The sequence below is a fragment of the Pogona vitticeps genome, chromosome 1 (assembly GCF_051106095.1).
Source record: "Pogona vitticeps strain Pit_001003342236 chromosome 1, PviZW2.1, whole genome shotgun sequence".
Lineage (NCBI taxonomy): Eukaryota > Metazoa > Chordata > Lepidosauria > Squamata > Agamidae > Pogona > Pogona vitticeps.
Genome location: NC_135783.1, coordinates 328,905,851 through 329,117,830, shown reverse-complemented (window position 1 = coordinate 329,117,830; position 211,980 = coordinate 328,905,851). Strand labels below are relative to the sequence as shown.

At 41.1% G+C, this 211,980-nt stretch overlaps 2 protein-coding genes across 11 annotated transcripts; one reads left to right on the top strand and one right to left on the bottom strand.

Annotated features, from left to right (window-relative positions):
* Window positions 1-18,332: 18,332 nt before the first annotated feature.
* Window positions 18,333-96,833, top strand: PTPN21 (protein tyrosine phosphatase non-receptor type 21). Of its 6 annotated transcripts, none has more exons than XM_020811422.3 (20): window positions 18,350-18,921; window positions 27,371-27,728; window positions 52,932-53,101; window positions 53,938-54,035; window positions 59,016-59,083; window positions 60,484-60,554; window positions 62,383-62,470; window positions 63,329-63,417; window positions 64,451-64,538; window positions 66,911-66,990; window positions 68,775-68,876; window positions 71,000-71,060; window positions 73,611-73,698; window positions 75,792-77,260; window positions 81,258-81,398; window positions 86,214-86,435; window positions 89,906-90,034; window positions 91,766-92,000; window positions 93,736-93,896; window positions 94,752-96,833. In XM_020811422.3, exons 2-20 carry the CDS (start codon window positions 27,549-27,551, stop codon window positions 94,878-94,880), a joined length of 3,669 nt encoding a protein of 1,222 aa, XP_020667081.1. In that variant the 5' UTR covers window positions 18,350-18,921; window positions 27,371-27,548; the 3' UTR covers window positions 94,881-96,833. The 6 variants fall into 6 exon arrangements, with proteins under 6 accessions (XP_020667082.1, XP_020667081.1, XP_020667080.1 ...); XM_020811421.3 differs by having other exon boundaries at window positions 73,608-73,698; window positions 81,261-81,398; XM_020811420.3 differs by having other exon boundaries at window positions 73,608-73,698.
* Window positions 96,834-102,302: 5,469 nt separating this feature from the next.
* On the bottom strand, window positions 102,303-181,068 carry SPATA7 (spermatogenesis associated 7). 5 transcript variants are annotated; one of them, XM_020811426.3, is made up of 12 exons: window positions 180,676-181,068; window positions 164,971-165,039; window positions 156,718-156,813; window positions 150,604-150,651; window positions 137,723-137,856; window positions 120,714-121,192; window positions 118,407-118,473; window positions 117,261-117,334; window positions 114,931-114,984; window positions 105,376-105,453; window positions 104,752-104,809; window positions 102,303-103,140 (listed from the first exon to the last, which is right to left on the bottom strand). In XM_020811426.3, exons 1-12 carry the CDS (start codon window positions 180,938-180,940, stop codon window positions 102,670-102,672), a joined length of 1,893 nt encoding a protein of 630 aa, XP_020667085.3. In that variant the 5' UTR covers window positions 180,941-181,068; the 3' UTR covers window positions 102,303-102,669. The 5 variants fall into 5 exon arrangements, with proteins under 5 accessions (XP_020667085.3, XP_072842630.2, XP_072842627.2 ...); XM_072986529.2 differs by lacking the exon at window positions 180,676-181,068 and adding an exon at window positions 180,522-180,543; XM_072986526.2 differs by lacking the exon at window positions 180,676-181,068 and adding an exon at window positions 180,013-180,040.
* Between the last annotated feature and the right edge of the window lie 30,912 nt (window positions 181,069-211,980).

Below are 211,980 nucleotides of genomic sequence, written 5' to 3'. Positions count from 1 at the left end.
GCCCAGGGAAACGTCCCTCGTGGAGCCGCCCTCAAGCGCTCGTTTGAGGCGCAGGTGTGGGGCAGGTGGTTGGTTTTTTTCCCCCAAGGCGGTTGTTATGGCAACCCTAAACAAGAAAGAGAGGAAATAACTTGTCCATAGGCAAGTCTCCTAGAGGAGAAAGAAATGTTTTCCTTTTTTCCTCTTTTTGCGAAGTTTTAAAACACATGTAAAAGTCCTTGTTTCTCTTTCAAAGAGCCAGCCGTGCTAAACCGCTTAAGCATCTGCAAGAAAAACACAAATATTATATTTGTGTTTAAGACTAATATATTTATCTTGCTGTTGCGTTTTCCCCGAGTTCAGACTCTTCCTGAAGTAGTGGATTGTAATCTGAAAAAGCTCAGGCTGCAGTTAAGCTGTTCCTCTCAATACAACATTTCTGCCCTCGTTTTTCTTTGGCTGTGTTTCTACAGTAGCTTTAAAATTGCGCCCTTTCCTCAAGATACACCCCGCCCCCCCAAAAAGATGATGGAAACAGAAAGTAATGTAAAATATTTCGAAGTGTCGTCTCATAGAATCATAGAAAAGTGAAGTTGGAAGGGGTCTACAAAGACCATCAAGTCCAACGCCCTGCTCAACACAGGAATACTACAATCAAAGCGTATCTACCCAGGGCCCCTGAGAGGATTACTAAGTGCTGGAACAAGACTAATATATGGCCCCCTCACCTACACATGGACACGTAAATAATGTCATAATTGTACATTTATTAATTACCTTCAAACATACTTGCAAATATATTAAAAAGAGTACAGGTACTTCTGTAAAAGATAATAAAAACAATAATACAGTACTGTACATGTTAGTATATAAACAATAATGAAACAATATACATAAGCAATGAATTTAATACTAGATTACAAGCTTATAACAGTTATAGTTGAGATGTAATGGTATTTATATTCTGCTAAACAAAGGTGCTTTCCTAGCCTTTTTCCTGACAACATTGCAAATCATATCAATTTTAATTGAAGGCTTTTAATTGAAATAACATCAACTGTGGGTCCTAATAGCAATTTTAATTGTATTTTAATCATTTTATCTTTTATTGTATTTTAATTGAATTTTAATCGTTGTAAGCCACCCAGAGACCTTTGGGTAGAGTGGGCGGCATATAAATTAAATAAATAAATAAATAAAATTGTTTTTGCAAGACCAGACTCAATACTGTCTTGCTAAATCTACCAGTTGCGCCTGTGACCTAGTCGATCTTGGATAATTTTTATCAGCTTTATTTTGCTGAATGAGCGCTCTGCAAAGGTGACAGTGGCAGGAATTATTAACAGAATATGGAGGCAGACACATATATTTGGAAAGAGTCCTAGCTTGTTTCTTTTCCAAGCAATTCAGTCGCTCCAATGGACTCAGTTGGCCCTCTCCAAAATTTGCTTGATGGACAGATGGCAAATGACTTATCTCCATTACAAGATCTTCACTGATATCAACAGGATATTGATCTGCCAGTAATTTTGATTTTTCTTTCAGTTCATCTTGAGGAATTGACAGGTACTTCCAGAGGAAGCTGAACTTCTCAGAAATGTTCACTGCAGCATTGAAACCGTCAGTTCAATAACATTATCCAATATTACACAGAAGACAGACTTTCTGAAATATCCTTCTTCGGGGGATTCATCCATTTTGCATTTTGCTTCTCCCTGACTCCGAGTTCTAGAGAGTTTCACTTCTAGACACAAATTAGAAGCAACATGCTTAGCTTCGCTCCACATATTTTTCTAGCTGTTCTGAAGATCTGTCAGTTCTGAAAAAGCTTTTAAACTTGGACACTCCGACATCCAGCATTGCATTTCTGGACTGAATAACCTTGTTACAGATATCAACTGGAACTAATACTCTGTATCATACAACAGACATCACACAAATGAAGGATGTGACATAAGACAAAACTCCATTAATCTATGTTCTTGTTTTGACGCTTAGGTTCAACTCCAAGAGGTTTTCTAATGCTAATTTGATGCCTGGCAGGTGGGCTACAAAGGGCTTTATACTATCAACACCGTCTGACCATCGTGTGTTAGACATGCCTTGAAGAGAACAGCCAATACACTTCTGCAAGATTTCCCATAGTTGTGGACTAGAACTAAACAAGTTGAAAACAGTTTGTACAGTTCCAAAGTATGTTATGGCTTCACTAATGCATTCTGTGGCATCATTTCCACACAAATTAAGTGTGTGGCATCCACATGGTGAAAATAAAGCTGGTTCACATTGCTCAAGTATTCTTGCTTGTACACTTTTATATTTTCCTGCCATGTTGGCTGCATTGTCATAGCCCCGTACACAACAGTCCGACAGTGGTATATCATGTTCTTTCAATATTTCTAATATCATCTGTGCTATGTCATATCATGTTTTATGGTTTGTGTCAACAAACTAAAAATCTTTCTACAATTTCATAGTGGTTTTCGTATGGTATTACATAACACCCAAAAATGTTGCTTGTTCAACATGGGATGAATCTGGCATGCAATCAACAGTAATAGCAAAGTACTTTGCAGTTTTCCTGTCCTCCAACATGTGTTGCTTTACAAGTGAGGAACATTCAGCTATTAACTTGTTTTGGGAATCAGCACTGAGATAATGTACTTGAAGTTGCTCTCCCTTTTCTTGTGACTGTTTAACTCGCAACACATGTTCTTTTAGAATTGGATCCCAATGAGACAACAACTCTATGACCTGAAAATTCCCATTGTCTTTTTCACCAATGCACTGGGGACTGCCATGCAAAGCAAGCCCCTTTCACTGAGGAATAGTACAACATCAATGATTCGTTTCATAATGTTGTATCACTTGGCAGATTCTGTTTCAATTGATGCCTCCAATAGACTGTCAATGCATTTGCCATATGAGAGGCACCTTTCAAGTTCTTGCCAAGCCAGATATCACTGCCTATAACTATTGCTTCTCTCATGTTCTGGGATGCGAATACATAATTTTCACCACTTTTTAGTTGCTGACCATCCTTTTGTTGATGCAAGCACAGACTTAGATGCTGAGCTAATGCTGCAACAAATGTTGTTCCAAAATAATCGACAAGGAAAGCAAAATAATGCTTGTTTAACTTCACTCCAGACAAGCCAATCTCGGTCATGTTTTTCACCATTTAAACTTCGACAGATTAGAATACTTTCAGGAAAAACCTGGTTATCTATATCTTTGGGAAATGTTTTAGGAAAGCCAGTATGACCTTTAATAACATCGTTTTCTATATCCAATTGAGAAGGCACCTCTGTTATCAGTCCAATATAATTTCCAATATTTGACCTACTCTTCTCTTCACTATGTTTTCCATGGCCAGAATCTGTAGAAAGTGTAGTACTCTCACCACTAACATTCAATTGTTTATCTAAATCTTTAAACTGAGAATTTACGTGATTTGATGTTTCTTGAAAATCCAAACTGGCCTCATGGGATGCTGACCTTTGATTCAGTTCTGCACTTGTTTCACATAGTTCTGAATTTAAAGTTTCATTTTGGTTAGTTTTGCTTGTTTTGCATTTAACACCAAATTGAAAAAGCGTCTGCCGAATCTTTTTATTAATGTCATCACGTTTCTGTTTTTCCTTGCGTTTTTGAGCTCCAGATTTTTGAGATGACATTTCATAACCATTCCTAAACTGAAATGAAATATAAAATATATTCATAAACAAAATGAAACTAAACTTGCAAACGAAAATAAATAAATAATGAAATCAAAACCACCCGGCCTGGGAACACACAGACTCTAACAAAGCAGAACACCACCACCCCAACACAATCTACCTATCTCTGAGTTCCTGTCTCTGCCTCCTCAGAGCGGCTCTCCCATGGAGCAGCACAGCCCACAGGCAAGAGAGGTAGCGAGAGGCTCCGCCCATCTCCTTATCTCCAGCTGGAGACTGCCCATTGGCCGTCAGCCACTCCTGCCACCCCAGCCAGGACACCTCTAACACACGCCCTTGGAAGTAAAACAGAAACTACAAATCAAACAGTACATGAAATGTAACTGTTTCATCACAATATCCAATATTGTTTTTCTTTTTAGAAATTTGATTTTGTGAATTTTTAAAAATTTTCCCCTTCGGCTGCATCCCCCCTCTCCTCAGTCTGTATCTGCCAAGTGATTATCCAAGTTTTTCTTGAATGCCTCCAGTGTGAGGGCACTCACCAACTCCCAAGGTAACTGGTTCCACTGTCGTACTGCTCTAACAGTTAGGAAGTTTTTCCTAATATTCAATCAAAATCTGGCTTCCTTTGACTTGAGCCCATTGTTGCGTGTCCTGCACTCTGGGATGGTCAAGAACAGATCTTGTCCCTCCTGTGCATGACAGCCTTTCAAATATTATCACCCCTAAGCCTTATTTTCTCAAGGCTAAACATACCCAATTCTTTCAGCCTTTCCTGATAAGGCTTGGTTTCTAGCCCCTTGATCAACCTTGTTCCAATGTTAGCATCCTTGTTGAAGTGTGGTGTCCAGAACTGGACACAATACTTGAGGTGAGGCCTAACCAGTGCTGAATAGAGGGGGACTAGCACCTCGTGGGAATTATAAACAATACTTCTATTAATGCAGTCTAAAATAGCATTAGCCTTTTTGTAGCCACATCACACTGTTGGCTCATACTTAACTTGTGATCTACGACAATTCCAAGATTCTTCTTACTTGTAGTTTTGCTGAACTAGGTATCCCCCATCTTGCAACTGTGCAATTGGTTCTTTTTCCATGGTGTGGTACTTTGCACTTATCCCTGTTGAATTTCATTCTGTTGCTTTTGGCCCAATGCTCCATCCTATCAAGGTTCATTTTGAATTTTGTTTCTGTTTTCTAGGGTATTTATTAGCTATTCCACCCAATTTGGTTTCATGTGCAAATTTGACAAGCATTCCCTGCACTCTCTCATCCAAGTCATTAATAAAGATATCGAAGAGCACTGGGCCTAGGACTGAGCCTTGTAGGTACCCCCCTTATGACCTCCTTAGAGAAGGACACATTCATCATTATCTTCTGAGTCCAATTCTGTAGCCAACTGTATATCCACCCGACACTTCATCTATCCAGCCCACACCTAGTTAGCTTGCTAATGAGGATATCATGGGGCACTTTGTCAAAAGCTTTGCTGAAGTCAATATATACTATGTCTACAGCATTCCCTCTGTCTATCAGGGAGGTGACCTGACCAAAAAACAAGATCAAATTAGTTTGGCAGGATTTGTTCTTGACAAATCTGTGTTGGCTTCTTGTTATTACTGCATTGTTTTCTAGGTGCTTGCACAATGACTGCTTTATTATCTGTTCCAGAATTTTGTCTGGGATTGATGTCAGACTGACTGGCCTGTAATTCCGCAGTTCCTCTTTTTTGCCCTTTTTGAAGATAGGGACAACAGTAGCCCTCCTCCAATCCTCTGGCACCTCCCCCGTTTCCCATTATTTCAAGAAAATAATGAATAGTGGTTCTGAGAGTTCTTCAGCCAGTTCCTTCAGTACTCTCAGATGCCGTTCATCCAGCCCTGGAGATTTGAGCTCATTCAAGGTGGTAAGGTATTCCTTGACTATTTGTTTATCAATCTGCAGCTGCAATCCTGTTCTCCCCCCCTTGCACTTCCAATTTGTTTGGAAGTCCATAGATTGTTTTATGGGAAAAGACAACTAAAATAGGAATTGAGCACCTCTGCCTTTTCTTTGTCTTCTGTTATCATTTTTCCATTTCCATTGTGGAGCTGTGTCACTATGTCTTTTGTTTGTCTTTTGCTACTCGCATACCTGAAGAATGCTTTTTTTATTGCTTTTAGTGTCCTTAGCTAACCTCAGCTCATTCTTAGCTTTTGCACTCCTAATGCCATCCCTGCATTTCCTTGCTACTTGTCTGTACTCATCCTTGGTGGCCTGGCCTTCTTTCCATCTCCTGTACATGTCTTTTTTGGTTTGTAGGTCCTCCCTGAGCTTTTTGGGAAGCCACACTGGCCTTTTTTGTTGCCTTTCCCCTTTTCTTCTTGTTGGAGTTGTGCCTTTAGAATTTATTTTTTAAAGAAGCTCCCACCCTTCTTGGACTCCTTTTCTTGTTGGGATCTCCTGACATTCCATGACAAAGAACAGTTTTTATGGTTTTATTATTTATTTGGCTTTTAAAATATGCACCTGGTATCATTTTACTCATACTTATACATCATGTTTAGCATGGAATAATTAAATCTAATTTTACTACAAAAGTAGAAGCCAGTTTTTAAATGTTTCATTAAAAAAATCAATAAAGGATTTGGATTGTGCCTCTGTTATCTCACTGTGGCACTCTCTTCGGTTCCTATCAGATTAGATTAGATAGGTTAAGCATCCCTCAGTCTCGAGAGACTATGGTAATGTGCTCTGTATGGAGGACTTAGAAAAGCATCTACTGTGGCTGAGAAGGCCAATTCGAGAGTGACAATCCCTTTCCGTGTTGTTTCGACGCTGTATGCGAAGCTGGAGTGTCCTCTCCAGAGCACGAAGTCTGAGTAAATTAATATGGAGGATAGGCTGTTACCCAAGCAGCAAATCCCCCCTCTCTACGTCACTGAAATAGTCCAGTGGAAAGGCAAGAGCGGATACAACTGGTTCCAGCAATGCCACAGGAGTTGCCAGAACGACACGAACTGCCTCTGGCTCCGTATTTTGCCTTGAGGTTAACTCCAGAAGCCTTTTCCATCTGGTTCCTATCACAGTCATAGATTCAAAATTCCCATTGGAGCTGCAAGTATGCCAACTGATAGCAAAGTCCAACAAAGAGGACTTGGTAGCAGAATGTAAGATAAAGACCGATTTATAGAAATATTATTCCTGTTCCTATCATTGGTTAGCAAAGCAACACACAGGCTTGATCTTCAAAATCTTAAAATATTTTGGAGAGATTCAAGTCATCTGAATAGAAGCAATAACCTAACTTTATGGGTTTTTACATTTTGCGGTTGAATCAGGATCAAAGTACAGTAGTGTTTTCTTAGTGTTGCCTTAAAATATTAATTAAAAACTTTTAAACAAAAATCATGGGGAAAATAGCAACCCCATTTCAATACTCATAACATACATGATAGAGAGAAGATTGTTTTCTGAGCCTGACAATTTGTTCTAATACTTTCTAGAAGCACCTGTAATCTGTATATCAATTTTCCAACACAGAAAGCTTTGCCTATGTGTTTCTATGTTTTATGTACAGATCTCAATATCTGATCCTTAATTTAATTGCATTTTTGTACTTCCTCTGTAACTACAACATCTGTGTTTCAAAGGGCTACTGGATTTGATTACACTATTATCAGCAGCTGAACCAAGTATCTTTGCTTCAGGTCATAAACATTTTAAAATATACTCATTGACCCCTGTGCACTGTCTGTCAACCTGATTTAGCGGAAAGATTAAACTATTCCTGGGAGCTAAAAAAAGGCAATACATTTGGAAAGAGACTTTATTTAATTGGAATGGCTTAATATAAATGAGCATATATTGAAAAGGAACTGATCAGCTGCTATTTGTTGTAACACTCATATGTATTTATGCAGTGATCCCTTAGCCAAAGCAGCAGCTGTTCCGCTGCTGACATTTTCTGCCAGACTTTCCAACTTTCTAAGGTAGCAGTTGCAAACATAGACTTCTCTCTGAGGAGTTAAATGAATGTCTCCCAGTGTAAGACATTGTTTCCAGACTGAAGATTATTTCTGAAATTCTTTCAGAGTCAGTTAAAAAAGCTTTCCCAGCTACTCAATTTCCTATTGCCTCATTACTGTTACTCTTCCATTTATCTTCTCTTTTTTTGGTTGCTATTTTCACAGGGTTGTATCTGTTGTTGTACAGCAGATGTTGTTTTGTGCTGATGTTAATTAATCTACACAAAAATGTTTAAATATCCCAGGAGGATTTGTTCCAAACAGCCCCCTTTTCCTCTCATCCTTCTTTGCTATTATAAGCACCTGTTTATTTGCCTCTTTCTCTAACATTCAGTATCCCATTTTTTAAATATTTAGCTAGTGAAATAGTCCCAGATTGACAAGACCTGGTAAGCATTTCAATCAGTGCTGTATCAGTGCTATAGTGCTAAACTAGTGGCTCCAACTTCGTGGAATCAGCTTCTGGAGGAGCTTCACCTGGCCCCTCCCTGGCAAAATTGAAGAAGCAATTGAAGACATAGCTCTTTATGGAGGTCTTCTAATACAACCCTAGTTGAGTTGATTTATTCTTACATCTCCATCCAGTCCTTTGTTATCTGTATTTTTTCTCATTTTCTGTTTCATATTTTATTAATGCTCCGACACCCTCTGTTTTTATGTGGTTAGATTGTTTAAGTTTTTATCATATTAATTATTTGATTGTGTATTTTATTGTGAACCACCTATAGTAGTGCTGAGGCACTAATGGGAGCAGTATATTAAATTGAAATAATAAATAAATAAATAATATACACAGTAGGACTCCTATATCCGTAGAGGATTCGTTCCACAAGCTACCACAAACAGCTGAACCTGCAGATAGTAGTGAATCCTATATACAACATATAAAGGGTGGACCATGTGAACTTTATCCCACTCTCTTGTATATTGTGTATAGGGCTGCAATAAACCATGGATAACTGAAACTGTGGAAACCAGTCCCATAGATACAGGGATCCTCTATGCATTTGTGTGTATACAACACACACAATTTACAACTTGTATTGCAGTTGTAATGCCTAACAGTATGAGGAAAAGGCAGATAAAAGAAGCAGGGGTCACACCCACATCATGCTCACTTGCACACAATCAGTGATGTCATATGGAAATAGCCCGCAACACAGGATACAATAATGCAAGCAGAAATGCTACAAAAAACACAAGCCTTGACAGCTGAACAAAATATACTGCATCATACTCATACCAAAAGATCAAGAGGACTTAACAATGAGCACTAAAGTCATGCAGCCAGTAAAATAAATATAGCAAGTAACAGTGAAGAACATGTCACAAACAGCAGAACAAATACATATCTTGTTGCTCCCTTGTCTTTTAATATCTCTAGTCTATAGATGAAAGAGAGCCAGTGAACTCAGTGCACTGAGAGAGCAGAGGAGATGCTATCTGGAAATACAGTATGTGTAACATATATACATAGCAATATTCTGGCAGTCTTTTTGGAACAAAGATAGAAGAACTATTGATATTCTGAGAAGAGTTTCGGAGGAGTGTACTGTAGCTTCTTCCTCAGTATCATTTCCCTGCTTCAAAATTGTCCCGATCAGTGGTGGGATTCGAATACATTAACAACAGGTTCTATGTCCTAATGACAAACAAACAAACAAACAAATAAATAAATAAATAAATAAATAAATGCCCAGGACAGTGGATCCGATGAGGGTTTCTTCCACAGTGGTCTCCCAGCGGTATGCGCAAACAGTGTATCTGTTTGGGCATACCGCTGCTGTTACCCTCACTATGGGCATGTGCCAAACACACACACACACAAACACACACCTCACAGTGGGTGCTTATGACCAAGTTTGACAGAGAACTGACACATCTCTCCTTCCCTTTACCTCCTATTTCACCCTATAACTCACCAGCAAAATTTGCTTCCCTCCCCTTTCCTGCTCCTGAAATGACTGATAGCCCTGCTTGTTGTTACCTGGAGGCCGCCTTTATGCACCTGTTGTGGAGTTATTCTCCCCCCCACACACACTTCCTTCTGGCTTGGAAGGTATGGTCTCTTTTCAATCTGTCACCACTCCACCTCAACCCCACCACCTAAATCAGTCCTTCAGTTACTGACTCCTCTGAGGTCTCCTCCTCCTCCATCTTTGCCCTCCACCCCGCACCCACTGCTTCTCCTCACCAGTCGCTTTGAGGGGTGTTGGTGTTGGTGGAGGCGCTGGTGGTGATGATGGCTTCCCTCAGAGCCCTGGCAGGCTCCACCTCCCCCACTCACCCTCAGCGGCCGCTTCTGAGAGAAGAGTTTCAATTCCCCTTATCTATTTATATGTTTATGTGTTTTCTTTTCTTGGACCTGGATATATGGCCTTCAAGAATAGTAAATCTTACTAGTGTTAAAATACTGATAGCTGTCTTCCTCCTTCTAACAGAGTGGGCCATATGTGTGCCATTTGTCTCCCAAAATTGTCAGTTTTGAGGCAGGAGGAAAAGTTTTTTGCTATTCTAAATGAGGCTTGGAGGTTTGATCTCTTTGTGGTGTGAGTGACTTTTCTATTGCATACTTGCCTGCGTGGATCAGTGAGACCGTCACTGGTTCATGCATTGGATATTCTCTCAGATATTTTTTAAAAAAACTGTTTCTAGGCAGAGCAACAGTCTTATGTGGTACCTTTAACTTGAAAAAAATCATAGTAAAACGAGGACGGTTGGGTGTTTGACTGAAGCGGTCTCACTCCAAAACTTTTTCCCTGTGTCCTGCCCACATGCCTTGTCAATCACCACCCCTCAAGGAGTCATCCTCCCCCCTTTCCCCCCAGTGATGCCTCTGCTCTTTCCAGGGCTCTGTCTCTCTCACCCCCACCCCACCTCAGACGGCTCAGTGTGGCACGGGAAGGGAGGCAGCTAATTGTGCCCCCTTCCCCCCCACTCGTCGCTGGTCACCTGGCCCCTCCTCCTTCATTCATCTCAAGCCAGCAAACGGTTCTAAGAACCAACAGTACATTTAGGAACCGGTTCTATAGAATAGGTGAGAACCTGCTGAATCCCACCTCTGGTCCCGATGTAGTTTTTTTCCTGTGTTATGTATTTATTTACAGAAGATGGAAGGGTCAGATTCTTATTTTATGAACCACTGACTTCCATGCACTCTGTCATTACACTGACTCAGAAGAAGCAGAATTAATTTAGCTTTGCCAGGAATGAAAACTGGAGGGCTTCCCTTGTTTCAAATGGGGGGGGGGAAGCAGAAAGAAGCAAAAACTGAGCTTTAGTGGCTGAAGAGGGATATTGCGTGTTTCAACTAGCTCTTAGGAAAGTCCCAGTATGAACAAACTACAGTATTTGCCCAGCCACTTCATACTACCCATTTCACGTGGTATCCCACGTACAATTACCTGTATAAGTAATCATTCTCCCATATTTCTAACATTTCTTTTAAAATCTAAAAGAGAATCCATTTGCAATGACAGCAGAGAAACAATCAGCCTTATTTAGTTCTCAGTAGTAATTATAACAACCACAGCAGGATACTCATAAACAACGCAACAAAATCACGATGACTTCAACTGATAGAAGATTTTTTAAATCCCTTTCATTTCTTTAGAAACACAGGGTGAAAGGGGAAGAGAATCCCATCCTGGGAGACTAGAACCACTACACTAAATATCTAGTGTCTTGGTAAAAACAACTTGATACCCACAACTAGTATCTGAAGGAGCAATCACAATCCTTTGGGAGAGTGGGAGAGCAGGTCAACTGGCACAATCAAGAACCACAGGTACATAGGATAGTTTCCAGGTCTTCCAATAACATCTGCTATTTTTAGGCAAATTCACCTACAAATCCTTCTAGCAGTTGATCTGATAGGGAATGGAGACAGGATGGGTATTTAAGTCCCCCAAAATGACATAAATTCAGTGGAGAAATCCCACTAATACAGGATATAAAGTCAGCAGCAGCTTCTGTTGATGTTACGTGCCATCAAGTTACTTCTAACTTATGGTAACCTTATGAATTACTGACCTCCAGAAGTTCCTATCATTAACAATCTTGGTCAGGTCTTGTATATTCCTTTACCGACTTGATTGATCTCACATTCACTCCTCCTCTTTTCTTGCTGCCTTCAACTATTCCCAGCATTGTTGTCTTTTCCAGCAAATGCATTGCTTCAATCATGCAGCAACGGCATAACAGTGTGATCCATCCATAGAAACCAAAGTTTAAGCCTGGTGATTGTGAAGGTGAAGGAGAGAGTGCGCCGTCCTCCTCACAACCGAATGCTGTAGAAGGGGGGGGGATGTGTTGAAGGTGTGCTGGTGGGTATAGAACCCGAGCCGGGAGTAGAGCAGGAAAGGCTGGAAGTGTGTCTAGCTGACGAGAAAGGGGAGGAGCTAGACTTAGTTGTGTGGGAGGATATAAAAGAGGGGGAAGAGGCGCGAACATTCAAGATCTTAACGGGCACCCACCCTGACAAGAAAGATCGTGGTGTGCAAACCGACTGGAGCATGGGACAGGACGGTTTTGCTACACTGAGGCATGAGTTCCCAAATCTACAAGCTGGTGGAGGGCTCTTGCCTGACCCAAAGGACTTGCACGCAGGAGCAGGTGAACTAGAGCTCTGGAATGGACTGTGGTGGTCTACCCCCACAACCAGTGTGGGGAGAGGAGGGTGATCCGTCCCAGTCCCTCATTACTCCAGCCCCAGCGAGAGGGAGACTGGGCGAGACACCCTTGCTATGGGACGGTGTGTGCAGTGAGGAGCACTCCTCTGAGGCCCATGACCAACAAGGAGCGGTTTGGTCCCACCCCTCTGTAAGGACTGATATACTAACACCTGAAGTTAAGGTGCGGCGTTACCATCCGTTGCCTGAGTTAAGTTTGATGGACCTGTTCGAGCCCATGGAGTTAACTTTGTTTATGAATAAATCCAGTTGTGTTAAAAATATGGATCAGCCTCCGACTCTTATTCCGGCACCAAGACAGGGGTCGCACTCCGCAACCAACGAACCCATTCACAGTGATATATTTATTGGACCACTGAGAAGTTAAAAATAGCATGAGCTTTTGAGTTCTACAGAACTCTTAAACAAGCAAAGTTGGCATAAAATGTAGAGTTAAGGCTGGGAAAAAAATCTATTAAAATATTTTCAAATATTATATTAAAATATTTATATTTGGAGATTAAAGCAAATAAAAGTTGGCCTTAACCAGATTTTGTATCATTTTTGCCTATTAAAAAGTTCTAGAGAACTGGAAAGCTCACCTTATTTGTAACATTTTAGCAATTCAATAAATAAATAACTAGTTTATTTTAAATTAATGATGCAAACAATGTTGGGGGTGGGGAGAGCTACAGTCTGTAACTAAACAAAATTTTAAAGTCCCATTGCGCTTAATGGTCTGGAGCACATAGGCTCAATTTATATGTTTTCCAGAGTTTTGCCCAATTTTTCCGACTTTGCTCTTTTGGTCAGACTGTTGCACTTAAGTATCTGCTGTTTGAACTACTGAGGAATGTATCCCTCCAGTGTCAGTATCTACTATTTGGCTTAGCACAAAGATCAGCAAAGTCTCTGTTACGCTGAAAATATCAGGTGTGCAAGAATGTATGTCCAGCAACCATTAAAGCATCTACCTGGGAGTGTCCAAAGTTGCCCTAAAATATGTCTTCTTCTTGCTATCAGTATATAGATTGAAAAGTGAGGTAACAATTTGTGCTGTTTTACAGAGGATAGTCTTCTATTTAAAGGAATCCTCTTTTTGAAGGCTGCTCAAGTCTAAATCTAAAGTAATATACATGTAGCCATTAGAATGGACAGCAGGAACATTGAATTTGCCTGTCACTAGCAATAAATATCACAGGAAACTGAAGGGGTAACCAGGTCAGAGTCTGTGACTACAGTGAAATATTTTACATTTTTATTTAAATTATATTAATTATATGAAACTTTGCCTCTACAGCCCAAATCTCATCACCAGTCCCATTTAGAATGGACCCATTGGTTAAATTGTTGAATGGTACACTAGCACTTACGAAAATCCCACTGATTAAATGGGTCTGCTCTAGTCTTTCTGGCAATTAGATTTAACATGTTATCTGTAAATCACCAAATTTTATGCAAGCACGTCCCTTCTTTCCCCCTTTTTTTCTGTGACACACACTTTAACAATACATAAGTGCGGGGGGGGGGGGAGGAGGCGTGTCTACTCTTTCAAGCCAGAATGATTCTGGCTTGAAAGAGTGCTTAGTTGTGATATGTTCTTGTAAAGGCAGAGAGAGTGTCTGTAGCTGATGTTTTGGTGATGTAGGCAATTGGGGCATAAAGTTCAGGATGGGGGGGGGGAGATACATTCCTGCATTCTTTTCTCTCCCCTGATCATCCTCCATTTTTTAAAATTAAAAAATTCTTACATATATAAGATTAGTGCTAGATCATAATAGCTGGTTATTATTGTATCCTGTATTTATGCCATATAAAAGGATCAGCAGAGGTGGGACCAGAGGATGAAAGAATTAGCTGAGGCAGGACCAGAGGAAGAAAAGAAAGAAGGGGGGCTTCAGGCTGGAATGCAAATTGCATCACATCCAGAATGAATGGTGAACTCCTCAATCAATCCACAGCCCATGTGTGAGCACTGATTGTGATTTCAAGCATAATGCAGTTAGAAATCAAATCCAGCATAGTGCAGCCTAACAGGAGCCAGCACAAGACAGCGTATAACTTGAAGAAAAGGTACTGTATATGTATCTGTACGTTTTAAGAATTAGTAAACTGTTTTAAACCTCACTAATGAAAAAAGGGACAGAAACAGCAAATAAATACGTTCAGTGTTGTGATACAAGGAGAAACTGCAACCATATTCTCAGAGTATATCACCAGACGGTAAATACTGTAATCTCTGAGACAGAGAATTAAGGGGGTCAGATCTCTCCAGGATACTTGGAAGTAGTTTAAAACCACAATTATAGATGCTCAGACACAGATTACGAACCATAGAAGATGAAAAATACCAACAAATCCAAGGCAATGGCAGATTGGCTGTAGGAACTGTAAGAGGCCAAAAAAGAGCTTATTTTAAAGCTTACAAGTCTTGCATAAAAAAGGAGTATCTGAAGAAGCAGAAATGTTGTCAAACAATGTAAATTGGCAGTAGGGTGTGTGGGGGGAAAGAATTTGAACAATGTATTCCTAAAAGCTTGAAGATAAACAAATTTAAATTGTAAAATGTCACAAACAGGAAACACCAGAGAGTTTTGGATTGCTAAAGGACAAAGGTATGAAAAGATTGCTAAGAAAGAATCCTTAGATTGCATAGAAGCCAGAGAAACTATTTCCATTGGCCTTTGCTGTAGAAGATGTTGGAACGAGATAATATATTGTTGGTGGAGGTGGAGTCAGGTAGAACAGTCCTGTAATGGAATTACACTGGGGAAAGAGGAGATATAAGCTGCAACTGTGGTAAACTAAGGTAGTGGTAGGGCCTATTGATTTATTTAGCTTGTATACTGCCCTATAGAGCATGGCACTCTCTGGGTGGTTTATAATAACTATGAATTAAATCAAATAAAACACAATATACTGTAAACATACAATTTATACCAATGACAATTAGTCCCCTGCAATGAACAACCCAACTTTAAATAAAAATAAATAGTTGAATGGCTTAATATTTCAGGTCAAAATTAATAAAAAGCTGCTTTAAAAATTACAGTTCTCACCTGCTTCTTAAAAAGCTGGAAGAAAGGACCCTGTCGAAACTCTACTGGAAGTTTAGTTCACCAAGAAAGCATGATTTAATGTGCTTATTCTTTTGACCTCCTTTGGTGTTCCCATTCTTATTTTATTTATTTATTGAATTTATATGCCGCCCATTTAGACATAGTCTACTCTGGGCGGCTCACAAACACGTAATAAAAAACAATCAATATAATCAACTGCTAATAGTGGGTGGGATGGGTAGCTGTTTTGTAGGAGAGGTGATCTGACAAGTAATGAGGTCCTAAACTGTTAAGTACTTTATAACCAACACCTTGAATTGTGCATGGAAACTGACAAAAGGTCAGTGAAGGTCTGCCAGAAATGGGGAAATATGGTTGAGTCTGCTGATGCAAGTAATCAGTCTAGTTGCTGCATTTTGGATCTGTTGCAGTTTCTGTACTGCTTTCAAGGGCAGCCCTATATTAAAAGCATTGCGGTAGCCTGTTTTGGAGATAACCAACGCATGAGCCACTGTTGTTAGGCATTTCTTATCCAGATGAGTTGCAGGTGGATCCAACGATCCTTCCAACAGTATGATCTCAGTCTTGTCTGGATTCAATTTCAATTGATAGATCCCAGTCCAGTCAATTATCATAGCCAGAATGCTTTCAAGGAGTTTCATTGCATCACCTGTAGATGAGAGAAAACTCAGTTTAGGGGGAAATCTGTATGTGACAAAGAAAGGAGAGGAGATGTATCTGTGTCTCTGTATGGGAGGGACATTAAGGGGAAGGAAAGTTACATGTGTGTTTGTGCATGTTTGTGTGCAAGAGACAGACATAGAAAAAGGGAAAGGTGATATTTCCTCAACCATTGCAGGCTATAGAGCAGCAACAAATCTGATAGCACAACAGCCATGGCATGGTGCAGCCTCTAATGGTCTCTGGCAGAACGATGTACAGTACTCTGATCCCTATTTTTATTCATTTATTTTATTTTACTGCACCTGGCTTCTTAAACAGGACCCAAGGTGGCTTACACCACTGAAAAACAATATTTAAAGCTGAAAACAAGGCATATACAGTGGTGGTTTACATCAGTGATTTTTAACCTTTGTTACTCTGATGTTTTTGAACTGCAACTCCCAGAAACCCCAGCCAGCACAGTTGGTGGTGAAGGCTTCTGGGAGTTGCAGTCCAAAACTCCTGAGTAACCCAAGGTTAAGAACCAGTGGTTAACATCATTAAAATACAATATTAAAGCTAAAACAGTTAGTATACAAGTATACACCCCTAGATGTTGCCTCTCCTTGCTGTTAATTTCAGAATGGGATCGAAATGAAGAAGAAGGAGATGATAATGACCAGAAAATGGTGTAAAAACAAGGGCCCTGGTAATTTTTAGTCAATCACACGTGGGTTATTTTGTGACTATAAATGCCTTTATACCAGTTTTATAAGTATTATTAAAAGTATGAGTTTTAAAATTAGGCTTATTGATAATTCACTGTATAATACTTCCTGTTGGAAAGAAATATTTGATTTTTTTTTGCAAGACTAGTAAATGTATTCATCATACCTTTGCTTGAATTGGTATAGTTTCAGGTAAATGGAATAAAAATCCCCCTCAGTGCTGAAATAACTTTTGTTGACAAATGTCACAATGTTAATAAGTATAATATAAATAAATATAAAAGGCAGGTGAAATTATGCTATATGGTAGCCCCAGCCGAATGTAAATTCCTATTTTGTTGTTGTTTAGTTGTTAAGTCGTGTCCGACTCTTCGTGACCCCATGGACCAGAGCATGCCAGGCCCTCCTGTCTTCCACTGCCTCCCGGAGTTGTGTTAAATTTACCAAATTCAATGACGCTGCCCAACCATCTCGTCCTCTGTCGTTCCCTTCTCCTCTTGCCTTCACACTTTCCCAACATCAGGGTCTTTTCCAGGGAGTAAATTCCTAAACCAAATGCTTAAGAGAATCTGAAACTCCCACTAGGGGGGTGGGGGAAAATAACTCAAGCAGGCTGACCTTTCAGCAAGCCCTGATGCGGGATAACAAAAGTGTGGGTTTCACTCATGTTTTCAGTTTGCTGTTTCACTCCTTTGGTACTTTCCCAAATACATCTATGTGCCGCCTAGAGTGGTTGTATAGACCAGATGGGCGGGATATAAATAAATAAATAAATAAATAAATAAATAAATAAATAAATAAATAAATAAATAAGATTATAAAGGGGAGAGAGCACTCAAAATACTTAATTTTGTTATGATGAGGTAGCTGTGATATCTTGCTTCAGAATCCTGGCAAAACTGAAAGGAGGAAAAAGCGGGAAAGCAAAGTGCCATCATATTTTGCCTTGGTAGGCATATTTGGTTCCCCCTTCTCTTATTTTTCCCATTTAGTGTTGCCAACATACAGTATTTTGTTATATGGCCCATATAACAAAATGTGTGACAGGGGCAGGAGGCACCCTTTCGAAATCTTTGCCGGATGAAGCGCCCAAGCCTTCCCCGCCAAAACCTTTCCACTTGTCAAGCCTCCTTGTTTTGTTTCGTTCAGCCAACAGACGGCTGGTCCCCAGGTGAAGTTGTGCGGGCGGCATTTCTGCGGTTCTAAGGGCAAAAAAAAAGGGTAGTTTTGGAAAGCGGCGGGAGGCGCAAGCCGGTGGTTTCCCCTCTGTGCGTGTGCGAGGGTCGTGTGTTTGATTCCCTCTCTTCTTCTGCCATGCTGCCTGCCACCGCCACCGCCGCCGCCTCCCTTTCTAACCCCGGGAAGCGGCAGCTGTCCGCCTGCCCCATTGCTGACATTCCCCCTGCCAAGCATTCCAGATCTCTGAGGTAATGGGCCTGCAAACAGGGAGGGCTGCGCTTTCGTGATCGCACCGTATCCTTCCGCATGGCTGGAGCAAAGGGGAACGCCTCCAAAGGGGGAAAGAAAGAAGGGAAGAGAGTGAGAGAGAAAGAGAAAGAGAGAGAGAGAGAGAGAGAGAGAGAGAGGCAAGCAGCCTGCGCGTTGTGGTGTCGCACAGGACTGGCCGCTGGCAAATAACGACGGGGCGGGGAGAAAGCCTCTCTCTCTTGTCTTGTGCTCCAGCCGTGCCGGGGCTTCCTCTGTCACAGGAAAGCGGCTGGCTGGCTGGCTGGCTGAGGGAAACCTCCTTTTGCTGTAATATTTCCCCTCCTCCTGCTCCTGCGGCTTCTCTTCTGACTCTTTGCCCAGTGGAATGATATCCACCACACTCCGTTTTTCGTGTTGTTGTTGTTGTTGTCGAGCCAGGAAGTGAGGAATGTTTGCGCGCTGACTGGACCGACCGACCGGGAGAGGAGAGGAAAGGAGAGCCGAACCGAAGGCGGCGGCTTTCTTCAAGGGTGGGAGAAGGAGCCTCTGTTTCCCCCTCCCTCCGTCTCCGACCGCTTTCCCAACCATTCCGGGCCCCCCAAAATCGACACCCACGACATGGCTCGCTCGGGAGAGCTCTCGAAGCTGCGCTGGGCTTTTTGCAGCTAAAGGAGACCTGATTCCCTTGGATTACGGTCCCAGGTAAAAAAAAAGAAAATAAATATAAATCGCGGCGTCCGGTTGTGTCTGTGTAGGAGGTGGTCCTGGGAGGGCGTGTTGGGGAAGCCATCGGACCGGCCGTCCCTGACTTTGTTATTTGTTGTAACGTGAGTCGGTTTTCAGAGCCCGATTTGCAAATTGTTCAGGGTTTATTTATTTATTTTTCTAGCAGCGTAAATTATTCAAACTACCGAAGATTGCAGTCGGGAATCTACAGCCTGACATTATTTTTCAGGAGTCAAACGTGGTTAGGATCGGGTTGCAAACGGGATTGCGGGCGTCCTTTGTGATGATGGATAGAGGAAGATCGCCAGGCTCCTGTCTCGCCCTCCCTCGCGCCCAACACTACTGTGCCCTTGTTAAATTCTGCTTGCCACGGTCATATAGCACTGTTTAAGATGCAGAGAATAAAGTTTGTATTCTCTCTCTCTCTCTGTGTAGGATGTTAGGCATGTGTCGCTTGAATGATCAATATATTAAACATTTTGATAGCTAAGTGGTTTAGGTCTCTGGCTACACAGCTGGAGGTTGGGAATTCGATTTTCCACTACCTTGCCTGCGAAGGAGAGCCAGCCTGTGTGGCCTTGGGCAATCTGCACAGTCCTATAGGGTGCCCCCAGAAGAAGGGAATGAGAAGCCCCTTCTGAGTATTCTGTACCTGGAAAAACCTGAAAAAGGTTACCATAAGTGAGAATCGACTTGGCAGCACATGATTATTATACTGTGAGAAAAAATTACAGGATACTTTATTTATTTATTTATTTATTTATTTATTTATTTATTTATTTATTTATTTATTTATTTATTTTATATCCCACTTATCTAGTCCCTCAGGACCACTCTAGGCGGCTTACAACAGATATATAACAATGTAATTAAAACAATTTTAAATGAGGGATGCATGTCAGTTGAATTTTTGCTCTTGGTGTTTGTGTTAAAACCTTCAGGAAGAGGCGTGTTAACTTTCCACATTCCAGGTGTTACAGTCAAAGATCTTTTGTGGGCCTTTTTTTTAAAGTTGTGCATTAAAACCTGCAGTCACAGAACATCTTTAATCTTCAGCGTTGCCACCCCACTTCTTAAGAAAAGGAGAGCGTGCATTATTTCCTCTCTGCTTTTTCAGGGGGCTTGACTGATAACAGGAGACACAATATTAATGTGTGCCCTTTTTAAAAAATATATATGTCAGTAATATATAATTATGGAGCCAAAGTTGCCAAAAGGAGATGCACCTGTTTCCTTTGCACAGCAAGTTCTGTTTCTTTGGTCAATGTGTGGTGTCCCTGAAGAATGTGAGAAGTAAATTAACAGAAGATAAATCAGGCGAGTTAAGTGTTTGGTGGATACACTTTGTTTATTAATTAAAAAGAAGGGGGTTAAATCTGAATATAGCATCTCAAGAATTCTGGTTGAGCTAAATAGAGAATTATGATTTCAACAGAGGATTGGTTGGATTTGCTGGTGTTGGCATTTCAGCACTATCCTCTTACTGCCTGCAAACTCCCCTAATCATATAGATAGATATTATTTTGAAATAGGCGTGTGTGGCAGAGTGGGGAGAGGGGAGTTTGACAGAAAATAACAGCTGCTAAACAAAACTGGTAGTGCTGTGTTTGCAGGAATTGTGCTTGGCCAGCATGAAAACTTGTTGAATAGGGCTGAAGCATTATCTCTGCCCCTCCCCAAGACTTTCTAATTGGTTTACTACAAATGTATTTAATTGTGATATAATATGCATGCTTAATGCTATTTTTTTTTTAAAAAAGTGCAAATGATTTGGGAATTATGGATGGGAAATGTATGAAATTTTCACAGGCAAAAATTATCAAATGTGGAAATGGCAGGAAAGATTAAAATTTGTGTACATGAGTACACATATGTTCATATGTGTAAACCCACAATTAAACAAATATTCGATAATACTGTGAGGAATCATGCAATCTAGCAAGCAGTAAATCTGATTGTAAGCAGAGTCCAGGCAGAGTTGAACACAAAGTCATGTTGACTTCACTAGAAATTATTGCAGTCCTGGTCTCACCAGTCTTTGTTGAGATTCGAGTCCCACTAATTTAAGTGGGACTTAACTTGCAGCTCAAGCATGTATTTGATTATAGATTTGAACACATCTTAAATACTATAGTTGAAATTGGTAGAACTCAAAGTTCATTATCTGGTTGGTTTGTACTGTATAATCTATGAAAATGGAGAATTCCCAGTATTCGCTGAGGAGTGTTATGTCAAATAAAAAAAATAAAAAAAATTTAAAAGACAGAAGCAAAAGTGTGGCGAAAATCAGAAACATCAGGTGTGTTTTGAAGGTAACATTCCTGTACACATTTCATAACGATGTGCTCTCAAGTCAGTTCTGACTTACGGTGATGCTTTCCAGAGTTTTCCAGGTAGAGAATACTCGGAAGTGGTTTTCCATTCTCTTTTTCTGGGGAACACACATAGTAAACTGCCTGAGCCTTGAGGTTGACAGCTGAAGCTTTGTTCTTGGCCGTGTTATTAAATGACATATAATTGGTATAGGATAGAGACAGGGTCTGCTCAATAGTGATTATGGAGTATATTACTCCCCGAGAAGCGTGGCCAAGCCCCTTCCAGTTTTTTAAGAAGACTATCTTGTTTTAGGCAACCAACATGAATTTGACACAACTCCAGGAGGCAGTGGAGGATAGGAGGGCCTGGCATGTTCTGGTCCATGGGGTCATGAAGAGTCGGACACAACGACTAAACAATGACAATCTTGTTTTAGAAAGTTCTGTCTTGGTTTTTTTTTTTGGATTCTTAAATTGCATTTTATTCCCTTTTTTCTTCTATTGAATGTTTATAGGTTTAAAACTTTTTTATACTGTACTAGTTAAATATTGTAAGTTGTTTTGTGAAAGTTGCTTGCTTTGAAAAGTTTAAGCGATCCAAAAAATACAATACTTTGAAGACTGTTTCTGAAATCCAGTAGTAAAATTGCAACTAGAATAGGCCTGCTGAATCAGTGGAACTTATGGGGGTGCTCTGGGACTGTGCAGCTTGTCCAAGGCTACACAGGCTGGGTCATCTCCTGGGAGGCACAGTGGGGAATTAAGTGGCCAACCTAGATAACAAAATCACTGAGCTATCCAGCCAGCACTATAATTATTAGTATATACTCACCATTATACACAGTGAGGGAGAAACCCCCCCCCAAAAAAAAACCCTGAGTGCACACATATAGGATTATGATGGATAGGAATTGATTTTCTGAAAGAGATGGCAGTGGCTTAAAAGATGAACATTTTAGAAGTGTTTTGTTTGTGATGTTTTGAGCGGATCAAAGTTTGATAATTTGTATGTCTTACTTTGTTGCTGCTAGGCGGTTTTAAAATTGCAGGGATGGGAAAGTTGTGGCCCTCCAAATGTTCAACTTTAGTGAACATGACCCTTAGTCTGGGTTGTTCATGGTGAAGGAAGCTGCAGGCTGCAGACAAGCAAGATTTGGAGGCGAGTGCGTTCACCACAACTGCTTTTAAAAGCTAGAAGACCCATCTCCAGACAGACAGGCATGTTAGCAGAGATGTGTGGAGAAAAGGGAGTTTCATAAACAACTGTTTGCTGTTACTGTATTTCAGCTGGAAACAACTGGAAACAATTCCGAGTGCCTGGAATATCCAGTGTAGCATTTACAAGGGTGAAGAGATGAAGGAAAGGGATGTGTAGTTTATTACCAGGCTCTTTGCCTGGAAGAAACAAATATTGCTGTAGGCAGAGTATGATACGAAGGAATCAGAAAGGTGAAGACTGGATCATTGAAACAGATGCAAAGCAGGTTGTGTGCTGCCAAGGCAATTCTGACTAATGGTGATCCTATAAATTATTATCTTTTAACATTCATTTTAAATTAAAAAAGAACAAAGGAAAAAAAATGAAAGAATGTAAGTGGAGAAAATATCTCAAAATCAAGAACTAGAAACAAATTGTCCAAAGTTTAAAAAAATATGGGGAGGAGGAATAGAAGAACAATAATAACTTCATTTTTTAAAAAGAGAAGAGCCGAAGTTCTGAAAAAAGAATTTAGGTATAAGTGTCTGTGAAAGATGACCAAATATCCAGCTAAGTATTCATTTAATTTCACCATAGGTTAAACTTCCATGAGATTGGTAGATAGTTTAATAAATAGGTACATCTACAAAATGCTGTGATGGAATCAGTTCAAATTAAGCCTGAACCCTGTTGTATGTTGGGCACATCATGAGAAGACAAGGAGAAAAGAGAAAGACAATGTTGAAGTGAATTGACTCCAAAAAGGAATCCATAGGATTGGTTTGTAGATAGCTGAACAAGGCTGTTAATAATAGGACATTTTATTTATTTTATTTATTTATTTCATAAGGTCACCATAAACAGGAGGTGACTTAACAGCATATAACAACAACAGCACAAAATATGAAAACTGTTGTGGTACAAAATGAATCCACGTAATAAAGTCCTCTGAGAAAGAGGTTACGACTAGACATAGTGGGAGCATGTGTGCTGCTCAGGTATTGCAAACAAAAGGCCAAAACTAATCACCCATTGCCTGAAAAGGACAAAAGCCTATCTCACAGCCATAAATACTCCGCTCCCAAGCAAACTACACCAGAGCACAGAGCGCTGTCCTCTGAAGATGCTGGCCATAGAGACTGGCGAAACGTTAGGAAGAACAACCTTCAGAACACAGCCAAAGAGCCCAAAAAAACCCACAACAACCATTAGATCCTGGCCGTGAAAGCCTTCGTGAATACAAAAGGCCATGTGTTCCTTCACAGAGTAAATTCATCTTCTGTTTGGTTTTAATCTTTTCCTACTGCCTTCAGTTTTTCCTAGCATCATTGTCTTTCTAGTGACTCTTGTCCTCTCATGGTATAACTCATTGGATGATGGCTTCAGTTTATTCATGGTAGCATCTAGTGAAGGTTTGGGCTTAATTTGAACTAGCATCCATTTAACAAATAGTACATAGAGACTCTTAAAGAAGGGGTACTATGTTCAGAGGGACACAAATTGAGACAGAAGTCAGAAAATTTACTTTTTTGACCTGCCAAGCTATGCTGGCAGAGTGATTCAGGATACTGTAGTCCAAAAAAAGTAAGTTTTTAAACCTCTAAGTGAAAAATATTGATTTGAGTCATGAATTTCCTACCAAAAGAATGTCTCTTATTATAAAATCATGGGCACCTAGTGATGATACTGGTGATACTGGTGACAGCTGCTCAGAGATTCCACGGAATCATGTAGCATCTTTCATATGAATACAGTGGTGCCTCGCTTAACGATGTCAATTTGTTCCAGTGAAATCACTGTAGAGCGAAAACATTGTAAAGCGAAATTTAAAAGCCCATAGAAACTCATTAAAACCCATTTAATGCATTCTGATGGGCTGGAAACTCACCGTCCAGCGAAGATCCTCCATAGGGCGGCCATTTTTGGTGCCTGTGCAGCAAGGAATCCATCCCAGAAAACAGTGGGGAGCCATTTTGTTTACCCGGCGGCCATTTTGAAACCACTGATCAGCTCTCTGAAAATCATCGTTTTGCGAAGAATCGGTTCCCGAAGCAGGGAACCAATCATCGCAAAGCAAAATTCCCCCATAGGAAACATCGTAAAGCGATCGCAAAAGCGATCACAAAAAGTTTGTCGTAATGCGGTTTGTCGTTAAACGGGGCGATCGTAAAGCGAGGCACCACTATATATTCATTGTACCATGAGCTTCTGTGGACTGTAGCCTTCTTTATCAGATACATGAAGTGTTACACAGCATTTCAGATTTATACAAAATGCATGAAGTGTTATCAAAATCTTGAGTATATATACTGTAGATTTGGCTAAAATTCTGACTGACCCTTTAAACAACTAATGCAATGGTCCACAATTAATGAAAATGCATGCTACAATAATTTTCTTACTCTCAAAGTGCTCTGTGAAGGTTTTGCTACAACAGACTTACTTAGCTATCCCTTTAGAAGTAAACCTTTCTGGTGCTCCATCAGAAGAGGAAAAAGAGATGAGTTGTGGGACATGCTATGATGAGGTTTTAGATCTTCTGAAAGGCTTTCTGAAAACCACACGAGGAAAGTTGATACTTTCTAATATAGCTTTACTGTGTCTATGTAAGGCGGAATTCAAAAGTTCAAAATATCTTTTGAAACCACCCATTGTATGTATGTATGAAATCTACATGAGAGATGGGGGTTAGATAAAATTTTCAGCAATTTATTTGATGGCAGCTACTGGTTATCTTGCCTCCAATACACTAATTTTACTGCTGTTTTTGTTTAAGATATTTTAAAATGTTGTTTATTAGCTTTATTATCAGTGCTATGGTACTTTTTGACTATTAGGTGACTCTTAAATTAAATAATTTTAACGGGATGAGACATGGTGCTGCTGCGGGTTAAACAGCAGAAGCCTCTGTGCTGCAAGGTCAGAAGACCAGGAGTCGTAAGATCGAATCTGCGCAATGGATTGAGCTCCCATCTCTTGTCCCAGTTCCTGCCAACCTAGCAGTTTGAAAGCATGTAAATGCGAGTAGATAAATAGGTACAGTACCTCGCTGGCTGTATGGCTTGGAAATGGGGATGAGCACCGCGCCCTAGAGTTGGACTCGACTGGACTAAATGTCAAGGAGAACCTTTACCTAAACTAAACTAAACTAAACAAAACAAAACAAAACAAAACAAACAAACAAACAAACAAACAAACAAACAAACAAACAAATAAATAAATAAATAAATAAATAAATAAATAAATAAATAAATAAATACTTCATAAGGTGTTCAAGTTTTCCATGTTTTTTTAACCGTTCTGTGCTGTTGACAGTATTGCAATTTTGCAAGTTCCTGGAATGTTTTGGAAGTGATGACATTTCACCTGATACTGAATTCTGTTACTCTCATGGCTTTCTGTGAAAGGGCAAGTAGCAGGAAACAGTCTGTGGATTTCTCCATACCTTCCTGCCAGTTACACTTCCTGGAATGCTTTGGCAGGAAGCTTCATTATACAACACTTTGGCCCCCTCTGAACCATGTGAGCTTACTGTTTTTTTAAAATACAAACATTCAGAATCCTTTGCCTACCTCGTAAGGTTAAATAAGCAAGTGGCAACCTTCCTTTAAAAAAAATCATTACTCCTTGACATCATTAGAAAATCAGCCCACATTTCTTGCAGCAGAGAATATATTTGGGAAACCTCAGTGGGGACTTTTGGGCTAGTCTTACATTTGTGTTGCAAGACTCTTATGAAACATGCTTTTGGGGCAGCTGTTTTGCCTTGTTGAGTACCAAAAAAAAAAGTCCAGTTAAAAGATATATTTCTTAAAAAAATATTTCCTGCCATCCTGGGATTGGTGCCAACACAGGATACAGAGACACCCGTAGCATTTCTGTGTTATGATTTATTATGATACATAGCACTCCTACTATTTAACCTCTGCTTAACTTCTACTATGCATTTGAAGGCTAAAAGGAAGTGGAAAGTTATGTGATCCCTACCCAGTACGTAAGATAAGGTGGTATACAGTACATTAAACTCTTGATGTTCCAATTCCACCCCAACCCACACATTAATGTCTGTAATTTCCATATAGGTCTGGTTTCCAGAATACTTCTTGGATGTTTTAATTACCCAACATTTTTTTGGTCTTTACGGCATGTAATCACTGGCACCGTTATTGCTTAATATTAAATAATAAACCTTAAGTGATGTGGTGTGGTTAAGAACATGAGCTGACATTATGAAGGGGACTTTGGTAAGCCACTCTCCTCTAAACCTCAACCCCTGTTAAAACCGCAGATCAGGAAGGGACCCTAGGGATCATCAAGTCTAGTCCCTGTCAAGAGACACAGTGGAGAACTGAACTCCTAATCCCTGTTTTTGCAGCGAAATACCTAAACCACTGAGCTATCTGGCACTTCTTCCCATCAATAATATGATGCTAACGTACCAGACAATCCAATATTTAAGTATTCAGGCGATGGTGTGTTTGAATCTGTCATGGAATTTCTTTCTTCCTTTCTTCCTTTCTTCCTTTCTTCCTTTCTTCCTTTCTTTCTTCCTTCCTTCCTTCCTTTCTTCCTTCCTTCCTTCCTTTCTTCCTTCCTTTCTTCCTTTCTTTCTTTCTTTCTTTCTTTCTTTCTTTCTTTCTTTCTTTCTTTCTTTCTTTCTTTCTTTCTTTCTTTCTTTCTTTCTTTCTTTCGTTTTACCCCACTTTTCTCCTTAAAAAAGGACTCAAGGCGGGTTACAACATTAAAAGACAGAAGATACAATACATGAATGTTTCATGGACAGGAAAAAAAGTTATATTTTTACAAGCAAAATTTGGCAAATGTAACCTGACAGTGCGAGTTATCAAAAACTCACCATGTTTTTCTATTCAAGGTTTAACTAATGGCTTTCCTACCACTTCTTATTTCACAGAATTTTTGTGGATGCTTCCCTTGCACCAAAGTTGGAAGAAAACCAGCTCGTCTTTAATGGCTGCTGCCGCTGCTGGCGGTTGATCATCTGGAGACTCTACAGCTCTTGACTGTTCACGGGAAGTGAGATATTCCCGGATGTTTTTCAGTGACTTCTTGTGAATGTTTTAAGAGAGAAAATGCCTCTCCCTTTTGGGCTGAAGCTGAAACGAACTCGACGCTACACAGTGTCTAGCAAGAGCTGCTTGGTGGCCCGTATCCAGCTGCTTAACAATGAGTTTGTGGAGTTCACACTGTCAGTGGAGAGCACCGGGCAGGAAAGTCTGGAGGCTGTGGCGCAGAGGCTTGAACTTCGAGAGGTAGGAAAGGTGGCAGATAACTGTGGGAGCCTCTACCCTGGGACACCCACAATTTTGGTAGGCAATTTCTTCAGGGAAGGATGGGTCACTTATTTGTACCTATTGTTCTCTGAATGGTCATCTGTGAATTCACACAACAGGTCTTCCACAGAAGTGTCTAGTTGGTAAATCAGCCAAGTGGTCTCCATCATTAACTTTCATCAAGCTGTGCATGTGTTATGTCTGGGCTAAAAGTTAATGATTGAGACCGTGTGGGTACTTTTCAGGTGTCTTGCAACTGGACACCTTTGAGGAATGTCACAAAGGCCATGAAGAAGAAAGTACTTTGTGCCCCATACAACCCTTCCTCTTTCAAGGCCAGTATGTTGTAATCTCATTGAAAGCTGCTTTTCCAGAGAGTATTTGACAGAAGTCTGCACCATTATCTGCTTCTTTTAACTGAAAGTGCGAGGGATTTAATTTGGGATTTAGGTTGACAATCTGAATTGGTGATTGAATGAAAATGGTGGCTGGGGAAATGGAATGGAAAGTAGAATGGGTAGCTAGAACTCCTCCATGCTGCAGGATTTTGTTATAGGTCTCACTTGTATAATTTAAAGGGAAGTAGGAGTGGAATCTCGCACACAGTTGCCTTGGAATAAATGTTACTGAACACAACAGTGTGTATCTCTCAGTATACATGTATGGGATTGTTCCACTAATGCCTTACAGATATTAAAATTGGATAGCCCCACCTGGCAAGCTTACAGAAAACGAGCCAGGAGAGGGAATACCAAGAGGACATACATAGCTCTCAGCTGAGGTGGACACAGTGTTCTCAACTTCAGCAGTTGCATTTCTCCTCTTTAATGACTTGATAAAATGTTGTGCCGAAGGACAGCACAGCGTTTTTGGAGAGGCTTACATTGATAAAATGGAATAATTAAAAAAAAATAAACATCACTATACAATTTAAGCAGTGAGGGTAAAAATAACAACCTCATTGGGGTATTAAACCCTGAGAAGAATGAAAATTCTTTGCCCGGCACCAGCCTCCACCTACCAGATAGGTGCCCAACGAGCCTTATTGTAACGCATAGATGGGATACCACAGCTAAGAAGGCTTTGTTCCACATTACCATTCTTCTCACTTCTTGGCAGCTTGATTATAATCCTTGTGGGCGTGAAGATACACCCGTCAGTGGGTATAAAAGCATGCTCACTGACAGGTGAAGCCTGTCTGGTGTATTGTCTAGAGCAGTGGTTCCCAATCTTGGGTCACCCAGCTGTTCTTGGATTGCGATTCCCAGAAGCCTTCATCAACAGCTGTGCTGGCCAAGGCTTCTGGTTTAGAGTGTTGGACTAGAATTAGACAGACCTGGGTTCAAATCCTTTCATAGCAACAAAGCTCCCTGTATGAATAGCTCCATTGCCATGTCTCAGCGTAACCTAGCTGTTGTGAAAATAAAACAGGGGAAGACATGGATATCACGGAAGAAGAATGGAATAAAATTAAATTATAGTTGAGTTGAGACCTACAAGAAGATGTTAGTGTGAGTATACTGATTTGCCAACAGCCATGCCTCCCCACTCCCCACTTAGTAATTTGTACTTGGCATCTGTGGCTGATGAGCATGTTCAGTCCTCATTTAGCTACCCCTTACTCCATTCCCAGTAAAAGAATTTTCTGCTTCCACAAAGTTTGAGGTACTTCTGAGTGTGCTAGTATATATTTTACAATAAATATAGAAACTCCAGTGGAGCTGAGAAGGGCTTGCATTGTTCAGGTCCAAAATGTTAGCACTCCAGATTGCTATATGGCTTGTTGGCTGGCTAGTGGAAGCAAATCATGCTGACTGCCTTTCCACATAAAGCACCATGTTTCATTTGGATCATGACATTGCAGAATTCAGTTTTTCAAAGGATGGAATGGGAGTTATCTTCATGCAGTGTGACTATTTTGTTCCGAGCTGTCTGCATGGATCAGGGTGATTCTGTAGGCAAAACAGACATTTCAAAATGGGATATTTTTCATGTTTTTCTGACACAGCTTTTTTCCATGTAGTAGGAATGTGGTTCCAACTATGCATTGAAATAAGAGCATACTCGGAATCAGTTATGAATGTTTGGTTGTTGATGTTACTTTTGCATGCCTACAAGTGAAGCTTCTTATCTGCTTTTTGAGCTTGCAGTGGCATTGCTCCTTCCTTAGCTTTTCTCACTAAGAGTTTTTTCCCCCTCCTCCTTTTACCCTCAAAACAACCTGGTTAAGTAGATTAGTCTGGGAAATGGGTACTGGCCAGGGTTAACCAATGAACTCAGGAAGGTTTGAGCTTGAGAACCACTGTACCACAAATGTTTCTTGTCTGCATTATGCTCTTTTTTGTCTAGGATACAATCATCACTAGCAGGGAGAGAGGCAGCTCATGAACTGAGCAGAAGAGAGGTCACTCCCTTAATTTGGGGGGGGGGAACTCCCCTTGCCCTGTCACAAGATGCCTCTGCTGTCAGGAATGGCAGCTTTAGTGCAGGCCCCTAGCTGCTGTTGGATATCTTACTGAACCAAAGATGTCCACATCTACCCAGTGAGGGTCTGCTTTAGGAATATTTGGGCAAAAATCAGCTGTTATCTGATTAGAGTGGACCTACTGAGCCAATGATACTTACATAAGTGTTGAGTTAGTAAACACCATTCACTCAAAAGGTCTTCTCTAGTTAGGACTAATACGATCTAGCCCTCTACTTGTCGTTTTCTGTTGAGGCCCTCTTCTGAGAATATCATTCATGTTCAGAACTGTTGCCAGTATGCATTGTTTCTCTTACGGGGCCTCCTCTGGCACCAGATTGTCGGCATTTACCTCATGGAAGACATCTCATTCTCTTGATCTTCATATCTTTTATTCTCATTTTAATGTTGGTTCTGAATTTTTTTTTTAAATTACATGTACTCTTTCAAGTGAGATTAGTAAATCAGATTTAGGAAGTGCAGACCAGACTGCTGAAATAGAACAGACTTCCCTCCCCCTCAGAATGCATTCTTGTGTGGATTATTTTGGCATAAAAATAATTTTGTAGCAATGGGAAACAAAGACACAGTTGGAAATGGAGGTAGGGCAGAAAATATAGCATTCTTGGGTTATTCACAGTAAATAAAATATCTATGGCAATGTTTGCTTTCCAACAGTGTTAATTTTAAAATGTTTTCTCAAGTTGATATGCCCTTTTAAAGTGCTGTGTGTTTTTTTTTAAAAAGTGTTTGCTCATGTTCCAAGCCTTGCCTGTCAATTTTTTATTTCTGAAAACTACTTTTTTATACCAGTTTTTCTCTGGGAAGCTTAGGGTGTTGTAGCCTAACAACAGACAGGTGAATTAGGTTCAGTTGAGGGGAAATGGCTAAAAGGAAGGTTACCTTCATGACTTAAAAACAACTTTTCTTGGGCTTAGTCTACCACTCTTACCACTATGTCACTCTATTATTATAGCGGCGAGCCTTTAAAGGAAAGAGCCTCTACCCCTGCCATTTGGCTGTCCCCTCCCATGTTGCCTCTGCAGGGTGGGTCCTTGTGATGTCAGAGAGGTAGGTGTGAATATGTTCGTCTTCAGCAGGAGGTGAACCCTGAGTTTGTGCGGGAAGGAGGCGGAGGCGGCCCTGAAAGTTTAACATGAGTTTTTATTGTCTAACAAATTCAATTCAACAGTTTCAAAGGGGTCCAATAAACTCAATTCTGGTAAAATCCTATAACTGTGTACTTTTACATCTGGTGTCCTCAAATCATTTCTCACAGAGGGGCCCGTCCAAACTGTTCCCAATCAGTCATAGGTTTCAGGAAGGTGCTCCTTACGGCACAAACTGTCCCACAGCATGGGTGTCTCGCCCAGTCCCCCTCACGTTGTGGACGCCCAGTCCCCCATACTGATTGCGAGGGTACACCACCACAGTCCATTCCAGTGGTTCTAGATCACCCTCCTTTGTATGTAAACCCCTTGGGTCTGGCAACAAATCTCCTCCAATCTGTAGATTTGGAAAGTCTTTCATCAGACCCGTAGCGCCTTCTTGCCGGAAAACTTGCTCTGTTTGCACTCCTCGATTCTTTCTCTCTGGCTGTCCTCCGTCCATTAGAATTCTGAAACTTCACACGTTCTCTTCCTCCTTTATAAACTTCTCCCAGATAATCAAGTCCAACCCCCCCTCGTCAGCCAGACACACCTCTAGTGACTCTTTACATTCCAGCTCCTCCTGTCCTATCTCCACCAGTATTCCCTCCATGCAGCCGCGGCTTTCCTCAGAAGTCTGATCAGTAGAGGATGGCACACTGGTCTTCTCTCCTTCACAGTAGGGCAGGCAAGCTTGGGACAAATGCTAGAAGTGCTTTTGGGGTCAGCTGATTCTGGAAAGAGATGGGAGAGGAATATAGGTAAATAGTCCCAGAATCCAGGTAAAACCCAGCTAATCAGGTAACATGGCAACTCAGACATGGTGGGTGATGGTTATTTTTGACTGGCCAGATGGCAAAATGTACCCAGCTGGTTCCTAACTTTTAGATGTGCCAGTGTTGTGCAACTGCAAAACATATAAGAACACCTTTGGAAAGAGCCAGTAGACCATGGCACTACTTGGGACTGGATGGAGATAGGTGCTCAGGTTGCAAAGCTTTCATGCACACACAAATGGAGTTAAGTCTTCTCCTTCAGTGCCCCCCCCCCCACTATAAGATTGCTGTTCCTTGAGAAATGTAGCAGGTCCCCAAGTCTCTGGCAACACTGAGCACCAGGCAGCATATCACTAACACACCCTCAGTTTTCCTTCCTTAATGAGAGTTTTTGAAACTAGGGTAAACCATGTACAGTAGATAATAAATGCCAGTTGATCTGATATAATTTAATTTGCCATGAGGCTAGAATGTTGTGTGTCTATAGAAGAGAACTTGTTGTGCTACATACCTTCACTGCATATATTAAGAGTTCAGAAGGGCAGACAACCTCAGCTTTGTTTTTGTCACAACTCTTTCTTTTTAATCTTAGCAAATATCATTTTGTGCTGTAAACATAAGCGAAATGTAGATACGTAAAACAGAGTTTGCTGAGGAACCTACATTGTGGCATTTCCAGAATGTGAATTGCAGGGAATGTAAATAGAATCTGGTTCTTTTCTGACACACCCTGGCTAAGAGGCCAACTGGTAAATGGGCCTTCATTAAATTCTAGGAGTCAGTGTGGGCAGAGTACAGAGATGATAAATGAAGCACCAGCAGATTTTGCTATGATAATACGTTCAGAAGACTGAACACTCCCTAAAACAAAATTCAGATATGTTTTATGCTTATAGTCATAGACAGATATGATACAGAGTTCTCTGCCACTTCTCCCCTCTTTCTCTTTTTAGCTTTTACTGTCTCTCTTTCTTAAAGGTGAAAAATAGCCTAGAAGGTTGCAATGAGTATGAGAAGAGGAAAGGAAAGGACCTGTTTAACTTTCCCTGCTGCCCTTTTTTGGCTAAAAACAGGCACGCACACACAGGCAAGGCTTTGTTTCTTTTAAAGCACTGGTTCTTAACCTTGGGTTACTCAGGAGTTTTGGACTGCAACTCCCAGAAGCCTTCACAACCAGTTGTCCTGACTGGGGTTTCTGGGAATTGCAGTTCAAAAGCATCCGAGTAACAAAGGTTAAGAACTACTGTTTTAAAGGAAAATATACAGAATGATTTCCCATATAGCCACACTTTGCTATCATGTAGGCCAGTGGTTCTTAACCTTTTTGAAAGAAACGCCCCCTTGAGCCATTGAGGAAGTTATCATCGCCCCCCTCCCCACAGCTATAATATCCTATTTATTTATTTATTTATTTATTTATTTATTTATTTATTTATTTATTTATTTATTTATTTATAAGACACTTAAGTTCAATGACTGAATTCAATTCCTTATATTCAAGGAGAAAGAGGAGCGGCTGACTTTCTGCAGTGCATTTGCGATCCCACCCAAAGAGATGCTGCGCCACCCCAAACCATCCCGTTTCTCTCCGCGCTTCCCTTGCAATGGGCAGGAAGGTGGGTGGGAAGGCAGGACGAACAAATGGGGCTCGTCTTTCCCTCCCCGCCTGGGTGCGAGGCAGAGCATCACTGGGCGAGGACGGGGACCCAAGAGACCCTTTCCTTCCACCCGATCCACATTCAGTGCTCCCCTAAGTGAGAAAGGCGAGATGTGGCAGGCAGGAAGAGTGGGATCGTCTGGCGGTGGCAGCACTGGATCCACTGCTAGCACCCTGGTTGCAGCTACCTTCACAGGTCTGGCTTGCTTCAGCGCCCCCTACCACCCCCCTTCTGCTCCATCGCCCCCATGCTGCCCCTTTTCATTCTACCGCCCCCCTGAAAAATGAAATCGCCCCCTGGGGGGCATTATCGCCCATGTTAAGAACCACTGATGTAGGCAGACAATACTAGTAAACATTGGTCTTGCACATTTCCTCAACTACTCCCTCTTACTGTGATCTACAGTATCTGTAAAGAAATTGGTAGCATATGTTCCCCCTCTAGAATAACTGGAGTTAGACATAAGAGACAGAGAGCAGCCCCCTTGTTGAGTGCTTGAGTAGTCTCAGAATCAAGGCATCTGATGATCCTGGCTTACTAACAGGTCACAATATAAATAAACTTGAGTGCAGCAAATTCTTCAGATCTCCTTGTAATAATACCAGAACTTGGAAGATTACTATTCCCAGAATTCCTGGGCCAAGAGAGCTATCCTCCCAAGCTAACTTTTCCAACCTCTAAGTCATGCCAGAAGAGGAAAAGGAAGGCCATTACTTCTCATATGGAGTGTTAAAATGTGATTTCAGGTCTAAAACTAAACGTTTCCCCTAAAAGCTGCAAAGCTCTTTCTCTCTCTCTGTATTTTAGCAGAAAAAGAAGAAGGGAATGGGTTAAGGCAGTGCCCCCCAATCTTTTTCGAACCACAGTGGCCCCCGACCTTTTTCGAACCCTCCACCTGACCAGTTCAACAGGGGGGCAGGGGGTTGTCTGTGCGTGCATGGGCGGGGCATGTGTGCATCCGTGTATGGGGTGGGTGGGGCAGAGCATCCATGCATGGGTGGGCGGGTCTCCATGTGTGTATATGGGGGGCCATGTGTGCATGGGCGGTGCATGCATGCATCTGTGCATGTATGTGGCAGGGGCATATGTGCATGCTGGGGGGGCCTGCGTGCAGAGGGGTGGGAGATCTGTCTCTGTGGCTCAGTCCTGCCAAGGCCATGGCCCAGTTTTGGGCTGCAGACCGGGGGTTGGGGACCCCTGGGTTAAGGAACACTCCCCCCCTCAATACACTTGTATTTCTGATCATACCAGATTATTTCAATTTCACTTTTTCAGAAAGACTTACTGTTGGGTAGAACAGAAATAGAAGCCATCAAGGATAGTGAGACAAACATGAGCAGAATGGCTTCAAACTGGAGCCTAGCCAAGAGAGCTAGCCAAACTATGTGTTTCCATCAACACTTTTCTCCAGGCATGGAGAAAAAAAGAAAGAATAAAAACTCAGAGGCGAAGGTTGGAATGCATATATGCATTAGAAGATGGGAGTCCAGAAGCCTAGCAGTGTGACTTAGCAAACAATCTTGGGGGCAACACCAACCACATTTTCGGGTGCCACTGGCAGAAAGAGGAAATATGGAGGGTGCTCAAGGAAATGGCTTGAGATGCAAAGACTGTGTCATTCCAAAATCTTGTGCCTGGAAATTCCAAATTCTCTTTCAAACCTTATGTCTGAAGGAAATGCCTCAGATTGTCTCATGGGGTGGTTCTAATTAAATAGTATATGTAATCAGGTGAAAAGTCATCATTAGCATAATTGTTATAGCAAATGCTGCTGTACAATAATGTAATGATCTAGGCTATGATACATATAGGAATACATTTGGCTTCACTTCAAATATTGTGGCCAGACCTGTTTGTGAATGGTTACCTTAAGAGGAGATATAAGTTGTCATTGTGGCTTCTTGGCCACATAGTAATGAAGAAGGAAAGGTCAGGTGTTACTGCATTGCCTTTCAAAAGCAGCCTGTGTAATATGGCTATAGGCCTCATGTTCAGAACAGAAAGAAATAGCAAAGAAGGAGAGTGAGGAAGTTCTACATTTTATCTCCTATGAATACTTTGTTAAGAAAGTGTATACATGACACTGAAGACTTCTAAATGATGGATTCTAAGGTATAGTAGCTTCCGTTCATTTAACAACTGTAACTGTAAAAGCTAAGGAAATAACTTTGTCAGAAAAGTGATAGAAGACTGCCATAATTAAGTGATTCGCTAGTAATACAGTAATCATTCCTCATTCTGCTGCAGACATAACAGATGAGTGTATCAAAATTCAGAAATGTGTTTCTAAATTTTTCAGCATTCACATGTTAAGGAATTATTACCAACATTTAGATGTTTTTGCGAAGGCTTTCATGGCTGGGATCTAATGGTTGTTGTGGGTTTTTCAGGCTCCTTGGCCATATTCTGAAGGTTGTTCTTCAGAAAAACCCACAACAACCATTAGATCCCAGCCATGAAAGCCTTCGCGAATACATTGAATGCCTCTGCGGGGAGGAAACAGTCAGACAGACCCGGAGACTGGAAACACTCCAAAGCAAAAGAGCACACCTACTATGTTTCTTAACATTTCTACTACGCTGCAGAGACACAAAAACCATACCAGCCTTCTTCAGGACAAAAAGGACCACCATTTCCCCACAGGCCAGCCGCATCTACGACCGTCTGGAACACGCCCTCCTACGGGAAAGAATCCACACAACCCGCAAAAAACTGGACTCCACAAAGAACTATTATGCCTACACATCACTATCAGCCAAAAAATGAGAAGTCAAGATTGGGACAAGATTGATACCCTCTCTTACAAAAAGATGGAAAAAGAAATGATGAACCACACAGACAGACAAAAACGGAAATTCAACAAATGCCAAACAAGCCAACAGAAACCTACACTAGACAACTTGCGCATCATCATCAACCTATCAGGATGCCAACTCTCCCCAGAAGAAACCTCAGTCTTAAGCAAAGGAGGAAATTTTGCAGTCACACCCAGTAAAATTCCTGTGGAAGACATAATTGCCAGCGTGGAATCAGCATTATATTATCTTCCAGAAGAAAAAGCAGAGGAAATAAGAGGTGAAGTGACTAGGATCCTACAGAAAGCAAAACCCCCCAAAAGCAACATAACAAGAAAGGAGAGAAACACCATCAAGTCCCTGAACTCAGACCCGGATGTCATCATCCTGCCAGCAGACAAAGGCAACGCCACAGTAATCATGGAAACAGAAGAATACAAAGACAAAATCAGGGAACTTCTAGACCCCACCACCTACAGAAAACTGAAACGGGACTCAACCAACAAAATCACAAAACAAACAAACGTGCTGATCAGGAGTTCCTCCCTGCACCCCAACGTCCTTCAACGAATCTGCAAGACAGAAGCTCTCCCACCAAGACTATACGGACTCCCCAAAATCCACAAGGACTCAGTCCCACTCAGGCCCGTTGTAAGTGCCATCAGCTCCCCAACAAATGAATTAGCCAAACACCTAGCGACCCACATTGGACAAACCTCATCCTACATCAAAGACTCAGGACATTTCATAAGAAAGATCAGCACCCTAAAACTCAACCCTGGGGATAGACTGGTCAGTTTTGACGTAGTATCCTGGTTCACTAAGGTACTGATAAAGGACACCCTGACACTCATCCAGCAGATCTTTCCAGAAGAAATCAAGGCCCTTTCCCAACACTGTCTAAGGACCAGCTATTTCCAGTGGGATAATGAATTCTATGAACAGACAGATGGAGTGCCCATGGGGAGCCCCCTCAGCCCGGTTATATCAAACTTCTACATGGAGCCTTTCAAAAACTTGCCCTGGCTTCGGCACCCCTCGCACCCACAGTCTGGTTCCGATATGTGGATGACACCTTCACAACCCACCCACAAATAAAGTATTTCTGCCATACATCAAAGGGGTCACGGACCCCATGGGGAACCAGTATTCAAGCCCACCACAAAAATAAAACAAATGTTATGGCCAGCAAAGGACAGAAGGGACCCCCTCACCACTGCAGGTGTATACCGGATACCTTGCAGTTGTGGACAGGTATACATTTGAACCACAAAATGAAGCATCCACACCAGAATCAAAGAACATGAGAGACACTGCAGACTAAAACAACCAGAAAAATCTGCAGTAGCTGAACATGCGCTAAAACAAGCTGGTCGTGAAATTCTATTTCAAAATACTGAAATACTGGACAATACCAGCAATCATTACATCAGACTGCACAGGGAAGCCATTGAAATCCACAAGCACCAGCAGACCTTCAACAAAAAAGAGGAAAGTTTGAAACTCAACAAAATTTGGCTCCCAGCTCTGAAAAATACAGCATGCAAAAGGCCAACGACCTCTACCCAGCTACAAGGACCAGGGATCACTATACACAAAAGACCAGCTAATGACACCTATCAACCACAATGACAGATAATCTCTCCCCCTTGTCACAACAATACACCCACAACAAGACACACTAATTACCCATCTCCTGAAAAGGACAAAAGCTTGTCTCACAGCCATAAATACTCCACTCCCAAGCCAACTACACCAGAGCACAGAGTGCTGTCCTCTGAAGATGCCGGCCACAGAGACTGGCAAAACGTTAGGAAGAACAACTTTTAGAACATGGTCAAAGAGCCCTAAAAACCCACAACAACCATTATGATGTTTATTGTCATATATCAAGTAGCTGCTGTAGCCGTGTTTTCCTTTTCATTATTAGTTAAGAAATAAATAGTTGGGGGGGGGGAAAGGTTTATTGGAGGTTGAAGTACTATCTAAAATTCTTGCAAACTGACTGCAGGGATCCTATTCTGTAAAAAAAAACCTTGTAATGGAAGCAATTGGATGGAATGTTGTATAGTCGTTAAGTCGTGCCCGACTCTTTGTGACCCCATAGACCAGAGCACGCCAGGCCCCCTTGTCTTCCACTGCCTCCCAGAGTTTGATCAAATTCATGTTGGTAGCTTCAATGACAGTGACCAACCATCTCATCCTCTGTCGTCCCCTTCTTCTCTTGCCTTCACACTTTCCCAACAGCAAGGTTTTTTCCAGGGAGTCTTCTCTTCTCATTAGATGGTCAGAGTATTGGAGCCTCAGCTTCAGGATCTGTCCTTCCAGTGAGTACTCAGGGCTAATTTCCTTCATGGAACCTATCCATTTTGTTGTTCTCTTTGCAGTCCAGGGGATTCTCAAGAGTCTCCTCCAGCACCACAATTCAAAAGCATCAATTCTTCGGCGGTCAGCCTTCTTTATGGTCCAGCTCTCACTTCCATACATCGCTAATGGAAGAAACCATAGTTTTGACTGCAGACCTTTGTGGGCAAGGTGATGACTCTGCTTTTTAAGATGCTGTCTAGGTTTGTCATCACTTTCCTCCCAAGAAGCAGGCATCTTTTAATTTTGTGGCTGCTGTCACCATCTGCAGTGATCATGGAGCCCAAGAAAGTCAAATCTGTCACTGCCTCCATATCTTCCCCTTCTATTTGCCAGGATGTGATGGGACCAGTGCCCATGATCTTAGTTTTTTTATGTTGAGCTACTGACCATTTTTGTGCTCTCCTCCTTCACCCTTATTAAGAGGTTCTTTAATTCCTCCTCACTTTCTGCCATCAGAGTGGTATCATCTGCATATCGGACACTGTTGATATTTCTTCCGGCAATCTTAATTCCGTCTTGGGATACACCCAGTCCAGCCTTTTGTATGATGTATTCTGCATATAAATAAGCAGGGAGACAATATACAGCCTTGTCATACTCCTTTCCCAATTTGAACCAATCATTTGTTCCATCTCCAGTTCTAACTGTTGCTTCCTGTCCCACATATAGTTTTACCAGGAGACAGATAAGGTGATCAGGTACTCCCATTTCTTTAAGAACTTGCCATAGTTTGCTGTGGTCTACACAGTCAAAGGCTTTTGCGTAGTCATTGGATGGAATATATATTATTAAATTCTATCAGTTTGGATGACTAATAAGAAGTTGTGGCAGTTTTACAAAATGAGTTAGTGTGCTGAAATTATAGAGCTAATCTTATGCTTCTGATAACTTCTTTAATGAGTAGTTATGGTGTCATGTTTAGATAAATGGTGGAAAATCTGTAGCCTTTGAGGTGTTTTGGGCTTTAGTTTCTGTTGGCCCAATCCCTCATTGCCATTATGAAGGTATAAAAGCCCTAAACAGCTAGAGGGCTAAGAGTTCTCCATTCTTGATGTGAACAGTTCTCCTGCTTCAGTTGTTTAATGCATTATGATTGAAAATGCATAAAGCAATGTTATATGTAAGCTCGTAAAATACCTACAATTATGAAAGGAATGGGGAGGGCAGGTGTGGTAATGTAACCACTTATTGCTTTAGAAATTAAAAAACTAAAATAGATGCAGCATTGTTATATTGTTATATTTTTAAGGCTTCATTGCTGTATTTTAAAAACATTAAGTTTTTGATACTTGGAGTTTTGATAATCTCTAAATACTGTAGAAGAAGATCATCTACATATATACTTTGCTGGCTCAATACGCTGAAAAGACGAAAATATATAAAATATATACATCTCCTGGACATCCTTTTTGCCTGTTCTACATTACATTACATTAAACTTAAAGGATATTCAAAAGTGAATCAAAAGGATATTCAAAAATAAATCACTTTTAAAAGTTGGAAAACAATTATCTGGTATCACTCTGAATGAAATGTTAATGTAATGAACACAGGCTTCTGCTATCCTGCAGTTTTATAAAGTTCTAAAGGGCTTTTAGGACCCAGTACAATAATCAAATGGGATGTGGTGGCCCTGCAGGTTAAACTGCAGAAACCTCTGTTCTGCAAGGTCAGAAGACCAGCCATCCTAAGATCGAATCCACGTGACGGATTGAGCTCCCGTCGCTTGTCCCAGCTCCTGCCAACCTAGCAGTTCGAAAGCATGCAAATGCAAGTAAATAGGTACCACCATGGTGGGAAGGTAACGGTGTTCTGTGTCTAGTCCCACTGGCCATATGACCATGGAAACTGTCTTTGGACAAACGCTGGCTCTACGACTTGGAAACGGGGATAGGCACCGCCCCCTAGAGTTGGACACAACTAGACTAAATGTCAAGGGGAACCTTTACCTACAATAATCAAATAGTTTGGATTGTATGAGTCAATTATTTATTTTATTTTATTTATATACTTCCCCTTTAGTGAACATAGTACTCTAGGCAGTTTACAAATTAAAAACCCCAAACTGCCCACGACCCCGTATAGCAGAGTGGTGATTCAGATCTAAAATTAAATGAAAGAAAGGAAAACAAAAGAAAAGAGTTTTTTAAAAAAATAATAATAATAGTAAACACATCCAGGGATAAGTTGTTGAAGGCAGCTTTGAACAGTTTTGTGTTCACTAATTTCCTGAATCTCTGGAGACCAGGAACCTGGCGTATCTCAATTGGAAGCTTATTCCAAAGTTTGGGGGCCACCACTGCGAAGACCCGTTTACTTCTTGTTGCCTTTTTGGTTTTTCTTGGTGTAGCAGCATGGCTTGGGAGGAGCAAGTAAAATGGGTACCCAGAGTATTTCTCAATACTCTGAGAAAACTCAAGAGTATTGAGGTCCTGAACTTTACATGTCATAACCAGCACCTTGAATTGAGCATGTAAACTGATAGGGAGGCAATGAAGGTGAGCCAAGACTGAGATTTTGTTGATTCTAATTGTAAAATAATATTGGATTTTAGTCTATCATTGCAAATTATCTTCCCAGCTCAGTTTAAAAGTTATGATAGTGACTGTTGCACTCCTAAATGGCTTGGCACTATCCTCAGGACCAGCTACACACATAGTAAACTGCCTGAGTCTTGAGAGTGACAGCTGAAGCTTTGCTCTTGGCCCTTTTATTAAATGACATCTAACTGATATAGGCCAGAGGCAAGATCTGCTCAATAGTGATTATTGCCAAGCCCCTTCCAGTTTTTCAAGAAGATTGTCTTGTTTTAGAAAGCTCTGTCTTTCTTTTTTGGACTCTTATTTTAAATTGCATTTTGATTCCATCTGTTTGTTCTGTTGAATATTTATTGAATGTTTAAAGCTTTTTTATACTAATTAAATATTGTAAGTTGTTTTGTGAAAGTTGCTTGCTTTGAAAAGTTAAACTATCCAAAACATACAATACTCTGAAGTCTGTTTCTGTAATCAAGTAGTAAATCTTAACTAGAGTAGGCCCATTAAATCAATGGAACTTATGGGGGACTTAACTCACCAAATCCCCATTAATTAATGAACCTATTCCATTTGTGACTTCCTACTGGATTTTGGCCACCAGGTACCCCAAAAGGCCACTTTTTGTTGGAGAAGAAGCAAACTGTTGGCTGAAATCCAGTACTTTAGTAAGTCACAGCCAAAGCAGGCTTCAATGTGTTGCTTAGCCTTAGAAGGTATGTTACACTGCAACAGAGTGTCCAGCTACATTTTTCCAATGGAATGAATGGAAGCCATCCATTTTTATGGGGGAAAAGTGAAAGTGCATATGAATATTTGGAATGTTTTACTTGTGAAATTAGTATTTAATCCAGCATTTCATTTTCCCCCCTGTATGTCTGATAAAGTAGACTTGTCCATGAAATCTCACAATAATTTATAATAGTTAGTCTTTAAATTGCCACGTGTTTTTGTCCCTTTTTTTTGGTTTCGTCTTGTTTCTTCGGATTTTGTCTGATATACTTGAACAGACTAACGACTACCTCTTCTAAAACTACATGTACATAGGGTAAGTGAGCAAGTGCAGTCTTTTAATCCTGCTCCTCATGATCATAGAATGCAAGGCAGAAGGCCACACCTGCCTCCCAGACAGTTGCTTTGCTGTTTGGAGTGTAAGTTGGCCTAGTTTGCAAAAAGGATCCAGGGCACAGAATAACAACAGTCTTCTTATTGCATAGGAATGTGTTTTCCCCCCAGAAAATTTCCCAGTGCCCTAAATAGAGTGATTTGACATGTTTATTTGACTTTGATTTAGTAAATACTTTTTCTTTGAAAGTACCTCTATTAATTTTTTGCCCCAACGGGCATAAGCATTTGAATAGAAGCATTTGGTTAGGAAAAGATTAAATAAAGTACATAGAGTATGGTTTAAATGTTATGTTTAAACACATTCAATGCTGCTGAATATGGAAATTGTTTTTATTGGGATACTTGTAAAACTTTAAAGCGCCTAGCATGTACTCTTTTTACATCAATTGTTTTAAAGCTGCCATGGGACCTTTTAAAGAGAAAGGCAGGATAAAAACATTGTAAATAAAATAAGGTTGAAGAATTAAAGAAAAGAAAACAGAAATGCTTGATGTACCAGGTGGATCCAGATTTAAGCAAACTAAGATTCATTGAAATCATGATATCAGTGGGTTAACTCTGGGACTCAATATGGGTTCAGGTACGAATCGTAGCACAACCAAACAACCTGGTAACTTCTAATTGTGCACTCACTTCGGTAGATTTCTCAGCATTTCCACTAGTTCTCTTAGAACACCCCTAGTTTAGGTATCACTATCTCTAGATTCTCTTGCTCACCTTCCTAGTTATGAGCGGGACACTCTGGTTTTCCTTAGTGGGCTTTCTGCCCTAGCTCCAGGGTAGACCTGATGTTGCGCAATGCAGCTGTGTGTCAGGAGGCTATAGGAAGGGAGATGGACATTCCAGTTGTAGAGAAAGAGCTGAAAGCAGATGAACCACATCTGAGCGAGGAGGCAGAGGCCAGGCCAAGCTCTGGGGAATGACTGGAGAACTATGGGAGTTGCAGTCCAGTTCTGGAAGTGCTGCTTCGGGAAGTCTGGAGGTTGCACTCCAAAATACAGTCTGCAAAACAAGCTACCCATGTATAAACAGTGAAGCCCCAGCCTTAGTCTTAATTTTTTTAAGGGTCTGATGGATCTGCTCGTGTTAGCAGCCCTAAAGAATGTTGCTCTTCCTTGCAATGGTTGAGCATGCATTTGTATGAAAACCCAGCAATACTTTTTGTACAGAGTTGTCTTTGATTCTTTCTTCCTGTTTTGGATATATGTAGTGTATGTTCTCCATTCTGAGGATTGCTTTGCTTGGGAAATATTTTGCCCTTGGCTGATTATATTGTAGGGGTCATTTCCAAAGTTTGCTTGATCAATATGGATGTATTTCTCCTTCTTGCTTTATGGTGGAAGATTTCTCAGTACAGCTGGCCACAGGCCAGATTTTCAGCAGAGGCATTATTCTCTGGGGTCTCCAAACTTTTCAGTACGACGGCCACGTCATATATTTTATACATTTTCAAGGGCTGAAAGGGAAAAGAAAAACAGTTTTATAATGAATGAACGACAGATGGGGTGGGGGATCACTTCTGTCAGACTTCTCGTCCTAACCCTGTTTGGGCATAGGAAGAGGAGGGAAGGGGAACTTGTGATCCCCACCCCACCCCTGTTGTCCTTGCAATGAAAGCGGGGGTGGGGGATTGCTTCTGTCAGACTGCACTCCTACACTTGGACATAGGAAGAGGAGGGAAGACGGAGGTCAGTTTTGCGTAGAACCATGACATCTAAGAACGGGAGCTGGTCCTCTATTTCTTTTTCCATGGTAAATTGTGTATTTGGGTGGATGCTGTTGAGATGGTGGAGAAATTCTTCTAATTTTTCTTCACAGTGACTCCAAATTGCAATGGTGTCATCCACATATCAGAACCAGACTGTGGTTGCAGGGGGTGCCGAAGCCAGGGCAAGTTTTTCAAAATGCTCCATGTAGAAGTTTGCTATAACCGGGCAGAGGGGGTTGCCCATGGCCACTCCATCTGTCTGTTCATGCGCACAAAACAGTGCTTGGCCAAAGCCCCTTCCCCCTCGCGTCTTGCCTCAAAAGCTGCATGGATGTTCGCGCACGCACACACACACACGCACAAGCAACACCAGCATTCATTTTCTTGACAAAGGCTCTCCATCCTTTTTTTGGGGGGGGGTACAGCTTCTTCTCATTATGACATCTCCTGTTTGTTTGTTTATTTTACTGCTAAAATAGTACTATACTATAGACACGGTAAGAAGAAACAGGTAATTGACCAAGGAAAAGCCTTCCTAAGGCAGTGCCTTTGAACCACGCCACCTACAGGCGCTTCAAGAGAATTGCAGTTGGAAGGCTTTCCACCTCTGCCTGTGTGGCTGCTTAAATTAAAGAGAACCAAACCCCACCAGTGTGACTTCACGGTAAAAAAAAAGTGATGGAATTCTCATTTCCCTTGCTGTGTAGTCATACCCTAACAGATTTCCTTTCAGTGTTGGCTTTTGTGAATTACAGTTTGCTTCCCCAGAAATAGTATTGACACCATAGCCTTATATGCACAGTACACATGGTTTTACAGGTAGGCTGGATTCAGAATATTACATTTGCATTGTTAACACTTGTAATAAAGTTTCAAAGTTGTTGATTATGTAAACATCTTGGCAATAAGAGTGATTAGCTAATGCAAAGTGTAGGATAATTCATAATGATTAGGCTTTAGTCATTGAAATGTTGAAGCGAGAAGTGCTCTCAGGAAGAAGTTGTTTCTGCTGAGGCCACGGTTTTGCCAAATAAAACACTATTTTGAGTATACACAAAACTGTAGTGAAAACCAGCTTATATGTATATATTATACATGCCTGAAATACATGCACATGTAACATGCGTATGTATATATAGTTGTGTAGACTATATATAGTAGTTGTGTACTTTTGCAAAAAGTAAGGATATAAATAAAATGAGTGTGTGAATAGTATGCTAAGAAGCCCTAGACATATTGGAATTTATGAGTATATATATGCTACTTCCCCTTCTCACATTGGTCCTCAAAATAACTATTACATTTTGCAGTAGCCACTTTGAGAAGGCAGCAGGGAAAGAGAATGGCTATATGTGAGATGGATTGGCTGCATAAAGGAACCTACAGCCTTGTTTACAATTGCTGAGCAGGGTTGTTGAAGACAGAACATTTTGCAGGTTACTCATTCCCAAAAAGTTAGAGGCGACTTGACAGCACATAGCAAAAACACTGAGAATAGTGACAGAGTGTCTCGAGAAGCTGAAATTTCTGACTCTAGCTTGTGTGTTTTTCATCTTTGATATCATATTTGAGTCAGTTTGTTGTCTTGCATGCCAGTTACCCTGTTTGCCCCATGCTGAATGCAGAGGGGAATTGTAGATAGAAGATGGTATGTATCGTGCTAGAAGATGAGCCCCTAATACCGTGGACAACATTGTTGGGACCTGGGATAATGCAGCCAAAATAGAAGTGGGAACATAATTAGCATCTAAACTTAGAGCAGAGTCTTGTTCCTGTCTCCGCATTCAGGTTGTATGGCCTGCGCCCAGCTGCATAAGCTGGAGAACTGTTTGTAAGTGAGCACCAGCTTGCCACTTGAAGTCTATGAGAGGGAAATAATATTGTCCAGAATGGACAGCAGCTTGTTGGTGATACGTGAGAGTAGTCTCATCTGGGAGCAGTAGGTGACGACAGTATTTGATTATTGTTTCCCCCTTTGAGTCTGTTTTGTAGTAGCTTGTTCCTTTTGTTGCTGTTTAGCTTGTTCCTAGGCACCAGTATTTCCCTGACAATTTGTTTCTTCACCTGATAGAGCGCTGTAGTTTCCGATATGTTTGTTATGAATCCATGATTTCTGCATCTCTGGTCTCATAGATCTGAGCAAATTTGCTTATATTTGAGAGTCTGGCTGTTGCATCCTATACCAGATCTGTTCTATTTTATAATTTAGCATTCTGATTTAAGTGTGGCATTCCCTACTCTCTATTTTCTGTGCCATGCTGCCACTGTGAATACTCTTGTTTGGAAACCAAACCTGGTTCAAATCTGTGAAGGGAGTATGTTCTGTTTTCTTTCTAACTTGTTTTGTACTGGCACCTATTGAGTGGTTTTGACTGTTGAACATTAAAAATCCATAGATATAGGTATTTCTGGTGTTCACTGTATCTTCAACTGTGTGTATACCAAGGCTTACACACATAGTTCAGTGAACAGTAAAGTACTGCTATAGGACTTTAATACCTGCGAGTATGAGGAAGCCAATCTGTCCTAGCATTTTTAAGGTCCTCATAAAAGTAGCTTGCATTCTGCAGATATATGTCCTCTTTTCTGGTTGCTATTGGAAATGTCTGTAAGACTGATGAAGGACAGAGATGTGTGTTTGTGCGTGAAACAATACATCACAGCCTTTCCATTGTTTTCCTGTCTTGAGAGATAATTGGGCATCTCTCTGTCAATTGAACTCAAGGCTGCTTGTGAATGTGTTGAGGGGTTTCTTTCCTGGTTGCCATTGCTAATCCTTCTGCTCCATCCATGGCTGCTACAGGGTCAATCAGTCAACCCCTAGCAGCTGGTGTTTTGCATTACTATTATGAAGTAATCTGTTATGAGCTTTCAGCTGTGCTAAAGTAATGCACAGATATCATAACCATATTGGGGAACAGTGTGTTCCCCGTTTTAAGAAGCAGAGGTTTAAGAAGAACTCCAACCTTTAGATTTCATTACCAGTTGAACTAGTCAGTTATAGCTCAGGGGTCTGCCAGAACTGCAATTTTATACCATTTAGGAAAGTCTTATAATAACATGGTGGCGCTGTGGGCTAAACCACAGAAGCCTGTGCTGCAGGGTCAGACCAAGCAGTCGTGAGATCGAATCCACGCAGCGGAGTGAGCTCCCGTTGCTTGTCCCAGCTCCCGCCAACCTAGCGGTTCGAAAGCATGCAAATGCAAGTAGATAAATAGGGACCACCTCGGTGGGAAGGTAACAGCGTTCTGTGTCTAAGTCGCACTGGCCATGTGACCACAGAAGATTGTCTTCAGACAAACGCTGGCTCTATGGCTTGGAAACGGGGATGAGCACCGCCCCCTAGAGTCGAACACGACTGGACAAAAATTGTCAAGGGGAACCTTTACCTTTTACCTATAATAACTATGCTTTAACTTTAAATAATTCTATAACTTTAAGACACACTTGTATTGTTCCATTTAGAATGCCATCTCATGTCAGCTTTGCTTATTTTTCAAAATATTGTTTATATTATTCTGAGGAATCCTTTTTGCCTAACTGTTCTCCCCCCCCCACAATAGATGTCACTGATACAATATATTTTGCATTAGTTCAGGATTGAGCATCCCCTCTCCTAAATTCTTACAGGACCCTTAAGTGTACAAAAAAAGGTTACTATTTCTTGGACACATAACAAAGAGGGCAATTAGCTGGAACCTAATTGAGTACAAAATCTACAGTCTGTTTCTCTCTAGGGTTGATTCATTGCCCGGAGGTTGAACGATGAGTAAGTTTCTAAAATAAATAAATCTCACTACAGTGTTAATCTCAGAAGCTTAACATATTTCAAGAGTTATGTCATGTCGTTTCTGTAGGGTTGGGTAGTCTGATAGCACATGGCTTTAGACATGATTAAAAAGTAATTTGCTTTTAGCCCATTCAGCATCAGAGTTCTGGGATGCCTGAAAACCTCCCAAGAGTTCACAAAGCTAAATACACACTTGCAGTCATATATGTCAAGTGAAGAAAACATATTTTAAAATTATAATTATCATTTTGTAATATTACAATGTATTATTTATTTAAAATATTTTTATCCCACCTTTCTCCTTAAAATGGACCTAAGGCGGCTTACATCATTAAAAAGACAGTATTCAAAAGCTAAAAACAGTAAGAGTACAAATAATAAAAAAGGATTTAAAAAGTATTATATTAAAAATGGTACATAAAACCAATACCTAAATATATTCTTAAACATATACGCAACATATACTAAAACATATTTAAACAAGAGACCATGGCCCTTGCATGTGACCATGATTGGGGGGGGGGACTGTTCTATTGCTGTTCTACCCACCCATCTCTGTGATGCCTAGCCCGACAGAGTCGTGCAAGACTCGAGAGCAAGCACCTCTTTGTGAGAAGTTATGCCAATATACGTATCACCCACTCTTGTTGTCGGACCCATAAAAGGGGTGTCAAAAGGAGATGGGAAAGAAATGCTAAACGTGCTTTAGCTAATGGAGAAAATGCACCGTTTAGGAAAAGCATGTGATAAAATCTATCCTTATTTCTGCATGGGAGGAAAGGAACAAAGTTCTCACAACCTGATATGAAGCAGATGGAAGAAGAAACCACAAGGGGGGTTTAAAAAAAGCAGGAAAATCTATCAAGGCTCTTCCAGATGGAACATTTATTTTCCATAGTGTATGAAGTTTGTTGCCGATGTTATATTGTTGCCACTATCTACCTGACACAAGTCTTGGTGGAAAGCGTTACATTTAAGTGGGTGTCTTTTGCCTTTCCTAAATCAATGCCTTTCTTTGAATGGGACCAGTCTACTGATAATCTGAGAATCACATCTATACTGCGTTCCATGGTTTACTGAAAAATGGCAGAGGATACTTTTTGTCCCCATATGCGATATAACTATTGTCTCTTTCTCTTTTAATTTTATTTATATATTTATTAATTATTATTATTTTGGTTTGCAGACTTTGTGTCAAAGTAAAGACAAGAGGATAAATAAGATTCTAGTGTCCCTGTGAGGTTATGGACGTTTTATAGAAACAAGAGCAGTGTTTGGACACACTGTTGCTGCAGTTTATAGGATTCTACATTTGTAGTCTTCCCCCACCCCGTGTCATAAATCCTCCTTCTTTTGAACTGGAGCTCCAGATTAAATTATCTTGCTTATTTTGAGTTTACTTATTTGCTTTCTTCACACAAATCCCCCCCCTTTTAAACATATCTTTTGGATTTATTAAGCGACTGATCTTTGGTGCCAGCATGACAACAGAAGCTATCACTCAAACACCAAGAAGTTTCAATGGCCAGTTCTATTGTGGCAGGATTCTGAAAAAGATTAGTGGTAACCCACATTTGTTGCTATAACAGGCAAGCCAGCTAAATGCATTAAGTACCTGGGCAGACAGAGATCACTTGCAGTGACAACAGAGAGCTGTAAGGAGCATTGTCATAAACTCACCCAGGATCTAGCTCCAGTCACTCCTGAAATGTATGTTGTAATTTTTGTTTGAAGGGTCTTGTGAACTCAAAGTCCCTGCCAGTAAAATAAGGTGCACAATGTATGCCTGTGTAATCCACTGCTCTGGTCTGCTTTTCTTCAGATAAACTGATGTGTGGAGGTTTGAGGGGGAAGAGCTGAGGAAGATGCTGTAAAGGTGCAGAATGGTCAAGAGTACAGATGGGCAGAAGCCACTTCATCCCAGTTCGTAAAGCTGCTGCCCCCCCTTTCCTGCCTCCTCTGGCTCAATCAGCCACTCACCAAGCCCTGCGTGCGAGGCTTCCTGCACCTCCTGCACTGATCTTCCAGTCCCGGCAGGAGCTCAGGCTTCTCTGCCCCGCCCTCTTGGCTGATCGCCCACTCAGGCAAAAGGGCGGGGCAGAGAAGTCTGCGCTCTTGCTGGTGACTGGGAGATTCGCCGCGGAGGTGGGAAAAGCAAGCAAGCTGGGTCTGGTGAGTGGCTGGTTGGCTGATGAGGCAGGGGGTGGGAGCATCAGCACCTGTGCTGCCACCTTGATGAACTGGTTCGTGCCCATCTCTAGTCAAGGAGCTGCACAGGAGGCAAATTTATAATATTCGAGTCTCTAGCTTAGAAAAAAGGACAAAAGGAAGGAGGGAATGATAGAGATATGGTTATTTATAGTATGGAGAAAACTGGCAGGAAGAAGATTTTCTTGTAATGCTAGGACCCAGGGTTATCCAATGAAACTGAATTGTGGGAGATTTAGGACAGAAGGTAAGAGATTTGTAACTGATTTGTAAAAGTTTACTTCTGTTCACATGCAAAAACACAAAGGCACAAACCCACACTGCTCTTGTCAGGTAGGATTGACCAGGAGGTTACCCGAGTGTTCTTTACTCCAGGGTAGTACAGCCACCATCTGGACTTTGAGCCTTGTTGCGCAGTGGTTAAACTGCTGTATTGCAGCCAAAACTGCACTCATGACCAAGGGTTCAATCCCAGGTAGCTGGCTGAAGGTACACTCAGCCTTCTATCATCCTGAGGTCGGTAAAATGAATACTGGGTTTTCTGGGGGGGGGGCAATGTGTAGCCTGCATAATTACCTTGTAAACTACCCAGAGAGTGCTTGAAGCATTGTGGGGCGGTATATAAGCAGCACGCTTTGGTTTTAAGTCCAGAGGTCAGCAACATACGGAATATAGAGATACATGTAGACCTCCTCCTGTTTTTTAGTTTCCTGATCCCCACCCCCACCTCTGTTGTTGAAATTTGATGGGAGGCATATGGCAGTAAAAACTAAAGTGGATGGAGTGATGGATTAGGATTCAAGAGACTTGGGTTCAAATCTCTGCCTGGCCATAGAAATTCACTGAGGAAGTACTGATAAAATCACTCCTTAAACATCTCACTTAACCTTGAAAGCCTTATTAGAGTTGCTGTGAATTGGTTCCAATTTGACGGTGTATAACAGTGCCTTCTTATTTATTTATTTATTTGATTTATACCCCACCCATCTGGCCTATAAGACCACTCTAGGCGACTTATCATGCCAGCTGTTCTTAGCTTTTGGCTGGCCAGAGACTTGGGACCTAGTTGGGGATTTTCAGAGTTGAAATTTGTAGGGCCAACAGTTGAGAACTGCTATGCTAGATAATGGCACTGGGAGCTTTTGGTCCCAGATAGAGTCCCTTAAAAGAAAAAAAGAGGTAGGGGATCACCAGGATGTGTTACATTACATAAACATTGAGAGGGGGATAATGTCTAGCATGAGACTATTTGGGAAGGAGTGCAGAATCAAGAGGGCAAAACACATGGTTTACATCCTCACGGACCCAGGTTTAACCCTTAGCCTTTCCATTTTAAAAGGAATTAAAAGGGTAGATTCCTGTGAACACCTGAAGAAGTGTCTTTAAGGGAAGAGTAATTTGATAATAGAATAAGTTACCTGGAAAAGTTGTGAGCTTTGTTTCAGTGGAGGCCTGTAAACAGAAGCAGCCATCTTTTGGGGAAGCTCTGTGTCTGGAGTTGCTGTATCCAGAAGGAAATTGAACCAGTAGGAAAGTTCCCCTCCAACTCTGAGAACAGTATAGGGATTTTTTTAAAAAAAAAAAAACACCAGCAGAAGACACCTTAATTTTCATTCCAGAGACTGTGCCATTTTTCGAGAGGTCAAGGGACTGATTACATCACCCACAGGACCTCAGAGGCCTGTTTGTTCCCTAAACCAGGGGTCCCCAACCCCCGGTCTGCAGACCACTCCCAGTCCATGGCCTTGCCAGGATCGGTCTGCGGAGACAGATCTGTCCCCCACATGCACAGATGCATTCACACCCTCCCACTCACGCACGAACCTTCTCCCATACACATGGCTCCTCCCACGGGTCGTCCCATGCATGCACAGCCCCTCACTCAGCCCCTCCCACACACATGCCCTGTCCCACGCACACACAGCCCCTCCCACGCCCCCATGGATGCACACACACACATGGTAAACCTGTCTGTGGAGACAAAAAGGTTGGGAACCACTGTCCTAAACCACTTCCAGACTTAATTTTTTAAAGATATCCTGAAATTATCCATTGCACCCTCTAGAGACCACAACTGGCCATTTCAGGATTTTCCTCTCATAAGAAAAGAGTGAGGTGGTTGTAGTTCAGTGGGTTGCAGTGCTTAACTGTGGAGCCAGGGGCCAGAGGTTTGAGTCCCCACTGTGCTTCCTGGGTGGGGTGGGGGCGACTGAGTTCACCTGGATCAGGGTTGGCTGATGGAATTTATATGCCTTGCTAGCAATCTGACTGCGGGTCACCTGCATGGTGCCAAAGAACTACCGAAGACTGGTAAACCACTTATGAGTACTTTATACCTAGAAAACCTTGAGAGATTCCTGTTAAGTTGCAATTAAATTTATGGCACATGACAATGACAATAGTATAGTAAATAAGTTATAAATCGAGACCCAGTATGAAATTGTTTAGTCTCTTAAATCTCTTAATTATCTCTGAAACCTGAAGAGAGTAAGATGAGCTTTATACGGTATGCACGTCTTTCTGTTTCTGAAAGTTTCCTTTTTTGATTTTTAAAATATCTACCATGCCTCTTTTCATCTTTTTCTCTTTGCATATTCTCCTTTTAGATCATCTACTTTAGCCTTTGGTATTTCAACAAGCAGAACCAGCGCCGATGGGTAGACCTGGATAAACCTCTCAAAAAACAACTGGATAAATATGCATTGGAACCAACTGTATTCTTTGGGGTGGTGTTTTATGTGCCTTCTGTCTCTCAACTTCAGCAGGAGATTACCAGGTGAGTGCTGGAATCATAAATATAATATCCTGAAACGTATAGAACAAACAAAGTCTAGTTACTGGTTTGTGAAGTTTCTGGGCTTTTAGTGAGCCTCCACATAGCTGTCCATGTGGATTGGATCAAAAGTCCATCTAGTCAGTTGTCCTGTTTTTTTAAGGAAGAACAATTAGAAATCTCTGGGAATCCCGAAAGCAGGGCTTGAAGGAACACCTCTGGTGTTGCTGCCCAGTATATAATATTTAGTGGGAAAATGGAATATTGTAATTCTGTTCAGTCACCATCAGAGCTGACCCTCTCTTTTTTCAGGGTTGTGAAAGTATTCAGTCTCCACGGGGACACAGATCCACATAGTAGACTCTGATGTAGCCAAATGGGTCTCAATAGGCTACAGTCAACATACCCCCTAACTTTCAGCTCAGCTGAGTGGGGCTCTACTTCTCTTGCGCACAGCTTTCCCGCTGCATGCGCATGTGACTCCACCCCCCCCATGCAGGGTTCCGTCATGACCAGAACCTAACACAATCGCTGCATGGAGGAGGAAGACAGCTGTGCAGAGGGAGGCAGAGGCAAGTGTGTGCGCGCGCTAGAGGGAACCTTGGCTGCAATATTATGCTGAGGTTCTTCTTGCTTGAAGATATTCCAGTGTGATCAAAGTATTATACATTTATATCAATGAAAACAAAAAGTCCAGATTGGCTAATACAATCTAAATTGGTGAATAACAGAGATGCAGGTTTTTTATATATACTCCCAGGCTACAGTATATTTCTTTGTGTCTGTGCTGTTGTGAAACAGAAGTAATGGAAAAACAAACACATGTTCATTTTTCATAGATATCAGTATTATTTGCAGTTGAAGAAAGATATCTTAGAAGGAAACATTCCTTGCACGTTTGAGCAAGCGATTCATCTGGCTGGCTTAGCTGTTCAAGGTAAAATGCTCTGTTGCAGCCATGTTTGAGTGACTTTAAGAGTAAGAAATTTGTGCCACTGCCTGAATGCACACTTTAGAGAAGCTTTATACCCAATAGGTTACCAACACTCTTTCCCCAAAAGTATTATTTTCTGTGGAATAATCTAAACAAGACCAAGAAGAATTCACAATAAGAGGAGCATCCTGTTTCCCCTGCTGGCCAAGCAGATGGCCGTAGGAAGCTTACAAGCGGGACAAGAAGCAGTAGAATCTTTCCAGCTGTTTCTGCAGGACAGTATTAATTTACAGGCCTACTGCCTCCAGTCCTGGAGATGGCATACGAATCATTGTGACTAGTAGTATAGGTAAAAGTACAATAGAAATAAGAAGTTATTTAAAAAACAATAATGTGGTGGCCCCTTAAAGACTAACTTCTGTATTTTTTTCAATGTGATCTTTCCTGGACAAATTCACTTCATCAGGCATAACTGTAACTGATGATAGTCTTCTTCATGAATTTGTCTGGTCTTCCTTAGGAGATGTCCATATTGACAGCCTTCATCTTGTTGCTGCGGATTCTGCAGTTTAACCTTGCTATGTGAGGAAGTATTTTTTATTTGTCTTGAATCTTCCACTTTTCAGCTTCATTCAAAGATCCTGTGTTCCTGTATTACAATAAAGGGATTGATGATGCTTTATTCTGCACATTCTGCCCAATTTTGTACTCCTTACATATAATACTTTAAAAGAAACTTAAAATGTCAAAAGTTATACCCTTTTCTCATAGGGGAGTTGTGCCAGCCCCTTGATCATTTTCTGGTTGCTCTTTTCTTGTTTGTGTCACTGGTTCCCAGTTATATCCAGTTGTTCTTGGACTGCAGGGTCCTCAAAATATAGCAGAATCACTCCTATGTCTTATATGTTGTTATGTGCTGTCAAGTTGTTTCTTACTTATGACTGCTCCATAGGTGACTTCAAAAAAGAGCTCTGGTGAACAGCTTTGTTAAGCTCCTGCAAACTTGATGCTGTAACTCTTTTATGGAGTTGATCCAGCTCTTATTTACTTTTGTCTTTTCCTGTTGATTTCAGCTTTTCCAAGCATTATTCTCTTTTTCAGTGAACCTTGTCTTTTTATGGTGTACCCAAAGTATTATAGCTTCAGTTTGGTCAGTTTTGCTTCTAGAAAGAGATTGATTTGATCTAGAACCCACTTGTTTCTTTTTCTGCTGGTTGATGAGATCTATAAAATTATCCTCCAATGGCACATTTCAAATGAATCATTTTCCCTGTCAGCTTTCTTCACTGTCTAGCTTTTACATCTGTATACATAGAAATCAGGAATACAATAGTATAGATACTTTCCATCTTGGTTTCTGGTAATACATCCTTGTGCTTAAGGATCTTTTTTAGTTCCTTCATAACCATTCTTCCATGTCTTAGCCTTCTGATTTCTTGGTTGCACTCTCTACTTGGATTGATGCTTGAACCAAGGTATAGGAAACCTTTAACGTTGTTTACCGTATATTTCACTCCATAAGATGCACTTCCCCTCCCCCACAATGTGGGAGGAAAGTGTGTGCGTCTTATGGAGCGAATACTGTAAAACAGCGCTCCCCAGGGCCCCATGGGGATGGGGTGAGCTCAGAAGGGTCCTTGAAGGCGCACTAGGACCCTTTGGAGGCTCCCCAGCCCCCCCCCCATGGGGCCAGTGATGACAAAATCACCACCTTCTGGGACTCTTTTAAGGCTTGGGAAGCCTCAGAAGAGTCCAGGAAGGTGGTGATTTCGCCCCCTCTGGCCCTGCGGGGGGGTTGGGTGAGCCAACAAAGTGTCCTAGGGTGTGTTCCAGGACCCTTTGGAGGCTCCCCCAGCCCCCCTGCAGGGCCAGAGGGGGTGAAATTGCCATCTTCCGGGACTCTTTTGAAGCTTCGCAAGCCTTAAAAGAGTCTCAGAAGGTGGTGATTTCGTTGCCACAAGCCCTGCGGGGGGGCAGGTGGAGCCTCGGAAGGGTCCTGGAACACACCCTAGGACCCTTTGGAGGCTACCCCGCCCCCCCGTGGAACCAGCGGGGGCGAAATCGGCAACTTCTGAGACCGTTCTGTGGCTTCCTAAGCCTCAGAAGGGTCCTGGAAGCTGGTGATTTGGTTCCCCCTTGGCCCCGTGGGGGAGGGAGCCTCTGAAAGGTCCTGGAATGCACTCTCGGACCCTTTGGAGGCTTCCCCCACCCCTGCTGGCCCAGCAGGCCGAAATTCCCAGATTATTTTTTTCCTGTTTTCTTTCCCTAAAGATTTGATGTGTCTTATGGAGCGAAAAATACGGTACGTTGTTATGCAGTTCTTCTGTTTTTGTCTTCTTAATATTCAATTGTTTTAAGAGGTTTTGGAAATGTTACAATTCTCTATGTACGGTTTTATTTTTTGCTAGCAGAAATACATTATTATATAGTAAACCAAGATTTTAAATAGGCTATGGAAAGAAATAATTCACTCTGTGCTTTACAGATTATTATAGACTAATTTTATTATCTGGCCTTTGTATGAGAATATTCATTTGATCACTTTCCTGCTTATTTATATTTATTTAGATCTTAGATGTTAACTGTTTCTAACAGTGAGTTTACATTGCACATTTTCTTTTACAGAAAGAATGAATATTCAACTATACCCCTGCTTTTGTACTTTCTTTTTTAACTTTCATTAGAATCCATTTCAAGTCATTGCTGCTTTCTACCAATAATCTGATGTCATCTGTATATCTTAAATTATTGATGTGTCTTCCACCAATTTTTACTCCTTTCTTCTTCTGTATCTAATTTAGGTTTCTGTGTGTTATATTGTGCATATGTATCAAACAGATACAGACCAAACCTTTGCCCAAGGGAAACCACTCTGTTTCTCAATATTCTTTCCTAACAGTAGGAAAGAATATTGTCCATAATGGACAATTGCATCAGGGCAATCAAATGTTGAGTTATATCCATTTCTTTTACAACAAACCATAGCTTCTCATGATCCTCATAGTCAAAGGGTTTGCTGTGATTTTCTTCTGAATTTTTTATGTGCTCCAGTTAGCTAGCATCTATTTACAACACAATCTATAGTGCCTCTCACTTTTCTAAATTCAGCTTGAACATTAGGCACTCTCTCTCCATTTGTGATCGATGTATTTGTTGCAAAACCTTGAGCATCAGTTTGCTTCCATGGGAAAGTAATGCAGTGTTCTCTGTACATAACTTAAATGGCATAATTTATCTACTGGAGTTTCCGTTACATAAATTACAAATGGGGCTTGAAATAAAAATGGAGTGCCACTGTGTATGATGCTAGTCTCTCCATTCCATCTCCTCAACCCCCTCGCTGCCTGGCGAGTATGCATTTTCTGATTCCTGAGAGCGCTCAGTCTTCATTGGCCTATTTAATGGGGTTCCTCTGCACTTAGAGGTTTCTTGCTTAAGACTTTTTATTTTTGTACTTTCATAAATTTTGAAAATCCCTTCAAACTGTCTGTTCTTCTCTCAATCTTGGATTAAAAAGAAGAAAAGAAAAGAAAGATAACGTTTTTCTGAGAGAAGGGAAAGAGGGGACTGGAAAAATAATCACACACACCGCCCAGCCCCATTTCCCCCCTGGGCCTTCACATCTCTATCCACAGAACTAGCAATGAGATGAACAGTCTGAACATTGAAAACAGAAGGAATTATTGTTTTTTTTTTTTTTTTTTGGTGCAGTTAAATATTTTTGTGGCAGTCATACTATTGTATTTTGTTTCTGTGCTTCTCTTTTTCTTTGCCATGAAAGTACTTTCATCCAGAATACCTTAGGTGTGAAATTTGCACCATTAGAATTCAACTGACTCTTGATCAATTCAGAATAACTGCTTGTAGTAAATGTGTTTCCTAGGGAGTGAACATTCAAAACTATTGCTCTTATTTTTTAAGATGTCTTTGAATAAGTACCTTATACTGTACTCCCTTTGCATGTCTGGCATGTTGGAGGGAAGTATACTTTAATACCTAGGAATTACAATTACATTACTGCAATCTTTAGATTTTGCTGCCTGACATTTTCAGCAAATGTCTGTATGGACTCTGTTCCTTGAACCATAACATTGACATTATCTAATTTTCTCCTATGTTTCCTCAAAAAATAATAATAATGATGATAGCTGATGCAGAGCAGGAGCCTAAATAAGTAGTTCAAACTCTTTTTTCTTTCTTTTTTTTTGAAAATCTGGTTTTGGTTTAACTGCTAGCTGCTTCTTCTCTTTACTTAATGTAAGAGGCTCACTGGATCAGACTAGGAAGCTTTGTAGTTCAACATTCTGTTCTGACAGTGACCAGTCAGATAATTATGGGAAGCCCACAAACAGAATAGAAGGGTAATAATACCCTTCCAAGTTTGTTGCTTCGCAGCTGATACTATGAAGTATGCAGCATTATGGACATTGTGTAGAACTGTCAAAAATACCTGCAATTGGTAGCCTTTGTTTTCTTCAGACACATGGAATAAAATGAAATGCAGAATGAAATGCAGAATAACCACACACCTAAGATTCTTAAAACCAATGAATATTTTGAACATTTTAATTGTGAACTCTGTATTTCATTCTGTATTTCATCTTATTCCATATGTCTGAAGAAGTGGACTTGATCCATGAAAGCCCACATTAAAATATAATAGTTAGTCTTTAAGGCACCACATGTTTTTGCCTTTTTTGGTTTTGTTTTGTTTTGGATTTTGCCTGGTAAACTAGCCATGATTGTGTACAATTCTGTGTCTAGGTGGTAAATCAATGTGTGCCAATCTCCAAGCTTTGTGTTTTATATTATTTCTGAGGCTTGGAGATTATAAGGAACTTCTTTATGTGCTTGACAGATTAGACTGAGGCCTCCTTCTCACTCTTCAAGTAATACTGCATTGTTAACGGTCTGTTAATGTCAAAACACTTTCCAGATTGTTGTAAATACTTAATTCCTGCCTGCTTCCTTTTCATTCCCCAGCTGATTTTGGAGATTATGACCAGTATGAATCACAGGAATTTCTGCAGAGATTTGCCTTGTTTCCTGTGGTAAGAGTAGTTTTCAATTCTTGCAATTCTGCTTTTTAAAGGTTATTATGTAGAAGGAAGAATTAGGAAAATGCCATGTGGTTTATAGGCTTACACAAATACAAGAGTAGGGTGATACCTTTATTGAACCACTAAAAAATCTAATAAATTGCAAGCTAAGCTTAAAATTTGTTTTATTTTTAGTGGTTCAGTAAAGGTGTCACCCTACTCTTGCATGTGTGTAGAAGCAAGAAATTGGTGTGAGGCAACCAGTAATGATATGAAATGATTATTGAGGAAAGTTATGTGACTTAGTGATGATAATGAAGAAGTGACATTGTTAACGATTTTCAGTACCTTGTTTCAATAATAGACTGAGACTATAACAAAAAAGAAAAACACAAAATGAGATGGAGACTTGGAAGGGGAGCCATGAAGATATTTCAAAAGATGCTTAAAAATAAGAGTCTGTTACTAGAGAAGGTCAAGACCATTTAAGTGATGGTATATCCAGTTTCTTTGTATGGATATGAAAATTGGGCAACTAAGAAAGTGGGAAAAGGTGATTCATTTGAAGGCTGAAATCCTGTTGCTTAGCATGGTAGGTTGCACTAGAGTAGGCCCATGGGATCTATGGGGATTTTGTTAGTCAACTCCCCCATAAATTCCCTTGATTCAAATGAGCCTACTCTAGATGCAACTGACGCATCTAATCTCCACTGATTCAGTGAACTTACTACACTAAGCAACAGGATTTCAGTGAGTAAATGGTGTTGGGGAAGAAATTTACAGTTACTAGGAATTATTGAAAAGATGAATAAGAAGGTTATACTGTAGATCAAATCAAGTGTGAATTATCACTAGAAACTAAAATGATTGAATTGAAGCTTTCATACTTTGAGCATATAACCCTTGAAGACAGGACTTAACTGAGAAAGAAAAGTTGAAAATAATATGGAAAAAGGAAAATCTAACCTGGGGTGGATTGACTCAGTAAAGAAAGCCACTATTCTTAATATGCAAGAAGAGCAAGGCTTTTAATGATAGGATATTCTGGAAGTCAATAACCCAAATCTTGTTGCTTACCGTAATAAACTGCACTCAGGTAGACCCATTGAATCAATGGGGATTTGGTGGGTTAACTCCTCTGTACATTTCATTGATTCAAATGAGCTTACTTTAACTGCGACTTCATTTAGTGTAGTAAATTGCAGTTAGAGTGGGCCCAGATGAATCAATGGAACTTACAGAGGAGTTGACTCACTAAATCCGTATGAGTTAAATGGGCCTACTCTAATGTGTTTTACTAAAGAAAGCAACAGGACTTTGGCCACTGAGTCGTAAGAGCTGTAATAGATTTAAATGTATTTGATGGCATATAGGAAAGAAACAAGGCTCATGTCTTTTGTTTCATTTTTCAGGGTTGGTTGCAAGATGAGAAGATCCTGGAGGAAGCAACTCAAAAAGTGGCCTTACTTCACCAAAAGTATAGGTATTGGCCCTGAAATTGTGTCATGGTTTCAGCTCTGACTGTTGCTAGATGTGCATTGCTATGTTGGTGATATAATGCAAGGAATGGCTACAGTCCTGATCCTGTTGTTACACACTAGGATGGACAAACTGAGGGTGCAACTACTCAATGAGAAAAAATGTGAATTCACTCACTGTGAAGTTGCACCAGGAAAAACAGGTTTCTCTGGGTCTAGTTGAATTAATTGGTCACATAAGGAAAATAGTCTAAACAGCCCTGTTTGCAGCTTGTCAACATCACTCTCTTGTAGCCCTGCAGAAAGCATAGCTACAGAAGAACTGATCTATTTAATAAGATGTAAACAAGCAATTTCTTTTTGTTGGTATACTCCTCTTTCTTCATCTGAGCCTTACATCGAAGATGGGATGCAAATCAAAACATAGCCATCAGGGAAATCCTTTACATGAGACTTTAACTATTATTAATGTTGTTATTTGATCAGTTGCCTACTTGCTTCTTTTAAATAGAGCCTCTGCAAAAGGCAATTCATTTTTTAAAAAATCAGCTTTGAGTCCAGTCTGCTTACTCAGGCAAATTGTCAAACAAGAAGATGGGTGATTTGCTGAGCTCAATTGTATCAATGGTAATCTTTTTGAAAGAAGAGCATGTAGGTGATGTCCCGCAGTAGGGAATCAAGGGATTGAGCAAGTGAAGTCCCTCTTGACAGACTTGGTGAGCTTCAGGGTGATTTGGGATAGGAGAATTTGCCACACTGGAGCAAAGCTGTTAAGTTTACATGCTTTCCTTGTAGCTATTAATTAAACATGCTTGGATTGCAGAAGGGCAGAAGGCAAGAAGTAGCTTAAGTCATGCTGGGATCCTTGGGGGAACATTTCTATGCATGTCTGTGTGCACACATGGATACAGGTGTTTGTTTGTGGGTATACACCTTCCACCCTCTCCCTCTAAACATATGTACAGTTTGATCCTGCCTATGTATGGAAAAGCAGTGACAGCACAAAGGAGGGAAATTTTATGAAAGGTACAGAAAGGGCAGTGTGCTTTTCACACGTCTGTGATTAAGGGTGGGATGTGAGGAGGAGGTGCACTGGATCAAGCAATGACACTGACTGAGATGCCAATGGATCCAGTTTTTAGAAAAAGCTAGACACTCCAGTAGGGAAGGCAAAACTACAGATTTGGGGGTGAAAGGGGGCTCTCCGGGCTGATTTACAGTGGTTTTTACATCATGTGGTCAACAGAAAAAATGTAGATATGTTCCCAGCACATTCTCCCCCCCCCTTTTTTTTTTTAGGAATAGCACTAGTGTTTCCCTTGAAACCTAGACTAAAGAGTTAGACTGAGCAGGGTTTCCAATAACCAAACAACCACCTTAAATGATAGATAGATGTCCTAGTTTAATGAATTGCCTTCGTGCCATAAATAGTAGAAACTAGTCACTGAATTGTGAAAGCAAGTAGAGTCTTTCCTCCTTATAATCTGCCTTATCTTGGGCACTACTCTCACATGCATGTAGTTTAGTCACAGCCTTGGGAGGTTGATTTTTGTAGGATTACACGTTTCAGAATTCTTCTGCTGCCATAGCCAAAAGCCAGATGTGCAGGAACCATCCTGAGAGTCATTGTCGAGAAACAAATCATTTCAAGTTCTGAATAATCACACTCATAATTGTTTCTCATGGAAGAAGCAGATTTTTAAGCAATAAAAAGCTAGTCTATGATTGTATTCATATTTATGCTAGGGCACATACTCCCGTGAAAAAAACCCGATTAAAGATTAAACTGTTCAAGGAAATTAGTTAGTAAATGTTATTACTTTTTGTTTTAAGAGGTCTCTTGCCACCTGATGCAGAGATGCTATATATGCAAGAGGTTGAGCGAATGGAAGGTTATGGGGAAGAGAGCTATCCTGCAAAGGTAAACTATGTTTCATTCATAAATTTTATAATACAATAACATGTCTCTTATCTATATTCCATTTCTTTTTTTAACCTTTCTTGTGGCCACCATCTGGACTTTGAGCCTCGTGACGCAATGGTTAAACTGCTGCACTGCAGCCAAAAACTGTACTCACAACCCGGGGTTCAATCCCAGGTAGCCGACTCAAGGTTGACTCAGCCTTCTATCCTTCTGAGGTCGATAAAATGAGTACCCACCTCCCTGCACAGAGGCAATGTGTAGCCTACATAATTAACTTATATACTGCCTAGAGAGTGCTGTAAGCACTATGGTGTGGTACATAAGCAGCACACTTTGCTTTTTTGCCTTTTCTCCATTTTTTACTTTCATCATTTTCATTTTCATTTTTATTTGCTTTCAACGGCAAAATGTTGTTATTAATTATAAAATTAATGTTCTGCAATATCTGAATGTTTACATATCGTATAATATATGAATGTTCAACAGAAAGCTCACATGATAGAAACAGAACAGGGTGTTCAGCATGCAAAATTATGAACTTAAGATATTACAGGTTCTGAATTTAGAAATAAAGTATTTCTTTTATAATGTATTGAGGGGGTTAAAAACTCAGTTGCCTTAAAGGCCCCTTCCAACTCAATTATTCTGAGATTCTATATTATCATCTATTTTATTTAAAATACATTTAGCATTTTATATCACATTTATAAATGTTCACTATCTTATAGTGATGTAATTTTTTTCTGTAAAAAATATGATTTAAATGCAGTTCTTATAGCAGTTGAATATTTGTTCCCCTGCTGTGGAAAAGAAAACATTTGCAAATCTTTTTTATTATGTCTGGCTGATTTTCAGGACAGCCAAGGAAGTGATATATTTGTTGGAGCTTGTCTTGATGGAATCTTTGTGAAGCACAAAAATGGTCGGCCTCCTGTCATATTTAGGTGAGTTTAATATCCTAATAAGATAATATTTTCAAATAGATATTTTCTCTGCTGCAGCCTGGAGGTGGTGGGCAGAGTCTACTTCTCATGTTGGAGCTGCTTTCAGAAACCAAACCAAAGAGGGTGATGTACACATTGACTTCGTATCTGCTCTGCCACCATGTCCACTATATTCCTGTTTCAGTTACTAATTTTTCACAGTGCTCTAGAGCAGTGGGTCCCAAACCTGGGTCCCCAGATGTTTTGGGACTAAAATTCCCGGAAGCTTTTACCACTAGCTTTGCTGGCCAGGATTTCTGGGAGTTGTCGTCCAAGAACATCTGTGGACCCAAGGCTGGGAATAATAGCAAGAACTAAGACAGGAACTGAAACAAGTCATTCTTTTGGACTTTTACTGCGCCCCAGAGTTACATTTCAAAAGTAATCTTAATGAGTGGGAATGGTGCGGCAGTGGTTTCCTGTTACATTTCAATGTTTCTTTTAAAGGACGTTTTTGCAGACATTTTGACAGGAATTGTACATGTTTTGTACTATTTTCTTAGCAATACAGTCTTTTCCAAAGTAGTGAAGACTGAAGAAAAAATAACCAGTAATGCAGTGAGTTATTTCACTGTACCCGCCCAGAGTAGTGCTGTGACACTAATGGGAGCGGGATACAAAATGAATGAATGAACGAATGAACAAACGAATGAATGAACGAACGAATGAATGAATGAATGAGTTTCCAAGCTACTCATCTTGCCTCCCAGTCTCAGCTTTCTAAACATTTTATGACTCCTTGCACAAAGATGAAAGCATATCCAGAAGATAACTAATCAAATCATTCCACCTCTGAGGTGGAACCATAGAGACTCCTTTAAAGGAGAAAGTATTTAAATAAATACATAAGAGTTGCCAGAATGTTCTAGAAATACCAAGAAATAATTTGGCAAACCCATACCGTCTTTCAGACCCATTTAAATGTGATGAAATTATGTGTGAGGCCTTGAGCGTCTGTATTTGTCTCACTTTTCTTTCTCCACCCACTGCATAGGTGGCATGATATCGCTAACATGTCCCACAACAAATCCTTTTTCACACTGGAACTGACAAATAAAGAAGAGACTATCCAGTTCCAAACTGTGAGTGAGTTTTTTCCCTCCTCTATATGTACAAAGGGAAGCCATGCATTTACATGGAGTGTGTACTTGACGGATGTCTAGAACAGATCATTTTGATTTGTATTTCTAGTGTCATTTTCAAATTAGATAAGCAACACAGCTTCCGTTTTAATTTTTTTATTTTTAAAACTATATTTGTAGTAAGCTCAAGAAAGATTTTACAGTGGGGTCTCGACTTACGAACGGCTCGACATACGAACGTTTCGACTTACGAACCGCCCTCATAGGAATATATGGACTCGACTTACGAACTTAGATTCGAGTTACGAACTCTTTTTCCCCCTTTTTTTTAAAGCTAAGTCATCTTAGGTTAAAAGGAAAAAAGAAAAAATATCCCCCTCTAGTGGCAGAAGGTGGAATAGCAGCTTCCAATTAGTTTCTATGGACGAAAAGAGCAGATACGGATTAAATGGTTTTCAATGCATTCCTATGGGAAATGCAGATTCGACTTAAGAACTTTTCGAGCTGAGAACTGCCTTCCAATACGGATTAAGTTCGTAAGTTGAGACCCCACTGTACTCAAATGTTCTTGAATCTCAGATGTTTTTCTCCATCTCCTCATTGGGAAGTAAAACCACCGTAAGGTTGATGGAATGGAAATGCATCCATTTACATATTTCTCATGCTAATCCTAGGCCACTTGTTGTAGGATTTTTTTTCTGTATGAAAACTATTAGTGGATTCATGTTGTTTTATGTGTGGTGGGTATTTTTGTTTGTGTGGCTGTTTTTTGCTCCTGGAATCATGAGTAGAGCTGGTTTGTGAAATAGCATAATAGTAGCCTACAGTAGATTCACTGTGGTTTATGTCCTGCTGGGACTTGGGAACCCTGAGTATTTGGCTGTGGAAACTTATGGGGCACTGGTGGGGCAGTGGTAAACCTCTCCTTGAACTTCTCACATACCTTGGAAACATATCATGGTTGACATAAGTTGGAAAAACGTGAGAGAACATAAAACATGCACATATACACACACAGTCTTTCAGACACAATGTGTAGTTATGCATATAATGAAAGGCATTTTCTGAAAGTTTTGGTCTGAAAGACAGACCCCCACCAAAAAAAAAAAAAAAGGAATTAAAAGAAATGAAAATGGAGAGTAACATATCTAAATACTCTATTACATTCTCCTACTGGGCTCGGGGGGGGGGGGGCAAAGAAAAAACCAATCCAAGAAATAAAATTGATGCAGTGGTACTGGATTATGCATCAAACAGTGGACAAAATGGTTGTTGTGGGTTTTTTGGGCTCTTTGGCCGTGTTCTGAAGGTTGTTCTTCCTAACGTTTTGCCAGTCTCTGTGGCCAGCATCTTCAGAGGACAGCATCTTCAGAGGACCAGAGCACAGAGCACCCATTGGAATGACTTTTTTGCAAATCGCTATAGCGATAACAAAAACTCATCGTTATGAGGATTCGTCATTTAGCGGGGTTGTCGTCTAGTGAGATACCACTGTACTAGTTCCCCTCTGTTCAACACTAGTTAGGAGTCATTTTGAGTACAGCGTCCATTTCTGGACACCACATTTTAAGAAGGATGCAAACAACCTGGAGCAAGTTCAGAGGAGGGCAGCAAATTTGATCAGGGGATTGGAAACCAGGCACTATGAAGAGAAACTGAAAGAATTGGGCATGTTTAGCCTTGAGAAAAGAAGACTGAGCGAAGATATGAGAGCATTCTTCAAATAATTAAAAAGTTGGAGAAGCAGTGTGTGTTTTCAGTTATTCCAGAGTGCAGGACACTATGATGCTTTGTCTGCTGACTTGTTTAATATCTTATTTGTAGTTGTTGTTCTTATTGCAAGCCTCTCAGAGTAGTGACCTGGCTACTAAATTTAACGAACGAACGAAAGATAGAAAGATGGACTCAAATTAGACTTAAGCTGAATATCAGGAAACACTTCCTAACTATTAGAGCAGCAAGACAAAGTAACCAATTGCCTCAGGAGGTGATGAGCGCTCCAGTACTGGAGGAATTAAAGAGAAAGTTAGAAAACCGTCTGCAAGATATATTTTGATTTTGATCTTGGCATTGATCAGAGGGTTGTACTTGATGGCTTTATAGGTACCTTTCAACTCCATTATTCTGCACTGCTTTGCTTAGCTGTGTGAATCCAACATATGAAGTTCCAAGCTGCCCAACATTTTTATATGAACGGATATTATACAATGTGTTGCCTACATGTAGTTAACTTAGTTTCTTTATGACTGAGATACAGGAGGAAGACAGGCCAAGGTGCTTTAGGAATTTAATCCTATAAATCTGCTCCATAGAAATGTGATGTCAATTTAACTGTAATCTGACCATCTATCCAACTTTGTGTTATCTGACAGGAAGATATGGAAACTGCAAAATATGTATGGCGAATGTGTGTGGCCAGGCACAAATTCTATAGACTAAATAAATGCAGCCTGTAAGTACAACCACCATGTGGTTTCTTTCATATTCACTCTAAATTTCTGTTCTGAGCATGTTGAGAGCCTTTTCCTCAGAATGGTTTATGTAGGAAATATTTTGCAGTGTACAAACAGAATCCTCTTCTGAGGTTGTGGAATTCTTGGTGCCCAATCTGAGATTAATGATTTGGTTGCAATCAACCATGGGAAAACATATTGCATTGCTTTCTGGAGCTTTGCACAAGAGATGGCAGACGTACTTCTGCCTTGTGATGCTATAGTGTTGTTTTTGGGTTTGTTACATTTCAGTAGAAGGTGCTGATATATACAAATTGAATCAGTAAAACAATTAGAGTTGATGTTGAATCAGCATTTTTTGGAAATAGTCTACAAGGGATTATACAAGGAGGATCCAGGGTTCACACATCCCCACTCTGTCTCCCTATCACCCTTGCAAACGGAGCAGTCACTTCCAGTTTTTTGGGCTAGAAGAAGTGCAGTTGAGAGGGAATGGCTGTTTAGTAAGATTGATGCCCCTAGATGCCTCAGCTGTTACAGTTCTCCATTTATGACCAATTTTTTTTCACTGACAGAGGGGGCTCCAGGGGCTGCAAAGAAGGCCAGCTTGAGTCACTTGCATGCTATACTCTTCCCATCTGGATCTACTATTTCACATGCAAACCACAAGGATCCAGTTCTGTAGTGCAGTGGTCCCCAACCTTGGGCCACCAGATGTTCTTGGACTACAACTCCTGGAATCCTTCACCACCACCTCTGCTGGCCAGGATTTCTGGGAGTTGAAGTCCAAGAACATCTGGAGGCCCAAGGTTGGGGACCACTGCTGTAGTGGATAGTCATAGATCTCCATGCTGATTCATTCTTTAGGCTCTTTGTTTTAGGCAGTGGATTTAACCGTACAGCATTGTGGATAAGGTACTTTCTTATATGAGGTTGCTGGAAATACTATAGAAGTTGATGAAGAAATGCCTTCTTATTGGGAGTGGCCAGCTAGAAACATTTAGATCTAACTCCAGGACAGTCCAAATATATATAGGCAGTTTGTTTGCAGTTGTTGTCCAAAAAATGACCTACTGCAAATGATTCACCAGTACTATGATAAGTAAAGCATGCAAGTACATGATGAATGGGGTGTAGTAGCCATTTGGGTAAATAAACTATCCAGAGTAGTGCTTGCACTAATGGGATAGAAATCAGATAGATAGATAGATAGATAGATAGATAGATAGATAGATAGATAGATAGATAGATAGATAGATAGATAGATAGATAGATAGATAGATAGATAGATAGATAGATAGATAGATAGATAGATAGATAGATAGATAGATAGATAGATAGATAGATAGATAGATAGAGTTGAGACTCATAAGATTTTGATTTTTAAAATGGTGAATGTTTCCATTGTTTTGTCTGACTTCTCTTTCTTTATTATAAATTGCTAACATTTTACTCTCAAGCTATGAGGACCTGGAACTTAAGTTTGTAAAATAGCAACAGAGAACTTTTGGTTTGAAACCCATATCTGCTGGCCAAAAAATAAGAGCTACTTCAGAGACCATAATTGTTCCATCCCTGTCATAGACTAACATAAACTGTGGAAGGTTTTCATGTCATGGTACTGTATAGGAAGGGCCAAGTGATCATGACCATAATGGAGAGGATGCCCTTCAAAAACTACCTAAAGATAGATTGAAATGTCTTCTCTGTTGATAACTTCATCCTTTCTTTTTCATGTAGTATTTCATTGTCTCCGTTTTGTCCGCATGTACCTTGTCTTTAGAGACTCCCCAGATTCTCCGCCTGAGGAAGGCTCTCAGAAATCTTTCCTCATTCTTTCCCTTCCACGCTTTCCAATCCTTTCTCGTCCTTCTCTGCCCAAAGGGTGAGCCAGAAAACATTGTCTTTCTTTCCTTCCATTTTTCTTTGCATGCCGACTATTTGTAGGGCTCCCACATTTGGTTGTAGCAGGTTGTAGAGAGACTTCTTTGGTCTAAAAATTCCTGAATCCTCCAGCTACACTGCTTGAGAGATTCTAGAGTTGTAGTCTAAAAAGTGGCGTGACCCCATACAGCCATCCCTTGGGGCATCAAATTCCAGAGTGGTGGAAGAGAAACCTCTTCTTTGCCTCTTGCTCCCTCATTGAACACGTGAGCAACATGTAGTAGCTCCTCTGACATTTCATTTCAAGATGATTACTGCTGATGCTGGCACTAGTTTGTGTTTTGTAGATATGCGTGAAAGTTTCATGAAACTGTATAATCCCAAAATCAGACAAACACTGTAGCATTGTAGCAGAACCAATTGATTCTGCTTATGTCATGTTTTAAGAGAATTAGCTTAGGCAAGGTTTTGCACAGACCGCCTTATTATTCAGCAGGTTCTTCAACCATTTGCAACCCTATTTTGTATGTAGCCTTTGAACAGTGACAACAGATTTTTTTTTCTGGGCACAAGAAGATAGAGGACAGATTAAGGACTTCTTAACTGAAATGCTAGACTGTGGGGAGCAACGTATGGCATGGATGGGGAGGGTCTGGTTTTACCAGTCTTGTTGGAGTACAGTTCTTTTCATTCATCCCAGCTAGCATATTTAAAGATGAAGGAGGATGAACTTTATAGTCCAACCTCTTCTGGTGGACCACACACCTCCACAACTTCCCCATCCCTGCTGTGGGGGATGTTGCTTTTCACGTACCATATTTTTCCGTGTATAAGACACTACTTTTTCCTAAAATCATTACACTAAAAATTGAGGGGCATCTTTTTCACACAAGTAAGCTGAGATAGCTGAGGACAGAACAAAATGGTACATACCTTGCCTCTGTAAACAGGCTTCCTTCAGTCACGAGACTTAGCTTCCTATAGTCAGAAGACTTAGCTTCCTCCAAACACGAGCCTTATGGAACTGATGTCAGCTGATGCTGTACAAACCAATTGGAAGACACTTCATTGGAGGTGGAGCCTGTAGGCTCAGATTCAACAGGGACTCAATGTCCAAGTGTTCTGAGCCCAGAGACTGAATCCTGAAAACTAAGTTTTCTTAATTTTTGAGTTAGAAAAGTGTGTGTGTGTTACAAAAGGGGGCGTATTATAAATGGAAAAATACAGTATCATTTCGTTTTGCTTTGTTGGTGTTTTGGCACATGTGTGTGGAGGTGGGACTGAAATTTGAGTTACTATAACTGGAAGCAAAGCAGTCCTTTGGAGTTTATCAGTTAGGTGGATGTGTCTTGTCTACATCGTCATCCTGCCCATGTTACAATGCAACACCACAGTGTACCAAGCTTAATGCTATTAGTGGATCTGCCTCTTGAAAAAGGTATAATTCTTTCCACTTCAGCAATGTGTTCTATCTATGGTAAGATACAGTCAACCATGGCGGTTTCAGCTGAGCTGATTTGGAAAGCCCTCTCTCTCCTAGCATTTGGTCTGTGCAGTTAAATGGGAGGAGGCAGAAACATACATTGTTTGTTTAAAGATTTATCAGTCAGAGTTCAGTAGATATTTACTTTGGTTTTAGCTAGAAGTTTAGCCTAGTAGACTATCTATAGTTTCTTTTGAAAGATTATACTCAGAGCTGAACTAAGTGTTGCTACCCTTGCCTTTGCCATAGTTTGCACATTTATGGGGATGTAAATGGTTCTTCCTCTAAAGTTCTGATGAAAACCTAACTTGTGCCATATTCTGCTGAATTGCTGTTGCTGAAGAAGAAAGATTAGAACCCATCACATCATCCTTGGTTTGCTTAGTCATATGCATACTCTTTTTTCTGGGGCATTACCCCTGTATTTTTGAGGGGTAGGTTATTGGGTATAGCAACCATTTAAAAAGTTTGGGACACTACATGATGCCTTTAAGGCTGCAATACTAATAACATTTCCAGGGAGTAAGTCCCATTCAATACAGTGCCAGTGATTATAGAGTAAGCATGGATAGGATTGCAGTTGTCAATTGCATTACTGCAAAATCTGTATTTTTATTTTCTCATATATCTTTTCTTCGTAGACAAGCTCAGACAGTGACAATGAATCCAGTTCGAAGGCGGTCATCCTCTAGGTTGTCTCTGGTAAGTTCTCTAGCTCTGACCTCTTTATTGTTCTTTGGCTTTTTAAATAATTACAGTAAAATCATTTATTAATGGGAGTAAGTTTGCTCCTTAAAGAAGAAAAACACTGTTCAGATATGTTGGCGAAACTAGAAAGAGAGGGTTTCTGGTAGATTTTAGGCTTTCTGTATTATTCTAGGTCAATGTTAAAGAATACAGTTCCGTATTAAAGTTTCCTTGCACTTTGATGCAAGAATAATTCACTTGTTTCTATGAATCAAAAGATGAGAATCTGTTTCTTAGCAATAACTAGTTTTAGTTAGGACAGGCAAGTACATCTTTCCCAAGAGGGCACTGGAATATGTGTTTCCATACATCGATCAGCAGAGACCCAGCTTTCACCTCTTAACAGAGGGATTGTTTATCTAGTAATTTCCTGGAGATTTTAACAGTGTGTGAGAATTCACATTGTCCTGTCTTCCCAACAGCTTAGGAATGAACTCATAAACTGCAATAAATAGGATTTTTTCCCCTCAGTTCTGTTCTTATCGCTTTCTTTGAACAGTGGTGGCAACAGTTTAGCTAGCTGATCTGAATCATTAGTCAGTTCATTCAAATAAATTAAGTGAGCAAATTGAGAGAAGTTACTGTGAAAGTTCAGGCTCCAAAGTAATGTCAACACTGAATGAATGCCAAATTTTGCAGCACTGTCCTAGGCAAATTTGAATGTATTAGTACCGTCTCAATTATGTAATGCCATAACATTTAGCTTAACCATACATATTCATACTATTGTCAATGTAACTTTTGATACGTGAGCATGCTTTACAGGGAACATTGGCAGGATACTATTCTCTCTACCTCTGTAAGAAAAGAATGGTGGACTAGACAGGCTTATATTCTGAACTAATATGGTTCATATGTGTCTCACTTCTGTTTTACTATTCCTGTTTTGCAAAGGATGAAGTATAGTAAAAGAAAAAGACTTGCTAAAAAACATTGGATTAGCCTTTTGAAGGCCTGAAGATGAAAAAAAGCATGGAGTCTCACAATAGCTTCATCTCTGGTTATTTTGAAGTAGCCGAAATCTTGTTGCACAGTTGAGCAAAAGGCATAATTTTTAGAGATGAATTGCTATAGGTTAAGAAATCTCTGCAGACATTTATTTGTTGTTTGCCAAGTCGCTCAGCTTAACATGTACTGTAATATATAATGCCTGTGGAGATTCCTTAATTTATGGCAATTCATCTCTAAAAGTTATACCATTTGTGTTATTGCACAAGAGGATTCAAGCCATTGTATGTTGGTTGTAAAGAGCAAACTGCTGGTTTCACAATCTCTTGATTTAAGTTATGATAAGAGCCTTGAAACTGTTAGAGCAGTAGGACAATTGGGTCAATTACCTTAGGAGCTGGTGAGCACTCCAATGCTGGAGGCATTCAAGAGAAAATAGGATAACTATCTGTCAGATCTGTTTTGATTTGTATTCCCGCATTCATCAGGTGGATGACCTTATTAGCCCCTTCCAACTCAATTATTCTACAATTCTGTGATTTTAAGGAGATGGTGAAACCTGCAGTTCTTACTCATTCCACCCCCAGCAGAATCGTATCCAGCTTTATAGTATCCAGAATCATTCCCTTTATTAAGAAAAGCCCTGCTGGATTCCATCTTGTCCAGCATTCTGTTCTCATAGTGGCTAACTTGTTTCACATAGAAACCCCAGGACCAGGGCTGGTTAGGCCTAAAATATAAATGTGCACAAGACTGTAGTTGTTCAGTTCCAACTACAATCCTAATGTAGTAGATAGTCTCTTGGTTCAAAATCAGCACTTAACAGAAACTTTATACTAGAGAGTGTCCTAGCAACAGCACAAGAAGGAGTGGGGGAGCCGTCATCATCAATTTGCTTCACTCTGATCAGTCTCCCTTCCTTCTCCAGGGCTAATCCCTTTTATGTGGCCTGCTTTGCTTTTCCCAAGGAGGAGGTTGTCCACAACCATTTCCTAAAATCATGTATAACTGATTCAACTACCAACTAGCCACCTCTTTATTAAGTTCTTCTTATAAGGAAATATGACACTATCTCTGTTACACTATCTACTATTTGCAGAACTTTGTGAATAATTCCTCGCTAATAACCTGGGGTTGGCTGTAGAATGCTTATTGGCTTAATGTAGATATTGTTAATCAGTTGATAGACAGATGCTTCTTCAGCCTGTGCTTTGTTAACCCCAGCAGAGGTATTCTGGCTAATCATGTTTGATCATACTGATCTGTCAGAGTGCAGGCATCTGGGTTCAGTGTTTTAATGATGGTCTCGGAGAATCTATGGTGCACATGGACACAGCAACACTCCTTCTAATTCTGAAGGACTTCTTCATTAGCTATTATTTAAACCAGTCCTTTTGCACCTTGTTTCTTGCAATCAGAGCTACTTTGAAATTAAGTTTTGCAAAAACTCTGCATCCATATTAAGGTGCACTCAAGCATTCAGACCAGATTAAACGTTCTTCTGTTAATACGTCTCATCTGTGCCTCCATTTAACTTCTATGCTATCTTTTCAGCAGCCCAAACCACAACCTTTTATGATGACACCTGCCCCACCTCAGTTGCACTACAATGGACACTACGCAGAACCATATACATCTTCACAAGGTAAAAATTCAGTTTGATAGAGAAGCTCAAGCATCTCGTCCTCTAGCTGTGTTAGGGACTTTGTCGGGGCAACTTGTCCCAAACTGGAAGAGCCTGAGAGCCTATTATGCTGTTAAGTTATTAATGCTAAATAGCTCTCAGCCTAGTCAGTGTCTGGATTAAGATGCTACGCAGGTTTGTGCCACCTGTTTAGGATGTGGGAATATGACTTTATATCAGGTCAGAGTCTTCTTCCACCCTACCACTGTCTATTTTGCCTGGCTGAAGATTCTGCCACCATTTACTACCCAGATATTTAATTTGGGACACTTTTCGCAGCATTTGTTCTAATACTGACCGATGCCCCCTCTTCAGTGTATTTGGTTCCATGTTTCCAAGTGGGAGACAAAATACAGTGGTGCCTAGACTTGCAACCATAATCCGTCCCAGAAGATGGGCGTAACTCGAAATGGTCGTTAAATCGAAGTGCCATTTCCCATAGGAATGTATGGGGATGGGATTAATCCATTCCACAAAACAAAACACGGTATTCCCCATCGGAACATGATGGGGCTGCAAAACAACAACAACAACAACAAGCACACAAACGAAAAAGAGCACTGCGAGTCCTAATGAAATGCAATGGGGCTGCAGAAAGCAACAACACATAAACAAACAAAAACACAAACACAAATAAACAAAGCCAGTCCCATCAGAACATGATGAGGCTGCAAAAAATAATCACCAAACAAACAAAGAAAACCAGTCCTATCGGAATGCAATGGGGCTGAAATAAACACACACACACACATAAAGTGCTGCAAGCCCCATTGGAACGCGATGGGGCTGCAAAAAAATAAAATAAAAAAGCACGGAAACATAACCTCCCCCCCCCAGCCCAAACCCACCCTGCAAAACCCTGTAAATGTACTCACCCAGGAGCAGAAAGCAGCACCAGGCAGTCCAAAGCCTCCTCCAACACACACACTCTAACCATTGGGGCGAAAGAGCTACTTTGTAGCTCTTTTGCCCCAATAGTTATTTGAATTCCCCACCTTTTTCCCTGCTCTTTTCTGGTTGCAACTTAAAGCTCCGGCCGCAAGTCGAAGCAAAATTTTGCAGCCGGAGGTGGTCGCAACTCGAAATGGTAGTATGTTGGGATGTTCGTAAGTCGAGGCAGCACTGTATAGGAGCATTAAATAACTAAAATAGGATGGGTGAGCTTAAAGATCTGTGCAACCATGATAATTTGCCTTGTATTTATTTATTTATTTATTTATTTGATTTCTATCCCGCCTATCTAATCAATTAAGATTACTCTAGGCGGCTTGTGGTTTTGTATCAGGTCATAATTCTAAGGTTGCTGGATAAGCAAGTACAGTTAACTACTACTAGAACAGTGGTTGCCAACCTTGGGTAACCCAGGTGTATTTGGACTGCAACTACCAGAAACCCCAGCCAGCACAGCTGGTAGCTTGTGGGAGTTACAGTCCAAGAACCACTGTCCTAGATGATAAGGAGGAAGATATCACCAGATAGCCTTCGCTTACCTCTTGTACAATATTGTGGAACCTGTTTCATTATGAGGCCCTAATTCCCTTTACTTTCTAAAAGCTGGATCTCAGAAGTAGGCATAGTTAAAGCCAAAAGTGGGCAGGTTCAAAGCCACATCACCACCTTTGTATGGTGGGGTTCCCCAATACTGTGCAATGTGGGATCAAAATGGCCTCCCATTTCATTGCTGTTATTATTAAAGCATGAGAGAACAGGCAATCACCCAGTGGGGCTTTTGCATGTACCCAAACTTTCTCCCTAGTTTTATCCTTCATGTATGCAGGACTAACACCTCCACAGGGTTAGTTCATACATGCCTGCCATACCCTTCACTGAACATAAACTGTTTCCTATAATGGGTTAAAATGAGATACTCAGTATTTAAATGATGTGGTTGTTGACAGTGAAGTTGTCAGAGATTTCTTTGTGGACATAAACTCATATGGTTGTGTTACTAACGCAAAATTTAGGTGTGGTCCAGAGGGTTGATTCTTTTGCAATGACCATTGTATATCTTTTGGGTGTTTCTGTGAATGACCATAAATACTTATGTATTTCAGATAATCTCTATGGGAATAACCAGAATGGCTATTATTGCCACTCTCAGACCAGCTTGGATAGACCACCGCATGACTACAATGGCAGAATCCGCAACGGCAGCGTCTACAGCGCTCACAGCACCAGCTCTTTGAATAATCCTCAGCACTACCTGCAACCATCTCCCATGTCCTCCAACCCGAGTATTACTGGCAGCGATGTCCTCAGATCTGATTATGTCCCGTCTCATCGGCACAGTGCCCTTATACCACCTTCTTATCGGCCTACCCCAGATTATGAGACTGTCATGAAGCATCTTAACCGGGGAATGATACATTCAGACAAGCAGAGTCATTCCATGAGAAACCTCAACATTGGAAATTCATATGCCTACAGTAGGCCTGATGCCATGGTTTACAGTCAGCCAGAAATTCGAGAACAGGGGAATTATACCTCCCCGCACTCTGCTCATTATCCGTTTAATCTGAACTATAGTTTCCACAGCCAGTCCCCTTACCCTTACCCTGCAGAAAGGCGCCTAGTGGTTGGAGCAGTGAGTGTTCCTGAATTGACAAATGTCCAGTTGCAGGCTCAAGATTATCCTGCACCGAACATTATGAAGACTCAAGTGTACCGCCCTCCTCCTCCTTATCCTTATCCCAGACCAGCTAACAGCACCCCAGATCTGTCCCGACATCTTTATATCAGCAGCAGCAATCCCGATCTCATCACCCGACGGGTCCACCACTCAGTCCAGACGTTTCAGGAGGACAGCTTGCCCGTTGCCCATTCCCTCCAGGAAGTGAGTGAGCCCTTGACGTCAGCCCGCCATGCTCAGCTGCAGAAGAGGAACAGTATTGAGATCGCTGGCCTGGCCCATAGCTTTGAAGCCATGAGGATGAAAGAGAGGACCATGTCGGCTTCTGCTGCAGATGTGGTCCCGCCAAAGGTGGTTCCTGCTGGGTCACAGCCCGCTGTTTTCCTGGAGAGAACCAAACAAGAAGAAAATGAAGAAACAGAAGAAAATGTGAACTATGGGCATAAAAAGTCTCTTTCAGATGCCACTATGTTGATCCACAGCAGCGAGGAAGAGGAGGAGTTTGAAGAAGAAAGCAAAGCAAATCCAGCTCTTTCTCCATTCACTGATGGAAACACCCAGCTTCCTTCTATCATGGGTTGCTATCCTCCTGAATCCTTGCTGAACTACCCTTACAGTTCTGTTGCTTCCTCGCCTGGGCCTTTACATATACATGAACCTAAATTGCACATTACTGAAACTGAGAAGAAGGTAAAAGAGGTGAGCCCCGTCCACGTCATGGCTGACATTGAAGTACAGAGGAGAGGAGATGGGCTGTTGACTCCTTCTGTGTCCGAGTCAGACCTGACGATGTCCACAAGGTACAGAGTGCGAAAGGATTCCATAAAGAAAAGACCTGTATCTGAATTACTTGCAGGGAAGAAGAACATAGTAGAAGGATTGCCTCCTTTAGGGGTGAGTTCTTGAGGATTTCCCTCTTTCTCCTGGGCATGTGTTTGAGGTCCCTTTCCCCCCTGATGCAGTCAGTTTCTATGACCTAATTGCATTGTTAAGTATGAGTAGATCTGCTGAAGCAGGATCTGAGGGTGAAGTCTTTACCAGTCCGTTTGTCTCTGAGTAGACATGCATGAGTATGTAGATCAGAGCATGGAAAAGGGTGACTGAGAATAAGGGTGAAATTTTTAAATATTAAAAATTACATGTTCAAATTGATTTTTTGTTACTTAATGGCATATTTCACTGTATTGTAAGAGCAGGACAGCAGCCATTATCATCTCAAGGTTCTTGTGTGATGTATCTTTTTCACCCTTTGCTGATGTCTCCAAACACAGAGAAGCTCTTTTTCTTCAAGTTTTCTCTGTCCCATGTTTGCCCTTGTCTTCAGTTCATATTTCTTCCCTCTAAGTTGTGTTACTTTGGCAGATTAATTTTTTTTCACTGTCAGAGATTTTTGCCCCTTAACTTGGCTTGTTTCATTTGTTGTTGTTTAGTTGTTAAGTCTTTGTGACCCCATGAACCAGAGCAAGCCAGGCCCTCCTGTCTTCCACTGCCTCCCGGAATTAGGTCAAATTCATGTTGGTCGCATCGGTGACACTGTCGAACCATCTCATCCTCTGTCCTCCCCTTCTTCTGTTGCCTTCACGCTTTCCTAACATCAGGGTCTTTTCCAGGGAGTCTTTTATTCTCATAAGATGGCCAAAGTATTGGAGCCTCAGCTTCAGGATCTGTCCTTCCAGTGAGCACTCAGGGTTGATTTCCTTCAGAATGGATAGATTTGATCTCCTTGCAGTCCAGGGAACTCTCAAGAGTCTCCTCCAGCACCACAATTCAAAGGCATCAATTCTTCAAGAGTCTCCTCTAACACCACTTGTTTTGTTAGCAATGGTTAACTAGTTAAGATTGCAGTCCTATACAGATAATTACAGTTGTATGTAGTGTAACTTACTTCTAAGTAGACATACATAAGTTTGCATTGTACTTTACATAGATGGAAGACAGTAGCAAAGAATACATTTTCAGGAGTTGGTACTATTGGCAGTTCTATTCAGCACAACTAATTTTAATGCTTGCTTGCTTGCTTCCCTCTCTACTCCATCTTTCACCTTGCAGATGGAAACTTGTTAAGTTTCTCCTGGGGCATGCATATGCCTAAATTCTTCTTTTAATTAAAATATTAGAACCATAATTAAATATTGTTACTCAGATGGGACAGACTTGGGCTACAGATGATGGACAATGTGCAGTCCTCCAGATATTGGACTGTAACTCCCATTAGTCTTACATTTGAAGTTGCAGCACAGCCACGTCTGGAAGACCACACTTTCTCCGGTTTTAGAATATACTCAGTGGACAAGGTATAGTTCCCATATATAGTGATCTTAGGGCTTAACAGTGTGCTAAAAGCTATATGCTAGCTAGATAGTTCAGTGCGTTGGGTACTTTAGCGGCTTTGGAGCCAGAGTTTAGGAATTTGATTCCTCACGGTGCCTCCCTGGAGAAGAGCCGGCCTGTGTAGTCTTGGGCAAGCTGCACGGTGCCAGAGTATCGACAGAAGAAGGGCATGGTAAACCACTTCCGAGTATACTCTATAACAAGGAAACTCTGGAAGGAGTTACTATAAGTCAGAATCAGCTTGATGGTACATGATGATTATTCTTTGAAGCCTGTAGAGCAGACTTTGGGAAAGTAACCATACTAGCTGGGAGACTCTGGGAACAATATTTTTAAAAGCTTCTTTCACAAGCTCTGCAATATATTCAGTGTAGATTGCAGTCTTCTGAAACCTTTCTTGATGATTTGAAGTAGATCAGCCAGATGTCTGATTCCCAGTTATTTACCAATCTCAGCAACAAAATTGGTATCCTGTATTCACTTGCAATTACCTTGCTAAATCCATGAAAGCTTGGGATAATCAAGAATGAATTTTTGTGTGTAAGGAGCAGTATTCAGTTTTGGTAATCTTCCTGGAAACAAATTTCTGAGTTCAGAATTTTTATATTCTATGCAAATGACTTTTGTTGTTTTGCCTCTCATTGGTTAAGTGAAAAAAATGCCATAAATCTAAATTCTGACTACTCGTAGTATAAGTCTTTGTAAGGAGACAGAATATTCTCTCCCACTGCTTCGGTTTCCTGTACTGGCTATTTGCTTGTATATAATATTTTACAGATCATTTTATAATGAAATTTCTTTTAACAGTTTATGCACAATGTTACAAAACCAACACATAGCTAGAATACACATATTATACAATTAAGGAGAAAGTGCTAGAGATTCAGGCAGGGTCACAATCCTAGAAAACCCTGGAAAGGGCCCTTGTAAGCAAGAATCAACTTGATAGCATGCATTTATTATTATATTTTAATTTATCTTATTTTGTTTTGCTTTTATTCTTTATGTTTTCTGACTCTCTAGGTGTGAATGGAACACACTTGATTCTGCTCCCCACAAAATATGTCTAGATGTGTAGCACTTTGATACTAATAGTTTATTACCAGGGCTTGAAAAATTTTAGAATGTCTCACCTGTCAGTCAAAAATTTCACCAGTCAGCATGACTGGACTTCAGCCTTGCAGTTTATTGGGACTGGGAATCACTGCTTTATACCCTCAGACTTGGGTGGCTTTATTACCTGCATGCCTGTGGGGTCATAAAGCTTGTATTTTGAATGCCTTTGTTTTGAATGTCTCCAGCAAAAATAAAACTGAAAGCAAAAGTGCCCGGCCTCTTAAAGAGCCATGTTCCCTCCCACCCCAGTGTGTGTTCTCGTTCGGTTGAAATTGGGAGCAGGGAATCTCCATATTCTCCAGCATGGGACTGTTCTGCATTCTCCTGCAGTGCTATATATCTATGTACTACTTGAACTCTCTTCTCCTGAGAAGAGGGCGGTTTTCCTTTTGCAATGGGAGGGGGGAGGGGAGGACTGTAGGGTTGGCGTGAGAGAGGCAGGTGGAGGGGAAGGAGGCAGGCAGGGAGGCAGCTGTGAGTCGTCGAGTAGCATTTTTCACTTGTCACAGACGAGTGGACGAGTGCATTTTTCAAGCCTTGTTTATTATTATGGCCTTATATATTAGGTTTTGTGCCGGGCTCAGAAAATATCCCACAGTTCATGTTTGTTTGTTTGTTTGTTTGTTTGTTTGTTTGTTTGTTTGTTTGTTTATTTATTTATTTATTTATTTATTTATTTATTTATTTATTTATTTATTTATTTATTTATTTATTTATTAGCTTTCTGCCCTGCCCGCCCCCAGACAGCGTCTACTCGGGGCGGCTTACAAATATCATAAGATATCATAAACATATCGTTCAGACCATGGAAGTGCTTTTATCCTAGTGCAAATGGGTTAATCCCATCATGGGTTAGTGCAGTGGTAAAAATATTGGGCCTAGAGTGGTCTGGTTTAGATCCTTGTTCAGGCATAATGTTTGGGCCAGTTGCATAATTTTAACCTCAGGATTTTGTGAGTATGAATGAGAGTGACCACATTACTACATTCTGAGCTGTTTGGAGAACAACCAGAATAAAGACAAAATAAATCAATCATAGGAATCTGTAGAATTTAAGCAACATGGTGCCAGATTTCATCTGTCCTGTTCTATTTTCGGCAATACCTGTAGCTGTTTGTAAAAGTGCATTGTCTACAACAATTTTCTTTTTTTGGGGTGTGGGGCATAAGATCCATTTATCATTCCTGTTACGTTCCAAGAACTTCAAAAGATGGAATGAAGACAGGCAAGGTGAAAGGAATGTTGCTTTGCTGGAGCTGTCTCTGTAGGATGATGTTAGGCAGTGGCGGGGGTTGGGGTAGGGTGGGAGAGCCATTGGGGTGCCGTTTTTCTTGATTGCAGTGGAAGATAGCATGCAGTTTTCAGCTGAGCCCCCCACCCCCACCCCCAGTCTCATTTTACCCAGGTTCCTATTGCACTCTCTTGTAAGGTTGTCTTTTTCTAGCAGGTCATGAAAAAGAACAGAGCCGAAACCAAAAAAATAGGACCTTTGAAGTTAGCTGCTCTCAATGGACTGACATTATCTCGGCAGCCGCTGCCAGATGAGGGGAAGGAGGAACCTGCCAGAGCTACAAATGATGAACGGGTTGGTTTGATGTTTTCCTTTTGCTTGTATGTTCAAAGTTTATATATTCAGTTTCATGGTTGCATCATTTAGGCCACCCTCACCGAAGACATTATGGAAGTAAAGGCATCATTCATTAGTTACCTGTTAGTCTTGTAAGGAGAGTTTTTTTTCACCCAATTGTTGCTGTTTTAGTGTATCTTTTTTTCTTGTTGGTAGTAAAGATCTGTTTTTGATATTGTATATATCCTACATTTATCTTTTATCAAAAAAAATTCTAGGAGGTACCTAACATAGCATATATCTAAGCAATTATCACATGTGACTCTGAATGCACTAAACTTGTTTAATTTTGAAAAGTAAGTTGGTTTTGGCCTAATTAGTACTTCTATGGGAGAAGCCCTCCCGGGGTCTCCAGGGAGGACGGGAAGCAATGTTCCCTCTGAGCTGCGTGGGGGCGCAACACTGTGTTGGTGTTGTGCACCCACAGTTATTGTTGCCATTCACTTGATTCTGGTTGTGGGCGAAACTTTGTGCATGTGGGGTGGAGTTTCTGCTCACGAATGTTGACTGGAAGATTCCTGTTTGAAGCCCTGGATAGCTGCTACCTCTAGCTAGTGGGACCAGTGGTTTGTCTCATTATGAGGCAGCTTTCTATGATTCCATCACACCCAATTACACAGTATTAATATCTTTTTACACTGGAATCCCATTTCTTATCTGCTCTGTCTTCAGAATTAGAGTTAGTGAGCACTAAGAAGCATGCAGAACATTTTCCATGATGGATTTCTGACTATGAGATAGTCTTCCCATTTTCTCTGGCCAGGTACCTAGGCAGCATTTAGAAGTTAGCTAAAAATTCCTGGGGTATATCCAGTTTCATGCAATTATACTTCATTGGCACAGTTTGATTTCTTCTCCCTTAGTCCACTTTGGGCCATCTGCTTTATATGGCCCACCTGAACAGATCTGAAAAACACATTATAGGCTGCTGGGAAGAAGGAAGATTGGTTCCACTATTGATGACTGTTGGATGCCACTGCTTGCTTTTATTTGCTTGTTTGTCTTTGTTTGTTTGTTTGTTTGTTTGTTTGTTTGTTTGTTTGTTTGTTTGTTTATTTATTTATTTATTTATTTATTTATTTATTTATTTATTTATTTATACCCCGCCTCCCTAGACAGCGTCTACTCGGGGCGGCTTACAAAATCATAAAATATCATAAAAACAACAATAAAAACAGCACAATCAAAATAAACAACATTCATAATCAAAAAACATTTGAACATTAATATAGCATGATCAAGATGGGGAAAAAAGAACAGAAAAGATAGAATTCAAGAATTGACATGAGGGAAAGCCTGCCTGAAGAGCCATGTTTTAAATGGCTCTTAAAAACACCCAGCGAGGGAGCCAGGCGGATCTCTGATGGAAGGTTGTTCCATAGTCGAGGGGCCACTGCCGAGGAAGCCTGGTTTCTTGTTCTTTCTTTCCGGGCCTCTCTCCGTGTTAGGCCCCTGAACCGACCCTCCTGGCTATACCGAGTAATTTGGGTAGATCTGGATGGGAGCAGGCGATCTGCAAAATACCAAGGTCCCAAACTGTTTAGGGCTTTATACGTCATCATTAAGACTTTGAAGTCGATGCGGAAGCAAATGGGCAGCCAGTGTAGGGCAGCCAGAGTGGGAGAGATATGCTGGTGTTTTCTCATCCCACTAAGAAGTCTGGATGCTGCGTTCTGCACCATTTGAAGCTTCCACATCAGTCTCAAAGGTAGCCCCACATAGAGTGCATTGCGGCTGGGCAATTTGCCACAGATGAAAATAGGCAGAGTGGGCCACGGACAACACCTGGTTTTCCATGGTAAATGCCGGGTCCAGATGTATCCTCAAGCTGCGGACCTCACTCCGTGTGGTGAGAGACACTCCCCCAAAAGAGAGGGAGTCTCCCCTCAAGACCTCCGTCTTGTCCGGGTTCAGCCTCAACCCATTCAGCTGCATCCATTGCAGTACGGTGTCCAGGCAGCGCTGAAAGGACGGAACAGCATCCACTGAAGTAGATGAAAAGGAGATGTAAAGCTGGGTGTCATCAGCGTACTGATGGCACGAAGCCCCACACCCCCTGATGACCCCACCTAGCTGCCTCATATAGATATTAAACAGCATTGGGGAGATAATCAACCCCTGTGGAACCCCACAATTGAGACTCCATGGGGCTGAGACACTCTCGCCAAGCTGTACTCTCTGGGGACAGCCCTCCAAGAAGGAACGGAACCAGGCAAGCGCCAGGCCACCGATTCCCAGCTCAGAGAGCCTCCCCAGGAGGATACCATGGTCGACGGTATCAAAGGCAGCTGAGATATCAAGGAGGACCAACAAGGACATATTGCCCCTGTCAGCCTCTCTCAGCAGGTCATCCAACAGTGCAACCAATGCCGTTTCTGTACCGTGGCGTAGCCTGAATCCTGACTGAAATGGATCTAGAGCATTAGTTTTATCCAGAAGCCACCATCCTCTCTACCACTTTGCTAAGGAAAGAAACATTGGCGTCGGGCCTATAATTGTCAATTTCGTCCGTCGCCAAATCTGGTTTCTTATTTATTTATTTGATTTATACCCCGCCCATCTGGTCTAAAAGACCACTCTAGGCGACTTCCAATATAGTAAAAACAGTGAAATAATACAAAAAATACAAAAAATTACATAAATCATACTGTAATAAACATAAAACAACAATAGTATAGAAAATACATAAGGAGAGAATAAACAGAAAAGTCAGATATTAACTGGAGGGAAGGCCATGTTTTTAATTGACTTTTTTTGTTTGTTCAGTCGTTTAGTCGTGTCCGACTCTTCGTGACCCCATGGACCAGAGCACGCCAGGCCCTCCTATCTTCCACCGCCTCCCGGAGTTGTGTCAAATTCATGTTGGTTGCTTCGATGACACTGTCCAACCATCTCATCCTCTGTCGTCCCCTTCTCCTCTTGCCTTCACACTTTCCCAATATCAAAGTCTTTTCCAAGGAGTCTTCTCTTCTCATGAGATGGCCAAAGTACTGGAGCCTCAGCTTCAGGATCTGTCCTTCCAATGAGCACTCGGGGTTGATTTCCTTTAGAATTGATAGGTTTGTTCTCTTTGCAGTCCAGGGAACTCTCAAGAGTCTCCTCCAGCACCACAATTCAAAGGCATCAATTCTTCGGCGGTCAGCTTTCTTTGTGGTCCAGCTCTCACTTCCATACAACACTACAGGAAAAACCATAGCTTTGACTATTCGGACTTTTGTTGGCAAGGTGATGTCTCTGCTTTTTAAGATGCTGTCAAGGTTTGTCATTGCTTTCCTCCCAAGAAGCAGGCGTCTTTTAATTTCGGGGCTGCTGTCTCCATCTGCAGTGATCATGGAGCCCAAGAAAGTAAAATCTGTCACTGCCTCCATATCTTCCCCTTCTATTTGCCAGGAGGTGATGGGACCAGTGGCCATGCTCTTAGTTTTTTTGATGTTGAGTTTCAGACCGTTTTTTGCACTCTCGTCTTTCACCCTCATTACAAGGTTCTTTAGTTCCTCCTCACTTTCCGCCATCAGAGTGGTATCATCTGCATATCGGAGGTTGTTGATATTTCTTCCTGCAATCTTAATTCCAGCTTGGGATTCCTCCAGTCCAGCCTTCCGCATGATGTATTCTGCATATAAGTTAAATAAGCAGGGGGACAATATACAGCCTTGTCGTACTCCTTTCCCAATTTTGAACCAATCCGTTGTTCCATATCCAGTTCTAACTGTTGCTTCCTGTCCCACATATAGGTTTCTCAGGAGATGGATAAGGTGGTCAGGCACGCCCATTTCTTTTAGGACTTGCCATAGTTTGCTGTGGTCCACACAGTCAAAGGCTTTTGCATAGTCAATGAAGCAGAAGTAGATGTTTTTCTGGAACTCTCTGGCTTTCTCCATAATCCAGCGCATGTTGGCAATTTGGTCTCGAGTTCCTCTGCCCCTTCGGAATCCCGCTTGTACTTCTGGGAGTTCTCGGAAAGTGGGGGCCGAGCAAATCTCAGGAGGGAGATTGTTCCAGAGGCGAGGAGCCACCGCCGAGAAGGCCTGGTGTCTTTTCCTTCCGGGCCTCTCTCAGCGTCAGGCTCCTCAGCCTCACCTCCTGGCTCGCGCGGGTGATCCCGGTAGATCTTTTTAAAAATCCATTATTCTAATCTTTCCATTATTCTACTCTTTATTTATTTATTTGTTTGTTTGTTTGTTTGTTTGTTTGTTTACAATATTTTTAGCCGCACCATTACCAGTGGCTTCTGGGTGGCGTACAACATTAAAACTTAAAAACATTAAAAGACAATATAAAATGTCATATATTAAATCAATTTTTAAAACATTAAAAATTAATAAGTCCTGCTGCTCATTTGGCCAGCTAGGGAATACTGTTTAATTAAAATGCTGGCTGAACAGAAAGGTCTTTGCCTGGCGCCAAAAAGCCAAGAGTGTCGGAGCCAGGCAGATCTCTACAGGAAGGGCATTCCAAATTTGGGGGGCAACAGCCGAGAAGGCCCTATTTCGACATGCCATCCCCCTCACCTCTTTCAGGGATGGCACCTTCAGAAGGGCCTCCTGGCCTGATCTTAGAGGATGGGCAGGCTCATATGGAAGAAGGCGGTCCCTTAGGTAACCAGGTCCTAAGCCATTTAGGGCTTTATATGTCAAAGTATGCACGTTGAATTGGGCCCGAGCAGTAACCGGCAGCCAGTGTAAATTTTTCAGAACCGGCGTGATATGAGTCCGTACATTCTTCTGTGTACCTATATAACATATGTAAAACCCTCATGTTTTCTATTTCTAGTGTAAAAGTTTGGAACAGCGGTTGGAACAAGGAATGGTGTTTACAGAATATGAGCGCGTTCAGAAGAAGCGGCTTGTGGATGGTGACTGCTCAATAGCTCGTCTCCCAGAAAATGCAGAGCGCAACAGGTTCCAAGATGTGCTTCCGTATGATGACACCAGAGTAGAGCTAGTCCCAACAAAAGAAAACAATACGGGTTATATTAATGCTTCCCACATTAAGGTGAGATGAGACACAAGACTGAGAGTTTCCATGGATAATTCTTCAAATTGCCTTTTTAAATATTTAGATTAAGAACAGATCAAAATGGGCAAAGAAGGAGCAAAGCAAAGCTACAAGGCTGAGGGGGAGCCACTGTTTTTCTTAGTGAAAATAGGCAAACTACTGCTCTCCAGGTGTCCTTGGACCACTACTCCCATCAGTTCTAGACAGTCATTGGTGAAGAATGCTATTCAGCCAGCAGCTTCTACTGGACATAGGCTTTGTATGCAATACTTTGTATAGTTTATTGTCACATGTATGAGCAGAAACAATCCCGAGGAAAGCCCTTGGTCTGACATAATTCCCCTTGCCGCCTTCTCTTATTGTGCAGGACAAATAAGCCAATAGCTACTCTTGCCCGTTTTTAACTGCCTACCATGAGTCATGCTTTAAATTCTAGGAATGTTTTCCTTCATTTTTTAATTTTTATTTTTATTTTTTATTTTGAGTTCTGCAAGAATTCTACATGGCCTTCTTCGGGCTTTGTTTCCTATTGTTAAAGTTTGGAAAGGGACAGGGGGTGGCTGTAGTGCTTCTTGGTAGTTTCAGTTCTTTGGGAGGTGCCATCTGAAGAATCTAATGGGTAGAAAGTCTGTAATTCCCAGGAAGTACTGTGGCAGCTTCCCTTAAAAAATACATTAGGTGGAAAAGAAGTCTAGAGAAGGCCATGCAGTATTGGAGATAGGCCCTGTTCCAGGTTAACAAAATATAGTTGTCAGTAGGTGTGTTTGTGGGCAGAAAATCCCAGAACATGAACCGTGGAAAAGCAGTCCCCTAATAAACTCTGATCAGTTCCTCAAGAAGTCAGTCATAGGTCCTATAATGTTACATCTTCTTTACAAACAAGAGTTTAATCTGAAGGTACAATTTCTGGTTGCATTTATTAGTAAGCTAAAAATTGGTCAAGCAAAATTGTATATTGGCTCCCTTTTGCTTATGTATATTGGACTATACTGTGGTTTAGCACTGAATGGTCAGTTCCTTCCCAGGCCTCCCTGTATACCACCTTGATTCTCAAAACCTCTGAACATCCTGAAAATTGCAAGTCGCATATTCTCAGAGGTATTGGAGTGGGATTTGGCCTGTGTGTCTAATTTGTGTTCCTGCTCCCTCGCCCCTGTGTGTTTGTGCCTGTTTTCAGCCTTAAAGGGACTTTTAAAAAATAATTTGAAGTGACCAGGTCAATGCAACCTGTTCCTTTTTTTTAAAAGGCGTTTTGGGGCTTAAAACAGGCACTGGGATATTGGTTGCACAAGGACAATTGTACCTTCCGGATCAACATACCCTCTAATTTTCAGCCCTGCTGCGTGGACTACCACCTCCCTCTCATGCAACTTCTCCTCTGTGTGCGTGTGCAACTTGACCCCCCCCCCCACGTACCTGTGGGGTTCCATCACAACCAGAACCAAAGGGGCTCCATGGAGGAGGAGGGAAGCTATGCAGAGGGGGGTGGAATCATGCACATGTAGGCACACACCTTAGAGGGCACCTCGTTCCAGATGCTTCTAAGAAGTGCAATTTGCATTTTTGGCCCCTTCCAGACTTTTTAGGAGTGTTTTTCTAGGGCACAGATGTCAGAGTATGTTCATGCGTCTCCAAGGTCCAAAGAAAGGCAGGATTGATTCTTTGTTGTCAGAAGGTAATAGAGCAAGTGGTATGCTATTCCTGATTCTTCAACATTTTTGGTGATGTTCATTGAGAAATATAAAATAAATGCCTTGCATTTTCAGGACTTTTAGAAAGGGTATTTCTGTTACAAAGTAAGTCAAACCTATTTCTCAGTAGGAATTTCCTTGGAAATTGGTTTTCTCCGGCATCTTACTCCCAATAGACTTTGAGCATGAAATGACTTTGATCTGTACAAACTTATCAGTCAGTTTTCCTTTACTCTGAAATCAGTTGGTTCCTTTATTTTTTAAACTTTATTAAATAAACTACAACATAAGCATAAACATAAAATAGATAAATGAAAATACAAATCAACTGTGTTCCTCACCACCATAATCGGGACCCTCTTGCAGTAATCTTGTTTTTCCTTTATCTTTATTCTTCTTCCTTTATTGTCTTCTTCTCCAGAACTGCATTGATTCCTGATTTGGAGCTTTCCCTTTTCCTCTTGTTAGCACATATTCAAGACATCTGCCCCATATATTGCAGTGGGGTCTTGACTTGAGAACTTAATCCGTATTGGAAGGCAGTTCTCAAGTCAAAAAGTCTGTAAGTCAAGTCTCCATTGACCTACAGTGCATTGAAAACCGATGAATCCCGTAACAGGCCATTTTTGTTCCATTTTGGTTTTTTTCTGGTCTGTAAGTCAAATCTCAGTCTGCAAGTCAAACCTAAATTTTGCGGCCAGAGAAGTCTGTAACTCAAAAATTCTGTAAGTCAAGCCGTCTGTAAGTCAAGGGTCCACTGTATAGAATTATTCTTTTTCATGTCTCGTCCATATCTCATTATACCATTCTTCCATTTGAAATTCCAATTTTGATTCCCAGTTCCTAGCTATTCTTAATCTGGCTGCTGTTAATAAATTGGTAATCAACTCTCCAGTCATCATATCATATTCCACATTCTCAAATATTGATAACAGAGCTATCCCAGGATTAAATTCTATATCTTTTCCACATATGTCATTTAATTCTTTAAAGATTAATTTCCAAAATCTTTGTACTTTCTCACATTCCCACCACATATGAAAGTACAGTATGTACCAATTTCCTTCTCACATTTCCAACAGACATTCAGATAACCAGCGTTAATTTTATTCAACTTTATCAGTGTTGTTATCAGTTGGTTCCCTTAAAAGAGAAGTAGCATGATTTTGTCTGATAGTGTGGTCCCACCAAGTGTCAAGTTGGCATGGAAAAAATCACATCCAAGAAGGGGCCAAAACATATAATGTTTTGTTCTCTTTCTCATAATATGTTAAGTACTATGAATTCTGCTTCTACAGTGAAATGTAAAGAGATGGAAGGACTTGGCAAGAGCAGCAAAGTATACAGATTGATTAACATTGGAGTACACCCATTCCTGTGCTCTATTCTTTATGTCTAGGTTGCTCAGGTGCTGTCTGGATAGCTCAGTGATTTAGGTATCCAGTTGTGGCAGCAGAGGCTGGGAGTTTGATTTCTCACTGTGACTCCTGCAAGTAGAGCTAGTCTGTGTGGCCTTGGGCAAGCTGCATCATCCCAGGACACCCCCAGAAGAAAGGAATGGCGAACCACTGCAGAGTATTATCTACGTAGAAAGCCCTGAAAAGGGTCACAATGTCAGAATTGACTTGTTGGTGTATGATCATTTTGACTTGTTGGTGCATGATCATTATTACTTACTCTTTGTCATATGATGTTGCCATTCATTTGTCATTACAAGCTGATTTAGTTTCTCAGCCTCATTCTGCACTCGCAACCTTTTCTCTTCATGTTCCACAGGTCTGTGTTGGGGGAATGGAGTGGGATTATATTGCCACCCAAGGTCCTCTGCAGAATACATGCCAAGATTTCTGGCAGATGGTTTGGGAGCAAGGGATTGCCATTATTGCTATGGTGACAGCGGAAGAGGTGAGAGTTTTCTGCTTTGAGAAAAGGATTTACTTTGTAGCTGCCAACTTCCAGGTCCTATTTCTGAATGACCTGCCTGTGCTTATATGAATAAACATGAGATGACTTCCCTATGCATGTCTTGGTTGGTCAGACTTCTCTTCAGTTTGATTTGGAATGACCATGTACAAATAAGCCTTATTTGATTGTTTTTTTTTAAATTTGAAGAATACATAAAGGAGAAGGTTCTCGGCCCACCCCTTTCTGTCATCATGTCTATCACCCTCCTCCATGTGGAAAGCAGCAAATATCTACAGGAAGAGTCCCCACTATCTGTTGGGGGAATACCATATTTTAAAAATCCCTGGAAAAGCATCAGAGTCCCAATTATAATGGAGGTTGTCCATAGACTTTCTTCTCTTTTTGACTCATGACCCTTTACATGTAGGGAGGTAACAAAAGCACAGATGGAGGGGATGAAAGTAGAAAGATCCCTTTTGCACATAAGCATTCTCTATCTGTTTTAACACCTGAATTTAGCATTTGGCCGGAATCCTATTAGTTCTGCCTTCTGTAATAAGATTATTGGTATAAATATTAGCTGCAAATTATAGCAGGTCAGGAAGTTGGTGGAGGCATTTTAATGTTGCACACCAGTCACCTGACTCAACACACAACAGCAAACATCTCTGCTAACTTCTTAACTTGCAGTTGTTCTGAGCTGAGATTTACCCTGATGGAGTCATGTTGGTGTAATTTTTCAGTGGAATTATGGCTAATGTATCACATAATTCAGTCTAGTTCCGTGGTTAAATTGTTGGCCTAGGAGCGGAGATAGCAACTGCACAACTATGGAGTGTACTGTGTGATCTTGGGCTGTGAATGGTTTATAATACCTCACAGGATTGTCTGAGAGTAAAGGTGTTTGTGGTGGTGGGAACTGCGTTGCCACCATGAGCCTCTTGAAAGAAAAGTGAGGTAGACCAGTGGTCTCCAACCCAGGGCCTCCAGATGTTCTTGGACTACAACTTCCAGAAGCCTTCATCACAACCTCTGCTGGCCAGGATTTCTTGAAGCTGAAATCCAAGAACATCTGGAGGCCCAAGGTTGGGGACCACTGAGGCAGACCATTGAAAAAATAATTTCTTGTGATTATAGATGAAAACAAAATAAAAAAAAAGTTTTTTAAAAAAGACAAAAATGTGGTGGCACCCAGACTAACTTTTGCATTTTTGGGGCTTTCATGGACAAGCCCACTTCATCAGACATAAGAGAACGAGAAACAACATGGCAACTATTTATACATGGCATTAAAGTATAAATATCAATATGAAGATCAAAGTTGGCTTGTGAGAAAGTCAGTGGGTAATGATAGTGTCTTAGATATGCAGGTCTTTAGTAGAAGCTTTTGTGCTGTAAAGAATGTGAGAACCTCTGTCATAATTTAACAATGGTAAAATAACAATGATATAATATAAAATACAAATGCTAATTAGATGGCCTATTTACAACCATTGATGAACTTTTCTAGAAGCTGTTATTTGTAATTACTGTAGTTGCAATTAGTCCCACCCAGTGAATCACCACAAGGGCAGAGCAGGATTTGTTTTACCTTAGGAATTTCAAAGGCAAATCTGTTGATGGAGGGAAAGTATTTGGGATTATATTGTAGTGTGATATTTCTTGTGAAACATCCTGTTGCTGTGCAAGAACACTGGAAGTTTTTTCATTGACGGAGCATTTTGTTTCCAGGAGGGTGGCCGAGAGAAAAGTTTTCGATACTGGCCGCGGCTTGGCTCAAGGCACAACACTGTGACATACGGACGATTTAAGATTACCACCCGGTTCCGGACGGACTCTGGTTGCTATGCAACAACAGGTTTAAAGATCAAGCACCTCCTCACAGGGCAAGAGAGAACGGTGTGGCATCTTCAGTACACTGACTGGCCAGAGCATGGCTGTCCAGAGGACATAAAAGGATTTCTGTGTATGTGTTTATTTTAAATCCTTCTTTTGTCAATGAATTATCTCCCATGGAAAAGGAAGGCAAAATAGAAGGCAAAGTGTGGCCCTCAGGAGGTTGCTGAGCTGCAGCTTCCAGCATTTCTGACTCAGATGCCCAGGGTTGAGGGGAATTGTAGTACAGCAATATGTACAAGACTACAAGTTGACTATTGCTGCTCTGATTTATAGTTTAGCATGGACAGTGTGTGCCTTTGATTCTTGCTTAAGAGAACCTGCCATGCTCCTTCTCTCCTTTCTATCCTGTTTTCCCGAAAATAAGATCTAACCTGAAAATAAGCTCTAGTATGATTTTTCAGGATGCTCGTAATATAAGCCCTACCCCAAAAATAAGCCCCAGTTAAGTGAAACCCCGCCCTCCACCCTTGTGCAGCAACCAGAAGAAGATGACATGACTCTATTTGAATAAATGTAGATTGTTGTACATAAAAAACATAAAACATCCCCTGAAAATAAGCACTAATGTGTTTTTGGAGCACTTCTGCTGATCAAGGAAGCAGTTGCACAGGACTGCCCTTCAGCATCTGTTTTTGTCCAATAGGATTTTTTTGCCTGCAGACATTGACAAAATAGAGTCTCTGTTGAAACATGTAATATGAATTCTAATAAGTTTACTAAATGCATAAGATGTTATTAAGTGTTTAACCTGCTGCTGGATAAACTTACCCAGCGTCCTGTTCTCCTACAGTAAACAAATAGGTTTTCTTACAGTAGACTACCTATTTTTGTCACTAGGAACTACTAGTTAGATGTACATGGCATCTGGCAGTGAATAAAGAATAAAAGTTAAGCACGTTGTTGTAGTCACAGACAAATAAATGTAAGTAAATCATCAGAGGAGTCAAATGGGAGTTTATTATTAACAAAAGTGAATGTCTCTACATTTTCATGAATATGGATAGAATTATTCCTTGAAGAAGGTTTAGATACCTTCTAGCAAAAGGGATCTGAATTGTCCCCTGTAATCACACGTTTCCTTTCATCCTGTCAAAAAATGGCAGCAACCCACCCACCCCTTTCAAAACAGCATGCACAGTGAGCACATACCTAATATCCAGCTCTGGGAACACAGTTGGGCTTTGAATCAGAGAACAGTACAGCTTGAGGGGATCCCTCGGGTCATCAAGTCAGAAGTGAAGATGGCTATTATACCACCTCTCAGTCTTCATTTCTTCGGGCTGAACAGATCCAGCTGTTCCTTTTTGGTTTGCAGGCCATCTGTCCTCTGAATATGTTCAAGCTTGTTAATATCTTTGAAAATAAGGCATGTGTGGTGTCTACATGCTTTTTGCCACCATTTCACATCTAACATTTGGTGCTTGAATGGGACATTGTGTGGTTGGGGAAGAGTACCTGCAGCCTGTGTGAGTGTGTGTTGCCTGCTTCCTTCTTAACGAGAAAAATATCAAAGGTTTAGAAGGTATTCTAGGGCAGAGTTAATGATGAATTATGTGGAGAAGTATTTGGACTGTCTTGAGTTTATCGGAATGGTGTCAGTTGAAGACAAGGTAATGATCTCATTACAAACAAAACAGTTTTGCTTAGAGGTAAGCCACCTTGAGTTCAGTGATACCTCCTTCCATACAACTGGAGATAAGCCACCCTGAGCACTCCTGGCTGTTATTTTCTGGACTTGTTTGCCTTCCTTCAATTCCATCTGAAATGTTTTCTCTGTACTTGTTTGCTGCTGTTTTTGACAGCATACTTGGAAGAGATCCAGTCAGTACGGCGCCATACAAATAGCACTGCAGATCCAACAGCCCCCAACCCGCCCTTGCTGGTGCATTGCAGTGCTGGTGTGGGACGAACGGGAGTGGTTATCTTGTCGGAGGTCATGATTGCCTGTTTGGAACACAATGAGGTACTGTAGTTTTTTATCATCATCATCATCATCATCCCTGAACATCTGAGCTACCTAGTAGAACCTTGCAGAGGAACTTTTACTAGAACCCTTTTCAATGATAACTCTTTGCCATTAAAGATAAACTGAAATGTGCAGACTTTGGACAAGTTACTTTTCTAGACTGGGTATATTAGCCTGAGGGATCTGGCAGTACAAAAACATAACATGTCCAGTTTCCCTGAGCTGCTGGGAGAGATGGAAAGGGAAAATTTTCCTTCTGTTCAGATCTCAGAACCGCCATGAGCAACTGAGGTTCCCCAGATGTTTTTGGCCTTCAGCATGCTTAATCCTCAGGATTGCTGATGTGGGCTGGGACTACTGGGATCCATAGGCCAAACAGATCTGGAGAGCCACATCTGTTTAATGTGGAATCTAAGCCATAATCTGTATAATTGGGTATTTCCATCTCTTTTGGGGTGAAGCTCAGAAGTGGGCATAACTGAGCACCTGCTAAGGCCGATACAGTGGTGGGCTCAGGAGGAAGGCTGCTGCCTCTTGTGCCTCTCCTGCTTCTCCTCCTTGATGCTCCTGCCATTGCTGTGCCCTCTCCAAGGGGGTGGCCAATGAGAGGAACAAGGAGGAGCAGCCGCGACTTGTTTCTCCTTTCTCCCTTCCCTCTGTGATCTGCTACAGACTGAGCCCCAAGCAATCATGCTGCGGCAACAGCAGAGGTTAGAAAGTGGGCACACCCAGGGAAGGGTCCCACTGACAGCATCTTCCCCCCATCCCATCGCTCCTGATTTGTCTCACAAGAAGGGACCCCCTTAACATGAAGAGTAATTGTTTCCCTGCTCTCTCCTTTCCTTTTTCTAGCCCCTGGATATCCCCAGAATGTTGGATATGTTGAGGCAACAGAGGATGATGATGGTTCAGACCTTATGCCAGTACACGTTTGTCTACGGAGTTCTCATTCAATTCTTGAAAAGTTCAAGGCTTATATAAACCTCCTCCCTGCACCTCCTGGCTCCATGTCCAAGACTCGTTCTTTGCAAGAGTTTACAAAAGCAGAAATTTGCCTTCCACTGGAGCAGTCCTTTCTTGGCTTGGAATGAAAATGCTGAGTTCCAGTCCAGGATCCACCATAGTCAGTGTTTGCAAGGCTAAACTTTGAGAGGCCTCTTTCTTTGTGTGCAGTTGTGGCTGGAACAAAAAGAATGAGTGTGGTTTCTGAAAAGATACAAATATATATATATATATACTGTTACGCTGTGTTCATTGTCTTCAAGACTGCGGTACTAAAGGCACTCTGTTCCGATCAAGACAGCATAGCACCTTGCTGAAATTAATGGATGGCATTCTTTTTTATTCTGAACTTATAAAATCCCACTTTCAAGAACCAGAGAGGAAAAAGCCCTGAAGCTGTAAGCCTCCAAATGCATTGTGTGGGGATGCTGTTTGCCCTGCAGACACAAGAGGTCACAAATGGCAATCACTGTGCACACACACATATCTATATCTTTTTTATATATATGCACAGTGATTGCCGTATTTTTAATATATAGTTTTGTATTTAGTGGAGTTTGAAAAAGTCTTCTAAAAATTACAAACAGCGCAGTCTTCTGCACAGTCCATATAGAGAATATAAGAGGGGGCTGAAGTCATGTAAAAAGAAAGAGGAAGAAATGGCACGTGATAAGGGGTTGTACAGGTTGAGGTGTCATGAAATAAACAAGAGTGATGTCTTTCAGGAAATGTAGTAGGTAATACTGTGAGACAAAAAGCTGGGAAAAATGATTACATTTAGCACTTCTTTTATCACCAGAGTTAAAGAGAAGGGCATCGTTGCCTAGAATTCTAGGCTTATAAAAGGATGCTGAAGTATTGCAGGATGTTGTATAGCTCTCCAGAGGTTTTTGAAGTTACCAACATATGAAGTGTATCCTCAGTATTTTTTGTTTAATTTAGAAGACTGTTTACTATTGCTGGTTGAAGTCAAAGTGGATGCAAATTATATTTAAGCACTATAATGGGTCTTATTTCTCCAGGGAAACATTTAAGTTGTACCAATCTGTTGAACTAATCAGCGTACTTGTTGTCATTTAGCTAATTAACTCACTAAACACACACACACATGCATACAGTACATATATGGATAAGCTTTTTATAATGAGATGGGTTTGGTTTTCAAGTAGGGCCTTGCAGAGAGGTGGTGAGGGAAGCTGTATGTGAGTCAGAAGAGTGCAGTTGTGGTGATGGGTTTGTCTGTTTCAGCAGAGAGTCTGCAGTATTGCTATACAGTATTTTGCTTATACAATAGGACCAGTATCTGCTAGGGATTGGTTCCAAGTCCCCTGCTCGAGATACTGGAAATCATGGATATGCAAACTATCTCTCTGGTATAGCCTCTGGTTCCCTCTAGGGGCCAGTTCTGATAATACATCTTTTGAAATTTGCATTTCTGGGTTTTTTTTCAAATTTAGTATTTTCAGGCAGTGGATAAGTGAAACCACGGGTACTGATCCAGCAGTTACAGTGGTCCTACTGTATTTCCCTGTCATTCACTGATTCATTGACTCATTCACTGATCCATTCATTCATATCAGGAAGTTCAGAGAAGAATTGTATTTCCATGTATCCTTTGGACCTATTTCCTTCCTTTCCTGGGTGGCATCTGTAGAAGTAGTCCCTCCAGTAGTGGTCAGATAAGATTACGAAGTGCAGAGCGTGAGACATCTGCCCACTTCCTTATGACCAGAAATGGAGGACCAGAAATGGTGAATGTTCTGAGTGGGTGGGGAATGCTTATGGAAGGCATATACATCAAAACCAAAAATAATCAGTTTTTCTATCATGCCTATGACAAGTCAAAGAGTTGTTTAAAAAGTGTTGGTCATCTGCAGGCACTTAAGACACAGCACTACGTACCTTGCAGTGTCTGTGAATATCACAAAGATTTTTTTTTTTAAAGGTCTCAAAACGCCTCTGCCTGAGCCCTTGGAATCCTTGTACATTGTTATGCCAGTAAGCAGATTAATCTGTCTTTTGAGGTCCAGGCTTCTGATAATGTTTTCTCATAAACTTTGGCCATGTCATTATTTTAAGGGCTATATAGTTCAGAGTGAGGTGAGGTTAAATCCTGTCAGAATATTTGTGGTGTGCCTTAGAGAGCCCAGTTAGACTTCATGGCAAATTCTTGAGCTGGCTCAAGAAAAATAGGCAGAAAACTTGGACAGATTTTGATATTGGTGGTGCTAATTTACATTGTGTGAATTTGTAAGTGGTCTGAAAGGTTAGTTTGAGTGAATCTGTAAACCAGCCAATCTTTTATCAAAAGTAGCTTAGATTCAGGTAAGTTGAGGCATTCTGTCTAAACTCCTTCAGTCTGCAACTTCATTCATAAACTCTGAAAATGCTGCATTTTGAAGATAGCTTTTTGGGATGGGTACAAGAAGATGGGGAGGTTTGAAAGTTATCAGGGACATATTTGGAACTCTTCTGTATGCAGAGTATGGCAATCAGAAGAGTGATTTTTTTTTTACAATACCTTAAAAAAACTATTATCATGGGCTATGTGAAAATGTAATCAAAATCTGTAGAACCAGGAGGAGTGGGAGTTAGTGCCCAGATACCTTCTTTGTAGCTCCCAAGCTCCCTGAAGCCCTTTACCATGAGAAAAAAATTAAGTAAACAAATATTCTTTTTCCTTAAAGTTTTTAATATGCCTTTTGAAATTCTCAGATGTTTTTACTTTGTTAAATCCTCTCCTTTGGTTGTATCTGGCTAGATAAATGTTAGAAATGCAATTCAGTCCAGCCAACATTTGTCCAGCCACCTTTCACCCTGAACTGGCTGGGAAAATAGGAGTGCCAGGTGCTCAGACAGTGTTTAATTCTTTCTTCTTCTTTTTTGCCTATCTTTCCCCATCATAGGGTGCTTACTGGGCTTCAAGGAAAAAGACTGAATCGAGCCTTGAATATAGATTGAATTCCCTTCCACTCACATAGAATGAATTCATTGAGTTCAGTTACTCCTCTTGGGATATATTATGCTATTGTATTAGGCAAAAAGAAAAAAAGGTGACACCTTAAAGACTAACTTGTATTTTAATGTAAGCTTTGTGTGCAAAAAGATTCACGAAAGCTGAGATTAAAGTATAATAGTCTTTATGGTGATACATTTACAGTGGAACCTCTACTTACAAATGTCTAGCTGCAAACAATCCACGTTACGAACAACTCAGTTTGCAAAAGTTTGCCTCTACTTGCGAATGGAGCTTCAAGATACGAATGAAATAAACCCTTTCTTGCCCCTTTTTTTACCTAAGTTCATCTTAGGTCAAAAGAAGAAAAAAAATTAAACCCCCCCCCAGTGGTAGAGTACGGATTAACTGGCTTTGCATTAGTTCCTATGGGAACTAATGCCTCTACTTGCAAACGGCGCCTCTAGATAAGAATGAAAAACAGCCAGAATGGATTAAATAGTTTTAAGTGCATTCCTATGGGAAAATTTGCTTCTACTTACGAATGTTTCAACTAACAAACGTTTTCTGGGACGGATTAAGTTTGTAAGTAGAGGTTCCACTGTAGTTTGTATTTATTTTTATTTTGTTTTTGCCTGATAGGCTTGCACAGACTAACATGGCTACCTCTTCCAATTCTCTAACCATTACCTCTGGTTATTATATACTGTGCTTAGTAGTAATACAATGGCCAAAATCCTCTTGCATAGTTATGCAAATGTTGTAACATTTGGAGTCAAATTGCCCCAAATTAAGAAGTCACACAACTCATTTTACAACAGATACTGTTAATAGTAATTTTTTAATGCAGGGCAGTTTGCTTCCACAAATTACACTATTTGTGCGATGACAGCCTAACTAGGCCAATGTGTAGTCAGACCAAGCATGCCCACAGTTAAGCGCACCTTGCTAAGACAAACCTTGTGACCAGCCAAACAACCAATGCAGGTGACCAGTTTTATTATTAGGAATTTATGTTTATGTTGCTGCTGTCAGAGCTAAGGTCAAGAAGAGCAGACATTTAAGCTGTGAAGGAAGTTTTTAGGAGCCCAATTTTAGCAGGTAAAAAGAATGCTTCAGAAACCTCAAAGGATGCAGCATAGCACTGCTTGACCTTGACACAGCCCAAGGAACATGAGAAGCAGCCCCTTACTTAGATGTGCAGCGGTCCTTGAGTTGTGTGGCACGTTACTTTTGAAAACTCTGAAAGTTTGTGAGGACAGCATGATAGCTGCTATGATGGGAAAAGAATGTTTTCCAGGTATGTGGGAGACTTTGAGGAGACACAGGAGAGCGTTCTGGATTGTGATTCTTGTCAAAATACTGTAGGGATCAGTCTCTTCAGCTCTCCCTTATGTCTCTCCATTTGGAGGAATGTGCAACTGCAAGCTGTAATGTGGAATGTTGTAGAACTTTGATCGGAACCAAGAGCAAGAACCAATTGCTGTGCAGGGATGAGAAGTTGAAGTCCAGGAATTCCTCACTTCATTCTTCCTCCAGCCTATCCTAAACTAATCCTTTGGTATCTAGTGTAGCTCCATTTTCTGGGAGCTGCATTTCAAGTTTCAGCATAGCCAGTCAGAGAACTTGAATGACAATATTTTGTTCCCCACACTCAATGTTATCCTGATGGTGCCTTGTGAAAAGGATGTGCCATAATCTCCCCACACCTAAGAAGATACAGTACATAGTACTAAATAAGATGGTATTTGAACTAATTAGTAAAGCTACTGGATATCAGGGCTACGTTTTTATGTCTTCAATCACTGTAGGGCCACCAGACTGTCTTGAAGTACGCATTGAAATGAAAACAAGCCTGAGCTGACAAGGGAATGTTATGTGCCGTTTTAGTTCATTGGGCTTTCCTAAAACATGTAGACCAGGTTTGAGGCCATTTGAAAAGGAGCCTCTAGAAGAATTCTGGAACGACAAAAAGCAGTGCATCCCATTTTCTTAATTATTATGTGCTGTCAAGTCACTTCTGACTGACGGCGACTCTTTTCAGGTTTTTTTTTAGGTAGAAAGTATTCCGAAGTGCTTCTGGGAGCTTTCTGGGTCTGCAGCTTGCCCAGGGCCACACAGGCTGGCTCTTCTGGGAGGCACAGTGGGGAATCAAACTCCCAACTTCTGGCTCCGCAGCCAGATACATAACTGACTGGGAATTTGGTCAATACTGAAGCATTATTCTCTTCCCCAATTGCTTCTGGACCCACAATATTTGCTGACTTCATCAGGTGACTTGGGGCAAGGTGTTAGCCTGTATTCATATGCAGAGCTACAAAATGTTGCTTTGGGGGGCAGTACAGCACTCAGAACCACCCCCAGCCAATGGCCATGCCAGCTAAAAGATTTGGGAATGTATGGCCCCCAAAAACAATTTTCCCAAGTTCCTTTCATATGCTACTAAAGTGATATGGGGGTTACTTTCCAATGTCTCATTCTTGTTTTGCTGGGCATGTGAATAAAAACAGCAGGCCTATGAAAGCTTAAAGACCTGAGCACAGTTATTATAATATGCTATAACAAATATGTTAAGGCTTTAGATTTCAGCAAACCAGTGCAACAGGTTGCAATAGCTGCACTTTGAGAAACAAATAAGACAAATGAAAATACATCTTACCCACAGTGAAGGTTGGGCTGCGTTTGTATTTGGGGAACAATGTTGCATGCATAGTCAAAGTGGGTCCACCGTACCAAACAGATGTTGGAGTGGATTACAAGGAAGTAATTCTCACATGACTAAGGCTGTACATGAATCTATCTAGAATTATAAGCTTTTTGGAGATAGTGGGGTGGGGATTGATGCTCCAAGCTATCCTGCAATTCAAACAGTTGAAAAACTTTTGGGCCTTAACTGGGTTCTCTGCCAGAGCTTTCAGAATGAAGACACTGTAAGTAACAGGTATTGGATCTTGCACTTAATCTCTCTCTCATCTTTTTACACCATTATACAGGGATTTATACAGGACTTTGTTTCAACAATAGCACATCTCCTACTGAAGTATTATTTTTCTAGTGTTGAACTATTTTTTAATATGTGTGCTGTTTTCTCTGTGTCCATACTGTAAAAAATGTATAATCACTGCAGCTTTAAATCTTGTACAATTGAAACTGTTTGTAAAACAATGTACAAATTGTATTTGATATAAAGGCTTGTTTTACTTTCATATGTAATATATGTGAAATGAATTATATCATAGTCTATTTTTGCCATGGAAATAAATATTTGATGCGCTTCTACACTAGTTGCTTTAGTTGCTTTTCACTAAAAGTTATTCACATCTCATGCTGTCATGCCTGAAGTGTGTTCCATAGAATTGCTCATTATAGTTTTAGGTTGGAGAATATATTAGATATGAGTGGGAAGTCTTTATCAATAGACTGAATAGTTAAGAGTCCACTGAAGCAGGCATGTACACAGAAGTGGTGTATTGTTGATGGCAACTAGAAAGCTATACTTGGTAATGGAAGCTTTTCTTCCAGAAATAATGGAACCTCTCTGTGTGTATGTGTTCTTCCAGGAATAATAGGACCTGTGTGTGAAGATGGACAGCATTTCTTGATTACATAAGATAGCTACTCTTTTGCCCCCTCCTACATTTTTAATTAGTTTTTATTCTTTTTTTCCTTCAAGAGGTGCTCAATATTTTGTACAGTGGGGTGGGAACACCGCTCAGAATCTTTTGGCATGATGAGTGGCATACAAACACCCAAAATTAAACCAAACATCTGTCATCCTAGACATAGTAACCTGGTATTATTTACAGTGCCACATATCTTCAGGACTTAAGATAGCTTTACATGATGAAAAAGCAATGGGCAAAGGCTTTGAAAGACTTGTTGAGCAGCTTGTGAATGGCTGATATTGTTATTTTTGGTTACTTAGCTGAGATTATTATTAGTAATTGTGAAGGAGACACCATGCTCCCTATGTAAACAGAGTGCAATAGAATTCTTCCATTAACACAGCTGTGGTCATCTGTCCAGTAGATGAAAAATAATCTTTTTCCCTACTAAGAAGACATTCTCACAAGTCAAGGACTAGGGCTCAGGGTCTAAATCTCTGCTCAGCCATAGAAGCTCACTGGGGTGTGTGGAATTGGTAAAGCCACTCCTTAAATACCTCACTTACCTTGAAAGCCCTATTAGAGTCTCTATATAAGTCAGCACCAACTTGATGGCCCACAACACCAACAACATTCCTCTAAAGCTCTTTAAGACCATTCAGCTGTCTGGGTCTTGCACAACAGAACTGGAACCTTCTCCATTATGGGACACGACAGCCAAGCTTTAAAAAGCTCTCTTATGAACTGGAGTCCATACAATTATAAGAAATTGCTGGATCAGAGTGTATGCATTATTCCTAAGGGACTAAAATGTAAGTGCATATTAATTCAAAGACTCCATTTTACTACTGTAAATGTTATGTGCATTTATTATAAATATATCTTATAAATAACTACACTTGTCTATTATACATACATACATATATGTCCACACATGAAGCTCTAGGCAGTGTTTTCAACAGTTAATGCCTTGGGGTTACATTACCTGTACTACAAGTACTGCCCACTACAGTGTATTAGCACTTTGTTTGTTACAGTCTGATTCATAATACCTTGATCCCTTTTGTAAAAGGTTGCGAGTGCATCCAGATAAGAAAAAAAATTGTAAGGATGATTTGCTAGCATTTTATTTAATTTGCAAAGCTCGGATCTTTGCACTATTAACCAGGTGTTCTGCCTCTCTTGGTGCTTTGTAGTTCACTGTTTATTATGGGGCACTGTAAGTGGAGAGGGGAAGTAATTCTGCAAAGCTTTCTTTGAGCTCATCCACTCCCTTCAGTGATTCACTTGTTTCAAAGTCAGCATCACATGCAGATGAACTGCATGTTGGTGGCAACGTGCACGAGGTATCCAGGTTTTCATCAGTCACTGGAAGATCGGACGGGTTTGGCTCAACACAGGCTGGGTCACTGACATCTCTGACAATTTCATTTGGGCTCTCTGGCTTTTGGCATTCATTGTTTAATGCAGGAGGCTGGTTTGCTATTAAATCTCTTGCTTTTAAAAAGCCCTTGCTTTTCGTCAGCTTGCCTTCTCTTTGAACTTCACTGGCAAGTTGGATGTGCTCAGCTCTTTCATCCGTTGGTAAAGCATACTTGTACAACCCTCCTGTAGATTTTTCCTCTTTCTTGCATCCCAGGTCCACTTTCAGAATTTCCAGCAGGTGGTGCATTTTAGTCTAAAATGTAAAGGAAGAAAGACTACCACATTTGATAAACATAATTTTAGAAAATAATAACGCAGATGCTTAAAAAATAAATAATTGTTCTTATTTTTCAATTCTCTGAAATTTTTTTGAAAGCTAATTAATCAATGGGTTGTTTCCTCCTTGCCCCCAATGTCAACCAAGTAAAGAGCAGTATCATCAAGAAACTGCTTGCTCTGTATTTTGATCTGAGGACTGCAACTTACTAAGAATTCACAATATGAGATTATACTGTGTATATACACAAAACAAGTGTGCATGTGTTGAGGGAGAATGACGGCTTTCAAACAACAGTAATTCAGGAACTCTAGTTTATTGAACTACAATGAGAAGGAGGAGCCCGTTCATGCATTTAGTTGATGTCCTTCCCTCTGTAGATGGGTACATAAGAGAAATCAAGCAGGGACTGTTTATCATCACATTAAACCTAGGATTATATTTATTGTGTCCCCATAAGTCAGGAAAATACAAATTTGAAAACAGGATTTAAAAAAACAACAACTTACAAACCCTGGAGCAGGGGTGGGCAATTAATTTCTACAAGGGGGCCACATGAAAAATCTGAACTGTGTTCGAGGGCCAAACCAACTTTACTTAAAAATAAAATGAAACAGTGATGTTATGATTGTTTTTACTTTAAACTTGTTAATCTTCACAAATACTAAAGAGTTTTTTGTGGTATGTTAAAGATAAACAAGCAATCAACTTTAGACAAAAAGCTATAAAAGGTTTGATGTTCAAAACTGTCCGCTGGCCAGACAGGAGTGGCTCGCGGGCCATATGTGGCCCTCGGGCCGCATTTTGCCCAGACCTGCCCTTGAGGGTTTGAGTGCAACAAACTATCATCCCACTTTTAGATGAATCTATAAATTACTCCTCTTTATTTATTTTATCTGTTTATATGAAGTAAAAAGCAAAGCAGAAGCAAAAAGCCTGCATGAGAGCATAGCGTAATGTGTAAATGTGGCCAATGAGTGCAATCTACTGACAGATCTGATTCAAGGAGAGACTTTCAGTCCAAAAAATCTCCCAAGCAAGTCCAGACATGCATTAGACTGTACAGAGACAGCCTCCAATGGAACGTCCTCTCCTAGAGACTTCTGCAGCTTACAAGTGTTCCTTGGAACTTCCACAGTGCAGAAAGGTAGAAATGGCATGTAGAGAGGATTGGGGGCTTTCAGTTTCTTACTTCTGCCTGAGGGGCTCTGGGCAAATCATGGAACTGGAAGTCCTAAAATTCCAGAAGACATATTCCCCCTAGACCTGATACTTCAGTGAAATGGTGAGAAGGGAGATCTCTGTTTTCCCCCTATACATCCTAAACATCTGCTCCAGAGAGTTGCGGAGCTTTCCAGAGCAGATTTTCAGGGGACACAAGAGAGGGAAAACGTTCTGTCATGTCAGTAGAGCTCCTTTTAGTCAACTGGCTTCTCCTAATAGATCTGTTATTTAGAAAAACAGATTCACCAACACTTGTATTTCTATCAGTTAATGTTTTCTTAAAGGAACACTTCAGAAACTCTCTTGGAATTCGTGTTCTTATTCCTAAGACTTACGACACAGTCTTTCATATAAAGGACATACCTCATCCAGATGGTTCCTATTTTGTTCTATGTGACGCTCAAACAACCTTTCCAAAGCGCTTTAAAAAATGAAAATATTTTTGAATTGTTACTCAGAATAGCCATTCTTCAAACATCAGAATTCTAAAAATGCCAAACTTGTCTAAACATAAAAGATTGCATGCATTTTTTCTGAAAAACAAAAGATTATTTATTGCCAGTATTTTTAAAATTCTGATTAAAAATTAAGCATTAAAAATGAAAGCAATAGTAATAGGTCTATATTACGATTATACAGTACCCTCCTTTCCTTGCACAAAATGGGCCTCAAACTGACTACAATTAAACAAAAACGAGTGAGCAAAAGAAAACAGTCCAAATTGTAAACTGTGCCTAATAGGGACATGTGTATCTTGGAAGATCTGCAGTTTACCTGCAGATTATTTTTCCTCACTATAATCCAACACAGATTTTAGTCTGCTCTTTTCCTTCTCCCTCCAAAAATTCTTTTTAACAGTGGCATTTTTTTTCAGTGGCATCTAGAGGCATTCATTTTGTGTAATTCATTTAAGCTAAAGCATAGATAGCACTTTTTTTCATAATAATAAAATCACTTTCATAATTAACAAGGCAAAGAAACTCAAACCTGTTAGAAAACAACCCGAGTCTGAGAATTTCATCTGTTATATCCTGGATGAAACTTAAATACAAAAGTTCTTCTTCTCTGCATAAAGAACAAACAATCTATGTTCAGTCTCCAAACAAAGCTATTAATTACAGTTTTGTAATATATAGGTTGGTAACTAATAAATTAAGGGTGAAAATCAGAAGGTGGTTAATCAGGAGAAGCAAAGGACACCAATTAGTTAAAAAAACCCAGCTGTATTGATGTACTGAGAATACTAAGGGTACTATTAAATGTCACACTGGCAGAAGGGTGTTCATGGAAGCTTACTCCCTCAACTTTTCACCCAGCAGCCTCAAGGCCTGGATGAACCTCCTCAAATCCAATGGACTGTGGTACAAGGAAGCCAAGAAGGTGGAATCCCTCCACATTGGGAGGAGGCATTTTCCATGAGCTGGCATTCTGTCCAAACCAGTGGCCTCTACCTTTTTTCCAGGGATTCTTCTCTCCATTCAGGACACGAGAGCGCTGACCACACCATTCAAGATGTTCATCTAGCTCTTAGTCAGCATTTTTCAGGAACACAAAGAAGCAATCAGATGAAGTAGAGGAAAGGGGATATCATCTTTATGAATTCTATTCTTCCAGCATAACACTGGCTATCACTCTGAATAGCCAATTCCAATCTGGTAAGAAGTTTGTGGCACAGTGGCTAAACTGCTATACTTCAACCAGAACTCTGCTCATCATCTGGGTTGAATCCCAGGTAGCTGGCTCGAGGATCATTCAGCTTTCCATCCTACTGAGGTTGGTCAACTGACCAAGCTTGCTTGCGGGGGGAATGTAGAGCCTGCATAATTAAATTGTAAACCACCTAGAGCAGTGGTCCCCAACCTTTTCCCAATCGTGGACTGGTTGAGGTGGGTGTGGCATGCCTGCAGGGGGGGGTAGAACTCGCATGTGTGCATGCGCAACTCACACTTAGGGGCGCTCACATGCATGTGCACAGCATGTTCACAGGGAGCGGAACATGCTCACGTGTGTGCGATGGTGCTCATGGGAGGCCCTGCTTGCATGCATGTGCACAGTGCATGGAATGTACTCGTGCACATGCACATGGCGGTGCTCATGGGGGGTGCTTGCAGGGGGTAGGAGATCTTTGTCCACAGCCCGGTCCTGGATAGACTGTGCCGGGTCATGGACCAGGGTTTGTGGACCTCTGACCTAGAGAGTGCTTTATATACTGGCAGTATATAAGTAGTACACTTTGCTTTTGCTTTGGTTTGGTTTGCTTAACTGGAGTTCCCTCATTAATACTTCAGGCTTCTTCCTTCTTCCTTTTTCCCTAACCAGCTTGTAATACATAACCCAGAAGAGGGACCCACAGGCCACATATACTGATATGTAAAGCTCAGTACCCCAGAATACTCCAACCTCCCCACATTCAATATGTTTACTCTTTGGGGGTATTCAGCAAATCCATTTGTGCCCCCAAAACAAACAAGAAACAACTTTTGACCTTCGGAAGTTAATGGGAGTGGGTGCACACCTCCAAATCTTTTAGATATGAATGTATAGCCTAGATCTCTCATTGCTGTCTACTTCTAGTCTAGCTGATTAATTCATTAAGTTAATACACTTAAAATTTTTTGATTAGCTAAAACAATGACAGGATTTTTTAAAAACAATTAATTCAACTGTAGATGGCAAGATCATCTTAAGAAAGGCATTCTCTTCACATGACAGAATGCCTCTTCCAGGGTGACACAGGCACAGGTATCATCCAACAACAAAGTTACCCATTTGTTTCCCAATACAGTAGCTGTTCCAGTCATATGTATCCATCACAGAGATTATTCAACTACATCACATATAACAAACCAATTTGCAGTTTAATCCCACATGCCTCTTTTGATGTACAGTGGATATAAAAAGCTTCCTAACCCCTGTTAAAATGTCAAGGGTCTGTGATGTAAAAAAACGAGACAAAGATAAATCATTTCAGAACTTTTTCCACCTTTAATGAGACCTATGAACTGTACAACTCAGTTGAACAACAAACTGAAATCTTTTAGGTGGAGGGAAGTAAAAATGAAAAACTGAAATAATATGGTTGCACTTGTGTGCACACCCTTAAACTAATACTTTGTTGAAGCACCTTTTGATTTTATTACAGCACTCAGCCTTTTGGGGTTTGAGTCTATCAGTATGGCACAGCTTGACTTGGCAATATTGCCCACTCTTTGCAAAAACACTCAAAATCTGTCAGATTGCAAGTGTGTCTCCTGTGCACAGCCCTCTTCAGATCACCCCACAGATATTCAATTGGATTCAGGTCTGGGCTCTGGCTGGGCCATTCGAAAACGTTGTTCATCTTCTGGTGAAGCCATTCCTTTGTTGATTTTGATGTATGCTTTGGGTCATTGTCATGCTGAAAGACATGTTCAGCTCCTCATGTTCAGCTTTCTAGCAGATGCCTGAGGGCTTTGTGCCAATATTGACTGGTATTTGGAACTGTTCATAATTCCCTCTACCTTGACTAAGGTCCCTGTCCCAGCTGAAGAAAAACAGCTGCAAAGAATGATGCTGCCACCACCATGCTTCACTCTGGGTTATGGTGTTTGTGGGAAAGTAGCCAGAGAATTATTACCAGGCCTGCCCGGCAACAGTTGATGAGAGAACTCTCTGATAAAAAAGACACTGCAGACTTTATCTTGTTAGTATTCAGGTACCGGTAGAGAAGAAGAAGAAGATGGCTACCTTCTTCACCCCAGACGTTTTTATTAAGCACGCAAAACAAGCAAAATTAGCATAAGAATTTGGCCATAGAGGCGTCGTGTGGTTATCAGTCTTAAGGCATTCCACGCCTGCGCAAAACGAGAATCACATAACAATGGGATGATTATAAGGAGAATCACAGGAGAATGCATGATTATACTAAAATAATGATTATGTTAAACATCACTGGTGTATCCCTAAACAACCACAAAATGGAGTTCTAAACTACAAAATCCCCACAGGTGTTCTTTTGGTGATGTGCAGTGTTGTTTTTGCGCCAAACATATCTTTTGGAATTAGGGCTGAAAAGTTCAACCTTGGTTTCATCAGACCATGGCACTTTTCCCCACATACTTTTGGGATATTTCAGATGTGTTGTTGCAAAATTTAGCCAGACTTGGATGTTTTTCTTCATAAGAAAAGGTTTCCGTCTTGCCACTCTACCCCATATCCCAGACATATGAAGAATATGGGAGACTGTTGTCACATGTACCACACAGCTAGTACTTGCCAAATACAGTGGTGACTCGACTTACGAACACCCCTACATGCAAACATTTCGACTTGCGAACAAAAAAATCACAGGAAAGTGGGAAATGGACTTTGGACTGCCTGGTACTACCTGGTACTGTAATTTTAAAATGTAAAAATTGGTTTAAAAGGTACTTGGTTTCGTTTAAAGCTGCTTGGTTTTAAAGGTCTTTTGTTTAAAAAGTGTTTGTTCCTTCCCTCCTTTCCTTAGGTTAAAAAAAATCTCCCCTAGTGGTAGAGGACGGATTAACTAGTTTTGCATTCATTCCTATGGGAACAAATGCTTCAACTTACGAACGGCACCTCGACATACAAACAAAAAACAGCCGGAATGGATTAATCGGTTTTCAGTGCATTCCTATAGGAAATGCTAATTTAACTTATGAACTTGAACATCTTCTGGGACGGATTAAGTTCGTAAGTCGAGGCACCACTGTACTCCTGCAGCTCCTTTAATGTTGCTGTAGGCCTCTTGGAAGCCTCCCTGACCAATTTTCTTCTAGTTTTTTCATCAATTTTGCAGGGAAGTCCAGTTCTTGGTAATGTCACTGTTGTGCCATCTTTTCTCCACTTGATGATGACTGTCTTCACTGTGTTCCATGGTATATCTAATGCCTTGGAAATTTTTTTGTACCCTTCTCCTGACTGATACCTTTTAACAATAATATCCCTCTGATGCTTTGGAAGCTCTCTTGTGGACCATGGCTTTTGCTGTAGGATGTGACTAAGAAAATCTCAGGAAAGACCTACTAGCACAGCTGATCTTTATTTGGGATTCCTCAGAGGCACTTTAAATGATGGCAGGGGTGTACTGACTTCTACTTAACATGAGTTTGAATGTGATTGTTTACTGCTGAACACAGCTACATCACCAATTATAAGAGGGTCACACAGATGCAACCATATTTCAGTTTATTTTTTACTTCCCTCCACCTAAAAGATCTGTTTGTTGTTCAACTGAGTTGTACAGTTCATAGGAAAGGTGGGAAAAGGTTTGAAATAATTTATCTTTGTTTCATCTTTTTACATCACAGATCCTTGACATTTTAACAGGGGTGTGTAAGCTTTTTATATCCACTGTATATCAAAAGAGACATGTGGGATTAAACTGCAAGTTGGTTTGTTATATGTGATATAGTTGAATAATCTCTGTGATAGATACACATGACTGGAACAGCTACTGTATTGGGAAACAAATGGGTAACTTTGTTGTTGGATGATACCTGTGCGTGTGTCACCCTATAATCAGGCAAGTCATTTTCAGCCTTCCATCCCAACAAAGCCCATGTCTGCAGTTAACAGTGAAACATTTTTCTTAAACAGATGAGATTTACTTCTATGATCAGTCTTGCATTGACCATAATGCTCTGGACCAGGAACAAATACATGTTCCTTGTCTCCTCCTCACATTTTCTCCTGTTCAGATGGGTTGCTACCTGCAAGAATGCCACTGCATCTGCAGATGCACAGAAGTGTTTTTTCTGACTAAGGAGGAGATAGCAATAGTCACTGCCTGGTTACTTTTTGGCCAAAAAATGAAAACAAGAGAACAAGTAAGAAAGCTTTGCAGAGTTTGCGCCCCTCCTTTTCCCCATTATGTCATAAATTAGCCATTCTCACCAGGGGCCATATGTCCCCTGGGGAGCCCTGGTACATTTGAAGGGGGACACAGACTGGAAATAATTATTCACAGACCACCTGATAAGGTTCATTATGAGACTTATAAAATCCAGATTCATCCTACATTTCTTCCATATTGTGCTTATGGCCACGGCCCAAAAAGTTTGAGAGTGGTTGCCATAAATAATTAACACATAACTGCAAATAAGTGGTCTAGTCACTTTGGGAGACTTATTGCAAGGCTGGACATACCTTTCCTAAAATGGAAGAGTTGCAGATCATGCACTTGCCACATTCCCGCTAAGTTTAACCAACCCTCTAAGTTATTATTCTCCTTTATCTCCTGGTTAAAACTCCTTTAATTGGGCTCTCTCATACCTTTGCAGCTTTCTTCTACCCATTTATTTCTCTGACTTTCCAGCAATTTTTTTCTCCCCCATGTTCTCTAGTTACTGTAGGGGGTGTGTTCTGACTATCTTGCGAGCTTATATATATGAAACCCCTTTTAACATGTCTCATCCTATTCCAAACTTCTTTTGCAACTCCAGACATCTCTCTGCACTCAAAAGGGATATCCATTGGTTTGTGGATATTTCTATCTATAAAGAATCTTTTAGGGGATTCTGAAATTACTGGTTCTTTTTTAACTGCCTTACAAGATTGTAGCAAAGTAAAATCATTTTCTTGTTCTGGTTTAAAACTCATTTTCTGAGACTTTATTCTATCTATGCCTCCTACAAGTTCAGGTGATTGGCTGACACTTATAACTTTTTCAGGAACCTCACTATTATCATAAAGATTTTCTATCTTTTCTGTCTGTGAGTGTGTGTTAATCATAACAGTCTTTATATAAATTATCAAATCTAAACCAATTAAACAAGGCCTATGGATCTCATGTGAAGCAGCTACTTTAAATTTACCAGTCCACCCTTGATAATTTATATGTACTTTAGCTACTGGTAGCTTAATTAATTCTGTTCCAATTCCTTTTACTGTAATTTTGTCCTTTGGAATAATATCTTCCTTTGGAATAATATCTGCATGGCATATACTGTAGTTATCTGAGAACAAGAGTTTCTCAAAGCTACATACTTGATGTTGTTAATATAAATATTTTCTTCAGCTGATTCCATCAATTCTCTGTAAGTTTTAATGTAATAACAGGGGACAATTTCTGCTAGAGGAGGCAATTGTTCCTGTGTTACAGTTTTGTCAGTTAAGTCACCACCATCTTGGCTTACTTTAGAATTTTCATCCTGCCTTTGTATACAGCACATCTTTTTAGGTACAACTTCCCCTATTTTCTGTTGTCCCATTTCTTTGTTTTTAATGAATTCACAATTTGAAATATAATGATCTGCTTTCCCAACACCAAAATAAGTTTTTTAATTCTTTGTTCATTATATGGGGTTCTGTCTCCATTTCCTTCAAAGCTTTTACCCTTCTGTTGGTACTGCTCTGGGGGTCTCTCTCTAAAATGGCTTCCAACTGTCAGTTGATCTTTGAGGCACTCTCTGGATTCTGTCTTTCTCTCATCCCAAACCTTCAGTCCAATTTTTTTTCTCAGAATAATTTGAGTTTCTTATTTCTTTTATATTTTCAGCTGGTTTTGATATATTTCCCTCAGGATTGGATTTATTATTATTATAGTTCTGGATTTGTAATTCTAATTGTTTCATTTTTAATCTGTGTTGCCTCTCTTTTTCCTTCATTTCCAGTTCCAGCTGTCTCTTTTCTTGTTCAGCCCTTTCTCTTATTCTTTCTTGTTCCATGGCCATCTCTCTTTCTAATTGTTTTAACCAGAATTCATATTTTTTCTCTATTTTCTTTTTTAGAAACTCTAGGGAGTTTTCTCTCCATGAGGCACCCTCCTGTTCCCTTGGGTCCTCATATTCCTGGCCCTCTTCGTCTGAAATTTCCCCTTCCTGAGGTAAAATCTGACTCTCAGCAAGTTCCATGGAAGGCATACCTAACAGTTTCTATTTTTATTAAATTGGTAAGCTGTTTTCTCACCAATTCCAATATACAAACCTCAATTTAAAATGACCTCTTTTTTCCTGTGTTAGAGATTTAAACTATGTAGCTTTCTTTTGGCAGCTTAAGATCGCTATGTTGTATCTTTGAGCTTCAGCCTCATTGTTCCTTGTATCTCTTGGTCTACAGACACCCAGATTTTCCAAGCAATATTTTTCTTTTGTAAACCTGAGTAATTTTCACCTCAGCTGTTCCTTTTAGACCTTGGCTTCCACTTCTAGGTCCCCTCAGTGCTCCTTTTCTCAGAGCTTTGGGAATCTAAAGCTAGCCCTCTTGGTCCTCACACTCTCAGCTTGAGGTAAACTTTTAACCACAGTATAGAAATCTCCTCAGAGTCCTTTTCCTGCTTTTGTCTTTCCACACTTTCAGGAGTCCCTATCAAGCTATTCACCTTAAGCTTTAGGGTCCCCTATTCCTTCACTTGGGCTATTGATAACCAGGTCTCTTAGACTCAGAGAATTTCTTTTTCATTCGTGGCCAACCGAATAAATTTCACTTTATTGTGGCTCACTGGCTTTCATTCGAATCCCAACTGCTGCTCACCACTTTATGTCATGCACCCATTCCCCCGTTTGTTTCTCCACACAACCCAGGTTCACTTTCGGGTGTGACATTTATTTTTCAATCCTTTTCTGCTGCCACCAGAGGAGATATTCCTCACTATATCAAATAGAATTCTTCAATCAGTGTTATTCAATTAAACAATGTTTATTAAAGTGTTCGCAAGTAAATCATGTAAAGTAAATCATGGATGGTCTTATTTTATTCATGGAATCAACTGTGCTTTTATAACATTTATATTTGCTTAGATAGAATCATGTTACTTCAAGTATTTATTCATTTCTTTTCTTATTCCCTATCTCTCTATTACTCTTCTCTAACACAAGGCTGGTCCTAACTGCCTAAACTGCTTTTCTCTAACACCAGTCCCTAACTCATCATCCTCTCTAACTGAAACTCCAACACAGACCCCAACTGAAATCCTCTCCAACCAATTCAGACTCCAACTGCTCTTCAACTGTCATCCACTCTCTCATACATCCCCAGTCCCACCCCTTCTGCACAGCCATTGGCTCCTGAATCAGGGTTTCATTTTGATGGACAGGAGTGGTTCCTGACCTGTCCGTCACAGGAACCAAACTCCCAATCTCTGGCTCCACAACCAGATACTTAAACCATTGAGCTATCCAGCAATTCTACACTGTGTTGCCATTTAGACTATGCAATATGCATGCAGATTTACTCAGTCCTTTCCACTGCAGCACCCCAGAAGGGAATGGTAAACCACTTCTGAGAACTCATTACCAACAAAACCCTTTAAATTGTTGCCATGTCAGAATTGACTTTGCGCCATGCAGTTATTATTCATATTGATAAGAATGTGTAGCATCCTTCTGTGGAATACAGAATGATATCCAGAATATCTGGAATGGTATAATAAATGTTTAAATGATATTTTCTTATTATTTTACTGTTACCAGGCTAGACATTGTTTCATTGCTTTACCCTCTTAATTTAAAATGTATTTAATTAAACATGACAAAATATTTCAAAAGACTCAAAAATAATTTAATTGCTCAGATGTCTAAATAGTAACAAGCAGATGCAAATATATGCAGTACATACACAAACATTTAAGCAGAGTAATCAGCCACCAGCATGCAAATCTGTGAAAGTGTTGCTAAATTTCTTTCAATAAAAGGAAAGAATTGGTTTGAGAGATGGATGCTGAGCATCACAACACCTTCGCACCCAGCATTAATCACTTAGAGTTGAAACCATCCAGCTACTTGACATTCTGTGCAGATATTCCATTAGTGATTTTAATACAGGAAGAATGAGTTGTGTTCCTACATAATATTTTAAGAATATCAGAATGTTTCCCACAGCACAGGTGACTTTGGTTGGGAGTACATTTCCCATCAACTGAACCAGTCTGAAGGGGATAAAAAGAAAGCAAATAATCACCGTATTCAGAGGATGAGGCTATCAGTGTCTAACATTTATGATAACTACATATTACCTGCAGTATCAGAGCCAGTGTACCTCTCAATATCAGTTTTCTGGGAACATAGTGGAGAAGGCACTACTGCACTCATGTCAGGATAGTGAGCTTCCCATAGACATCTGGCTGGCCATTATGAGAGATGAAAGCTTGACCATACCAGCCTTTAGTCTGACCCACCACAGCTTTTACATTTTTTTATCACAACTCAGTGGCAAAGCTTATGTAATAATAGCCTTCTTGACACTACTTTCTTGGCTCATTTCAAAAGATCAGAGAGGGAACATGTGATCTCAAGATGGCATTTATCCATCTGTGGTAAACGAATGGGCATGCTTCATCCTCACCACCAGGCAGAAGATGCTCCCCTCCAATGCCCAATACTGCTATGCTATTCCTTTTATATTATATTATATTATTTTATATTATTTTATATTATTTTATATTATATTATATTATATTATATTATATTATATTATATTATATTATATTATATTATATTATATTATATTATATTATATTATATGCTGACAAAGACGGACACTCTCCCTCTCCCTCTTCTGTAGTTTCTGAATGTTTGTTAACATTGCAGTAAAAATGCTACTCACTCAGCCTGGAATCTTCTCACAGCTGGGGACTGTACAGAAGATGGAGAAGTCATCCTAAACCATTATAGGTGTAAAGGGTTGTAGGAGAGAGAAATAGCAGAATCAGATGCTGCCTGCTGTTCTATACTTCAAACTCACAGCAGTTACATACAAGGCTATAGTCCTGTCTGTCTCCATGTAAAGAGTAGGGAAGGTGCACAGGCCCCCTTTTTTGGATGTTGAGCTGAATGCATAGACATAAAGAGACAGTAGGGTGCGGAACATTTAAGGTCAAGGCCAAAAGGCATTGACCTATGCACACATGGACTCCAGACACAGAGACCAATATGAGTAACATTGTATCATCTAACTCTTATCAATCCCCCAAATAATGTTGGGAATTGTAATTTGCCAAGGGTAATGAGACTTTAGTGCTAAAGATCTCTAGCCTGCCTCCCCCCCGCCCCAAAGAACTATGTTCCCCATGAGTCTTTGTGAAGACAGAAAAATTCACTAGAATTCATGAAACTTTATGCAGAACACAATAAACATGATTGGCTAGATGAGTTCTTTAAAGGTCATAGAAATCTCATACACCAGGCCCACAATAAGCAGTGGTTAAGAGGTAGATAACTCTGGACAACTTCTTTAATAGATGGTCTTACAGATGGTTCAAACGTTGTCCTTCAGCTTACAAAAGTGCATTGACTTTTATAAGGCCCTAAATTTACTGTCTCTTTAGATTTCTAATAGGAAATGCTGCACAAGTAGGTCTTTGATTCACTGATTTTACAGCCTGCCTATCATACAGCTCTTATGTTGCAGAACAGAGCACCTACTAAATCTATTTTATGCTGCATTTTTGTCCTTTATGCAGACAGAGCAAGAACTGATGACAGAAACTCCTCCTGTGTGTATGTCTTGCCCTTGTGGCTGGTGGGAAGGGATAGGACTTAGACCTCAGTTATGTGAGGTAAATTGCTGTTGAAAAGCCAAATTAACTGCAACTTCCTCTAAATAGGTGACCTTGAGTTTTAAAATACCATGGCCATGTTGGTATTAGAATACAACTGCAAGGAGAGTGGTTCAATAAATGCAAGAAGATGCAGTATGGGGAATGCCTCATGGCACAAGTGGTTAAACTGCTGTACTGCAGCTAAAACTGTCCTCACAACCCAGGGTTCAATCCCAGGTAGCCGGCTCAAGGTTGACTCACCTTTTTATCCTTTCTTAGGGCAGTAAAATGAATACCGGCTTGCGGGGGGGGGCAATGTGTAACCTGCATAATTAACTTGCAAACCGCCCAGAGAGTGCTTGAAGCGCTATGGGGTGGTATATAAGCAGCACAATTTGCTTTGCTTTTGCCTAATCTGGCAAGTCAGATATATCCTTGCCAGGGCCTCACACTGAACCTTGCTAGTGATATAACGGACAGATCTTGATGAAACAATCCACATGGGAGACGCTCTGGTCAAATCACAATAATGCTCTTCTAATGTCATTTAGTAGATATTATTAAAATCATACCTCCCCAATGCCCAATTTCTACTTCTCCCAAACCTCAAAGGCATTAATTCTGAAAACGCATACCAATCCATCTCCCTGTTTCTGTCTCTGAGCCAGGGCTTATTCATCCTCCTCCCTTTAACTAAAACATGTGGGTACCAGAATCTGCAAGTACGACAAGTACCACCACCACATCCACCACAACTACTGTCCTACCATGGATAGGACATCTACCCACAGGAAACTTTTGATTCAGTGGAGGCCTCCATTGCTTTACTCTTCCCTCTGCCTAGGTCTCCTTTTAAATGTAAATGATAGATTTGGGAGGCTCTCCAGAAGAAGAGTGAGATGAGGCCTGGAACAACAAGGTACAGAATGAGTGGCAAACTGGCAAAGACTGCCCTCTCTGCTCTTTTCCTGACAGGAACATTTTCAGCAGAACTCAGTTCAGGGAATGCTTCTGCCAGCAGAAAAGTAGCTGCATCCTTTCCATTAAGTATTTGGATGGTATACAACTTCCTTTCCATGTGCCTAGGAAACCAGAAATCACCAATAATACTGATTCAATACTAGATCCAAGCTTACTGCTAATAATTGATGTATTGATCATATTCTCAACTTAACTACAAAATAGGTTTCTTCCCATCTTTCAATTTTGCTTTTCATGCTAGCAATTTTGCTATTTTTTTTAAAAAAAGGAAAACAAATATTTCTGTTAAGATATCATGTATTGGCTTTAGACTTTTAAAAGACAGTCTTCTGGCTTTCACAGACTAGGAGGGTAAGAAGCCCAGCATCACAAGCAAGCAAGGAAGAAAATATGAATGCTTCAGAAATTCCTATACCTTGGTGAGAAGAACTGAGAAACAGCTTTCAGTTCATCAGGCTTATCTGCATGGGCAGAAATAGTGCCTTCAACCTGTAATACACAGAAAACACCTGTGTTACCAGTAAAAAGAGAAAGGGATATCAAAGTGGAAAACTATTGAGAGAGAAACAGGGCTCTGATAAGAAAATAGTATTTTTAAAGATATGTGTACCTGAGAAGGGGTTCTGTTGAAGCACTAACTCCTTGGAAAATTCACTAGCTAGTGAATTTTAAACAAGTGACTGCCATGGAGACATTAGAATTGTACTCTGATATAGGTGACAGAGAGAGCTATCTCTTATGCTGGCTCTGACTAACTGGCCAAGCTTGCTATTGTAGAAATCAAGGTATGCCATTTTCATTGCTCCCAAACCTGTTCCTGAGCACTGGAAGAACCTATGGAATTTGGGGGTGGGGGGAAGAGAAAGCTAGTCTTGACCACACCCTCTATTAACTCAGCTCCACTTCTGGCTGCAAGAACACCCACTGGCATGTAGCCTCAATAGAGCACAACATCACAACATGTAGTCATAAAGAGAAAGAAGGTGGTCTACCTCTGTGCTAATCTGATCACTGTTTACAATCCAATATGTTTACGACACTAGCTTGTTTACAATATTCAAACATAGAGGTGAGTATCCTGTTCACTGCTGGACATAGTTTAACATTCCATTGCAAAGCCCCCACATTTGTGTATAGTAGAAATCATAACCATTGTTTTCAGTCAAGGTTATATTTGCACAAGAAGACATGGAGTAGCTCCTTACACAAGCTCCAGCAAAAACCCACTGCTCATGCAATGGAGTACTTGTACATGTGTAAATGCTGGGCATAAATGAAAGGTTTAATATAATTAAAACAAGAATATTGATGTCCTTCAATCTGAGAACATAATAATAAAAAAGAAAAATGCATACAAATAAGGACTTCAGCTCTGCACTTACTGAATACCTTACTCTACTGAAATCAGACACTTACCCATAACACTTTTCAATAAACAATGCCTAACATCCCAGGCTGAAGTTGCAGATAACAAAGATAAATTTTGGTGATCCATCATCAGCACACTTCTACTATCAGTCTACAAACCAATATAAATACCACTAATCATCATTTGAATTACCTCTTTTACGACCTTCTGAAAGTCAGCCGTATGCTTTCTTTCAGATCCCACCAAGTCAACTTGAAAACTACAAAATATAAAAAGATATATATTAGACAGATCTTGCAAAATGAACAATTTGTTACATTTCCTGCACCTACACACCACAAAATGTTACCATACAACTTCCAGAAAAGCCTAATGGAAACGTTAATTCTTTCAGATGCTTTTCACAATTCAAGTTTGTGGATGGAAGGAAAAATACACTCATGGTGATCACTGCTGCATGAGAAATCCAAATGAGTGCTAATCTTTTTATATCTGAGGGTAGAGGGTAACTGTCACATAATAGTGAAAGGCAGGGGATATTCATAGCTGCTATGGCACAGATAGGGCAGGGGACCCCCGAGTTAGGACAAGTACTAATATGAACCCTATTTATGTGCTGTCAAGTTGATTTCGACTTATGGTATACCTAAGGTTTGCTAGATGTAACATACTCAGAAGTGATTACCTGTCTCTCCTTGTGGTGGAATTCTAGCATTGCGCTGCTTGTCCAAGGCTACACAGGCTGCTTTTTCTCCTGGGTAGCACAGCAGAGAATCAAATGCCAATCCTTGGCTCAGCAGCCAGGTACTCTGACTCATGGAGCTATCCAGCCAGTTAATATAAGCTTTACAGCTTTTAAAATACACTGGCAGTACCTGCCCATAATTATCTTGCACAATATTACATGCAATGAATTTACAGAGTACCCTCAACCTTCCAAATCACTCCAGCTTAATTGAGTTACTCTGTAACCTACTGACACTAATGATTTTGAGAGCATGACAGGAATCAACAATACTAGATTTGAAACAGATCTGTCTGTTGGGGCAGAGGATGTCCACCCTACATAAATAGTATCATTCACTGCCAATACTGCTGGCATCTGTCTTTTGTTCATTCAAACAGAAATGAAGAAAGAACTGAAATTCATGGCAGATCGATAGTAGCAATGTTTGGCAAATTAACTAGTGATTCATTTATTAATACAAATACTATCAATGCATATGGCATTTCACTGCACAAGGACTCCCCCCCCCCACATGCACACACATATATAGAATTCCTGCCTCAAGGAGCTAACTGTGCTTCTAATGTCAAATCTAAGAATAGGATGCAGGTCAAATTGTGGTCTGTGCTGCTTTTAGTTAAATGACACTAGGTGTTCATGTCAACCTAAGCAGTTCTTAAGATGCAAGTCTTGAGTCGTCTGAGATTCACAATAGAGGGTTGTATCTCTCAACTAACCAGCTGACGTGACAAGAAAACTGAAGCTGATGACCCCCCCCCACCTGCCAGACAGAGTTTGTTTGTCCTTTTATCTCTGAGGCAGTCTATGATTTTGCATTTTTTTTGTCAAATAAACTGATAAAATTGGTTCCAGCATTACCAAAAAGGCAAAGGAGAAGGAGGAGGAGGAGGAGAAAATGGTGATTATTATAGGTGTTATAAGAAAACAACAGATTGAATTCAGACATGTATTCACTGGAATTCTGCTGGATCCATAGAAATGGTTCAAAATGACTTTCTCTGATTTTCCCTGTCCTGTTCAGCATCCACCTCCCATGTTACTCCAAAGGGTTGAAGGACTTTTGAAAACAGTATGGGGCTGATCTTGGGGTAACAGAAACTGAAGAAAGACACTATCTTACAGTATATCACTTAACCACCAAGAAGCAAATACAAGGTATTTGCAGTGCTTCTGTTGCTTCTTTACAATCTTGTTTACATTGTGTGGGCAGTCATTGAGTTATCTGATATTTTCACACACTACAATGTATATTTATATGCAGTTTCTACATATTTATTTTACAAAGACATCTCTTTTATCATGGCAGTTCTCAGCCTATCAATCACATTGGCAACAATGTCCTATTCCTTATATAACACTCTTTATTATATACTTTCTCATGTTAATATCTCATTCTAATGTGCATGTTTCAATATTCAGCGCCTTGGATAATTGCTTCTCTATTACTCTGTTGTATATCAGAGGTAGACTAGCATTTATATGTTAGAGGAAACCTGATTCACAGTAACCTTTGTAGAAAGCATTCTGATGATCATTCTTGCATGGAAAAATAGGAAGAATTGGAAGCACTATCAACATTTACTGAACATGTGAACAGATGTGAACATATACTGGATATAACAATAAGTTGTTGGCACACAAGAACATTTAAGTCATCCTTCATATCATATAATTTTAGACCAGGTATAAACCAAGAGTCAGATGCAACTTTTATCAGAGAGAAGTTCATGGTGTGACTTAATTTTTTTTACCTGCTTATTTCAGTCTGTGTTTCTGCTTCCACCTGCTGTGTCGGAAGATCCTGTATTTTTCGTCTTGCTGGCATATAGTATCTGTATTGTGAAAGGAAGGATTTAGCATCTGATTTTAAAGTGCGTGGAGTGAATGGCTGCCGGCCACTGGTAAAATGTTCAGAATGCTTATCAAGCAGATCTCCACTGCTTGTTTTGGATTCAACATTCTGGGCTTTATGGGGATGTTTGCTTGTAAAGCTATCTGAAGAAGAGCTGCAGGAAATTTTGGAATGTAGTCTTTGTAGACTTGATGCACTGGTGTTCAAGCTTGAGACTGAGATGTTGGAAGATTTCGTAGCAGCTTTCTTGCTAGGTTTTTCAATACTCTGTGACATAGTGCTTTGTCTCTCTGGAGTTGATGAAGTAGCCAACATATATCTTTCCTCACTTGGTGCACATGTGGCCAACCCCACATTGCCTTCTGCTTGCCATGAATCCTGAGGGAAAGGGATGACCAAAAAGGACAAAGTTTTGGCATAAGACTATCGCTGCTTCAGTTAATTGAAATCCACATTACAGAAGTACTAAGCAAATAAGGCACATTTCAAAAAAGTTAATAAGAGGGTATGTATTGCTCTCAATCCTGTGTGACAGATGCAAATAGCATCTGGAATTCTGCTCTCTCTCCCTACTGCCCTCTCAAACACCAGAAATGTTACTCCAGACACTTTTCTAATCCTCTGAATAGATGTTATTCAACTGCTGTTTGAACTCATCTTTGTTTACAAACTTTGGAACCCAGCAGGATTTGTGGAACCATGGAAAGAAATGGAGCAAGGGAACTGGGAAAAGGATTTTAACTTAAACTATCAAGATCTATGCTAGATTTATTTATTTATTTATTTATTTTATTTATATCCCGCCTATCTGGTCGTGTGAGGACCACTCTAGGCGGCTAACAACATAAGAATAAACAATAAAAATACATATAACCATATTACTTAACAAAAAAAAAAAAAAAAAATTATTAAACAGGATAGGAGAGCTGTAGGGTAGAGAGAAATCGTCAGGAATTATCTGTTGGGAAGGCCTGCCTAAACATCCAAGTTTTTAATTGTTTTTTAAAAATACCCAGCGAGGGAGCCGCGCGAATCTCAGGGGGTAAGTCGTTCCAGAGACGAGGAGCCACCGCCGAGAAGGCCCGATTTCTAGTCTTTTCCTTCCGGGCCTCCTTCGGCGTTAGGCTCCTCAGTCTCACCTCCTGGCTCGCACGAGTGACACGGGTAGATCTTGGTGGGAGGAGGCGTTCCGCCAAGTATCGAGGTCCTAAACCGTTTAGGGCTTTATACACAAGCATCAACACTTTGAAGTTGATGCGGAAACGGATGGGCAGCCAATGCAAAGCAGCCAGAGTGGGGGAGATATGTTGGTATCTTCTCACTCCACTGAGTAATCTGGCCGCCGCATTCTGCACCACCTGTAGTTTCCGCAGCAGTCCCAAAGGTAGCCCCACGTAGAGCGCATTACAGTGGTCTAATCTTGAGATTACGAGCGCATGCACCAAGGTGGTGAGGGCCCCGACATCAAGGTAGGATCGCAGCTGGGCTATCCGCCTAAGGTGGAAAAAGGCGGTGCGGACCACGGACGCCACCTGGGATTCCATAGTGAGCGCCGGGTCTAGATGGATCCCCAAGCTGCGGACCCCGTCCCTGGCGGGCAGGGTCACCCCCCCAAAAGTGAGGGAGTTTCCCAAATCCCCTACTGTGGGGGCGCCCACCCTTAGTACCTCCGTCTTGTCCGGGTTCAGCCTCAGCCCATTCTCCTGCATCCATTCCAGTACGGTCTCCAGGCAGCGCTGAAGGGACAGAACGGCATCTCCTGCGGTAGGTGAAAAGGAGATGTAGAGCTGCGTGTCATCCGCATACTGATGGCACTGTGCTCCACACCCCCTGATGACCCCACCCAGCGGCCTCATATAGATATTAAACAGCATTGGGGAGATAATCGACCCCTGTGGAACCCCACAATTGAGGCTCCACGGGGCCGAGACACTCTCCCCAAGCTGTACTCTCTGGGGGCGGTCCTCCAAGAAGGAACGGAGCCAGGCCAAAGCCCGGCCTCCTATTCCTAACTCAGAGAGCCTCCCCAGGAGGATACCGTGGTCAATGGTATCAAAGGCCGCTGAGATATCGAGGAGGACCAGCAGAGACATTTTGCCCCTGTCGGCCTCCCTCAATAGGTCATCACACAGGGCGACCAATGCCGTTTCTGTACCGTGGCGCGGCCTGAAGCCCGACTGGAATGGATCCAGGGCATCTGTTTCATCCAGGAGCGCCTGAAGCTGATCGGCCACCACCCTCTCGACTACCTTGCTTAAGAAGGAAACATTGGCGACGGGCCTGTAGTTGCCAATTTCATCCGCCGCCAAGCTAGGTTTCTTTCTAATGGGCCTAATGAGTGTGTCCTTGAGGGCAGAAGGAAATCTGCCCTCAAGGAAAGACCCATTAATTATTACAGTAGCCCATTCCGTTGTTGAAGGCCTGGCTGCCTTGATTAGCCAGGCCGGGCAAGGGTCCAAGGAGGAGGTGGTGGCACGACAGCGGTCAAGTGCCCTGGCCACAGTGTCGGGTGTGACAGGCTGAAAGGAGTCAAAGGTCACCGGGCAAGACGGAGCGCTGGACATCTCTGCTCGACTCACTGTATTCAAAAAAGGAGAGAGTAGCTGACACCATTGTTTTGATTGCATGCTAGAGCAACTACACCACTTTTGTTATCTAGCACAGATCTTGGTAGTTCTAGATAAAATCCTTTTATCTAACCAGTTGCTTATGAAAGACTCACAAAATATGGTTACACCACTTTCTTTGTTCTGCTTTTAGATGCTGTGGGCTTGGCAAGGCTGTCAAAAGCCTGGATTCTATATGAGCAAACAACTTTGGTTCACCTAACAGGATGCTTTAGAGCAGCAATTATATATAAGGAGAACTATGGACAGCATACTTCTATTTAGTAGGAATTTAATGAGGATGCCCTGAAGAGATGGCACTTGCATCTGACAGCAGAATCCTCAATTGAAACATTAAAAAGGGATTATTTTTAAGATGCCAGTTGTGAAATAACTACCAAACCTTTCCTACTGATAGAATACTTTTTATGTCAATATTTCCTTTATTTTATTCACATAAGTAGTTCTGTATTGGTTCAAAGCATTATTTCAGGTGATAATTAAAAGGCAGTATGGTATTTTTACTATTTTACTTACAAATGCAACAAGTAGTGAAAAATTCAAGAGACAACAATAACTATTAAACTAAGAACTTCATAGCATTACAGCAAAACTACCACCACTACTACCTCCCAACAAATTGAGAATAAAAACCATTATAAGCTTGGGGAAATCAAACATGTTTCATTATTTATTTATTTATTTATTTGATTTATATGCCGCCCACACTAACCAAAGGTCTCTTAAGTAGTGAAAATATGATAAATTAGGCACCAAGAAAACACAGATTACTGTTTTATCTCTAAGATGGAGGCATGCAGAAAAGGGCCTCATTTTATGTATGGGTGCATTTATATTGCACACTTACAGTAACTAACTGAATTTCTGGTGATGATGGAAATTTGCTATGAAAAAGTCAGTCCTCATGGGGAATGCAACATTTCAAGGTACTCTCTGACCTTCAGTGGATCTCTCTTGTCTTTTTGAAAGTAACCTTTACAGATAATAAGTGAAGGTGGGGAAGTGATATCTGAAATTCAAAGCTTCCAGAAATTATTCATTTGGACTGCCTCTTCAAGAATCTCCTAGTCACTGGTCACACTGGCTAGAGATATTCTGAAACTTGTGGCCCCAATAAGTATTCAAAGCTATGTTGGAATCTAACCTCCTAAAATTGGCTACTATATATTATGTCATAGAGAACCTACATCTCATCACTATGGTATTGGCCCTATTCAATTTTTTATTTCCATTTTATTCTAGTTCTAGTCTTCAGTTATTTTTTTCCTACTGAGATAAAACAAAAACCATTAAAATGCAGATACAGTACTTTTCAACTCTACTGAAATTTCCAGCTAGTTTTATCTAAAAAGACTACTATAGTCTATAGGTCTGAAAACTGGTTTATTTCTTATTCCTTCTTAAGGGCAGCTTGCCGGGCAAGAAGAATATAATCATGCTGTTCTCTGATCTGGCACAACCTAGGAATTGGACTCTGAATATTTTTTTAATAAATACAAAGAAACAAGTGAAGTAAGAATAGAAAGCAGAATGTGAAAATATATCACAAAATAAACATTAAAAGTACAATCTGAATGTATAATATATACAATGCAAAGGATAGCCTTGCTAATTTACAGGGAAGAGTCAGCTAAGAAAAGAATAGTATGTTCACTGACTGCTCGTCCGAAAATTTATCCATCCATTTTTATTGGATTTTCTCTTCACCTGACTCTAAAACCAGGCATAAGCCTGGCAGAAAGTAAACAGGTTTGAGTTGTGGGAAAGAATGCTTATATGCTGTGGAGAATCAGCAGGCCTGGGAAGACTGAAGTCAGTTAAAAAGAAAATGAGGCAGTCAGCACTCTTGAAGCCTTTGATTGACTTTGAAATGGAGGAAGTCATTTAGGATATACATAAAACTGTAAACTAGAATAAGGTAACACATGGTGTTCCTTGGGGATTTTTTCTGTGGCCTCAAATTTATACCAGTGTATGAAACCAGAGGAAAGATACATATGGAACAGCTAACCTTCAACAAAATGTGTATATATCTATCACACAAATTCTCGTGAGGCACTATTGAATAACCCTGACAGCACAAACCACAGCGCTTCTCAAGTTTGACTGTCTGCATAGCCATCCTACCCTAGTCTTAAAAAAAAATACTGCAATCTGCACAAATAGAGTATGTTTTATTGAACAGAAGAAGTTGACAAGACTTGATTAACCTCTTTAACTGCAGCATGCCAAGGGCACAGTGTTTTCCCCCCAATGCAGTCAAGAAACTTTTAGAATTCATGTTGTATAAGACGAGTCACGCCTGTCCGTCATATGGAGCTCTAGGGCAGGAGCCTATGGCAGGACAGGAGGGGCAGAGCAAGAAGGACAGTTGGAGATTAGAAAAGAAGTTTTTGAAGTGTTAAGACAGAGATTGGAAAGTTGGTGTGTGTTAGAGAATAGATAAGAGATTAAAGTAATAGAAAATAGATAGACAGTCATAAGATATTGTTACAGTGGCTAATGTGAATGAATACAAACAAGCAAACGTGTAATCCTATCCAAGTTTAATGATTGAACAATAAAAGAACATCTATGACTTTACTTCTGTGATTTACCAATCAAACCATAAATAAACCTGTTATATTTGGCAGCCTGGGTCTAAGAAACATATTTGGTACAGGGTGGATAAAGATCCACTGGTGGCAGCGTGCAAAGGGAGAAAATTGTACATTGTGTCCGAAGGTGGACCTGTGTTTGAGGGAGAACAAACAAGGGACACTGAGGGAATGCGGCAAGTCTAAAGATTGTCTTCATTCATTGTTATGTAGCACAAAGTGTTTTTTCTTCAAGTCTGACTAGAACGTCAAAGCACATCTTAGTAGCAGTAAACAGAGATGCAACCCCCCCCCCCCCCAATTTTCTGAGCCAACCTGGACAGCACCATTTCTGTTGGGGGTTAAGTGCACCTTGCCATATATCTGAATTCAAACCATGGTTAATTTTAATTATGATTATTGAAAAATTGCCAGCTTCAGACCAAACAGAGGAATGTGCACGAGTTCTAAGCTCACTGGTGCGCATGCTCAGCCAAAAGTAACACTCTCTGATACCTATAATCAGAAACATTAATGAAAGTTAGAACTCTGAAATGGGCTACTACAATTTAATCAAAAATTGTAGCTAACAAGAATTCTTTTAAATGAATTATTTTTATACAGCTCAATTAGAGTACATCCATAATCCAGAATAATGTACATTTTGCATTGGAACACAATAATGAAGAGGAACACACTGGAACAAATAAAAACACTGTGACAAGTTGCATGAATAGCTGGGCAATGATGATGAGAAAATTTTGACATGACTCACGTTTTCAATATATGTATTTTGTAATGCAAACGCTCATTCCATATGATTATATTATGCCAGTTTAAATTAGAGGAGGAGGACAGTCAAGTAACGTGTGTCTTTCTGATGTAAATGATGTTTTATTTGCTCATTTGCACAGGAGATTACTGCAAAAAGCATGGGAGATTAGTACATAAAGCACTTGGTACAGAGATACTAAACAGATAATACTGAGATCACATCTAGCCTTATATTACCACACATTAAGTGGAATTGTAGATGCTACTGCAAGACTAAATACTAGGGCAACGCTAATAAATGCAAACTCATGGACACATGGAAGATTAGCAGTAATGAGATGCCAAACTCATCACCATGAAGAGAATGTGAATGAATATCACTTTTAAAAGGAAAGGGAAAAAGAAAATAGAAAAGCAGGTGAAGTCAATGTTGAAAATGAACTAATCTGTACAGATGTTAATTTTGTCAGAGTTATCCAAGAAAAGGTGTCTGTCTATGAATAAGGGATGCACATCATGCCTAAATGGATAGTTCTGACACAGTTATCCCTTCATTATTGGTTGTTCATAATTCCAGCAAATGCTTATACAGTACTGATTTATATACTGGAATTGTTTTGTGACTTTTGATTCATTCATTCATTCATTCAATTTATACCCCACCCATTTAGACAACGTCTACTCTGGGCGGCTTACAATAAAATAGCATAAAAACCATTAATGTAACAATTTAAACAACAATAATAATACCATTCAAGATGGGAAGATAAAACTCAAATGAAAAAATAAAGACAGAAAAATATAATTAAATATTTGGCTGAAACTTGTATCCCTCCTTGTTCTGGTGTCCAATCTGTAGTGCTACATGAAAGTTCCTAGTTGAGACCATGTGGTTGTTTTATAGATGTACAGCAATAGATTTCCTGCCAGGAATGCAGCTGATGTTGCTGCTCTTTTTGTAGAGTGAGCTTAGATTTGTTGCGGGATGGGGGCTCCAGCCAGTTCATAGCAACATTTAGTGGTAAATGTTATCCATTTTGAGCAGAGACTGGCCAACTTATCTTAAGTGAGCCATAGCAAAGGAAAACATGCAGACTATGGGGAAATGGAGCCATTCTAGAGACATAAAATTAAAATGAAAACACTCAATGCCTATTTGACGCATACAATACTCATTCAATGTTAGATACAGTATTTGGATAGAAAGTCGGAAGGACAAAGTCTTGAGACAGGTGAAATGCTAATACCATCTTTGGGAAAAAGATCAGGTCCAGTTTGGGAATGATCTCAACAATAGGAATGGCTGTCAGAGACTAGATCTCTGGTCTTGAAAGATGCAGATGCCATTGTTACATACAGCACTGATGTTACCTGTCTGTCATGGGTTTGGAGGGAAAGTTCCATCCTATGGGGAGTGGAAGGCGGGACATCAGGAGGAGGGGCTGTACTGTATATATATGTGGAGCGTGTGTGGAGAAGTTTAGAAGCTGGAGGAGTAGCTGGAGGAAGAGCTGAGAGAAGAAGCTTGAGTGGGAGTCTGTGTGTCAGACAGGGTACTACTGTGTGTCAGTCAGTACCAACCTGATAGGTTCAGGTGTCTGTATGGTTAGCCAGAACTGATAGGTTCAGGGTCTGTGCTTCAAGTTAAGTGTTCTGTGTGAACCAAACTGTGTGTATGTATGATTGAGACTAAGCCACGTTACTGTATCTTATTCACCTGATCATTTTATTTTCCCTGTGTGTTGTTTTAAATAAACCTTATTCCTTTATTTGTTAAAAATCCATCCCTGGTCTGTGTGACTTCTTACAGGGAATGGTTGGTGGCAGCTTAGTGAAACTGTGGCATATCCCAGTAGGTCTGGGTTTGTCACATTGATTGGTGTCCAGCGTGTGGGATACGACTGGTCCAGTTGTCCAGTGGTACAGCAAAGCCTTGGCAAGTGTGCCCAGAGCAAGGGGGGTCTAGTCAGGGACAATCTGAGAGCACGTAGGTAATCTTCTAGGTGTACCTCACGGGGAGGGGCGCTAGTAGAAGAACGTGTAACCTCAGATTGGGGACTAGATTAGGGAGCTCTGAGGCAGCCTGTTTTGGCGGGAAAAAAGCTGAGGCAAAACTGTAGAGTAACAGTGATCTAGCCTGTCTGCTGAGAGGCCTAGCAGAGGGGGGTAGACTCTGGCTCGCAACTGTTGCAAGTTAGTGCTGAAGAACAGCAGTAATCTGTAGAAAGCTGGTTCTGAGGCAAAAGAAAAAAAAAGTGGTCGCTTTATTTTGAGGCTTGACTTTTGAAAGCAGCCTGTTCTGGGGGGGGGATTATGCCCTTGACTCGAAGCCAAATGGCAGAAATGGGTGAAGTGAAAGACCCCCAGGTTGACCAAGGTTCTGAGGATGAATTTGGCTCAGTGCAAGGTGACAGCACGGGAGAACAGAACCCAGAACTCAGAAAAATGCTCATAGCCCAACAGCATGAACTGAGGATGAGGCAATTTGAAGTGGAGGAAAGATTAGAGAGAGAAAGAAGGGAGGAAAGGGAAAGGCAATTTGAAATGGAGGAAAGGGAAAGAGAGAAACAGAGACAATTTGAATTGGAATTGCAGAGAGAGAAAATGGCGTTTGAGTTAAGAAAATTGGAACTGATGAATCAGAACAATAATAACAATAGGGATTCTGAGGGAGGCCAATTGTCTAAAGCTGACCTGAAGAAATTCCCTGTGTACCACAAGGGAGATTGTCCTGAGGTGTTCTTTTCCCTAGTGGAAAGAGCGTTTGTGGACTTCTCAGTAAGGGAAACTGAGAAGATGACCATCATGCGATCTTTAATCAGTGGCAGCCTAGCCGAAGTCTATGCAGAGATGCCAGAGGAACTGATGAAAGATTTTGCAGAGTTTAAAAAACTGGTGTTTGCCAGACATGGGATAAATGCGGAACAGCTGAGACAAAGATTCAGGTCAATCACCAAGAAACCAGAGCAGACTTTTACCCAAGTGGGGGCCCAATTGGTGAGGCTGCTAGAGAAATGGCTATCTCAGGAGGGGACAGAGACCTTTCAGCAGCTCAAAGACTTGATAGCGCTGGAACAGTTCTATTCAGTCCTACATGGGGAACTGAAATTCCAGGTGAGGGAAAGGAAACCGAAATCTGTGGCAGAAGCAGCCGAGATCGCAGATTTTATTTCCCAAATAAGAAAGCCCTTGGGTGAGGGGAAATCGATGGGGAAACCTAAAGAAACCTACAGCAAGTACTCTCAGGGACCAGGGAAAAGCCAGCAAGGGGGAGGGGCCCATGGTGAAGGGAAGCCCTCAGACATGAAACCAAGACCTCAGATTTTGGAGGGAAAACCAAAACAAGATGAGAAAGACTCAAAATATAGCAGAAAATGTTATTTCTGTCAGGGAAAGGGCCATCTAATCTCAGAGTGTGAGAAATTAAAGCAGCTAAAAGGAATTGTGCCTCAGGATTTGAGTGGAACCAAGCCAAAAGCTGTGTTCTGTGTCCAGAAAGAGCAAAGCTCCTTGTCACTGAGGGAGCCTGTTGCCATGGCTACTCAATCTGGAACAGTTACATCTGCTGATCAGGCTGAGGAAAATGGTCCTCTTGTGGAGGTCAAGCGCTGCTTGCTCGTGAGAACAGATTCTCAGTTGTTTGAAACAGCAGGGGTGGACGTAGGAATACTTGACCATCAGTATCGGGGGTTGAGGGACACTTGTTCCCAGGTGACCCTGTGCCATCCAGATATTATTCCTAGGGAATATATAATCCCAAATGAGAGCATGAAGGTGGCAGGGATTGAGGGACAGGTGATCTCACTGCCAGTAGCTGAGGTACCTATGAACTTTCAAGGCTGGAGGGGAGTTTGGCGGCTAGCGATTTTATCGACTCTGCCAGCAGCCGTGCTCGTGGGAAATGACCTGGCTGAACATGTGAAACGGGTGCTAGTGATTACACGTTCACAAGCCACCACGGGGACAGTTCAGGGGGGTAATGATGAGCCAGAGACGGAAGCAGAGGGGAGTTCAGAAGCTGTGGTGGAAACCTTAACCACAGACAGCCGATTTGGCCAAGAGCAAAAGGCAGACGCCACTCTCCAAAAGTGTTTTGAACAGGTGACTGACGCCCAGCTAACACCTGAAACCCCAGTGAGATTTCTAGAGAAAAAGGGGATTTTGTATAGAGAGACCCTGAGGAATATCTCAAAAGGGGGAGATGGGATCAGAAGTCAGCTAGTGGTACCTGAAAAGTATCGCCCCATGATCTTACAAAGGGGGCACTCTGACATGTTTGCTGCGCACTTAGGGGTGAACAAAACACAGCAGAGAATCACACAGAATTTTTACTGGCCTGACATAGGGAAGCAGATCAGGGAGTTCTGTAAACAATGTGATGTGTGTCAAAGGCAGGGGAATAGCCGCGACAGGACCAAAGCAAAGTTGTGCCCTTTGCCTGTGATTGACACTCCGTTCAAATGCATAGGGGTGGATATTGTGGGACCTTTGCCCAAGGCCACAAAGAGAGGGAACAGGTTCATTCTCACCATTGTGGACCATGCCACGAGGTACCCTGAAGCCATTCCCTTGACTAACATTGAAACTAACACAGTGGCAGATGCCTTGGTGGGGTATATGTCCAGGATGGGATTTGCCTCAGAAATAATCACAGATTTGGGCGCATCGTTCACATCGAAGCTCATGAAACGGTTATGGCAAATCTGTGGAATTAAGCACAAGGAAACCACTGCCTATCACCCTGAAAGTAATGGGTTAACTGAGAAGTTCAATGGGACTCTAATGCGCATGATTAGGGCTTACTTGGCAGAGAATCCAAACAATTGGGACCAGAAGCTGCAATCCCTTTTGTTTGCTTATCGATCAGTGCCACAAGCCAGTACCGGGTTCAGTCCGTTTGAACTTTTGTTTGGGAGAAGGGTGAAAGGGCCCCTTGATTTGATCAAACAAAATTGGGAGCAGATCACCCAGGATGACCCACAAGACGCTGTGACATATATAGACTCTTTAAGGAATGACCTAAAGAGAAACCTAGAGCTAGCAGCAGAGACCCTGCAAGCTCAAAAGGTCAGAAAGAAAGCTTGGGATGACCAGGAAGCCAGGGAGAGGCACTTTAACCCAGGGGAGGAAGTGCTTTGGCCTAGGCTCTGCAAAGAGAACAAACTGCAGCTGGGTAGCCCAGAAATAAAATACTTGGGTCACATAGTAGGGGGAGGAGTGATAAAACCCCTCGAGGCCAAGATAGAAGCAGTTCGTGATTGGCCCAGACCCAACACCAAGAAAAAAGTCAAATCATTTCTTGGGTTGGTGGGCTACTACAGAAAGTTCATCCCGAGGTTTAGCGAGATTGCAGCTCCGCTGACCGATCTGACGAGGAAGAAGGCTGATGACCGCATCCCGTGGACCAGCGACTGTGAGGAGGCGTTCCGGAGGTTGAAGGAGGCGCTCATCAACTACCCAGTGCTGCGTGCTCCAGACTTCGACCGGGAGTTCATCATCTACACCGATGCGTCTAACAGCGGGGTAGGAGCAGTTCTTTGCCAGGAGGATGAGAATGGTGACCAGCATCCAGTGTCCTACCTGAGTAGGAAACTCCAGAAAGGTGAGAGACATTTGGCAACCGTGGAAAAGGAGTGCCTGGCCATAGTCTAAGCGATCCAGAAGGCCAAGCCTTACATCTGGGGAAGACATTTCATTCTGTGCACTGACCATTCACCACTGCAATGGTTAAAGACAATGAAAACCCACAATAGTAAACTTATGAGGTGGGCTTTAAATCTGCAAGACTATGACTTTGAAGTGAAGGTGGTCAGAGGGTCAGTGAACTGTGTTGCTGACGCCTTGTCAAGAAGACCTGAAGAATGAAGATGGCGAAAGAAACATGGACTATGTATATATTTTGATGACAAAAAGTCAAATGTGTCTGTTTATTAAACATGTTGGTTTGTATGAATAAAGGTAACTTGATGTATTGTAAATGGTAAATGTTTAACTTAGAGTGTAAGTATAAGTAAGTATGGTATTGTATGTTATTATATGACTGTTTTTGTTTGTTTTGGATCCAGGTTGTTTTTTGGTGAAAAGCACCTTAGCTTTCCCCCTACAAAACAACTTATAAAGAGGGGAGGTGTTACATACAGCACTGATGTTACCTGTCTGTCATGGGTTTGGAGGGAAAGTTCCATCCTATGGGGAGTGGAAGGCGGGACATCAGGAGGAGGGGCTGTACTGTATATATATGTGGAGCGTGTGTGGAGAAGTTTAGAAGCTGGAGGAGAAGCTGGAGGAAGAGCTGAGAGAAGAAGCTTGAGTGGGACTCTGCGTGTCAGACAGGGTACTACTGTGTGTCAGTCAGTACCAACCTGATAGGTTCAGGTGTCTGTATGGTTAGCCAGAACTGATAGGTTCAGGGTCTGTGCTTCAAGTTAAGTGTTCTGTGTGAACCAAACTGTGTGTATGTATGATTGAGACTAAGCCACGTTACTGTATCTTATTCACCTGATCATTTTATTTTCCCTGTGTGTTGTTTTAAATAAACCTTATTCCTTTATTTGTTAAAAATCCATCCCTGGTCTGTGTGACTTCTTACAGGGAATGGTTGGTGGCAGCTTAGTGAAACTGTGGCATATCCCAGTAGGTCTGGGTTTGTCACAGCCATAAGCAAGAGGAAACTGGGAGAATCAGGAAGGGGTCAAGTTTGGGATGACAATGATGGCAAGGACTGGGGAAGAAACGAAAAAGGGAAAGACAAAAAGGGGAACTAAAATGAAGGTCTGTGGTGGTCCAAAGAACGATCAGAGAAGGAAGCTCTTCCAATGTGCTGATCATTCACATGAAAGAGCAGACTGGAGAGGAAATGGGGGGAGCCACATGATACAGTATTGTGCAATAGACAGGTTAGAGCTCCTGCCAAAATGCAACAGCCTTGGATTCTGAAGCACCAACTTTAGGTTGTACAGGTGCAGAATCCCATTAGTGTGGGTCACAGAGACCATGAAGGAGAGCCAGCATATTAGTGGCAGGTTCTATTTACTTTCTGAGACAGTACAGATGTAGCTGCATCTATGGTAGGCTAAATTTTGCATGCAAGAGATATTTATTTATTTATTTAACTTACATATGCCACCCACACTACCCAAAGGTCTCTGGGCAGCTTACAAAAATTAAAATACAATTAAAATATATACTCTAAAAATTGCCATCAGGACACAAAGTTGATATTATTTCAATTAAAACCTTTCTGGAACAGGAAGGTTTTGACCTGGCGCCGAAATGTCATCAGCGTCGGCACCAGACGAATCTCAATTGGGAGGGTGTTCCATAGTCTGGGGGCAGCTGCCGAAAAGGCGCTTCCTATACAAGCCCTCCCTCTTACCTCCTTGAGGGATGGCTCTTTCAAAAGGGGTCCCTGGCTAGATCTTAACTGCTGGGTGGGTTCATATGGAAGGAGTTGCAGTTGACAACAGAGCTCATCAATAGACCGACACTGACAGCAGAGTATTCACAGGAACATTCAAAGGAAGAGGAGAACTACAGGTATAGACATATTCCTCAATATGCCTAACATATAGAAGTAACGGCCCTAAGTGAATGCCAATGTACACACACAGTATCCTGGCATGTGGAAATATCAGAAAGACAGAGAATGTTGATTTCATAACCTAGCATTAGTTGTCCTACATGTTCCAGAAAGAGGTGAGGCTTTTCAACACAAGAATGTCATTTTGAGGAAAAGCCAGTAATCATCTTAGTGTGTTGCTATGCACTGGGAGACTTTAAAATATCATCTTCCATTTCTTAAAGGTAGATAGCATATTTATTTTCAAATTCCCACAACTGTATTAAAAGGAACCTCCACATTCCAAATCCCACCTTACTATCAAACCAACAGCTTATTACAACTTGCAGAGGTCTTTATCTAAAAGCATAAAGGCATATCTCTAAAAGATGAGACTGACAACTACCATGATGGAAGACAGTAATAGTGACTAAAAGATGGAACATTATAACTTTAATTATTCCTTTTTCATCAAAATAAAACAATACGATACAAAAAATGAGCCACACATAGTATACCTCCACCACCTGTTATGACTAATATTCTAAGGCATGATTCCCCCTCCTCAGTAAGCCTAATGATGTTACCACTCACATTGTCAGTCATCAAAGAGTCATGCAAGAATCAACCAGCTAATGACCAGCATTATACAGCAGCTGGATGCAAAGCACACCCTTGTGCATATTTTTAACAGAAAATCAATCCTGTCATTTTCTCTCTCTCTTTGACTGCTATAAAAATGATATTCTCCAATTACTGGCTAACAAAGCTTTTTCAGTTTCTATACAATGTTGACTTACAAAACTGGCAATGGTACTGTGTAGTGATTATGTTCAATTAATTTCGCAAAGTTTGTACATCTAATTTTTTCTTAAGAAAAAAGCATCTTAATTAATATAGGTGAGAAAATTTCATCTGCATATGGCTAATTCCAACTGGAAGTCCCAACTAAAATAGGCTCACTGAGTTTATGGAACTTATACATAAGGGCTGACTTATCAAAGTCCATATAGCTCAATTGATCTGACAATTGCATTTATCCTAGAATCTATAATAAATTATAAGAAAAATTAAAGGAAAACGTAGCCAAAGGGAAATACTATGTCCCATATATGTCAATGATTTACATATGCACTTAAATCTTTCTCACTGAAACCTGTGGGTCTTAAACGTGTTTTCACTTGGCCTGCATTATCCTCTGCATGGTCACTAGAACATAGGAAGTTGCCTTATATCAAGTCAAGCTATTTCCTACTCACTGCAGAATTTGACAGGCAGGGGCTCACCACAATCTCAGGCAGAGGTCTCACAGAATGTTACCTATTCTCATTTTCACTGGAGATGCCAATGACTGACTACAAATAATGTATCATACCAAAGAGCTAAGTCCTTTCAGCTTACGAAAATGCTGCAGCATATGTCCCCTTCTTTCATGCTGTCTCATCTTGAGGCTTTCCCTAGCTGTGCAACATCTATCCAGCATTTGCATTCCTATGCTCTGATCTGTACAGGCCCATATTTAGCATGAGTGCTGTTTTCTTAACAAATATCTTTAGATGAAGAGGGGCAACGTGTGCAAATAGGTGCAGAATATGCATTTTCTGCAGCTGCCACACACTATCCAAGAGAAGTAGTGCTAGCAGTGGAAAGGGAGTCTAAAAGCTCACCTTTCCCAATCCTTAGCAGATGGTTCATCATTCTAAACTGGCTATGTTTAGACTAAAGATGTTTTAAGTACTGTGTTTTCAAAAAATGGGTTGACATGGGCTGGCATCCCCTGCCCAAAGTTGAAGAAACTTTTGAGCAGATGAAGGGAAAAGAAATGATGACAGGTATTTCCAACTGAGCATTTTTGTCAACTGGATGTCCGATTTCAGGTGGCAGTTGATGATTCTGCTGGCAGAATGGTGCTTCTGTCGACCCAAGGGTATTTCTGTCCACAAAAGAGGCTCCTGCAATTCTGAGCCACGCACAGCTGACACATGTTTGAATTAGCACTGCATGGTTAGTAAGGAAAACCTATCTTATTAATTCTGAATTATTCACTAACAGTTCATCAAGTTGTTGTTCAACTACAAAATGTCCAGAATCCTATTGGTTAGTTACACTGACATAAGGGCAATGGTGTAAATTATAATACAAAATTACCACTAATTAATGAGTTGCTGTTTGTTTCCCTCATTGCACAGCAACATTTCATTACTGCATGAGCAGAGATACAAGCTGGGGTAGTTTATTGATTGGGATAGAGAACACATCTTCCCAAAAGGTAAGGGGAGGCACTTTCTGCCTCAGTCACAAGCCATTCTCAGATGTGAGTGACTTGTTAACTAATGGTTCACCATTGCTATTTATGCTCTAGTGCTTACAACAGAGCAACTACCGTATTTTTCGCTCCATAATTTTCGCACCTCTCCATAAGACGCACCTCATTTTATTTATTTATTTATTTATTTATTTATTTATTTATTTATTTATTTATTTATTTATTTATTTATTGTATTTATACCCCACCTATCTAGTCATTTTGACCACTCTAGGTGGCTTACAACAAATGATAACAAGTTCTAAAAAATTTATAACAATTAATTAATTAGATGATTCTATAAGATGGGAAAAATAAAAATAAATCAAATAAAGAGAGAAAAAAAGGAAAGAGGACAGGAATTAACTGGAAGGGAAGGCAAATTTTAGGGGAGGAAAACAGGAATATTCTGGCAATTTCGGCCCGCTGGGGTGGAGGTGGAGGGAGCCTCGGAAGGGCCCAAGAGTGCCTTCCAGGACCCTTCAGAGGCTCCCTCCACACACACCCAGGGCCAGCAGGGGCAAAATCGCCAGCTTCCAGGACCCTTCTGAGGCTTTCCAAGCCTCAGAAGGGTTGTGTAAGGTTGCGATCTTGCCCCTGCTGGCCCCACAGGGGGTGGGGGGAGCCTCCAAAGGGTCCTGGAGGCCACTCTTGGACCCTTTGTAGGCTCCTCCTCCCCCCCATGGGGCCAGCGGGGGGGGGAAATTGCCAGCTTCCAGGAGCCTTCTGAGGCTTTCCAAGCCTCAGAAGGGTCCTGGAAGGTCACGATTTCACCCCCGCTGGCCCCGCGGGAGGGTGGGGGTAGCCTCCGAAGGGTTCTGGAAGGCACTCTCGGACCCTTCCGAGGTTCCCCCCACCATCCCCCCACTAGGCCCTGGGGAGCGCTGTTTTACAGTATTCGCTCCATAAGATGCAGACACTTCCCCCACCACTTTTTTTTGGGGGGGGGAAGTGCGTCTTATAGAGCGAAAAATACGGTAATCAATTAGATTTTGACCTATGAAAACAAATGGAAGAAACCAGAGAAATTAGCATCAAAAGTTACATTTAAATAGTAAGTTCACATACCTTTCTATAGGTAGCTGACAGTGGCCTTCTGCTCTCTCGGGAACTAGATCGTGACACATTTTTAGACGATATCATCTCCTTCTCACACCTTTCTATTTCTTTCTTTAGTTTTTCTCTTCGTTGCTGATCTGAAACTTGCAGAGGGATGGAGAAATGAACCAAGACTGAAATACTAGGATTCCTATTTCAATTGTATCTGCAATTATATTACAGAGATACTGATCAAAATCTTTTTAGTTATTCCCCTGGCATAAATTCAATTGAAATCTCTGCAGTGCTTACCATAAAAGCACACAATATCAAATGCTAATACTAATTTATAACTTGACATGACTCTTGGCCAAGATCTATGCTGACTGTATTGCACTGGTGTAACATCACAGTATTATGGCCATTTAATGGACTGAGGCCATTAAAACCATTTTGACCTGAACTCCATTGACATATTTTTGTGAGTGAAACATTACAATGATAAATCTTTACTTGGCAATGCCTCCCATATGTCATATCTTTACTTCTTTATTAAGAGCAATTAATAACAATAATACACAACAAATTAAGCATATAATCTGACAATCTGTTTGAGAGAACAGTATATTTCAAAATGATAATTCTATCAGATATAATGAAGAAGAGGACAGGACAGGATTTTTGCTCAGTGCTGAATTGTTAATAGTAATTTGAATCTTAAGATAAAAGACTACTATCAACTATTTCTGAATAGTGAGTAGATCTTCCTGTAAAATAAATGGAAATTCTGAAATTCTCTCTAGAAGTGACTTACTGGTTCTGGTCTAAAGTCTTTGAAGCCAATGTCTATTACCTTTAGGATCTTTGTGAATCACTAGGAAGGACTCAATATATACCTGTAAATTAAAATTTTGGTAGGTCTTTGGCTCTCACAGCTGAGCTACATTTACATTTACACACTCTGAATCTTATTCTTATGTTTTACATCATTGCATGCAGATGTAAAGTTAGCATATCCCAAATTTGTGATTGACTTAAACTTGTTAAATTTGAAACTACAGTCCAAATCCAAAGAAAAGCTAGTTAAGGAAGGTCTCAAAGAAACTGACCAGACATGTCTGAGTCACAACTAATTTGTCCGATTGATTTCAACAAAACAATAGGACCATTCTTCTCTCTCATCCCATAACCCTGCTCCCAAGCGATTAGAAACCCACTAGAGCTAGGTTTTAGGCAACACAGACAAACACAGGGAGAAAGGGGAGGAAATGTCCATGCAGCATCATTATGATTTAAGATTTACAGAATAGACATGTAGCACATATATGACTAACTAGATTTTTTTTAAAAAAATTAGTTTTCATGTATTAAGCATACTTTTTCAGCTAGAAAAATGTGCTTAGACACATGAAAACTTGTAAAAAAAACACTAGTTAGTAGGGGTTACTAACCTGAGAGGGGTTTTTAAAGGGACAGTAAGAAATTTTAGAAAAACCTTTCTCAGGTTAGTTTAAGTCCCACCTTTAAGGTAAGCCCTCTACTTAAGGAATACTGAATGCAAAACTGAAGGTTATAATGAATACACATACCCTCTTGAACAGCCCCTTCTCCCTTACTCCTTTTCCTCATGCAGATTCTCCTTTCTCTCTCATTTCACTTGCACAGTTGCTTATCCTATACTTTGTTGCAGGAGGCACCTGCGCTCGAGTACCATCCCTACTAGCTAATTGTATAAGTGCTACATGACTATTTCTGACATAAACTGGTACAACAGACTGACAAGGCCACCTGCTACATTACCTATACTCTTGTTGCTGTTTAGTTGTTAAGTCATGTCCAACTCTTCGTGACCGCATGGACCAGAGCACGCCAGGCCCTCCTGTCTTCCACTGCCTCCCAGAGTTTGGTCAAATTCATGTTGGTAGCTTCGATGACACTGTCCAACCATCTCATCCTTTGTTGTCTCCTTCTCCTCTTGCCTTCATACTTTCCCAACATCAGGGTCTTTTCCAGGGAGTCTACTCTTCTCATGAGATGGCCAAAGTATCGGAGCTTCAGTTTCAGGATGTGTCCTTCCAGTCAGACCTATACTCCAGGAGTTGGCAACTTCCAGAGGTCTAGCCTTCCCCCATCCCATTCAGGGATCTTATAGAACCATCCCATATCGGGGGTGGGGGGTGGCTTTAAAAAGTCCTCTAGTTGTTGGAGGAATTTCAATACATTTTGTCTCCTGACCTGTTTCAGGCCCCAGCAGTAGGGGGGAAGTGACTGGAAGTCACTTAACAGTTTCAAAAACAAAACAAACAGTCCCTCCATCACACACTGTAATAGAGTTGAAGCAGTGTGGGATATGCAGTCAGAGAAATGTAAAATGGAGTCAGATAGGTTTTGTGTGAAGATGATTTGAGAGACTTTGGAATGTGTTTTTCTAAGTGGTGTGAGAGTGTTTTTCTGAAGACTGTTACAGCATGATTCGTGATAAGCTGAAGGTCGAACAAAGAGGCCCGTGGAAAGACTCAACATTCAGAGCTAGTTGGAGAAGAGTTAACACACCTGGATCTTCATGGGAATTGAGGGTGGAGGAAGGTGTTACATCCCCTTGAAGCTAATTGGTTAACAGCCATGAAGTGTCAAGAAGAAGGGAGGAGTTAGAGAATGTACTGTAGAAAAAATGGAAGAAGTGTGTGTTAGAGATTAGCTACAAGCTGTTTTCTGAAGGATCTGGGAGATGATGATTCTTTCTGGAATGCGTTACGTAGTTGGATGGTAACGTATGTAATTGCCAGAAAGATATGGGGTTAGCACACCTTAGCAGTGTTTCTTATTTTAATGGAAATTAGCTATTTTATTGTACTGTAATAATCTTTGAATATGTTCTTTATGCTAAAGCTTGAGCAATATAAACTGATTCTATGAAACTTTATTTTTCTAATAAAAATAATTATAAAAATTCTTACAAAGGACTGGTCTCTTGAACAGCAGGATCTGGCTAAATCCAGGAGAGTGGAGAGCGCCACAAACTAGCTATCATCAAGAGTCCTACCTAACTGAGCTGTTGTGAATTCTAAGGAATTACAAAGCCCATGTTTCAGTATTTTCAAAGTGCTGCATGAAGTATTTATTTAAGTCAGACTTGTTTAATGTATTTACACTATGCACTGCTGAGGTCTTAGGACTTGCCTCAGCGCAAAGTTGGTAGGCAAGTGGCCTGTGGAACTCTCTGAACTCTTTCCTTAGGGAGGCTTGTACACCACACTCTATACTGAGTGACTTCCTTAATTTTTTTAAAAAGGAGGTGGGACAGGAGCTTCTATTGGCATGTATATAGCCTGACAATTATGTTTTGCCTAAATCATTTATGCCATTATAAAACTAAAACTTACTTTTTTTCAAGTGAAATTAGAAATTTGAAACTGGCCTAGTTCTCATTTGATTTGTAATATGCAACATGTGCACAGTACCTGCACAGCACCTGCTACTAGTAGGCATCCTTCAGTCTCGAAAGACTATGGTAGCGTGCTCTGTATGGAGGACTTGGAACAGCATCTAGTGTGGCTGAGGAGGCCAATTCGAGAGTTACAATCTCTTCCACACTGAAGACAAATCCAATCTGTCCCCTGTCCAGCTCCCTGGTTTTGCTTCCTTTGTGACTTCCTCTTTGCCTCGGCCTGCTGGACAAGGGTCTCTTCAAATTGGGAGAGGCAGTGATGTACCGCCTGCCTCCAGGCTGAACGATCAGATGTCAGAGTTTCCCATCTGTTGAGGTCTATTCCTAAGGCCTTCAGATCCCGCTTGCAGATATCCTTGTATCACAGCTGTGGTCTCCCTCTGGGGTGATTTCCCTGCACTAATTCTCCATATAGGAGATCCTTTGGAATCCGACCATCACCTGCTACTAACCTCTGGATAAAGAGCACCTCTTTCACTCCCCCAACCAACTAACCACCACAACCAAACAGGCAGTAGTAATGACTGAGAGCAGTTAGTACTCATTCTTTTGCCAGACATGCTTCTTAAAATCATGGAGCAGTTGTTACTAGCACCAGAGTTTGCGTCTTAAAACTTTACCAGAAACGAACCAGTACATAGATACAAACAGGTTATTCTAACCAGGAAAGTATACATTCCCTGGAAAATATACCAATGTAATATGAAGAGATTGAAATAATAATCATTAAACTATCCTTCATTTATCATTCGGTTGAAAACAAAGACTCTTTGCTGGAGACTGAGTCATAGTAGGAGTCCTTGCTTTAGATCAGTGGTTCTTAACCTTTTTGAAAGAAATGCCCCCCCTGAGCCATTGAGGAAGTTATCATCGCCCCCCTCCCCCCCGGCAGTGGCACCGGATGCGCTGCCAGCACCAGCTGCTCTGGATCAACCTGCCGGATCCGCTGCCAACACCACGGCTGCAGCCACCTTCTCAGTTTTGGCTCCATCGCCCACCTGAAAAAGGGAAACGCCCCGGGGGAGGTGATATCACCCAGGTTAAGAACCACTGCTTTAGATTATTAAACCTGGAAGGAACAGTACTCTCTTGGACTAAAGCACATTTTGTGGGAAAAATGTATAAAGTCTGTTTTAAAAGAATCTTCATTTTCTTTTGAGTTTATCACCCAAGTAATCCAAGTCAATGGTGATTATTCACACAACCATATATTGTTTGCAGATTTACTTCCAGCTGGAATTGTTCTGTCAATCCACCTCCAATATAAAGGGCAGAATTAACTCTGCCAATATTATTCATAAAATCAAATGAACAGGCTTTAGAATTAGATTTTCTTATTTCTGAATCCAATATTCTTTTCACAATTAAAAACTCACATCATAAGAATTGTAAATATGTTCAACTTACAAATGAGTGGTGTTAAAAAATCATTGATTTAAATTACTTGATTGATTTTAACAATTCTTTGCATGTTTCCTTGAAGCAACTGTTGCATTTGAGAACCTCAAGTTTTAATCTAGCTTGAGCACAGAAGAGGAAAAGAAGTATGAAAAATTCAGATATTTTCTCCTTAAATCTTCAACTGCTCAGTTCCTATGTGATCAATCTCACTTTTCTAAGGCTTAGGAAGCCTTCAGCTATTTGTTTTCAGACCATGACTGATGGCTGACATTGCTGGACGCTTACCACAGATGTTTTTGTGTAATATCTTAGATCATCATCATCTTAGAACTGCAGAGCTGGAAGGGACCCTATGAATCATTGTGTCCAACCCCTGTCAAGGAGTGGAATCAAACTCCCAAACTCCGATTCTGCAGCCAGATACCTACATCACTGAGGTATCCAGCAGTTCTAAAGTGTATTTTGTCCTTTTTACTGGAAAATCTGTTTCAAATGTTAAGGCATACCATTTTTGATCACAGAAAAAAAAGTTATATTAGAGGCAGACTAATCTCTGATGTACGAAATCTCCCTGAGCACTGAAAACCTCAAAACTCTGCACAAATGGGATGTTAGAGACTTTTGTAACTCATCATAACAATACTCTGATCTGATTATAATGTTTAATGCATCTTTGTTTCATAATTTGCAGTTTTATTTTTGAGTTTATTTAATGTATGTTGTATCTCTTAATTGATAAATATATTTGTAACGTATTACAGATTTGTGTCTGAAGCAGTGAAAGTTTGAAATGACCTACAACCTATTAACTACAGTTTGCACTTGACCACAAATGCAAAAAATCATTTACAAGCCAGATGTGCAGCTAAGCGAGTCCATCATAGTTTGCTAATTCAAATATAACATTAAACAATGGTTTGCCCCCAAAAACAGGGAGTAACTAATCAAGTGGAATAAGTAAGAGAACAGAATTTAGGCATTACTTCAATAGTTCCAAGACAGGTTGGTATCATGTGTAAACTTTATTTCCCAGTCCTCTTGATCACACTGTCTGGGCTACAATCTTAATATATACTGATGAAAAACTGCCCACTTGAAAAGGTTTTTACAGGTACTGCCAGCAGACATGGGCATCAACAACTATTTCATCTTGCAGAGCTTTTGTAACACTTCTGTCACACACACTGCAGCTGCATAATTCTTCCAGCCACTGATTTATTTATTTATTTATTTACAATATTTTTAGCCGCACCATTGCCAGTGGCTTCTGGCGGCGTACAGCATTAAAACTTAAAAACATTAAAAACATTTTAAAAGACAATATAAAATAGCATATATTAAAATAATTCTTAAATTGATAAAAATCCACATGCATAGAATGCTTCACAACGTATGTATTACACATTTCACCTGCTATTTCAAGCCAATTAGGCCATTCTATAATCCACACAAGTATTTTTGGGGCTCTCAATGTGGTATGGCAACTTTCCTGCTGGCTGCAATACTGAGAAAAGAACAGCTGAAATGAAAGAGATGCCACATGCAAAAAACACATTCACTGTGTTGAAGGAGAGTCAGCCAGGGTGTCATGTTTGCTTGTTAAGAAGCAAAACTGTTTTATCTGTAAACATACTTAGTGGGAAGCAAATCCCATGGAATTCAATCAGGTTTCTGTTTGAACAAACATACTGAAGAATGAATCTTGATCATCTTGAAGATTAAGATTTTACCCTTTCCTCTAAGAATATTTATACTGTTTGTGCTGTGTAAGGAATGTTATGACTCCTATAAGAATTCTTGTGTTTTGCTGGGTGTAAAAATGCCACATACGCAAAGAAGTGTTATTTATGGAGAATCAAGTACATTACACCCATATGCCCACAGCCAGAAAATACAAAAACATAAGAATTAAAGGATCAATATAAAGGGGAAAGAGGCTACACATATCACCCATATCACCTAATTATGCTTTTAATCTATAAAAACTACAAAAAAGTCAACTCTCAATCTTGAAATCAGATATAATACTATTATAGTAGTATCTATAGTATTTTAATTTATCAGGGAGATGAGCTTTCCCAGACATTTTCTTCTTTGACAAACAGATCCCGGCTTCCAGTAAGCAAATACTTTCCCAAATGATTACAAGCTGAATCTGCTTCAATTGCTAATGTACACCCCCAACACATAGATTGAAGACACACAGCATATCTAAAAATGGCAATTTCAAATCAGCCGACAATGCAGTGACATCTTCTATCAGATACTGGCTATAAGACCAATGGACAAACGAATGAGCCAGCAATGTATGCAGGTACTGAAAACAGGTTTCCCATCACCACCTAGCAGACAGGTATGAAGAGAGTGCTAGTAAAATATTCAAATCCATTCCACCTCTGCAAAGACTATTTCAACAACAATGAAGACACCTGGAAAGGATTTGCTCAACCCCAGGGTCTCACTTACTGCCCTCCTTGGGACTTGGAGGAAAATTTCCCCTAAAGCTAAAATAGGCAGCCATCTGGAAGTAATTTTAATTCTCTAGGTAGTGTGTGGGTTGTCTTGGTTACTTGCCTTATCTCTTCTACCACCTTCCTGCAGTTCACACAGAGGCTTCAAAGATTTCTATTTATTTTGCACAATCGTTATATAGTAGCCGGACCTTAAAACCAGGAAGTATTTCTGTTAAGAGTGTGTGTGTGTGTGGGGGGGGAAGCATTTCCCTAACATTTTTACCCCTAATAAAATGAAATTCATTACAGTCAATAACTAGTACTGTAAATGCTTTACGGAATGTGGTTGTTTAGGGATCAAGGGCAATCATTGTGCTATGCACAACTGTAAGAATTAACACAATTTCACCCCATGTCTGAACTATATTGTGAATTTTAAAGGTCTTTTAGATCATGATCCAGCATCACAGTGGATAGAGTGCCAGAGTCAGGAGAACAGGGTTCAACTCCTCTCTTGGTCATGGGAGCTCACCGGTGTGTGTGGGGGGTGATGGTTAAACCACTCCTTAAACATCTCATACTTGAAAAATCTCATGAGAGATGTCATAAAGTCAGCTGTGACCTGATCACGCTTTTACGCACACAGCCCATCCATAGTCTGCACAATACCACAAATGGAAACAAGACACTTATACATATACTGGTGCTTTACAGAAGAGTCTGGCAACACAGTTGCATGACAGAAGTGTACACAACATAGCCCAGTCCACAAAGGGAAAAAAAAGGTGGGAAAGGCACACAGAAGTAGATGCCTCCAAATGATATAAATAGGAAGACAAACCACACACTAAGTGTCAGTGGGGCTAAGCAACAATTGAGTGTCTCTGATCACAGGAAGAACACCTCTTCTTCCGTGGGGTTCTATAAACTTGGTGAATTGCCTTTTTCATGGAGGAGAGATTTGAACCTAGTTACTGGTCATTATAAAGCATACAGTCTGAAGATAATTGTATGATTGCACAATATCTCTATACAAACACCTATACAGCACAGTACCAAAAAGCTAGATGTCAGACTCACCCTGAAGAGAAATAACTTTCTCATGTTAAACATTTCTTCTACTGTGGATTATTACAGATAAGAAGCACACACCCTTCACAGCCAAATGTTTATTTTATCTGCACAATAATAAAATATCAATTTCATTAGCATCCCTTCTCCTGTAAAAACTTAAAATCTAGCTCATATGGCTTGGCACTGTGGCCTCTTCCATGCAATATGTTGTCTTGGTTTGTCTCTGCTCCAACTATGACCTCTTTAGAAGCGGAAAGCTTGTTTTCTGTCACCATTCCTCAATTCCAATCTTGAAGCTGGAGCTAGGAACAGAAAATTTCCCCCTGATGTCCCAGCACTGAAGCATGTGGTTTCTGGTTGGCCAGTGAGACAAACTTGGTGATTCCCAACACTGCTGTCACCACTGAAGAATTGTATTTCTCCACCTCAAGCAGCATCATTTATAGAGTAGCCCTCTAAGTCATAATTATATTTTCTCCATGACTTAAGTGCCAAACAAAGAGGTGAAAATACAGTATAATTATATAATTATATTTTCTTCCACAAAAATAATATATTATTTCTGATGCCTTTCTTCACAACTATCCCTTCTTACCTCTCTCTCTCTCTCTCTCTCTCTCATCACAGGTTGTTATTCTCTCCTAATTTAATTTGTGGTAGCCCATGTGCTGAATCCTAGAGTAAGGAAAGACTACTACCTCTAGTTAGTCAGCTAGCTCAGTGGTCCCCAATCTTGGGCCTCCAGATGTTCTTGGACTTCAACTCCCAGAAATCCTGGCCAGCAGAGGTGGTTCTGAAGGCTTCTGGAAGTTGTAGTCCAAGAACATCTGGAGGCCCAAGGTTGGGGACCACTGAGAAAATTTACTGTGACTAGCAACCCTATGTCTATAGAAGAGAGAAAGAATTGATCCTACATTACCCAGCATTATAAGACAATGAGACCTTGGCATGCATCTCTCTCTCTCTCTCTCTCTCTCTCTCTCTCTCTCTCTCTCTCTCTCTCTCTCTCTCTCTCTCACACACACACACACACACACACACACACACACACACACACACACACACACACACACAAATATTTGCTGACTCGGGTTATTTATAGTTGGATAATCAATCCATTGTGAAGGAAATCAACCCTGAGTGCTCACTGGAAGGACAGATCCTGTAGCTGAGGCTCCAATACTTTGGCCATCTCAGAGAAGACTCTCTGGAAAAGACCCTGATATTGTGAAAGTGCGAAGGCAAGAGAAAGGGACGACAGAGGACGAGATGGTTGGACAGCATCATCAAAGCTACCATCATGAATTTGACCAAACTCCGAGAGGCAGTGGAAGACAGGAAGGCCTGGCGTGCTCTGGTCCATGAGGTCATGAAGAGTCGGACACAACTTAATGACTAAACAACAACAATAAACTTGTAAAATTTTAGAGACAGATCTGGGTAACAGTTGATTACATATATATTTTAAAAACTGAGATCCAGTCATTATTTGTTTCTTCATCCCTCCACCACATCTAGCAGAGTCTAATATGAATGTCTGTTATGTTCTCGCACACTCCATCTTAAGGCTGCAAATGCAGACTCCAGGGCTTTAACGCCAGCCAGTTTTTTGTACTTTCCTTTAGGAAACTCTTGGGATCCTAAAAGTTTGCTCATTACTATATGAAATTCTGGTTGGCCCAATAAAATGTTACCCTAATAGTCTAATGGTACAGCAACTATTCTTTCAGTATTATAGTTGATATCAGCATAACTGATACCTGCACCATGTACATCAATTTGATTGGTTACTGGTTTGCAACAATTGTTGTGTGCTTCTGCATGAGCTGTCACTGTGATATATAGCATGAAGGGAGAGAAAAAAGCAGCAGCAGAAGAAGGGGGACAGGGGAAGAAAATAGGACATGCATTTGAAAAGACTGGGCTATGCTGAATAAACTTGCTCTCTATCTGAAGGATCTCTTTGGCTATAACCATTCATACAGGTAATCACATGCAATTGTTAAAGCCTTACAAACTTTTCTGGAAGTCCTTAACAGTGGGATTCCTTTATGTTTCACTGGCATCAGGAGTATGATCAGGAGTGTGTAAACACTGTGGATGTAGCTGCCCTTGCTCTCCCTTGTTAAAAGTCTTCAGAGCAGGGCTTTTACCTCAAATCAGGGGTGTGAAAAATGTGCCAGTTCCAGTTGAACTACATAGAATCATAAAATAACTGAGTTGGAAGGGGCCTATAATACAGGAATTCGAGTCAAAACAAATTTGTCCAATGGTTGCCCAATTTTCTCTCGAATGCATCCAGCACTGGAGAGCTCACCACCTGTTGAGGTAACAGGTTCCACTGTTGTACTACTGTAACAGTTATGAAGCTTTCCCTGATATTCAGCCTAAATCTGGATTCCTGTAGCTTGAGCCCATTATTATGTGTCCTATACTCCGGATAATCAAGAACAGATCTTGCCCCTCCTTTGTATGGCTACTTTTCAAGTATTTGCTATCATATCTCCCCTCAGTCTTCTTTTTTCAAGACTAAACACACTCATTTCTTTCCCCTGATCAACCTTGTTGCCCTCCTCTGAATTTGCTCCAGTTTGTTGACATGCTTCTTAAAGTGCGGTATCCAGAACCTACAGAATACTCTGTCCTAACCAAAGGCCTAACCAGTGCTGAATAAAGAGAACTAGTACCACAAGGAATTTGAAGACTATACTTCTGTTAATGCACCATAAAAGCACATTTGCCTTCTTCGCCGTCACACTGCACTATTGGCTCATATTCAGCTTTTAATCTACAACATTCCCAAGATCCTTTGCACTTGTAGTACTACCTCTTCAATAAAAGTTATTCTGTTCTCTTGTGGTATTACAGAGCCAAGTATTCCCATCTTGTAACTGTGCAGTTGGTCTCCCCCCACCAGTGTAGAATTTTGCACTTAAGCCTGTTAAATTTCATTCTAATGTTTTCAGCCCAGTGCTCAAGCCTATTAAGATTTTTCTGAATTTTGTTTCTGTCTTCCAAGGTATTAGGTATTCCACCCAAATCTGTGTCATTGGCAAATCTGATAAGTACTCCTGCACTCACTCATCCAAGTCATTAATAAAAATGCTGAAGAGCACCAAGCCCAGGACTAAGCCTTGGGATATCACACTTGCTACCTTTTCCCAGTTTGAGAAGGAACCACAGATAAGCACTCTCTGAGTATGATTCTGTAACCACCTATTTGCTTATTTAAAGTAGTTTGTCCCACTTTTCTACTTAAAAGGATCCAAGTGCTCACCTGATATTTGTATTATACAGTCCACAGCTAATTAGCTTGCTAAGCAGAATATCATTGTCAAAGGCCTTGCTAAAGTCAACATATATTACATCTACAGCATTCCCATTATCTAGCAGAGAAGTTACCCATCAAAAACTGAAATAAGATTAGTCTGGCAGGATTTGTTCTTGACAAGTCCATTACGGATTGTAGTTATTACTGCATAATAATAATAATAATAATAATAATAATAATAATAATAATAATAATAATAATAATAATAATAATAATAATAATAATAATTTATTGTCATTGTAAGTATATACACAGTATACCCATACAACGAAATTCACAGACACCCAGAGACCAGACACATGCACACACATAAAATTCCCCAAACACTCCCCACCACATTTTCAATGTGCTTTAAGAGTGACTGCTTTATTATTGTGGTGGTAGGTTTATGTTGTCTATGTTTGATATTCTTTTAATAAAATAAAATTAAAAAAAGAAGAGTAACTGTTTTATAATCTGCTGCAGAATTTTCCCTAGGATTGCTGTCAGGCTGACTGGACTGTAGTTCCCTGGTTCCACCTTTTACATACTCGGAGGTTAAGCAATTTACCTTCCCATATCTAGCTGAAGCATTCAAAGGCTCATATAGGCCTTTAAAATGTTAAAACAGAGAGCTAATTGTTTCTTTTCCCACCATTGTGAGATGCCTATTGTTTAATTTTGTTCTGTAAACTCTGTTTAATTCCTTAAGTCCAGAAAAATACATGAATGACACCATGTTCAGCAACCATTTGATCTTTTACACTAGGGAAGGGATACTAACCTGTCTAAGCTATTGTTAGAATGACACTAATAATAGACTCATTTCTAATTGTTCACCAAGCACTATACCCTTCTAAAGTATAGTTGGGCTTTGTGTAGACAGCTCTATGATAGATTTGTATGGTCCTGCATTATAGGACAGGGTTTACACAAGAGTATAGTTTGACCCCACTTAGCTTGAGGAATAAAACTGAAGAGAATAATATATGGAAAATAAAACAAAGGATGTCATAAAACGATTAAAGCTGCCTTATAGTAGTTTGGTTGTGTGTTTTGTTGCATTCTGTATGGTATGAATGTTTCACACAAACCCACATCTCGATTCTAAAACAATACAATGCAGGCCATTATTACTTTAAAAACAGCTACACAAAACCCCAAACCCCCATGGCATACCTTTAGAAAAGTTTTAAAAGATTAATGCTTCAAAGTAGGTACTTACACTTTATGCTGTTTAGCCTGCTTTTTGGTACTGAACAGTCTACAGCAGCTGAAAATAAACAACACAATTAGAATGAGTGAATAAATAATCTCTTGAAGGTTTGTAATAGTGACTAAAGTAACTAACAAAATGAACAGCCTAGCTGTTAAAATGTTGCTTTTAAATACGTTGCTCTTTTAATTAGCATTTCTGTTTCAAAGGATTCAATTAGATGTTAAAGAAAGAAATAAAAATCTCATAATTGGCCTTTACAGGATGTAGGCTTTTTAATTAAAAAAAAACCCTACCATGATCTGGCTACACTTCTGCATCTGTGGAAAATATAATTTCATGATGGAACAGTGTCTCCTGTAACTGTAGCTCCATGTGTCTGTATATAGACTGCCTTCCCACATGGTAATACATAATAAAGAGTATTTGTTCTCTTTTGAGGTTTTAATGAAAACCGAACATTAATATGCTCACCGGTAAGGCAGTTACTAAGAATGTGGGTAGTGATACATAGGGAAAAAGGAAGATTAGAATCATATCAGTGTTAATGGTAAACCTGGAGATATATAAAACATCTAGATTCCAGTAATAATGCATCTAGTTTCCAGTAACAATTAATCCTATTGAGCAGTTCTACCCCAGAGTCTATTTGCCAGAGAAGGTACTAGTAGATGAGAGTCATCACAAGGCATTTTGGCACCCAAAGCAGTGTTGTTTTATTTATCAGAAGATTTTTTTAACCACCTTTCAGGAGTCCAGAAGCCTCACGAAGTGCTATAAAACAATCAAACAGATGGCAATAATACTATTGTATTACTGTAATACTAATACAATAGCATTGTAATCTGTTTAACTGTGTGTATCTGTATACTGTATATGTATGTATAAACAGAAACACACACAGTATATATAATAAATCTTAGAACTGCACAGCCAGAACAGATACTATGGACTATAATCAACTTTCTGAAAATATATGGATAATTCTAATTGTCATCCCCAGTTAGAGCAGACTTTCTGAAATGACTGGAATGTCAGTCCTGTTGATTTAAGGGTCTACTCTAGGTAGAACTAATGACTGGATTTAGTACATATATGTTAACAGAGAATGAAAAGGACTAAATATACAGAAGACAGCAATGAAAAAAAAAAGAAATCATAATATAGCTGCCCCAAACTGAAAACACAGCTGGTGTGCTTCAGTTCTTCTCCTCTGATTTAAAGCCCAGGGCCTGGTTTAAAGGCATGCTGGTAAAACTGAGCAATTTTAAGTCTACCCAAAGGCTGGTGGAGAGACTACCTGGGAACTCTTGGAATGAGTTCCGTGTCCAAAAGCTGAGGTAAAACTGCTGGACTGTGATCCTTTATTTTCTTTTCAACACCAGCTATGGGACAAAGGGGAACCTTTATTTGTTACAAGCAGGGCAACGAGAGTTGGTTGGAAAGGGAATGTGTGGAGCGGCTAGGAGGCCGACTGTCCTGGCTAGCTGAAAACCACTGTGATGCTGAGAAAACTCGGTTGGGACCAACTGCCATTTTATTCCCTCCCTTTCAGAACTGCCATCAGCAGCAGACATTCCGCCTGGTTCTTTCAGGCAGAAGGGAGGTACGACAGCCAGTCACGCTAAGGCCGACTGCTGTTTGGCCTAGCCCCCCTGACAGAACCACCTCTAAGAACAGCTACTAGAAGAGATGAGGTAAAACAGAGACTTTTTCATCAGCCTATTTAGGAGCCCCTTGACTCTTCCTTCCGCTTGTCTCCTACAGTTCCATTACAGAGCTTCATTATATGCCAGGCATGGAAAATCTGCCACCCCTTAGCATAATTCTATGCTTTCTAGATTTCAATAAGGCCCCCAGGGTGACAGATGGGTGTGAGCCCACTCATAACTCTCTCTTCCCTTAATGCCTGCTTTGGGGGGGGGGGGGCTTTGACTCCTTTTACTACCAACTGCAGCCCTGACTGACTTCTCCTATGGATCAATTGCTATTCATGTGGAAGGATCCTGCTCCCCATCTCTACTGTTTATCATTCAAACAACCTATGTCTTAAATCTGCTTATCTTCCTCCTTCTTATCTGTCTCTTTTTCTTTCTTTTTACCTTGGACTGCAAGCTACCCTTTTTTGCTGGAAGGGTGCTCTCCAAGCATAATAAATAACATAGCAACTTCCACAGCTTAGGAATGCCTTGAAAGCACACAATTTGCTTGCTTGCTTACTTACTTATTTATTATGCTATAAGCAAACAAATGGATAGTGTGGCTTCCTTAGCTCTGGAAGTAGTCCATTAATACTGAAAGAACGAAACAAGGGAAGACACATGCACCACAAACACCAAGAGATGACAGGGTTATAATCACTCTTGCAAAACTAGGAGCAAGTCTCACACCACTGGACCATACTATAATCTCTCAGTTAATGTCTTACTCTCCCCTGGTCTCCCTTGTTTCAACACTGTCTTTTCGCTGTATCTGGAGTATCAACCCAATGTCATGTGCCCATTCTGTTACAGAGACAAACCACTTGCTGTAGAGCAGAGGTTGTCAACCCCCAATCCACGGCCCAGTGCCAGTCTGTAGCCTAACCCGGACCGGGCCACAAAGACAGACCTCATGCCCCCCCTGCATGCACTCCCCTCCCAACAGCTGCTTTGCGCATGTGCGCTCATCTCAGCGCTGATGTGAGTGCTCCCCCACCCCTTCATGCATGCGGCTGAGTGCCCGAGCGCCTGCATGGGTATGCAGATGCCCCTGCGCATGCATGAAGTGGTGGGAGAACGCTCACGCCGGTGCGGGCAGGTGCTCCCCCACCGCTTCATACATGCCCCTGAGAGAGCGCGCACCTGAGAGGATCTTGAGCAAACAAAAAGTGTCCACATCTTTAGGTTTTTGCTGCTTACTCTCCTTAGGCCAAAGAGGTAAGGCTATTTATTTTTCCTCCTGCTTAAGTTATATTCTTTAGGAAAAGTCACACCAGTTCAGGATAAGCAGTGGCACAAGCCTCGTACGAGTTATTTTTATTTATTCTTTACAAGGTTGATGATATATTTAGATCACAAGGGCTAGAAACTTAGTTTACTTTTTTATTTTTAAGGGAATTTTGACAGTATGATATGAAGATCAAACCATTAATTTACATTAGTCACTGACTAACAACATTACTCCAATAATGATAATTAGAATATCAATCCAGAATCAACAATGAAGTCATGAGTAGACGCCTTCATGAAAATAGACCACTGTAAGCAAAATAAAAATGTATCTGCAGATATAATGCTATTCTCATGCGGAAGCTGTATTTTGCAAAAAATGGCATTTTAAATTAAGGATGATTTTACTAGGGAATTTTATTTACTGACTGACTATATAGCTTAAATGAGTACAAGATTCAGGCTACCATCATATAATTCATTAGCAAGAAGTAACTTACTACTGAGTAGAGATGCACAGAATTGCACTGTTATTTTCATCTTCTGCTCATGAGAGTGACATCTGGAACCACTCTGTAAGTGGCAACAATGTTTTTAAAAATATAAAACCACCCACTGTGATCACATAGTGTGAAAATGGGAGTACCTTGAGGCAATACAATGAAAAAAGAGCCTACAGAATAATTAATGTTAAGATGCTTCTGCCAAATACTAATTAAGATAGACTACCATCTTTGGAGAATGAATATCTGTTCAGCGATCCAAGAAATGGCAGATGATGTAGCTTAATGTTATTATATCTTCAGACTGTCATACTGGCACAGGCTATATCCAGTCTAACACTTTTATTTTTGCTTTAACTTTTAGAGGGAAAATAATTTCCCCCATAATTAATCAATACTGGAGCTCCTGGTTCAATTTAGCATTTCAAACACCTAGTAGAATATTTTAAAATCAAAGTGCTGACATTTTACTATTAATTCTACAATGAAAATTCTGAAATGTCAGGCGTGTGTGTTTTAGTACAAAGTAGAGGGAAATAGCACACCTAAAAAATAATAACATGCAAGAAGAAGGTGAGCTAAATACAGGAGAACTGTAAATAGTCCAAACATGCTGTTTAAAACGGAGAAAATACTGCATGGACTTTCACAATGCTACACAGCATAGGGTAGCTAGCTTGTGAACAGGAGATGCTAGTATGCCAAACGCTTTTGCATTCACTTATGTCTTATGGCATACTTGCATATATATATATATATATATTTGACAATCACTGCCCTTTGCCCTTATAACCTACACTGATAGAACTGCTGGCATTACCCCCATTATGGCAACAGCATATCACATACCTTTTCTATGCTCCAAGTGTCTGGTATCTGAGAAATCACTGGTGCTAAACTCATGCAGTAGAACATGGATGTAAAAAGAACACAGAAAGTATCCAATACAAATTTTTTATGCTTTGGGGCCAAAGAAGGGCCAAAGCAAGCATTTGAGAAGGCTTCCTCTATAATTATAAGAAGCAACTCAGTACCTTCTGAGGCAGCTCATGACATCTTGCTTCTCCATGAAGTTGCAGCATATAATCTCAGAGATTAATTTCAAAGTTTTGCTACATGCATATTTACTTATACAGTAAGACCCCCATATCCATTACATCAATATCCACGGTTTGTTAACCACAGTCTGAAGATACTAAACATTTTAAACAAAAATACATGTACTGAGATTTAAGGATAATCAAATGTAGTTATTGGAACTGGCCACTAGAGGGAAGCAGATACTATGCTCTATAGAAGGGGTACCCAACCTTTTTCTACCTGCGGACCGGCTGGGGAAGGCGGGGTACCCCCTGAGCTCGTGCGCATGTGCGAATGGCGGCATAGCGTTTGTGTGGGTGTGCACTCATGCGCAAATGGTGGCGCGGCGCTTGTGCGGGTGCTTGCACATGTGCAAACGGCGGCACTCACATGGGTGTGTTGGAGCACGCCTGCATGTTCAAATCAGCTGTGTGGAGGTGAGTGCGTGCGGGGGATGGGGCAGGAGGTCTGTCTCCGCGGCCCGGTCCGGCTCAGGCCACGAACTGGCACCTGGCTGTGGACCAGGGGTTGGGGACCTCTGCTCTATAGAAGAGGCATCTTCCTTCCAGAGCAGTGTTGTAAACCTCAATGCTGGGTTGGCTGGCAAGACTGGAGGAGTGCACGCCTTAAGTCAAATCACCTCCTGGGAGACATTTCCCACCCCACATCCCTTCCTGCTTTCCAGCCAGCTCCTTCCTGAAGACTCCTGGGTAAATGAGGATTTTTAATTGACTTTGAAGAAATGTTGCAGAGCCATTGAGACTGTGTGTGTGTATGAATGAGAAAGAAAGGGGGAGGGGGGACAGGAGAACAGCCGCCTTCAATCTGTTCAATCTTCAGCAGTTTAGTAAAGAAGACTTCAGTTTGGCTTTGATAGAGACACCATCGAGATAAAAATTGCAGTTATGGGTTTAAGACTGTCACAGTGTACACTATAAACCATGTTTTTCACTATCCGCAAGAGAGGGCTTGAAACCTACAGGGGTCCTACTGTATATTAAATTTCTACCCTGCCATTTTCCCCAAGAGCTCAGGGTAGCATATGTGATTCTTCTCTCCTGCTCATTTTTTATCATCACTATCTGAGAAGACAGGCCAGGCTCAGAAAACATGACTAGTCCAAAGTTACCCAGAAAGCTTTGTAATTGAATGAGAATTTGAACCTGGTCGTCCTATCCAACTATTCTAACCATCTACCCGTATTTTTCGCTCCATAAGACGCACCTCTCCATAAGACGCACCAAATTTTTAGGAGAAGAAAACAGGGGAAAATAATCTGTTTTCTTCGCTCCATAAGACGCACAGACTTTCCACCCCGTTTTGTGGGGAAAAACTGTGTCTTATAGAGCGAAAAATACAGTATGTCACTGGTTTCCAACCTTGGGTAACTTAAGTGTTCTTGGACTGCAGTTCCCAGAAACTTTCACCACCAGCTGCGCTGGCTGGGGTTTCTGGGAGTTGAAGTACAAGAACAGCTGGGTTACTCAAGGTTGGGAACCACTGATCTACATCATAACCATCAGTACAGGGTTAAATCTTGATATTATGCCCTAGCAGTACTTAAAAAAACAGAACAGAACAAAACAGTGCTCAAATATGACTATTTTTACCTTTGGCTGAAAGGATTTTATTGTAATGCACGGCCATGTGGTCCCTGATCAGGTACTGGCTACTTAGTCTGTGGGAGGAGGAGTCAATGCAGAAAGCTAAAAAAAATAAATAAAAAAATAGAAGCATATTGTATCATTATTGTAAATAAGGTACTAGACATCTTGGCCATAGGGATGAATAAGTACAAAGTTCAAAACAGCAACCGTAGAGACCTAAATGAGAGACTGATGAGAACAGAGTACAAAGAACAGAGTTCACCATACTGGAGTTTGGCGCGAGTCATCTTGTAATAAATAAACAGAATTAATTGAATGAACACTAGTGCTTTCATACCATACTCAATTATCACAAGTGGGTTTCTGCACAGGATAGTTTCCTAGAGAAATATCTCCAATGATCCAGAATAGTGGGCTACTTTAAACCTTTATTTCTTGCTTTTGCTTGAAATTAACATCATAAATAAAGAGAAGTTACCTACCTGTAACTCTGGTTCTTCGAGTGGTCATCTGTGAATTTACACTAATGGGTTAATCTGCGCCTGAGCAGAGCAGCTTCAGAACCTTCTAGAGCTTTAAGCACACCAAGAACATGCACCAAGTACCTCAGTCCTGTAGAACTGTCCACCGCTGCACAGCATGTTGTATGGCATCTGTGACGAACAGCGGGGAGGAAGGGTGGGAAGTGTGAATTCACAGATGACCATTTGAAGAACCAGAGTTACAGGTAGGTAACTTCCCTTTCTTCTTCGTGGTCTCTGTGAATGCACACTAGTGGGTGACTAGCAAGCTGACTTACCAGGTGGTGGACGTCACGGCAAAACAGAAGCCAAGACTGCTCTTCCCACAGCAGCTTCTGCCTTGGCCCGAACATCCAGGCGGTAGTGGGCTGCAAAGGTGAGAGGCATGGACCAAGTAGCAGCCTTGCAGACATCTGTCAGGTCTACTCCTCTAAGGAAGACTGTGGAGGAAGCAACTGTCCTATTAGAGTGGGCCCAGATGGTAGTTGGCAGAGGTGTACGAGCCAGTTCATATGCCAATTTTATTGCCACGACTATCCATCTGGAGAATGTCTGAGGTGATACAGGTGATCCTTTAGATAGTCCTTGGAAAGCAATGAAGAGCCTCTGGGAGGACCAAAAGGATGCTGTCTTGGAGAGATAGTCAGCAAGAGCTCTCTTGACGTCCAGTGAATGAAGGGACTTTTCCAAATTTGTAGTTGGCTTTGGGAAGAAAGTGGGTAGGATAATGGGCTGATTCAGGTGGAAAGATGTAGCTACGTTCAGCAAAAAGGAGAGATCTGGGAAGAGGGGGACCTTATCCGGGTGGATAAGAATGGTGGGTCAATTCACAGAGCAGTTAGTTCACTATCCTGTCGAGCCGAAGTGACAGCAAATGTTTTTATGGTACAGTGGTCCCATAGCAATGCATTGAAAACCCATTAATCTGTAACTGGCCTAAGAAAATAAATCTCGGGTTTCCAAAGCTGCAACCGCTGCCTTCTGTCCCCGCTGCCCTCTGCCTCCCATCCCCATGGGGACAGGAGGCAGAGGGCAGTGGGGGCAGCTTTGGAAGACCGGCAAGCCAAAAGCCACCCCGACCTCCGCGCCTGCTGCCAGCTTTCCGCTTGCCGGACTTCCAAAGCTGCACCCGCTGCCCTCTTGTCTCCTGTCCCCGGTGCCCTCTGCCTTGTTTGTAATTTTTGTAAGTAGGGACTTTCGTAAGTCAAGGGTCCACTGTAAATAATTTTTAAAAAGTGCAAACCAAATGTTCAAATGGTGGAGACATCAGTTTCCTCAACACAAGCTGTAGGGACCACTGGGGGGTGGGGGTCTGTAGGCCGGATGCATATTCCTAAGGTCCTTCAGAAATTGCTTTAATGTTGGATGTCAAAACAAAGATAGAGGCTCTTGGGCAACAATTGCAGCTATGTAAACTTTAAAGGTTGAATGTGAAAGTCCGCGCTGAAATAGAAGGAGGAGGAACTTCAACAAAGCATCCAGCGAGGTAGGTAGTACAGGGAGGTTGTTCTTGACAGCAAAGTCTGAAAATATTTTCCACTTGTGGGCAAAAGTGGCAGTAATGGATGGTCTCCGGGCTTGGCACAGAACATCTGCTATTGATGGACCAGCCTCCAGCCTGTGAGGTGTAATGAGTCCAGGTCTGGATGTAGCATCCTGCCGTTGTGAAGAGAGAGCAGGTGAGGAAGTATTGGTAGACAAAAATGGTCGATTGAGTGTTGATGTAGTGGGGAGAACCACGTCTGGCGAGGCCACCAAGGAGCGATGAATATCACGTTTGCTCGATCTTGACGAGCTTTGATGACCGCCTTTTAGATCAGCGGGATAGGGGGAAACATGTATAACTATTCCTCCATCCATGGCACCATAAATGCGTCGCCCAAGGAATGGAGGCCGGCTCCTGCCTGGGAGCAGTACCGGACACATTTTTTGTTGGCAGGAGACGCAAAGACATCCATACACGGAGTGCCCCACCGGTGGCAGAGACTGGGACACTGCACCGTCCATCGTGTGTGCCATCTTGAAGCCTGCTCAAGTGATCGGCTAGAAGGTTGTCTGTAGAGGCAACATGAACAGCAATGGGAAAAATATGGTGCTCGTAGCACCACTCCCAGATTTGGACAGTGAGATATAGGAGGCATTGCAAATGTGTGCCACCCTGCTTGTTCAGGTAGAAAACCGCTGTAGTATTGTTGGTTGCAACCTGTACTACCTGTCCTGAAAGGAGACAAACGCCCAAAGAACCTTGAAAACAGCGAGGAGTTCTAGCAGACTGATGTGGAGGCGACTTTCTCCTGGCATCCAATGCCCATTTACTGTTAGGTCTAGAGCATGTGTCCCCCCAACCTGTCGGACTGGCGTCTGTGGTAATTTGTATTGTTGGTGTAAGGGGTCTGAAGGGTCTGCCAACAAGAAGACTGGACCGGAGAGACCACCAGGTGAGTTGTTCCGCAAGTTCTGGTATAACCATCAGGAGTTTGAAGGGGGAGTCCAATAGAGAGTCAAACAGCGCTAGGTACCAAGCCTGGAGTGACCGCATCTTCAGTCTGGCATGCTGGATTACTGCAGTGGTTAAAGCCATGAGACCCAACAGCCTTTGTACCTGAAGACCTTGAACCTTGGCTCCTGTAGCGAAGAGGTGAAGCATATCCTGGATCTGTATGATCCTGTCCTTGGGTACAAATGCCTGAACCAAAACGGCATCTAGGACTCCTCCAATATATGTGACCCTCTGTGTGGGGTGCAAAAGGTTTTACCTGGGGACCATGTTCAGACAAAAGGGATAAAGTAAATGAAACGTCATGAAGGAGCTTCTCAGAAGAAGACACCACCAGCAACCACCAGCAACCAATCATCAAGGTAGGGAAAAACAGTGATACCATGAAGCCGAAAATGAGCCGCCACTGGGGCCAAACTTTTTGTAAACACCCGTGGTGAAGTGGATAAACCAAACAGGAGGGCCTTGAATTCATAAATTAGTCCATTGAGCGAGAAACTCAGGAAACAACGATATTCTGGACAAATGCTAATGAGGAAATAAGCGTCCTTGAGGTCAATAAGAGCAAAATAGTCTCTTTGCCTTAACATCTGGATAGTCATGTCCAAGGAGATCATGCAAAATCGCTGAGGTGTAATATAGGAATTCAGGGGGCGAAGGTCAAGGATGGGACGAAGTTCTCCAGCTTTTTTAGGAATAATGAAATAGCGTTAAAAAAAAAATCTTTGCGTAATGTCAGGGCTGTAAACGAGTGTAATAGCATCCTTAGAGAGTAGTTTGTCAACCTCTTGCTACACTACTGGAGAGGTAGCTGTGTTCCTGACCAGCCCCGCACATGGTGTGGAATGGAATTCAGTTGCATAACCCGTGGCTACAATGGTAAGAACCCAGGTGTCAGATGTGATAGCTGCCCAAGCGTGCAGGAATGGTGCCAGACGAATCAAGTGAGGAAGTGGTGCTGGTGGGTTCGTAGTGTTAAAGGTTCTGCTTGGTCTTCCGATCCTGTCGGCAGGCCTGCTGACAAGGTCTTTGCTTAGCCGGTTGCTGACGAGACTGACCCTGAAAACCAGACGCCTGTGACCTCTGGTGATCAAAATAGGATCAGTAAGAGTAAGGACGGCGTAAAGCAGATTGTGAGCGGGTTTGCGATGAATAAGAGCGAGCTGTCTTCAGTGTTTAAGCAAGCTCTCCAAGATTTCATCAGTTTTGGGGTAGAAGAGGCCTACTGCGTCAAAGGGTAAGTCCTTCATCCTAATTTTGACATCATCGAAGATGTTTGCGGAATGCAGCCAGGCATGTTGATGCAGGGAAATGGCTGTGGTCAACTGCTTTGCTGCGGCGTCCTGGCTGCGATCCGTTCCTGATGAGCCAGTGACACGGCCTCTTGATGATGGGAGACGCTTGGAGTCCTGAGGTCCTCAGGAGTGGTTTGCAATGCAGGGATGGCCTTATTCTACAAGTGCCGATGGTATGCGCCCATTGCTGCCATGTAGTTCGCCACCCGCAAAACAAAGGTGGCCAAAGAGTACATCCTTCTGCCCAAGAGATTGAGCTCTGCCCTTCCTCATCAGTCAGTGGTGAAGACGATCTACCCTGGGGTCAACTTTCTGTGGCATCAACCACCAGTGAATTTGGCAAGGGATGTTTCGAAAGGAAGTCAGTCTTAGTCCTGTGTTTTATACAAATTTTCGACCCGCCTGAGAATCTGATGCAGTGGTCTATCCCACGGCTCTTTGAGAAGGCTCAAAAGAGAGGAGATACAAGCCAAGTGGAGTGGTGGTACCTGGTCTTTGGTAATATCGGCATAAACTTTATCTCATTGCTCCACCATAGGCTGAATTACCGCAAGGTTTAACACCTCAGCAATACGTTTGATCTCTGAGAATAGGCCGTGTACTTGTCTGAAGGCGAAGGAAGATGGCTGCCAGCTACATCTGATGAAGGGATAGGGATATATAATAGAGCATCTTCTCTGATTTCACCTTCATATGCGCTGGAATCAGTGTAGAGCTCGAAGTCACGGCCCGGAGACTGAGCATACGATGCTCAGGCCTGAGAAGCACTGAACTCGGAAGGTGCTAGGGCCAAATCCTCGATGAGGTCATCATCCCAAACGCACAAAGTATGAGAGGGTGAAAGAGAAGGAATAGCTGCAGCATCCGGACATTGTCAAGGTTGAGCTGGTAAAGCTGATGGAGGTGCCCTGGCAGATGATACTGATTCTTGCTGTCGGGATCAATGTACTTGGGTCCGAGAGGGGGAACGTTCATTGGGCCGATGATAGATGTCCTCCAGACAGGGATGATATCGAGGCGGAGGAAAAGCCTCAAAATATGGAGGCCCGTGTCGGTACATGACTGGATCATATGGCATCGGGTAGCCAGAACCCTTGAAACCAAAGCCCCGTGGTCGGAAGAATTCTCTTGGGTCTTCCCAGGGAGAGTGTCTCCAGTCGCCCGATGGTCAAGCGTGGTCGGCCTCGGCCTCGAGAGGGCACGTCTTTTGTTTTTTCTTCCAGGGTGTCTCCGTAGCCAAGCCCAGTGGAGAACCAGGGCTGGCTTGAGCCTCCTGCTGATTCTCAACCGAGCTGTGAATAGACCTGGGAGATAGTGGTAACACAAGGACCTCCGACCCCAAGGGAGGAATTTCCTCACCTCCTGACGGTACAGTGACCAATAACATGTCATGCTGGGCATGAGATATCGACGTTAACAGCGAGAGCACAGCTGAGGGCTTAATCAACTTAGAAGAAGATTTCTTTTTCTTCTTTGGTGTCAAGCCTGACGGAGGCTTCGACATAGAGGCTGAGACAGTCGACCTTGAGCCCGAGGAAGTAGATTTTGGACACCTGCGAGCCTCGGAAGGTGAATGAGCCGCAGCTGTGGAAGCTCCCAAAACAGATGTGGAGGTTCCATGGTCGAAGAACGAGCTGAGCAAAGAGATTTTCCCCACAAATGGGAATGTAATCTCTGCAATCTCCGTTTCAAGGCTGTTTTTGTAAAAGTAATAAGAATAAGAAGCAGTTTTGGTGTTCCTCCTCAAGACAAAAGAGGCAGAGTGAATGGCAGTCAGAAAGAGGCCCTTTGCTGTTGCAGGAGGCACAGCACTTAAAAGGCCCCGACGTGGCCATAAACTCTAAGCAAACAAACAGTTTTACATTTACAGAACAGACTCATGATTGGAGAAGATTGGTCAGCCAAGCCGAGGTCAATAAACAAGGTCTGATAATGATTAAAGGGATTTGTGAAAGGGAAATAGCACAAGCTCCGGTTTGCGTTGCTGCTGTAGCGGTGGCAAAAAACAGAACTGAGCCACTCGGTGCTGGGGGCAGGGTTATAGCCAGTGTGGGAGGCCCTGGCACCATGTACTTAAATCTCTAGAAGGTTCCGAAACTGCTCTGTTCAGGCACAGATTAACCCATTAGTGTGCATTTATAGAGACCACGAAGAAGAAGCAGAGTCCGTCTGTATTAGATGAGGCCAAGTACATTGATCTTACTAAAAATTCTAATGATTTTAAATGTTTATACTTCAGCTTCCATCTCAATTTAAATGTAAAAGTTCCATCAAAACATTAGATATGTAAAACATGAACATACACAAATTCAGACAATAAATTAGAAAGAACCAAATCAAAACCAACCAAACTTGACTTTGATTCAAAATGTCACAGAGAAGCCAGATGAACAGGGATTTACAAAGCCTTAGCATGACCACGGCAAAGACTATGTTTCTGTGAACCAAAGTTCAGATCAATGTTGGATATGTACGAATACTTTCACAGATTCTAATTCAGTGGTTCTCGGCCTTCTCCATTCTATATGTTTCAAAATTCAACTCCTCATACCGCCCCAGCAAGCATATTTAATGCCAAATAATTTTAGGTTGGAAGTCCAAAACATTTGGAGGCTCCAAGGATGAGAACCACTGGTCTAAACAGAAAGGGCAACGCCACATGATAGAAAGTTTTAGGTATTCTAGTCCTAAACCAAGATGGGCAATCTACAGTCCTCTAGGTATGCATAGACTTTAACACCCATCAGCCCCAGCCACTGGGGCTAAAAGTCAGGGCTGTCAAGAGTTACCTGAATAAATTAAAAGCTATTTTCAGGTTATAAAGAATCAAGTTGCCAAATTCTTCACAGATACCTAACTTACAATAAATTTAAAATAATTTAGCTTATGTGATATTCATTCTGACATTCTATATACAGCAAGAAAGAATTATTATTCTATTAACCAGTTTCCAAGCAGTAATGTGACATCTACCAAACATTCAGTTCTTTACTGTTCACAGAATCAGCAGGAGTAGCAGGGCTACTCCCATGCCTTTCATCATTGCAGCTTCCACCCCATTTTCTAAACTTTACAATGTTTACTTGAATTGCTAATTTTATAAAGCTTCATAAATAGCACCACTGATAACAGAAGGGCTGAACTAGGACAATAAACACAGAATAAAAATAAACGGTCACGTTAAAATGCAATCTTTCACTTACAAGCCATGAACAAAGCACATGATCACAGAGTGATTTTAGTGATGCTCCTGAGATGTAATGTTTAGTTTTTTAACAGCCAAGGCAGCAAAGCATGTATTTGCATATGAAGCTAAGATATTCAAAACACCTACTCCAGAATAGCCCCATTATGAAGTCAATGTGATTACTCTGAAATAAAGTGGTTTAAATACTGCAGCTTGAGGGTCCTGACAGATGATTTCATTTGAGTGAAGACTAACAGTTTTCAATTAACTGATGTGACAATTCATTATTTATCGATAAAGAAAACATTTAAATCCTAATTCACAGTCTCTCAGGACACAATCATCATTACTGAGGATACTGTTGTATATACTTTTAAGCGCATGTCTTGAACTAGACAAACCATTTATGATATATATTGTTAAAAAAGTTGCCAAACTTCATTAACTATCTTTTATTTTAAAAGATATTATTTATTTATTTGGTTGAAAAGGAGAATAGATTAAAACTAGAAAGTTTTAATTGGCTTATATTCTTGTACTGAGAAACATTATTCATTATTCTAATTCAACCTAAGTTTTTTGGTCAGCCAAAAAAGCTGCAACCAACCGATAGCACTGTTAAAATCTGAGTCAAACTGAGGACTTTAAATAAAAGCAACTTTAAAAAACAACAACAGACAATATAAAGAGCACTTTGCACAAAGTTGTTCTAAAAAGACTTATTATTTTCTACATTAAGTATTGTAAATTCCTTACCATTACTTTTTGTACTTAAATGTCCTTTGAATGGACTTGCTGGGCCATACCTTGGTATATATTCCATCACTAAAACGAAAAGAAACAGAGAAAAATAGTTGAATTATACAAAGTCACCTTAATTTAATATTATTATAGTTATAGGAACACAGAATAGAGTCTCATGAATAGTAGTAAATCACCAATTTAAATCAATTCACTCTGTATTCAACCTATAATGGTAAAGCATATGCCCCCTATTTCGGTAGATACAGGTATACTTAACTCTGTATGAGACTGGGCTTGTAAATAGAAGAGGAATGGCCATAATTTTTCTTTCACCTTAAAATGAAGGAATAACATCTGTTGAGACACATTTAATGAGTGACCTGGGAAAATGCAACATTCCTTCCTTGGGAGAGAAAGATTTGTGGATCCCCCATGCCACAAATGGATAACTACCCACCAAAAGCATGAAGGCAACAGAAGTCTGAATTAAAAAGTGACTACAATTCAGTTCAATAAACATACAAAAGGCTTGGGCCATGCACTTTCTCCTCCCACAGCACACTGACTCCTTCCCTGACTTCAGGTCAAACCCTGCACTGTGGTAAGCGTAGTTTGGCTTGGTAAAAAGAAACATACATGCTGCAAAATCAGATGTGAAAGAATGTCTAAAGGAAAAGATGTGGCTTTACAGTGGGGTCTTGACTTGAGAACTTAATCCGTATTGGAAGGCGGTTCTCAAGTCAAAAAGTTCTCAGGTCAAATCTGCATTTCCCATAGGAATGCATTGAGAACCATTTAATCTGTATCTGCTCTTTTCCGTCCATAGAAACTAATGGGAAGCTGCTATTCCGCCTTCGACCACTAGAGGGGGATATTTTGTTTCTTTCTTAGGTCAAGAAAGGTTCAGGGAAGGCAGGGAAAATACAGTCCAGGCAGTACAGTACCAGGCAGTCTGAAGACTGTCTCCCAATCCACTCTCTAAACGCTGGGAGGAGTGAGGAAGCAGACAGGCACCCTTTTCACTGGCCAACAGTTAACTGAAAGTTCACATTTTGCACTTTCCCTGCCTCCCACGTGGGTTTTTCCAGTTCTTAACTCAAATCTAAGTATGTAAGTCAAGTCAATATTTTCCTATGAGAGTGGTTCTTAAGTCAAAATGTTCTTAACTCGAGCCGTTCTTAAGTCAAGACCCCACTGTATATGGAAGCCACATGGCAAGTACATTGGAACCATAAGAATTTAATAGCAGGAAATTTCTTGACTCCTATGTTTAGCAATGTAAAGTGCAAGTAGGACCTTTAACAAAATGCTCCTTGCTCTCTATCCAAGGCCAAGCCTCACTATTAAGCTGAATGATGCTGAGGATACAGCAACTGGTAGCCCCCTGGCCATTCTGTCTCAGTCCACCAGCCTCACTTCTCAATCTGAGGACAATGCTGCATGTACCTTTTTGTCCACACTAAGCTAGCTGACTGCCCTAAGATGAAGTGGAAGATGCTCTCCTGATGCCATTCTCAGATTCAAATGTCAGATTAGTGGGCTTCAGCATGTGGAATTGGGATGCTTCATTTTGGCTACCACAGTTAGTGCTGCATGTGCTGAACCTCCTAAAGGAATCACTCTTATTGAGGCATCTGGCTATATATTCCATTCTATCCAGGCATTCTACAGTACTCTTATTCATTGTTTCTCTCTCTTTTTTTCTTCTCAAGCGTCACCCCACTTTCTGTAGGTATAACAAAACTAAAAACTGATTTGTGGTAACTTAAAGACCAGCAGTGTGAGTTGTGTGGCAGCTTTTCTGGATTACAATATACTTCCCTGAGACCCAAATGGATTATTCCAAGGAAGTACACATTTAAAATCTGTTAGAATTGTAAAGTGTGCAACTCTTTTGTTTTACATGCTGAAACAGACTAAACCTTGGATTACATCAGCAAAATGTTTCCAAGTTACTCCTTGTGAATTGTGAAACCCCCCCCCTTTTTTTTTGTTCAGCTGACACCGGGCCATTACCAATTCCTTTGTTCCCCCTCCGTAATATCTCCACATCAAATCCAGCCTGCTGGGAGGTTACTACTATATTTGTTCCATGTTTCATCATGCAGTACAACCAACATTCCATTGAGTTTGTACTGTACCGTTAAATAGATTAATTTCCTTTACTCTGTTGTGTGATCCCACCTTCCCCACCTGCTATCATTTGACTCTCTTAATTTTTTTCAAAATTAATTTTCAAATGGGGATGTTGGTGCATTGGTATGCTTCTGTCAAATACGACCTAAAGCACTCTTAGCCCGCCACCCACAGCATGCTTTTGCCAGGTAGTGCTAATAAGACAATGCACTTTTGAGGTATTCCCGCAGCACAAGTGATTTACCAACACACTGATATACCCACATATATTTTAAAGGGGGGCAGGGGGCAAATAAATACACAGAGAAGGGGGCTGTGTACTGTTTAAGGACTATAGACAAACATAGCACATTTAATTTACCCTAAAAACGGTGGAACAGTTAAAAATGTACGAACCACTATCACAGGATATATGTCACATGACCAAAATGCATGATTATACAAGAAGCAGAAGATGTGAGAAAAAAGGAGCATGTATCTAATGTGAGCACAGCCTAACACAACTACCTCTCTGAACCTATTTTCTATGTATGCTGAGCATATGTAATAATCATTTGTTTGGAAATACTGTAAGCACTCCCCATGTTTTTATAAAGATTTTTACACTTTTACAAAAACTTTGAATTACCCCAAGTATGGGCTCCTGTTTTTCAGAGGCCTTCTTTTGGCTACAAAGAGTAACCATCTAATTTTACTGCAATGCTGTAAAATACCAGGCAGATTAACTCTTTGCCTGGGTGGAACTGGCTTTTAAAATGAGTTTTCCCTTAAAGATTTGTTAGACAGTATTCCTTTCTTTTAAAAGTGCATGTGTTAATTTCACACTGTGTTATGCTTTTGTAAGTACTGAATGGGTGTGATACCATAATATAAGAGCTCCTTTACATGCTTTCACTGTGGTGTGCAGATCCTATTTTGAATAAACAAAGAAAAAAATAAAGGTTATAGAAAGCTTCTATCTATTCCCAAGGAAGCATCAACAGAGGCTTTAAGGAATTACCACACCCATTAGCCTCTAAGCATTCATCCATTAGACTATCTGTTACAGAGGTGACACTCTGGTGACAGGAAATGATAATTTCCATCCCTGGATGAACTACTGCATATACTACTACAAGTACTAATGAACAGATTAATTCTAGTTTAGTAGACTTCATTTCTATATCTTATCAAAAATTATTACACACCAAATACACCACAATTTTTAAATACAGTATATAATTTTAAGCCAATGGTTTGCACTTAGTTCGTTCCCTCTGTTGATTTTTAAAAAATTAATGTTAATTACACATAGCTCAAAAAAAGAAATTAATGTGGGAATTAGCACAAGAGAAGACAGAAGGATAATAAAGTCTCCTAGCACATTTGCATGATATACTCTTGTGGACTTAATCACGAATGGTAATTAATGATAGTATCTCAATTAAAACAATTATCAGCGTACATTTTTATTCACAAAATGAATACATATGTTTAGTTTTTTCTGATACATTCACCTACCTAAAATATTAAAATAGTTGGTTACATATGTCATACCAAAAGAAAATCACAGATTCTGTGACAAAAAGGATACATTCTGACAGTTCTTCCACAGAAGTTTATTTTGCACTCAGCTGTGACACGCAAGAAGAAACATAAAATAAGTCCACATTATGATGGATATGAAATATGAGGCTTCTTCTCTTTTATCCATCTATATCCCCAAGTGCCAAACTGAAAATTATATAGCTTTTTGTTTACAAATATGCATGCACTATTCTGGATTTCTTCACTACCACTTCTTTTACAGTTTTGTTATGTGTTGTCAGGTTTCCTCTAACTTACAGCAACCCTACAAATGAGTGGCCTCCAAATGTCCTCTCCTCAACAACCTGTTCAGCTCTGCTAAACTCAAGGCTGTGGTTTCATTTATGGAGTCAATTCATCTCATATTTTCTGCTGTCTTCGCCTTCTCATGATGTGCCCCAAATATGACAGCTTCAATTTCATCATCTCTGCATTCACAGAAAGTTCAAACTTGATTTGATTTACAACACAGTTGTACTTCCCTCCTCTAGTACCATACTGTATTTCAAATCGATTTTTTCCCATTCAGTTTTCTTCACTGTTCACTTTTCACAACCGTACATAGTATTCAGGAATACAACAGTATGGATGATCTGGATCTTGGTCTCCAATGGCATGTTCTTACACTTGAGGATCTTTTTTATTTGTCTACTCAATCTTCTTTTCTCAAGGCTAAACATGTCCCATTCTTTTAGTCTTTCCTCATAGGGCTTGGTTTCCAGTCCCCCTATCATCTTTGTTGCCCTCCTCTGAACTTGCTCCAGATTTTTGGCATCCTTCTTGAAGTGTGAGGTCCAGAACTGGTCACAATACTCAAGATCAGGCATAACCAGTATTGAATAGAGGGGAACTAGTACCTTGTGTGATTTGGAGACTATACTTCCATTAATGCATTCTAAAATTGCATTTGCCCTTTTCTGCAATTGGATCACACAGTTTGCTCAGCTTTTAATCTACAACAATTCCAAGATCCTTTTTGCGCATAGTATTACTGAACTAAGTATTCCCCATCTTGTAACTATACATTTGTGTTTTTCTCCCTAGGTATAAAACTCTGCACTTACCTCTGTAAAATTTAATTTATGTTATTTTCAGCCCAGTGCTCAAGCCTATCAAGATCTTTCTTAATTTTGTTCCTGTTGTCCAACATATTAGCTATTCCATTAATGCTATTAACGCTCAACTGCAGTCCTGCTTTGACACTTTCTTCTTTCACTTGCATCAGAAGTTGCTTCATGTCACACTACTGCTTTCTGCAAGTAAGATGCTGCCATCTGCACGCCACAATCTCTCATAAAATAAGTTTCTTGTCCAGCATATAGGACAATCAAGTGCTGAGGCACATTTATTTATTTCAGAACAACTCACAATTCCCCATGATCCACACACCTAGAAGCTTCATTCTACTACCTGATCTTCTGAAGAAATTGTTTGGTGTACTCGATCAGCCAGCGTACATTTGCAATATGTCCCGGAGTTCCTCTTTTTTAAAAAAATTAAGCTTGAATGTCATGCATTTTTTGCTGCTACACCTTGAGCATCACTTTGCTTGCATGGAAAATTAGAGCAATGGTCATGTCATTTTTTTGCTGCTACACCTTGAGTATCACTTTGCTTGCATGGAAGATTACAGCAATAGTCATGTCATTACTGCACTTCTTGGTATCTCTCTTTTTCGGGATGGGAATGTATACTGAATATTTCATGTCTATGAGCCATGGTTTTATTGTCCATATTTGGTGGCATAATTTTGTTACGATTTTTACCAATTTATTTTCTGAAGTTTGAAATAGTTCCATTGGTATTCCATCTAGCCCTGGTGATTTACTTCTTCCCAGTGCTTTCAGAGAAGCTTTCACTTTCTAATATTGTTGGTTCTTCATCATAGGATTCCTTTTCTAAGGAATCCATCATCCTTGCACCTCTTCTGTATAGGTTTTCAGTATAGTGCTTTCATCTTCACTTAGTTTTATCCTGGTTAGATTCTATGTTGGTCTTTCAGAATTTAATCTAGGCTTAAATTTTCCTTCGATTTCTTGGACCTTCCAGAATAGATCTGTAGTTTTTCCTCTTTTTTTCCCTTCTATTTCTTTGCACTGGCCATTGTAATAGTTCTCTTTGTCTCCATGTGACAGTTGCTGAGAAGCTGCAAGATTCTGATCCTACTTCCATCACCTTTTACTTTTGCTTCTCATATTTCCTTATCCAATTTTCTTCAATCATCCATCTGGGCTTCTCTTCTCTTTTGATTGCAGGAATGGTCTTCTTGCATTCTTCCATAATAAAACATTTGGTTTCAAACCACAGTTCTTCTGGTTCATGAACAACTGAATTTAGTCTGTTCTTTATGTGGTCTTTAAATTCACCAAAAATGTTATTTAAATTATATTATGCCACTATTTTAAAGCTCTTTTTCAGCTTTACTCTAATTTCTGAAACAAACAATTCAAGCTTAGTACTACAATAATCTTCTGACTTTGTTTTGGCAGAAAAAATACAGGTTCTTCACCTCCTACGTCCAAATCTGTAGGCTATTTGATTTCTGCATTGGCCATCTGGTGATATCCACTTATACAGTTTTCTCTTCTGTTGCCTCAATCAAGTTCTATTTGCCATAAACAGACTGATAGCTTAACAGAATTCTATGACTCATTCTCCTGATTTCTTTTTGACTGCAGGCCAAATTCTCCAACAATATTTGGTTCTGTTTTGTTTCCTACTTCTGCATTCCAGACACCTATGATGATTTTAGTGTGTTATCAATGTCCTCATTAATGCTTGCATAGAAGTTTTTGGTTTCTTCTTCTCCAGCATCTGTTCTCAGAGCATAGACTTGAATAAAGGTTATTTTGATATTATTTTGATATTGCAATAGATAATTTTTGGTCAGTCTTTCTGTTATTGCCCTTAATTGCCTTTGCTAAATCTTGCTTCAGAATCAGAGTCACCCAATTTCTTCTGAGTTTTTATTTCTAGAGTAAAACACCTCGTAGTTCTCTGACAGAAAATGCCCCATTCCAGTCCACTTAGTTCATTGACACCAAGCACTAAAATAGTTAAATGTTCCATTTCTTGCTTTATGGCTTCCAGTTTACCTTGATTTATATGTCTCACAGTCCATGTTGCAATTGTTTGTTGTATGCCACTGAACTTTCCTTTCACCTCTGTGCATGTCAGCCACTAGATGTCCTTTCAGCTTCAAGTTGCATCATAAGCTATTTGTATCTGTCCTTTGCTCTTCACCAGTACATGACTGAGTGCTGTCTGACCTATGAGTTTCATCTCCAAGTACTATCTTTAGCTTCATTTTGGATTATTTCATCATAGTGTCTTCGAGGTAAGAAATATTTGGCAATGATTTACCATCAGCTTCTTCTGCACAGTACTAACAAAATTTAGTTGGGTGACAATTGTCTAAAAATTAGAACCTGAAAAAATGTGACCTTTCTGAATTGCAGCTTAAACAATTCTGGGAGTTAATATCTCAAAACTATCTTTCCCAAACTGCCTATAACCTATGTCACTTACAATCTGTGAGATACTGGTTCATCCACATCTGATCTCATTCTACTTTAAGATTATAGCAGACAGAGAAAGAGGGGAATATTTAAAAAACATTTTCACTGCACTAACTGGCTTCCAATATTTCCTGGGCATTATGAAGACTGAACACACTCTTTTCAAGGTATTAATGATAATGCGTGTTTGAAATTAAACCTCGCTGTTCGCAGCTTACTTGCATATAATTAAAAAAACAAAATACATGGGGAAGGGATGCATTTTTAATTATGGGAGGTATCAGTTTCTGCCATATGTGCATTGGAAAATCTTCATAATCCATTAAATAGATAAAGAATGCTAATACATTTATCGTGGAGGATTACATGTTCTCATGTTTCTCTGCAGCAGCAGCAAACAAACATACGGTACAAAATACAAGGTAAGTAATTTGTAGTCAGAGAGCTAGTGTGGTACAATAAATAGAGAAACAGAAGAGGATGCAGGAGAGCCGGATTCAAAGGCCTCCTCAGAAATGGAAGCTGACTGGAAGCTTAAATATCAAACATGTCTTGAAAACTGTATTAGGGTCACCTAGCGAGGAGCTAGCCCCCTCTATACAGTACTGGTTAGGCCTCACCTTGAGTATTGTGTCCAGTTCTGGACACCACTCTTCAAGAAGAATGCTAACAATTCGAACAACTTCAGAGGAGGGTGACAACGATGATCGGGGGGCTCGAAAACCAAGCCTTATCAGGAAAGACTGAAAGAACTGGGCATGTTTAGCCCTGAGAAAAGAAGACTGAGGGGTGATATGATAGCACTTTTCAAATATTTGAAAGGCCGTCATACAGAGGAGGGGAAAGATCTGTTCTTGATCATCCCAGAGTGCAGGACACGCAACAATGGACTCAAGTTAAAGAAGCCAGATTTTGGCTGAATATCAGAAAAAACCTTCCTGTTAGAGCAGTACGACAATGGAATCAGTTACCTCAGGAGTTGGTAAGTGCTCCAACACTGGAGGCATTCAAGAAAAACTTAGATAATGACCTGGCAGATATGCTTTGATTGTATTCCTGGATTGAGCAGGGGGTTGGACTTGATAACCTTGTAGGCCCCTTCCAACTTCACTTTTCTATAATTCTATAAAAAGTCCCAGCCTGCACGGCAACAGTCAGGAACTTTGGCAAGAGAAATTGGAAACACTTGGACGTCCAAAAGCTGAAAAGCACTAATTTAGAACATAGGTAATACCTCTTAATTGGTTACCTCCTTCTATCAGAATGTTCAGAATGTCTATAAATGTGATTATTAATTTTTTATCATTGCAGTACTAAAGAATGACTTGCTGAAGACCATCTCATAGAGTTTCAGAGGCAATAGATATGTGAATGTAGTCCACCTCCCCGACACACTGCCACTAGAGTTCCCACAATATCATACTGGTTTTTGGCCATCAGTGCATCTTTTCTGTCTTGGCTGGACTCAGTGAGGCTCAACCTAATGCCTTCTAGTTACCCTGTTTCCCCGAAACTAAGACAGGGTCTTATATTAATTTTTACTCCAAAAATGCATTAGAACTTATTTTCAGGGGATGTTTTACTTTTTTAATGTACAACAATCTATGTTTATTCAAATACAGTTGTGTCATCTTATTCTGGTTGCTGCACAGTGGTGGAGGGCAGGGCTTCTCTTAACTGGGGCTTATTTTTGGGGTAGGGCTTATGTTATGACCATCCTGAAAAATCATACTAGGGCTTATTTTCAAGTTAGGTCTTATTTTAGGGGAAACAGGGTACGTCTTGAATTACAGTTCCCTTCATACCCAGTCAGCCAGTTAAAGGATCAAACATGTGGCTTTCTAATATGTTTGGAGGATATCTGGTAAGGGAAAGGTCATACTGCTTAAACAGATAACTAGCAAGATTTTTAAAAAAATTAAAATCTGCTTGGCTATCACCATGATACATCAAGGCAGAGAGAGCATAGTTTAATACAGTGGTGCCCCGCAAGATGGGCGCTCTGTTTGACAATGAAATCGCATCACAACGAACTTTTTGTAATCGCAAAAGCGATCGCAAAACAATGTTCCCTATGGGGGAATTTCGCTTTGCGATGAGCGGTTCCCTGCTTCAGGGAACCGATTTTTAACAGCTGATTGGTGGTTTCAAAATGGCTGCCCACTGTGTTTTCGCATGGATTCCTCGCTGCACAGGCAGCGAAAATGGCCGCGCTATGGAGGATCTTCGCTGGACGGTGAGTTTGAAGCCCCTAGGAATGCATTAATCTGGTTTTAATGTGTTTCTATAGGCTTTTTAAAATTGCATTACGACGTTTTCATTCTACAGCGATTTTGCTGGAATGAATTAACATCGTAATGCGAGGCACCACTGTACTAGAGACGGGGGTATTTGTATATGAATACGCACAGGTGGAAATAACGAGGGACTGTCCACTCAGGATTTCATCGCTGCCACTGGCTCCGTAGCGGCTTCCTATTGCTCTGTTCTTCGCAGTGGACTAGCCACTCTCTGACCCAGCAGAGAGGCTTTTCATCCTGCCTCCTGCCAGGACAGGGTAACTGATTGCGGACAATGGCACGATAGGAAGGCACTGCAGAGCCGGCGACAGTGGCAAAATTGTGACTGGACCCTCGTTATTTCCACCTACGTGTGGATATTCGTATACGAATACCCCCATCTCTATTTAATACTAGAAGAGCCCACTAGGTAGTAAGGCAGCCTGTAGTTCAAGCACCAAATTACTCATCTAACTTTAAACACTTGAGCAGTTAGAATATTGCTGGCAAAGGCAGCAAAGGAAATCTAGTAGCCCACTGCTCTGTATTTATTAGCTTCAATTAAAGAAGCTTTTTGAAGGTCAGGCAGTCCTCTTTTAATTTAACACAGACATGTGCCCTGCTGAAAATGGGTGAAACTAACGAAGCATGTGGGCAATCTGACCCTCAGAGACTAAATCAGCAGAGGATTCAGTGGCACATATTCTATTAAAATTCACTGCAAAAGTTACTTCTCAGCGAATTTATTGCTCTATTGTTTTTTATCCTCTGTCAAGTGGAAGAGACTTTCAACAATATACAGTGGTACCTCGCTTAACGGGCGCCCCGTTTAACGACGAAATTGCATAGCAATTAACTTTTTGCGATCGCTTTTGCAATCGCATTGCAATGTTTTAAATGGGGAAAAATCGCTTTGCGATGATTAGTACCCTGTTTCGCTTACCATCGCAAAGCGATGATTTTGGAACAGCTGATTGGTGGTTCCAAAATGGCCACTGGGTAAAAAAAATGGCCGCCCGCTGTTTTCTGGGACAGATTCCTCGCTTACCGGGCAGCGAAAATGGCTGCCGTATGGAGGATTTTCACTTAAAGGTGAGTCTGAAGCCCATAGGAATGCATTGAAGGGGTTTCAATGCATTCCTATGGGCTTTTTAATATCGCATAGCGACGAAATCACTTTGCAGCGATTTTTGCTGCATCAACTATCATCGCTATGCGAGGCACCACTGTATTTCAATCTGTAAAGCACAGGCTAGTTCTGTGACTCCCAAGTACAGCAGAACTGACTTCTACCAGCTGGAAAGGCTTTAGGTACCTGAGAAGATTGACAATGAGGATGGAGCCAATAGTATGGAAAGGGAGCCAAAGCTAAATCCTCAATCCATAGGTCTAAAAGCAGAGTAGGTACAAGTCATGAAATAATCCAAAAAGCAAGTACTGTATATGAAGTTCATTGGGGGAACCTAGTCCTCTTCCCCCAACTGAGGACAACTGTAAAGTTCAGGATGTTTTATACGATTACACCCACTCATCAGAAAAGAGTTGGCTTTATCATTACTCAGAGGAAGGCAACCCTTGGGTGACAGTGGTAGATGTTCCTCAGATTCTCCTGTACACTATGTGGCTTGAAGTAACCCTTAAACAAATCTTAAACAAATTTAAGAACCTAGTGTGTACTGAAGAAAGATTAAATTGCCAGCCCAATCAGTTTCTGAACATATCTGGTAGTCTGCACTGGTCTTTCCTTGCAGACATTTACCACAGCAGAATGGCACTAAAAGTCTTATCTTCAGCAAAATAAAGGACATTTAAAGAGTGTTAATTGTATCCAAGCCCTTTTTAAAGTCAAAGGAAAAAGCATTTAATATACAGAGCATGAAATATACAGAGAAACAACACTGGGGTTGCAGGGATTTACTGAGAATCATTCACATTCAAACTGATTTGACAAAGAAAATTTTGCTTAGGGGAGGGACCAGGCAAATCAAGCTTAATCTTCCACCTGCCAAAAATCCTCTTCAAGGGGCTGGTTTTACTTCAAGTCCATCCTACTGAAAACACTGTTCTAAACTACATTAATTTGGGGAGACTAAAAGCCAGTAGTTGCCAGTCATTTGATGGACAACTACACGGACATGGCAACTGTAGTAGAATACAGCCATCCAGGCAAGGGAACTGTAATTTTTCTTATCACTCTCTTATTATACATACTACAAGCTTCTACAATATTGTGCTGAAGAAGTTTGAATGATAGTAACCACACTTACTTTCTTTGTATCAATCAGTGTTGTTGGTGGCATGTGAGTTCCTTTGTAGATGTACTCTTATTTTTTAATGCAGACAAGTCTTCCTTACCTCAGGGTTTTCACCACCACCACTCCCGTTAATAATTACATAATAACAGTTGTGGTTTAGAAAAATGTGCCATATTGGAGAAGAAAAATAGCAACTATGCCATTAGAAATCAACAGTGAAGAAGCCCTTAATTGCACAAGTCTACTTCAGAATTAGGTTAAAGGAACAAATTAATAGCACTAATTCAACATGCTAAGCTTTTAGCTTTTAAATGTTAACAACAATGGACGAATTTTCCAATTTCTATCCCTGAATGCTAGCACATTAATTTTCAAACCTAAATTCCAAGTTCTGTACTATACAATTAAATAACATAACACAGAACCAAAAAAGCACAGATCCAATTAAAATAAAAAATATATATTCCAAACTCACTACAACTTTAAAATTAAAAGAGCTACAACTGTGTAGAGATTAAGTTTAGCAGTCATTTACATATAATATGGGCTTCATTTTTAGTTAGACAAGAAAAATCGTATTTTTGGATTGCAATGTCCGGCATAGTGTAGGATTCTCAGAGATATAGTCCAAAAAAGTACTAACTTTTTCCATCTTTGCCTTTAACCAAAGCAGGAAAAAATGAGAAAGAACAATACTGAGAACTTTTTAACTGAAAGTATGATCTTGTGCAAGCAAAGCACATGCTTTATCACAAAGCAATAATTTTTCCCCCACTCAGAGGCTTCAGTTAGGTTGGAATAAATTTATAGATCTCTTTGTTAATCTTACGCACTGCACCATTATAAAACAGTATAAGACAATCAAAATAAAAGGATAGACTGTTGCCCCTAACAAAATATCTTGGATTTGATTGGCATTTAAGACTAACTACAGTGGACCCTTGACTTATAGACGGCTTGACTTACAGACTTTTTGAGTTACAGACTTCTCTGGCCGCAAAATTTAGGTTTGACTTGCAGCCTGAGAACTGACTTACAGACCAGAAAAAAACCAAAATGGAACAAAAACGGCCTGTTACGGGATTAATCGGTTTTCAATGCACTGTAGGTCAATGGAGACTTGACCTACAGACTTTTGACTTGAGAACCGCCTTCCAATATGGATTAAGTTCTCAAGTCAAGACCCCACTGTACATTTGAGACAGACAGCTGAGCCTTTGGGCAAAATTCGCCATTCTGTCTTATCCTGCAATAAGAATGTCAACTGATTGTCCCAGTTAAAACAACTGAGAAAATAGATGCCCATGAGTGTTAAGTCTTCTAACAGCAATCAAATCTTAAAAATTATCATACTTATTTACCCTCCAAGAATTTATCCTCCAAAACTCAGGGATTTTACTTTAATCATTTCTAAACAGTCCTTCAATATGCATATGCCACAGGTGTCTTATCATAGCAAAGCCAGTGCAAAATGAGAACTGAAGCAACAAACCCAAATCCACAGGGTATACTGTAAATAGTAAAGCCAGTGAGAAAAACCATACGGTCCCCACAGTCTTTGGGGACAGTAGTAGGCATCCTTCAGTCTCGAAAGACTATGGTATCGTGCTCTGTATGGAGGACTTGGAACAGCGTCTAGTGTGGCTGAGGAGGCCAATTCGAGAGTGACAATCCCTTCCACACTGGAGACAAATCCAATCTGTCCCCTGTCCAGCTCCCTGGTTTTGCTTCCTTTGTGACTTCCTCTTTGCCTCAGCCTGCTGGACAAGGGTCTCTTCAAATTGGGAGAGGCCGTGATGTACTGCCTGCCTCCAGGCTGAACGATCAGATGTCAGAGTTTCCCATCTGTTGAGGTCTATTCCTAAGGCCTTCAGATCCCGCTTGCAGATGTCCTTGTATCGCAGCTGTGGTCTCCCTCTGGGGCGATTTCCCTGCACTAATTCTCCATATAGGAGATCCTTTGGAATCCGACCATCAGCCATTCTCACAACGTGCCCAAGCCAGCGTAGACGTCGCTGTTTCAGTAATGTATGCATGCTGAAAATTCCAGCTCGTTCTAGGACTACTCTATTTGGAACTCTGTCCTGCCAGGTGATACCAAAAATCCGTCGTAGGCAACGCATATGGAAGGTGTTCAGCTTCCTCTCCTGCCGGGCACAAAGTGTCCAGGACTCGCTGCAGTACAGGAGTGTGCTCAGGACACAGGCTCTATAGACCTGGATCTTGGTATGTGTTGTCAGTTTCTTATTGAGCCATACTCTCTTTGTGAGTCTAGAGAACATGGTGGCTGCTTTCCCAATGCGTTTATCCAGCTCGACATCTAGAGAGAGGGTGTCAGAGATGGTTGAGCCAAGGTACACAAAGTCATGAACAACCTCCAATTCTTGTGTGGAGATGGTAATAGAGGGAGGTGAGTCCACACCCTGGCCCATGACTTGTGTTTTCTTCAGGCTGATTGTTAGTCCAAAGTCTTGGCAGGCCTTGCTGAAACGGTTCATGAGTTGTTGGAGGTCTTCAGCAGAGTGGGCAACAATGGCTGCATCGTCTGCAAAGAGGAAGTCCCTCATGCATTTCAGTTGGACTTTGGTCTTCGCTCTCAATCTAGAGAGATTAAAGAGCTTTCCATCTGATCTAGTCCGGAGATAGACACCTTCTGTTGCAATCAAATCTTAAAAATTATCATACTTATTTACCCTCCAAGAATTTATCCTCCAAAACTCAGGGATTTTACTTTAATCATTTCTAAACAGTCCTTCAATATGCATATGCCACAGGTGTCTTATCATAGCAAAGCCAGTGCAAAATGAGAACTGAAGCAACAAACCCAAATCCACAGGGTATTGGGTTAACAATATCAGGACTGCCTTGAAGTGTTCATATTATAAGTAAAATATAATTATAGCTTTTAAATGTTAAAAGTAATTTTTAATGGTGTTGAGAGTAAATCCTGTGGTTAGGAAAGGCCTTGGGATGGTTTGTAACTCTCTCACATATTTCTTGTGAAGGCTGGAAAAGCAGCAAAACAAAAAATGGCCATCAGACCAGGTTTAAGGAACTTGGCTTGACCTAGGCAGAACCTCTTAGCTGAACCAAACTGGGGATTAGTTTGAGGGCATCATTGTTTGGCACTGCCACGTTCAGTACCAGAACTGCAACCTGTTGTAAGGAACGCAGCAAAAGGCTAACTAACACAGTTGCCATGGAAAATTTTTATCTTGAGAAACACCACCAGTGTCTCACTAGTAATGTGAGGTTAGCAATTGTGCCTTTTGATGGGTAGTATGTTTTAACTCCAGAGACCTTTGCAGTGCATGCCGGGGAAATGTGGCAATCATGAAGAAATACAAGCCGGGAATCTCCCACACTTCTCATCCTTTGGCTGTAGAATCATTCTGGAACTTTCACCGCCACTGCCTTCTCCCCATAAAACGGGAAAGGCGCGTTCTGGAATCCCAGAAGAACTGGAGGCGCAGCACCTGTCCCGGCGTGTTCCCCTTAATCCCCCCTCAATGAAAGCCACCTGCATCTCTTACAATACACGCATGAAGAAGGTTAACGTGTGCAGCCGCTGCCCACTTTCCTACCCTGGCCTTGCTTGGGGGGAAGGGAAAACAAGGGGGGCGAGATGTACAGTGCCAAGGCCGACGAGGGCTCGGACGGTGTGGTCCAAGGGCAATGGCAGGGAAAGGGTAGGGGATTAATGGTGAGGCGGAAGGAGGCGAATTAACTAGCAGGCCTTAAAGGGGGGGGGGATACAGAGCATGCTGTGCGCGCGCCTCAGAGAGAGAGAGAGAGAGAAAGAGAGAGACCCTAAGATGGAGGGCGCCCGCCCGCCTCCTTCCTCAAACAGGCCAGGCTGGGGGTGCACAGGCTCCCTGCCCGTCTCTTCCTTTCCTCCCTCCCGGCTCGCAGGCTTCGTCGACCTCCCAGCCCGGCCGTCCTCCTCCGCCTCAGCGGCTCTACCTGAATTGCTCCTCCTCCTGCTGCTGCCGCCGCCGTCCTCCATCCTGACGCCCATCTTCTCGGGCGGCGTCCTGTAGCCCAGCGGGGCCCCAAGAAGTCCGGACCGCCGGCCTCCTTCTCTCCTCCGGGCAGGCCAGGGGCGGGCCTGGCAGCCGGCGAGGTTGCTATGGGCACCGTCACTCGCTTTGCCGCCGCCGCCTCCGCGGGGAGTGTTAAGTCCAGGGACCGGGAAAGACACGGAAGGGGGAGGACGGAGATGGCCCATGCTGGCCTAATCCTGTGCTCGTTTCTTTGGGGGATGGTGCGGCTGGAGTTTTCGGGAGGGCTTATTCTCTGGCAGAAGTGCGCAGGATTGCAGACCAGGAAGGAGAAATTTAGGGGGAAAGGGGGGGGGGAAGGGCGCTCTCTCGCTTGGGGTATTATTATTATTAATTGGACGTAATATCAGTAGAACGCGGCTCTGGGTTTCGGAAAGTGATGGCCTAGAGTGGGGAGATGTTATGTTTTGCTCCACCGTCACCTCAGTGAGGTCATACCCCAGCTCCTGCGCAGCTGAAAGTCAGCTGTGAGTCAACATTATCCCCTTTATAGTGTCTGGAAAACCACTTCATTTCTACAGTATTTGAAAGCTATTGGCTCCAGTTTCGTTTCTTGAAAGTTAGCTTTTGCTTTTGTTGTGGGGGAGGGTAATTAAAACATCACCCTTGGTTTTGGATTGTGCAGAAGGACTGCATGGGCTCCCCCACCCCCCTTCTAGTGGTCTCAAAAGAAACTTTTCCATCTGGGTGTTGAAATGAGAAACGCCAAGAGATATACACTTAAAGCAGTCTTAAGCATGCTTATTGGAAATAAACCTTCTTATAGTCAGTGTGCTGCTTATATACTGCCCCATAATGCTTAAAACTGTCTTTGGGCAGTTTACCATTTAATTATGCAGGCTACACATTCCACACACACACAGCCAGCAAGCTGGGTAATTGATTTACCAGCCTTCAAAGGATGGAAAGTTGAATCAACCTTGAGCTTGGAATCTAACTTAAGTTGTGATCAGGGTCTTGACTGCAGTTTAATCATTGTGCCATTAAGCTCAGTGAGGCTTTACCCTCCAAAACTCAGTGATTTTACTTTAATCACTTCTAAGCAGTCCTTCAATATGCATATGCCACAGGTGTCTTATCATAGCAAAGCCAGTGCAAAATGAGAACTGAAGCAACAAACCCAAATCCACAGGGTATAAATAGTAAAGCCAGTGAAAAAAACCATACGGTCCCCGCAGTCTTTGGGGATAGTATGGGTTAACATTATCAGGACTGTAAATGTTAAAAGTAATTTTTAATGGTGTAGAGTGTAAATACTATGGTTAGGAAAGGCCTTGGATGGTTTGTAACTCACACATTTCATATGAAGGCTGGAAAAGCACTAGAAATAAAAAATGGACATCAGGTTTAAGGAACATGTACGTGAGACAGTATAAAGAGAAAAAAAAGAGGGAGATATAAAGATACCACTAGAAGGTTTAGGACCAGAATAATGGACTGTACTGGTATATCCTTGAGGCCAAGGTCCATGGAGGAAGGTGGTTCAGTTGGGACCTAGCTGAATCAGAAGCCACCCAAGGGAGTCTGGTTTCATCACCCCTGTTATGGGACTGTATGTGTGGTGAGGAGTGGTTGTTTGGGAAATCCGACCCATCGAGAGATTCGCACCCTCTCCCTGTTGAGGAAAGAAAACCCTGGTGGAAGCTTACCGTTGTTATGGACAGATTTTCCTGTAGACTTTGGTCACGTTGACCCTACAGAAATTATTGTTGAGAAACCTAAAAATCTTGTTAATGAGTTTGTTTTTAAAGAAATGTCCCTTCTGTCTTTTCCCGCCAAAACTGAGGAACTGTCAGACACTATCAATGAACCCTGTCACATAGTATCATTGTCTTTTTTTATGAGCCTTGTCATGTCCACAGTAGGATAGCCTCAGTTTGGTCATTTTAAAGGGCTTTGCTTCCATGTAAATGTGTACAGGGTTGCTCTGATAGGACATTTTCTGGATGCAAGCCCAAAAGTGTACAGAAGTAGTACTAAATTCTATTTCTACAATTTTTCCAGAGTTGACAACATTCTTGTAAGGTAACTTAGTAGAACTTCTATCTTACATGAAATAAAACAGTAGACCTACTGTGCAATTCTGGAAAGTCCTACTGTAACCCATATGCCACTCTCTACATCTCTTAGTGCCTGGGGAACTGTATGCCTGTATCAGGTATAATCCAGTGAGTCCCAGTTACTGAGTTGTAGTCTGTTTATCTGGCTAGCAGTGGTTTTATACACACATCATGCTGGCAAGTGGCAACAAATACTGTAATTCATGCCACAGTTCTAATACATACCATACCTATATGGAGGCTTACTTGGAATAGTAGTGTGGGAAGAACCTCCAGAAGAGGCTATTAGCTGCTATATCACTGCAGGTGTAGCATAAGTCTGTGTCCTGCAAAGCATACTTTATTCCCCTACACTTTGCCACCTCAGCGACCACCATAGAACATACAGAATGCAAAATGTACTATTCTTTCATAATCGTTTATCAAGGCTACACTAATTAATATACCTTCATCTAGGTATGACTTCTACTTTCATGGCTTTAGGGACATTTCATAATTTGTTTTCAACCATACCCTCCAATGAGAACCTTCTTCCAACATTAAATTAAAGGAGCATTCATAGGTGGAAGGAAGAAAGACCACATATTGACATCAGCAAGACTCGCAATAAAAGAAAAGTGGAGGAATTTGCCCAAGTGCTTGAGGAAACCCTTCCAGGCCCAGCTGATGCAAATGCACCTGAACGATGGGAAAATTTCAAGAATGCTTTTTATAACACTGCCTTGTCCACATTTGGCAAGAAGACCAAAAAGACAGCAGACTGGTTCGAAGCCCATTCGGAGGAGTTGATGCTGGCCATTGAGGATAAGAGGAAAGATCTAGCAGCATACAAAGCCTGTCCTAGTGAGTACAACTTGTAGGCTCTTTGAGCTGCTCGTAACAGTGTCCAACAGGCTGCCAGGAGATGTTCCAACGATTATTGGCTCCAGCTCTGCTCTCAGATACAGATTGCAGCGGACACAGATAACATCAAGGGAATGTATGACAGTATCAAGCAGGCTTTAGGTCCAATACAGAAGAAATCTGCTTCCTTGAAGTCTGCTACAGGTGTGATTATCCAGGACTGAGCACAGCAGATGGACCACTGGGTGCAGCACTACTCTGAGCTATACAGTGGTGCCTTGCTTGACAAGGATAATTCGTTCCATTCAAATCGCTGTTAAGTGAAATGAAAAAGCCCATTGAAATGCATTGAAAACCGGTTCAATGCGTTCCAATAGGCGAAATACGTCAGCGTCCGGTGAAGATCCTCCATAGGGTGGCCATTTTCCGGTGCCTGTAATGCGAGGAATCCATCCTAAAGCACAGCGGGAAGCCATTTTGCACAGTAGGCGGCCATTTTGAAACCCGACAATCAGCTATTTTTGATTGTTGTTAAGCAGAAAATTTGGGGACCGATCAACGTTAAGTGAAAAAAGCCATTCAGTCATCATTTAGCGATCGCAATAGTGCAAAAAACTAATTGTCACGTATTTCCTCGTCTAACGAGGTAATCGTCAAGTGAGGCACCACTGTATTCCAGAGAGAATGTAATAACATAGAGTGCCTGTGTGTCTTGGAAGATTTGGACAGCGAACCAACTTTAACAGAAATCAAAGCAGCCTTGGATTCCCTCGCCTCCAGCAAGTCACCTGGAAAGGATAACATCCGCGTTGAAGTGCTGTAAAGAGATCATCACCACTGAGCTGTATGAAATCTTTTGTCTTTGCAGGAGGGAAGGTGGAGTACCACAGGACATGAAAGATGCAAACATCGCCACATTTTATAAGAATGAAGGAGACGGGTGACTGCAATAACTACCGTGGTATCTCTGTACTCAGCATTGTAGGGAAGCTGCTTGCCCATGTTGTGCTGAAGAGACTCCAGGTGCTTGCAGACAGAGTCTATCCAGAATCACAGTGTGGATTTCGAGCTAATAGATCCACCACTGACATGGTATTTTCCCTCAGACAGTTGTAGGGGAAATGCAGGGAACAACAGCCACTCTTTGTGGCCTTTATAGATCTCACAAAGGCCTTTGATTTGGTTTGCAGGGATGGCCTTTTTAAAATACATCCCAAGATTGGATGTCCACCTCGACTCCTTAACATCATCAGGTCCTTTCATGAGGAAATGCACTGTAGTTTTTGATGACTCAACATCAGATCCCTTTGACATCCAAAGCGGAGTAAAACAGGGCTGTGTCCTTGCATCAACCCTGTTTGGGATTTTTTTGCTGCCATGCTGAAGCACGCCTTTGGAGCTGCAACAGAAGGTGTCTATCGCTGGACTAGATCAGATGGAAAGCTCTTTAATCTTTCTAGATTGAGAGCGAAGACCAAAGTCCAACTGAAGTGCATGCGGGACTTCCTCTTTGCCGATGATGCAGCCATTGTTGTCCACTCTGCTGAAGACCTCCAATAACTCATGAATCGTTTTAGCAAGGCCTGCCAAGACTTTGGACTAACAATCAGCCTGAAGAAAACACAAGTCATGGGCCAGGTCGTGGACTCACCTCCCTCTATTACCATCTCCACACAAGAATTGGAGGTTGTTCATGACTTTGTGTACCTTAGCTCAATGATCTCTGACATTCTCTCCCTAGATGTCGAGCTGGATAAACACATTGGCAAAGCAGCTAACATGTTCTCTAGACCAGTGGTCCCCAACCTTGGGCCTCCAGATGCTCTTGGACTTCAACTCCCAAAAATCCTGGCCAGCAGAGGTGGTGGTGAAGGCTTCTGGGAGTTGTAGTCCAAGAACATCTGGAGGCCCAAGGTTGGGGACCACTGCTCTAGACTCACAAATAGAGTATGGCTTAATAAGAAGCTGATGGCATATACCAAGATCCAGGTCTATAAAGCCTGTGTCCTGAGCATACTCCTGTACAGCTGTGAGTCCTGGACCCTTTGTGCCCGGCAGGACAGGAAGCTGAACATGTTCCATATGCGGTCTCCAACGCATTTTTGGTATCACCTGGCAGGACAGAGTTCCAAATAGAGTAGTCCTAGAGTGAGCTGGAATTTTTAAAATGTACAGTGGTGCCTCGCTTGACGACGATAATCCGTTCCAGCAAAATCACTGTACAACAAAATCATCGTCAAGCGAAAGTAAAAAAAACCATTAGAATGCATTAAAAACCGGTTAATGCATTCTAATGAGTGAAATACCTCATTGTCCAGCGAAGATCCTCCATAGGACGGCCATTTTCCAGTGCCTGTAAAGCAAAAAAGCCCTCCTAAATACAGCGGGGAGCAATTTTGAAACCTGACTATCAGCTGTTTTCTGATTGTCATTAAGTGAAAAATCGGTTCCCGAAGCAGGGAACTGATCATCCTCAAGTGAAAAAAGCCCTTTGAAGCATCGTTTTGCAATCGCAGTAGCAATCGCAAAACATTGTCGTGAAGCAATTTCATCGTATAACGAGGTAATCGTCAAGTGGGGCACCACTGTATACAATACTGAAACAGCAACGTTTACGTTGGCTTGGGCATGTTGTAAGAATGGCTGATGGTCGGATTCCAAAAGGTCTCCTGTATGGAGTTAGTGCAGGGAAATCGCCCCAGAGGGAGACCACAGCTGCGATAGATGGATATTTGCAAGCGGGATCTGAAGACCTTAGGAATGGATCTGAACAGATGGGAAACCTTGACATCTTGTCACATTCCCGGTCCGATAAACCAGTCCAAGGTCAGGAATACCAAGAATGCAAAGCCAAAAACCATTTACCAAACCAACTCACAGAACGTAGTCCAAGGTCAGAGTCCAGAGCCAAACACACAACGTAGTCCAAGGTCAGAGTCCAGAGTCAAATACACAACGTAGTCCAGGGTCAGAGTCCAGAGTCAGGAACACGGTTCAAGGTTATAGGAGCATGGATGCTAGCCAGAGGTTTTGACTTGTTGCTTCCACAGAAATTCTAGCTGACTAGGAGCCGTTTTTATAGCAAAACAGACCCTTGAACTGCTGGAAACCTTTCCATCCTGTCAATACTTTTCGCCATAAGTCTTCCCCGAAGCTTGTCTGCTGAGGAAGGAGAATCTGGAGGCAATTCAGGTGTTTCTGATTGCTCAGCATTCTCCTCAGCCTGAGTTAACCCTTCTGGTTCCAGGTCTTCAGCTGCACTCATGACACATCTGAGCATTTGGCCTGGAGGCAGGCGGTGCATCACAGCCTCTCCCAGTTTGAAGAGACCCTTGTCCAGCAGGCCAAGGCAAAGAGACAGTCACGAAAGCAGCAAAATCAGGGAGCTGGACAGGGGACAAATTGTACAGTGGTGCCTCGTTTAACGACGACAACCCGTTCCAGGAAAATCGCCATTAAGCGAAAACATCATAAAACGAAATTAAAAACCCCATTGAAATGCATTGAAACCCGTTCAATGCTTCCAATGGGGTAAAACTCACCATTCAGCGAAGATCCTCCATACAGCAGCCATTTTCGCTGCCTGTATAGCGGGGAATCTGTCCCTAAACACAATGGGGAGCCATTTTAATCACCCGGTGGCCATTTTGAAACCGCCAAACAGCTGTTAAAAAACCATCAATTTGCGAAGAATCGGTTCCCAAAGCAGGGAACCGATCATCGCAAAGCGAAAAAACCTTATTTAGACCATCGTTTTGCGATCACAAAAAGATCGTTGTACAGCGATTTCGTCGTAGTGCGGGGCAATCATTAAGCAAGGCACCACTGTATTTATCTTCAGTGTGGAAGGGATTGTAACTCTAGAATTGGCCTTCTCAGCCACACTAGACGCTGTTCCAGGTCTTCCATACAGAGCACGTTACCATAGTCTCTTGAGACTGAAGGATGTTTACTATTCATAGGTGAAAATAACCTAGACTTCACATTTCTTCAACCCCCGTTAACTCCTTCCTGACAAAACAGACAAAAAGGGTATTATTTCTGGTGTACATTTTTTAATGATTTTTTTAAAAATAGAGAATAAATATTCAAAAGCTCACTCATTTAAGTCATGAAAGCTTTTTGCTTTGTTCCTGGGGATGGTCTACCTCAGTGTTAGCAGAGCTTGGGTGCCTATTTCACCCTTCTTATCACTATACCATTGTTTTATAATTAAGAAAGAACTCCAAAAATACTATGTGCTGCCAAGTCACTTTTGATATTTGATGGCACTTTGAATTATTGACTTCTAAAATGTCATACAGTGGTGCCTCGCAGAACGAGCGCACCGTAGAGCAATGAATTCGCTCTACGGTGACGCTTTTTCGATTGCTAATGCGATCGCAGAGCGATGGCCCCAATGGGCGAAAATTGCAGAGCGAAGGTCGGTAAGCGGTTCGCTAACCGGCCTTCGCTTTGCGACCCGCCGATCAGCTGTTCCGCGGCTTCAAAATGGCCGCCAGAACAGCCGAAAGGGCCAGGAGCAGCGTTTTCGTGCCCTTGGTAAGCAAGGGGAGGGGGGAAAAAACGCTGCCAGAACAGCCGAAATGGCTGTGCGCAGCGTTTTCGCGCCCTCCCCTCGCTTACCAAGGGCGCAAAAACGCTGCGCCCGGCCCTTTCAGCTGTTCTGGTGGCCATTTTGGACCCACCGGACAGCTGATCGCAGCGTTTTCACGCCCTTGTTCAGCGAGGGAAGGGCGCGAAAATGGCTGCCGGCCATTGAAAAACTTCGCTGAACGGTGAGTACATCAGCCAATTGGAACGCATTAAATGAAGTTTAATGCATTCCAATGGCTTTTTTCTTACCGCACAGCGATGTTTCACACAGCGAGGGTTAATCCGGGACGCACCACTGTATTACCATTCACCCTTGTTGAAAAACAGCCCTTTATGAATTGTGGGCACAGAAGCACAATATCCCATGTTCATAAACTGGACATATTTTGAAGATTTGATTTGACTTTTGTTAAATTCTGACTTCCAAGCTGTCGATTACAGGTGTGTTAGTGATTTCCTGTAATGGTGATATGAAATAATTGTAGCGTTCAGCCCTGTACTCACCTGTCTGTCACAGCTGTGCAGTGGAAAAGCAGCCAATGAGGTGACGGAAGGTGGTGCTAAAGGAGGAGGAGCTGGGATATAAATGGGTGTGTGTGGAGTATGAGTGAGAGATTTTTGAGTGATTTGAGTTCAAGATGTAGAGAGAGATTCGTGAGTCTGTGGGCCTGTGAGCCAGAAAGCCACCTCCTGGAGGCCTGAGATAATACAGTGGTGCCTCGTTTAACGAGGGCCCTGGTTAACGATGAATCCGCATAGCAATGGCAAAAAAGCAATCGCTTTTGCCATCGCTTTGCGATGTTGCCAATGGGGAAAAATCGCTTTGCGATGTTTTCCCCATAGGCCCCATTTTCCCCCAGCTGAGTGGCGGGAGCCTCCAAAGGACCGCTCCCGCTGCTCAGCTGGGGGGAAATGACGGCAGTAGCCTCGGAAGGACCCTTCTGAAGGGTTGTTCCAAGGCCACCACCGGGATTCCCCTTCGGAGGGGACATTTTCCCCGAGCTGAGCGGGAGCCCTGCCGCTCAGCTGGGGGAAAATGCCAGCGGTAGCCTCGGAAGGACCCTTCTGAAGGGTCCTTCTGAGGCCACCGCCGGGATTCCCCTTCGGATGCCTGAAAGGCATCCGGACCCCTGCCGCCACCGCCACCGCTTGGATCCGCCCCGCGGCCGGCTACCCCCGCCATGGTCGGACTCTCAGGAGTCCGACCATGGATGGGGTAGCCGGCCGTGACGCGGATCCAAGCGGCGGCGGCGGCAGGGGTCCGGATGTCTTTCAGGCATCCGGGGCTAGGATCCCCCCCCCCCGGCCGGTTCCCCTTCCATGGTCAGACTCTCAGGAGTCCGGCCATGAATGGGGTAACCGGCCGGGTGACGGATCCAAGCCCCTACCGCCGCCACTGTTGCTTGGATCTGCCCCCGGCCGGTTCCCCTTGCATGGCCGGATCCAAGCGGCGGCGGTGGCGGTAGGAGCTTGGATCTGGCCCCCGGCCGGTTCCCCTTCCATGGTCGGATCCAAGCGGCGGCGGCGGCGGTAGGGGCTTGGATCCGCCCCCCGGCCGGTTACCCCATCCATGGCCGGACTCCTGAGAGTCCGACCATGGAAGGGGAAGCCGGCCGGGGGGCGGATCCCGCCCGCCCTCCTCCCAACCCTTCACCCCCTTCGCCGCCGCCGCTGGGCTTTGGAAGCGGCTTCCGAAACCCAGCGGCGACGGCGGAGATGATGGTGAGGGGTGAGTCAGGCAGAGGCGGGAGGAGGGGGAAGGCTCCGCTGCCACCGCTCGGTCGCGCTGGCCAGCATTCGCGTCTGAGAGGCCTTGGGGGAAGGCTTCTCCACCGCCTCTCGGACGCGCTGGCCGGGTGCGGTGCGGCTCCAAGCGGCGGGGGCGGGGGCAGGGGGGTTCCGAATGGCTTCCAGTGCTTCGCCTGGAAGCCATCCGGACACCCCCTACCCTGTCCCCGCCGCCGCTGAGAGCCTTCCGAGCTCTCAAAGGGCTTTCTCCAATGTGGGAGGAAGCCCTTTGAGAGCTCGGAAGGCAAATGTCGGCTGTCGGCGGTGGCTTTGGCATCCATCCAAAGCCACCGCCGACTGCCGACATTTTCCCCCAGCTGAGCGGCGGGGCTTTGAAGCTCCCGCCACTCAGCTGGGGGAAAATGCCAAAGGCCCCATTTTCAGTCAGCTGGTCGGCGGTTCCAAAATGGCCGACCAGCTGTGCTGCCTCGCTTTAGAGGCACCGAAAATGGCCGCCCCTATGGAGGAACATCGCTGAACGGTGAGCTTATCCCCCATAGGAACGCATTAAACAAAGTTTAATGTGTTCCTATGGGGTTTTCCGTTCCGTTTAGCGATGTTTTCGCATAGCGACGATTAATCCGGAACGGATTAACATCGCTATGTGAGGCACCACTGTAGATGCTTCAGCGTGCCTGCTACAATAATGCAGAATATTTTTGTCCAGAGAAGGTAGGATCTTGAAAGTTTGCTGAAGCTGGCCATTTCAGTGCTAGTAAAATAATGTACAGCATGGCAAAATAATATACATGCAAAACAGGTTCTATATCTGGAGAATTCAGAATTAACTAGAAAATCAATATGAATATGTTTACTGTTCAGTTGCATATGAATTATCATGAAGCAAACCAGCCAAGCCTGGTGTTTATTTTAAAAGCTATACACTGAAAATATAAAGTAGGAAAAAAATACGGCATTCTGTGCTGAAAAATGGGGAATAATGCAGTTGAAAAAGCTGCCTGCCAGCAGACTCTTGAAAATAGAACCATTTACGACTTGGCTTCAGCTGTGTAAAAAACTCTGGCATAATTTCTCCGTTGTTTTGAAGAAGGTTTACAAATAGCAGCATATTTTACTCATTGCTAATTCGTTGTAAATTGTGACCAAAAAAAGGAAGTGTTTGTGCTTATAAGGTATTCGAACATATTTCTTGTTCTTCTGTTTGAGACTGGATGTCATCTTGGCTTTTTTAACACTGGATGCAGCAGCTTATAATAATGATGTGTTCATATTATTTTAGTTCTAAGGGCAACAAATAGAGTTTTATCCACCTTGGTGAGCTTAAACATGTATTCTTTCTACTGGATCCTGTCTATGCATTATGCCTGATGGACTGAAATTTCTTTTAAGTTCTAAAGAACAGTCATTTATTATTTTCTTAGAATGAGCATCACTCTCATTTGCTACATTTGAACATTAAACCATACTTTTAGTGATTTAATTTAGAGAAGGATAGATGTAGTAAAATCTCATTTAAATGAATGAAATGTAAATGCTTGTGTATTTATAAAAGTCATGTTGTTTTAGTATGGCTGAGGGATGCTGAATTTTCTTTGGATCTTCCCTGAAACTGAAAAATTAAAAGAAGCTCGAAACAAAAGCAAAATGAACCATACTGATGGGTAACATTTTGCTCCTGATAAGATGATGCTTGTCTCTTGGTCTGTTAGGGCAGTGGTCCCCAACCTTGGGCCTCCAGATGTTCTTGGACTTCAGCTCCCAGAAATCCTGGCTAGAAGAGGTGGTGGTGTAGGCTTCTGGGAGTTGTAGTCCAAGAACATCTGGAGGCCCAAGGTTGGGGACCACTGTGTTAGGGCATCAGATTTAAATTCTAATCTCCTTGCTTTGTGAAATGTGAATCAATGTGGAATAATCTAACTCTCTAAATATTAATCCAGAAGTGGTTAGGCTAAAGCTACAGAGAGCAAAACAATACACCTTGCCAAATGGCTGAATGCTACCAGGACTTGATTCTGGCTGGACTATCTGGAAGTCATTTAATAGACTTCAAAGCTAAATTGGAAGATGAAAGAATAATCCAGTAAAATTGTGCTACTTGAACATAGGGTAGATATTCTGTGAATGTGGAGGAATTCAGTAAATGCAGCATTTATGTGCTTGCAATTTATGCCCCACCATTTGTACTGAACAAGATCTAGTAAATGGCCAAGATAATGCTATTGAAGTAGCCCATTTTGGGTCAAAAACAGTCTAATCATTTTAACATTTTAAACTTGTTTTAACTTTTTATGTATTGTATACACGTCTATAATTTAAAATTGTGCAGTGCTCTGATATGAATAAGAAAGAAGAAAAACCTTAACTCTGGCCTTAAACTGGCAGATATTTTGATTGAATATATTCTGTACTTGTGTGTGCATTATCTGAATTGTGTGTGCATTATCCACTATTAGGAATGGAGGGGTTCATTTTCAGTGTGTAAGGGAAGAATACAGCAGTAAAGTCTTTAGACATGTTAGTCCCTGTTGACAAGTTGCTGTGCTGGTTTCTGGGAACATGGTTAAATGGGCATGTTCTTTGTTAATATAAGAGTATGGCAGACCCAAGATCGAATCCACGTGGCGGAGTAAGCTCCTGTCGCTTGTCCCAGCTCCTGCTAACCTAGCCATTCAAAAGCATATAAAAATGCAAGTAAATAAATAGGTACCTCTATTGTAGGAAGGTAATGGCGTTCTGTGTCTAGTTGCGCTGGCCATGTGACCACAGAAACTGTCTTTGGACAAATGCTGGCTCTATGGCTTGGAAATGGGGATGAGCACCGCCCCCTAGAGTCGGACACGACTAGACTAAATGTCAAGGGGAACCTTTATCTATGACCACTGGTGTGAATGGTGAGAGAAATAAATAGGACTACAAATTGAATCAAACAGCAACTAGAAGAAGGTTTTGTGGAAAGAACTTTATTACCTGATAACCAATCAGCAAAGAAGAAACAAAACAAAACAAAACAAAACAAAAACCCTTCATCTGTAACTGTAGAAAAACGTAGCCTAATCCCCTAATGCCCACTGTAGAAGGATGGATGACTAAAGTCTGGTATGTTTTTCAAAGGTCAGAGCTTAAAGGATTTGTAAGATCAGAAGGGAGACTCTGCTGAAAAAAAGCATGTAAAGAAGTAAAATCTTCTGTTAGTTTTTTGAAGAAAAGCTCTAGTAAATGGAGACACACTTAGGTCCAGTTTTTTAAACACATTTTCTTTGGTCTGTGCTGATTTGAAACATAGTAAACCAGCACTCTTGTTGAATACCCACAAAAGTATTATAAACATGTTGTAATCCAAACACAATTTTTTAAATTTAGATAAAAATGTATGACAGCCACCTTGAGCCCCCTCAGGATGGCTTATAAATGATAATGAATGAATGAATGAATGAATGAATGAATGAATGAATGAATGAATGAATGAATGAATGAATGAATGCAAGGTAAATCAGAAAAAAAAAGATTCAGCTCTACTTTTTGTTTCTTCACCAATTCTGCAAAGGATCCGGTGTGTTGTTTCCAGTACTTAGTGAATACTCCAATCATCTATTTACATGGCTTCATGGGTGGCCAGAAGAAATGGGCACAGCCATATTAGACCAGAACATGGGAATGATGGTGAACTGTCCAGCAAACCCTGAGCATGTTAAGTTGGTATGGGAGTGTGGAAGTTGTGAGGGTAGAAGGGGAAATAATCCAAGGAAAATTGCATAGACACCTCCATACCATCCAGTTGAGTTGAGATCAGAACAGTGGTCTCGTAACACTTCGAAAGGGATGCAGCTAGTGATACTACAGTAATGTTGGCATCCCCAGTGTCTTTATACATGTACATACTATACATAAAAAACACTGCCATCATTTTAATATCTACAGTCCTGTATTCCATTAGACATTATGCTTAGAAGTTGAAGACAGGAGGTTAAGACCCCCACCAAGGAAAGGGGGTTCTTTTCCCCCTTTTTCATTCACAATGACCGTGTTGGCTAAGGGATTCTGGAATATGTAGTCCGAAAATGTAATTCCCCCCAGTAAGCTGTAGCAGAGGATGTCATACCATCTCTATATTGCTTAAATAATGTATTCAATAAAGGCATGATCCTTAAAAGTTTCTGTTTTCCATTTTTGGAATGTAAGTGAGCAGCAGAAGACAAACGGGGCAGCCAGAATCCTTTTGTTTATTTATTCTAATAAAAATTCAGTGCTTTAAATCAGAGTGGTGAGTTGCCACTCCTTAACAAGTAATTACTTGTATTCTTTGGCACACAGCAGTCATGTCGCTTGGCAAGTGAAGAAAAATACAAGCAGCAACTCATTAACTAGTGGCAATTCACTGGTCTAAATAACCAATAGGATTCTGACCATCATGTTCACTCAATTGGAAAAAAAGAATGGCCAACAATCTGGGCAGATTACTTTAGGCATTCATTTGGAATAAATTGTGCAAATGTTAGGCGACAATATGGTCCATCATGTTGAGGCAACATGCTTCTAATTTTCCCCCAAAGTTGGCTTCACTCAGAGAATGCATTGAAAGAGAGGAGCGATCTCCTACTGAGCAAATTGTTCCAAGATCAGCACAACTATTCCCTGGTTACCAAGCAACATATCCTTGCAATAATTTCCATTGCTTTTTTCTCTGCCAGTGACCAACTGTTGTCCATTGAAAATGTCCTTTTTCCAGAAGTTTGACTTATGTAGGTCTATATATTTATAAGATTTTCCAATAGTTTAACATTGTCTTGAATAGCGTCTTTACATTTTATATAGCACCTTTCAAGGTCTGTATTGCATGCATGGAACAGTATTTCAATTAATCTGTCATCATGTACTTGTATAAAAGTACAGGGATTTGTGAGGCACTCCAACTCATTCTCTGCTTGGATAAAGGGCGCACAGATCAGGGCTGACTTGCCTTGTATCCTCTCCCTCTCCCCACAAAATTCCCAGTTGGTTTCCTAAAGAATCACTCAGAAGGAAGTGAGTGAGGAACTTTGACACAACAATGAACACAGCTTTGACTTCATATTTGGAAACCAATGCAGGGAGCCTGCTGTTCCACACCTCTGCCTATTCTTTCTGCTTCTGCCCTTCTTGTTTTCTCGAAGTTAGTGGTAATTTTATAATGTAAAATTCAATGTGAAGTATGTATGATGTCATTTTCTGGATTTCTCTCTAATGTCTGACTTTTCTATTTGTTTTTCCCTATAAGCTTTAAAGAGTGGAATTAAGGACATGCCAAGCTGCAGCTATATTTTGTTATTGCTGAGAACTGATTCTCAACTTTTCAGTTTGAAATGCCAGATTTTAAAGAACACAGACACTAATTATAAGTGTTAACTGGGAAAGTCAAGAAGTTCAAAATCTGATCTTATTCGGGCCATAAATTCTAGATCTTTATTTCCACTGCCAGGTGACACTAGCCAAATGCTCCATATGTAGATGATTTTTGGTGATAATTAACTACCAAGAAAAGGTCTGTCCCCAAAATATAGCTATAAGTTTGAAATGGAAAACAAAAATGACAAAAGTAATGGCTCAAATTAGTTAAAATTACAAAAGAGCTCTGTGGCATTGTAAAACTAACTGGTTTATAGGCTGATCTCTCCCAATTTATTTAGACATGGGCAATAAAGTTCCACTGAGGTTCCGTCCCAAGTGGGCAGGCAGCAGTTTTATTGTGACATGCATAAGGATGATGACTTACTCATAGATCCATTTTGTTGTTGGTAGCGTTGGAGGACTGGAGATGAGGTGGATGCCATCTTGGTGTCCATGTGGTTGGCTTCTCAAGACCCAGTTGAGGCTGTGGGTAGGCTGTCCCTGGGCAGAACTGTAAATGCAATCTTCTTCCTGGTAGAATATAAACAAGCTATTGCTGAGTGCTCCAGTCACAGGGTAGACCTTCAGCTGATACAGAGAGCGCCAACTTAGGCAACCATTATTCCATACCTTGGGAGTTGTCTTATGAAATTTATTAATTATTTTCAAAATGCCATATTTTGAAAATGCCCCTCCCAAATGCCTATCATCGAATTCAAGTTCTACCCATGATTATCGTAAGTCTGTATTTAAAGGAGAGAGCATCTGCCTCAACTGGAAGGCTTCATAATATTGCTGAATCTTTGAGACTCTCAGTCCCCCTTCCTTGAATAGCCTAAATAGTACTCAATTCTGAGACAATCTAGGTTGGTTTTCCCCCTGTGTGAATGAAATTACAAAAAAGTTGCTGCCATGATGTAAGGCTTTTCTGAGGAAGTTCTAAAGGCAAAGCTTGAAATAAGAAAAGTTTTAGAATAAATAGCATTTTAAAAGTTGCAAGTCTTCTAAGCTATGTGATTGAGCTTTTGGACCATACCAAAAGGTCTTCTTTTATTTTTTTTATATAATAGTTTATATATATTTATATAAACTATTATATAAAAATTATATAAGTTTTGTAAAAATTTTAGAAACAGCAATACCTAAATATTTAATATGTTTAGATTGTAAAATAAATCCAGAGTCCTTTGCTATGCCTTTTAATCAAAATTGAGACATAACATTTCAGATTTTGTACTGTAAATTTTTTAACCGGACATTTGCCCATTTCAGTTAAGTTCAGACTAGACTATAGCTCTAGAACTGTCTCTAGAGTTTGAAAGAAACAGAGCCATGTCATATAAAAAAAAAACCCCAAAAAACTAGCTATACCGTATGTTCCATTTGTCTTATTTTAATTCCCTTTATCACCAGATTTAAACATAAAGCAGTTGCTACATTTTCTAAGGCAATGAAGAACAAAAGAGGTGACAACAGAGAACAGACAGGAGCCTTGCGGCAATGTTTAAACTACAATGCTGCAGCCAAAACACTGCTCATATCCTGGGTTCAATCTCAGGTAGCTGACTCAAGGTTCACTCAGCTTTCCATCCTACTGAAGCCAGCTTACTGGGGGGGGGGGGGGGAGGGAGAGAGGATACAATATGTAGCCTGCATAATTAAATTGTTAACCGCCCAGAGAGAGCTTTAAGCACTAGGGGCAGTGTATAAGCAACACACTTTGCTTTATCCCTGTCTTGTTCCTATCTCTCTAGTTTTATTGTCTTTGTTTCATAGTTATTTATTCTAATAGAGGCAAATGAGTCTCTGTATAGCCGGCTAATTACCTGGGGAAACACAGCACCCATATTTATTTTAATTATTTATAAGGAAGTTGTTCAGTCCTCAAACTTTCTGACTTGACAAGACCATCAATCAGGCCAAGTGAAACAGATAAGTGCTGCGTAACTGAGTTTTTAATATTGTGGGCCTTCAGCTGACAATGCTGGAGTTGTTTCCTTAGTCTCAGTTCCTTATTTGGATGACTCCTCATAGCACAGCTCAAAAATTCAACTGAAAAAGATCTGGACTTCTGTGGCATCTCACAGAGGACAGTCTACTAGATGTTGGGCTCCATAATTTGAAGCAGCTCATAGCTTATTTTGGGATGCAGATAATTCATTTTTGTCTGAGTTTCATATCTGGTCACCATCCATTTAGCATTTATCAAAAATCATGATATTGAGTGAAAATTCTTAACTCTTTTACCTTGATAGGGAGAGCTTCCCGGTTGTGGCAATATCCAATATAAGGTAGTTACAACCTTAATTTGGGGGTCAGGAGCAGGTAAATTACATGCCCCTTTTCAACCATATGACTGAGCAGATATCAAAGTTTGATTCATATAAGAAACTGGGAATAAGGAAAGAATATTTCTTAACTGCTAAATATTTACCAAGTGGAGCTGTGCTGCAGTAGGATTTCTTGGATATATGTGGACACCAAATCGTTCTGTGTTTCATTGAGAGCAGGAAAGAAGTAGTTGGAATTTTGGGAGAAGTGAAAGTGTGGGAGAGGAGATAGATTTTCAAGAACAGAAAAGTGTAGATGTAGGTGACAATTAGTGATGATGACTAAATTTTTTCCCATCCCTTGACTTATCCAGCCAACCCTTTCAAAGAGCAAACACCAGGCTGTCAGTTTCAAACTTCTCCGTGCTCCATGAGGGCTAGAAACACATTTTATTTTTGCTGGAATAAAGATCAAAATTCTTTGCTAAAGATCAGATTCCATATTCTGTTGCCTTCTCTGCCCTAGGTGAAATAATCTATCTCTATACCTGGAAATAATTTTACTGATGTTGGACCTGGGTCAGCAACAATTTCAGTGAATCTATAAAAATGAGAGACATTAGGAAACAAAATAATTTCTGTTTCTGTGACTTTAAGGCTACCTTCACTGTCACAGACATGACAATACGATGTTCTGGAATATTAATATATATGTATATAAAAGGTTATTTATGAGCTGGAAAATAGCTGTGAGTCCTTTCCCATAGTAACATTCACAGCTGTAAAGCTGCTACAGACAGTAACACTGTCATGGGCCTAATGTCTGGAACAGCTGGATTTCCTCCTCTTCCTGTTCATGAATAATAAACAAATAATAACAACAGTAGGCAAGCTGTGTCCTGCTACCTACCCCTGATTAACAAATAGGACTGCAGACACAAAAAGAGACCATGGTATATGAAGCATTTTTGTAGGTTCTAAACTTGCCTCTTGTTTCACCCAAGAGGAGATTGCAAGGCTGGCCCTATCATTAGGCAGATTGAAGCAATTACCTCAGGCAGCAGATGCTGGAGAAGCTATGGAAGCTTTTTGAGTATTCATCCTGGAACCCACAGCTCTTCCCCCTCAGCCATGTATTGTAATTTGTCCGTGGTCCCTCCAAAACCAGGTGGATGCTAGTTAAGTATATTTTCCCATCATTAGTACTGAAGTTGAGTCTGTACAATTATTCCAAGTGGTTATGGAATTGGGAAGGGGGGCACTTCCTTCTCCTTTTGCCTCAGATGCCTTTAGCCAGCGCTCACCACCTGATGTACTAAACTTATTTCTGCTTTGGATTGCAAGTGGACATTCACATGTTAATTGATCACCCTCAAATGTAAACAAACCTGTGCATGTAAAAACCTAGATGTTAGGAAGAAAGGAATCTTAATGGAGGAATACATTTCTGAATGAATAGAAGGTCAGGTTGAAGGACATTTTTAGTCTGATAGGCTTTAAGTGTCGCCCAGTATTCCAAGGTTGTGGCAAGTTATGTAGTGATAAAAAATTCTATGTGTATATGAGAAACAAAACAAAACAACTGGGAGGCATCCAACAGAAGCAAATGTGAAAGAGAGACAAAGGGTTGTTTTAATTAGCAGCCTCAACTAGAGTAGTTCTACTAAATCAACAGCTGAACGGGAAGCCTACAATTATTTAATTGAGGGCCATAATTCACATTTGTCAGTAACCTGGGAGACACAATCCCAAGTAGGCATGACTGAAAGGGCTCATTTTGATATTTATTATGTTTTAGTTTTTTAAAGCAAAAATACTATCCAGTGGTTATCTATAATAAAGGTACAAGAGTTTTTTCTCAACTGAAAAAATGGCTAGGTTAAAATAGATTTCTCATACTGAAAATGCTCTTTTGTGCTCTTGTGCCCAGACTTTTTTAAATTAAAATTCAGGAAATAGGGTGGCTAAGGGGGCCTAAATACCCTTCAAAACATGAGGAGAATTTTACCCATACACGTAGAAGGCACAATGGGAGTTTTTGATCAACAATTTGTTCTAAAAATGATTGCTTTTATTCTTGCAGGTATGGAATCCTGGAAGACCTTGTGGTCCTGGCAGCCCAACCTCTCTCACCATTTCAGTTGGAAAGTAAAATGCATCCTCATGACCATCATGCTGCTGCTGCGGCTTGAGGAGAAGAGAGAGGATGGAACAGTGACAGTCATGGCTGTGTGTACCTTCCTGCAACAGAATGAAGATGATGTAACAAGAGATAACTTTGTGATACTGTGTTGCATTGCCACGCAAGAACAGTTCCAGAAGAAGACTTTGTGGTTGTCTCATGCATTTGTTAGTGCTGATAACTGGATGATACTGAAAACTAGCTATTTTTTCAGTAGCTATAGTAAAAACCTGGACCATAAAGAAAGCAGACCGCCAAAGAATTGATGCCTTTGAATTGTGGTGCTGGAGGAGGCTCTTGAGAGTCCCCTGGACTCCAAGGAGAACAAACCTATCAATTCTAAAGGATATCAACATTGAGTGCTCACTGGAAGGACAGATCCTGAAGCTGAGGCTCCAATACTTTGGCCATCTCATGAGAAGAGAAGACTCCTTGGAAAAGACCTTGATGTTAGGAAAGTGTGACAGCAAGAGGAGAAGGGGACGACAGAGGATGAGATGGCTGGACAGTGTCTGCGAAGCAACCAACATGAAATTGACACAGTTACGGGAGACAGTGGAAGATAGGAGGGCCTGGTGTGCTCTGGTCCATGGGGTCACGAAGAGTCAGACACGACTAAACGACTAAACGACAATGATAGTAAAAACCTGTATTTTGAGAATTGTATTACCAACAGCTACATTGATAAGTTGTCCCATACAAACTGAAAAAGCTGCTCTTGAACCATTGGGTGCCTCATATTTACACAACTCTAACTTTTTAATTGAAAATATTACTTCCCTTCTCACTCATGCTGTGCTTTCTGGAAAAAGCTAGGTAGATAGATGGTATTAAGACATGACGTTCTGTGTCTAGTCACGCTGGCCACGTGACCACGGAGGATTGTCTATGGACAAACGCTAGCTCTATGGGTTGGAAATGGAGATGAGCACCGCCACCTAAAGTCAGACACGACTGGACAAATTGTCAAATTGTTACCTTTACCTTTTTAAAAGCAGGAACTTAAAGGATAATGGTAGTGCAATACCTCTCAATGCTGTTGTACTAAGATGTCTATATGAATCAAAGGTTATTGTATACACTGACAAATTCAACGGAGGTTAAAAAACCCCAAGCTACATGGGGAACTAAAATAGTTTAATACCTCTTGTAATTAACAGGGATTTTAAAGAGGTTTAATTTTCCCCAGCAAAAAGTGTTGGTTTATCTTGGATGTGGTGACTGCTCCAACACTGGAGGGATTCAAGAGAAAATTGGACAACCAACTGTCAGATATACTTTGATTTCAATTCCTGCACTGAAGGGGGCTGGACTCACTGGCTTTATAGGCCTCTTCCAATGTCATTATTCTATGATTCTATGATTTATTTTCCAGAGATAATCCAAAACCACACTTCACTCCTATATGGTGTCCCAATTATGGTTTCCAGTGTATTTATTTCATATTATTTATTTTAAAATCTGAATGTAATTAGATGAACCTGCTTCTTATTAATTCTAAACTGTCTTCTGTATGCTAGACCCAGGCATTTAGCAACTGACTGGAATGTAAAGAAGAAATTTCTTAGTTGTATGGTGCAGTATTTTCCTTAATGATGTATTTCTAAATTGTGTTTTTCACAGTCTCTTTAATTTAATTGTTTTAATATTTGATTCTGTTTTGTATTTTAATTGTATTCTTATTCAGTATCAATATAAATGACTTTGAATACCATTTTTAGAGAAAGTAGGATACATGCATACTAAGTATCTTATCTGATGCAAAAGTGAGTGCTTTCAAACATGCAATTTTGGGGTATGTTGAAGATCTTTCTATTTTGATTGAAAACTAGTACATAAGGGGGTCAGTCTGGGTCATGGATCTCCCCCTGCGTAAAACTTGCTACCGTCATAGTTCTTCAAAAGGTCTGTTACTTTAGGACAGTGGTTCTCAACCCTGGGTAAGCCAGGTATTCTTGGATTCCAACACAGAAACCCCAGCCAGCACAGTGGGTAGTGAAGGTTATCTGGGAATTGCAGTCAAAGAACACGAGTTATCCAGGGTTAGAAACCACTGCTTTAGAAACAGTTCTTCAATATACAGTATTATGCCCTATGCTTATTATATTATCTGGCTGTGGTCTCACCACAGAAACAGCTCTTGTGTTGATTACATGATTGTGTTTTTACAAGATCATGCCACCATAAAGTCAGCTTTCAAGCTGTTTTATGCTACACTTTTGCTGGTGGTGTATGGCCAGGGTTTTTTTGGGTGGTGGTGGTGGTGGTTGCAGCAGCTGTTGGCAAAATATCATGAACCATCTGTTGTAGGTTGTGGCTGCAACACGTGCTGTAACTTGACAGCTGCTTCAGTCTGCAATGGCAGCTTGGACATGAGTGATGGACTGTTGCATTTCCTTGTTCATTCTGCAGAAGCAATTGCTATTCCTTGAATAACCCAGAACGTTAAAGTTAACAAGATGGCAAACATCACCCGCACTGTTTTTGTCACAGGTGCTGGGTTTTATATAAGAGGTGGTGTGGGGTAGGGTGGGAAAGCTTAATATACTTAGTTCTGTGTTTTCTTTCTATTGCCTCGTAGAATGGAATAACTGTGCAAATCTAACTAGGTAGCATTCTGTGAGTAAAAGCTGTGAGTAAAAGGCAACATCACAATATATTTACTCAATGTATGGAATTGCACATACTGTATACAAAGAGGTTCCTGGTATATATTGGTGAAATTTCTGATCACAGTGATCTTGTCAGCTGCATTTATTGTCTTTTATTTCAAAACAAAAGAAAAATTTGAGGGAAGAAGTAAGAGAGAGAAAAAAAGAACTGGGGATGTACAAAATGTGATCATAGGTTAAGCTCATAATAGAAGTTGATTACATGTCCAAAAAAGATTATGTTTGGAGTGGGCATTATTAGAAGAGATGTTCAAGTGTAGCTAAATTGATGAGATCTTTTTTCAGCCTTAAAGGATAAGTCTTTGACAATGGTGAGAGCTTGTAAAGTCCAACCAAGCTGGCCATCAGTTAAGTTCCAAATTTCAGGAACATAGTTTAAAAGTACATGTGTCTTTGAAAATATAAAGCATTTTTCTACTATAAACTTAACTATTGACTAATTTGTACTGCATGGTCCTCATCATGTTCCCATTCTGTATTAACATCAAATGTAGTGCTTTCTAGTAAGCATTTACAAATGCAGTTCTTACCTTTAATTTTGCTGAATATACTGTTAATGTTTCTAGCAGTATGGGGTGCAGAGGCACTTAAATGTGATGGCCAATAGATGGACATCAAAATACGTAGTTATTGTAAATATTGCCATACAGTGGGGTCTTGACTTGAGAACTTAATCCGTATTGGAAGGCGGTTCTCAAGTCAAAAAGTCTGTAAGTCAAGTCTCCATTGACCTACAGTGCATTGAAAACCGATTAATCCCGTAACAGGCCGTTTTTGTTCCATTTTGGTTTTTTTCTGGTCTGTAAGTCAATTCTCAGGCTGCAAGTCAAACCTAAATTTTGCGGCCAGAGAAGTCTGTAACTCAAAAAGTCTGTAAGTCAAGCCGTCTGTAAGTCAAGGGTCCACTGTATTGCTCCAGTAGAATAGAACTGAAACGTTTATTGTAACAGTGTGTGGGGGTTAAGAACAGATCTGTTGGCAGGCTAGCTTTGCCTGGATTACAGTAACCAACTTCACAGAGTCCGGTTGTCTTCCCTCCTGGTTATGCTCACTGGGTGGGGTTTCAGTGCAGTTCTTTTCAATGAATAATCTTGCAGAACTAAATTGGAGGAGTGTTGTTGCAGCAGGGATGGATGGATGATATGACTGCATTAAGGGCAGTGGGCTCAGTTTCTCAGGTTTCTTTCATGCCCCACTCACTCTTGGGCCTGGCATGCTTTCTGCCACTATTTTTACCAGTGTCTTGTTTTGTAGCAGTGAGGCTGATGTACTGAGCCCAGTGTCTCCTTCTGTTCTCCCACTCTCCCCCAGTATGGAGGACAAGAAGGTGCACAAAGGTTGGGGGTGGGGTTCTATTTCATCCTGAGGTACCCTGAACTTATATATATATTATGGGAAGCAGGATCCTATATTAGATGGTTTTTCCCAGTCTCTGGGTGGCTTGGGTTCCTCTGTTGGCTGTACCTCCACCTGTTAGCCATTACTAGGGTCTTCTGGGGTGTTGCCCTAGATCACTTCATCAACTCCTCCTCCTCCTCAGCCATCACATTGGAGGGCAGGTCTTAGCCTGCACCCCTTACTCCACCATCTCCTCTTCCTCCAGCCCTGACTGTCTCTTCTTTCTAGGACTTCCTTTATATGGTCCCAGACTCAGGGCCCTCCTTTTCTTTTAAGGGGTACTTGACTGGGCTGGGGCCACCTGCAAAATGCCTCTCCTTCCATTTCTTCTGTTTGTGTTCCTTCTTTCTGCCATTTGGGTTATTCCTGTTCAGGTTCCCACCCCCCAGGGCTCACTAAGCTGATTCTATCTCTCCCAGGACCACTGAGGAACTAGTGGAATTCCATAGACCTAGAGTGAAGGTGAAATGGCCCATACACAGGGATTCTTGTGCCTCTGTTCCCTGCCTCACAACAGCATGCAGTTATAGAATCTGTTGCCACTCAATGTGAAAATAGCCACTAGCGTAGATGGCTTTAAAAAGGGGTTAAAGAAATGCTTTGAGTACCAGTTAATACTGTTAATACTCCAGTTAATACCAGTTTTGGGGGGCATAGGGGAAGGCTAGTGCCTTCAAGCACTACCTCTGAGCTTCCCAGAAGTATGTGGCAAGTGATTATGGGAAGCAGGATCCTATATTAGATGGCTTTTTGGTCTGCTACAGCAGGGTTCTTCTGATATAGCTATCTGACTGGAAGGATATACCAATGTTTAAGCTTTCAATTTCCAGTAATGAAATGAAATTGAGATATATAATGCAGTGATACTGCTTGCTTTCTCCAAGAGATGATTCCAAAGTTAAGGTTTCTGCATGTGTTTGCCTGGAATAGGACTACACCTAAACTGGGGATGAGAAAGCATGAAACCTGCCCACCAACATGTCTTTATGTACCTGGATGCCCCACAAGTCTTTGGGTCTTTCATATAGAAAGTCACACTTTCTTTCCTGGAAACTTGGTGTGTTCAGCTGAACATGCTTACAGAACCCTTTTCAGATCTTTGCATTAGGTTTGCAAAAATCTGTAACATAATTAAGCTATAGGGGGTATGTACCTTCCTTAATTTATATCTGTGGGCACTGTAGGTAAATGCTTGCATAGACCTTACATTTTCATCATATGTGTTGCAACTATATGCACGCTGTGAATCATCTTATAGAAATGGAAGTCCTGTCTTTACAGTTGTAGTACACGAGGAAAAGGTTTTCAGTAGAGACAATTCAAATTTAAGCTACTAATAATCACATGTACAGTGGTTGATGTAATATGTGCAGTTCTGAATAGGCCAAAAATTTCTGAAATTTCTGTAGAGAAGCTAAGTCCTGGTATCTCTTCTTATTCAAGGACAGGGTTCAGTCTCCACTATAGTTACCTCACTGGTAAACGTAACATCTCCAAGATGTTTTAGAGATCAATATGAGTGGTTATATGCACAACATTATGAGCATTATGACTAACATTACCTTGTTTCCCCAAAAATAAGACATAACCTGAAAATAAACCCTGGTATGATTTTTCAGGATCCTTATAAGCCCTACCCCAAAAATAAGCCCTAGTTTAGTGAAACCTTGCCCTCCACCATCGTGCAGCAACCAGAAGAAGATGACATGACTGTATTTGAATAAATGAAGATTGATGTACATGAAAAAATAAAACATCCCCCCAAAATAAGCCCTTTTGGAGGAAAACTTAAAATAAGATCCTGTCTTATTTTCAGGGAAACACGGTATTATTAAATTTCTTCATTGATGGCGACTATTACTCTGGGTAGAGAAAATCTGCAAAAGAGAACTATACATGTTGCTGTCCAAGGTCCTGAATCACTACAACCTGATTGTAAATTTGATTTACTCATTTTAGATTGCTTTCATAATGCCTGGAGCTGGTGGGATTAACGAATGCAAGCAAAACTTTAGCATATAAATTAATTTATAAAATAATATGATCTGCAAAGCTGAAAAATAGAAGGAAAGAAGAAGGCATCTCTTTGGTGGACTTCCAATTTAAAATATTCCATCCTACTGCTTTCTTTATAGTTTTTTCAACCATCATGATCAACTGCAAAGATACACAAATAAAGTCTGAAAATAAGAACAAAAGATTTAAACTCTAAAAGATTCTCTACCAAAGACTCACTTCTTCCAAAAAAATTAAAATACATCTTTATATTAAAAATATCTATAAACAAATAGAAGGGTTGAAATATTACAATGATTAAAAAGGCAGAATTAGATATAGAAGGACATTGGTATGCACCTCATGCCTTAAGGCCACCACAATTCTATGTATTCATCTCATCAAAGCTTCTCTTCAGCATTTGGGCAGGCACTGCAAATGTCACAATTCTAGCTCTCGCAAAGAACTGTTGGGTGGCTCATTGTTTTAGGTATCTGACTGCAGAGACAGAGGTTGGCAGTTCGGTCCCCCTCTGTGCCTCCTTAGCAGGAACTGGACTTAATGATTCATAGGGCCCCTTACAACTCTGCAGTTCTAAGATTATTATTATTAAATTGTCAAGATCAGACAGCATGTGTGTAATTTTGGTTTAAGAGATTCAAAATAAATGTTGGTTGAGATTGAGGTTATAAGGTGGAGTGTTGTCTGTGGGGCTCTTGCCATTGCAAGAATCCCATGGAAGAGAATGCTGGCCAATATCCTATTGCTAGTCGTAATTCAGAATAGATCCATTAAATATATTGCTGAAAGGTGAATCTACCTTATATAAATTCCACTGAGTTGATGGGTCTGTTCTGGCTCAGATTATCAACACTGGCCACTGTCTGCGTGTAAAACTAGTCTCTTTCGGTGCTTTTTATTCTTCATTTATGGGGAAGCCCAAGCCCTCACCCACAGCCTAATCATTGCTCAGATAATTCTATTGGGCCACTTTATGTCTGAAGTCTCTACATGACCCAGCAGCATTTATCAATATGATGGTTATTTCTTTGTTTGTGACATTTCAAAGGAATTTACTTATTTCTGCCAGTACAGTAACAATTTATTATATGAAGGGTAGCTATTAGTCTATGACAGCAAATATTATTCTTACAGCATCTTAAAAACCTAGTAAGATGTGTGTTACTTTGGCCTAAACTTTCATAGGTTACAGACCACTTCTTACAGTTGGTTCTGACAGCATTGAATATGGTCCATGAAAGCTAATACCAAATAAAGCTTTTTAGTTTTAAGATGCTATAAGACTCTTTCTTTATTACTGTGTTACCAACATTAGATATTATGTTTTAGTGCATTGATGTATGATAACTTTTAACCTTGTGATCTCTGTGCAGCTTCTAAAGCCAGCAGGATCTCACCCACTTTATATCATAACTGAACTGATGGGCCAGATGGAGCTGGGGTGTGGGGGTGGGGAGGCATCTGAACCTGGGAAATGAAGTTTCTTATTCTTTAATGATTCCCCACCAGTATTTCTCAGAGTTTCTATGGAGAAGAAAATCTTCAAAAGCACTCATGCAGAAAGCTTGAGAGCAGCATCTGCAAGCCCAATATTTTTCTTTCTCCCCTACTACTTATGTAGCTTGTACACTTGGGGAAATGGAGGTGGAGAAAGGAACTAAAATTGGCAGAGAAATGTTAGTAGCCTTGGAAACTGGGTTTTCTGGAGCTGTGTAGGGTTCCTGAAAGAGGGCAAAAAGCAAAAGCCAGTTTTATAGGTCAGCCTCCTCTCTCTCTCTCTCTCTCTCTCTCTCTCTCTTTCTCAACATGTCACAAACGAATGCCTCAATAATTTGCCACACTTCAAAATCAACCACATCAGTTAAAAAAGAGAGAGAGAAAGGGGTAGTCTTCATAGATTTTTGAGAACACTGTTCCATCTGCTCTGTGCTATAGTTGTTCTCACTTTTCACGAAGTTCATATAATACAGAGAAACCAAGGCCTAAAAAAGCACGGAACCACTCTTGAAATGCTTTAAACATTTCAGACCACCTCGCTTAGTATGTAGCATGCGTTGCCCAGTTACAGAAGATGTGCTGAGTTCTTTTACTTTGTTTTGCTCTGTTGTCTGAAAAACTTCCTAGCATTCTTTTATGATTAATATATTGGCAGGAATAAAATCCATACAGTGCTGAAGCCTTCCTCTTTTGTTGGACACCATTCATCAATCCCCTCATTAAGTCCCTGTATTATATTTCACAATATATGGTGTACAATCTGGATATTTTACCAGCCTAGGCAGAGAGGATTGTTATCAATATCTTTTCCATAGAAAAGACAAATTGATTCTTGTTGAATAAGCTATTGGATCCTACCAGAACAAGTTTTGTGGGTGAGCATATTTGGGTTTTGTCCAGATCAATAGCACACATTTAATTATACAGTTCATTTACTGTTACCTTACTCTCAAATTGTCAAGCTTTTTCTGTATCATCTTTACTTGCCCATTTCCACATTCTCAGAAATTGAGGCAGTAATATGAATCTTCGAAGATTGTGCGGCTACAAAAAGCAACAGCCATCACTGATAATTGAGGAAGGAATTTCACATTTTAAAGCTCTAATAGTATTTGCAACTGAAGAAATACCGTATAAAGGTTTTTATGTGTTCTTTCAACATTTCCCCGGTAAGAATGTTCAGTTTCAATAAAGTTTCAGATAATAATTCTAGCCGCCTAGAGTGGTCGAAATGACTAGATAGGCAGGGTATAAACACAATCAATCAATCAATCAATCAGTCAGTCAGTCAGTCAGTCAGTCCATCCATCCATCCATCCATCCATCCATCCATCCATCCATCCATCCATCCATCCATCCATCAATCAATCAATCAATAATTTTATACACAACAAAGCAACACAAGCCTGTTCCCTGTGAGCTTCCGTGTCAAATTCAAGGTGTTAGTTTTGATGTATAAGACCTTTAACATTTTGGGACCTCATTACCTGTTGCAGCTTCTCTCTCCAAGATCTACTACACATGCCAGCCATTCCTCCCAGGTGTCATTGTTATGAGTAACAAACCCAAGGGAGGCCTGGAAAACTTTAACTAGGAACTGGGCTTTCTCAGCAGTTGCCACAACAGTTTGGAATGTCTTGCCTGTAGTGGTACACCGGGCCCCTTTCTTCTTAAATTTCAGAGAGCTAGTCAGAACAGAGCTCTATAAAGGAGCCTTCAAGAACAGTCTTCCTCTGCAGTAGATACACTTTAGCCCACAGTACAGAATTTAGGAACCCTATTCAGATGTCGCCACAGGGATTTTCTTTTTAATTTTTATTTGTATATATGTTTTTAAAAATACTCTTTTGGTTGAGGGTGGCGGTTGGGGAATTGGGAGATTCTCTGTTTGGCTGCAGACTGCTCAGAGTCATGGATTTCCATTAGATGGATGGTATGAAAATGTGATGGATGGATGGATGGATGGATGGATGGATGGATGGATGGATGGATGGATGGATGGATGGATGGATGGATGGATGGATGGATGGATGGATGGATGGATGGATGGATGGATGGATGGATGGATAAGCCTCATATTTTATTTTAGCTGATTAATTTTACAAGTATAAGATGTCACTTTGTTCCTGCTTACATGGTGGTTTTTGTGTGCATGGGAATCTAGGACCAGAACTGCAAATGGCATTGGGTTGGGTAACTAAGACTTTTCCCAAAGTAAGCAAACACAGACTTCAGAGCTTTGGCGGGTGAGGAGAGGGATGCTAATGTGGATTAGCTATGCTGTGATTCAAAAAGGAACCTTTCCAAGCCCCCACTTCTGCCTTTAGTTCACTAAGTGCTATAAGGGCTTGTAGCCAAAGATTTACTGGAGGCACCAGATACTACCAAGGAGTGAATAGGCATGAAAATCAGCATGATGGCAACTGCTTCATAATACAAAGTTTTGTGAAACCCTTGAAATTCATGTATTCGAATGAACCGATAGAAGCTAGCTCTTTATTGGGCAACCAATGAAACAACTCCAGCTAATTCAAAAACCTTCTTACTCTCAAGCCATATTCAGATACTTAAGAGTTATTTAAACACAGGAGGGCAGTGCTAGCCTTGTCTTTGCTAGTGTGATTGTGTTGACGAGAGACCAACATGTCTGAATAGGTGAAGCTCTTCTACCTGAGTGGATTGAAACAACAGTGGGGAGATTATGGTTCTGGCTTACATAAGCATTCCAAATGTGTGAAGGTGTGCCACGTCTTTAGACATGTCACTTCTGGGTGAGCAGATTGATAGTTGTGGGTCTATGGCACTCCCTTCATAAGGAATTACAGTAAAGTGTTTATGCTTCCTAGATACAGAGAACTCAGAAGTGTTTACACTCCCTTCTTGTGGAGGTGCTCTGGGACTGTGCACTTTGCCCTTGGCTACATAGCTTGGCTTCTACCCTAGGAGGTATAGTGGGTAATTGAACTCCCAACTTCTGGCTCTACAACCAGCTACCCAACTCAGTGAGCTATCTATTCAACTAATAATTCAATGTGCAGAAGTGTTCTGGTATTAAACCCCACCCCATCTTCTTTAAAACTATTGTTATGCTTTTCCAATACAAAACACATTTCTCATGTTCTAGTTTATTTATTCTCAGAAAAACTCTTCCTGGGGAAAATAATGTAATTCTGCAATTGAGAACATTCTCATCAATCCACCAGTGAACCTCTTCTAGGGTTTATTTCCCATGTGTAATAGAAATGGGATTTCTGCCAATTCAGGGCATATTTCACTTTTGCAAGGAGGGGGGTGGCTTCCGTTTGTGCTTTGGGTGTACATATGTGTGTGTCCAGTGTGCTGTGCTTTGATTATATGATTCTCCTTTTGTTTGGATGGGGACTATACATTAGTAATGTGAAATGTTCCTCTTAATGAGTCATAGTCATGCAGAACACATTTTCCTTGTTTTTCTGTGCTACATACTATTGTGTATGGCTTCAAAGCAGTATATCTATTTATTATGAAATGTTATATATGTGTGGTGAGTGATACTTCTATTAGATCACTAAAAAGTCACAAACAAGTGGTAGCTTTGGGCCTTTATAGGCTAGGCACCACTTACCTGAGAATGGTGCAGTTAAATAAATATAAGACTTTCAAAAAATCATGACTAGATGTTTATGCCTGTTTCAAAATGAGAGATACAAAGTCAAACCAGGAGTGCTAGTTTTATATTCCACTTCTGGCAATGTAGATGGGAACTGACCCAGACTCCCCAGACAGAAGGCTATCAGCCACTCAGAAGGCCTTTTTTAAAATGAAGCACACAGGTGGGGGGGGAAGAGGAGCGGAAAAAGTGCAGTAGCCCCCATTAAAAATGCTGCTCTTAGCAGTCAGCCAGTTGCCAAAAAGCCTTTGGAAATAAGTCTTCGCCTGTCAGCAGAATATGCAGAATACATCATGCGAAAGGCAGGACTGGAGGAATCCCAAGCCAGAATTAAGATTGCTGGAAGAAATATCAATAACCTCAGATATGCAGATGATACCACTCTGATGGCAGAAAGTGAGGAGGAATTAAAGAACCTCATAATGAAGGTGAAAGAGGAGAGTGCAAAAATGGTCTGAAGCTCAAAAATCTAAGATCACGGCCACTGGTCCCATCGTTGTTGTCGTTTAGTAGTTTAGTCATGTCTGACTCTTTGTGACCCCATCGACCAGTGCACGAGAGGCCCTCCAATCTTCAACTGCTTCCCATAGTTGTGTCAATTTCATGTTGGTTGCTTCGCAGACACTGTCCAGCCATCTCATCCTCTGTCGTCCCCTTCTCCTCTTGCCGTCACACTTTCCTAACATCAAGGTCTTTTCCAAGGAGTCTTCTCATGAGATGGCCAAAGTACTGTAGCCTCAGCTTCAGGATCTGTCCTTCCAGTGAGCACTCAGGGTTAATTTCCTTTAGAATTGATAGGTTTGTTCTCCTTGCAGTCCAGGGGACTCTCAAGAGCCTCCTCCAGCACCACAATTCAAAGGCATCAATTCTTCGGCGTTCTGCTTTCTTTAGGTGGTCCCATCACCTCCTGG

Excerpts from the sequence above, each read along its gene's own strand:
- PTPN21 (XM_020811420.3), top strand. The coding sequence starts at position 27,549 with ATGCCTCTCCCTTTTGGGCTGAAGCTGAAACGAACTCGACGCTACACA. Across the intron at positions 27,729-52,931 it reads AGAGGCTTGAACTTCGAGAG|ATCATCTACTTTAGCCTTTG; the intron begins GTAGGAAAGGTG and ends TTCTCCTTTTAG. Across the intron at positions 73,699-75,791 it reads ACCATATACATCTTCACAAG|ATAATCTCTATGGGAATAAC; the intron begins GTAAAAATTCAG and ends TATGTATTTCAG.
- SPATA7 (XM_020811426.3), bottom strand. The coding sequence starts at position 180,940 with ATGGGCCATCTCCGTCCTCCCCCTTCCGTGTCTTTCCCGGTCCCTGGA. Across the intron at positions 121,193-137,722 it reads TGTCAGCTACCTATAGAAAG|GATTCATGGCAAGCAGAAGG; the intron begins GTATGTGAACTT and ends CCTTTCCCTCAG. Across the intron at positions 105,454-114,930 it reads GTGAGAAGATTCCAGGCTGA|AGAAGAAGAACTTTTGTATT; the intron begins GTGAGTAGCATT and ends TTCTTTATGCAG.